Raw genomic sequence first — 226183 nt, 5'->3', positions numbered from 1 at the left:
GGTGGGGAGGTGGGAGCTGCTGTTGTTGTAGGTTTGAATCGCTTCAGAGAGGAGCATGTCGGGAAGGGAAATAGGGCGGGTTGAGGGGAGCTCGGGGGGGTTTCCACAGTGTCAGGGAAAGGAAGTGGGGGGCTGGAGAGCGAAACTGAGAGGAAAAAAGCTCAGAGGGGGAGCTGGGCGCCACGCCGAGGGGAAAAGGGGGTGCTCATGGAGGGGGAAAGGGGGTGCTCATAGAGGAGGGAGGGGGGAAAGGGGGTGCTCATGGAGGAGGGAGGGGGGCATAGTGAGGGGGAAAGGGAGTGCTCATGGAGGAGGGAGGGGGCATAGGGAGGGGGACAAGGGGGTGCTCATGGAGGGAGGGAGCGGGGCATAGTGAGGGGGAAAGGGGGTGCTCATGGAGGAGGGAGGGGGCATAGTGAGGGGGGAAAGGGGGTGCTCATGGAGGAGGGAGGGGGGCATAGTGAGGGGGGAAAGGGGTTGCTCATGGAGGAGGGAGGGGGGCATAGGGAGGGGGACAAGGGGGTGCTCATGGAGGAGGGAGGGGGGCATTGTGAGGGGGAAAGGGGGTGCTCATGGAGGAGGGAGCGGGGGGGCACACTAAAAGGAAACAAGGTGCTCAGAGGGAGGAAATGGAGGGCCGCACAAAGGGGTTGCTCTTGGAGCAGGATGTTGGGGGTAACGTTGGGAAGGGGCTGCTCAGTGAGGGAGTTGCACTGTAAGGCAGGGGCAGTAACCAGCAATTTCACTGGCCCCGCAGCCAATAATTCCTAAATTAGACACCTCCCGTGAAATACCAGTGTCATTTCCCCTGCCTATCCAGCACCTTCCTGCTCCCTGACCAAGTCCACAACTGAAGTTGGTCTGAAGATATTACTTCACTCACCTTGTCTCTCTAATATCCTGGGACCAACCTGGCTACAGTGGAAGATATTGAATGACCCCGTTTAGAATGGAAACGCAGCAGCATAAAAAAAACCAAACCTATTGCAACTTCTGCTTCCTGAGCAAATGCAAGAAATGAAAGATCATTCCCAGAGGACAGCATGTGTTACCCGCTGACCACTATAAACAACTCAATATGCTGAACAGCTCTGTAGAAAGACTTCAGAAATACTAGGGCACCATCTCCTCTACTTCACGTACTCTAAAACAGCCATCAAAAACATGTCAGAAGTTGGTCCCAATAAAAGATATTACCTCACCCCTCCCTTGTTGCTCTAGAGTCCACACCACAGATGCTGTGTCTTCCCACCCAGATAGCGTCCACATGCAGTACTGCCAACCCTTCAGATAAAAAAAATTGAGTCAGGCCACTAAAATTGCAAGGGTGGGTTTTTTTAATTTATTTTGGGTTTTGTCCTCTGGTTTCTGAGCCTTTAGGGTCCACTTAATTCCTGTTTTTAGGTTTTTCTCCAAAATGAGGAGGACTAGAAACTTTTGAAAATAAAAGATGAGATTTTCATGCAATTTCCTGATTTCAGCAGCTGGAACTTTAAAAAAAGATCTCAAATCACAAGACTCAATAAAAATCACAATAGCTAGCAACAACATACGTGTGCAGAGGCACATACACACACCCCCAACCATAAAATGCCACCCTGTAGTACATACAAATAACCCATTGTGCTTTCCCACCCTGATAGACTCCATATGTGCTTGCAGCACACGAGATATGCCTTCCCACACAATGGTTATTTTATAGAGAAATTCCACATTTTAGTAAGGACTTTTAGAGCTGATGGCTTTGGAAAAATAAATAGCAGCTTGCTGGACGTACTCAGATATGTGTAATGTTAGAAGTAGTCCCCGGGGAGATGGTTTAGTGCACAGAGGGGAAGTGCCACAGTCAAAGGTGCATGATGAGTGCAATTTGTCTCACAGAAATAACTAGATACATATGCGAGGTAAGTGGGTGGGTGTATATATGTACAGCACCTTCCATCCCAGCAAAGCCTGTTTACTGGCATATACATATGGATTCTTCCAAGCACAAAGAGTGTCTGTAAGATTATGAAAGGCTTAGGGCACACCATTTAATATACCGTTTTTAAACAAAGTTAAAATACAGCTTCCTATAAAAAACATGAAATATCCCCCATATCCATCATTACCCAAGTGCAAGATGTATTCTGAGAAAATAAAATAGTTCTACACTATTTTCTAACAATAAACATACTGTCCCTATTTTGCCAACAAGGGAAACAAATTCAAGAGGCAAAGTCCCTGCATTGAAAATACCCTTGCCAACATCCTTGATATTTATATTTGATAATTATCAGTTCAAGCAACCTAGCTGGTTTAAACTGCCTGCGTGGCACATGATACTTGGCCTCTCTGAGACACAGAGCTTATATACTGTCTTCTACCTGTTTTGAATCTCATATATAGATTCTTGTTGAGAGCTTGGCTTGCATCTGAAGTGTTAAGTGACCAAGTACCATCAAAGATGGACAGTTCTTCCTTAGAGAAGAAAGGATCCTTTGTGTGATTCATACATAGATTTCAGGATATTTTATTAAACAAGCAGGCGTACTGATAGTATATACAGCACACTAATTTGAAATAATCAGTTATATCATGTGTAATGTTGTCCTCCCAGGGGAGGAAAGGGATTTCTGACTGCATCTTTTAGAAGTATGCTTTTAGAGATTTGAATAAAATTTCCCCAAAGATGAGTTTAAATCTTTTTTTTTTAATTTCTTGTTTCTAAAGATGTAACCCAGCAGAGTTGTGCACTCAACTCTCTGTTAATCAAAGTTTTAACAGATATTTTAAATGTTTTTGTAAAAAGTGCTTATTATTGATAAAACAAAAAGTATATCAGCTGTATGAAATCAGATTTTCACATGACCAAGGCCATATATTACTACATACTAGCCAAAGAATTAACGTTTACTAGCTCACTCCCTTCTTAACATAGCTTCTGGTACCTATTTCCAAGCATTAATATCAGTGCAATATATGTCTGTACTTGCCATTTACATTCCAGAACACTTAGGAATCTTTAGTGATTTTTATTGAGATTATTTTGTACTTGTCTTCACATAGCAATGTTGAACAAAAACAGAATAATTAATAAGCAATATATTTACGAGTTTTTCTTTTAATTTTTAGGGCCCTTGAAAGGTTCCAAATTTACCACACTGGATACTGACATCTTCCATTTATCAACAAACTAAGAACAGCACAAAGAGAGCAGGCAGAAATAGCCAAGCTCCAACATGCATAATCTCTAAATTAGAGGAAGGACCAATGGTGCAAGAAAGTAGTTTAGGGATTGTCTATACTTAAAACACTGCAGAGGCAACTGCGCCATTGTAGAGCTTCAGTGAAGATACCGACGGAAGGGCTTCTGTAGTCGGCATGGGTGCAAGTGGGTGCACTGCAAGCGCTCATGGTGAGGGGACACACCATCAACAGAAAGAGGGTAGTGTGGACATGAAAAACAGCAGTAATTATTGCAGTGGCTCTAAATCAACCTAACATAGGTCAACTTAATTTGTAGTGTAGACACATGGCCTTAGCACCTTTTCCAGACCTGAAGGAGAAATCTGTATAGCTCAAAAGTTTCTCTCTCTCACCAACAGAAGTTGTTCTAATAAAAGGTATTACCTTACCCACCTTGTATCTCTAATATCCTGGGATCTACATGGCTACAACAACACTGCATACAGCTCTCATAAAGACAACTGTGTCAATTGAGGTGGAAGGCACTGGATCTCAATTCCTGTCTTCAGATAAATGATCATAAGAAACATTTGTTGGAATCTTTGGATATTAAGACTACATATTGATCACAAATGATATCTGGTGTGTCATATTAGTAGTTGGGTTAACTAGGGCCTTTAAAATTGTTTGATTCAATTCTCCCTGATTTTTTGTTAACTGTGAGATAAGAAAAGGCTTCAGTACTTCATGACCCTTGTACGTTTAGTCTGCCTGAAATATGTACTCTTTTGGGCACTTGTTTATTGTGGCAACACTTGTACAGTTTATCATGCTGAAGTATTTTGAATTAAAATGAAATATTATCAGTAGTAATGTTATCAGTAAATTGCAAATAGTTTGCACCAAGGAGCCATTTATGGGAGTATAATAACATGAGATCTCGTCTTCTCATGGTATTTCAGTTTGCATGGGAAAAAGACAAAGCCTGATTGTACATTATTGCAACTCATATATAAATCCCATAGGGATTAAACAAATCTATGAAAATCAAACAAATCGTAGAACCTTTACACACATCCTGTCGCATGCATGCATATATATAACATAAGAGTTACTAACATAGTAATTGCCATACACGATCGCACCTCAGTGATCATTCTAATTCAATATTCTGGTAGTGGTCAATACCAGCTGCTTCAGAGAAAAGTGTAAATTCCCAGTAATGGCTAATTATGGCATAACCTAATCAGAGAGTTTATTTCTAATCCTTGGTGATGTACTAAAGTATGGGGGTTCATATACCTTATAATATTTTTAATCCTAACTGATGTAACTGTGGGCTGTAAAAACAGCATTTTTTAAATAGTGTGTGAAGGACAAAGCAAAACATTTTCATGAAACTATTGGATCATCCTTTTTTAAAAAATGTTATTTAAAAATAAAATTATAAATCTTGACCTATCACATGAACTTTTGTGTGATTGAGATTTGTACTTGTATTTTTTCTACTAAATACAAACACTTATTTATCAAGAACTGAGTCCCATGATCAATTCAAACCATATAAATCACTGCCTTTGCTGCTTGCCAAACTACTGCTTTCTAACCATTTCCAGGACAACATGCATCAGGTCATGTGGGTCAAATCACCAAATGACTCCTTAACATGTGACCATCTTTAAAAATCCACTTTCTCTGAAACCCTTTTGAATGTGTTGTTTTTTCTGCAGTCATTTTCAAGCTCTTTAAATATGCTCTTTAAATTGCTAATCATGAAGCTGAGTTCAGATTCATGCTATTCATTACTAAGCATAGGAATTAATCCCAAAGCTCTTCCAATTTCCAACTGTACATTTTTTGTAGTAGTTAACACTGCATATGGAAAGACAAAAACAGCGTCCACAGCTAAAAGAATTTACTTGTTCAGCATATTTGAAACAATTTCTATGTTCAAAGTTTCCCCAGCTGGATCTCAGCTAAGTGAGTTGTTCAACCACGCTGCATGTTTTATTATCTAGATGAATCAGAATTCGTAAAGCTGTAGTCTAATAGAAAAATATGCATTACATATTAAACCTGTTCTTCACACACACACATGCACCCTCACATTGTTTACAGAGGAAGGACCTCAAAATGAATGATAGCCCAAAAGTTAAAATACGAAACTCTAAATGGTTGTGTAGTTCAGTTGATTTCAGTTCCGGTGATAAGGAATGTCCCCATTTAAGATATTTGGCAACTTAATAAAATTGTTTTACTTCTTTTATCTATTTCCGCATGCAGCTATGCCATATAGTTCTAAATGCTATTTGAAAAGAAATATATCAATTAGTTTTGACATCTCAAATTTTGATTTATTTTTAAATGCCAATATCTAATACAGCATGAATCTAAAGGTTTTCATGATTTACTTTATGAACAAATACTAGGCCTGTGCTGTGGGACTGGATTCTAAGTAATCTGAATAAATCAGAATATTCTGTGGCCTGCATTGTGCAGGAGGTCAGACTAGATGATCATAATGGTCCCTTCTGACCTTAAAGTCTGTGATTCTATGATTCTATGATCTTGGTATTTATATATATGTTTTCATGTTTTTTTCCCTTTGGTTCAAAGGACCATTTATAGTGCTGAAATAAAACAAGATTTGGTGTTCACTGTATTTCCAGCACCCAGGAACTAAAATGCTGCAAGAAAGAATCAATGAGGAGCCTTTAAAAATCATAAAATTCTAAATAAAAGGAACCTATGCACTCCCCTAAAAAGAACTAGACTAGAAACAAAAAGGAAAGTGACCAGTCCAGTTTCATTTAACAAGAAGAATAAAATGTGAAAAGTAGAAATCAAGGCTGGTCTTGTGATTAAGTCACTGCTCTGGAATTCAGTATTATGTTTCACTGTGTACAAACAGAGAAACTGAATACCAAACATAAAGCACTCTTGATGGAATGGTGAAACATAATGCTACTTTTTCCTTAGAATTCAGAACGATAACACACAAGAACACAAAACAGAGAGAGGCAAAACAGGCTGCTCCCTAAAACAGAAAGGCTCCGCTCACCCTACCTTCCTCTACAGAGGCTAGCTAAAAACAGACTCTGCTAGGCCCAGATTGAAAGCTTCCCTACAGAGCCCCCTAGCCTACAGGCAGGACAAGGAAAAAAACATGAGGATTTAAAGCGATAGCTTACAATTTTATTACAGTTTTTAGGAGTTTTGGGTTCAGTTCCTAGTTCTGCCACAGATTCCCTGTGTGATCTTGGACAAATCACCTAATCTATCTGTGCCTGAGTTCCCCATCTGTAAAATGAGGATAGTAATACTTCCCTTCTCCTAGCCTTTGTTTGTTTAGCCTGGAAGCTCTTTGGGATAGAGACTGTGTCTTAGGCCTGGTCAACACCACAAAGTTTTACCAATAAACTAGCCTTATCTTGGCCCATGTTTGGGAACATCAACAAGAGTAAAACTCTGAATTTCTGTCTATCAAGTTAAACCATATCCCCGAATTACATAAATCCTCTACTGGCATTGTTCCTCCACTACCATGTCTATATGGATGGCGCATGTACCTGTATGTATACATACAGCACCTGGGGCTCTCAGGTCTCAGTTGGAGTCTTTAAGCATCGTTGGAATGGAGACAATAACTATCAGACAGTAGAGTAATTGGATCTTTAAAAATATTTTGTTTTAATAATCTAAGGTGTTATGAGTAACAGAGATAAGAAATGATGTTTTAATACAGGGGTTCTCAAACTGGGGGTCAGGACCCCTCAGGGGGTCATGAAGTTATTATATGGGGGGTCACAAGCTGTCAGCCTCCACCCTAAACCCCGCTTTGCCTCCAGCATTTATAATGGTGTTAAATATATAAAAAAGTGTTTTTAATTTATAAAGGGGGGTCGCACTCATAGGCTTGCTGTGTGAAAGGGGTCACCAGTACAAAGGTTTGAGAATCACTGTTTTAAAATATAAATTTGTAGTGACATAGTCTCTAAAACAGATTGGTTCAGGCTTTTTTCATGCTTCCATTTGCATGACCACAGTTTTCTATGAAGAATTACAATGTATGTGTGTGTTTTTTCTCCCATTTGCATTAGGGCATCTTGCTTCCTTTCGTGTCTGAGATTCTTCTAGTTTCTTACATTGAAACATCAGGCTGTAGAAACAGGACTCGCTGTATTGTATACAACTATTTGGGCCTTGAAACTGCAGTAGTTATCTCAAATAAATAACTGTTCTCCCGTGCATATCAGCTCATTACTCAAGGTGTTAAAATCCTTATTTTGTTTGTACTGGCTGAAATGTCACTTCATCCTGTGATTTATAGATGTTTTTCAGTCTGAATTGTGTGGAGAACAGGTTCCTGATAACATTTTGAGTTTAGAAATAACATGTTACATGCTACAAACGTGCCCTCTGAGCTATGGTACAGAGTTACAGTGTATTTTTAACTCAAACCAAGGATGACACAAGGACTAGTTGTTTTTTCCTTGCTATCTCTTTCTAGATATTTAAAAAGACATCTTGTCTCTTTCTGTATCAATTTGGGGTCAGGCTGACATCCATTCAGCTGGACGCACATGGGAATGGGAAAAGACAGTGGTAAACAAGCCACATATCTGCACAGAAACTCTTTAGCTACAACATTCCAGGAAAATGTGTGCACACTCAGAAAAAGATTGTGCACACAAAGAAGAGTTCAGTATTTATTTCAAAGTAAAAGACAGAGTTTATCCAGTCTAGAGCTTCCAAACAACACAGCGCTCAATATAAAATCGAAAAAAGCGCCAGCATTTCACACAGTATAGTAATAGCTCTGAAACCATAGTCAGGATACTGCCTTCCAGTGGTACTCTGGGACCAGGAGAGAACTCTCACAGCATAGTCACTTGTTTTCAGCTGCTGTAGGCAGCCCTATTCAGGTTCTTCCTCATCCCTAGATCTCAGTGCAGAGGATGTATTGGGGATGCGAGTGGAGTGCCTCATGCCACTCTGGCCATTCTGACTTGCACCACGTGCCACAGGATGCCCTGGGGAGACTGCCTACGTTGTGCCATGAGCCAGAGCAACCAGTGCATATTAGGTGGCTTAAAACCCCAGTCACCTTCCAGACTGCACTTCCTGAAGGCATAGCACAGAATGTCTGACTCAGTCTTTATTCTGGGTCTTCCCCGGAGATCTCCCCCATCACTAACATCTGGACTATTTGATCTTGGGGAAACACCATTCTGGGGAGACAGTTCAAACACAACTCTGATGCTACCATGAGTCTTCTCTCTTCCTTTCCAATGGCTCTGCTGCTAAGGGATTCTATTGCAATGTGCATCCCACTGGTTCCTCTTTTACTGACTCATTGTGACTATTACAGAAGGTCAAACTGAACATGGTTTTTTAGGTTAATTATTTCCCTTCAGTTATGTCCCATTTCAGTAGCTCCACTACCAGGAACAACTAAGCAAGGCTTCTGTGGTCGCTATAATTTTTCATATTGTGTCATCTAATCCTCCTGAAAGCATGTCCAAATGACACAATATTAAGAACATCCAGGACCAGCCTTAGACCAAATGGTGCTCCAGGCGAGGAGTGTCTTCAGCACCCCCTCATCCCATTTGTTAAACTTTTGAATACCTTGGTTTTTTATTGCATTTGTAGTCCATTTTATGACTTTGATCCACAATTTGGAAACACGATTTTTCCCTGTCATATAAGAAAATAAATTTCCACACTAGGGTCTGTAAATCTGTATTTATTCACGCCATATATAAGCAAATGAATTGATTTCCTATAAGCTTATAGAAGCTTTTTAATTTTAGAATAACTGACATGTACTAACCTCAAGAAATTGAACTGGGCCCCAACATTGGGCAGACCAGTATTAAATAGTGTTACAGTAGGTGACAGCCTTAGAATGTAAACCCTAGTCCTTTCACTCAAAGGATCGCTATTCTCGACTTTGCCCTCATGAACTGAAGCACAGCGTCTGAGAGATTCAAAGAATGGCCAACAGCATTTTCAAGCGATAAAATAACAAGCAATTCTAGGAGGTTAATGAAAAAAATAATCCATGTACAGGATACCTGAAACATTTTACTTCAAACATTCTATTTTCTCTTTTGTCACTAACGACAGAAACAGCACCCCGAGCCTGGCACCCCCTCAACTCCGGCACCCCAGGTTGCCTGCCCCGAAATCAGGCCCTGAGAACATCAACAGCTATGAGAAGCTCATCTACATCAATGTTGCTACCAAAAGTGGAGTTGCACCAGTGCTAGCCATTGTATGTAGCTTTTGCACAAAAATTCCAGTGTAGACAAAGCCTTGGAATCCAGGCCTCCATGATCCCAAATCCAAGTGTATCACCTCAAACTGAGATCTTGTCCAATCTTATAAACTAAGCATGTTTGTGCCAGGTCAGTGGCTGGGTGGGAGACTTCATCCTCCTATCAGTGGTGCTGCAGGAACTGGTGTTGGTGATTCATTTGGTGAGTCAGTATTGAGCCAGTGCCTTAGTATTGTTTGATGGATGATTTGCTGCCAGAGGCACCCAGTTTTGTGTGAATCATACACTATAGGTACTTAATCACTCATGGTTTTTATGGGAGTCAGATGTTAGTGTTGGTTTCCCAGCCAAACATAAACTTAGATAAATATAATCAACCTACCTAAACTCTAATGTGTCAATTTCCGCTTACATTTAAAAATTTCTGCATGAAAGTAGGTTATTGAAATGGAGTCCATCCTTTACTCAGAATTTTGCCAATAGCCAGATGGCAGCATTTCTTGAGGACCTCGGGTTTTCAACAGTCATCATAAAATACTCTTAAGTTCAGAAAATCCATGGAAAAAAGTGATGCATGCTACCTACCTATTGTTCTGTCATGGGTCATTTATCCAGAATCCATGAAGTCATTGTGGTTCATGTGTCCACAGGTCACTAAGTCTGCTAATATCTCAATGGCTTCAAACAAAGATAGAATGTCGTCCCTCTTCCCACTTGATTCCTGTGTTCTCCGGTTAAAGCTGAAAGCTCATTCCCTTCTTTGAAATGTATCACTCTTGTATGTAGAGCAATTAGCAAAGGGGCTTGATGTGAATTTGCTATAATTAAATGCTTGACACTCTCCTCTCTGCAGCTTCTAGAAGACACAACATTTCCTGGGGATTATCTTGGTTGCCCATATGATTTGACCCATAAAAAAGTCAATTGAATGGCTACTGAAAGTGCAAGGAGAGAGGATACATTATTCTGCTTTATGTTTTAATTCTGAGTTATTCTGACTCTCCACTGGGAATTTGAAAAGTGCTGAAAGGGTCTCGCTTCTTTTGATTTGTCACAGCATTTGGGTTTTTCCTTTACTTTTTACGAATAACCTTGAGAAATTTAGGTAACGTTATCGGTGTATTGGTTAAACAAATCCAGCACTAATTTGCCCTCTATAAACCAGTCCACATGAATGCTTATATTTTCCATGTTGTAGGCAGCCTGTATTCCCATGTTGTCTTTTTGTTGGTATCCTATCAAGTCTACTTTGTCCTTTCTACATGAGAGAAAGCAAAAATTATTATTGGCATTGGGCTGTATCAGGAAATTCCCAAACACTTTAATATTCTTCTCATCAGATTGTTGATTATAATCCAGTCGCTTTGGTCCTTCTAATGTTAATACATCCACACATCTGTTTCATAAAGATGCCTCTGTAACTAATTTCTGGCACAGTGTTCCAAACATTACTTCTGATAGAGAATCATATGCATATGTTGTGCCTGATACAGCTGCTCTTGAATATTCTCAGTGCAAACATTCCAAAAAGATGAGACATAAACAGGTATGTTCCAAGAACTTGAAGCTGTTTATTGAAGCATTTTTTTTTCCAAATAACTAATATGAGCCTGGCAGGGTTTCTATACTCCCTACATAAGTGATCTGAATTAATTCAATAAGCACTGGTACTTCAGGAGCATTATCTGTACAGTTAGATTCCTCCCTGACACTACTCAAAGCATCGTTATATGCTCAGAAGTAACACTAAAAATGGCTTGCAGGTTCATTGTGTCTCACTGTACAAGAGACGATAAAGTTTTTTCTACATGCCCACTCTGTGAACTCAGTGGTTTGAGAATTGGCCTGTTAAACCTAAGGTTGTAAATTCAATCCTGGGGGGGAGGGGCATTTAGGGGTCTGGAGCAAAAATCTGTGAATTTAGCCTGAAATTACACTAGCTTCTTCCTGAGTCTTGTAATATTGCCAGTAACAATATTTCTGCCCTCAGCTATACCTGTGCAGCTCCTAAATCTTCACATTCATTCCTCAGACACATTTGTGCAACCTTATTGTCTGTCTAGTAATAATACAAATCAAAGGAAGAGAAATATTATATTTAAAGTATATGCAGAATTATTTCTGTTTTTTCCCAAAGTTTTCCAAGAGGCACTAGTCGCTCTTTAGCTCATCATACACAGAATATGCATTTATGGAGGTTATATTTCTGGCTCCCAGGCCCTCTGTATTGGTAGTGAAGGAATTTGTATCCTTTTGTTCTATTAATGTATGACTCAAAGGGAAGATAGAAATCCATCAGTTTAAAGGGACAGAGTCAGCTTCAAATTTTTAGTTAAAAATAACTTAACAAGACCTAATATTTATAAAATACTCTTATTTCTGCTGAAATATATTTTTGTTTGGTAGGATGTAAGCATTCACTTGCCCTGTTTGCAACCCAAACATTAAAACTAGAAACCTTTTGCTAGAAAGGGGAACGGAGCAAAAACAAAAATGAAACTGACTTATCTATTTCCATTTGAAATGTAAAAAAGGAAAACCAAGAGCATAAATGGTGAAAAAAGCACTGTTTTGCAATGTATTTAACTTTTAATGACCTACAGTGTTATTAGTAACAAATCTTATGTAATAACTAAAAACATGACTGACTTGACAGTGACCCTTTAAGATGTTTTTTGTTTAAACCCAGTAATACCTTTGATATGAAAAGGAAATGTGGTGTACAGCCAGAACAAAATTTAGGGAAAGAGCTAGGGATTTGTTCCTGAAAACTTTTGACAACAGTCAGGATAAGATACTTAACTCTGAAAAGGGACTGTTGTACATGTTCAGCATATATATTTTCTATATAACCTGGCACAAGATGCCATTGTTGTGAGTTTCAGGGTAAAGAATGGATTTTCAAAAGTTGTTTCGTACAGAAGATGCACACTAGAGTAAGCAGGCTGTGTGGTTGGTGAAAGGGAACTGGCCCTGAGTGCTATTCCTGGCTTTCCTGCAGTGTGGCCTTGGTGTCTCTCTTCATCTTTCTGTCCTTGTTTCTGGTTCCACCCTTTGCTTGGCTTGTCTATTCAATTTTAAACTCTTTGCTTCTTAATATGTATTTGTACCTGGCCTAGCACAATGCGGCCCTGCTCTTGACTGGGGCCGCCAGGTTCTACTATAATACAAACAAATAATAATAGACTATCATTGGCCATTGAAAGCTTTTCATATCCATCATGTTAATTCCTCATATACTTCCCGTGAAAACAAATATAGTTTGAAAAAAAGCTTGTCCCAGCAGGGTTTAAGGATTAAAGGTTTTTATTTCATATCCTTTTCTAACATGAGAAAGAAAGAGGAAACAGATCAAAGAGGAGACACTATATTCGCACATTTGCTATCTTCTCCTCAATCTCTGTTTTTTCTTACCCTGGTTTAAAGCTTGCCTGTTCTGTGCTCCTTCTTTTACAGTATTGCTGAATGGAATCCAAAATAGAGGCTGAAGTATTTATAGAATAAGCCCTTCACATGGAAGCAGAGCAGAGCTAGAGGTCCTATAGACACAGCTCTGGCATATTTACTTTACATCAGCGTCTACTTCAGGAGGAGAGATAGCAACTGGGGCAAAGGTCCAGGGTGTTTGTACAGAGCTGGTTCGCTTTATTTACACCCTTTGTTTTGTTTTAATTTTTCACTTGTATTTGTACGGAGTAATCATGTTTTATAATAGAACTGCAAAATATTGTGCATTGCATCACAAAATGTGGACTAGAAAATAATAAATTAAATCTTGCACTTTTGGTTAAACTGCACCGGGTGGGAGTATTTGATGAAGAAAAAAAGCCAAAGGTTGCTTTTACATTATGGATTTTAACTCCATGATTCTTTCAGAATGATGTCTATATGGCTTCACAAATTACTTCCTACAATGGTGTATGGAAGCCTGAATTAGTACTCGTATTTGGGACTGTTGCTAGAGTTAAGAACTGTTCAACATAAGAGTGGTAAAATCGGGTCCTTAGCAATTTAAACATTTAGTTTTTGGTAATAAAAATGGTTGTATGGATGATGTGTTTATATTATCTTACTTCTACACATACCTTTCATCCCAGAGCGCTAAGGAATCATTGTATCCACCAATGCAGCCATCTCTGGGGTGGGACTTAGCAGTTGTTTAGCCTCATACAGCAATTATTATATCATTTTATTTATGTTACAATAGAGGCCAAATTGTGTATGTCTCCGCAATACATAATCTCCATCAAGTGTGCCTTCATGCCATGCTGGGGCATTGGGGTCAGTGCTTACTCAGCAGGAATAGTGCCATCTCCTGAATTCCACGCTACTCCCTGCAATACAGTTTCCTCTAGCAACACTCTGGGGCCCGTAGGTTAGTGAGTTCTAATTTGGAGGGTGGAATGCCCCCTACTGGATCACCCACACTTCAGCTTACATCACAAAAGTGTTCACTGGAAGTCCTTAATTCAATCACTGAGACAGCTCAGTTGCTGTTCATTTGAGGCGGTCTGATATGATCACAGAGCAAGAGGTTTGCACTTTTTGCCAAGAGTCTATTATAAACATCAGAGGTTCATGCCTTGCTCACATTTTTTTTTTTACAAGCTTGGACGAGTTGCCTAATTTAAACTCCTCTAGTCTGGTGCAGTATATTCAGATCTTCTTTCAGTGCCATGGTTGCCCTTATGTATAGCACTATTTTGTTCATTTCACTTCCGCTGGGCTACAAGTGGACAGAAAAAGCAGAACCTGCTCTCTGTGAGAATGTCAACATTAATAATTAATTTTAACTTTTTGGCTTGGGGATGAGGATTTTCCAACACAAGGCTGTTGACAGATATGGTGGCTGCTGCTGATGCCAAGGGGAAGTTCATACAGCCTCAGGTTTTAAATCCAGAACAGAAGGGAGTAAAAAGAAAAAGATGATACAATCAATTTATAAGCACTTGCTTCCACTCTGGCAAGACAATTTTACTTTATACCAGATGCCAGAAAGCCTTATTAAAAGGCATAGTGTTGTCTCAGTTATATTCCTGATATAATAGTGTTTTTCTCTAATAACATTCATTCTTTTGTCAGAAACTATGATTCTTTTTGCAAATACAGGAAACTTTGTTTTATGGTTCAAAGAATCATGCTGGAAATAAAGACGCAATCTAGCAGGGATTGATTTGGGTTCAGATGCTGGCTTTCAAACTGAGGACCAGCTGCATTACTCTGGAGTCAGTCTATTCTCTCCTTGCTGTGTGTAGCTCCCTTTAATAATTATTGTTTATGTTACAGTACTGCCCCAGATGTGCTAAGTGTCTTCCAAACAGATAGGAAGAGACAGCTAAGGTTGTTACCAACTCACATTGCCAGGGGATAATTTGTAGCTCTTAAAGTTAAGATGTTTCCTAGTGATCAAGAGGGCTATTATTACCGTTCTGAAGCAGAGGTTTAGAGTAGTTCTAGCAGATGTAGGAAGTATAAGAATATACCAGGAAATACTTTACATCAGAGGGAGACAACCTGCGGCCTGTGGGCCACATGCGGCCCATCAGGGTAATCTGATTGTGGGTCATATGATATTTTGCTGATGTCGATGGTCCGCAGGCATGGCCCCTGCAGCTCCCAATGGCCTTGGTTCACCATTCCCAGCCAATGGGAGCTGTGGCAAGCGGCAGCCAGCACATCCCTGTGGCTTGCTGCTTCCTGCATCTCCCATTGGCCAGGAATGGTGAACCATGGCCACTGGGAGCTGTTGGGAGGAGTGTCTGCGGACGATCAAAGTCAGCAAAATGTCTTGTGGCCCGCAATCAGATTACTCTGATGGGCCGCAGGTTGCCCACCACTGCTTTACATTATTATAATATATTTGTCCTGGATGATCCCTTTTGATAAACTATGGATCTAATCCTGATCCTCTTACTCATGTGAGGTTACTCACATGAGTAGTCCCATTGAAGGCATTGACACTACACAGGGCAGGATCAGGCCCTGTGGGCCATAGCACACCATTGATTTTCAGCATAATTCCCCACTGAAATCAGTGGCATGTGCTCCTTAAAAATCAAGGACACTGAATATCCCAGTACGCAGTACACACTGGAATCACTCTACCACTGAAATGCTCCCACCTCTGGAGTGCAAGGAGGCCAAAAATTAGCACCCTGCACATAATGAGACGTGAAGCTAAAGTCCTGAAAATTGGAGATCCTTAAAGATCCTATGACATGTTTCTCAAGAACTGGGGTAGGTTCCCTAGTCCCTTGGCCATACTCCAATTTAGAACATTATACTGACTACCTACATTCCCAGCCCAGTTTCAAATGGATGCAATATTCTTCACTTCCTGCCTTAAAATGCTGTTTAGCATTGTATGCTGTTAAACACCTACAGGCGTTCCACTCCAGAGGTGACCTCATGTCAGTGGGTGAAGATATGACTGTGTTTATAAGCCCAATCCTACAGGCTGATCTGCATAGGCAGCAGACCCGTACACCCACCTGGTCAGCTGAGGACAGCTCAAAGAGAGACAGGAAGCCTGAAGAGTGGGGAGGGTTACAGAAGTCTAGGAGTTCTATGAAGTGAGATCTCTTACCCTGTACCTGGGGAAAAGGTAAAAGCCTTACGTTGTGGGACACAAGCACACATCCAGCATGGTGTTGAGCTTGCCGAGGATTGTGTGAGGACTGTTTACAGCAAGGTGTGCAGGTGGAGGGAACCCCATGCTGTTACACTCCTACTGAATTCATGTTTATTGGAAGAGTATGACAGGAGCATTTATTTATACCCACTACTTAGGTGTCAGGCAATAAGCCCCATGATTACATGGCTACCAAGCTATTAGCTGATTTATTGGTGGGCATGCAGTGGAGGGCTTCCGAGAACTTGGCCAGAGTGAGAGGCAGCCCTAGCCAGTCTCAGTCACCTGTGCTGACCGTCGGGAGTCTGTCCCAGAGCACTCTGCAAGTGTCAGGATCGGTCAGATCCAGGGAGAAAAGGCCTGCTGAACAGGGCAGGTGGAATGTTGAAGCATCCCTAGAGGCAAAGGTAATTCTGTGGGACCAGTCCTGCAAAACCTTGCTCATGCAGTTATCCCTTACTTCTGCAAGTAATCCATTTGTAAAACCAAGCCCTTATTTTTAATCTGATCTGCTGATTTTTCAAATTTACAATAACTTTCTTCATCAGGTTAATGTTTTTACCTCAATACAAGCAAAAGTTTGCCAAAAAATTATTTACAATGAGAAAATCAAATCATGTTTCTTTTGCAGGAGGGCAGGGGGATTACATATTTGGAGTTTGGGAAAGGGTTTATTTTGAAGCCGCTCATATGGTTTTAGAAATTCATGTAATAGTGTGTGTGTGTGTGTGTGTGTGTGTGTGTGTGTGTGTGTGTGTGTGTGTGTGTGTGTGTGTGTGTGTGTGTGTGTGTGTGTGTGTGTGTGTGTACGCATCCGTAAAAGCTGAGTCCATCTAAAATAGGAAATATTGAATTCCACCTTCATCTGTTTCATAATGTAGTTTAATTTCTCTGCACAGATTACAGATAAATTGTTTCACAAAACCACATCACAGGAACTTTCATTTGGGGAGGGGGCTGGTTATATTTTTACTGCAGTTTTAAAAAATAATTTCCTGGCAATTTGATAATAAGCAAAACCCAGAAATGTTTGCCTCAGCTATCCCGACACATCAAATAAAATCCTTACTCAGGTAAAAAGCAGACAAGAGGTTCAGGATTTTGGCCACGTAATATATGGGTAAGAGCCCAGTGTTCCTTGATAATGCGTTGAGGAGAAGTTAACTATTCCGAATGCTCAGGACTATCAGGCCCAGATCCACAAAAGTATTTAGATGCCTAACTCCCCCTGAAATCAAGGCAGGCCTAAGTGCCTGATCCTAACCTGCTGAAGTCTATGGGAATCTTTCCTCTGACTTCAACAGGCTTGGATTCAGGTCCTAAATCTTGTTCTCTTTGGCCGTTCACATAATTTTCCTTTTTCATGGCTATCACTTAATTGAGAAGCTTGAGCCTCTTAAGTTTGCTACATCCCTGGGGACCTTGTCTGCATATCCCACTTGTCATTGTTGATTCAGGAGGCCATGTATCTCTCTGCTTCATTAGCCCTGCAGGAGCTCAGCCCTGCTCTTATGGAGGTCAAAGGATTTATTTTATTTTTTGCCTGTCCTGGGAGCTGAATTTAAGGTGAAAACCTTTGCTCATGGGTTGCTTCTTACTTAACAGTAGGTTTCATTCCAGAGAGTCACTAAGGAGCGGCCAATCATGTGCCAGGTTTTTAAAAATGTTCAGCACCCAGCAGCTACCACTGAGAATGGGGGAGAATCAGCTCCACATGCTCCACAGCTGAGAACAATGGGAGGTGCTCCTGTATTTGTTATTGCTTCTCAGGCTGCTCTCTTTCAGTATCCAGACACTGTCACTCAAATAAATTTGTTAGTCTCTAAGGTGCCACAAGTACTCACTCCTGTTCTTTTTGTGGATAGATTAACACAACTGCTACTCTGAAACTCCCCAGTAGGTGGCAGCAGAGTACAGATAATGCAGATAGATCCGTGGCCTGGATATTTTTGATAGAGGAAGATGAACTTGATAGTAAAGGATCTCAGACAATCAATAGAAAAAGGGGGGCCAAGCCTTATGACAGAGAAGGAAGGATGCAAAGGAAAATGAGCAGCAAACAGGGATGTCAAGAATCCCATTTTTCCCAATAATGATCCATCGGTCAATGAATAGTGATGATTAGAATCCAAAAGCTGCTGAATCAAGATGCTGGTAGTCATTGTGGGCAGCAGAAGTTGGAAGGGAATGGACTCTTGCTCTCTGGCAGCAGAGAACAAGGCAGTAACAGGGAAGTCAGGAGGGCATGTCTGGAGCCAGGTTTATGGCAGCAAGGAGTTATGCCAGTGGATGGGAGCTGCAGAAAGGTCCATAGTGCATCCAAAGTGGTTTCTGTCCCATGGCAGAGGCCATTTTAGCGACTTGGGGGAGAGGGTTAGAATCCATCTACAGTAGAACCCTAGAGTAACAAACACCTTGGGAATGGAGGTTCTTTGTAACTCTGAACAAAACATTATGGTTGTTCTTCCAAAAGTTTACAAGTGAACATTGGCTTAATACGCTTTGAAACTTTACTATGCAGAAGAAAAATGCTGCTTTTAACCATCTTAATTTAAATGAAACAAGCACAAAACCAGTTTCTTTACCTTGTCAAATCTTTTTTTAAACTTTCCGTTAATTTTTTTTAGTACTTTACATTTAATAGATTACTGTACTGGTTTTTTTGTTGTTGTTTGGGTTGGGTTTTTTTATTTTATTTTTTTGGTTTCTGCTGCTGCCTGATTGTGTGCATCTGGTTCCAAATGAGGTATGTGGTTGACTGGTCAGTTTGTAATTCTGGTGTTCATAACTCTGAGGTTCTACTCTATATACAAAATATTGGTAACAGTAACAAGTAACAGATCAAGATCTTCCCAAGCGTTACATGTAGCACTTACGAGATTTCTGCTTCAGAGCTGCACGTGAATTGCCCACAAGAAGAGGGGCATACATAACCTCCAGGACTAGACAGTGTCTGGAGGAAAGCCTAGTTGTGAAACTGGATGCTCTAACAGACAAAGCACAGAATTGGTAATCAGGAAATGTAGGTTTGATTCCCCTTGCAGCATGACCTTTGGTAAATCACTTTCCCTCTCTTTGCTTCAGTTTTGCCATCTGTAAAATGAGGCTCACATATAGTGTTTGTTCAGAGACTAGTTGTTTGTACAATTTGTAGGTATAGAAGGATATATGTTGCTATTGGGACAAATAAATAGATCAGCAGCAGTTGTCTGACCTTGCCATCTGCCTACACATAAATATATATACAGATGCATCAATATTTTACATGCTGGTCATGTCCTCTCCCCGACCCTAAAAATCAGGCAAATGAAGCCTGAATGTTTCTTTCCTACAAGAAAAGAAATGAAGCCTGAATGTTTCTTTACGCTTGGAGAAGACTGAGAAGAAAACTCTCGCCAAGCAAATTGACTCCCTGCATCTGAGACAGGTTTTAAACATCTGTCACTACAGTTCTTCTAATGACCAGAAAGGCAGAGCACAAAACCCAGAGAGGAAGTGGGGTGGGAAGGAAAAACTTATTACATATTTTCTACCAAGAGAACATGAAGAAGAGTGAGAGACTGGGGAAAGGACTAACACAAACTTCTACCCAGGGGAATAATAAGCAGAGCCAGTGCAGGAGTCAGAATAGGGGAGAACGCAGCAGTCACCAGTGCACAGCTGTACAAGAAACACTGACAGTTGGAAAGCTGCGAAGTCCCTAAGGCACCTTCCGCCTTGACACCCAAGCAAAAACAGGTGAGTAGATTTCATTCACTAACGCGAAGGTATATCTTTCATGCAAGGTTCTTTTTTTCCCCCCTCCTTCCCACAATAAAGTATGCCACGTCTTAAAGCAGTGGTTCTCAAACTTTTGTCCTGGTGACCCCTTTCACATAGCAAGCCCCTGACTGCAACCCCCTTAATAAATTAAAAACACTTTAAAATATACTTAACACCATTATAAATGCTGGAGGCAAAGCGGGATTTGGGGGTGGAGGCTGGCAGCTCGCGACTCCCCATGTAATAACCTCATGACCCCCTGAGGGGTCCCAACCTCCAGTTTGAGAACCCCTGTCTTCAAGTTCAGCGGTGTTGATACACACACAAGCTCTGGCAGAATTTTGCTGAGGGTTCGAAGAGGTGCATTATCATTTGGGGAGAGGGCAGAATTCACCTTAGATTGTTTGATGGGCTCCTTTTCCTGTGTTGTTTCAGACACACTGCAATGGAAAGTAACGCTTGGGGTGGGAGAACTGATGTTTATGTGGAATGCTTTCTTAATGAGAGCATTAAGGTAGCTCTTCAAACTGCAGAGTTTACACTGGCTTGTTTTCCTCTTGTCTTATGAAGAATTACTTTAGAAACCTCAGAGTTGTTGCCAGATGTCACCCTATCCAGTTAGAAGCACCAAGTATGGTGTATGTTTGAATAGCTCTCGGAAGTTAAAAAGTATCCCACAAAGGCTAAGGCTTATTATACTTCAGTATGTGTAGATTGTTGTGTAATAACAGAAGTGTTACTTTGCAACGCTTTATCGCTGTATTTCCATTTGCAATGCTGTTCTTATACCTACATGGGACCTGAGCTTTTCTGTAAATCTGGCACTCCAGGGTCTGAAGTCAACTGGAAAACTCCAAATGACTTCAGCAGAGAAGAAGGGTGACTTTCGGCAGCTTGTCCCACAAGCTTCAAGGAGGTAGCCAGCTAGGTAATTCAACACCCTGCTGTATGCTGCCTCCATCAGTTCCTCTTCCGTATATCAACTACCTCCTTCCCACCACCCATAGCACAGAGATCATATCTCAGCAATACTGATGGGAAGATCAGCGTGTGCTGGACAACATTAGACAGATTTTTTTCCCCCACTAAAAACATGCTGCAGTTTGGCACTTTACCAAATGAAACATTTTATAATAGCACTTCGCCCTTCTAGTGCTGTAACACTGAATATCTCATGTTAGCCTCACTGCCTCTCTGTGATTTCCGTGATGATATCTCCATTCTACCAAAAAGGTAAATGAGCCACAGGCAAGAGTACAGCAAATGACTTGCCCAAACTCATACAGCAAGTAATATAACCCATTCCTTTTGACTCATCATACCGTTTCGTCAGCTGCAAGCCCCGTGCCCCATCACCCCGCCGCAGGGTGGAAGCCTCGAGCTCCCCCCTGCTCCCAGTCCGGTAAGCAGAGAATGGAGGGGAAGTGGTGGTCTCTGTGAGCTGCACTTTAACTATAAAATAGCTGCATGATGTGGCTCACGAGCCGCAGTTTGGCAACCCCTGGCCTATTCCCTATTCTCCTTCTTCCCACAGTGTCCCTGTGCCTTTACATGCACCGTTGAACACTTGCTGTGTCTGTGCACCTTCCACGAGACCTGCCCACGGCCTGTGGCAGTGTTTCAGCAGTGACTGTGCTCACAGAAACCTGGGATGCAATGAAGAACGCTCAGCGATTATCTAGTTGTTTTTGAAAGGGTCTCAGTCCAGCTTTTTCAACTGGCAAAGTCTGATTTCCTTCAAAACCACCTGTCCCTGAAGTTGCCTTTTGCAGCCAATAAGAGGGGACACATTCGTCTTGTGGAACGAACGATATGTACCCCGTTCTGGTGATTGTGCAAAATGTCCCGCACAGGCTGATTTGTGATAAGGGTTGACTTCTGTATTCAGAACGTTTGAAGATAACACTCCGGCCCCTGTTCCTTCAGAGACTTACCCACTTATTTAACTTGATGCATGGGAACATTCCTGTTGACGTGCTTAAACGTGCATAGTGCATAAGACTTTGTGGGGTCAGGCCCTTCCCTTTCACCTGCATCAGTCTATCTCTCGGCACAGCGCTCAGCGGCACTGATGCTTTCCCCAGAATTTTACTGGGCCCATGTGATATAGCTATTTCCTTTACCCGTTTTTCAGGAATAGGTTCCTTTCTAGTTCTGCGTGGGAGCTGCTGGGGAAACCTAATGCAGCTCAAAGCTCCAAGGGTGATAGGTTAAGGCTAACTTGGCACCCAAGCCTGCCGCCTTGGACCTCATTGGAAGTTTTGCCATTGATCTCAATGAGGAATCAAGCATCAAGCCCCAGTGTTTGTAGGGTAAATATCTCTGGACATGGGCTGAGGCAGGGAAGTAATGGCCCCCAGCTGTAGGAACCTCTGCTAGGGAGGATCAGCACTTATCTGTTTTACATCAGGCCTTTATTAAAGCTACGGTTCTCCTGTAGCTCCAGCTCGCCGCCTCGATTTGTTACTAAATTCTTGGGGTTATTTTATAGCAGGGATAGTCCTGAAACACGGAGTTCAGATCTGGACCCAACTTCCTCAGACTATGGAGGGTGTTCGGATCTGAGGACTTCGTTCTAGGTCCATCTCTGTGTTGTAACTTTAGCTAATCCCAAAATGTCACAGGCTTTATTCTTCCTGTTCTGCTTCTGTGAACATTTGGAGCCAAATCCTGAGTCCCTGACTCAGGTTCCATGCAGGATGAAATCCACCTCCCTGTAGAGATGTCCATTATAAGCCCTCCTGGACTGTTGTATAGGTCTTGTGCTGGGCCTCTGCTCAGAGTGAATTTCACCCTTAGTCTTTTCTCAGGCAAAACTCCCATTGTTCTCCCAGAATGGCAAGGACCCTCCAACCATGCCTGGACCCCACATGGCTTGACCGTCCCTCCACCATGCAGGGATGTGCAAGGAGGTCCCACAAAGCTGGGCTCTGTCCAGAGTGGCATAAGCTCTCCACAGCCTGCTGCCTGGGATGGTTCTGCTGTGTCAGGAGCCCTCTGTTGGCCCCATGGTATTTACGGGCTTCAGATACTCACTGAACAAATCTCTGTCTACTGTATTATCTTCTTGTGTGTCTGACCATCCAGTTGTCCCTCCTTCCACGCTCTTCATTTAGCCAACATATTCTTATTTGGCTGTTTGACTCTTTCTTTATACTTTGGTCTATCTGGCCCCCTAATCACCCGGGTTACTCTCCTTAGCCACATCCCTTCTACACCTCTGCACTTGACAGCTGTATGCTGTGGGCCTTGTTCAATATCCCTTGAAGTCAACAGATTGTTCTTTTAATAGACATTGAATCAGGCCCAATATAAGACTGAGTTGGATGGACGGCACCTAATAGCATGGTGTGTCCTGCAACCAAAGCAATTGCAGCGTTTGGTGTGACAGGGGAGGCAGGGGTGAAAGATACATCTGGGGATGGAAACTGCAAATCACCTGTCAGTGCTGAAGTCTTTGTGTGGAAAGGTCTTCGAGACCTTTTCCATTGTTTTCCATCCTCCCCCTGTTTGCTGCCTATGGCTGCTGTAGTCGTCTAACCGAAAACGTCATTGAGGGAGATTGCATGGTCGTCAGGCACAAATACCTGAGACCTCCAGCAGTTAATGAATCCACAGCAAACGCTGCTGAGGTCCTCTCACTCTGTGCAGCATTTCCCCACCCCCTCACTTTCCCCCACCATCAGCCTTGTTTGTATCTGTAGTATTTTGCTAGGTGTTGCAATGGCTCTTGTCTCTCCTGTGGCTTAAACTCTTTGGACATTTCCTCTTTTCAAAGAATATTGAGGGTGTTTAGGGCCTGGGGATTTTTAGCCCCGCGTGAGAAAGATGCAGCTGGTGCTTTCAACTTGAAAACATTTTCCGCTAACAGCTGAAACTCCAGTGTTCAGGGCTGGGATTCAGGGCTGCAACCATCGATGGAGTGCTATAATGACGGTGATTATTGCCATCTGAAGGCCTGTCCACAAGGATCTGGAGTGAAACCCACCAACTCGCTGTACTTAGACTGACAGACACACACATCTGATGGTCTATGCCTGTGCACAATAGATAACAGCTTTTGGTCACTACCAACATGTATTGGATGTGGTAACCTTGAAGCGAAAGGCTCCATCTCCCTTTAACAAACCTCAGAACCACCCCTCTCCTAAACCCCTTTCAGCTACTGTTGGATAATCCCTCAAGCAAGCTGGAGAATGCTCTTTCCATGGGCAGTTAACAGTTTTTCTTCCTCTCAGAGGATTTGGTCACAGCCAGCCAGGACAGTGGCTTTGTAGACTAGATGATCACAGTGGTCCATGCTGACCTTAAAGTCTATAGTATTTCTCTTGGTTGTCTTCCTGGAGATGTGATCGCTGAGTGGAGATGGAGATAACAGATCACCTAGTGACAGAAGTGGCTGTTTGAAAGTGTGAAGACATTTTACTCTCTCTCTTCCTCTCACTCAGAAACAAGCCACCAGAGAGAAGAAAGGGAAGTCCCTAAGGCCTAGAGTCTTAAATGAAGAAGTGGATTTGCTCACGTTTCCTGTTTTTGAGAGCATGCATCTTGTGCTAGAAACATTAGCCACCTTTTGGGCTGGTTAATAAAGTCCAGCCATGGTCCAGCATTTTGGTGTGACCCATTATGAAGAATCATAGAAGTGCAGCACTGGAAAACATCTAATTTCAATCTCCCCCAAAGTTCAAGGCTGCCCAGATTTAGGTTTTGGGGGCCAGATCCTGTAAGTGGGCATCATCCCATTAATCTCAGTGGAGCTACTCTGATTAACCACAGCTGGAGATCAGGCCCATAGTTCCTGTGTCCCTTTGCAACAGGAGATATGAGAGGCCTCCTGTGGATTTGGTGCTTTGCTCCTCCTCTGTAGCCTCTTTGTCCCTAGTAGAGGCATGCACAGCAGATTTACCTGTCTATAACATTCATCCAGAGACTTTTTCAAATGGTCCTGTCTCTAGGACGGCCCTTTAAAATGCCCCCTGCAGCTCCAGGCAGAAATTTAAAATTCTCTTTCAGCTGCTCACAGCCAGCTCCAGGGGTTCTGAGGTCTCCCCAGAAAATAGATTTTACAGCCCATTCGATATTGACATCAAACTGCTTTCTGCCCACAGGTTCCTAATGTGTCAGCTACATCGTGAATAAGCGGCTCTCTGTGAGGGTGGTGACAGCTGAACTGGCTTCCTGTCTCTTACCACATTAAATCCATGCATTACCATTGACCTATATTGCCGTTGTCCCCATTGCATCTCGGCTCTCCTTTCCCCCTTCTCCCCGGGGAGCTGCCCTGTAATCGTTTGATCCCGGATGTTGGCCTGGTTATTGGGATGTTTTCTGTAGGATTGTCGTGGTTTAACTGGCTAGATGTGTCTGTAAAGACAGGTGGCCTCGCAACAAACACTTAGCAGCTGTTAAGGGGCAATGCCTGAACGATTCACTTTGATTCTGCCTTTGTCTCCAGTCAACCTCTTGGAAAAGGCCCAGGAATGCAGGAGAACAAAGAACCATAGAGAGGGTTGTGGCGGGGTGAACAGAGGGTTGGGGCTGGGCAAGGGAGTAAAACCCCGGCTGATTGGGGGAAGTGGCTGCAGCTGAGGCCACAACCCAAACTAAGCCACTGGGCCTTATAAGAAGGCCAGGGAAGCCAGAGGGAAGGAGTCTCTCTCTGACTTGAGAGGTAGACAGCCTGGCTGCTGGGGAACTCACCTGGGGACCTAGAGGGGGGAAGGGCTAGGGAAAGGCCTTAGGAGCTGGGAAGCCCTAGGCCAGCAGCTCCCCAGGCTGCAGGGCCTAGTTCTACACCTCCTAGGTATTGGGCCTGCAGACGGGCAGCCGGAGGGTGGGTAAAGGCAGCCAGTCCAAACCCCTTGTTGCCTGTGATGATCGGCTGATATGCTGCAGTCTGCTCTAGGGGCCGGGGGCAGGGGCTAAAGGGAGACCAACAGTAGCCACGACTGAGGTGACGTGTTTGGGGGGTTCCCCTGGGGTGGGGTACTGCAGGAGGCAGAACCCTGAGATAAGGGCACCAGGGTCCTGGGAGAGACACAGGAACCAACGGCAAGCGGATCACTGGCCTGCAGAGGGCGCTCCTGGGTCAAAGAGCTAATTCCTGAGGATGACCAGCAGAAAGCTGTGTGGTCCCTGTACACCACGGGTCACAGGCTCCTGAAGGGGAGAACTGCAGGGGTCTGTACTCAGATCTGCAGCATAAGAACAGTTGATCCACAGGGTGCTGTGTCCCAGGGCTGGGTTTAAGAATGAGAGAATCATGGAGTTCCACCCCAAGCAGTAGTGGCATTAAGCACCTGCAGACAATAGCACTTCCCAAGACAGCAAGAACTCAGCTGCTTGTCCCTAGAAATAGATAGATTGAGAGAAAGCCAAAATGACATGCACACCCTGCCCAGTGCGATTGCGTGGCTATGCATACCTGCCTGCCTGGCGTGATGGTGTGACAGCACTGGTAGGGGCACAGGAATTGAGCTTGGTGGACAAACACCACCCCTGGCCCTGAGATAGGTACAGGCACCAGGTTGAATACCTCAAGAGATGCACTCAGAGAGACCAAAGGGGGAAAGAGGTGCAATGAGTCCTGTGACTGTGACACCCCCTAGCTCCCTGCCTTCCTCCCAACCCTCTTCCCTTCCTTGTCCACCCTCAGCTTCCCACCTTCATTCATGCTGCCCTGAGAACTGGAACCATCTCTCTCGCCCTGTCTGTCAAGCATCCTCAGCTGCTTCCTTCAAATCTCTGCATAAACCCCTTTTCACACCTCCTCCTCACGTTGGAGGAAACAGGACAGTTAACCCCTAATCATGGGGAGCTGGTGAGAAATCCAGCTGTTTGCTTCATAAGAGGGAAAGAACTCCTCAAAGGCTCTCCATGGGTTCTGGGAGTGGAAGGGACCGGAGAACTGTAGGCTCCAGATATGACTGAACTCACATGCTTTGTTTCTAGGAAATACTTCCATCCACCAAAGGAGGAGCATTGGCAGTTTCTTGTAACTTTGTCTGCCATACACAAGAGACTTTCATCCTTGGAGTGCTGTCTGTCTCTCCACTCACACACGTGTGCGCACACTCGGCGAACTCCCTTCCCCACACTATTGTAGTGGTTTTCAAAGAGTACATTCAGTGCTAGTGTAAAAAACTGGATTAACAACCCTGCAGGCCGAAGTCCTGGATTTCCAAAGCAAGGTCCAGCATGGGCTGTGGCATAGTGAGCTTCCCCCCATACCTGTAAGATCAGGGACAGAATCAAAATATCTGCTGCTAATCATCATGAGGGCATTCCAGCCCCTTGGCTTCCTGCAGGTGTTTGCTGATCTCAGACACACCTGCTCTGGAACCGGAAGGCTCAGTGCATCAGTATACTGCAACTGTGATACTGTTGCAAAAAAAGCAAACGTGATTCTGGGATGCATTAACAGGTGTGTTATAAACAAGACACGAGAAGTCATTCTTCCGCTTTACTCTGCGCTGGTTAGGCCTCAGCTGGAGTATTGTGTCCAGTTCTGGGCACCGCATTTCAAGAAAGATGTGGAGAAATTGGAGAGGGTCCAGAGAAGAGCAACAAGAATGATTAAAGGTCTTGAGAACATGACCTATGAAGGAAGGCTGAAACAATTGGGTTTGTTTAGTTTGGAAAAGAGAAGACTGAGAGGGGACATGATAGCAGTTTTCAGGTATCTAAAAGGGTGTCATCAGGAGGAGGGAGAAAACTTGTTCACCTTAGCCTCCAATGATAGAACAAGAAGCAACGGGCTTAAACTGCAGCAAGGGAGATTTAGGTTGGACATTAGGAAAAAGTTCCTAACTGTCAGGGTAGTTAAACACTGGAATAGATTGCCTAGGGAAGTTGTGGAATCTCCATCTCTGGAGATATTTAAGAGTAGGTTAGATAAATGTCTATTAGGGATGGTCTAGACAGTATTTGGTCCTGCCATGAGGGCAGGGGACTGGACTCGATGACCTTTCGAGGTCCCTTCCAGTCCTAGAGTCTATGAGTCTATGAGTATTCCATTAAATCTCTCAATAACACTGTCCTAAACCCTATCCTACTCAGAAGTGGTGCTGTTGAGACTCATTGGACCCCGATCCTGTGCTGTAGCCGATCCCCAGAGGTTCAGGAATCACTAGAGATTCACCATCTGCCTGTGCTGATCACATTTTGGGATTGGAGCCATTTTGTGGTACTGCATCCAGCTGTGGAAAGTTACGGTTCTTTCTCTGTTTTGTGACCAATATACTTGCCTAAGTTAGATATTAAAATGTGTTTAAGGGCTTTGATTTGTGTGGCATTCTGATGGCCAAGGATGAAATCAACTGAACAGAAAATCTGAAGTGTCTATAATTCATCTTCAGCACGAGGGATTGAAGAAATGTAAATCCCGGGTCCTAATCACTTGCTGTTATTAAAGATCTCAGAGAACTTGCGAAAAGTTGCTGTGTGCTCTTGGGATGTAACCACATTCCAATGTAGGTCGTTGTTCATAGATTCCGAGGCCAGAAGGGACCACTGTGATCATCTAGTCTGATCTCCTGGATAACCCAGGCCAGAAAATGTCCCCAAAATGATTACTAGAGCACCTCTTCTAAAAGAAAATCCAATCTTAATTTAAAAACGGACAGTGATGGAGAATCCACCACATCCATTGCTAAATAGTTCCAATGGTTATTTACTCTGACTGTAAGAAATGTACTCCTTATTTCCACTCTGAATGCGTCTAGCTTTGACTTCCAGCCATTGGATCGTGTTAGACCTTTCTCTGCTAGATTGAAAAGACCGTTATTAAATATTTGTTCCCTGTGTAAGTACTTATAGACTATGATCAACTCACCCCTTATTCTTTTTGTTAAACTAAGTAGATTGAGCTCCTTGAGTCTATTACTGTAAAGCAGGTTTTTCTACTCCTTTAATCATTCTCGTGGCTCTTCTCTGAACCCTCTCCAATTCATCAACAGCCTTCTTGAACTGAGGGCACCAGATCTGGACACAGTATTCCAGCAGCAGTTGCACCAGTACCAAATACAGAAGTTAAATATCTCTCCATTCCTACTTGAGATTCTCCTGTTTATGCATCCAAAGATCGCATTTGCTCTTTTGGCCGCAGCATCACACTGGGGGCTCATATTCAGTGGATTATCCATCATGACCCCCACATCTTTTCAGAGTCACTGCTTCTCAAAATAGAGTCCCATTGTATAAGTAAGGCTTGCATTCTTTGTTCCTAGACACATACATTTACATTTAACTGTATTAAACCATACACTGCTTGCTTGCACCCAGTGTACCAAGTGATCCAGTCTGCTCTAATTCAGTAACCTGTCCCCTTCATTTATTTACCATTTCCCCCATGTTTTGTGTTATCTGCAAACTTGATCAGTGATGAGTTTATGTTTTCTTCCAGGTTGCTGATAAAAATGAATAGCGTAGAGCCAAGAACAGATCCCAGTGGGACTCCACTGGAAACACACCCAGTTGATGATTCCCCATTTACAATAACATTTTGAGACCAATACGTTAGCTGTTTTCTAATCCATGTGATGTGTGCCATGTTAATTTTATGACAGGTTTCAGAGGGGTAGCCGTGTTAGTCTGTATCAGTAAAAACAATGAGGAATCCTTGTGGTATTGCATGTGCTGAATATTTATACCTGCCTACTGTATTTTCCACTCCATGCATCTGATGAAGTGGGTTCTAGCCCACTAAAGCTTATGCTCAAATACATTTGTTAGTCTCTAAGGTGCCACAAGGACTCTTCATTGTTTTTGTTAATTTTATAGCACTCTAGTTTTTAATCAAAGTGTCACATGGTACCATGTCAAATGCCTTACAAAAATCTAAGTACATTACATCAATGCTATTACTTTTATCAACCAAACTTGCAATTTCATCCAAAAATATCAGGTTAAATTTTACTGGATCTATTTTTCCATATTGATCTGCATTAATTAAATTACCTTCCTTTAATTCTTTATTAATCAAGCCCTATATCAGTGTACAATCTACTCCCCCTAAATTCCTCTTGCAGTTTCACTTAGGGCTTGTCTACACTGGCACTTTACAGCGCTGCAACTTTCTCTCTCAGGGGTGTGAAAAAACACCCTACCGAGCAGTGCAAGTTTCAGCGCTGTAAAGTGTTAGTGTGAACAATGCACCAGCACTAGTAGCTACTCCCCTCGTGGAGGTGGTGTTTTTAGAGCACTGGGAGAGCTCTCTCCCAGCGCTATGCCACGACTACACAAGCCACATTAAAGCGCTTTAATGGTGCCAGTGGAGACATGCCCTTAGATAAGTTATTCTTCCCTACCTGTCCTAAAGTGTGTAGTGCTGCTAAATAGCTGCAACATGCCACCCCTGCAGTGTCTGCATTCCAGTGGCAGAAGAAGTGAATCTTGTGAGCACGTGAGACAGAACTTCCACAGGATCTGTATCTAGACTGTGGAACTCACTGCCACAAGAGAGAAGAATGACCACAGATCTAACCACTTTCAGAACCAAGGGACCTGATCCAAAACCCACTGAAGTCAATAGAAAGTAATTACTTCAGTGGCTTTGGATCAGGCCCTAAATGAAAACTCATGGCTTTGACTTACCTGTCCCTCCATAAATTCTTCACTCACAGTCACTTGCACTACACAACTAACACACAAAATAACCCATTCACCAACTCTGCTATTTTTCCTACAACCTGGGAAGTAAGAAAAAGCAATGATTTCTAGTTTTAGATACTTGGGAAGTACTCAGATATTAGGGCGATGAAGCAATATAAGTCTTACAATAGTTGATGTTTTTTATAAAGCCCAGCTCCTTGAGTCATGCTATTACATGACAATACCGGCTGTTGTATTTTTTTTGTAAGGAATTGTTCAGCCTTCATGATCGTACAGAAAAGCTTCAAAATGTGACCTGTGTGCAACCCTAAAGGCTCAAAACCCAGAAGGCAAATCAAAAGAACTGCAAACTTATTTTTACAAATCTCATGATTATTTGTAGTCCTGACTCATGAGTTTTGAATGCTCGGAATTGGCAATACTCTGTATTTCACACCACATAGCCTTCAGCAGTGGTTCTTAACCAGGGCTACGTGTACCCCTGGGGGTACCCGGAGGTCTTCCAGGGGGTATGTCAACTCATCTAGATCAGAGTGTCTCAACCTGGGAGTTGCGATCTCAGGGGGGTTGCAGGATGGTTTGGGGGGTGAGAGTTGCAAGTGCAGTGCTGACATTAGGAGGTGGCAAGCAGGGAAACTGCCTGGGGCCCCATGCCACAGGGGATCCCACAAAGCTAAGTTACATGCTTCAGCCCTGGGCAGCAGGGCTCAGGCTTCCGGGGTACAGCAGTCTGGAAAGGTTGAGAACCACTGGCCCACAGTATAATACGTATAGTGACCTGTCAAAGAGGAAGCTTTGTAATTACTGACCCCTTGTGGTGACTACAATGGAATCCAGGGCATTTCTGCTGAGACTAACAGCAAAGAGCTGACAAATCACCTACTCTTTTCACACAGAGACCATCAGGGGGTAATAGCTCTGGATCTCTAGCGACTTGGGACCAAGTCTGGCTCATCGTAATTTCATGGGTCATCCCAATAAAGTCAGTGGAACTACTCACCTTAGAGCAGCAGGATTTGAATTGACAGCTTAGATATGCCATCCCCTATGTCTGTCCCACTGCCACTACCCTCGGCCATCCAGTTCCACCCAGAGTTACAGAACTCTTTGGACAGAGAACCTAGAAATATTTCTCGCTGGTCTCTTTTCTCCTTTGTATGGTTTCAAATCCTTTGCAAAGAGGGTTCAGGGGGGCGGGGGGGATAGTCTGACTGTTTCATGTCCCTTTAGCTGTGTGTGTTGGGTTTTGTGCTGGGTACAAATGTAACTTTTCCCCCTCTACATCTTTTTTTCAGAGCAGCATCTGAAGCTCACCAAGGGGACCCCTGCTCTTTGGAAAGTTTTTTGGTCCTGGATAATCACGATGGAGAAATGTCAGATATCCAACTGCAGCATAAATACCATGAACCTGACGTGTTACATGGTCCTCAGCAGCCCCACTCAGAAAACAGGCATAACTGTGCTGTGCTCCATTGTTGGGATTCTGTGTGTTTTGGAAAACTCTTTGGTGTTGTTTCTGATATTTGCTTCCCCTAAGATCAGGAAAAAGCCTTCCTACCTCTTGATCAGCAGCCTCGCTCTAGCAGATGTCCTGGCCAGCATTGTATTTGTCTGCAGCTTTCTTGATTTCCATGTCCTCAACAGAACTGATTCCTCTAAAGAGATCTTCTTGCTGAAGCTTGGAGGGGTCAACACGTCCTTCACCGCGTCCTTGGGCAGCTTGCTGCTGATGGCATTTGACCGTTATGTCTGTATTCATCGGCCATCGGAATACAAGGTCATCGTGACGAGGAAAAGGGCTGTGGTGGCTATGGCTGTGGTGTGGATAGCTACCATGTTCACTGCCTTCCTGCCTCTAATGGGGTGGAACTGCTGCAAGGTAAACTCAACCTGCTCTGAGCTGTTTCCCTTTATTGATAGCAAGTATCTGTCAAGCTGGATCTGCCTGGTAATGATTCTGCTGCTGTGTATAGTGTACGCCTATGTCCGGGTGCTGTGGAAGGCTCATAAGCACACAGTGTACATGGAGAAACACCAAACCCAGGCTAGGCAGCGGAATGCAAAGATGAGGATGGACATCATGCTCGCCAAAACATTAGTGATGGTCCTGGCCATTGTCGTGACATGCTGGTCCCCAGTGCTGGCTCTCATGACGTACAGCCTCTTCGTCAGCCTGAATGATCAGATCAGAAAGGGATTTGCCTTCTGCAGCACCCTCTGCCTGGTGAACTCCATGGTGAATCCCATTGTCTATGCCCTACGAAGCAGGGAGCTGCACTCCTCTTTGAGGAACACTAGCTTGCGGTTCAGGAAGAAGGTGAGCATCTCAGAGATCACCCCGGAAGCAGACAGCATTCAGAAATCCTCACAGATAGAAACCATCTGTGACGACACTGTGTGCAACACAAACATGAATCTGCTGAAAGCCTGAGCTTTGACGGGGGAAACATATGACAGATTTTGGATTGTTTCTTTGAAAAGGAAGAAAATCTAAAGCTGCTTTTCTTTGTAGCTCCTGGGAGGATTCGTGACTGAATGCCTTGCCTGGGAAATGAAACCATTTGTCTTTAATGGTGTTGTGAAACATTTGCAGATCACACCCTCCCTGTGCCTGGGACTTTACTTAGTGAGTAAAAGACATGAGCCCTGATTTGTAATGGTATTTAGGCACCTAACTCCCATTGATTTCCAAGGGAATTAGCTGTCTAAGTACCTTGAAAAATCTGGGCTGCTGGTCCCTCCCCTCTAAAGAGCAGATACACCCAACCAAAGGAAGACTGGACCAACTCTACCATACGAATACTACAGTGATAGCATAGCAGGCTTTCAGAGATATTACAGTGATGGGTGCTCTACAAACATCATGGATGGACGGATAAACAGAAGCAGTCCCCACTATTTTAGGGCAGCCCTCCCGGTTTACCAGACTAAGTCCACAACTGTGTCAACTAGTGATCTCCTTGACCCACTCATCTTGCAATCAATTACCTCTTTCCTCCCTACTCTAAAATGAAGTTCTGGTCCAAGTAAAATGTGCTTTGATCCACGTGGCTGTAGCACAAGGCTGGTCTATGACCACTCTGCTGCTGGGACTGCAACATTTTATATGCAATTGTGGTTAAATACACTAAGGCATCGAGCACACCGCGGTGGTGGGGAGAGCCCCGCTCTCCCATTAAACTCAGTGGAAGTTGAGCACCTTGCAGGATGGAGCCCACAGTGGGTCTTATGCCCAGATACTCAAAGGTATTTAGGCTCCTGACTTCCACTGAAATCAATTGGTGCCTAAATAGCTTTGAGGAACTGGGCAGTCTGAGAGCCTCAGTGTTTAGGAGTTTGATTGTTTTTCCAGGAACATTTACAGCCAAGTATGGCTCCAAAGGAAGTGTATGAATGTGGTTTACTTTTCATCCAACTAAGGAGGCACATTTATCCCTAATGTAATTTCAATGATGGCGGGGAGTAGGGGGGAAGCTGGTACAAATTACCAGGGCCCAGCAGTCCGGAAGGGGGCCCAGCTTCCCTGGCTTCGTCAGCCCTGTTTAGCCGGTCCGCCCTTGCTGGGGGGCCCGAAAAACATTTTTCACCGGGGCCCGAACCCACTCTCGGCGGCCCTGGCAGTGTGCGAAGCCCCCAGCTGCCCCTATATGTAGGAGCCGGAGAAGGGGACATGCCACTGCTTCTGGGACCCACATGGCGTGGGGCAAATCCCCCATCTCGCTCCCTGGCTGGAGTGCTGGAGTGGGGCAAGCCCTGGATCCTGCTGCCTGGTGGGAGCTAGAGGGCTGGATTAAAACATCTGGAAGGCTGGATGCAGCCCCCGGGCCGTAGTTTGCCCGCTCCTGCCCTAGAGTAACTATGCAGTTATATGCAGTGTTGTCGTAGGTCTATGCTATTTGCCGCCAGTGGCTGCTATGATAGAAATCAGGATGCCTTTGCAAAATTATGTTGTGACATTGCACTCTATAGGATTTTATGAAAGTATGCTGATGAGTGCGAATGTAATGTAATTAAAATATACTTCATGGAAAAGGTCTCTTGTAAGGTATCATTACAAAGTTTATAATCTACTGAGTGTAGTCATCCTATTTGTACAAATGTATCACTCTTGTATCTGAAACTAGAAATATGAAATATAACTCTGAGGGCCTATTGTAATTATGCAAAGCGTGGGCTATTAATGGTGGTTTGGAATTTTGATGGCTCCCATCAACCAGGAAAATTGACTGCAGATGGCTCTGGTTTACTTGCAAGTCTTCCTGTATACGCGTGTGCTGGCAAGTGGGTAATAACGTCATACAGTGACATGTGATCATGTCACCTGAACTGGAATCCATCTTTAACCTGGTGCTTTTCCATTGAGAAGGAGTAGGTGGGAACCCAGAGAGGGACAAAGAATTCCCCCTTTATGTAAAAGATATCTAAGTGGGTGGAACAGAACAAAAGTGGCAGCCATCGTGAGACATCCCCTAGCTACCACCTGTGCTGGAACAAGGGCTGTACCAGGGGAAAGGATTGTGCCCAGACTAGGAAGGCTTCCAGTCTGTGAAAGAAACTTATTGAAACATCTCTGGGGGTGAGATTTTTATTTGTATTCAGTTTTATTGCTGTATTAGACTCAGATTTGCGTGTTTTATTTTATTTTACTTGGTAATTCACTTTGTTCTGTCTGTTACTACTTGGAGCCACTTAAATCCTACTTTCTGTATTTAATAAAATCACTTTTTCCTTATTAATTAATCCAGAGTATGTATTAATACTTGTGGGGGGGGGAAGCAGCTGTGCCTATCTCTCTATTAGTGTTATAGAGGGCGGACAGTTTATTTGTTTACCCTGTATAAGCTTTATACAGGCTAAAATGGATTTATGTGGGGTTTGGACCCCATTGGGAGTTGGACATCTGAGTATAAAAGACAGGAACACTTCTCAAGTCGCTTTCAGCTTAGTCTGCATCTTTGAGGCATGTGGTTCAGACCCTGGGTCTGTGCTGGAGCAGACGGGCGTGTTTGGCTCAACAGGACAGGGTGCTAGAGTCCCAAGCTGGCAGGGAAAGCAGGGGCAGAAGTAGTCTTGGCACATCAGTTGGCAGTTTCCAAGGGGGGTTTCTGTGATCCAACCTGTCACATATGTAATTGCCCTACATGTGTTATATACTGAGTTTTAGCTGTGTTGGTCTCAGGATACTAGTGCGACAAGGTGGGTAAGGTAACATCTTCCATTGGACCAACGTGCTGCTGTGGGCGAAAGAGCCAAGCTTTAGAGCTACACCTAGGGCCGGCCTGTGTCAGACTCAGCCGGCAGGGTGCCAGTGGGTCACCCCTCAGGGTGGTGCTCTCTATGGGGCATGAGCTCCTCCCAGCCTTGGACATGGGCCCCCAGCTCCTGGGACCTGCTCTCTCCCTCAGTGCCTGAGCTGTGACAATCCCAGGGGCAGCACGTGCCCCCTGCATGCCGCAGGAACCACGTGGCCATTGCCTCGCTGGCGATGGCTTTCCTCCTCAACATCAGGCGGTCGGTGCCTCTCTAGCAATGGCGTCGCCCTTGCACGTCACGTGGTCAGTGCCTCTCTAGCAATGGCGCCGGCCCTGCTCATCACGTGGACGGTGCCCATCACGTGGTCAGCTCCTAGTTCCCTGTGTTCACCTTTTTGGCCCGTCTCGGCTCCCGTCCCGTGGGTGGAGGAAGATGGTGGCGCGTTGGTTGCTGCTGCTGGGGGCGCTGGTAGCCGCGGCGGTCTGCGGGCCCCGCTACAGCCCGGACTGGCCCAGCCTGGACGCGCGGCCGCTGCCGGCGTGGTTCGACCAGGCCAAGGTGGGGGTGTTCGTGCACTGGGGGGTGTTCTCGGTGCCGGCCTACGGCTCCGAGTGGTTCTGGTGGCACTGGCAGGGCGAGCGCCGCGCCGACTACGAGCGCTTCGTGCGGGAGCATTTCCCGCCCAACACCACCTACGCCGACTTCGCCGCGCGCTTCACCGCCCGCGACTTCCGGCCGCGCTTCTGGGCCTGGCTCTTCGAGCAGGCCGGCGCCAGGTCAGTCCCGGCGGGAGCCCTGGGGCGGGGGGAGTGCGGGGCCCCTTCGTAGAGTAGCCTGGGGGATGGGCCGAGACCTGAGAGTGCGAACCAGGGCAAGGGGGCACCCTGAGGGGCGGAGCAGGGAGTAGCCCGGTGGCGAGGGGAAGGGATGCGTGAGGGCAGGGTGGCCCTGGGCTCTGCTGGGGGAGAAAGCTCTAGGAGAGTCCCTTGGGGCACGGGTGCAATGAGTGCAGTCACTGGTGACCTTTGTGCCCATAAAGCAGCTGTAGAGGTCGTTGGCCTGCTCCATTCTGGGATGCAGAGCCACTGCGTAGGCCAGAACGCTGGTTCCTGTAGTGTGTTTCCCTGCTGGGGCTGACTCCTGGATCGTAGCACCCTGAGGATGCATCATTCCCAGGGAAAGGAACACATTTGTGGATTTTAAATCTTGCATTAATCGAAACTAGATGCTAGAGGGAACCAGTTTCTGCTGCCTTCCATCAGAGCAGATGTCAGGTGATTTACTTGAGTAGCTGCTTCCTCTTTTAGCCAATGGGCAGTCTCTTTCTAAGGACTTAGTGAGATATGGTTTCTACAAACTTACACAAAGGAAGAATGATTTGGTTTTGCAAAATGAGTCTGAAAACTATTAAGTTCACTGGAACCATGGAAGCACTTGGAAGTGGTGGTTTATCACTCAGTCAGTGGCTTTAAAGTGTTTAACTTTGAACATGGATTTAGTGTTGTTGAAAGATGCCACTCTGACAGCACTAATGTTTTTTATTCTTAGGTTTACTCTTTTGCCCTTAAAAGTTCTCCCTCCACGTTGAGGGTAAGGCATTTGTTTCACTACTTGTGTTCTGTCTGCATGGGGTATCAATCTGTCACTTTTTATCAGCAATAAAATTCATTTAAAACTCGTAAAGTCTTAGGAGAGAATTTGCAAACAGGTACATTTAGAAAAGGAATCTGAGACAGCTCTTGACACCATCATTACCATGTCCTTTGCTTTGCAAGTACCAGTCTTATTCAGAAGATTTGGAGTATCTTAGATAGGTTCTATTTCCTTCTGAACAAGAGGCTTTGATTTCCACAGGTATGTGGTGCTGACTACAAAGCATCATGAGGGCTTCACAAACTGGGGGTCTCCTGTGTCTTGGAACTGGAATTCTGTGGATACAGGGCCCCATCGAGACCTAGTGGGTGAACTGGGACAAGCTCTCAGAGAAAGGTATGTCACTGCTCTTGTATGTACTGTCAAAACTGTTACCTAAGAACCGTTTCCATTTCTTGAATTAGATGCCCATTAGCGTCTCCTAGTTGTTTTTGATAAATTATGTCACTAAGCACATGCCTTTCAACAAAACTGTTCTGCCTCAGGGTAAGAGAACTCATGTACCTAAATCTCCTGTTGGTTTTCTACATGATGGCAGTAAGGTCCAGTGAATAGAGCATGGAAATCAGAGTTTGACAACCTGAGCTATATTCCTGATATTACCACTAACTCAATGTGTGACTTTAGGCAAGTTACTCAATCTCTGTCTCATATGTCAGGAAAGGAGGGTGATATTTACCCACTTCTAGGAAGTATTTTGAAACCTATGAATAGATAGAGCATTCTCTAATGCAGACTCAGCACTGATTACTACAATAGTAGGTTCTTGTCTTCTTTTTTTTTTTTTTTTTTTTTTCCTAATATTGTAAGTGTCACAAGTGCAGTGAATATGCAGTGAGATCTTTTTTCAAACTGGTACTTTTTTGTTAACCCAACTTTCATCTCTTTCCTTTCTTTGTTTAATATTTAAGGAACATACGCTATGGACTGTACCATTCTCTCTTAGAGTGGTTTAATCCTCTATATTTAGATGACAAAAAAAATGGCTTCAAGACACAGAATTTTGTCATTTCAAAAACTATGCCAGAGCTTTATGATCTTGTTTTAAGGTAAGAGCTGCAGCCTTTTAGCACCCTGAATATTACTGTATTTCTTTATTTGGTAGGGGAATAAGGATGTGGGGCAGAGGAAGGGAGACACTTTAATATTTGCTGTTCCAATCACAAGGCAGATCTCACCTTCCTACAGTAGCATTTGGGATTTGAGGTGGTCTAAGAAGGGGATCACGTTATTTATCTGTGCTTGGGAACACTTTTTCCTCAGTATTATTTACTGGCCATTATGCCAGCACAGAGACAACTTGCACTTACCCTCTTTTGTTAGTGCTACACCCCAACTTTGGGAATGAATGATACTCCCATCCTTTGCTGCTGCAAGGATCTCGCTCGTGGTGTGTGTTTTATTTTTCCCCCCACCAAGCACATTTCCTGGTTACGTCATACAATAGGAGAAGCGTGTGAAAGCAAAGATAATTGAACTTCATAAGCAAGAATTAAAAACATTGCCTTGGGACAGTCTTCTCTTAGGACTGGACCAGAAGTGGGAATGTTAAATTTTCTAGTAATATTTGTTTGTCTCCTAGGTATAAACCAGATCTAGTTTGGTCAGATGGTGACTGGGAGGGTCCGGAAACATACTGGAACTCTACATCTTTCCTTGCCTGGCTTTATAATGATAGTCCTGTCAAGGTACTGCTGTCAGCATTTCCTTCATGTCTTCTGGCCATTACATAAATATGGAAAATCAGGCAGCTTCTAATACTGGCAGAATTTAAGTCAAAACCTCAGGATCAGTCGAAGCATGTAAATTATTAAGGGCATCTAAAGTATTTATGGAGATATACTTATCTCATAGAACTGGAAGGGACCCTGAAAGGTCATCAAGTCCAGCGCCCTGCCTTCACTAGCAGGACCAAGTACTGATTTTGCCTCAGATCCCTAAGTGACCCCCCTCAGAGACTGAACTCACAACCCTGGGTTTATCAGGCCAATGCTCAAACCACTGAGCTATCCAGGAGACTAGCAACCAAAGATCCCAGAACAAAACCCACAAACTTGTTCCTTTGAACCACTGCAGCAGAAGGATTGAGTGTCTAAGTCAAAATAGTTTCTACTCTGAACTGTCTCACCATTCTAGGATACTGTTGTGGTTAATGACCGTTGGTGCAATAACTGCTCCTGCCATCATGGAGGATACTATAATTGTGCCGATAAATACAAGCCGGGCACCCTGCCACAGCACAAGTGGGAGATGTGCACATCTATTGACAGAAGATCTTGGGGCTATCGAAGCAACATGCAACTCAATGAACTCATGGATGAATCAAGTATTATCTCAGTAAGAACATTTTAATATACATAGGGGGATTGCTGGGGATTAGAGGTTGTCTACTTATCTGGCAAAACAGTAGGACAGGATGATGGCTAAAGTAGCTGGGACAATGAGAATAAAGCTTTATGCAAGTGTCTGTCTTTCATAGTCAAGAAGGAAAGTAACATGAATCCACTTTACTTTCCTGTCTGTCACAGGAACTAGTGCAGACTGTGAGTTTTGGAGGCAACTATCTTCTCAATGTGGGCCCTACAAAAGAAGGGGTGATTGTTCCAATCTTTCAAGAAAGGCTTCTGTCCCTTGGAAAATGGCTGCGTGTTAATGGGGAGGCAATTTATGCTTCTAAGCCCTGGAGGGTGCAGATGGAGAACACCACAACTGCTGCATGGTAAGGATTACTTTACACAAGACCACTCTGAAAGAGCCACTCATCTCAGGCTGTGATCTCATGAGCAAAGAAGGGTTGAGCTTGCTACTCTGAGAGCACCAAAGAAAAATAAACACTAGAAAGACCTTGTCACAAGTGGCCCTCTACTCTCTGAGTATTGGACTGTTGCCCCCTGCTTAAAAAAAAAAAAAAAATCAAAAGTAAAACACTAAAGATTCAATTTGCTTCTCCTGAGTAGGAGTGTTTAACCCCATGGTTTTGGCTAAAATTCTTAGTTGCATAACTGCATTTTGTCTCCCTAAACTCCTGTGGTTGGCTTGGTGTGGTGGTGTTTACTTCCCAGATTCTTGTGTAATGGATCTGTGCACTGTTATCCAGCAACTGCATTTCCTCAGAGGAAGGAATGTATAGTAAGTGTGCAAGGAGACCAGAACACTACAAACCTAACCTGTTTTTAAAGAGAATAATGAAATGACCTACATGAAGCTTCACAAGAGCCTAATCTACCCTGTTGACCACAGCAGCCTAAAGCAAGGCCATGTCTCAAGGTGGCCTTTGTTTTCAGGGAGCGTATGTGGACTTTGTTTAGCTTTCCTCGGTCCCTGCTAACTGGATAAACATTGGTTCCAAAGTATTGAGGTATGCAAGGAAAGCAGGTGACCCCTATGTGGCTGGCTTTCCCAATAAGACTAGACTGATTGATGGGAGGAGGCATGTATTTTTTGCTTTACTTCTGACAAAGCCAGATGCTTGTCTGCCTCTCTATTTTGTGGTGATCTACACACCTCTGTACACCATCTTTATATTCCCTCAGGTACACTTCTAAAGGATTAACTGTCTATGCCATCTTTCTGACCTGGCCAGAGGGTGGTGTGTTGAAGCTGTCTTCACCTATTCCATCTCCAAGCACACAAGTAAGGAATCTGAAGAGTAGATAATGAATCTCACAAGTCCATCTTTGGTACATAAAGGCTGAGATGGCCCAACCTGGATTACATTAAATATCTGGTGAAAGTACCATATATTTAAAGTTATTTTCCCTTACTTCTAATCTTGAGTCTTCTCTGTCAGGGAGAGGTCATGAAGGAATTGTGATCCCTCTTTCTGTGTGTTCACCTTGCTTTAAACCACCATTATTCTCTAAGAAACGCTGGATAGGGCTTGTTAACCGCCATAGTACCGCCAGGCGCATTTCTTCCACAGAGTTCCTAGCCTCTCTTGACTTAATTTGCTGTGAAATTAGCTGAGGCGCCCAAATAGCAGTAGGACCACTCTGACAAGGCAACACAAACTTAAAAAAAAAATCTATTAAACTACTCACTGCAGATATCACAGGGAGCGGCTGTGTCATTTCCAAACCACCATTAAAAAGAATCTCCCCAGTGAAGAACCATGGGCAGATGCTGAGCCAAAAATGTGCCTTGTTACAGTACTCTGCAGCTCAGTAAACTCTGGCTGGATGGAAAGTAGTTGGGGCTGTCTCTACCCTTTGAGTGCCTGGAAGTGCATTGAACTTGCTGCCTGTGATGTATTTAAACAGGAAGTATGTGCGTGAAGCAATAGATGACTGTACTGTTCTTTCCCTCTTTCTTCAGGTGACTATGCTGGGGTTCTCGGAGACGCTGAAATGGGAGAAGGCCGTAGATAAAGGGTTGCTGATCACTTTGCCCTATGTACCGCCATCTGTTCTCCCAGTGCCGTGTTGCTGGACTCTCAAGCTAGAAGGTGTGGCGTGATAGTGACTTTGAAGAAAAGCAAGGAACTAGATCTTTTGATTTGATTTGTTTTGAAGGTGAAGGAATCTTAATAAATTGTTTTTCTTGCTCATCTAAGAGAATACCTTTCTAAGCCGCTCTGGCCAAGAAAACAGCTAGGTCAGTTCATCTTGGGTGGGAATGAAGGCCTGGCCTATACACAACCTTTCATCTGTCCGAGAGACGTGGCCTGCAATAGTAATGTTCTGTTGCTGGATTTTGACCACTGAGTGTGGTCTGACTACTGTGATGAGAGATCCTTAGCTGGGCTTCTTGGCAGATGTTATCACTTTGCCACTTTTAACCATGGCACTGCAGCCTAATAGGTATGACTGTCACATAAGGTGTGTGGGAGTGTGAACAAATTTAGTGTGGGACAGTTACAAAGTTGGTTGAATTAGGATCTGCAGTCAGCAAACACAGACTGTGAATAAATGGCACTTGGTTGCTACAGCGATGGGTCCATTAGAAATGCTTAAGATTGACAAAATGAGTGATGGTCACGCTGCCAAGAGGGTGCTTACCTGCTAAAGGAGAGATCTCTCATTTTTAATTTTCAAAATATAGCTGTTAACCAAACTATGGAGGGATGAAACTATTTGTTTACTTATGATCAAGGAACTTGCCTTGGATTGGTGTATAAGTCTACACCATAGAACTAGGCAAAATAAAGCAGGAAAAAACATCCACTGCTTCCGGACAGGAGCAGGTCTCCACTGAAGTTGTCCGCTGCACCTGTGTTTTAACAACTATCAGCTCTGGAGCGCTGAATCTTCTACTGACTGATCTGAATATTTGTCACTTAAATAGCGTAATCTTCTTGAAACTAGTCTTTAATCAAAATGTAATAGCCTAACTATTTTCTGGTGTATGAAATTATTAAACATCCTGTTTTGGGTGAGTCCATTCTGCCATTTAAAGTCTAATTGGAATTAAGCACTTTCAGATTCTTATGTGCAATGTATTTTTACATGTGTAAATTCAAAAAATAAAATTCTATTAAAACACTGCTGCCTTCATTTCATCTGAATTAAAGCTGAATTAAGTGTGATTACAAATATTTATAATGTAAAATAAGTGGATTTATATTAATGTTTGAAGATTAGATGTAATAAATTTAAAGAATGCATCTGATCTCTCTCTCTCTAATATTTATATAAATTCAACAGATTTTAAATTCTTGTCCTTAAGATGTGGGTGTAGTTACATTTGTGGAAAGAGCTGTAGGCAGAAGGTAATCTGTTCTTATAAGTCTCTGCAGAGGTACTATTGATTTGACTTAAAATCAGTATAACTCTTCAGTTTTGTTAAACAAAAAAGCCCCTCTCAGAAGGATTTCATAGAAAATGCAGGTTAAAATTATGAAACTCTGTTCTCTGAGTCTGCATTGTAAGTAGAGCAGGGGGCGGGTGTAAAGTGTTAGACAAGTGGTGTATAGCAACCCAACACCAATGTGCTGCAAAGCAGAAGGTACCAGGCCCGCTGTAAATGGGGCTTAGAGCAGTGGCTCTCAAGCTTTCCAGACACCTGGACCCCTCTCAGGAGTCTGACTTGGCCAGGTCCCTTTCCCTACCAGTCTGTGATTCTATAACCATGTGCTTCAGCTACAAGCCTTGGGGCTTAAGTCCCCGCCTCGCCTGTGTGCAGGGGCCGCAGGGCGCTCCAGAGCATGGGATGCTGGATCAGAACAGGGCCGCAGGGGAGCGCTGAGCCCGGGACGAACTCTGCCAAGGCCGCGCCCCACTAGCGCGGAGCTGACGGTCGCTAACGAGGCAGAGGCGCCCGCAACTGGCAGCTGCGAGACTTGCGTCACGTGTTCAGCAGCTGGGGGGAGGTCACATGACAAGGGGGCGTCTGTCACGTGAGCGTCCCAAGATGGTGGCGGCCAAGCGGGCGCTTCCGTGGTTGGCGGCTTCGCTCCGCCCGGTGAGTGACTCCCCGCCCCCGCGCCTTGAGGCGGCCCGGGCTGCCTGCGGTCCTCGGCCTGACTTGGCCCTGCCCCCGGCTGCGGGCTGCCCCAGGGCCTAGTTGGGCCCCAGCCCTGCACTGGGGGCCCCGGGCTGCCGCCCCTTCTATCTACTAAGCTAATGGCAGCGCCGCGGCCTAGCTCCTGTGCCGCCTTCTGTGGAGAGCTCGGGGCCTGTCTGCACTATGGAGGTCGCGGGGCCACGACCAGGCTGTAGTCCAGGGGCTGGCAACCTTTCAGAAGTGCTGTGCCCAGGCTTCACTGATTCGCTCTGATTTCAGGTTTCGCGCCCAGTCGTACATTTGAATGTTTTTAGAAGGTCTCTTTCTATAAGTCTGTCATATGTAACTAAACTATTGTTGTATGTAAAGTAAATCAGGTTTTTTTAAATGTTTAAGAAGCTTCATTTAAAATGAAGTTAAAGTGCAGAGCCCCCCTGGACCGGTGGCCAGGACCCGGGCAGTGTGAGTGCTGCTGAAAATCAGCTCGCGTGCTGCCTTCTGCACATATTCCATAGGTTGCCTACCCCTGCTGTAGTCCTACAGTGGCGGACAGGGGTAGTTAATCACCTCTCTGAGAGGCAGTGGGCAGAAGAATCCCTCCCTTGACCTAGCTGCCTCTACGCCGGCCGTTAGCCTAACTAGAACACTCAGGGCACTCACTTTTTCATAGCCCTGAGCAAAGTAGCTAGGTTGACCTAAGTTTAAGGTGTGGACCTGGCCTAACTCTGAAACAGTTCCAAATGTACACAGTGGTGCTGCTCACTGCCTGGTCAGTGGGGTCAGGGAGCAGGTATTTAGTTATGGGCTTATTGCGCTGGTCCTTTGAGCTCTTCTGGTCCCCTTTAAGGAGAGACTGCTGTATAAAGAGTAGGTCTACAAAGGGCCATGCTGGCTGATTAAAGTGTTGCCAGCTCTTTTGATTTCATCACGAGAGTCATGATATTTGGTGGTAAGCTCTGGTTACTGGATTCATATGTGAGTGTCTCAGCTATTCTTTAAAACAAAACAAAAAAAGTTTTTAGGTCTTGTGGTTGCAGAGAAAAGCCTGAATATGTGACCCAGATTCTCCTGAAAGGCTCAGAAGGCAAAAACAAAGAACACCCACATTTATTATTTTTATTAAAAACTCATGCTTTTGGAAATTGATTCATGATTTTTGAATGCGTGGGAACAACAGTATTCTGATACCTTTTCTATGTTTCCTAGTATGTGAAACAATCATTGACATAGTTAACGTTATGAAAAACATGAAAAATTGTTCACCTATGTCTTTTGTAAAGGGTCTTTTTTTCCTTTTCTCTCTATCTTCCGTGTAGATCAGCTCTGCGGCAGCTGGCTCCCTTCCCAAACAAGTGAAAATAGTTGAAGTTGGCCCCAGAGATGGACTGCAAAATGAAAAAGTAAGAGACTTTGCTCTCTGTGCCCAGCTTATGACAAAGAGGGTGTTGTAATAACTTGTTGATTTAAGGTTTCAGCATTGTGAGTCTGCTGTTTCAACACTTCCCTGCAATGCTTGATTCTCCCAGTCAGAATATTTTGGTGGCGCACAATCTCCTCCTCCCCAAAATCCTCTTACATTTTTCTTCAACTTCCAATACATTTATTGCCATATAAATTGCCAAATGTGTTTTGTTAATGAGTCCATTTGCCTTTGTTTCTTGAGTCATTCTCTTGAGGCATTTAGCCTAATCCAATTTCTGTTATATCCCCTATGTGTATATTGAGAGGATGATATAATTAACTCACGGGTGAGCTTGTCTTGTATTTGTATTACAAATTATGTTGAACTAGAATTCCCTCTTGTATTCAAAACGGATTTTAGTGTCTGCTGCAGGAGGGTAGTTTGCTACTGTGTTGGTCCTGCAAAGAGTTAAGCACATGCATGACTTCATGCACCTGAGTAACAGCATTGAACTCAGTGGGTCTGCCCACATATGTAAACTTAAGCTTTGCTTACAACTCTGCAGTATTGGGGCCTAATATCTAGTGCAATCAAATTCCTGAGAGAGAACAGAAATAAAACTACTGAGGACATATGCAAGGCTGCTAAGCCAAGGGGCGTTACATTCTGTCTTCAGTCAGTTGCTTTGTTTACCTGTTAAAAAAAATCTATCAGTGCTGAATAGTATGTGAGGCGTAAAGTCTGTACAAGCTAGGCCGCAGGAGTGAGAGGTATGGTATAGCAAAAACTCCATTGTTAGCTTGTTGGGAAAGAGCCACGTTTTGTGGCTGTGATGACATAACTGTCATATATCTCCTATTAAGGGGGAAGTGAGACTTTTTTTCAGCAGCTCAACCAGAATCGATTGTAGTGCACAAAATGAAGGGAGGCCCTGCATGCACCACAACCACACTTAATAATGGCTGTTAAATCAATTGTAGCTGAACTCATTACAGCCCGGCTAGGCAAGGGCTAAAGCTCGGCCCTGTTAATTTGCTTATCTTGTGGTTTAGGCCCTGTCCTCACAGGCCAGACCAAATTTATCATAGCCCCTTTCAGCCACCGCTGTTAACAGCCATAGTTAAATTCAGTTGCTTTGACTATGCAGACAGTGCCTTTGCTTCAGGGGGAATTAAGAGCAGTCTGCAGGATTGGCCCGTTAATTATCTGTGTGATTGGCTTCTACGTCTGAGTTTGTTCCATACAACCATGGCACAAGTGTTCTGCTTTGGATGGGCTAGCAGCAGAGTGAAACTGATGGGGATTGTTGAAAGATCTTCTCCAAATTCTGAATAGTACTGTGCTTAGAAACTCCTAGAATAAAGCATCACATTTTACTTAAAGATCTTTGATAAAGTAGATCTGTGTTTATCACTTTTATTTTCTTCTGGGAAAGAGGTTTTTCAACCGATGTATAATCTTTTGTAGTACAGTATTAAGAAGATTTGTTGTAAAGTAACTTTAATCTAGGGTTGTTTCTCTTTCCTCCCTGTAGAATATTGTCCCTACACAGGTAAAAATCCGCTTAATTAATATGCTGTCCGAAACAGGACTCCCGGTCATAGAGGCTACCAGCTTTGTTTCTCCCAAATGGGTTCCTCAGGTCAGTAGCTGGGATTATGTGGGGATTTTGTGTGATCAGAAAGTGGATTTCAATATGGTTGCAGAAAATTAGCTATTAGTCTGTTAATGTTATCTTTTACACTGTTAGATCTGGTCTTAAACTTTCCTGAGTCTGGAATAACCTAGCATTGCTTCACTGGCCTGTTCTCTCTTATAGTTAGATCACTTTTAGCATTTATTATTATTTTTATTATGGTAGGCCGAATAATATGTGTATTATTATTTGTATAAGGGATTATGGTCTTATGCAGAACACTGTGTTCACACCTAACAAAGAGTCCTTGTCCCAAAGAGTTTGCAATCAAATATAAGACAAGAAATGACAGGTAGGGTCAGGGAGCATAGGGTGGTAATAAGGCAGTTATGACTGATGTAATATTAATAGGACAGACTGGAGCTTCTCTCTGAACCCCAGTGAAGAATAAATGCAGACTCAAATGGAAACACAAGAAAAAGAGCACAAGAGAGCCCCTCCTTGAGAGGACGACTCTTAAGTGATCACTTTAAAATATCCCCAACGTTTCCAGTACAATTTTGTTTGGCTTTTAAAGAGCCATCTCTTTAAGTCTTGATTTTTTTGCTAATCCTTCGGATTCTCATTTGAGACACGGTTTTAAGAAGCTTTTTTAACTCACTGGATAAATAACCTCTTTGTATATTCTAAAGTTTTTCTCCATTTGCTGGTTAGATGGCTGACCACACAGAAGTCTTGCAGGGAATTCAGAAATTTCCTGGTGTCAGCTACCCAGTACTGACCCCTAATCTTAAAGGATTTCAAGCAGCGGTAAGAGAAATGTATCGTGTTTAGGATCTGAGTTCTCTAGTGTGCATTATGCATGTCATTATCTGGGTGGGAGCACTTCAAACAAGAGGGAGAGATGTAGAAATTTTACATTATAACATTTCCTCTGTTCTTTTTATATCAATGTGCAGCAGGCAGCTCTTGTAGTTTATCTAAAGAGGGTCTTTCCTAGTGGGGAACTTGAAACAGGCCACTTATAATGCAAAAATGTGTGTTCTTGATTCCTGCTCCACCCCCACTTCTGGTGATCAGTAGTGGTAGTTCTGTCTAAACAAACCCTTCTGTCCCACAACCGAACTTCTGCAGGATATAGCGGAAACAGAAGTAGCTTTAGTGCTGCATTTATGGCTTTGCAGTCATTTCCATGACACTCTTAGATGTCGCAGACCAAGGCTTATGTTTTTGCTGTGGGGTGAATTGAGATGAGAATCTGGTTTGTAAGGGAGAAAGCTGGTGGATTAAAAACAGACAGCTTTAGAAATTGCAAAGGGTCTACAGAGCATGGCTGACCAAGAAAATTAGGGGGGGTTTCAACATACTCTGTATAAAATGTCTTTGTGAAAAATTCTCCTGAGGGAAAAATACATTTTGAAAATTGCAAATCCTATAAAACCAATAACCTCAGTGGAATAAGGTTTTGTTCCAGTAATGATCTGTAACTTCACCCCTGGAGTAAATAGCTTTATTCCTTCAGCGTGTATCTGTCACTGGTTCAGGCTGCTACAGCCGCACAAATTCTCATTCCATTGAGGTTATTGCTGATACATACTTGTTTGGCAAAATGTGAAGTGGCAGTATTATTACATGGCTCTACCAGCGATGTGCAAGAATCCAACTCCACAATAAATCATGCAAGTATAACAAGAATATTGACCTGTCCAAGGCAGCCAGTGATAACCCTGAGCTTAACTGCTTGGTGCTGAGTTTGTGGGAGCTGGGGCCTGTTAGTTGGATTTGACATCAATGGGAGTGGAAGATGCTCAGCACCTTGCAGGATCAGACCTTTCACAAGTGCTTTATTAGCAGCAGCAATGAGTCCTTCTGTTCTTTCTCATCTCCCTGTTGGAAGGTGGCAGCAGGGGCCAAAGAGGTGTCTATCTTTGGAGCAGCCTCTGAACTCTTCACTAAGAAGAACATTAACTGCTCCATAGAGGAGAGTTTGCAGAGGTTCAGTGAAGTGATGCATGCAGCAGGAGAGGCCAGTATTCCAGTCAGAGGGTAAGAGAGCCCAGTGCTATATAAAACCAGTTTGTTAACCTGTGCTAATGATGTCAAACCATATAGGAAAAGTAAGATGAGTGGGGCGTGGGCAGGCTAGAAGTACCCAAGGCTAATATGATTGGGGAGGTGATGACCACTTGACTGTACTGGTTTCAAGCCATTCCTGTAGCAGCAGAAACAGTGAAGATTGGGACCTCTTGCCCGTCCCATTTGCTGCTTATGACCCACCTTAAATTCCCAGGAGCAGAGGAGGGGGATTACTCCAATTTCTTTTTTTATGCTGAGTTTATTTACTTTGCTTCCTGTTGTCAGAGTAAGCCAGGAAATTGCATTGGTGCTGCCTGCATGACTTTGGAAACAAAAGAACCCTAATCCTCTTTCATTGACCAGATACCATTGAGTAATCTTCCTCTCTTCTACAATGGTCAAACCCTGCCGAGGTCACTTTTAAGAGTAACCTGTCCTGAACTGAGCTCCTTGCCCAATGGAAAGCAGATTTCATCGCTGTTAAGCTTCAGTTTTCTTAATGTTTTAATTAAATCTTGGGATCTATCAGAACAGTGGTTCTCAACCAGGGGTACACAGAGGTCTTCCGGGGGTACATCAACTCGTCTAAAGATTTGCCTAGTTTTACAACAGGCTACATAAAAAGCACTGCCAAAGTCAGTACAAACTAAAATTTCATACAGTGACTTGTTTATACTGCTCTATATACTATACGCAGAAGTGTGAGGCCTATATTTATATTCCAATTGATTTATTTTATAATTATATGGTAAAAATGAGAGAGTCAGTAATTTTTCAGTGTCCTGTGACACTTCTGTATTTTTATGTCTGGTTTTGTAAGAAAGTCGGTTTTAAGTGAGGTGAAATATGGGGGTACACAAGACAAATCAGACTCCTGAGAGGGGTACAGTCGTCTGAAAAGGTTGAGAGCCACTGTACCAAAGGATCCAGAATTACATTAATTAGTTTTCGCGCACACACTCCCTGCAATGTGGTGTGAAGTATTCAATGGTTAGCAGAGTGCCTGACCCCAGTAATGGCTGCCTGTTTCTTTGTGCAGAGGGAATTATTACGGAGACCATAAGCCCTTGTCCACGGAATTCCACCCTTTGGCTTTTGGAAAACTAGTAGAAATTTCCCATTATTTAGAACGCTGCATGTACTGTGACTGACTTAGCCTCTATTTTATTCCCCCACCACCTCCAAATTCTCCCTGCTAATCTCAGGCTTTCACTGCAGGTATGTCTCTTGTGTTCTTGGTTGTCCCTATGAAGGAAAGATTGCCCCAGCTAAGGTTGCAGAGGTGAGTACAGCATAAATGTAGCCAGAGGCTATCTGCTCCTCTGTATGCTTGGGACAAGAATCAGGTGCCCTGAGCTGCTTGGAGGTTTGCTTTTTGCACGAGATAGAATAGCCTGCTGTTTGCTTGTGGAGATGTACCTGGAAATTTAATGACCACATCTCCCACCGAGAATTAGGGGTGTTCTTGCCAATTGCCAACTCAGTGAGGAAGTGAATGCTGAGACAGATTTAATTGGAAGTGGTATTCATCACTTCTTGTCCTCAACTGTGCATATCTAGTGTTCCTGGGTGCAGTCTAATGATTGTTCTGTTCCACCCCAGAGGTGGCTGCATTTTCAGGGCAAGTGAAACGATCCCTCTCTGTAGCTTGTGTCTCAATTTGTGAAGTGCTTTGGGGTCCTAATAGCGACTCTGTTTTCTCAGTAAACGTGTCATTTTGGGGGTAGGTATCCAAGAAGATGTACTCCATGGGGTGCTACGAGATTTCCCTGGGTGACACCATCGGTGTTGGGACCCCTGGGAGCATGAAGGAAATGCTCTCTGCCGTCATGAAAGAGGTACCTGTTAGGGCCCTTGCTGTTCACTGCCATGATACCTATGGGCAGGCTCTCGCCAACACCTTAGTAGCACTTCAGGTAAGCGTTCCTTTACTTCAGTGAACAATATCTGTGGGTTTTGTCTCCCCTCATGTGCTGAGGGTCTCTCACCCTCCCCTTTCCCGTGTGTGCGTGTGTAGGTATATATGCAAACCAAGAAAATCATGGTGGGTGTGAGTGAAAACTGTCCCAAGTCCCGTAGTTGTGCCTTGGTTTGGGTCAGGTACATCAGCACTTGGGGTTCTTCACCCAGTGGGATCCGAGTAATGGATTATGCTGGGTTCCCTATGGGCTGCAGTAACTAGACTCAATGGTCTGTGCAGTGAGCAGTATCTGAAACAAGCGCTTTGGTACGTTTGCTGCAGCCAGTGCTTTGCTCCCAAATTACGACAGTCTGTCAAACTGCTGTGGCGAGGGAGGTGTTACTAGCACTTCACGGCCCTGAGAATGAGTTAATAGACAATCAGGCGTATGCACAAACTAGTACAGGATGTTTCTATCGGAACATCGTTGATACGGGCTGGTCTTGTATCTTGTGACATGTGAGAGTAAAACAAGCGCATGCTGGGTGCTTCACCTATCTGGGCTGCATTAGAGACCAGGCTAGCGATTCTCAGGACTGTCAGTTGCCTGGATTTGGCTGCATTTGCAGCACAGCTCACCTCTGCCCAGCCAGGAGCGAGGGACTAACCGGGGCACTGTCCAGAATGCCTGTTCAGTTCTGTATTAAAACTCTTCCCCGGGCCAGAGGAAGCTTGTACCTGTGGCCCATACGTGGGCAGTGTTGTTGCTCTGATTTACAGTACAATGGGGCCAGAGCTGCAGACTGTTTTACAGCTGCCTGTTTTGTATTCAGATGGGTGTGAGTGTGGTCGATTCCTCAGTTGCTGGTCTCGGAGGCTGCCCGTACGCACGAGGAGCATCAGGAAATGTAGCTACAGAAGACTTGGTGTACATGCTCCATGGCCTGGGGATTCATACCGTAAGTACAGCGGGCTCACAGCTGTCGTGGCACTGTGCGCTCATGCTACTCTCTCTAATGGGGCTTCCATCAGGGCTCGATACGTGGCTTTGAAACTTAACCTATAGACACCCTGACTGGCAGACGTAGCTTCCCCGTACTCGTGTGGCTGCCACACAAATACAGCGAGGGTCTGTCTGGCTGAAAGGGCCCTTGTCTGTCACAGCAAGGATAAGGGAGTGAGTTGGAAGCAGGGAGCCTGGACTTGGAGGCGTTAAAGCAAACAGCCAGAAAACCCAGCCCACGCTGAGCGGTAATAGGGAACGAACTTCCTACATGCCACCTTTCTACGAGTGCACAGGGGAGAGAATATGGGCACGTCTGATCCTTGTTCCAACTTCAAAGATCATTGTGTCCCTTCCCCTGCCCCACTTCCTCTGGATTTAGCCTCGCTCCTTTATGGTGCCTTTGATCTTGAGCTTCTCCCTCCCCCCTTTTCCCTGAGTGCACACTAAGGAATGCAGGACTTTAAATGCCGCTGTCAGAGTTGCACTAGTGAGCAGTTGCCAAGAGTCTTACCAAAACAGCAGACCATTTTCCGAAAGTGCCCACCAGTCTGGAACATGGTGGCGTAGTTGTGCAGCCCACCCAGCAGGCGCATGTACAAACTCTTGTATTTCTCTCTCGTAAAGGGAGTGGATCCACAGAAGCTGATGGAGGCAGGTGTGTTTATCTGCAAAGCACTGAACAGAAGAACCAGTTCAAAAGTGGTTCAGGCTTCCAGCAGACTGTGACACGGATCAGTTTCTCCTCCGACAAGTCAGTGAAGAAAGCCGCAGCGAGGATCTGGAGTCTTGCCAAGTTTACATTTGCTGTCTGGGTTGTTCTTAAATATTCCCTTTTGGGCTTTGGACTTGGTGCACGGGAGACTATATATAGTAGAATCTGCAAAGAAATGAAATAAACAAGAATGCTATAGCAGACCTCGATGAACATGTTACACATCTTTAAAGAAAGGGGAGCTGGCCTCTGACAGCACTGTCATGAAATGGACAAACCTGTATCTGAGGGAAGAGTAAGAGGGACACCGTTGCTTCTATGCAGAGAACAGAATGCGGTAGGCACCTTGGAAATTTCTTTGAGCTTTCTTGATGAGGGTAATTTTTTTTTGGTCTGAGGTTAACCTGGAGCTCAGAAGAGCATCCACTGAGGTTAATTACCACCTCCAGGGGATTGTCATCATAGGAGTAACACTACAGTGCACCCAGTTAGAGCACTTTCCTTGGGTCAGACATGTGCTAGCTTCTCCGAACACATGGAGCAATCCTCTCCTCGCATCACAAGCAAAAGTTACGATTGAAAACGCAAGGAAGCACCTTTATTCTGTAAATCAGAGTGAATATCAAGGGTGCAGATCTAGCTTTGGATCTTAGCTCTTAGTATTTAGTAGTGGAGGATGGTATGGGTCGTAAGATGCTTTTCAGTTAATTGTCAGTTGTGTTAGGGAAAGATGCAGATTTTATCATCTGAAATATTAGAGTAGCAGAAATCCGGTGTAATTAAACCGAGGGGGAGAACAACTTAGTACTAAATGTGTGGCAGGAAATCATATCAAGATAACTACTGAGTGAGCAGCCTGCTAACGGGAGAGTGTGGATGAAGTGCCTTATGGTTACTGCACTGCAGAGAGAATCTGGACCGGGGTTCTCAAACTTCATTGCACCGTGACACCCTTCTGTCAACAAAAATTACTACATGACCCCAGAATGGGGGACCGAAGCCTGAGCCTGCCTGAGCCCCACTGCCTCAGATGGCTGAGCCCCACCACCCTAGGTTGGGGGGCCAAAGCCTAAAGGCTTCAGCCCCAGGCAGGGAGCCTATAACCTGAACCCCACCGCACAGGGCTTCAGCTTTGGACCCGGATGGTGGGGTTTGGCTTTGACCCCGAGCCCCTGCAAGTCTTAGCCAGCCCCGGCAACCTCAGTTTGAGAACTGCTGATCTAGACCAACAGGGCAAGAAGAAATTAAACAGAACTAATGTAATTTCTGTACTTCACTTGAATTTCTCGTGTCAGCTGGAATTGTCAGCCATTCAGTTTCTACAGAACTCTTATCACTGAACAAATTATTATTTTTTTCATAAAAATATGGATTATTAAAAATAGCCTGAGCCAATTACTAATACACGAAGCTTGTATTGATGGCAGGTGGGCGTCTGTTTCATGGCTAACCTCTGCTCACTATTACGTACTTTCCACTGGGATGATCTTTACAGCACCTTTTTGCAAAACACGGGAATCATAAATATGTTTATGTAACATCAATAAATTTATATTTAAAAATGACCATGTTCAGTGCCTGTTAGTGTCCAGCTGATGTGCCAATAACACCAGGTAAGTTTAAAAAATGCATTAAACTGTTACAGCATTGATAATAGTGACATTGGTGCTCCTGTCCTGTAGTGGGGTTCTGTTTTAACAGCTTTCTGTATCTGTCCATGAGACACAGGAATGGAGCATTTTTGGGTTGCCACTTGGCTTTAACTCCTAGGGATGGGACTGTTTTCATAACAGTGCTGTTTGGCAGTCACTGTAGTTCAGCATCAACCCCTTGGCAGTGAATGCCGCTAGATGGCAGCAGCTGGCAGTCACAGCAGTAGTTACTCTTGCTCTAGCAATAGAGTTAATGTTGGAATTCAGCAAACTCCAAGGCTGGAGTGTGGGAATAAAATCCCTCTTTTAAACCTCTCAGCAGCTCTGTGGAAATACAAAATCTCTTGTGAACCAGCTGAGGGATTAGACACAAAACTAGCTGGGGCTCTTTGCCAGGCTGATTTGTGGTTTAGAGATGGGGTGGGGCACACTGGAGTGGGTGAGGTTGCTCTTTGACTTGCTCTCCTGTGACTAGTGCCTTAGATTTTGAGCTGCCAGCCCTCCAGGATTGTCCTGGAGTCTCCAGGAATTAAATGATCTTTAATTACAGATAGTCATGGGATGAAATCCCCAGGAACACTCCAACCAGAACTGGCAACCCTACTTAGCATGCAGGGCCCAGCTCCCCAGGCTGCAATACTGCACATGGCCCTGCCTGCTTGTGCTGCAGCCTGGGGCTACAAAGGATGCAGCTGCCACCCCATTGCAAAGGGGAGGCTGCAGAAATCCTAAGGCCAAGTCCTGGGGGCAGTTCTGAGTGCAGTACTGCAGGCTTCCACCCCCTTCGGAGAAAGGAATGGTTTCATCCAATGTCCCCCCCCCTCTCCCATAACCAGGGTGGGTTAGTCTAAATCCTTTCTCGCCCTCCACAGGCACCGATGGTTTGAGCCAATCTAGCTGCCTTCCCCGCCCCGAGCTAAGTGGTTTGATCCAGAGTTCCGCGTTTGGCTCGTTTTGGGCATGTCGCGATGCCGTACAGTGGGGGCGGGAGTGACACGTTCCCATGGGGAAGCGGCTGCGTGTCCGTGAGGCGCGGGGTGTGGCTTCGTCTCTTAAAGGGGCCGCGTCACGGGCGGGAGCCGGGAAGAGCCCAGACCGCCGAGGTGAGTGACCCTGCCGGGGACGTGGTGGCGGGACGGGAGGGGCGAGGGCACAGCCCGGGGCCCCGCCAAATGGGGGGGTCGGGGGGGCGGGGATCCTGGCTAGTGCGGGGGTCGGTGGGATGGGGGTGCTGGCTAGTGGGTAGGGGGGCGGGGATCCTGGCTAGTGCGGGGGTGCTGGCTAGTGATGGGGGGGCGGGGATCCTGGCTAGTCGGCGTAGGGGGGTCGGTTAGGGCAGGGGTCGGTGGGGTGGGGGTGCTGGCTAGTGGGTAGGGGGGCGGGGATCCTGGCTAGTCGGCGTGGGAGGGTCGGTTAGTGCAGGGGCTGGTGGGGGGAGGCGGCCCCAGTAGGGTCTGGCCCCTCCCGGAGCACCGGCACCCGTGGTGAGAGAAGTGGGATCCTGGGGCGAATCCGAACCCTGCCCCTCCGCATCCACCGCTGGCACCGGGGTATGGGGGCCATGCGGCCATGTGAGGAAGGGATCCGGTGCTGCCCACGCCGCCTCCCAAGCCACAGAGAGAGGGGCTGAGCCCTGGCAACACAGGCTGCAGCCGGCCCCTTTCCAGGGAGGCTTCTGCTCAGGGAACCCCTCCCGAAAGGCAGACCCATTGCAAAGGCCATTAGTGCCTCACACCCGCCTAGGTTGCAGGCCAGCAAGGGGCTCAGGACAGCAGGGTGTGGCTGTCACTGACCTTCCCGTATCGCCTCCGGGAAGGCAGACCGGCTCCTGTCCCTCTAATCAGCCAGCACAGTCCTACTGCCTGACCACGTGGCCCCATTCACACACCCACTGGACAGGGAGCCTGTTGGTCTTGCCAGGCAAATTAGTTTAGTTCTGTCCCGAAACAGGGATTCAGGCAGCGGCAGCAGTGGGATGCGCAGAGGGAACAGACTGGAAACCTGCTTTGGACTCTGGGATTTTAAGGGTGGTTGAGGTGACAGTGTGGGCCTGCAAGGGAGCCGAAGGGCCTGGCTGGGTGAGAAATGCAGCCAAATAGTAATGGGGTTGTTCTAACCCCCAGGCAGGTCTGGGGCCTCTAATGAAGTTAGATCCAAGAGTAAACAGGACCAGCTGGCACTGCATATACCCATGAGGGAGCAAAGCGCCCTGTTGTGGCTTTATTGAGAGAGGTTTTATTGGACTGTGTGGGAACTTGGGCAGTCTGGAAACTGACTTGCCGGTAGCCCGGTATAAATGAGAGCTCTTCGTACGGCAAGAAGATAATTGAATTGTGTGGCAGGGAGAGGAGGGTTCTGTACAGGCAGATGGGAGAGAAAAACAGAACAGGAGCACCCTGAAATAATCCTTTGCGCTGTACTAAGATCAGAGTTCTTTACAAATGTACCCTTATCCCATTTTACACATGGCGAAACAGAAGAACAGAGAAGTTAGGTCACCAGTCTAACTCCCACAGTGGCAGGGCTGGGAATCCCTACTCCCAGGCCCCTGGGCCCCATATTCAGATTAGGTTATGTAATCTGAGGATTTGGTTTACACTTTTGGGTTTTTTTTCCCTTCCCCTTAATTTATTATATAGCAACATAAGCAAAAGACTGGCCTCTCCATGCAGCTGCCTGCAGGCAGTTCAGGTTTCTCTGTTACTCTTTTATCCATTTCCTCTTCCCTGGAGAAGTTTGCTGAAGGTGGAGAAAGTACACCTGGCAGGTGGAGATTTGCAGACGTCATGTGCTGTGTGCTGCACCCCCTTCCTCCCAGCAGCCGCACCCATTGAAAGCGGATGCCGAGCTCACATTTCAGACCTTTCCTGTAAAATAACGTAGAAAAAGAAATCAAATCAGTGAACTGCGTGAAGTGTCAGCCCAAAGGTTTCAGTTCTTATTTTGAACCAGTCCAGCGTGCGGATGGTGATGCCTTATACACCAGCAGCTAGCTCAGGATTTCAATAGCTGCTTGGTTCCAGCTCATAGGCTGGTGCCTGGATTTACATTAGGGGTATTTAAACACTCAGATGCATGGAGCAAGGGGGATGGCTTTGGAGGCCAGCCGTCCCTCTCACTGGATACCGTATGAGCCTCCCACCAAGGGACTGTACAACCTAATAAAGCAAGTGACGCTAGTAACCCCGGAATTGGTGCAAAATCCATGCCGGTGGTGGTGGTATGTGTGCTTAGGTGTGTGAGGAGCTTTAATCTGGATAGTTAAATGCTGTCTGAAAAGGAGGGAGAATGGGAACTGCCTGGGGAGGGAGAGCAGATAGCAGGGACTTAACCTGTGTTGCAAAGCCAGAAGTGCCAGGTGCCAGTGAGTGCTTCACACACACCTGAGTCAGGGGCAGGTCCTGCAGCTACATACCTCCACTGGGGCCTCAGGCGATAGCTGATTGGACTGTGCTCTTAGGCAGGTTGGGACGGGGAGCCAGGCCAGACCTTGCTGTATTTCCTGGCTTTAGCCCACCCAGCCTCCTCCTACTCTCATAGTCTGTATGTGGGGCCTTACGCTGTCCAGCCCAGAAGAAAGTGGGTCTGTTAGCTAACAGAGTCCATTGAAGAAGGAGCCCCTTGCATCACTTCCTGCTCAGGCCTTTCCCGCTCTCTTGAGAGCAGCAGGACAGAAGCCTCCTTGAGCAGGAGGAATGAATCAGGTAGGCTGTGCCAGGTTGGCATCAGGGCATTTAGAACTGAACTGTTGGCACTTCCGAGCGGCCTGTGTGTGAGGCAAGGCTGGATTGCATTTCCTGCTGGCTGGCTGTACTAGACAGCACAGACAAGCAGCTAGTGTTTATTCCTGGGCAAAGGAGGGTGGATCTCCCCATAGACTTAGTCATTCCTGCCAGGTCAGAGACCGTCCCAGCTCCGGCTCTCTGGAGCCTCTTTCCCTGCAGGGACCTAGCAGAGGGCATATGAAGGACTAGGAAATGTGGACGGTAACCTCTGACTCCTAAGTGAGACCGCTTAAATAAGCTACACCCTGAAGAGGGAGAGAATGGCTTCGCTGGGCGTCCCTGCTGCAGAACCTACTCTCCCCACTACAGAGAGAAGAAGTGATTTGACTCTGCTGCCTCCTTCCTCGAGCTCCCCAGCTGGCCACTCAAGGAAAGAGCCTCTTCACTCAGCTGGGTCCCTGCTTCTCCTGTAAGGCAGGGCTCTCCACCTTGCTGGGAAATGAGACTGGGCTTGTTTCTTCGTTTGGCTAGATATGGAGCAGGTGGTTCGCTGTCATTCCGTAGTCCCGACCTTTTCTGTTTTGGGATGGGGTTAACCTGGGTGTAGATTTATGCTGCTTTTCTCCCTCACCTGGGGCTGGAGTCTGTTGGGGCCAATCCTGCATTTGCGGCAGGGTAGGGTCGTCTTGATGGCTACCCGTGCTTTGCTGGCTGGCTCGCTTGCATGACAGAGAGAGCTTTATTTTTCAGAGCTCATCTGGTCTGGCTCAAGCTCTAATCCTCCCTTGGTGACGCCCTTGTTGGCTACTGGTTGTGATGTCAAGCAGGTGACTAACCTCAGAATGAGCTCATGTTCGTGCTAGGCAGCATGGGCTAGTGGTCTGAGCACAGGATGGGGGAGCTAGGAGCTCCTGAACTCTGATCTCAGACAGATACTGACACATCGTGTGATCTTGGGGAAGTTGCTTCCTCTGTGTGCCTCAGTTTCCCCGTATGCAAAATGGAAATAATCCCTTCTTCTCATGGGTAACTAGTGAGTGTTTGCTAAGTGCTTTGGAGGCATTGATGTCTCATAAACCCTCTCCCTCAGGAAAACTCCACGCAGGTGGAAATACTCCCAGGCAGGATGTTTTTCAGTTTTCCATGTGCTTAGTAAATATCTATCTAATTGGTCCTGAATTTTCTGTTCAGTTCTGGTGATTCCGCCCACCCCCTCCTTTCTCACAGAGGCCACAACAGAAATCAGAGGGGCCCAGAGGTGGGTGATGAGAATGATCAGGTCCTGGAAAGAGAGACTAAAGATTCGGAGTGATTAGTTTTGAGAGAGGGGGGCAAACTAGAGGGAAAACTATAAAAGAATATAAATCAAAGAATGGGCAAAAGAAAGTAGATCAGGCTCTGCGATTTACCCTTCCTCATAGTATGAGAACAAGAGGACCATCAGTTAAAATGTGAGGCAACACAATTAAACCTGAATTCATTTGTACATGATGTGAAATTAGCCTGTGGGACTCATTGCCACTAGGTATCAGTGAGGCCAAGATCTTAGTAGGGCTCAAAAAAGAATGAGCAGTTCCTTGGATGACCATTCCAGGGGATTGGAGATAAACACTCATGATTTAGGGGATAAGACAAGCACAAAGGGCCAGATTTTTAGAGCTATTAAGGTGTCTAACTGCCTAGATTAGTGAGTTACCCTCTGGACAGGTTGCTCTCTTCAGTGATCTGGGATTGGTCATTGTCAGAGGTGGGATCCTGGCTAGATGATCCAACCTATGGGTCCTACTAAAGCAATTCCTATGCTCCATCTGTCTAATCATTTCTAAGGTTTCTGTCACTGCAGTGTCCGGCCCCCAAGATTGCCCCTTTCACTCCATTCTTTCCATTTGTCATCTCACTCAATGAGTTTTCCCATTCCATCTTAGGTGAGGATGGCAGAGAAGATCCTTGTGACAGGTGGAGCTGGGTACATCGGCAGCCACTGCGTGCTGGAGCTGGTGGAAGCTGGCTATATCCCTGTAGTGATCGATAACTTCCACAATGCCATCCGAGGTAAGGAGAGTCACTGCCACTCTGGGCTCTGTCCTGTCATCCTGTGGCCCCTGGTGACCCTCAGTCCCACTTGAGTGCCCATGGTCAAGGCCTGATCTCTCCTGGCGTTACAGAATAACCTGTCTCCCCAGGGGGAGATGCTCTTCCCGAAAGCCTGCAGCGCGTGCAGGAGATTGTGGGCAAGAAGATTCTTTTCCAGGAGCTGGATATCCTTGATGAGGCAGCTCTGCGGGAGCTCTTTCAGAAGGTGAGCACGTGAGCTAGCAGCAATCCTGCTGGGGAAGGGGAGAAAATGCATTTCCTGCTGCGCAAGGTGCTGTGCTGACAGGGGGAAGCTGTTTGGAACATGTGCTGAGGGGGCTGCAAGACACACGTATCCGCAGGACACAGGGAGGCTTTAGAGCTGGTCAGAAAATTGTCTTTTTATTTTTCCCCTCATGGAAAATTTCAGCATTTCTGGCAAGAAATCAGAAACTTGAAAAATTCCTGCCAGAAGCAGGATGCAGACCAAAAATGTGGCCTTGGAACTGTTACAGCAGGGCCTCCTGGGAGTTTGGATGCCTCATGTCCCTGTTCTCTATGGGCTGGGTGCATACACCTCCCCTGACTCACAACAGTCTCCCTTCTTGCTGGCTTCCCACAATGCACCATGGGAGATGCAGTCTGGCTGGGGAACATGACCCATAGAGAAGAATGGGAGCGTGAGGCACCTGAACTACAACTCCCAGGAGCCACTATGGTGGCATTTCCAAATCAAAATTTGGAAGTTTCGGGTGATGAGGTTCTTTTGACCGAAAGTCAAATATTTCTGTGGCAAGCAGACACCTTTTGGAAGAGACATTTTGTTTAGTCGAAAACCCAATTTTCTGTCGAAAAACAGTTTTGACAGAAAATTTCCAACCAGTCCTAGGGGCTTTTCGCAGGTGTCATTAACCCAAGTTCGTTCCCAGCTGGCACTGACCCTTGGCCTCTTTGTTTCCTTGCAGCACCATTTTTCAGCTGTGATGCACTTTGCGGGGCTGAAGGCCGTTGGGGAGTCCGTTCAGAAACCCCTGGAGTATTACAAGGTGAACCTCACGGGGACCATTCGACTGCTGGAGGTAAGCATAGCCCTTGAGGCAGGGCACTGGAGTACCCAGAACGTCCCCAGTGCAAAGGACTCAAAGGCACACAAAGCTGGGGATGCAGACAGATCCCAGGAGATCCCAGGGAGCTGTGTGCACATCCTGCTTAGTGATCATGGAGAGTGAAGATCAGGGAGTAAGCCCAGCAGTGGGGGTGACCATGTGCCGTCCATCACTCCAAGTTCCAGTCCAGTAGGGGCTCATGCAGGCTGACACCTCCCCCCATGCAGAATTACAACAAGGGGGTATCAGGTGCATACAGGAGAGCAGAGGAGAAAGCCTGGAAGATAATTAACGTGAGAGAATGGGAGGGATGGAAAAGCCCCTCTGGCTGCCTGGGAAGAAACCTCAGGATCTCTTTCCCCCTGTTCATGGTTGAATGAATATGCTTCTCTAGACTGTGGCCTTGGCCTGCTATGGTCAGCGGTGCTGAGAAGGAGGTTTCTCAGGAAAGCTTAAGCACCAGTGAGGTGCAGTGAGTCAGTAAATAGCTCTTCTGAGTCAGAACTGACCCCAGCACAGCACTAGGGGGCGCTGTGCCTTGGCTGTGGTGCAAAACCAAAGGTCTGGTTGAGTGTGATTATTAATGGTCCCCAGCACATTTGGTAACAGTTGGGTTGTTAGCCTCATGTACATTTTGAAGTTCTGTTCTGCCTCCCTAAAGTCTCCCAGTTGGCAGCAGCATTCCTCAAAGAGCTGCTGAGTTTCACCCCGGAGGTGGCTACATTTCAGTGGTAATATTAGGAGATAGGTCTGTCTCATAGAGCTGGAAGGGACCCTGAAAGGTCAAGTCCAGCCCCCTGCCTTCACTAGCAGGACCAAGTACTGATCTTGCTCCAGATTCCCTAAGTGGCTCCCTCAAGGACTGAACTCACAACCCTGGGTTTAGCGAGCCAGTGCTCAAATCACTGAGCTATCCCTGGTGGTCCGGTCCTCAGATAGGTTGGCTGTACATCAGTTTGTTTCATTCCCTGTATCGAGGGCTCTTTGCACATGTGCGCTGTTGTTAGTGGGCAGTTCAGTACTCGCTAGCATGTACGTAGAGCTTCCCACTGCCAAGCACACGGGAGAGGCTCTCCCTGTGGCTTGACACTGGACGGGTCCCTGCTTTCCTCTCTCAGACAATGAAAGCACACGGGGTGAGGGACATTGTGTTCAGCAGCTCAGCCACGGTGTACGGAGACCCTGCCTACCTCCCGCTGGACGAGAACCACCCGGTTGGGGGCTGCACCAACCCCTACGGCAAATCCAAGTACTTCATTGAGGAGATGATACGAGACCTGTGCAAGGCCGAAAAGGTAAGAAGCACCCACTCAGCCCTGTGCACACCCTTGAACCAGGGGGACTAGGAACCCAGTAGGTTGGGCTTCCCCTCAGCTGGGTCCTAAGTCCGAGTATCTCCCCAGCATTCACGGCCCCACTCCATATACACAGATCTCCACTAGCCTGTGAGGAATGGGATCAGCCATTCCTGCAGCACTGCTGAAAGCCCCCCGAAGAGGAGTTAGGGGAGATCGAGGAGACACACATACTGGCCCCCTAATGTGGAACCCACAAGGATGGGGATCTGTGGAGACTAGAGGCCAAGGCCCTTGCTTCTTCTGTGGGGAGCAAACTGCACGAGGGATGAATTTTCTGTCGAGTGACCCATTCCCACCTACAGGTTTCCCCGGGGACTAGGAAATCTGGGCTTTCTGTTTCCCAGCAGAACTTTCTCAAGGCTTGGGAGATGGGTAGATGAACCAGGCAATGTTCAGACATCTGTGTTCATATTCCAGGAGTCCTTTGAACAGCATGGCAGGGGAGGGAGGGAAAGGAGTGCTTCCTGGGGCCCTGTTTGCGCTTCCCAGGCAGAGTGTGTGACTGGCGCTGTCTCTCCCAGGACTGGAATGCCATTCTCCTCCGGTATTTCAATCCCATCGGAGCCCATGAGTCAGGAAGAATCGGAGAAGATCCCCAGGGAATCCCCAACAATCTGATGCCCTACGTTGCTCAAGTATGAACTCCCCTTGCAGACTGTCTTTAACTAGTGCTCTGTGTAAGAGCCCCTGTACGTGTTCCCTTTTTGTGTCACACGAGCAGACTGAACTCACGAGCCCGTTCCCTTGTGTAGGTGGCAGTGGGGCGCCGGGAATACCTGAGCGTGTTTGGGGATGATTACAAGACAGCTGACGGAACAGGTGCGCTGCCCAGTGTTTCTGGCTTATCTTAAACCCTGTTACGTTAGATGGTGCCTGTTAAATCCTGCTCCCTGTGGCCCAGGATGACTGAGCTGCCTGGTGCATTCACTGACCTGGTTTGCATTATTCTCCTGTTTCTTGGCAGGTGTCAGGGATTATATTCATGTCGTGGATCTAGCCAAAGGCCACATCGCTGCTCTGAAGAAACTGAAAGAAAACTGTGGCTGCAAGGTAGGAAATGGCTCTAGTCTGGGTGTTGGGGATTAGCAGAGCCATGATTCACCAACATTAATGTGGGCTCAGCTGAACCAGCTCCTTCGGCCTGAGCCCCCATTCCAAAGTAGGGGCTGTCGCTCAGGGGGAATTATATACACCCCTAGCGCTGTGTGATTATAAAGGCCTTATCTGTCCGTTAAAAGAGCCTATAGTCAGGGTGAATCTGGTGTTAGTGCCAGGGGTGGGGTTGGACAGGGCCCAGCTTTCACATGTGGCTCCTGATTTTGGGAGCCCACCTTGGGCTAGCTGGACCCCAGCTTTCAGACGTGCAAGTGCCCGCAGCCCGTTAGCTGCAGCTGCTCATCAATCAGGCCCCATTGTCTCTAGCTGAGCACCCAGAAGTCAAGGACAGTTTGAGGGTGGGGCCCGGTGCTTCAGTGAAACTGAAGGCTGGGCTGGGTGGTGCCCAGGCCCTCAGCACAGCAAGAGCCAGCAAGTTTCTTGTCCTACTTGCAGATCTACAACCTGGGCACAGGCTGCGGTTACTCCGTCCTGCAGATGATCAAAGCCATGAAGAAAGCATCAGGAAGAGAGGTACGGTGCTCACCCATGGCCTTACCAAGCCTCCTGGCCCTGCATGAGCGACGCTTTCAAGGCTGTTCTCGAACTCTTTCCAAGGCATCTTTCTGCCCCTTGTGCTGGTAAAGCAGCAGTCAGGGTAGCTGTCCCTGCTTCCAGCCTGGGGGAGCTGCTGCCTTGAGGTCTGTGGGGCCAGGTTGTTAGCTACATGGGACTGAGCCTTGTGCTGCCATCGGGACCCCCTGCCCAGCCCCTGGGGCCTGTGTGGTGAAGTTCCAAGACTGTCGCCCCCCTGACGCGGTGCTTTCCTTTCAGATAAAGTACAAGATCACGGCACGGCGGGAGGGGGACATCGCTGCCTGCTACGCTGACCCCGCCCTGGCCGAGCAGGAGCTGGGCTGGAAAGCTGCCTTCGGGCTGGACAAGATGTGTAAGTGCAACCCCTCCAGGCATGCTCTGACCTACCCTCACCCCTCACTCTACCTGGGCCTCCTCTGGGCCCTCCCATGACTCCTGGGGGGAGGGGGACCACGAGGGCATCATTCAGTCTTATGCCCATTTATCCCCATCCCCCTTTAGGTCTCACCAGAGCCTCTTCCTTGGCCCAGTCACTTAGCTTCTGCTTTGGGGGCAGAGGCTGGATGAGAAGCACCAGGGATTGGTGCAAAGAGTCAGACACACCTGAAAGAACTAGAGGGTTTGGTTCAAGACTCTTGCATTGGCCCTGGAGGTACAGCCAGCAACCCTCCCCCCAGCAGGCTTAGGCCAGCCTCCGTGGCTGCCACAGCCTCAGTTTCTCTCTGTGTCTTGCAGGTGAAGATTTGTGGCGGTGGCAGGTGCAGAATCCCACAGGCTTCAGCAACAACTAGAGCGTCGGCCCTGGGGAGCAGCCAGGATGCTGCCGGCTCGCCAGTCTGTCCTCAGAGAGCTGCAGTTGCTTTGTCTGTGGGGGTGGGCCGGCCTGAGTCATACTGGGCCAGTGACATTTTCCCCTTTTAACCAGGAGCTGACTTTACTCATGGAACAGGGCAGTCAAGAAACAGTCTAAGGCCTGGCCTCAGGGGGAAGGAAGCCCCTGGCTCTGCAGCAGCAGAGGGCTGAGCAGAGCCCAGCCACACCTAGCAGAACTTGCACAGCTTAAAACATCACAGCACGACTCAGTGGGGTCCCCCAGAGCAGGAACAGACACCTCCCCCACTTAAGCCATGCTGGGCTCTGGCACGGAGGGGGTTGCTCCTTCAGCTGCTGCTTCCCTCACTGCAGAGATGGTCACTGAGCACAGGCCTTTCCCTCTAACCTACCTCACAAGGACAGGACCCCCCCACCCACTGCAGCTTCCTATGGGCCAGGCCATCTCTTCAGCATTTTCATATACACAAGCCCCTCCTGCCCCTGGGGTCCTAGTTCCCTGTGCGTGGGAACATCTTCCCCGCTCCCGGGGGGGTTCTATCTTCCACCTTTTGGGGCTTGGGCACTGCCATTTCCCTTCCCCCTGGAGCAGTTTGCTCCCTGCCTCAGTTCCCTCACCCTTGTCTGTAAGGGACCAAATGAGATTTTTGTTGTCTGGCGGACACAGGAGCCAGGGCCTGGTGCTTATGAGTCTCTTGTGTCACATTGCGCTAAGCTAGCTCTGTGGTGTTCAATGGCCAGGCACAGGGGTGGGTTGGTCACTAACTCTCGTGGGACAGTGTGTAAAATCACCATCCCTTAGCCTAGCCCTCTGTGGCAGGCAGCGTTTACAAGCTCACTCCACAAGTGGCTGTGGCAGCTACTTACTTACAGGCAGACTCACTGAAGCCTGCCTGGGGCAACAGGTTGTTTTCCTAGCCCCTGGAGCTTTTATTTATTACAGAGAAGCTGTGAGCAGTCAGGGGACACAGTGGCCAGGCTGTTCCGTGCTCATTTCCTACAGCTCATAACTGCTGCTACTGAATGATGCATCGAGGTTTTGACTTGCCTCAGGGGCCAGTGTGAGTCAAACTGTTCCTGCCTTCGAGATGAGGTGGCACAGAGCTGCTGTGCCCCAGTATCTCAGTGCATTAAAGAGACCGGCTCAACGGCATGGGAGAAGTTCCTGTTTTCTTTAATCTCATATCCAAGGGTGTGGAACACAAACCCTCCCCAAGGAAGACCGAGAACTAAAAGCCATTTTCAGGAATGAACAGAAGCTTCTTTCTCTCTCCCTGCAGCCTCAGCAGCCCCCGGCCCAGAGGAAGTTGCTGCTTACGCAGGGAGAGAGCAGCTCCGGGGAATGCTCTGAGAACAGGCCAGTGCTTTCATACATAGAATGAACAGGAGGCCAGGCCCCCAGCCAGCCAGGATGCAGAATGTTCCAGTTCAGTCACATAGCTCAGGTAGAGCTGCCAGCTTTAAACTCCTGCGAGCTGCATTTCCCTCAGCCCAGGGAGGGGGCAGCTTTAAACAGACCCGAGGAGGAGAAACAGAAGGGCTGTGTCCAAAAGGAGATGAGCTAGTCCCGCCTCTCCCCTCCCCTCAGCTCCCCCATGCAAGCAGCGACATAAATAAATCCTTTAAAAAATGGGTCCAACCTGATTGTGAGGCTCTCAAGAGGGTTATTGCTTTGTGCAGCGCTGGGCAAGCCTAGGACACAGCTGCATCCATGGACCATGGTCGAGCCCCCTTTCCTCCTGCCTCTGGGAAGCTGCACCCCAGCCACTGCCACCATCCCTCACCTGCTCTTTCCCCCTGGGGGTGGGGGGTCCCATTTAGGCTGGGCCTGAGTTAGTTGCTGCCTTCCCTGCTCTTGCTGGGGCTGCAGGGAGAGCCCGGCTCCAGCTGGGAACAGCCAGCCCTGCCCCCACCTGCAGTTCTAGCCCTGACAGATGCTGGTTAAGTCTATGCTGTGGGGGTGGGAGGGCCTGGCTCAGCTGATGGAGACAGCGACTGCAGGAGGAATGAGGAATTCAGCCCTTCGCCTAAAGGGTTCCTTTAAAAGACATTTACAGCTTGATTTCCAGGCCCCACTTATGCTCCAGCCCAGACGGGGCTCATAATGCAGCAGGCTGAGTTCATGGGGGGAGCAGGCCTGTGCTGCTCAACAGCAACCCCCCCTGGGCCTGTTCAGGGAGAGGCCGTCCCTCAGCTGCAAGGGGGTGCAGGAGAGAAGTGGATGGATCCTCTGAGGGAGAGAGAGAGAGAACAGGTCCTCTAGGCTGCGGGGTGCTGCTCTGCCTGCCAAGATACATCAGCCAGCACCGGATGCACATCCCCCTATCCCTGTGCCAGCACTAGGGGCTCAGCTGAACAGGGCAGGAAGGACCCAGCCTTCCATGGAGAGGGGCAAGGCCCCTGTGTGAAAGGCAGGCTCAGGTGACTTCATGAAAGCGATTCTGCCCCCAGCTCTTAGGGGTGCTCTCGCCTTCCCTGCTGGGACAATCCCTACCTGCAGCCAGCAGGCTGGTGCCTATGGGCAAGCGTGCAGAGCCCTCAGGGCTATGTGGGCATAGCAGCAACTGGCCCCAAGGGGGGCTCTGGGACTGGCAGCGCCCTGGGCAGTGGGAAAAGGCTCTCCAACATTTGCCGATGAGACAGCTGAGCTGACATGGGCAATGGTGGATGCTGGTGAGGACGACGAGGCTGGGAACAAGTCTGCCTGAATCTATCCCAGCCCAGGACAAGAGCATCAGCTGGAGCTTTTCCTTCTGTCCTTCCACTTGACCTGACCTGACCCTGCTGTAGCAGCAAGAGACACTCCTGACTGGGCCGGCACCCAGGCCAGAGCTCAGGGGAAATACACTAGGAAGCTGGCTGTAAACTGCAGTGATTTGTCTTTGCCTCCTTGCCTAGCTTCTAACAGTGCAGCAATGAGAGGTGAGACAGGCGGGGATGCCCCAGCACACAGAACGGAGAAGATTGTAAAAAGCAACAGGAAGAGAAGGAAATCCCTCGATTATCTCTAGAACAGCTGAGCCGCTGCGCCCTGGCAGCAGAGACACAATCAGACGCAGTGTGGAGCCCGTGGGCATGGCTGCCTTCCTGTTGGGGGTGCGTGTAACAGAGTGCATGGCAGGAGGGGGGGTGGGCATGGAGAACGTAGGTAGCTACCTTCCAACCCACGTGTGCTGCCAGCTCCCTCAGCTGTGCTGCTGGGAGAGGGAGCAGAGTTTAAGGTACAGTCCCAGTGTAGCGCTCTCTGGCCCAACAGCCCCTGAGCTGGGCCCCCCCGGGAGGCTCAGGTTCCAGAGGCTGATTTGTTTTAAAAACCTCTGAATCATCCCGCCATGGAGACCAAAGGACCGTGCAGCTGCCGAGAGGCCATGACCCCACTGGGCCACACAGCAGGGTCATCAGGCCTTTCTAGGTAGCTTTGCAAAGCTCTCGAGCTCAAGACCAGGGGAGCATGGGCCAGCAGCCCTCCCCAGACCCCAGACCTCTCCTGCTTTCCAGGGGAGGGACTCCCTGCTAATACTGCAACAGGAGAGACAAGACCATGGAAATCAGCCTGAGTTAGTGCTGAGCTCACCTCCACAGCCAGGTCGGATACAGGAAAATCAAGGGGATCGAAATCCTCAAGAGAAAAACAAGAGATAAGGCCACACTGGACTTGGGACAGTCTCTACCTTAAATAGCTCCACTCTCAACTCAGGGAGCACCGGGGAGCAACACCCCACACACCTGAGGGACCGTGGTGCAGAAGAGACAGGAGAGGGAAAGACTGAAGGGAGGGAAAACAACTGGAGTTGAGGTTGGTTGCCATGGCGTCCATTTGCAGCAGACAGGATCAGTGGGAAAGATCAGCAGTGGTGATCTTGCGTCCTTTCCCTGTGACAGTCTCGAGTGGCTCCGCTTAGATCCGGGGCAGCAGCTTCTCAATGAATTCCTTCACCGCCATCATCTCCTGGACACAGACCACGAGAGCCGGTCACACACAGGGGCTGCCCCGGTGCCCGCAGAGGAGCGTCCCTCAGGGGCAGGGCCTAGAGCTGGGAGGACACTGCAGGGGGTGCCTTGGGTCCAGCTTTTCAACAGCCCGAGGGCAGACGCTGCCATTGCAGACAGTCCCCTGAGCTGCGTGCTCCTTGGGCAGTGGGCAGCGCAAGACCCCAACCTAAATGAGGGAACAACCCCCAAGCTAGAAGTAGAGGCTGGTGCTCCCCAGGTTCATTCAAATCTAGGCTTCTACACCCTTAGCTGGGACCATCTCCCCACTCCTGAGGCCAGGGAAGTTCGGGGCCCATAGCCACCCTCCCCCACGCCAGGCCTCATTGCAAAGGCCATTGCGCTCACCCCATACTTGTGATCCAGAGCCATGGCAGCGAAACTGCAGCCCCAGCCACCCTCTCCTTCAAGAGGAAGATTCAACCTTCACATGGTACAGATCCCAGCCAGCAGTGCACCACCATGAGCCAAGCAGCCCGCTGATTGGATCCCACCAGGGCACTGCATGCTGGGATCTGTAGTCCACGCAGTCCACATCTACAGGAAACGTGAGGATGGGCACAACCTGCTCCATGTTATGAGACTCCAGTGGGGCCGCAGGCTGAGGCACAATACCCAGATGCCCCTGACCCCAGCCGTCTGTGCCTGCAGCTGACTGACCTGAGGGCAGGAGCTGTGCATCATTCCAGGGTAGGTTTTGAATTGAACCTTCGTGGGGGTGACGACAGATTTCAGCTTCTCGGCGGTGAGGGCTCCGAAGCGGACAGGGATCATGGGGTCCATCTCCCCGTGACACTGCAGGATGGCGATATCCTTGTTCACGCCGTTGCTCGCTGCCTGCAGCACAAAGAAGAAGGCTTAGTGGTACCAGGGCATGGCGGGATGCCTGGCTGGGGAGCAGATGAGCGATCGATGCAGTGTCCTGCCTACAGCCGACCTGTGCCATCACCCCCAGTGCCACCGACTCCACCGGGGTGCTTGCTGTCCGCAGTCCCAGGTGGGGTTTGCTGAGTAAGAAGGTTCTGTGATGGGCAGCAGCAAAGCCCCCTCCCTCCCCATCCGCCCCCCATCTACTTCCATCCCACATGGTGCCTTAGCAAATAACAGCCCCGAGGTAGACAGACAGACAGACAGATCGCTGGTACCTGAGGGAAGGCCTTGTGTAGCGGGAGCCAGCAGCTGAGAGCCACGATACCAGCCAGTTGGTATTGGGAGGTGAGCGCCGTGTAGAGCGATAAGGCACCGCCCTGGAACATACCAAGCACAGGACCATGCAGTAGAGCTGCAAGCCCGGCGGAGTCCAACCCCAAGAGGGGAGCGACCTCTTCCCAGTGCAAGTGACACCACCTCCTCCCAGCCAGGGGCAGTGCCCCCCGGTGTATAACCACATGCACAAACTGCCCCAGGAGGACAAGGTCCCCCTGCTTGGGAATGAAGCTGAGAAAGCCACGGAGTCTAACCCAGCCATCCCCCTGCACCAACACGGCCAGGGAGCTGGAGCCAGGCAATGCTGCTGTTCCTGTTGGACAGCAGGCTGGACGCAAGACCCCGGCCCCAGCCTGTACCGTCAGTGCTTACCTGGGAGAAGCCCCCGAGGATGATGCGGTTGGGTGGGATGCCATTCTTGATCTCATGCTCAATAACTGCTTTAACTGGAAGAAGCCAGAGAGAGGTGGGTTAGCTCAGGATGGCCAGGTGGTCCTACAGTGTCACGCAGGGCAGAATCAGGGCAAGGCCCCAGGTGTGTTCTCCACAGGGCACAGGAAGTCTGAGATGAGGGACAAGGGAAAGGACAGGAGGAGCAGAGGCAAAGGCAGAAGCGAGGACAGATCCTGCTCCCCTCCAGGAGAACAAGCGGCCGTGGTGAGTCGGGTGGAAGGGATGAAGACAGGGCTAGACAGAGGCTGGGGAAAGGCTCTCAGCCCAAGTGGCTGCACCCTCACTCCTCTTACGGTTTTCAGCTGCTTTCTTGATTCCAGCTTCATCCTCAGGCGCGTCCGGACTCAGCCCCATCAAATCGAACCTGGGAGGGAACGCAAGTGAGATCAGCCCCCTCCTCACTCTCCCAGTGTCCATGGCACAGGAAAGTCTCAGGACCAGATACACCCACCTCCTCTCCCTTGGGGGAATTCCAGCTATCTCCCTACCTACCTTTCCCTCTCCTCCACAGGTGGCTGGAGAAAGACCCTTGATTCCACCTGCCACTACTTCAGGCTCCCTCTGTAACACAAGCCATTCACATACCCCCCCAAACCCCACCCGCAGCCCCATGAACTGACCAGGAGGGCATCACCATCTTCATGTTGAGGGTTACAGGAATCCTGGGCCTGCAGAGAAAGAGAGATTAAGGCAAGTGAAACAGCCCAGGTGGGAGCCTGTCCCAGTGCAGGGGACCTGCAGCAGGAAAGGTGATCCTGGACCTACCGCCCAAGGGATCCCGCCTAGAAAGGCTGCCCAGCTAGCCCCAGAGGGGGCACTTTGGCCAACAAGCTTCCAGCCCTGCACCAAAGAGACTAATCTGTAACAGGTTTCAGAGTAGCAGCCGTGTTGGTCTATCCGCAAAAAGAACAGGAGTACCTGTGGCACCTTAGAGACTGAGGGCTGGTCTACAGTCCGGGGGAAAAATCGATCTTAGGGCTGGTCCACACTACGAGGAGGAAATCGATCTTAGATATGCAACTTCAGCTACGTGAATAACGTAGCTGAAGTCGAATATCTAAGATCGGATTACTCACCCGTCCACACCGTGCAGGATCGATGTTCACGGCTCTCACAGTCGATTCCGGAACTCCGTTGGGGTTGGTGGAGTTCCGGAATCGATATAAGCGTGCTCGGGGATCGATATATCGCATCTAGATTAGACGCGATATATCGATCCCCGAGCAATCGATTTTAACCCACCCATACGGCGGGTAGTCTGGACGTGGCCTCAGATACGCAACTTCAGCTATGTGAATAACGTAGCTGAAGTCGAAGAATCTAAGATCAAATTACTCACCGTCCTCACAGCGCGGGATCGATGTCCACGGCTCCCCCTGTCGATTCCGCAACTCCGTTCGGGTTGGAGGAGTTCCGGAATCGATATAAGCGCGTTCGGGGATCGATATATCGCATCTAGATGAGACGCAATCTATCGATCCCCGAGCAATCGATTGCTACCCGCCGATATGGCGGGTACTGAAGACGTACCCTAACAAATTGGCAGCAGCAAGTGAATGAAGCAGCATGACGCACCCCCTAGTGGTACATCCTGCCACCAGCTGGAGGCTCACTTGGGCAGAACAAGATTTAGCTAGAGTCCCTTAGAGTATCGCTGGCTCAGACAAACACTGGCTGCCTATGGCGAGGTGTGACTGGGCCTCGCTCACCTCCACCAGGGACCAGAGAACCCAGGGAACCGGAGCAGAATTTGCATGGATCCCTCCCGCCCCATCCAGGTTGGCCTGGGGAACCACCCTGCTGGGGCTGAGCAGCAAACTCTTTCCCTCCCCGCCCTCCACATGCAGCACCCCCATGTCTGGCTGGGATCCTCCCCTTTATAACATATGTCCAATCCTCACTGCCTACCCCTTCCCCAGCTGCTAACTCCCTGTGTGCCCTCAGGCTCTCGGCCCAGCTAACACTGGCCCGGTTACACATGCAGAGGTCCCGCACATCCAGCTTCCCTCCTGGAGCAGGCAGTGTTGTGTGCTGTTGCCTAGCAGCCCATCCAAGGACCCGACATTTGGGGACTGGCTCTACTCTTGCCTTTGTTTTTCTGCTGCTGAGTTGGGGAGATGCTGACAGGACAGCAACTGCTCGCTCCTGTCCCGTTAGGATGGGACACCCAGGAACAGAGGGTCTCTGCTCACTAGGACACAGCTGCGGTGCTTCCCCGGGATAGGTGAGTGCACATTTGTGCTGCTAACAAAACAGAAGCTGCTGAGGCATCAGTGCTAGGGCCTCGCAGGGTACATCAGGCACTACTGCTTTATACTGACCTGGCCTGCTCAGAGAAGGGACCTGAGCCCGATGCTCCCTGTGCTTCTGGCTGCTCAGTGCAGTCACAGGGAACAGCTAAGCAAAACAGGGAGGAAATCAGACCCTGGGTAGCAGCATCTCACTCATTACACAGCTGCGCCTGGAAGCCAACTATCTGCTCTCAAACAGAGACGGGGGCCATTCCTGGACTCTGGAGGGGAAGGCAGTCAGCTGCCTGCAGAGCCACGGAGACTTCTTCCTTGGCTGTTTTAGAATCCCTTGTTCCTCCTTCCCAAGTGCCCAGCTGAGGAGAGGCGCGCCTTGCGCTCTAGTGGGACGTGGCCAGCCATGAGACACAGGCCTTTCCAGAGTGATGCTGACTTGTCATATCACAGGCACTGGCTAGCGTGTGCATACTTCACCCTCTGCCGGATTCACTGTCGGGCTTACTCCAGGGACAGAGATCGTGTTGCCCTCAAGTGGCTGCAGCCTACAGAGGATATGAGCCCTAATCCCAGCACAGCTGACACCAATTCTCCTTTAGTTCTGTATGCATGAGGCTTAACCGGTGACCACTGCCTGTGGCCATGGATCCATCACACAAGGTTTGAGTGCCATGTGTCCAACTCAGCCGCCCATCCTGCAGTCAGCGCCCCCTGAAAGCTTCACCGTCACTGATCTACTGGGGGAAAGACAAGTTCTCTCTGCTGGAACTCTAGGGGAAAAGTCCACAGCAAGGAGGGGAAGTGGGAAGAGATGATGGGGCAAAGGAAAGGAACAACACTACAGCCAACCAGCTCTGCACCCCGACCAGAACAGGAGCTGGCAGGAGCACATCCTGTGAGAGCACCACCTGTCCCAGCCAGCTCAGAGTGGGAGGGGCGAGCCCTGCCTGGGAGCAGCAGAGCGAGACAGGCTCCAATGCTAATTTCCATTCAGGACAGTGACTACCTGATGACATATTCTCCTCCCACTAACTAGCAGACTGTTTCAGAATTCTCCCCGATAGGGGCAGAGGTGATACTCACGCATGAGGACAGATATATTTCACATATGGGAGCCGGATGGAAGATAATGCCTCAGCCCAGCTGTGCCTAACAGGAGAAAAGAGACAGTTCAAGCCTTGCATGCTACAAACTGTGAGGCAAGGTACCGCCCTGCATACTGGCACCCCCACTCCATCACCGCCATGTCATCCCTACAGAGCCAGGCTGGGTACCCTCCTGTCCACCTCAGGAGGGGCAGATGCTCTGGAGCAGGGATCCCAATCCATTCTGCTCAGTGCACTGGCAGTAGTCCATAAAGAGCCTGGCCACACCATCAATCTCCTTGCCTAAGCGCCATGATGTATCAACCCCGGCACACAAAGCCGCCCATCTCTTGTACAGCTAGGCAGAGAGACCCAGAGCAAACAGTCACACAAAGCTTAACAGCTAGTAATGGAGGCGTTGTTATCAGAGAGGAAGGCGTTCTGCAGAGACAGGGGCTCTGTGTATGCAGCAGCCTTCAGTTACCTTAAATCAGCCTCACACAATGAATGATAAAGCAGCTACCTAGGCATAGAATTTACTCCCGCCTCCCACCCAGGGTAATGGAAAAACAAATTATACTTTACTAGCCTTCAAAAAAATCCTCCCGCCAGGAGAGCAGAATGTTGTGAGGCGGCTGGAAATCACAAATTTTAAAGCTGAAATCCAGACAGCTGTTGGCCAGAGATGCCCACACTAGGGTCATGGGATCATAACTTGCTGCACTCACTAGGCTATTACCATCCCTTCTCCATCTGGGGAGGAGCAATATCATGCCCCTGCCAGACAGGCATGGAAATTGCTTCACTGCATTTAAATAACACAGATCCAACAGGCTTATCTGCCTGATATCTGCTCTGTGCGGCTACCAAACAATGCACTTTTCAAATCCTAGTGGCAGCAGGCAGCATGGATTCTCGGAGTACCACTTTACAGTCAGACAACAAGGGCCAGTGCTCCAGAAATACTCACCCTGTGTCTCCAAGCCCATGTAAAAAAATGACCTGTTAAATTAAGGAGAAAACAAAGGTATTAGCCAGCATAACAGCTGGTGAACTTGTGGTGAGGCAGGTCTGGGATTTAAAAAGCAGCTATGTGGGGCATTGTGCAGGGCCATTCAGTCACAAACAAAAGCAGATGCAACACTCTGAGCAGAAATTACCCAAGCTAATGACATGTCCCTGTGCCCTAGAGAATCATAGGACTGGAAGAGAGCTCGAGAGGTCATCTAATCCGGTCCCCTGCACTCATGGCAGGACTAAGTATTATCTAAACCCTCTGAGAATAATGCACTGAGTTGGGACAGACACATAGATTTAGTGTTATAGGATCTATTTATCACCACCTTACGCGTGGGCACTGGCTATCTTGAGCTGTCTTCGTGGTTAAACAGCGTAGACCAGGGCTGTTGAACCTGTCACTAATGTGCCTACCCGATCATTCTGGACAGCGCAGGTTTGAGGACTGGGCTGGTGCTCCCCAGCGATTTACATTCTCCCTAAGGAAGGGGCAGAAATCTCATCACTTGCGATTTTTAAAACTAGACTAGACAGCCCTCTAGTAACGTGTGCTCTCAGGAGGCAATCCTGCCTGGGCCCCCGGAGATTCCAGCTACTTCTGATTCTGCAGCAGGACCGAATCTAAACAGCCAGCTTTGGGGAAACAAAAGGGTTCTCTTTAAAGGCGCCCATGAAGGATTTGCCTTTGGAACTTTGCAGGGAAGATTCTGAAAGCACAAATGGGAGTTAAGCGCCCAACTTCCATTGACCTTCCAGGAGTTGGGCACTTAACTGCACTCTGTGCCTCTGAAAACCTCCCCGACCCCACTGTTTATTCACCCTTAGCTTTTAGCCTTAGCGGTGGGCATTTATAAATATCAGTAATCACTACTCCACTCTTAGAGGCTTGCAGAGAGCTCCTCCTCCTCCAGTTTTATCCTTTTCCACTGAGGAAACATGGATCCAACCCCTCACCCCAGTTCCTAGTGACACCTGAAATTGGCAAGGTTTTCTCGCTGAGGACTGGGTGGCTCATAAAGGATTTCAGCTCCAGGGCTGTCAAACTGGCAGCTTCCACTTCCAAGAAGGGAAATAAGGCTGTTTCGTTTACTTCCTTGCTAGTGCTGCAGCAACACCAATACGGCCAGCACAACTCAGCGAAGCAGGGCTAGCTCCTTGTTCCCAGCAGGTACAAGAGAATACACGGGTTTTGTGCAGCTCCTACACAAACAGCAGTGTGAGTTTTTAATTTCAAGAGATAAAGACACTTTGAATCCAAGGGAGGCTGCCCCTCTGAGCGCATCAGTATCTCAAGATGGGCCTGAGCTACAGGACAGCGTCCCCTTTGCATTTAATAGTGACAGTGGGAAAGAAAAAGGCCAGTTAATCCCCTAATCAGCAGATGGACAGAGCAGAGACCAGCCTTACCGCTGCAGTCTCCCGTTCTGCCCCTGAAACAGTCACCGCATCAGCAAGGAGGGGGACAGACATGTTGTTACCACACATACACTGAAAGGAACTCCAACAGCGGGCACCTGGAGGGAAGAGACACAAAATCAAGTTGCAAATCCCAGCTCCAGTCTGAGGGGCTGGCGGTCAGATGGGGCTGGTACCGACAGATTAACACCAGCTCAAAGCCAGCTCAGCACGGTGGGGCCTGGAAGCTGCAGCCATCTGATAGCTGTCCACTGAGGCCTGCATGGAACAGGAGTTGAAGGGCTCAGTTCAGTTTGTAATGGGCCATGGAACCAACATTCTTCTCCTCCTCTAAGGCTACTCCCTTCAGGATGGGGGTGAGACACATTAGGGGACACTGGAGAAGCTTGTACCTGCCTGGACTAACAGTGATCTCGTCTCCGGGGCTCTCAACTGGGCAGCTTTCACAAGAAATAAACATGCACAAAAAAGGAAGTGAACTTTGCAATCGCCATCCTAATGAACCCTGCACATACGTGCCGCCCAAGACATGAACGTCACGCATGCCGGTCATATATTGACTAACACACTGCAGTGTCAGCAGTCAGGAGATCGCTTACAGGTCCTCAAACTAAACCAACCCAGGGTTTAGATTGACCTGAGTGGACAGCCCAAAATGCATCGCCCCAGTGATGCTCACAGAGGGTGACGTGGAGCAGAACTCCAGGCTTAGCTCAGGAAAGGCGAGAGACCTCATATTGAACTAGTTTCAAAGCTCCTGCCTCTTCATACAGAGAAGAACGTGCACGTGATGAACTGCAAAGCCAGGATGCAGCAAACAGCACTTCTGAATTAAGCTTTTGCGGGGGGCGGGGGAGTGTTGGAAGTGAGGATAGGAAGCAGGTCCTGGGCTTCGTCATCTCTATTCTCCCTTGAGGACATCTCACCTATAGCTGCAACCTTAATAATCCCCAAACTCTGTATCTGCCGATCACTGCCTGTCAGCTCATGGCAAGGGTTTGTGTCTCCCTTCCTGCCCAGACCAGGGCTCTGCGCAGCACCTTCCAAAGGGCCTTGGGAGGCTCTGCAGGGAGGACATCTCTGGGAGCATCAGCCAATTATATTTCGTTGCAACAGAACAGATTCAGCTCAAGCCTGGCTGCTTGGGAGTCAGAAATCAGTGAATGTTCCCACTTATGGGCGGCTGATTGGATGGTGAAACTTGACTCTTGCTTCTGTTCATTGCACCTTAAGGTCAAGGTTATTGATCTCACTGGTAACAATGCAGGGACTGGAGGAGTCAAGGGCCAGTTCTGGCTCAGCATACCTCCCTGGCTGTCATGGGAGCCATCCTGAGGAGGTCTCAAAGGCAAGCTCTGCCTGCAGCCCTCAGCTTTTCAAACAGATCAGTGACACACATTTTACAATGCTAATAAACCAGACAGCCCTTTGTTACCAGCTACGCCCACAGACCCAGCTGGATAGAAAACAAGCAACATTCATCTGCTGGTATTACAGCTACATCACCTGCAAAATCTTCTTTGCATCTATTAATACAGCCACCATCACGCCCATCTCAAAGAGCAGGCAAACACTGCCGGCACATTTAACCTCACCAAGCAAGTTTACAGCTCGTGGACGGTGCCAGCTATTGCCAATCCTGGACAATGATATTGTATCCAGCCACAGAACGGGTGCAGCGTGGGCACAGGCCACTTCCCTGCACTGTCCCGCCAGCGTCTCTTAGCTATAGCCTGGAGGGAGCTCCATCTCCATGGCCCAGTAAAGTCCTTGCCCTCTCTGCTGAAACTGCCCAGATGGGTGCCAGTCACCGCCAACCGTGCCAGTGATTTTGATGATGTGGAAACCTGCCCAACAAATACTAAACCCAGATCCACCAAACTCGTTTCACGGACCAACGAACAGTCATGTTTTCAGACTCTAATCAAATATTAGAAGGAAGGAGCTCATCAGATCTGGCACCCAAATGTCACATGAGCAGCCACAGAGACTGAACCCACATATTACTGCATTTCCCATGTTCAGAGAAACCAGCGGGGAGAAACAGCACTTGCCAGAAAAGTAGAAGACAACAGCCCCAAAGAGCCGAGTCTCACTGTCCAGTATAGCCTATCCTGTCCTGAGAATAGCCACTAGTTGAGTACATTCAAGAATGTGAGGCACTCAGATGCTATGAAAATGGGGGCCCTACAAGAACCTAAGATAGATGCATAGATTAGTTAAAATGTGCTCCCTATATTGGATAGGGATTGATTCCCCAATCCCCCGCCACTCTGCTCACACAGGCTGTGAGGGGCTAACAGATGGTATGGCAGTTCAGAGAAGCCCCCAGGATATTTAACCCTCTCTGAGCTGGGAACCTCCAGGGAGCATTCTCCTAAGCGCTCCAATGCTCTATGGTTTTGGTGGGGTCAGAAATGCCATAAAAATAGCCCACTGCTCCAACGTTTGAGCATTTATGCCTCACAGTTAGTGCAGAAGCAGCCACAAAAACAAGACGTTAAGGGACACTCTGTCAGGCCCCAAAACGTGTTTTATGCAAAACAATCAAAAGTAAATTTAAAAAAAACAAATGTTAAAAGAAACCTTTGCAAGATTTGGGAAATTTCAATTAATGCGGCTTTTTGCTTAAATTTAAGCAGCCCCTTGGAGTAGCCATTCAGTCATTAGCATATTATGCTCCTATATGAGACCTGAGAGAAAAACGGATTAGAAATAAAAGAAGAAACTGACCCGTCTATTTTCAAAGTCCAACTTTGGGATAAGTAGCTGGGGGCGAGGGGGATAAATAGCATAAATGTTGAAAAGTAAACGAAATTTTGAATAGTTTTTCCTTTCTAAAAGTCTCATGTTTTATCAGTAACAAAGATAAGAAATGCATTCATTATTATTATTAATTAGAGAGCTGCGCGTTTCATTGCTCAAGTAGGCCAAGCTCTCTCTGTCAGCCAACTTAAGTGTAAGTGAAGGCTGGCAAGCAGGGTGGGGGACGTGGGTTACCAGAATTGGAGGATGAGGGGCCCAGCTCGGGGAGGGAGGGAAGGAAACTGGCTAGAGTTGGGGGTGAGGTGCCTGAGGCGGGGGAACTGGACAGAGCTGAGGGGTGAGGGGCCAGGCTCAGGAGGACTGAATGAGAGCACAGCTCAGCTTACACTGTCAATGAAATGCAAGCAGCTGCCTGTGATGTGTGTGGGTAGCAGCAGAAGACACCAGAGAGTTTGCCCTGCCTACAGCACCAAATGGGCAGTCTGTAGGCTGGACTTTGGTGGAAATCAGGCTTTTCTGGCTTTCTGATCCTCACCAAAATTTGCGGGGTTCGGCCCATTGATACCTAAAACATTCCCTGAACGTTTGGAATTGATCAGATATGGTTTTAAGAAGTTATCATGTCAGATGCAGTCAGAGAAATGCCATCAAGTTGAGCATAAGCCCTGGATTCACTCAACTACAGAGGTCTCATTGTCACAAAAGACAAAAATATAAGGTAGTCAGAGCCTGCAGTTTTAAAACCTACTGAGCCAAACTCATCCTTCACGTGACTCCATCAAAGTCAACAGAATTACACCAAGGGAGAATTTGGCCCCATGACTTTTATCCTTACTTTCTCCTTAATAGAATTTGGCCAGGAGACGGTCACTCTGAGCTTGTGGCAACAACCTGCATCAGTTCTTATTTTATCCAAAGCAATTCAATTTCCCTAATTAATCCACTCCTTTCTACTATACAATAAAAATAATCCTATCCCCTAGCTAAAACCCAGAGAAGTGCTTCACACATGGATAATCTATAACACAGCCCGCACTCAATGGATCCCCAACACCTTCCTAAAGGCTCCTAGTGTGTTTCTCTCTCATCCCTTTTTCTGGTCTCTTACCCAATCAATACCAGAGTCCTTTTTGCCTTTCCCCAGACAGAGCACTCCACGTAGGAGAGGGTCTTCTCCTCTGCCACTCCTACGCTCTGGAACAACTGTGTATCTGCTCTCAAATGTCATCCAGACACACTTCTCTCTCCTGCCTTGCCTCCTCACTGGTTACTGGGTTATGCCCAACACTCTTGTTTGACTGTCATTTATGGTGCTTGCTACCTTGTGCTGTGTTTTGAGTGCATACAGTTGGCGGAATAATACATTCTACACCAACTTCTCTGAGTTGTCTCCTGCAATATCCTTGCACTGACCCAGCTCCCAGATTCCCTACATTATTCCAAGTACTACATCACGGGTAGCCAACCTGTGGCGCCAGAGCCGCATGCAGCTCTTCAGAGGTTAGTAAGCGGCTCCTTGCACAGACACCGACTACGGGGCTGGGGCTACAGGTGGCAACTTCCCAGTGCTCACTGTTCAACCCCTGCCTCTGCCACAGGCCCTGGCCCCAGTTCACCCCTTCCCCCAAGGCCCTGTCCCTTCCCACCCCCTTCCCCAAGCCTAGGGTGACCAGATGTCCTGATTTTGGGGGCTTTTTCTTATATAGGTGTCTATTACCCCCCACCCCAGTCCCAAAATTTTACACTTGCTGTCTGGTCACCCTACCCAAGCCCGCCGTGCCCTCGCTCCCCAGAGCCTCCTGCATACTGCGTGAGGCACAGGGAGGGAAGGGAGGCACTGATGGGTGGGCGGCTGGCAGGCAGGGTGGGGCTGCTGATGTATTACTGTGGCGCTTTGGCAATGTATACTGGCAAATTCTGACTCCTTCTCAGTCTCAGGTTGGCCACCCCTGTGCTTACCATGTCTTCTCTCCCTGGATATGATCCCCATGTCATATCCCTACACTTCCCCTACCCTGAGCCACCAAGTGCTTCGTTAGCCTGCAGGCAAACACAACATCTTTCCCTATATCATCATATACAGTCAATTGCAACATCTCTCTACCGATTTCCAACAGCACAACACCCTCATACCCCACACAGATTGCACAGCTCATTCACAGAGCAGCTCTAGTAGCTTCAATAGCACATCCCACCACATGCGGCTCATGAAATTCTTGGGGCCATTTCCACCTGACCCCTTGGTCCAAAACTCCCCTGGCCTCCTCCCCACTCCCATTACCATCTCCTGAGACGTGTCTCAGCCCCAGCCATCACCCTCTCATCTCAGTGTGTCTCCGAACTAGATCAAGGTCCTATCTCTGCCTCCCTTCCTCCTATAGCCCATTCTCCCTCCACAAATACTTTGGCCATTAACCCCCACCACACTGACCCTTCCCCCATATCTCCCCCCCCTGCTTCCCACAATAGCTCATTTCCCCCAACCCCTCCCTCATGTCTCTCCCTCCCCACAATAGCTCGGTTCCCCTCCCCCCCCCCCACTGACCCCTCGCCACAATAGCTCGGTTCCCCTCCCCCCCCCCACTGACCCCTCGCCACAATAGCTCGGTTCCCCTCCCCCCCACTGACCCCTCCCCACCATAGCTCGGTTCCCCTCCCCCCCCACTGACCCCTCCCCACCATAGCTCGGTTCCCCTCCCCCCCCCACTGACCCCTCGCCACAATAGCTCGGTTCCCCTCCCCCCCCACTGACCCCTCGCCACAATAGCTCGGTTCCCCTCCCCCCCCCACTGACCCCTCCCCACCATAGCTCGGTTCCCCTCCCCCCCCACTGACCCCTCCCCACAATAGCTCGGTTCCCCTCCCCCCTCCACTGACCCCTCCCCACCATAGCTCGGTTCCCCTCCCCCCCCCACTGACCCCTCCCCACCATAGCTCGGTTCCCCTCCCCCCCCCACTGACCCCTCCCCACCATAGCTCGGGACCCCTCCCCCCCACTGACCCCTCCCCACCATAGCTCGGTTCCCCTCCCCCCCCACTGACCCCTCCCCACCATAGCTCGGTTCCCCTCCCCCCCCACTGACCCCTCCCCACCACAGCTCGGTTCCCCTCCCCCGGACCCGCCCCGCTCCGCACCTCTCTCGCTCTCTCCCCGGCTCCCAGACACACTCTCCTGCCTCTCCGACCGGAACTTCCGCCAGCCGACCGGTCGGGGCGCCCGGGGTCAGCCCACCGGAAGTGACGACGGACATGGCACGAAAACCGGAAGGGGCGTCATCTTGGTCCTTCAGGGGGCTGGGGGGGAGCCCCCCCGCCCCGGGGGCCAGAGGACCCCACCCAGCACCCTCCGCCCCGCGGGGAGCCCCGCCCCTCGCTGGACGGGACCGGCCCGCGGAGGCTGAGCATCAGGGGAGCGGGATCAGGGCCCCGAGCCCGCCCTGGGGTTCACTCCACTGCCAGCTGCGATCGGCCTGGGAGGGGGCAGTGTCCTCCCCCCCCCCGCAGGCAGTGACCCGCAGCCACACATGGGGGTGGGGCAGCCCAGAGCCCAACCCCCGGGGGAACCAATGAGAGCCGGGGACAGACACGTGAGGAGGAAAGTGGGTCAGCAGAGCCCAGCCTGTGCCTGCTGGTTCCAGCCCACAGCCTCTCAGCTCCCCGTGCACTAGGCACCATGCCAGGAGGTAGGGAGCAGCTTTCCCAGCAGAAAGGCAGCGTCGGTGCCTGAGTCAAAGAGTCCTTTTCCCATTCAGGACTTTGGGAGATAATCCCTGTTCTTGTCAAGCAGGTTCTCCTAGCCCACACGCTGATATCTGGGCAAAGGCCCAATGTGATTTATCCAGAGTAGGCCCTACTAAGCCTCAGGGACTGAACTATCTCTCCCATTATCAGCACAGTTACAGTTCGTGGGAAACCCTTTTCTATTACATTCTCGATGTGTTTTAGGTAATGGTGCTGAAAGTGCCAGCAGTATTTTGGGGGTGGGGGATAGCAGCTATTTCCTAATATAAGTGTCCGAGTGGTAAGAAGATATTAGGGCAGCAATTTGAGAGCATATGGGGGAAGATAAATAAGGAGCAGCACTGCTTGAGCAAGCTGGCAGAGCTATTTCTTTGCTTTAGAGAAGATACTGCTCTGTCACACCCTCCCCCTTGGTTGTCAGCATTTTTAATTCTTAAGTAATGCAGTGACAGTCATCAGCACAGCTGTAATTTTTTTGATTGAAACCCAACTACCTCCCTCAAAAGGACAAAGTTAATATTACAGTGAAATTTCATCCTGCAATTTCTGCCTTCTGATTATAAAGTGAAATTGCTGCCTCTGAGAAACAGTTCTCTTCATCTAGAGCAGTGTTTCCCAAACAGGGGTTTTATGAACCCCTGGGGGTTCACAAAATGTTACAGGGGGTTCTCAGTGAAAAATTCCCTAATGGCAGACAGAGCTGGCCCTAGGGACCCCAAGAAGGACAGGACTCCTTATAAGAAATGGAAAGGGAAGTGGATATTTTTTTGCTGTTTTTTAGATTAAATAGGCAGCTAGTATTGTTTTTAAAATTATTATGAAGAACAAGTTTAAGCTTTGTTGTAACGTGCATTGTTTGCCTGGAGCGCTCAAGACCTGAATGCTTGCGTAGGAGGAACTCTGAGTTGGCTTCTTAAATACCTTCATGCTGTTCCACATCTGATACTCCTGGATGAAATATAGGAGCCTTGTCTTATAACAGGCTTATTCAAAGTGATACAAGATACAAAAGTGAGATCTTTGAAGAGTGTTGCCATTTTCATAATGCAATAAAAATACTGTAATGTTAAATACATAGTGTGTTATAAACATGTCACAAAAACAACTTCTATATTTCCAAGATCACTGCTTTTATAATTTATACTCAGGTAAAAGAGAAAATCCCTGGAAACATTCATTTTTAAGAGGGGGTTCATGAGACTTGACATTTTAGTGAAAGGGTTTCACTGGTTGTTAAAGTTTGGGAACTACTGATCTAGACTAATGGGTAGGATTAAATTTGCCAAAGGTATTTTAAATCCCTTCTTGAAGCAGAGTTAATGCCATACAACTGCAGTTTAAGGCAATTTTGAACTTAGATTCCAGCCACAAAAGGTTAGTTGTAAGTCACCTCGGCACACTGTTATAGTTACAGCCTGCTCTTAGTGGGAGTTTGTGCAAAGGTATGAAAAGAAGCTTGGATATATATAACTGCAGACAAGTTCAACTGGATGTGTCACATAAAGCAATTGAGAGGAAGATCTAATGTTTTCCCCATTCCTTGAGCACCACAGGAAACAAACACAGAATGCAGCCTGCCACTTCAATCACTACCAGATGTCAAAATCAATGAGGATACAAGACTACACAAGTCATATACTTTGATTACCCCAGCTGCCAGCCTCATACATATGCCATGAATGGGATGTACAGCTAGATTATCATCACAGTTCTTATTTCTGCAAACACTGAAATAAACCTGAGGCTGTTGCTCCAGTGGTAGCTAATTACTACCACTGCTCTGGACCTATAAGCCTGCACACTCTCTCTCTCACACCATTTTTCATAGTTGGCTGCAGAAACTTTTTATTAGGGCTTAGCTATAGCCATTAATGGTGAATAAAGAGGTTTGGGGCTGGTAGATTCATAGCTCTTTTGACTGTTACAGCATGGTTACAATGGTGTATTTAAAGATAGGATTGCCCACATCTGAGAGGTACACTCAATTGCATTAAACCCTTTCTGCAACTAGACAGGTACACTGCTACACATAAGTCAAGATGGACACAAGAAATGAAACAAGTTACATCTGCCATAGATTTATTAGGAAAGATTAGTTACATTCCTTATAAAGTTGTGCCTAAAGGAACTCCTAGGTCTCCAGGTTTGGCTTTTAACATGGAGTAGAGGCTCTATATCTTCAGCAAAAAGCCACAACTTTAAATGTGCAAACAGTGCTTTGAATGCTTTCTGCAAAGCCCCCTCAACCATACAACCCTGTATTTTCACTTTTATGTATGTTAAGGATCCAGCATCTCTCCCAGTTTTAGATTTCCCTCAGAATTTACATTTCAGGGGAACAGAATATCTAGATGCAAGTTTCAGTTTACAATTCCTTTCTCCTCACTACAGCAATAACCCTATATCAAGTCACTGTTAGGCTCAAGCTTCACACACCAGCACCAATTGTTCAACACCCAGGGACAGAGTAGCAATCAGAGGATGTTTCCCTGCGTTGTTTGCCTCGAATAACCAGCATTTCAGACACAAACCAATCTTGAAGCTTGGGGCATACAGAGTGAGAGGATATGCTTTTATTTTCAATTGGCAACATAAACAATTAGGCCACTAGGTTGCCACTGTGAAGGAGACACACTCCACTATGTCAAGGCCTGATTCTTCAGAGTGCTGAAGCACCCAACCGATGATTGCCATTAACAATCAATCAACTTTATAAAGAGATTTCATGCATTGGCACTCTTCTTTCCAGGGCAAAGACAAAAAGATATAAAAGCTATTTCACCACTCTCTCCAGTGCCCCAAGAATCTGTTCTCTTCAAAGTCAGTCCATTAACTCAGTGTATTGATAATGAAGCCTTTGGAAGCATCCTGGTGTTACTGTTAGGAAATGAAGTGGGTTTCCGGCATGATCTGATCAATTTTGTGGTCAGCTGGGTTTGCTGATGCTTCATAGTTGCAGATGGTCACTTCATGTCGATAAGCCTGAATCAAGGCAAACATATTTGGTCCCATTAAAGCTCAGTTTACTCCACCAAAAAAAAAAAAAAAATCTGACCACTTCTTCCCATTTCACTTCTGTCCAAAGTAGTCTCTCCCACCCTTCCCAAGATCTGCCTAAACTGAATTTGGTGCCAGCCATTGAGGCCCAGGCACCTGTTCCCAGCTCAAGGAATGCTTTACATTACAAATCATGCCTTGATTGATGCCGAACCTATGCTATGTCTATGTTTTAAATCTGTAGTTGCAAGACTGCAGCTTCTTCTGCATGTACCTAGTTCTTAACAGAATCATGCCTGTGACAAAAATATATGCTTTAAATAAATCCAACAGCAATGCCAGCACCTCCCAGTTCTTAACAGGTAGCTTCCCAGAATCACAGCAGTTCATGTTGGATACAGGGAAGGAAACTAACCAAGCATTATTTGGGTTCTGATTCAGTTCAGCAAATTAACTCAGTTACTGATCAGTAAAAAAAGCTCTCCATAGCTCTTTCCAAGTTTCTTATAAATAACCACACCCAGACAGACCCAACTGTACAAGCTGCAATTCAAGACGACTTCTGCATTTGTGATGCGTTTTGCTCATTTTGTCCCCGCTCTCACTCACCTCTGTCCACTCTCCCCTCAGGCCTATATAAAAGATCTTTGTTGTCTCAGCTCCAAAATTCTTGGAAATGTGGATGGAAAGATGGTAAACGTTTGAGAAACGAGCAATTCTGGAAGAAAAAAACAAAAAACAGACTGAGTTCGGAGTTCAGCACGTAACCAGTCACCCAGGAAATAAATCCTAATTTCTGGAGCAGTTTCTGCACTGAAGAGGATGAAGATGTTATTTGAAAAGGAAAACCTATTGAGGTGTGGAGACTAAGCACTGCCATGTAGGAGACCTGGTGTCTTAGCCATTCACTCCTTGGATCAACAAGAACTGGGAGGGAGGGTGAAGGAAGCACCTGGTGTGTCTGACATGCAACTCCTCTGGTACATTGGAGAACAGTAAAAGGTGCCTTCTTCAGCCCTCCTTGGTGTAAGAGGTGGAGGAGACAAGGCATTGAGAATTCAGTCTGGGGAGCCTCCAGGATGCAAGACCCAAGATCTTCCCTCCCCAGGGAAAAGGTCTTCAACACCATTTAGGGACAGGTAGAGTTCTCACTCCAACACAAGTGTTGGGAAGAGCCAGAAAAGGCATTTCTAACCATTGAATAGCATATGAGTAGACTCTGATAAAAGGAACACAAACTCATTGGCTCCAGGAGGAATGAACTCCAGTGCATCCCTAACAGATGCACCACAGAGAAGGGAAGAGCCTGTCTCATACTTTGTGGGATACTCCAGTTCTCCTGTTAGATCTCGATTCAGACTGAACATCTGATCTGGTTCTCTGGCTGTGTCATCAAATGACATGTGAGGAATGTTCTTGAACCTGGGAGTGGAGAAAAACAACAGTGGTTAAAATGCATCTTAGCTAATTGATTTATCTCCCTTCTCCTCCCACCACTGGGTTATTAAACTGACTGTGTCCTGTGGACTACACACACACACACCTGGATCAGCCAAGTAAACAGCACTTGCATCATACCAGGAATTGTTTACTACTTGTAGTGTGTTGACAAGAGCAAGGAACAGAGCTGTAGATATAAGACATGTTCCACCCACAGCACTTCCAGTACATGTCCTGCTCTACTCAGCACTGATGAGGCCTCAGCTGGAACACTGTGTGCAATTTTGGGTGCCACACTTTAGAAAAGATGTGGACAATTTGAGAGAATCTAGAGCAGCACAACAAAAATGATAAAAGGTTTAGAAAACCTGATCTATGAGGAAAGGTTAAAAAAACTGGACATGTTTAGTCTTGAGAAAAGAAGACTGACGGCAGAACCTGATAACATATTTGTAGACTGTTAAGGGCTGCTATAAAGAAGACAATTGTTCTCTATGTCCACTGAGGGCAGGACAAGAAGAAATGAGTTTAATCTGCAACCAGGGAGATTTAGGTTAGATATTAGGAAAAACTTCCTAACTATAGGGGTAGTCAAGTTCTGGAACAGGTTTCCGAAGGAGGCTGTGGAATCCCCATCACTGGAGATTTTTAAGAACATGTTGGATAAACATCTGTCAGGGTTGGTCTAGGTCTATTTGGTCCTGCCCCAGCACAGATGGCTGGGCTTGATGACTTCCCAGTCCCTTCCAGCCCTTCGTTGCTATAAATTCTATAGAGAGAGGGGTTAGATTCCAGTGCATTAGAGATAGAGCAAAGATGAGGGGGAAAAGCTCCCTTAGTGGAAAGCCAAGTGATGATTAGGGCCCTGAATAAGTCACAATTTCACAGAAATTGTAAAATTAGCCCAATACCATAATTTTTCTAACAACATTCCTGCTTTTGCCTCTGAGCTTTTAGAAAAACCACCATATCAGGCTGCTCCTGAGGCAGTAGGCTGGCAACAATTGCCTGGCCCAGGGCAGGCCCCAGCTCATCCTGAGCTCAGCTCCAGTCCAGACCACTGCTGCTGCTTCCAGTCCTGCCAGCCAGTTGGGAGGTGGTGTGGCACTGACAACCTGCGGCAATTAGAAGCCCTGGCCTGCCTCATGGTGGTCCACTGCAGGCCTTCAGGGGACACCGCAGCACCAGTTGGCAAACAGCTGAGACTAGGATATTCTGTTTGGAGCACAAACAGGTCTGCCCCAGCAGGGGGATAAGCTAGACACCCCGCTACACACACACACACTCTCTCTCGCTCTCTCTCCCCCCGCCCCAAGTGGTGGATCCTGGTCTCAACTCCTTGCCAGCTAGCACTGCAGTATCTCCCCCGGGGTCTACCAGAGCCCCTAATCCCAGCGTCCTGTCAGTGCCACACCACTTCCCCAGCCAGGGCAGGAAGCAGCAGCAGTGGCCCAGGTCTCAGCGGAGCACAGTGTGATGTACAGAGCCCTGCAAATCTGCAGATATCTGCTTTATATCCACAGACCATGTTTGTGGGTTGGATGCGGATACAAATTTTGTATCCATGCAGGGCTCTAGCGATCTAGGCCCCAATCCCGGACCCAGACCAGGCTAGAACAGAGGGATGGTGCCTAGTGATGAGACATCCCCTTCCCCCATGTCCCACACTCCTACCTCCTGAAATAGGACCAGCATGCCATTGGAAAAATGGCAATAGTTTGTGGAGGAACTCAGCAGCCATGCACATCCCGTGAAATTCAAACCCCTGCCTGAGATGCTGCCACAAATTAACCCCCCCACCACCACCACAATTTTCACAGGGCCTTAATCATGCTTATCACCAGATAATTACATTAATATTAATTTAGTATAGGAGCTTCTACTCAGCAATATGAAAGGGCAGCCTAGCCTGAAGCAGATATTCCTGGTTTCTGCTTTGGACTGACACCAATGCCTGCTCTGGCTTTAGTGTCCTTTTCACCTGTAAAATGGGGATAGGAATACTGAGGTCACTGGGCAACGAGAACTTTGCAGTGGGAAAGGAAAAGCTGAAGTATTTAATTTTTTTTAAAAAGCAGCGAGGTGAAAAAATACAATCCCTTAGTATGAGTCACTCTAGGGTTCAGTCTCAGACTATCTTTGACGAGATGGTAAAAACACTGCTTAGGGATTTCAAAACCCTGCTCTAAAACAGCTGTGCAAAGAGATACTCTATACAATATCTGCCCAACATGAGCTTTCCTGGTGGCCAGGCCCAGTTCCACTTACAGTCTCATCTCTGACGGGTGTGTATCATCATCCTCTCCCATCACAATTATCCCTTTTAGCTTCACGTTGCCTGTAAACCTGCCATGAAACACAGAATCAGTGACTTCACCTCCACTATCTTCCAGTTAGTCTTGATTATGCATCACAAATTCAGTAAGTCTCAGCCAAGAAGAGCTGCCATCACCCAAACTTGTTTTCTAGTTTATTTCCCGAGAGCATACAAGGAAGACTATTGTGAGCAAAGAACCCAGCCACAAATAAAACTAAGTGCATCAGGTGCTAACAGTGCATGAAGTGGTGCCAAGCAGGTACTTACGGGATATTAAACAGAAGTTCTACTTCATCATCATCACTTTCGACAAACTAAAAGATACAAAACTGGATTAAAAATAATCCTTTAGAAGCAGATAATGAAGATATTCTGTAATGCCATATATTACGCTTCCCATGCACTTCCTTCTGCATCAGTTCATATCTGCATTCCACTGGAAGCTTTGTGCTAACACATTTACTGTAGAACCATGTTAATATGCACTACTTGATTTTGGGAACTATGAATGAACAATACAGACAATGCATTATCCAATGAACTTTGTTTACACTGAAAATTATAGTTCAGTTGTATTTTATACAGATACTCTGCCTACTAGTAAGTGTTTAATGTATTCAGTAGGAAGAGATTTAATTCAATAACCCACTGAAGCATCCACTAGAAAGTCTCTGTTGAGGCGAGAGACACAAAGCCTTTTTTTGTTATGGCTAATGTCATGCTACGCTAGGAGCACTCTGTTGGCATAGGGATGCCAGTATGCCATACCAGCAAGTGCTCCTAGTGTGAATTCAGCTGTACCAGTAAAGCTGCACTTTGTACCAGTACAATAAAACCACCTCTACAAGCAAAACAAGCTATACCAGTATAACTGTCTATTCGTACTAAGGGCTTCTGCCAGCACAGCTATATTGGTCAGAGATCACACTCCTGTCTGACAAGCCTGTGCCAGCAGAAGTCTATAGCACAGATATGACCTTAGGCCATGTCTACACTAGGCACACATGGACAGTATTGCTGTACCTCTATAGCCAAGTGCTCTTGGTGTGGATGCAGCTTATAAAGGCAGAACTGCCCTTTTACTGGTATACATTATTCCGGCCTTTCCAAGTGCAATACACTATACCAGTAAAAAAAGAAAAAGAAAAATCACCACCACCACACTTTCATATCCACAGTGGGGCTGTGCTAGTATAATTATTTTGGTAAAGTCACCCCCCGCCCCACAAATACAATTATGCTGGTATATAAATAGAATGAATGACATCTAGTCAAACAGATCTCCACACCAAACTACAGGTCAAATTATACCATGCGACTGTACTGAACATGGGGCTCTACAGAGCAGAGACAGGCCATTGGCTGTGGCTAACAAAGACAGATTGGAGGCTGCCCACCACAGATGGTGGAGGAAGCCATTACACATGTCACAGAGTGTCAAAATCACAAATGCGAAAGGAAGGGAGCTGACAGAGCAGGGCATGTTAGAAATCACCAGCAAAGAAACAAGGCTCAGGGGGTTGGGACTGGAACATTCAATGCCAAACAAGCATTGAATCAGGTACCTGAGGGAGGAAAGAAAAAGCAAAGAAAACCAAGGAAGAACTGGTATGGTGAATGTGCTGGCACCATCTGGGAAGCAGCAACCAGAATCAATAGAGGAACTGAACTCCTGAAGAGTCAGTGTCCCAGGTGGAACTAAGCTCTTGGGGAGGTCCACAAGCACGGAGCGTGGCCCTTCATTGCTGGTGCTTCAGGGCCAGGACATTGGAGACAGCCTGGAATTTCTCAGCCCACCCTGCCCACTTTCCCCCATGGTGTAACCCACACTGCCGGCTGAGCCCTAGGTGCCCAGACCCCCACCAGAGAGAGCACCAGGAGCAGCCGCAGAGCTCAGCCCGCACAGGGGCTGGAGGCAGGCAGGGATTGGACGGAGGGTGGCAGCGACAAGGGTGGGGTGGGGGAGGTGATCGCTAAACTCCCCCACATCCCCAAGGGATTCTCTCTCAGCCCTGTGTTCTTAAGACTGGGTGGCAGGGGCCCAGAGCTGGGCTCCCCCGCAAGCAGTCACACCCGTTGCTATCCAGGACATGGGAGACCTTAGGGACTCTCTAAACTAGAGGGACACCCAGCTTCACTGGTACTGCTGGTACCTATCGTCCCCCCCACTGCCTATACCTGGAGCCACAGTCCCCCACCCCTTCCTAGGGGACCCAGGTTTCTGTTTTTTGACTGGAACGCCTGATCAAAAAGGGATCCTGGTGGCTCTGGTCAGCAACGCTAGCCAGGCCATTAAAAGTCCAGACAGCGGCACTGCAGGGCAGACAGGCTCCCAGAAGCAGCTGGTATGTCCCTGCAGCCCCTAGATGTGCAGGGGTGGCCACAGGGGCTCCACATGCTGCCCCCGCCCTGAGTGCCGGCTCCGCAGCTTCCATTGGCTGGAAACCACAGCTAATAGGAGCTGCGCGGGCAGCACACTAGGAGCCAGAGGACCATGTCGGCAGCTTCCCAGGAGCCACCTGAGGTAAGCGCCGCCTGGAGCCTGCACCCCTCACCCCAATCCCCTACCTCAGTCCTGAGCCCCTTCCTGCACCCAAACTCCCACGCCCTCACCCCAACCCCAGTCCTGAGCCCTTTCCCGCACCCAAACTTCCTTCCAAAGCCCACACCCCTCAGCCCAGAGCCCCCCCTACACCCCAACTCCTACCTCAGTCCTGAGCCCCCTGCCACACCCAAACTTCCTTCCAAAGCCCACACCCCTCAGCCCAGAGCCCCAACCCCAGTCCTGAGCCCCCTCCCACATCCAAACTTCCTTCCAAAGCCCACACCCCTCAGCCCAGAGCCCCCCCTACACCCCAACTCCCTATCTCAGTCCTGAGCCCCCTCCCACATCCAAACTTCCTTCCAGAGCCCACATCCCTCAGCCCAGAGCCCCCCCTACACCCCAACTCCCTATCTCAGTCCTGAGCCCCCTCCCACATCCAAACTTCCTTCCAGAGCCCACATCCCTCAGCCCAGAGCCCCCCCACACCCCAACTCCCTATCTCAGTCCTGAGCCCCCTCCCACACCCAAACTCCCTCCCAGAGCCCGCACCCCTCAGCCCAGAGCCCCTACCTCAGTCCTGAGCCCCCTCTCACACCCAAACTCCCTCCCAGAGCCCACCCCCTCACCCCTGGCCCCACCACAGCCCGAGCCCCGACACCCACCCGCGCCTTGTGCACACGAGCTAGGGAGCGAGGGGGGAGCGCGCGGGGCCTGAAGGGGCGGGGCCGGGGTGTCCGGGCCCCGCTCGCACACAAGTCGGGACCCCCCGGCCGGTACCTGGCTGCGGTCCCCCCGCTCCTCCCAGGCGCGGAAGACGCGCGCCCCGCTGCCCTCCCGCCGCTCGTTGAGGCACTGGAGCCGCTCGCGGTCGATGCGCAGGTAGAGGCCCCAGGCCAGGCCGCGGCGCTCGGGGGGCTCCTCGCGCTCGGCCCCGCAGCAGCCGCCCCCGCCGTGCCCGTGTCCGTGCGCCATGGCCCAGCCGCTGGCGCGCGGGAGGAGGAGGAAACCCGCGCGGGGACGCGTGCGACGTCAGAGCGCCCCCGCCTCCTCACGTGACGGGGAGGGAGGCTCGGCCGCGGCTGCTCCTCCGTCACGTGATGCGCCGTGCCCCCCTCCACCCGCCGCCGTTGGTCCAGCCGTGTCACGTGGTATTGGGACGGGCTACTGCCGGGGGGGGGAGGGGCGCCGCGCAGGTGACCAGATGTCCCGGTTTTGGGGCTTTTTCCTATGTAGGCTCCTGTCCCCCCCCCCGTCCCGATTTCTCACACTTGCCGTCCCCCTAGGGGCAGCAGGGGTCAGGGGTCAGCGGAGCTGGGTGGGGGCAGCAGGGGCTATGGGGTCAGTGGGGGGGGGAGCTGAGGGGGGCAGCAGGGGCTATGGGGTCAGTGGGGGGGGGAGCTGAGGGGGGCAGCAGGTGCTATGGGGTCAGGGGGCGGGGGGGAGCTGAGGGGGACAGCAGGGGCTATGGGGTCAGTGGGGAGGGAAGCGGGGGGGAGCTGGGGGGGGGGCAGCAGGGGCTATGGGGTCAGTGGGGAGGGAAGCGGGGGGACAGCTTGGGGGGACAGCAGAGGCTATGGGGTCAGTGGGGAGGGAAGCGGGGGGGAAGCTGGGGGGGGCAGCAGGGGCTATGGGGTCAGTGGGGAGGGAAGCAGGGGGGAGCTTGGGGGGACAGCAGGGGCTATGGGGTCAGTGGGGGGGAGCTGGGGGGGCAGCAGGGGCTATGGGGTCAGTGGGGAGGGAAGCGGGTGGGAAGCTGGGTGGGGGGTAGCAGGTGCTATGGGGTCAGTGGGGAGGGAAGCGGGGGGGAGCTGGGTGGGGGGCAGCAGGGGCTATGGGGTCAGTGGGGAGGGAAGCGGGGGGGGAGCTGGGTGGGGGGCAGCAGGGGCTATGGGGTCAGAGGGGAGGGAAGCGGGGGGGAGCTGGGGGGGCAGCAGGTGCTATGGGGTCAGTGGGGAGGGAAACTGGGGGGGCAGCAGGTGCTATGGAGTCAGCGGGGGGGAGCTGAGTGGGGGGAAGCGGGTAGTGGGGGAGGTAGCAGGTGCTATGGGGTCAGTGGGGAGGGAAACGGGGGGGAAGCTGGGGGGGAGGTAGCAGGTGCTATGGGGTCAGTGGGGGGGGAGCTGGGTGGGGGAGGAGGTAGCAGGTGCTCAGGGGTTGGACTCAGCAGACAGGAGAGCAATAGCTGCCCATAAGTCGGGGGGGTGGGGGTGGGGGAGGGAACAGCAAATGCGCAGGGGTCAGCAGGAAGGGGGTGGGGCAGGGGCAGGCAGGTACTAAAAGTTCAGCAAAGGGGCAAGGGCAAGAAGCTGGCTTTCTGCAGTGGGGTGGGAGGGACAGGCGAGCGCCAGGTACTCTCAGCGTTTAAACCCTGATACAGGTGTATCCCATGCACTGTTACTGCAGCTATTCGTGTTGTCATGGGGCCTGCACTTTACTACTCCTACTAAGCTCTTTCTGTCCCTGCTAGAAGGTGGCAGTGAGTTCTTCAGCATGTGGGGAAGGAACTGAATTGGTGACAGGAACTAGAGTGGCCTTCTTCCTATTTTCTACTGGCTCAGATTCCGTGGCTGTAAACGGAGGCTAACACCATTTCTGTCAGGCTAGATCAGTTACGGGACTAATAATCATCCCCACTGGTACAAGCTTCCTCGCTGAGAAGCTTAATTCAGTAGTTAGTAGAGGCTGGCCTGGGAGATGCTGTACAGAGTGGTGCTCTGGTCCCTTTAGCTCTGAATAGCAAAACACCTGTAGGTTAAGGACAGACAGATTAGTTGTGTAACCTGTAACATTTACAGTTACACTTGCTAGGGGAAAAGGAAAAGGGTTACTGCTCCAGCTACTACAGCTGATACCCTGCTCAAGGGCTAAGGGCAGAACACAGTTTTCTGTACAATTTTGCAACTACACTAATGGATCGGATTCTGCACCCAAGTAATATGTTAGCAACTCCACAGGGTTAGAAATAACCAGGGGCAGAATCCAACTCACTGTGGAGGTTCACATGTTCTGTAGTTACCAACCTAGGCAGGAGTCCAGATGGGATAACGGATGAGCCTGTTGTTAGTCTGTTGTGTGGCAGTTTCTCACATTGCCAACTTAGCAAACCAATTTCTAACGTTGTAAACCTAACTCCATAGGTTTTAAATGGCAGAGTGAAACACTAGCTGGAACTGTTGTTCGGTAGGACAGCAGTGCTGCTTCTTGCCAGTTGATTCCTAGTCACCATTGACAGGGACAGCTTTTTAATCAATTTTTTATTTTGTTCGATTGACTTCAGAACCTTTTTGTGCTGCTCGGAGAGCATGCTACATCTGGGAGAACAGTGCTTGCGTCACACCTTTGTTCCCAGCTCTGTCTGCACATTAAGCATCCCTGATACTGACAGGAATATGCAGAGCTCTGGAAATGGTGTTTTTGTCCACTGGTTGCTGCAAAGCAAGAAGAGGAATCGCATGCAGGGGACTAAATTGGTCCCTGGTGGAAATACGTACTTCAGTAGCGTTATATTAAAGAGGGATTTGGCCCAAGTTATCCAGACCAGAGCTGTAAACTGTTGGATTTTTAAAGGGACACACTTGCGACCACCCCAACTCAAACTAACTTCTTTCTCAAGTGGAAAATATTGGGTGAGCCTGGAATGTGATTTGAGAGGGGAATGAGAACAGAGACCAGTTCCTGCTGACAGTTACACCTGTGTAGCCTTACTGACTTCAGGGAGAACAGATCTTTGCACAAGAATAGATTTTGGTCCCTTCTGCTTTTTCACATCTGGTATAAGCAGAATCTCATTCACTTTCCTCCTCTAAACTCTGAGCACTTTAAGGACAAAAATAAGCAAGGTCTGCTTGATTTACACATGCAGGAAGCCCTCCTTTCATTCCACATCAGCCTTAAACAAACACTAGGCCTGCTGTAACAAGGGTGTCACTACAGCAGCCTTGGTTGGACTGTTCTTTTGAAAGATCCTTAATGGTCCTTTTAAGCTGCTGATTTTCAGTGAAGTCTTTTTGTTCAGGGAGGCAGAGAACACACAACAGGGAATAGCTCTGTTTTGTCACCTCTTAGTCATTCAAAAGCTGAAAGGCTTTAGCTTAAGTTTGTTTAATGTTTGTACAGTGATTTTTGAAGAGCTAACATAGCACAGAAGTGCTAAATATTATGACTGGGCAACCATCTAAAGATCTGTCACTTCTGGCTGTGACCTTTTTCTTACAGAAAGCATAAAACAAACAAATGCAAACTGTAGGGGGCTGGTGCACACAGAATTCATGCTTAAAAAAAAAGCTCATGTCAGAGCTGCTGATCACATGTTCTAGAATAGATAATACTTAGTCCTGCCATAAGTGCAGGGGACCGGACTAGATGACCTCTCAAGGTCCCTTCCAGTCCTGTGATTCTATTTCATGATTCTAATTGTGGAAGAGCTTGGTGACAGAATGGCCTGATGTGGTGAATCATGGGAGATTAACTACACAAACTGGGTATCAGCCCACAAATAATGTTTGGGTTCAATGTGAAAACAGGAATACATTCTCCTCAGCCAGTGCAACGCGGGGAGGCAGCTTTCAGGGCAAGACAGCCTCAAATACAATGCCACCCAATGTAATTTCCCCACTCCTACTTCCTCTACTTCAATGGATTTTTACACCTGAGTGGTTTTCTTTTACATAATAAAAGCTGGCTGCCTCCCAGACTGCAGTCAGAGTGAGATGCGATGTGTGGTGTAGAGGCCATCGCTTGGGGAAAACACCGGCAGGGCTTGGCTTTGCACTGTGCCAGGGGAGAGCTGAGGATAGAAGCACAAGGTGGAAAGAGGTGAGCAGGATGGGGAATGCTGCAGTGTTCATCCTCATACAGACGGGCACTCCACTACCTCGGAGGCCTAAGAGAAGGGCAGCGTAGCATCCCTCATGCTATTCAGAAGTATCTGAAGAATTGAGTGATGTGAGAGTAGAATAAACTTGTTAATTTTACATAAATATGTATGTAGCTAAATATGTAATTCATACTTAGGCCCCTCATAACCTTAATCTGACCCTGTGCATACCCCTAGGAGTCCGTGCACCCCTGGTTGAGACCCACTGAACTAGATATCAGCCACTTTCAGCTATAAAGACATTCAGCTGCTTCATATGTTCAGTGCCCTCCACCCCTGGTTTAAAGCGAAACTGCAGTACTTTGGTATATTAGGTTGTTCAATCTGTAACAGCCCTACAGAATGGTTACTGTGAACTGCAGTGTAAAGGCCTGTGACAGATATAACAATATCCTGGATAAATCTTATTGAATCAACTTTAATATATTTTAGGTCCATTGCATGAAAAATGCATTTGTTTGTGTGATTGTCATTGTACCTAACTTCTTCAGGAGAAAGAGGAATATGAATGTAAGTCCTCTGGTTATCAGAGGTTTGAAGCTTTGCCCCAGGGAGGGAATCTATTGTCTGGCTGATTACCCACCCCAGTCTCTTCAAAGGTTCACACTGGGTTCTCTGAGACCAGCAGACAAAGGATTTTGGGATAAATAACCTGAGTTTAAAGCCAGATCTAGACTAAAAAGCTAGGTTGACCCAACTACACTGCTCAGGGGTATGAAAAATCCACACCCCTGATCACTGTTTAGACAACACAACGTCCCGTGGAAGACTTAATCCATCTCTCCAAGAGGTGCAGCTGCCACCTCTTGGGAAGATGGATTAATTACAGTGACAGGAGACTCCCTCCCATCACTGTAGTGGCTATGCTGAGGCACTACAGTGGTTTGTGTTGCTTTAGCTTGAAGTGTAGACAAGCCCTAATACTCAGGGCCTTCTTTCCAATCCAGCAAAGGGACAGCCTCTCTAGTCTCTGGAAGGCCCATAGTCTGATGAAAGGATTTTTGCCTACTGAAGCCCCATAAAATTGGGTTCCCCTTCTGAACAATGCATGCAGTTAGCTTAAAATTGCAGGAAATCCCACTTAGGGGTTTGGAGGAATGCTCCAGCCAGAGCCCCTGTTGGAATTGGACGGGGGGGGGGGGGGCGCGAATCTCTTGTACACTAATTAGCATGTGTGTAGGTTCTTTTATTGGTTTTAATGTTTTCTCTGTAGTGCTTTTACCTTAATAAAACAGGCTTGCTTAGCAAGAGCTGGGTGGTAACATAACCAGGGCAATTACCCTGTCTACTGGTCTCTGAGGAGAGGAATGAAGCAGGCTGCTTTAGGCAGACTATTTTTTGCTGGGCATAACACTAAAGGCAAGGAACTGTTCAGCCTGGACATACCCCGATCAGAAAGGAGAGACAGACAGATCCCCATCCAAGAGAGGCAATGGCTAGGGAGCCTGCAGTGGGTGCCCCTTGCTGGACCACTGAAGGGAAATAGATGCTGTTGTCCTGAACGGTGACCATGCCCAGCCCTGCAAACCCTACTCAGATGCTCACTCCCTCAGAAATAGTCACGTAAGTAATAGATTGCAGGAGCAGGCCCTCCCAAGGGGAAGTCCGTTTCTTTTCTTAGCAGCCCCAGGCAGACTCATGGTTCTGTCCCTTCCTCTCTTACCAGCTATTTCCACATTACACCTGGACAGGCCATTTTCTTATATTGCTTTAAAAGATGCTTGTTAATATCAATTTATGATCCTTGGTTCAGGCTGTGGCAGATAAAGAGGAAAGGATCTGAAAACGTGACAACCACTTAGATTATGTTGCAAGCCCAGGATTTCACACTTCTTTGCCAAAGCTTTTCAGTTTCCATCCATGTATCTATAGCCTCTAGAGAAGGGACATTTGAGAATGAAAAGTAAACAGGAAATAGGGCTGTCAGATTAAAAAGCAAACTTCAGCTCATCAGCAATACCAAACAATCATACTTTCTAATTTGTTATTTCATTATGTTCAGTTATCACCCAGAGCCAGAAAGGAATAGACAGACACTGTCCAGTGTTTTGGCTTTTATTGAGACATGATTTTCTTCTTTTCATATAACTTATCTAATTAAAATATTAATCTCCATAGTTACCACAAAAAAGTAACATAGAAAATTGTATATACACAGTTGGGGATCAAAGTACAAATGCAAATCAGCATAACTCTCCCTCCTGCCCACGTCACTCATCCCACCCAGCCAAAGCACTCAAGGGAGGTGTGGGGGAGGTGGAGAAAGGAGGTGTCGGGTCCTGGATGGTTTCTTTGCACACAGTATAGCACAGAAAATTGTACAAGTTTAACATGTTGAATGCTGGAAGAGATTGGAAACTGAGCAAGCAATTTTACTCTACAGTTGGCTTAGTTCGTGTCTTACTAAAATAATTCCTCCCCCTCAGCAAAAAGAATTCCAGTTCTTTCAGCCTGAGAGATTTAGTGTCTGACTGAAAAAAAGAAAGAGCACCTTACAGGGGCGAGATGAGTGTTGGTCTCATGTGAAGAAGGATCTGTTCCTCATTGAGAAAGTGGATTGAAATATGGGATTAGAGGCAACAATATTTGTATTGTTTCTTTCCCCACAAATCCAGCAAACTAGGCTAAAATACTGACAGGTGGCAGGGTCTGCAAAGAGAGAACTAGTTTTAATGGGACGATATACCCACTGCACAGCTAAAAGTAGTACCCACAGTCCAGACATGGATATCTAACTGTAATAATGCTAGGTAGCAATTTAATGGTGCCCGAGAGAATTCTCAGATTTACCCAAGGTTCTTTAAACGTGGCTCCATCGTGGCCCAGACACAGACGAGTCTTCCCTTTTCCCCACACCCCAAGTAAAAAATAGAAATAAATGGTAGCACAACAGTTGGCAGAAGATTATATATTGTTACCTAATTAAAAATACAGCAAATTAAATACAGCAAAATGCAAGAGGAAAAAGGCATTATTTTACAGCACAATACACACTGAAATGCTGCACAGTAACAAGATTAAAGCGTCTGGGACTTTAACAAATTTACGGCACACGAGATTCTGAGAAAACTCTTCCAAGATCTTCCAACTTAAAAACTGGGGCTTCCATGATGTTCAAATGCCTAAATAGACAGAACCCAAAGCATAAAGGGTTCCCTTCCCCGCCCCCAAGTCCTCTGTGGTATACACTTCACAGCAAAGTTCCCTCAGGCCAGCATACACAGCTAAGTCCACTTGTTCAGGGTTTTCCAGTCAAGAAAAGATGATCATGCTGTTGAGCAGCTACCACCAAGAGCAGCAACCAGCCCTGCCTCCTTTCCTACAAGGAGAGCAGAATATCCTCCAGAGTCAGAGACAGCAGTTGCATTTACGAGCACTTCAAATGGGTCTTAGACCTGGACAGTTTCCATTTCCAGATCCAGTTACAGAGCCCATCAGATAGGCTTGATCCATCAACAGCAAGACAGGTTCCCTCAGAGCACTACCAGCTCTAACCCAGTCCAACCTCTGCCAGCAGTGCTCCAGGTAAACTTGCTTTCACATCTGTTGAGAGAGATTCGGTGCTTGTGCTGAACTGGCAGCCATAAGAAGGATTTTATAACCTACAGTGACTTCCTAGTAGTGTCACTCACTTGAAACTGTGCCAGAAACAGCTGCAGCCACAGTGAAATTCTGCTCATTTAACTGAAATCACAGTCCCACCATCCTTATCCATGACCACCTTCACGATGGAGTTTTGCTCCAAAGTCCCCTAGTTACTTTTCAACCAATCTCAACAGAGGCTGCTCACTCAAAAGTTAAAGTCTCACCCCTCCCTTCCACAGCTGGGATTTTTCCCTCAGACATTAGGTGCAATCACCATGGGTTTTGAATTTGTATTGTAGAATTTGCACCAACATAAGACATGATTCACTTTCCCCAGGAAGTGGTTTTATTTAAAAAAAAAATAAAAATAAAACACACTAAAGCTTTTGCTTTTTCCAGCAGTAATTTACAGGGGAAAAGGCAGGATTTAAGTGCCAGCTTTTAGACTCAGAAAATCCTTTCCAGTGCTGTGTGATGCTTGGGAAACTAGATAAAGCTGCTTCCTTCTGCTAAAAGAAATAAAACAAAGTCCTTAATTGTTTTCGTTAAAATTGTTTTGGCTTCCAGAGTCCGAGACAGATCTAAAACCCAAAAGAGCGATTAAAATTTCAATTTCGGCACAGTGATATTTCTCCCAAAGAATTCTTGTGTCTTTCCAATAAGCTGAAGAAGAAGAGAACAACAGCGGGAGAAGGGACCTCAGCAGTTCTCAGAATTCCCACACAACAGTTTTAAGCATCTGTACAAGGAGATCAGAGAGGTTGAGAGCGGAGATTCATGAACGTACACAACTGGAGAGTGATGCCTCAGACCTGACCCAGCCTGTTGAAGGACTGATGAGCAGATTGGCCTCCAGCATTACCTGTCCCAGATAGGAGCTGACATGTAGTGGGCATGAAATCAAGGAAGAGGCTCCTATTGTAACGGCGTCCACATGGAGGGAAGGGGCTCCAACTCAAGTAATCGGGAAAGAGGCAGGGTCCTTCTACCAGGAGTGGGATGGGGGTGGGCAGGTGACAAATAATATCTGGGGGAACTATTAAATTAAAAACATTTTGTAAATTTATTAAGAGGTTAAATAGCAACATCAGTCTCTGGACCTTCCCTTCTCAGCAGATACCAAGACTTCACATTTTCTGAAGCTTTTATAATTCTGAACATGGTGTTTTTGATAGAAATTGGAGGCAAGGCAGGGGAGGTAGAGAAAGGGACTGGAGGGCTGGCTTGAAAAATACTGTGCTGTCATCCATGTACAGGTTTTTTTAAGCCTCTCACAGCTGCTGCAGCCTCCGTGGAGCATGTTGAGGAAAGGACTCAGAGCTCCTTGGGTGCCTTCCTTCCCCTCCACCTTCAATGCCGCTCCCCCACAAGAGAGGAATTCCCATCTCTCTCCTGGGCAGCTTATCTTCGAGAGAACCTGTTTTTGAATGCTTTGATAGTCTTTGCCATCATGGGTGCAATTTCTGAAACAAAGGGAAAAAACCAAACTAAGAGTAGTGGTACAAAGAATCAGAAGAACCCAGAACCGGCTACCTAGTTGCATCTCTCATGATCCCACTGGAATCCAAGTACACCTCTACCCTGATATAACGTTGACCCAATATAACACAAATTCGGATATAACGTGGTAAAGCAGCGCTCTGGGAGGTGGGGCTGCGCACTCCAGCAGATCAAAGCAAGTTCAATATAACGCGGTTTCACCTATAACGCGGTAATATTTTTTGGCTCCCGAGGACAATGTTATATCGAGGTAGAGGTGTAGCATAACCCAACATTGTCTCAGCCAATAGAACTGGAAGCTACATGGAGAAGATCTATTGGGATCTTCTGTTTCAGTCCCAGGCCAGTAAAGAATTGTTCCCTACAATACATTCTCCAGTGCTTTATCCAGTCTAGCTTTACATGATTCAAGTTAGAGTCCTGCAAATCTGTGGATATCTGCATTATATCCACAGACTGTGTTTGCAGATCAGATGCGGATACAAATTTTGTATCTGTGCAGGGCTCTAATTCAAGCAGTGGGGTTTTCACTACCTCCTGGGAGGCTATGCCACAATCTGAGCATCCCTGGGAAAAGCAAGGCCTCACTGCTGGAAAAGGGATTGAACTAACTAGGAGCCATACAGTCCAAGGTTCCCCCATCCGCCCCGTACTAACTGCACAATATCAGAATCTTTTAGTGCTGCCTTTAAAAGAAAGGCTGGCCAGCATGCCAGAGGAGTTTGAAGAAGAGCTTTACATTTTTGGAAGCATTCAAATCATGTGCCACCCTCAGAATTTTCCAAAGAGCAGCAGACTTGTTAGCTCTGACTGACCAAGAACCTCAGCTGGTCAACTAGGTCTTTCCACTGGTAACACTGCAAACCTCTGAAAGGCATTTACCCCCCTCGTTTGTCAGCCATAAATCGAAGGTGCCTATCATTGTGGTATCTAAGCAGCAAATGTACAGCAATGCTAGAAGAGGCCTTGGGGCTCTCAGCTCGCTCTCCAACAGGCATCTTCCTTCTGCCAGTTCTTTTCTCTTCCCCTCCTCCTCCTCTCCATGGTCAGCTACCCAGGAGACTGATGCAGTTATCAAGGGAAGATTATTAAATTGGTGGGATTTGCATTTTAAGCTGAACACACTCAGGGCTGGGCTCAGTCTGTGACCACAATCCAACAGACCTCACTTAAATCTGGGACTAAATTCCAGCCTATTTTTGTTAGCAGGTTTAGTGACGGCACCTGCCACAGCTGAATGTTTCAGACACCCAAGATGTAGTAATTTCTCCTTGCAAGACCCCTGAGACAGCTTGGTATTGTCAGTTTTACAGTCCGGGAAACTGAGGGAGGGAAATTGACTTCCCCCAAGGTTGCCCAGCAAATATATGGCAGAGGTGGGTAATGAACCCAAGTCTCTATTCCCAATCCAATGCATCCACCACAAGACCATTTCTCTCCCTTTGCAGCAATTTGACACATTTTTGCCACCCTTCCCTTTAACAGGAGGGTTGGAAAAGGAACACCCCTCTCGAGTCAGCCTCCTGCTAACTCTATATCAATCTCTTCCATGCATGATCAGTCAGTGGTTAAAGCTCATAGTAACGACAGCTAGAAATAACTAGCACAGACACTGATGCCTGCATCACTCACTCTTCACTGGTGGTTTCCTGGGGTCGTAGCCAGAGGTGGTGCTGCCTGGAGATGGACCAGAATGGGCACTGCTGGTGCTGGGCCCATCATAGGACTGCTCCTCCTCAGACTGGGCATAACTTCTACCGGGTGTGAACAGGACTGGTTTTATCCTGCAATTCAGAGAAATATGGAGGAGATACAAACAGCTTCAATGACGGAACTAATTCATTTCCATGCTGCGCGCGGGTAGGTGCTGAGTGGATACTCTCTTCTCTCTGTCCCAACCGCACAATTTACTGCGCATCTGAGGTGGAACTGCACAGCAACATGAGTGAATTGCACTTATTACGTTGCAAACAATTCATCTTCAGTGTCCAAGGAACTGGGGATCATTTAGCCTCATTTCACAGATTAGGAAACAGGGACAGAGATTACGTGACTTGACCAAAGCTACAGAGTCAGTCAGTAGAAAAGCCAAGATTAAAACTGACTCCTAGTCCAGTGCTCGAACATTAGACCAGGCCACTCTCAGCATTGGTATAGCATTCCTACACGTTCAATGGCTGCCAAGTAACATTCCACAGATAGAGGGGACCTGAAAAGTTCTTTCCCAGCCCAGGCCTGTGTTGCAGGTTTCCAGTTTCTCCTGCCAGAACTGATGGCCTAAATTACTCCTGAAGCAAACCAGGGAACTGGGAGAGCTTGAACTCAAGAGCTTGGCAAGTGAGATAGATGCTTGTCTATTGTTTAGATTTATACACATGCCATCGATTGCTACTGACTGACAAACCTCTCCCTCCCCTTTAGTGACAGAGAGAAGGATCTGAAGGGAGGGGGAAAAGCTCCTTTCTCCTGTTCCCTTCCCTCCAGCCTCCATAAGACAGGAGGGATTATTTGTGCTCAGGTGACAACCTGCTGGATTTCTCCCACTGCCCAGCCCCCTAAGGAAAGGTCCTGACCAGACAGGTGGGGGATGTTTAAGACTCACTTGATCTTCTCTGGTACAGCAGCTCCTCCAGTTCCAAATTTCTCTTGTCTCCTCCGCACATCCCGAGGGGGCTTTGCTGCTGAATTGACAAATGCCATCTTGGCCACTCTGCCTGCGGAGGGAGAGAACACGCACCCTTTAGGATCCAGCCACAAGTGGGTCCTCTGAACTCACTGTCACAAAGCAGCGAGCCCACCTTCATGCTCTCTGGCGGAAGAACCAGCCACCACATCCTTGCCCTTTCATTCCATTACATGGGGCAGAGTTCCCTCCCTGACCCTGTACCCCTCGAACTTCATGCTTGAGAGAGGCCACACTGATAGACCTGTGGACAGAGAATTTCAGAACAGCCCTGGAGTGCCCTATCAACATACTTTGATCCCAACCTGGGAGAATGACCCTAAGAACGAAATGAGATTTCAGTCTCTGTGACCTCTAATGTCCTCCCAGGGAGGGACAGTAGGCTGTTTTGCTATGGAACAAATCTCCTAGGAACTGAACTGAGGCCCACAAAGTCAATTAAGTGGGCCCGTCACTCAGACAAAAGTGATTTGGGACAACTTCTAACCTGGGCCAGATTAACCAGTCACCTAGACAGACATCTCTTTCTTTTCACTCCAGCACGAAGAATCACAACCCACCCCATTCCATCGCCCCCACATCCCTGCTTTACCTTTGGGTTTGTTGGCATGAGCTGAGCGGATGTTCTGTGTTAACATGAGCAGCCGCTGTTCTCGGGCATCGTGGAGCCGAAGGTACATCTCCCTCCAGGACTCAAACTCTTCTGGCTTCTCCTTCTTGAAGTCCCGGATGCAGTGATTGTGCCACAGCTGATCCGTGTCCTCAATTAAAACCTGGAGATAGACCCGTGAGTTACCTCAGAGACAGTTTTCTGGGATCTCTCTGGAGAGCACAAGTTCAGACCGTTAACCCATGTGCCAGCTAGTGGCCCTCCTCCTTTCACATACCATTACCCCTAGTGCTATTAAGTAGTTCACAAGTCTAGCATGTCCCATCTACATGAATCAAGCAGTGAGGGAATGACTCTTCTCAAGAGGTTCAGCTAGGTTCTCTATCACACTCAGCTCATCCAAATTTACAAGGCTGTGTTACGCTGCCCTCCTGCCACTCTCATCCAATATAAGACTGCAGGGACCTTAGGCAAAGGGCACAATTTCACTGTAGCCTCAGTATCTAAGCTTATTCTCTCCCTATGGGGCAGTAACCTATTTCACATGACAAGTTCTGCACAGCAAAGGGCCAGAGCATTAGCCCAAAGGTGCAGTGTCAAAACCCCCTGTTCCCTTCCAAAAAGTAGAGCTGGAAACTTGGCCACAGCAAAGCAGGAGCTTATGCGACTGGCTAGATTTTCCACAGAGAATCCACTGCAGAAGACCTGGGACCCAACCAGTCGCATTTAGTTCAAAACCAGAACATTTCCAGCCTCACAAGGCACTTTCCCTATCAGATAGGCCAGCAAGACTCTCCCGCTGGCATTCTGGTCCTCTTGCTGTTAGTACTACTGAACACTGTCGTATTCACATGCAGCTCTGAGAAGCCAGCCACATGCTCCTAGCACAGTGAGAGTAAGCACCATGCTGGGAGATCCTAACAGGTGGCCTGGCAAACCACTGCCACTGAAGGATAACTGATTTCAGGGCCAAATTCCAGAGAGCTGGAAGCTGAGAGATCATGAAGGAGATACAGATTTCAAGACAGATAGGAGATGGCTGATTGGGTCCCAGCAGCCTGGGACCCAAATAAGGCTAATTTTAACAGTAACCCCTGCCAGAAGCACCTCATCTGTGGTGTGGGATATCCTCATGTGAACATGAGCTAGAAAGAGTTAAGCAACCAGCAGGCTAACATGACCCAGATCAACCTTTAAGAGCATATTAGAGAAGAATTGAAATGGTAAACAGGGCCATTTCTTGTAGATGGTTATCAAAGCCATGTTAGATAGATCAGAGTGTTTAAAACTTTGTATTGTCAAAGAATTAGAAGTAAATATTAATTGTATTTGTCTGTGTTTACCTATATCTGTTAGAAACTTCACAGTGTGATCTCATTAATTGGTAGACGATAAACTTCTCTTCGCATCTGTTACTATGTTCCATTAATTTAGAGATCAAGGGGGAATATTAATATTTAGATTAAACTTGGGTCTAATAATATGAAGTCTATATATATTTCTCTGAGGTTTGTTGCAAACTATCTATGAACTGCTTGAATGGATAATTACCTTATGCTGATGAATGCAACTAATTACTTGTTTATACATAGGAAATAGGTTTTGATTCAAAGCCACAATGTATAGTACCTATTCTTCAGCCAAGGAATATCGGCTGTGCTATCTGATGTCAAGAGGCTAGCACAGCCTGCCAGAGATCTATAAAAGAACTCTGGGGCCTGATCTTGTCATCTCAAGCCCGCCTGAATCTTATCAGGGCGGGGGGGAGTGTGGGGCGGGCTGAAGTTGCCAGACTGGGAAGCTGAAGCCCTATCTGGATTACCCTGCTATTTCTTAGGGAGAATGTATACAGCCTCTGCATATGGACTGCCTGTTGTTTTATAACCAATGGAATTGATTCTGAAAGAACATTTTGCAACTCAGCAGCTCACCATCTCTACTATGAAACTGACCTAAAAACGTTATCATTATACATACAGATATGAATCTTTTAACCATGATCATCCTTTCTTTTTAATAAATCTTAGTCTAGTTAGTAAGTGGCTGTAAGCGTGTATTTGGGTAAAGTATGAAACATTTCATTGACTTGGTGGGCAATATGTCTGATCCCTTGGGATTGGTAGAATTTTAAATACGGTGAACCAGATTTTAAGTAATCCTCATATTTGACTTGACTGTCTGGGTGGAAGCCCAGGGCTGGACTGCTTTAAGGGAGCTGTATTTTTGACTTCTGGGTAACCAGTAAGGTATTGCAGAAACTGTTTTGGTGAATATAATTATTAGAATAATCCACCAGTTTTGGGAATTGTCTGCCCCATTCTTTGCAGTTTGCCCTGACTGAGCAATCGCAGGTGGGCCTTCCAGGCACCATGGTCGCACCTGGAATACCAGCTGCTAATAGGGAAGCAAGGCTCGGTGACAGGAGATAAATCGTGGCCAGAATGAAGAGTTGGGGGACCTCTCCCAAAGCCTTTCAGCCATGGTCCATGCCTTTTCATGAACGTTTTCCTCCTCCCAGTGAGGACAGAATGTTACCCATCCATGGAAGTATCAGCATTCCCCTCCTGCCCAGCTCCCGCCTCTGAGTTGGAGACACCTACGTGATTACATTCCTCAATGCGATACAGTTGATCAGGGGTGCATCTCTCCAATACTGGCTCCAACACTGAAAAAGGAACTCCACCGACTTCATAGATTGCTACAGGAGAGCGAGAGAGAGACACCGGCAATGTTTATCTGACTCCTTTGAGCCTGAGGGAAAGTGTTTAACAGAGCTTACCAATAAAACACATGGGGCATTGCAGCCACCACAGAAATGCAAACGGTCATGGCGGCTGTTGAATAGCTCACAGGAATAGTACACAGCAGTTTAAAACAGGAAGGGAAGGAAAGGGGACTATATTGCATCCACCTGCTGCAGAGACAATTTACAGGCAGCAGAATTTGAGCAAGTCATTGGGCCCAACAGCTCTATTCCTGCAAGGGTGCTGTGGGCAATCTTAACCATATGTGGTCACTTGTCACACCCCTAGTCAAAACCCCAATTCTACGCCTTATTTCTAAGAGTGCAGTGCTCCCCAGAAGTAAGAGCACCCTCTATTAATTCCTGCAGCACGCATGTTCCTTTGCGGTCTTCCCATCCTAGTATTAGCCTATCCCATTCCTGCTTAGCTTGCTAAGTGATATGGCTGTAAAGCGTACAAAGCCAGGTGCTCCCTGGAGATATAAAAGCAAAGTTAACAACTCACTGCACTGCATGACACCTATGAGTAGCATTCCACCGGTATTCAGAACTAAGCCAGCAGAAATACAGAACTCTCCTCACACTGACCGTGGATAATTACACCTTTAAAGCAAAGCGGGAGTGATACTCACAGTCAATATTGTTGTTGAGGACTCTGATGCACTGCTCATATAGAGACATCATCTTGGGGAGGTAGGCAGATTTAGAGCCCGAATACACTTGCATCTTGGAATTCAGCCTGCGTCCTGTAAAGCCAGCCTCACCCTCCTCAATGGGCGAGGACACTGCTGTGATCAGATGACAGATGGGAAAGAAAAGAAGTAAGACCAGCATCATGGTTTCACCTGAGCGCTAAGAGCATCTTGAACTGCAGAGCAAGTCCTGAGCAATTATTGAGACAGATCAAGGTTAATACACCAGGCACAGAGGCACATTAGTAGCCTGGTCAACCAACCACTAATGTGACCGCAACCCCTTTACTTGTGCCTGAATTGAGTCATGCCCCAAAGGACAGATAATCAAAGCTTGTGCTTCAGAATAAGCCAACTGCTTCAGGGTCAGGAAGGACTCTCCCCTGTCCCTCCCAAAATGGACAAAGTGGGGAGCAGGGGAGTCATCTGCTGCTGAAAGATCAGATATTGGCCCCTGCCAGAAGCAGAACAGTGGCCCCTGAGTATATAAGGCCTTTAGTCCCCTGAACGTTGCACTGGTAGTGAGGCTGGATAGGGAGACGTCACACTAAGTTAATCACAAGGAGCTTTATTTCAAATGACATACTGAATTCTGCAGATGGGGATTAATCGCAGCAATATCTCCCTCCTCCCCTACCCCCATAAAAGCAGCCAAGGACTCTTCCAGTCCCAAAGATTCTGCCCCATCCCCTGACCAGCACATACTTTTTCTCTTTGTCTGGGAGAAGGTAATCAAGTCGAGAGAGGGAAGTGGGCGATAATTGGCCTGAATTGCAGGCAAAGGGATATCTGGTAACGTTGGCATCACGTCAATGGGGATCTGGAGGGAGAGAAAGCACAAAACTGAACAGAGATAAAAGAGGGAGATAACACGAGCAGAAGCTGGTAGATGTATTCATTTAAAACATTTTAATAATTCACATGACGATGATCAGCCTGCACCAGGGCATAGCCTCAGACTGAGATTTCAATCCTGTCCATGTTATCGGTGGACGAGCCCAAGGCAATTTCAGCACAGAACACAAGCATGAGCCTCCTAGCATCCCCGCGCTCACTAACATGACAGTCACTCATACCTGTATATGCTACATAGTATTGTGCTCAATGACACTAGTAAGAAGCTAAATGTGAGATGGATAATCTCGCCCAACAGCAGAAATGTCACTCAGAAGGAGGCATTACAGAATGTGGTCCCATGGAGTACCTGATGGGACATCCCTATATATCAGGTTTCACAGCTCCACAGAACACCAGCCTGATGCTAAATTCAGTATCTGAGATGGCAAAGAGGACATGAATTAATCCTAAACACCTGCCAAGTAGGGCAGAGAATGCCTGGTATGGAAGGTGACACTTACCAATGCCACAGTTTGTTCATATTCAGACTCTCTGAGATCTTACCTTTTTTGGTTTGGATGTCCCAGATTGCTTCTTCTCTGCCCTTTTCTCGCCTGTCTGCTTGTGACTTATATTCTTTCGGCTCGAGTCGGAGCTCTTGGTGCTGGCTTTAGACCCATTTTGCTTGCCATGCCCTCTGTTTCTCTCAGGGGCTGGAGGAGCAGGGGATTTAACTACTTTTTTCTTCTTTTTCTGGGGCTGGTCATAGCTGAGGTATGACTCAAAAGACATTTTAGGCTGCTCATATTCATCCTCCACTTCCACTTCCCCAAAACCCGGTGAGAAACCCACAGATTTTTTGTCTGAGTCAGAGGCTTTGGATTTGCCCTCAGTAGTCTTTAAGCTGCTAGAAAGTCCTTTCTCTTTGCTCCTGTTTGAGGAGTTACCCTCTAACTTCCGTTTCTCCCGATCCACGTTGGATATCTCCAGGCTTAGCCTGGACTTTTCCAGTTTGGCTTTCTCAGAGTCCCGGTGTTTTTGCTTCTTATGGTTGTCAACAGCCTCCTCCAAGTGAGGTTGTGACTTTTCTTTCCTGGAGCCCCCACTTTCTCTGTTCTTCTCTCTCTTGGTGCCGTCTAAAGTCCTGAGCTTCTCCTTGCTGCCACCTGGAGCCTCTCGGACCTGCTCCTTGAAAGAGGACTTGTGCAGTCTTTCTGGGCTAAAGGCAGAGGTCCTCACCTCCCCCTTGGTGTCCAGTCGCTGCTTCTCCTTGTGAGAGGACTTGTGCTCTTTGCTCCGAGTCAGGTTTCCTTTGTCTTGGGATTCGCTGGGATTCCTTTCATGGCTTCCCACCAGCTTGTCCTGAAAGCTGTGGCCTTTAGTAGCTTTCCGATGAAACACTGTCTGCTCCACCTCTTGTTCCTCAGAGGCAGAGTGATCCATGTACAGTTCCTGAGGGCTCTCCCTCAGCTCAGGTGACAAAGCGTGCCCATAGTCCGAGTATTCCTGATCTGAGGAGTGCAATGGGGAAGCTCTGCCCCAGCCCTTGTCCTCCTGGCTGCCATAGTCGATGGCCTCGTGGGCTCTGTCAGGCTCCGAATACCTTTTGGCCTTCTTCTCTCTGTAGTTTGGCTCACATGATTGGCTGCAGGAAGGCTGGAATGCTTCCGAATAGTCCTGCTCAGCTTCCTCGTCCTCTTTTGGGGAAGGCTCTCGCTGCCGTTTCCTAGAACTGCTTCTCTCATAGTCACGTTCTTCTGAATCAATGTTATTTCTAAGAGACAAAGACGCCCAAAAGTTAGACAAATACTCATCAACAAGAATAAAAAGGAGCAACTTCCTGAGGACAGTATGGATGGGAACCAGGTACACAGAGGAATAAGAGCATCTGGAGGTTGAACACAGTAAAAACATTGATGATTCTTTCCTGTACAATGTTCAGGGTTTAGTGGTAGCGTCTCCAGTACAGAAATCTCCCAGACTTAACTTACCGGGACTGAAGATTTCCCAGCAATCTGAGGGAGAGCAAAGCAGCTGCCTCAAGACAGAGGAAGAATGCATGGGGCCATAATGAGCTACATTTTCCTAATTACACACACCAACATGCAGGGCTACAGCAGCCATTACAATCCAATCTCTAGTACCACAGAGTCATGAATTAAACCACAGAAGAGGTCAAGTCAATCAGCCAATCCTTCTCCCAGGAGCCACAGCACTGTTCCCACAACACACTTGCTAATATTAACCAAAGGGCTGAGTTTTCATAACAGCTGTTTTTACTGGCTCTCAGAAAGAGGATTTCCACTCTGCTTTGTGCCTATAAAAGCAGCAAAAAGAGTCCTGTGGCACCTTATAGACTAACAGACGTATTGGAACATGAGCTTTCATGGGTGAATACCCACTTCATCGGACGAAGGTGCCACAGGACTCTCTGCTGCTTTTACAGATCCAGACTAACACAGCTACCCCTCTGATACTTTGTGCCTATAGCTTCCTCTCTAGTTTTCCAACATTAGGGAAGTGAGATGTAGGGTTTGTCTCCTGCTTTCGTGAAGACATTTTCTAGGTGTCTAGTGTCACTCTCTCCATCACACTACCGTTTTCTGAAAGAAAAACTTTACTCCAACCTGAAACTGCAGTAGTCAGCAATTCTGTGGTCACCGTAGGCAGGAAACTTACCCCACAATGAGGTAAGCACCTCATGCAGAGTTATCACTCTGATGTTATTACTATTTTGAAGCCTAGCCTTATTTCCAGGGCCACAGAAATCTAGCACCACCTCCACTAGGAGATTTAATGCAACCTATACAGCGAGACAAATGGACAAGCTAGCTTACCGCTCTACTTCTTGAGGGACTGGCACCAGCTTCTTCCATCTGGCTACTAAGTTCTTGGCAAAGTCTCCCACCAGCTCATGTTTCCGTAAACCATTCACAGTCTTCCCAACACCAGTCTCCTGCAAGAAAGATGCAAGACATCAGCTGATCTCTGCAAACCAGTCAACATTCTCAGCATTGATCATCTAAAAACAGGTTTGTCAAAGTCAAACTCCCAGATCCACTTGGTTACCTAGAACCCTCTTCAAGTTAACAGCCCCAAGAAAGCTAGACTAAATTTAACCATTTCAGTGCTACCTAACCTACCAGATACACAGGCAAAGTGTCCTTCTATTGCATCATCAGCTTCCAATTTGGCAACAGAAAGTGAGCAGCCATGGCAACAGTTCCCCCCCCGGCCATGTTAGAGTTGCTATGAAACTTTTTAACTAAAAGGGTTTAAATAAAAAGATCTGGAATTCCACCAAGGTCCAATGATAGCTTCAGGAGGGGAACAGCAACAAACAAATGCAAACTCAAATAGACTGTTTTCAAGCAAACACTCTTAAAAATATACGATAAGCAGAATGGTTTTGCTCAAATTTCTTCCAAGAGGCGTCAGTGTTTAAGAACACAGAATGCAACTCTCACCAACCATTCCAAGAATGCTGATGAGCTCACCATGGTGCAACAGAGAGCTGCCCAAACCAACTGATTGTTTAGGTAGGAGTTGTACCAGACTTGTGCTCAATATTTTAGTAAGGAGAAAGAAATTCACATTCAGTTGATGGTGATGAGTCAGGAATGTTCCATCACGGTGCTAGGAGGTCACCTGTCTGATAAGCCACAGGAAAAAGGGTCATGACCACTTTCAGATATTTATTGATTTTAAGTAGGGCTTTCAAGTGATTAAAAAAAAAAAGCTACAAGTACTGTAAGGCAACCTCTTTATCGTGAAAGTTGAACTTACAAAAAAAAAAAAAAAAAACTACGTTCAGAAATCAAACAAACAATGTAAAACTTTAGAGCCTACAAGTCCGTTCAGTCCTACTTTTGTTCAGCCAATTGCTCAGACAAACAAGTTTGTTTTCATTTGCAGGAGATAGCTGCCCTCTTCTTATTTTCAATGTCACCTGAAAGTGAGAGCAAGCATTTGCATGGTGCTGTTGTAGCCAGCGTCATTAGATATTTACATGCCAGATGCGCTAAAGATTCTTATGTCCCCTCATGTTTCAACCACCTTTATAGAGGACACATGCTGATGACGGGTTCTGCTTGATAATAATCCAAAGCAGTGCAGACTGATACATGTTCATTTTCATCATCCGAGTCAGATGTCACCAGCAGAAGGTTGATTTTCTTTTTTGGTGGTTCGGGTTCTGTAGTTTCCATATCAGAATGTTGCTCTTTTAAGACTTCTGAAAGCATGCTCCGCAGTTCGCCCCTCTCAGACTTTGGAAAGGCCTTCAGATTCTTAAATCTTGGGTCAAATGCTGTAGCTATCTTTAGAAATCTCACATTGATATCTTCTTTGCATTTCGTCAAATCTGCAGCGAAAGCGTTCTTAAAGTGAAGAACATGTACTGAGCTATCATCTGAGACTGCTATAACAACATGAAATATATGGGAGAATGTGGGAAAAACAGAGCAGGAGACATACTATTCTCCCCCAAGGAGTTCAGTGAAAAACATAATTAATGCATTTTTTTTTTTTAAATGAGCATCTTCAGCATGAAAGCATGTCCTATGGCCGAACCATGAAGGGGCATACGAATGTTTACCATATTTGGCACGTAAATACCTTGCAATGCCGGCTACAAAAGTGCCATGCGAATGCCTGTTCTCACTTTCAGGTGACATTGTGAATAAGAAGCAGGAAGAAGCATCTCCTATAAATGTAAACCAACTTGTTTGTCTGAGTGATTGGCTGAACAAGAAGCAGGACTGAGTGGACTTATAGGTTGTAAAGTTTTACACTGTTTTGGTTTTGAGTGTAGTTACATCACCAAATAAAATAAATAAATAAATAAAAATCTACATTTGTAAGTTGCTCTTTCACAATAAAGAGATTGCACTACAGTACTTGTATGAGGTGAATTGAAGCATACTATTTCTTTTATCATTTTTACAGTGCAAATATTTGTAATAGAAATAATATAAAGTGAACACTGTACACTTTATATTCTGCATTGTTATTGAAATCAATATATTTGAAAACGTAGAAAAACATCCACAAATATGTAATAAATTTCAATTGGTATTCTATTGTTTAACAGTGCAATTAAAACTGCCATTAATCGTGAATAATTTTTTTAATTGTGATTAACTTTTTTAAGTTAGTCGCATGAGTTAACTGCTATTAATCAACAGCCCTAATTTTAAGGTCTTGAGGCCATTATGATAATCTAGTCTGAACCTCCTGTACAACAGGCCAATAGAAATCGCCCAGGGATTCCAGCATCAAGCCCAATAACTTGTGGTTGAACTAGATCATCTGTTTTAGAAAGCGATCCAATCTTGATTTAGTGACTCCAGGTGATGGAGTATTCATCACATCTCTTGGTAATCCACTGCAACAGTTGATCACTTTCAATTTACACCTTGTTTCCAATTTGATGCTGATTTCAGCTTTATTTGGCTAGTCTAAACTGGCAATGCTAGAGTGCTGCCACAGCAGTGCTTTAACGTGGCTTGTGTGGTTGCGCTAAAAACCCCCACCTCCACGAGGGGCATAACTGTCAGCGCTGGTGCACTGTCTACACTGGCACTTTACAGCACTGAAACTTGCTGCACTCAGCGAGGTGTTTTTTCACACGCTCGAGCGAGAAAGTTGCAGTGCTATAAATTGCCAGTGTAGACAAGCCATACATGACATTTTCCACAAGAACTGAGTGTTAGCCCCAATATCCTGATCACATTTCAATTTCAGGAGACATTTGGTTATTCTGTTCCATGAAGGGTACCATAAAAATATAAGACTGTTATAGTTCTTACCACAAGGATGTCAACCGTGATAGGCAACTCAGAAAGTCTCTTCAGGCTCTTCAGCAGCTGCAGAGACAACAAGAAAAGTGTTTAGATTTATCATACTAATCACATACTGAGATTAGAAAGGAAGAAAATTCGGCACTGTATGGGAGCTTGTTCGAGATGTCTGAGCAGCAAACGTCTCTTAACTCATATCCACAAACAGCTGTTATCTGACTTCAGATCAAGCTACTAAGGTGGTGAACATGTAGAGGACTGATTCAAAAATGTACCGTTTTGTTGCAGAAAGAGAGGGGAAGTCTGCAAGGCAGCAGCACTATGGATGCATCAAAGCACTGCTGTCATTTGAGACTCTCAATGTGCATTTTAAGCATTAAGCCTCAACACTTCTGTGAAGTCTTCTCTCCATTTTACACCGATTATGTTATCTAGAGTTACACAGCAAGTTTGTAAAAGGGCTTGATACAAAACCCAGGGCCCGCATGTTCAGAAGTGTCTAGTGATTTTTGATGCCCACCTGGGGATCTCTTAAAGGGCATGTTAAAAACGTGCCTGAGCACCCCGCCCTCCAAGAATCAGGCCCCTTTCAAAAGTCTCAGTGTCCAGCATCTAAAATTGAGGCACTATCATAGCACCTATACACTCCCATCATAACTCAGTTGTGTTGTGTGCCATTCAATCACAAAAGATGACATCCATGACCCAGAAGCACTTACCTTTAAAATTAACATTTATCTTGGGGTGTAATTAGACATTCTACTAACCTCAGCCATTAGAAGTATCTTTCCAGTGCCAGATTATAAATTATACATTGATCATTGAACAAAATGTGTTTTGACATATATTTGAAAGAGGCTTTGACTTTACAAAACTTAACATAAGGAAGGCAGGAGTTCATCTAGCTAAAGAACTAATGGGATGGCCTCTGCTCACTGCAGAGGGCTGATCACCACTTCTCCATGATTCATTTAAGGTTTAGTTACCATGGCTGAAGGTTAGTTTTTCCTGTTGGTCTCAAAGTATTTAAACCAATCATGGCTTTTTAGCACTGTTGTTCTGAAATACTGAAGGGGACACTGAATTATCCCACATGTGCTCCAACAATAATTAACTGATTCTTAAATTCATCCTACCTGCAATGCCACCCAATGTATACATGCAGGTGAAGGAATCCCATCGGATCATAAGGTCTGGAGCCTGGATATCAAGCATTGGGATGGAAGCTATACCTCCAGTTTTGACTGATAAGAAGATTTACATTAAGGAGACCAGTCATCTGCTCTCCCAAGAAATGGACAAGAAAGGTGACCTGAACTCCTTTCAGATCCTTTAGGTTGCTGCTAATTAAGTAGCAGGTGCTACTGTTGAGTAACAATGTTCCTTCTTCCTTCATCCCAGCTCTATTACCATGACACTCCTCAACAGATAGTTTGGGGAAACAAGGGCCTACTGAGCCCTTGACTGTTGCTGCTCCACACAAGGATCTCTGACAAAACTGGGCACCAACACGGCAGGTCAAGTTTGCATCTCACATTTGATGGCCTAGAACAGAGGTCGGCAACCTTTCAGAAGTGCTGGGCCGAGTCTTCATTTATTCTCTCTAATTTAAGGTTTCGCGTGCCGCTAATACATTTTAATGTTTTTAAGTCTCTTTCTGTGTCTATAATATATAACTAAACAATTGTTGTCCGTAAAGTAAATAAGATTTTTAAAATGTTTAAGAAGCTTCATTTAAAATTAAATTAAAATGTAGAGTCCCCCGGACCAGTGGCCAGGACCTGGGCAGTGCGAGTGCCACTGAAAATGAGCTTGCGTGCTGCCTTCGGCACCCGTGCCATAGGTTGCCTACCCCTGGCCTAGAAATAAGTGCTACCTAAGTGCAACCATGAACAGTAACCAGCCCTCTTGTAGATCACGGCAATGTAACGAGATACTCTAATCACTCCATCTAGTTACAGAGAAGACAATATTTTTAAAAGGGTCCCAAATAAATCAGATAGGAAGCTGCCATCTTGACAGTTTGAGTACGACATGGGGAATGCATCTCCCACTGGAGTGAGCTCTGCATTATTTAAGGCAGTGGACAACCTGCAGGAAGAAGCAGCAGCCAGCACGCCCCTACGGCCCACGCCACTTCCCTCAGCTCCCATTGGCCGGGAATGGTGAACCACGGCCACTGGGAGCTGCGGGCAGCCGTGCAAATGTAAACAAACTGTCCGGCGGCTCACCAGCAGATTACCCTGACGGGCTGCGTGTGGCTCATGGGCCGTAGGTTGCCCACCACTGCCTTAAGGTCTACATCAGAGGGCTCCTGCCGAGAAGGACCTGTTCAATTGCAGTGTCAGCTAAGAATATGTCTAGACTGGAAACTTCAAAGCGCTGTGGCGGAAACACTCAGACTTGCTGTGCTCAGGTGGGTGATTTTTCACACCCCTGAGCCAGCAAGTTAGAGCGCTATAAAATGTAAGTGTAGACAAGCCCTAAGACACCAATCTCAGTTAAGGAATCATAGCAAATTATAGCTGGAGAGATAATGGAACCATTCAGACAATTGCTTGGGCATTTAGGATTATTCCCCATTGTACATATCCTAGGGGTTTGGCCTATCTAATTTCAAACCTCTCAGGCAATGGAACATCCACCACTTTCATGGGGAGACTATTCAGAGACCTAAAAGATCCCACAATTAGGAAGTTTTCCCTTTATATTTACTCCAAGTTTTTCAATAATTCTTTCTTGCAGCATCCTAAGCAATTCCTCTCACTCCTTGGTTATTTGTAGCTTTTAGGGCCCTGTCTTGATGAGCAAGAAGGGTGCATTTTTCAATCAGATTAGGGCTGGTCTACACTACAGGGGAAAATCGATCTCAGATATGCAACTTCAGCTACGTGAATAACGTAGCTGAAGTCCAAGTATCTAAGATCGAATTACTCACCGTCCTCACGGCGCGGGATCGATGTCCACGGCTCCCCATGTCAACTCCGCAACTCCATTCGGGTTGGAGGAGTTCCAGAATCGATATAAGCGCGTTCGGGGATCGATATATCGCGTCTAGATGAGATGCGATATATCGATCCCCAAGCAATCGATTGCTACCCGTGAAGACATAGCCTTAGTTTAACATGCTTGGAAAAACTCCTCTGTTAAGATTTGAGGGCTTTTCAATCACGGTAAGCTAACACAAATCAATATAACAATTGAATCACATCCCTCTTTGCCCATCAAGGCAGTTTTCATTTCACTAAGCTTTCAATATGTACATATATAAATATACGTTACATGCTGTTTTCATAATCTGTAATTCAGCAGGACGAGTTGCAAACTTTTATATGAACACTGTCAGACACAAGACTTTCTTTTGGTTACTTCTGTTGCCAACAGCACCTTAGGGTACGTCCACACTACGAAGACTATGCTGACGTAGTGCAGACGAAGCCTACGCCAACAGAACAGGTTCATCTGTTAGTATAGGAACACCACTTCCTTGAAGTTAGCTCTGTCAACGGAAACCCTCTTTCATGACACAGCAGCATCTATCATGGGGGTGATATCAGCATAGCTATGACTGTCAGGGTGTGTTTTTCCCCTGACAGCCGTGATCGATGTAGCTATGCCAACATAACTTTTCAGTGTAGGCCAAGCCTTAGACTATTACAGACAACCATTTTAGCAACCTAACTCACTTATCACTATATACATATTATTTGCGTATTTACCACTGTCCAAGGAGAATGAATCACAAAACAGTTTCAGTCTTGTGCCTAGACTGTAAGATCTCTGGCACAGGGACACCATATTCAGGTGTGTTTTTACAGCACAATTGTGGCCTTTAGGTACCACAAAACAAATCAAAATGAGTTTCACTTCCCAAGTCTCACTCCCTACCACAACACTGCTGTTGAAAACATGTGTGGAGAATATTTAAACAAAGCTTTTGGATTTTTTGCTTAATAAATTTGAGCCTAATCTAGCACGTACCCACCTCCGTAGTAGTACTGTGAAGCACCATATTGTTTATTTTAATTGAACCGCTCATTTTCCTTTTTAAAATGTCTTTTAAATAACTAGACCATTGCAATGCTAACAAGGCAAGTATATTTCAGATTATTGCAGCATAGCCTCATCCCATTCTCTTCAACAACATTTTATGTTGCTTGTGTGTTCCCCTCTCTCCTTTCAGCAGAAAACAAGCAGCTTTGAAGTGACACAAAATACACAATACAGCCCCAGTGTAACTATTTTAGAGTTTTTACCCCTTCCACTGGAAAATATGATTGCTTCCAACCCATGACAACAGCATCCAAAGTCTCCCACAGAGCGCTCTGTGCCAGCACTCTGAGGTTGTCCCAAAAAATAATATTAATATTTAGCACTTTTCAGGAGTAGAACTCAGAGCACTTTACAAAAGTGGATAAACATTATTATTCCCATATTATAGATAAGCTGGGCCACCAGCCAGTAACCAGATGTTTCAGAGAATGGTCCAAGAAACTCTGAGCTGGACAACGATGTCTCAGTTTCTCTATTTGTAAAACAGGGATAAAACTCTCAGAAAGGTGTTGTTAGGATTAATGTTACTAACACCCTGAAACTATGAATACTATGAAAAGTGTATCACATGTTAACTCTAGACAGAAACAACAAGAAAATAAACCCCAGAAAAATGCATTTTCTCACTGATGCATGTGCACAAAAAGATCTATCCCAAAAAGCCCATGAGTAATATCCTGCAATGCCAAAATGAGTTGTCACACACAGTACATTGCGTAGATCTTCATAGTATAAACTTACCTCTCCTTTCTGACATGATTTGATGAGCAGTGAAATAGTTAAACCTTCAAGTCTCAATATCAGCTATCCTTGAGCATCTGAGTTAGCACTCTGAGATGAGTAGGACAGTTCATTTCTCTCAGAGTTAAGGTTGTTTTACTCAGTTTCTTGAGCAATTAAACTAATTAGTTTAAAAGGAGATTTAATTCTACCCGTGCAAAATTTTTGTGTAGACCAGCACTTACTGTTTTAGGTTTTGCAGATGCAGAAAACATAAAAACATGAACCAAGTGCATGCATTTCCACAATAACAGATAGAGACTTTCCCCATCCCGATCCTGCCCCCCAACGAAAACTTGTGTTCCAGAGAACAAGGTAAGAGCATAAGTGAGGTGCCAGTACACGGGGTCAGTCTGAGTTCTGCATTTACAGGTGGAGAAGAGGCACAGAAGCCTTGTCTATAGCAGGAATTATCAACTGTTGACAATAGGAGCCAGCAGTGGGTACAGCTGAATTGGTGTTAAGCACAGTTTAACTGCAAGGACAGATGAGAGTGAACCGAGTTCCCCAACTGTTGCTGACAATGGATATCTGCAACATAAATTTTCCTAGTGGAGACAAAGCTACACAGGCTAAACAACTTGCCAGAGATCACAGAGGGAGTCTCCAAGTCAGAGCCAGAATTAGAACCCAGGAGCTCTAGGCTTCCAGGTCAGGCCACGACTCTCTAGAAAGCAGAGCCCACCATGGCTTAAACGAAATTGCTTTAAATTCACCTGAGCAGCATCAACCGAACAGCCAAAGCTTTGGTTTACCATTGCCTTTCACTGTGATCACTCCCAGAATATTACATTAGGAATGATGGGTTTCCACCATAACTCTCAGCATCACTGGGAAGGACCAGCTGTACCTTCCTGAAGCAAGTTCCCTCACCAGATCTATGTTATTTGTTTCACTAACTACAGTCCATATCTGACATAAAAAACAGCCACACACACAGAATAACCCATCCCAGAGGGGCAGGTATTCCTCTTGGAGTCCATTCTGAAATCCTATTGAATGTATCACTTGTTTAAAAGTCTTTTCGTAGGATGCAAGTTAGGAGCCCAGGTGTCTCCAGAGCCTATTTATCTGGTTAGGTCCTGGATATGGACCCCTTAAAAATATTGCAAGCACACTCAGAAGCGCTGCTACAACTTCCCCACTGCTTGACACATACTGAACCACTTGTGCATTCAAACACATGTAGCCCATCGAAGGGTCATCCCCAGCGGGACCACCCCCACTGCCATACCTCTCAGATCCAACTCCTCTCAGCCAGATCCTCTTCCAGAGCCCCCTCTGCTAGAGCCTCTCCTGGCCCCTGCCCCATATATTCCCTATAGCTCCCCCAGAAGTCTTCTCAGGAGCTGAGCCAGCCCCCTTCTCTAGATCCCTTCTCCCCACATCCCCAGCCTGGGACCCAGGAAGGTGGACCTCCATTGATTCCCTGGGGCCCTGGAATGGGACCCCAGCCCGCCTTTTACATTCACAGCAGCCCTTAGAGGAGAGCTCAGGAACTGTCCCTCCCCTGGATCCCTGCCCCCAGTGACCCTTGGAATGCCCCACCAACCCTCCCTCCTATGGATCCCTGAGCCTCCCTTTGCCCTGTGGCCCTTGAAAGGGCCCCCCAACCCTGGATCCCTGAGCCCCCTTCGCCCCGTGGCCCTTGGACGGGCCCCCCAACCCTCCCTCCTATGGATCCCTGAGCCTCCCTTTGCCCTGTGGCCCTTGGACGGGCCCCCCAACCCTCCCGACCCTGGATCCCTGAGCCCCCTTCGCCCCGTGGCCCTTGGACGGGCCCCCCAACCCTCCCGACCCTGGATCCCTGAGCCCCCTTCGCCCCGTGGCCCTTGGACGGGCCCCCCAACCCTCCCTCCTATGGATCCCTGAGCCCCCCTTTGCTCCGTGGCCCTTGAAAGGGCCCCTCAACCCCCCCTCCTATGGATCCCTGAGCCCCCCTTTGCCCTGTGGCCCTTGGACGGGCCCCCCAACCCTCCCTCTTCTGGATCCCTGAGCCCCCTTCGCCCCGTGGCCCTTGAAAGGGCCCCCCAACCCCCTCTCCTATGGATCCCTGAGCCCCCTTCGCCCCGTGGCCCTTGGAAGGGCCTCCCAACCCTCCCGCCCCTGGATCCCTGAGCCCCCTTTGCCCCGTGGCCTTTGGAAGGGCCCTCCCGCCCCTGGATCCTCAGCCTGGCAGTGGCCCTCGGACGGCCCCTCACTCCCCTGCGTTCGCCTCAGTTCGGGGTGTTCGCGGGGAGGCCCGTGCCCTCCCGCCCCGACACCCGCCGGAGTGGTCCCTGGCACTCGCTGCCCCCCAGCCCGCCTCCCGCTCACACTGCCCCCTCCCGTCGGCGCCGTTACCTTCTTGGGTTCCGAACTGCCCGAGAGTCGCGACTGCAGCTTCCCCACAACTTCCAGCACCGATTCCGCCATTTTTACTGCTGGCGAGGCCTCCGTGGCGGAAACGGCTTCACCGCCCTCCGACAACACTGAGCTTCCCCGGCCCCCGCCGCCATCTTCGCTCCTGGCAGGAAACGGAAACTAGACGTCTGGTCAACAGCCAGTCGCCATCCTGGGTGCTGGCAAGGAAGCTGCTGCGCCGAGCGGGGTCAGCCACCATTTTGGATACTGGCAATAAGCTTCTGTGTTGAAAGGAACCGCTGCCATCTTGGATAGTGGCAAGAAACTTCTGTGTTTAGGGGCAGCCGCCATCTTGGTTGCTGGCAAGAGGCTTGTCTACCACCATGGGCTACTGAGTGGCCAGCTATCCCCTTTCTATTGTTTTTTAAGTGGCTCCCTCTCAAACCCAACTGAGTTCACTGGGGACTATAAAGACACGTGCCATCTCTCATATCTGTATCGACTGGGGCACCAGGAGGCCCATATCTGCACTGCTGCCCCTGTGCCATGTTGGACTGAGTTGCCATGGCACCGCTACAGGGTGGCACCCCAGGGACCCCCTGCGAGTTATTCCTGATAATGTGGTTCCCCCCCCCAACACACACAGTCTGGGGAGAGGTGGAGATGGGTGTGTGTGTGTGTGTGTGTGTGTGTAACATCTCATAATGACCTCATGGTTTGGCAGGCACAGGGATCACTACACACAGGCTTGGCAGACTTCAATTGTTTTCATCATTTTGACCGCCAATATTCATTTTAATTAGATTTTAATCTATTTAAATTTTCACATATGTAGGAAATTTGGTGTGCATGTGGGGGAGGAATATCAGATAGTAATTATTTCCTGACAGTCGGTGCTGAGATTCAACAAGTTGAAACTTTATAACTGTTAAAACACAAGGTGTTACCATCATGTGTCAAAATACACAAAGTAAAGATCCTGAACTCAAACTCTATAAGCTCTCAAACAGCATTTTTTCTTACTTTGCCTACCTCTACACTGGTATTATTATCAATAGAAACAGCTTTTCATCGATGTATGTGTGTATGGTGAAATTGACATTCACTAATATTTACTGACAAATATCTAGTCCCTCTAAGCCTAATTACATAGATAAATCAATAGCATTGGGTGCCAGTTGCAGGGAACAATCACAGAATTAGAACTATTCAGCCCAATCCTGTCATTTTATGTATCGATGCTCAGACCCAGAATCACACATATAGGGCAGCAGGTTGTTCTATGGTTACAGGTATTACTGCTCTGGTCCAGCAATGATATTCCCAGACAAAAATCTATGCTAAGATGGAGTCAGGGTTAAGAATATGTATCAATAGCTAAAGGGTAAAAATAGGTTGTAATTATCTCAAAATCAAAATTTAAAAACCCATGAAATTCAGAGTTAAGGTTACACTTAAAAAAAACTCTAAACATGTTAAGGTCAGAAATACACAGTTATGGCATAATACACAGTTAACAAATTTAACTCAGCCTAATAATGACCCCATGAACAGTACAATTTACAATTAAGGGATTTTAAAAGCAAATTCGTTTTTTTCATATTTCCCTCATGGTGTTAATAATCATTAATAAAGTATCTTAATTACACACTTAATTTCTTCAAGTACAGCCTGTGCACAAGATTTCAGATAATCTTAACTATATGACAAGTTTGAAGAGTCTGTCTTATTCCCTTGTTAAGATCATTCAGGACAAAGAAACATGTGACACAGATGTAACATTTCTTAACAAAACATATTTTAATTAACGTTAACTCAAACAAATACATTACTGACTTGTACATTCTCACAGAAATAATTCGGCACTCATAAAGTACATACTATAAGACTGGGGAGAATACATTGTGGTTTTTATACAAAACAAGTTGATCCCTGCTTTAAGTACAAAATGGAACTCAATCTTAACAATTGAGTTGCAACCACTGAGACCCAGATCCTCAATGGGAGTTAGTAGGGTTGCCATCCCTTCAGGATTGTCCTGGAACCTCCAGGAATTAAAAGGTTAATCTTTAATTAAAGCTTATGTCATGTGATGAAACCTCCAGGAATACGTCCAACCAAAATAGGCAACTCTAGGAGCCAGGCACACCCGACTCCATAATGTATAGGTATTTATTTGCTAGCATTGTACATATCAATGTTCATTACACATATTGAAAGAGAAGACCCTATTCTACAATGTCTCAAGTTACTTATGGCACTGCATGTGCGCTGTACACGGCACTCAATTTTCAGTTAACAATGTAGATTTTCTTAATGCTTTTAACAGCATCCACCCATGCTGTATTCAAGATTTCTTAGAGTTCTCAAGCTCATAATGATGCTAAGGTCATTTCCAAGAGAATTCCAGGCCCCTTTGCCACTGTTTAGACTTTGCAGAAGAGTGTAAATTCTTTGCTGAGCTCTGCACTGGCCTATGCAGCATTTTCAGGTATCTTATTAAAAGGCAGATCCCACCAGTCTTGAAATTATTCTAACTGCCCAAGAAAGCCATCACAATTCTAAACGTTATCCTTTTTATTTAATTCAAGCGTCTACAAAGTAGATAAAAAAGCTACTGTTCCTATGGGACTTTTACTCTTTCTCTATTAGCTACTGCACAGCAATTTAACACATACTAGTACCTGAGCTGCGTAGGGCTGGGATGAGTACAAAGAAATTGTTAAAACAGCCATGTTACTTTTAGCTCCACTAAAACACAGGGAAGAAAGTAGTTGGAAAAATGGAAAATAGAAAAAAAAGGACACAATCTGTGAAAAACTGTGTTTTCAAGCTTCCTTTATATTGCAAACAATAACATTAAATTAGATGGTTATAAATGACCTCACACTGGATATAACAACCAAGTGACAGTCCAAGTTACACAAAGTATGATCAAAAAGAAATGCATTCAGAAAAGGAAGGCTAATACTTTCTGCCTTTCAACCATCCTGGTCTTTCACCTCAAAAGTCACTGCTGGCCTAGCATTGTCATGCCACTGTCGTAGCACCTATCACTGCTGCTTTGCTCTGGTTCATATACATGACCACAACTAAATCCACCACTACATTGTCTTAGATTGTCACCAGATTTAGAATGTCATATAAGAAACAGAGTCATAATCCAATGAGAGGAATATATTGAGGTAAATCTTTGCTCAGAAGTCGAAACACTGGGCAATGTAACATACCAATAGGTAAATACAGTTCCCGCTGCTGTAGCTGGGAGTTATGGTGGAATATGGTGAGAAAAATAATGACATTGGAGGAATAATATAAATACCTCTTAGTATGAATATTCTTGACAATATTTGATACCATCAAATGATTAAGAGAAGGTCTGATCATTGGAAAACGGTTATGAAGAATCCCTGGGCTCTAATTCTGTTGATCATTTATCTCATTCATTTAAGGGGGTCAGATTCACTCCTGTGCAAAGGACAATGCCCTTGCATAAATCCAACTTGAAGTCTCAAAACAGGGCTTAAGCAGGATTTTGGTGGTACATAGGCCTCATGCCTGAATCATGGGGCTGAATTTCAACCCAGAACTGCCTGGGCTTCAAACAGACATTATAAACTCTAACAGATAAAATACTCATCCCTAGAGCTAAGAAAATAGCATTAAAATGGGCTGTGAAATTTCTGTTCGAATCTGGAAACAAATTTCAGCCTCTTTTCCAATTTATTTTAAGCATCCAAGCATCCAAATGTGGCTGGTGCAAACACGTGTGAAAAGCAGATTTTTAAATAGTTGCCAAAAGCCAGTTTTAATTAGATTTGTAACTTCTCTGGCTCAGGGGCTGTCTTTTCGGTCTGTGTTTGCACTACATACCATGTCGTCCTTAGGGTGACCAGATGTCCCGATTTTATAGGAACAGTCCTGATTTTGGGGTCTTTTTCTTATATAGGCTTCTATTACCTCCCACCCCCATCTCGATTTTTCATACTTGCTGACTGGTCACCCTAGGCATCCTAGCTCATGACTGGGGCTCCTAGATACTGTTATTATCAACAATAATTAATAATAATGTTGATTGTCCAAGTCACAGTTCATGTCCATCACCCTGACACAAACTGTGATTTGTTTATTCCATTCCTGCTTGTCTGTTTAGGAGATTATTGGGCCAGATTCTCAGATGGTGCAAATCAGAGGCACACCACTTAGGAGCTGTCCTCCTCCTTCCCCTGTCCTCAAATGGCCTCTGTCCTTGATCAGTCCCTTCTGGAGTCACTGCCACTCATTTTCACTTGTGGTAGGTGGCAGATTATAGAACAATCTGAATTTTTTTGGAAGCACATCCAATTTATTTGCTCTAGATTCTGGCAGCCACTGTCGTGCTGAACTTGGCTGGAACTGAGCTCCCCCTCTTCCTGACTCTAGCCAGGTCTCTCAGGTCTGTGCTAAGGACAGATGCCCCTGCGTCACCACCAGAAGGATGCTGTAAATGCTGATGTGATAAGAACAGCCAGCTAGTCTAGCATGGTTGGGGGAGGGGTGGGTAGAATGTTTCATTTGGACAGTTTGAGGGTCTCTCAATGTCTCTTGATGTGCAGAGCACAGAGCCTCTGCCCTGGTCACAGTCCCCATTGGACTAACCCGTTTTACCACCAAGGTAAGGAGCAAAGAGAGCTTCGTCTGAATGGATCCTGAAAGCCAATATTTACCCTTTCAAGTTCAATATTTACAGAGTGATTTGCTTGTGTGGATCATTTGAAATGTTTAATTTGACTGTAGATGGCAAAGAATAGCACAGGGAATGTGTCCCTGTGGTGGTGGTGGTGGGTTTAAAAAGTGGAGCAAGACAATTTATTGGCATTTAAATTAAACCTGGAGTTTTGGCTTCCAAATAGTTTGCCAGGAAAGTATGTTTATTTTGTAAATCACATTGTTTTGTGTTATTAGACCAGGTTGAAACACAGCTGGGTGGTATTAATACTAGTTGACAGTGACATGGGCAATTTGATCAGACACGAAGGAAAATAATTCAAACAAAATACCTAAGGAGGAAGAAGAGTATATTAACCAACTACAGGTGAATCTTTGCTGTTAACCTGGTAATGCTCTCAGTACCGAGATTAAATTAGCAACATTTTGAGAGAAGGCATTACTGATTTAAAATAAAATAAAATATCCTTACTTCATTTTCTGTCTGTGCCCTTTCACGCAGGGCTGGGCAATAGAATTTGGCTTGCAGACAGCCATGGTAAGACACAGTCTTTTGGCTTCTTTAACTTTCATAACATGTGGGAATGGTTTCAAACAGCAGTGGTCATTTCCCATACCAAGCAGCCATTGGGTTGGCCACTTAAAATGGGTTGGCCATTTAAAAGGAGGGGCTGTGGTTTTCAGGTTAACGTGCAGCACAACACCCCCCCCCCCAATTCTCTGGGTTGATCGCTTCACCCCTCCCCCCACCACATGGCTAACAGCAGGGAACATTTCTGTTCAGTCACAGGCAAACAGTCCATCAGGAACGGGCACCCCTGAATGTCCCCTTAATAAAATCACCCTATTTCTACCAGGTGACCAGGAATGATATCACTCTCCTGAGGATAACACAGAAGGATAAAGAACGGATGCTGTTTGAATGCCAGCAAACACCGGGACCATACGCTGCCATGCTTCGTTACACAATGATTCCAGACTACATGCTATTGGCCTGGCGTGGTAAAGTGTCCTACCGTGGAGGGCAGAATAAGTCTGCCCTCCCCAGAAACCTTTTGCAAAGGCTTTGGGAGTACATCCAGGAGAGCTTCATGGAGATGTCCCTGGAGGATTTCTGCTCCATCCCCAGACACATTAACAGACTTTTCCAGTAGCTGTACTGGCCGCCAATGCCAGGGCAAATTAATCATTAAACATGCTTGTTTCTAAACCATGTATAATATTTACAAAGGTATACTCACTAGAGGTCCCTTCTCCGCCTGGTGGGTCCGGGAGGCAGCCTTGGCTGGGTTCGAGGGGTACCTACTCCAGGTCCAGGTTGAGAAACAGTTCCTGGCTGTCAGGGAAAATGGTTTCTCTGCTTCCTTGCTGTGAGCTATCTTCCTCTTCCCCAAAACCCGCATCCCTGTTGCGTGCTACTCCATTGACGGAGTCAAAGCACAGGGATGGGGTAGTGGTGGCTGTACCACCTAGAATGGCATGCAGCTCATCATACAAGCGGCATGTCTGGGGCTCTGACCTGGGTGCGACCGTTTGCTTCTCTGTTTTTTTTGGTAGGCTTGCCTCAGCTCCTTACGTTTCACGCGGCACTGCTGCGGGTCCCTGTTATAGCCTCTGTCTGTCATGCCCTTTGAGATTTTTTCAAATGTTTGTGCATTTCGTCTTTTGGAACAGAGTTCTGATAGCATGGATTCGTCTCCCGATGCAGCAGTCAGATTCCACACCTCCTGTTCGATCCATGCTGGAGCTCTTTTGCGATTCTGGAACTCCATCATGGTCACCTCTGCTGATGAGATCTGCACTCACCTGCAGATCAGCACGCTGGCCAAACAGGAAATGAGATTCAAAAGTTCGCGGGCATTTTCCTGTCTACCTGGCCAGTGCATCAGAGTTGAGAGCGCTGTCCAGAGCGGTCACAATGGAGCACTCTGGGATAGCTCCCCCCGGAGGCCAATACCGTCAAATTGCGACCACACTACCCCAAATTTGACCTGGCAAGGTCAATTTCAGCGCTAATCCCCTCATCGGGGGAAGAGTACAGAAATCGATTTTAACAGCCCTTTAAGTCGAAAATGACGACTTCGTTGTGTGGATGGGTGCAGGGTTCTAACGCTGCTAAATTCGACCTAAACTCGTAGTGTAGACCAGAACTAAGTAATAAACAGCCCTGTGGCATGTGTGAGACATAGACACTGCAGCTATTCCTGTCCCATAACACATCTGTAACCCAAGCATATGGGTCTCTCTCTGCTCACCGAGCAGGAGCTGGACAGAAATAGGCAGGGTACAGTAGGGTCTCTAACTGGTGTGCAAGTTAAATTTTGTTTGGGAACAATTCACAGGGTTTTGAGGTTTTTTTGTTTGTTTTGCTTTGGCCTACATTCTAAAAATTACTTTAGTCAAGGAAATGTGTGGTAACAGGTTGGTCTTATCAAAACACTCCCTGTTATAACCTAGTCCCCCAACCCCACTGTTTTTCTACTGTAGATGGCCAATTCATTACTACTAACACAGAATAAAAGTGGCTTCCAAATGTTCCTTCGGTGTCCACAGGGTGTGTTTAACGTCTATCCCAGCATTTAATTTAGAACAGGAATAAAGATCCAAATCCTCAAAGCTATTTATGTCCTAAATCCCACTGAAATCAAAGGGAGTTAGGCGTCTAAATATCTTGAAAGGCCTGGGCTATTGAGACTATGCACTTCTCTGCTGTAGCACCTTCTAGCCAAAGCATTCAGAGTGGGTTAGAGATGAGTCAACTGCACCAAGAGTGGTTCCTCTGTGACCTCACCATTGCCACCAAAACCAAGTCCTTTGATGTCCATAAGCTTGACATGGCTTCATGCAGCGAGTATTTCCACAGCCTGCTCAAGAGAGATCCCAACTTGCCACGAGTAGAACTCAACAATGTCTCCCCCCTGGGCTTGACTACCATTATCATTATACCTACACCGGTAAGCTGAATCTCTCCCTGTACACCACTGGTAGCACCATCTCAACAGTCAGCTGCCTACAAAAACGTGCTTTGCTCAACATGTGCAGTGACTTCCTCATTCAGGAGATAAATAACTGCATATATATCGCCAACATCTCGGGGGCATACAACCTCAACCAGGCCGAGGACGCCACCCAAAAGTTCATCCAGGAAAACTTCGTGGAGTTCTCTGAGACTTAGCAGTTCATGAAATTCTCCTTTGACCAGCTGAACGAGCTGCTGATTGATGATGGTCTGTAGATCTCAAATGAGGTCATTGCCTTCCAGATTGCCATGAAATGGCTCGAGTTTGACCCTAAGCGAGTCACATATGCTGCCAACCTCCTGAGCGACATTAGATTTGGCACCATATCAGCTCCTGATTTGGTCAACCATGTGCAACCAGTACCATGGATGATGCAAGATCCTGAGTGCCACAGGCTGCTGGTGGAGGCTATGAATTACCATCTGCTCCCTTACCAGCAAAATACTCTTCAGTCCAGAAGAACCAAAATCCGTGGAGGCCAAAGAGTGCTAGTCACAGTTGGTGGCTGTCCAGCTTTGACCGAGAAAGCTCTTAGCAGAGAGATCAGCTACAGGGACCCGGATGGAAACTGGAACAAGATGGCTGAGATGCCAGCGAAAAGTTTCAACCCGTGCGTCATTGTGATGGATGGGTTCCTCTATGTGGCTTGAGGGGAAGATCAAAACGATGCTAGGAACCAGGCTAAGCATGCAGTCAACAGTCTGTGCAGGTAATAAGAATTTCCTCAAGGCAAGACAGTTCCCGTGAGAGTGCATTTAAAAAAATAAGTACTCAGTTTACAAGCCTGTGGCTGCATACATATCTGCCACAATCATCAATGGGGTTTGAACCTGAGATCTCAAATGCAGGCCTCTATCACATAAGATAAAGGAGAAGTCCTTTTGCTGTGCATGAGTAGTAGGTTGTTATAATCTTTGGGCCCATCCATTAGGGACAGACAGGATTACACGAATTAAGCAACAGCATATTCTGTCATCATTTTTTCTGAGGATATTTTTCACAAGAGTAAATGAGCAGGAGGAAAATACAGGCTAAACTAATCAGAAATATCTATTATATACACACAGCTCCAAGAGCAGATAGAGGGAAATACTGCTACATTAAGGCCTATCCCATCAGAGAAGCAGTGTAAACCAGCAGAGCGGGCACTGGAGTGGGCGACAAAAAGACTTGAAATCTATCCCCAGCTCTGCCGTTGATCTGCTGTGCGACTTGGCAGAGTCACATTGCTTCTGTTTTTCCTCCCACCCTTTGTCTGTCTTACCTAGTTAGATTATTAGCTCTGTGGTGCAGGGAACGTCTCTTACTCTGTGCATGTACAGCTCCTAGAACTGGGGCCCTGATCTCAGCTGAAGCCTCCAGGCTCTACCATAATACCAATAAAGAAGAAGAAGATCCGTTATTTAGTCAGACAGTTAATGATACAGATCCAGAAAGCAAGAGCATCTTTCATGTAATTGCTGCCTTTTTGTGACCCTTCAAGGTTATCTTTTCTATTCTGGCTAGAGATCACTCAAATCTATATATAAATTGTCAGCTTCCATTCTGTAGCTGATTCCCAGTTTGGCAGCTTTTGCTTAAAAAAACCCCTAAATTCACCTTCTGCATAATTTCTATTGTTTGTTGTCTTTCTTTCTTCTTTGTTGCACAGTTTAAGTGGAGGGTTTGGGTTTTTGGAAAGTTCTTATGAAACATGTCATGGGACTGTGCGGGGATTATTATTAACAGAGGAGAAACGTAACCCTGGCAACACCAAGTGGAGAATGTTGTTGAAAAATCGAGACACAGTTGGGGTTGGGGTTGGGCTTGGGCTTGCACGCAGGATTCAGAATAAAGAACATGGATGCTATGAAGGAAAACCAGCACAGTTAATAGCATTTTGCCTCCCAGAAATCTGTGTTCAAGATGGATTTCCTGACACAAGTTTTTTGGTCTCAGTCTAATCCCTCTGAGACATTGTCCCCAGATCACAAAACCATCACAGAGTTAGGACCAGTTGCTAGCCTCTGCCAGGGAGAGAATGTGAGAAAGAACCCGCTCACGGGACAGATGTCAATCATGTCACTTCATGCACTACTAGCAGGCTTTCAAATACTGCAGGGATGAGGACAGAAGAACCCCTCTAGAACAGAATAGGTCTAAGGATGGACTTGGAAGGGCTTCTTATAGGTCAAGATACAGTGCTAGAAGCTTTTAGGGCTCAGGATTGGGAGGGCTAGCTAGCCTAGGTCAGGAACACACAGGGGATACACCACAGGTCAAGTAGCATGTTCAGAGCCTGCCTGGCCCAGGCCATTCACGACCACTGAATTCATTCAAAAGTTAATAAAAGAGGGGACGGCCCCTGCACCATGTATTTTTCCTGCAGCTGAGAAAGGCCTCAGAATTCCACCCGTCAGGTCTCCTCCTTTCTACTTCTAGCCTGTATCTTATTCAGCTTTTCTGGCATTGCCAGACTGCCCCTGGGATTGCTTTCCGGGTACAGTAACAGCAATGACATCTGCCTGTGGGGGCTCAGGTTCACATGGCAGCAGTTTGCCTTGCAGCATGTGCTCAGCTTTGCGCTGCAGGGGCACGAGGGGAAGATCAGAGATGTGATGTAGGATCTGTGGCTTGAGAAATGCACGAAGATCAGTAACTTGTCGTTGTCAAGCAGGGGTAGAAAGGAGAGATCATATGTCCCCAAGGCAGGTTCAGAGTAGCCCTCTGCAGCATGGGATCAGAGGCTAGGTGACAGCTCTTCCTTCTCTCCGCAAGTATGATGCTCACTTCAACACCTGTCTGCACCTGGCCAGCATGCTGCACAAGAGGACTCACTTCAGTCTGAGAGCCTACAATGGTCTCCTCTACGCCATCGGCGGGCGCAACGCAGAGGGGGTCTAGGCCTCCGTCGACTGCTACATCCCTTCCACCAACAGCTGGCAGAGCAAGGCCGGCATGGAGATCCCTCGCTGCTGCCACGCCAGCACGGTCATCGACGGCAAGATCCTAGTCACCGGGGGCTATGTCAACAACTGTTACTCACGCACTGTGTGCAGCTACGAGCCCAGCACAGACAGCTGGAGAGACCGGGCTGGGCTCTGCACCCCCCGGGGCTGGCACTGCGCTGCCACCTGGGCTGATCGTGCATACGTCCTAGGGGGCAGCCAGCTGGGCCCCCGAGGTGAGCGGGTGGATGTGATCCCCATGGAGTGCTACAATCCTGACACAGGCCAGTGGAGCTATGTGGCATCCATGCCTACTGGGGTCAGCACGGCCGGAGTAACGATCCTTGACGGGCACATCTGCCTAGTGGGAGGCTGGAATGAGAGTGGGAAGAAATCCCAGAAGTGTGTGCAGAGCTACAACCCAGAGCTGAACGAATGGGCAGAGGAGGAGGATCTCCCCGAGGGCACCGTGGGTGTGACCTGCTGCACCATGACCCTCGCACCAAAGCAGCAAAGGATCCAGGACTAGCTCAATGGCATCGGCAGCGGTCAGTATCTAATGGAGGAGCTGGGGGCTAGCATTTCCACCTGCAGCTGGGGACGCAGACAGAGTTCAAACCTTGCCTCAGATTGCAGGGGAGCTGAGATCAGAAAGCACCAAGAGACCTGGGAACTAAGCAATGGCTCGTTTCACAGCAGTAGGGGAGCCTGTGGAGCAGCATGATCTAGCGGTTAGGGCGGTGACTATCGATCTTTGACACACAATCTAATGGCTAGCACAGGGCCCTGGGAGCTAGAAACATCTGAATTCTTATTCCAGCTGTGAAACGAAATCCCTCTGTGGCCTTAGGCAGGTCACTAGCCCCCTACACCATGGGTAAAATGACACTGACCGCCACTGGGAGGAAGCACTTCAAAGCTAAGAAGCCCAGTGAACATGTTCAGCTTTAGCATTGTCTCTGCTCATCTCTCTGTCTGATCCCCTCCCTCCTCAAGTCAGAGGCCTCCCATCTCTTCTCCAGCCCACTTGCGCTGCAGTCAGATGGGGTATGATGTGTGGCTGGTGGGCTGGGTCCTTATCTGACCATTTCGATGGCCGAGAGCTGCGGCCAACACTGGCAAAACCACCTCAATGTCTAACCCCAGTGTTACCCAGCTAGACGTTGGCCTCCTGCGATGGACTGGTCTGTGAAGCCACTGCAGAGTTTTCTCCTGCACCACAGGGCAGGGTGGGTGGCACACGGAACATCCCAGTGTGGCCAGAAAAGCCCATATTCCTTTCAGTGACATGGGTAGGCGCCATCCTCTGTCACACACCTCCCCACTGTGGACTGCAGATCAACCCAATCACAAGCAACCCAACCACTAGCAAGACAATAGAGAGAGAACAATAGAGTCCCTATCTATGCGTACCACCAGGGTTGCCAGATTCCTTCCATTCTCGCCCTGGTTTTGTTTCCCATCTAATCAGGGAAGCCAGTGAGATCTGACAATGGGTCAGCACTGATGGTATCAGGTAATGATCAGAATATGTGACTCAACACAGGGCAGGCAAAGCCCCGCCACCCCTCACCGGCTTCAACTAAAGCTTCAGGTTCCCCAGGAACGTGGTCTGGCTCATTGTAGCTAGTCTGATGTCAGGAGAGACGTTTCCCAAATCTGGTCATTGTTTAACCAAATTTATTCCCAACATTATGGATAAGGGAAGACACCTAATTCCTTAGAAAGCGGCATTTCGGATTGACATGAGACCCCAAAACAAGGCACCTTTTAGCTGTAGGCAATGGCTTAATTCCTTCATGCTGCAGGATGTAACAAGGAGACAAGGTGGTTCCGTAGTTACAGCTGGCAATCAGGAAATGTAACTGCTGCTGGGACTATGTGACTTCAGGTCAGTTACTTCACTCTCCTCCTCCTGTTTCCCCTTCCGTAAAAGGAGGATTGTGGAAAGAAGACCCTCCCCCAGAAAGCATTTGGCGATCTTCAGCTGGAAGATGCCATAGAAATGCAAATTGCCACCCTTCTCCTCCTAGGAAGCAGCCCTGCCACTCATGTCACTCCTTAACACAGCTAAAAGGTAAATAGGGTTTCCTCCCCTTCTTTCAACCTGTCCATTTTTAAGAGAGTTTTTTTGCTTTGTTAGGATCAGAGTTAAGGTTAGAATGTCACTGGACCAACTCTGTCATTTCAGTTTGGAGTCATGCCACAGTCTCCTAAAATCTCCTTGTTCTATCAAGGCAAGTTTTGAGCTCTAGGGAAGCATTTGATGGACTGTCTGCATTTCAGGCTGCGTGTCAAGGTGCCTATGAATGCCTGCAACTTTAACTCCAAACCACAGGTGCTAAGCAGGGCATGAGGCACTGAAGCAACCAGGGAGGAAAGGGGGATTTTGATCACCAATCTGGTTGAAGTATAGACTGTATCAGAGCTGGATAAAACAAAAAAACAAACAACAAAGGAAAACATACAAATAAACTGGAGTCACTTACAGGGAGATCCTATTACAAGAATAGTAAAAATGATGAAAGTGACAGAGTCCTGTGGCACCTTATAGACTAGCAGAAGTATTCACCCACAAAAGCTTATGAGCCAATACTTCTATAAGGTGCCACAGGACTCTGTCGCTTTTTACAGATCCAGCCTAACACGGCTACCCCTCTGATACTTAAAAATGATGAGACTCATAAAAATTCCAGCAGTTACACCCTTCTACATTAACCAGAAGAAATAAGGCTAAGAAAGAACACTGTGACCCTTGACATGTACCTGTTAAATCTGAGGAAAATGTATTTATCTTCTTTAATAGTGTCAAGAGAAGTGAGTTGCTAGGGCACTAGATAATTAGAACAGATGTAAACAGACCAGTAATTACAGGGATACACAAACCCTTTCCCTCATCTAGCGGCAAGTACCTACACAAACCTTGACCAGGAAGTCCAGTCTCCCTAATATTCACACAGGGCGAGTTATAGTCACAGGCAGCACTTGAGGGTTGCTTCCCTTGACCTAACAACCTGCACTTGGCCTCAGCCATTGCTAACACAACAGCAGAGAACCTGGAATATGAAAAATTCTTAAAAATCGAAAGGAAGAAACATTTGGGTAGGACAATGGCACTGGGGGGGGGTGATGATTTAATGGACGAGAAGTTTGCATTGCTGGATGAAACGTGTTTGGGAGCGAGGGGGCAGGGCATGGTTAAAAGGGCTGTACCATGCTAACTCCCTGGTAGAGCTGTCACATTTCAGTTAAAAACACAGAATTCACCCCCTACTAGAACTGTAACAGCCCCATAGTCCATTAAGACATGCTGCCTACCAGAGAGCTGCAATGCCATTAGAAGAGCCGTAAGCTGGAGAGAGGCAACTTTCCACCCTCCTATTAAGGAGCACTTTGAGCCTCTGCCCATCGTGGGATGCAAGTGGAGCACCTGAGCAGTAATTAAAGTGTGACGTACAGCAGCACTGAGACAAGATTGATGCCTAGTTCCCGGCCCCGCTCTAGCACGTGGACCATCCTGCAGCCCTAACTACTGAATCTCAGGTAAGTGGATTACTTCCACCGACAGAGAACCTGTCCCATCGGCCTAGGTTGTGTCTACACCAAAGCGCTGCTACTGCTGCGCCACTGGAGCATTTCTACTGTAGACAAGCCCCATGTCTATACTTAAAATGCTATAGCAGAACAGCTGCAGTTCTTCAGTGTAGACACTGGCTACAGTGACAGGAGGGCTTCTCCCATCACTGTAGTTAATCCACCTCCCTGAGAGGGAGTAACTAGGTCAACAGAATTCTATCAACCTAGCGCTGTCTACAGCGAGGGTTAGGTCAGCTTCACTGTCTCTTGGGGTGTAGATTTTTCACACTCTTCAGACACACACACCCCGATATAAGTTTTCAGTGTAGACTATCCCCAAGTCTTGAGTCCTGTCTATATAACCATGCAACCCATAGGGCAGCAAACAAAACGTCTCTGCACCAGCCATTCTAAGTTTGATCTTGTTTGTTCAGGCAGGCTGAAACCATGTTTAATGAACATTACACTCCTAAACCCTAGCCAGCCCTTTAAGGGAGTGCTGCTGTATTAAGTGACACAGAGGGAAGTGTGGGTCAGGGAAGGGACAGCCAAGATAAACACACACAATAGTCAATTTAACTGCACTTGGTCATTTTTTCAACCCTAGCTGCCAGATGGCGCAGGTGCCTCTGATGGGTTTTCAGTAGAATTTACACTTCAGTTCAGAAATGCATGGATTGCCACTAAGAACTGATCATTTCAGGGAGAGTTCACTCTAACAAGCATGAAGCTATTTAAGGATAGTGGAAGCTCCAGAGCCATAACTTCAGTTGAAGAACAGCTAAACCACTCACCATACGTTTGTTTCTCTATCAACCAAACAAGCCACTCCACATTTTTCCTTTCACAATTCTGTTGCTGCCAGCACTGGTTCAGTTCACTAGCTGGAACACTGACGACAATGCTTCCCATAGTACGTAGAAAGACAATCTTCCAAAGGATTTGATGGGCGTCAAACCAATGTATTTGATAAGCACCAAGTCAATGTATTAGTTACCAGTAGTACAGAGCAAGTAGAGCCCGGGCATCCGAGTCAAGCGTTTGCCTCATTTGTGAGCTATTCACTGTTTCAGAGGCACTAGACCTGGAGAAGAATTTGTTACGGGTGCAGAGAAGCTGCAAATAGGCATCAGGGAGTGTTCGACTCTACCTGTATGAACTGCATTGTTCTGAAGAGAACGGTATCTATGAAATGGAATAAAAGATTAACACCTCAAGGAGTAACTTGTCTGGTACATGCATTACTGTACGGACAGGCTGTTCTATTCCCAGAACACTGGAGAAAAGAAAAACAAATGGCTAAAACACTCATTTGAGACACTGAGGATTCTTTCCTCCTAAATATTTGTACTACATTTTAAAGCCCATATGAGTAATCACTCTATTGTCAAGCACATAGAAAAGTTTATCTGGGGACTGTGCCAGAATACTGAAAAAACGGGGCACAATGTGAGCTAAGGTGAGGGATGCTGGATTCTCAGACCAGTTGAAATAAGCTCCAGCTATTTGTCTGGATTTTCAGCACCCTTTGGTGGTAACCAACAGCATCGGATGCCGGTTCTCCATGAGAGACCAAGCTCTTAGCCACCCCTTTTGCGGGGCTTATAAGCACTTGATAGGGGATGTACAAGCTCCTCTAATCAGAGTCCCGGTTAAGAATACATTATGGTTGTTCAGTCATCAAGCCTCAGCCACATTTAGTCCCTACCACTTGTGTTCTTGCCACTAGTCTTGGACTGAGGCAAATCCACCATGTCTCATTTGGTCTCTCCATTGTCTTTGTATTGAAATGGATGTTTTGGTCCATGAGCAGAGAAACTATTCATGGTTTCATCCAGTGGTGGAGAGTCCCAAGTGGCACTAACCTCACCATATGCTAGGAGGTCTTGGGGGATCAGATCATGTAGGTTAGATTTTATTTTCTCCCTACTCAGAGCTACAGCTCAGTCCCTAAATGCTTCACAAATCTTGCTCTAGTTCTACTTTCACACTGTCCAGTTGCCCATCCTCTGCCCATGGAACTAGGTTTTAAATTTTATCCGTAGCTTCCCCTCTTGGCCAGCACAGAAACGGAGGGGAGTTCTTTTCATTCACACTGTGGCTCTACCATCTGCTCCTTATGGACAGGAACTCCCATTCCATGAGGACAGCACCGACTGGCCATCTCTGCTGCACACTGCATCCGTACCACTGTGGGGTCTGCTCTCCTCTCCAGTTTGATCAGCTTCATGTTCCAGCAGCTTATGGTGAGGAGCCAGGCACAAAATGCACAATAGGAAGTTAAATGTTAGAAAATTTTATTAGCATTTTTGGTAACTGGAACTGCTCATTTGCCAGGAAGGATGATGCCATCGTACTGCAAGAGAGAGAAAAGGGAGTGTCAGAAATCAGGGCCAGTCAGAGCTGTGGCTGTGCCAAGGAGGAGACTGGAGTCACCATTTATTTCAGGTCACAGAGGTGACTTAGAGTAAGACTACAATCATCCATATTTACAGTCTGCAAAGTGAACAAGGAAATCGACTTTCCATCTTATTTTCTGTTTTTTTAGAGTTCCTTTAATAGTGATCTGACAGATCAGTTTGACCCAAAAGACTTAGGTTATTAAAATGAAGCTTTTTACAAAAGCTAAGTGCACAAAAATATATTCCCAGGAATGCGTTTCCAGTGAAAGGCTTTAAAAAACTGGACTGCCTAGAATTCTGACTGCAAGCCAGACTTGGCAGCAGAGCAAACCAGGAAGTAAAGCCACCTCTGAACAAGGAAAAACTAGCCTCTCGGAATGACTTTAGTGGCAGGAACGTTGTAGGAGGCTGACCTTGCAAATGCTTACTCCCACAAAATTCCTATAAATTTCAATGGAAGGAGGTTTTGCCCAAGTGAAGAGCTTGGGATCTGGTAATAAGGCGGATTCAATTTCAATTATATGAAGTGTTAATTAGGTGAGGAAGTCCCCTCTCATCACCGAGAAAATGATTTAAACTGACTGGGTTCATAACAGGTCACTGGGCTTTGGGGCACATGTGAGCATGTTACAGCTCACTGGAAGTTGTAGTAACAGGACACATCTCAGGGGAATGGGTAAGCACGTGGCCTTACAGGTAACCAGAGAAGGCCACATGACTCTTAACAGGGGCAGTAGACAGAAGATCTTCCAGGAGTCAGGGAAACTCAGGAATGGGTCTCTCCAGAGCAGCTAGAAAAGGGCTAATGGGACCTACATGATGGTGAAAGGAGGTTTGTTCTTCCCCTTCCAGCTGCAGAAAGTAGGAAAGGTCTCCATAACCAAATATATTACATTAGTGAACCTTTCTGCATCTTGTTAATAAACCTGTCATGAGAAAATGGACATGGAAGTGAATTCCAGCGTTGAGGTTTCATTTAGACAGTCCTGGCCTGTGAGTCTGCCCACAGCTTACAGGCAGTCTTTAAAGTACAACTCTGCTGAATAGCTGAACTTGCTTCTACCATAGTCTAGATGCTTCAGGTCAAAGAGACACTCCAAACGTGCCCAATAGTCTGTAAACCAGATCTTGTTTGCCCACAGCTCAGAGAGAATCAATCTATTAGAGGACAGCATGTTGTAGGGCAGCGGTTCTCAAACTGTGGGTCGTGACCCCATTTTAATGGGGTCCCCAGGGCTGGCTTAGACTTGCTGGGGCCAAAGCCCGAGGGCTTCAGTTTTGGTCCTCTCGCATAGGGCAGTGGGGCTTGGGCTTTGCCTGCTCAGCCTCTGGTCCCCGCTCCTGGGATTGTGTAGTCCTTTTGGTTGTCAGAATGAGGTCACAGTGCAGTGAAGTTTGAGAATCACTGTTGTAGGGTAAGTTAAAGGTGACCTGCACAATGACAGAACTGGATCTGGAAGCCTGACTGCCTCTTTAGGGTGGATAAAGACAGCACAAGAGGTTTCTCTGAGAGGCCTTCATGCTGCTTTACAAGCATCATGTCTAGACTCCCTGGATTTGCTAGAACAGCAGTGGGAGTTCCCACCTCAATGGAATGTTGAAACTCACATGAAGCTTTGCTCACAAAACCCACAATATTTAGATAGTGACTAGAAATCCTGCCTGCTCAATTGGAGACATCAAGCATAATAGTTCTACTCCCTCAGCAAGGACAGGGAAGACCCAACACTGCTCACATAAAAAGGCAGCACACTTCTCAAGTGGAAAAAAAAAAAAAAAGCAGTTTTCCCCTTTGCAGGACACATCTATTAAATGAATCCTTGGGCCTAGTCCCTGGAACTAGAAAGGTTAGATAACTTTGGCCCAGTCCACCCATATGTGGAACAGAGTCTACATGCCATGGGGCCTATCCTAACCACAGAAATGTAAGCGAGAAATTGAACTTCAACCCTCATTTTGTAGGATTGTTTTAAACAATTAAAAAAGAAGCGAACGGTATTACTCGACTATATACAGACCAGCTAGCAGGACAGATCCTATTCACCGCACAACACACCTCTTCACCAGCGTTGTATCCGTATTTCTTTCGCAGCAGCAGTCACAGAAGTTGCTACTCTGATACTGTAAGAGCCTGGGAAATGGGACCAGCAGTCCACGGGAATCAGGATATTGGGACTGACCCAACTGTAGCCCATCTAATTTGCTGTTTCCTTTGAGTGTGTCTACTGCCGCAGATTTTCAATCCCCAGGGTCAGATTTGTAGTTGCCTACCTGGGGATCTAGGTACTACGCTGCTCCCGCACACCACACACACAGATCGTGGATAGAGAAACCATCTTAGAGAACAGGGACTAGAAGAACAGTATTCTACTTCTGGAATTCACCAGACTGCTGTGAAACCTGCGCCAAGGACTATCCTTCAACAATCTCCTGTTTAAATACTTTATAAGCAGATTTGTTTAAGAGGGGCCTTCTTGCAGTCCAGGCGCAGTTCTATATGCTTCAGGTTTCCACCACAAAAGGAGGAAAGCTAAGGAGTGAAAGCCCTTCACTTCAGAGATGCTTCTGCTCTCTTCAAAATCCTATGCTAATGAGATGCTCACATCACAGCTCAGTGAGTGCATCAGCACTTCTCACTAAAAGATCACAGACCGGATCAGCAAGAGTGATCAGGCTGTATTTGAGGTCTCTCACTAGGCCGCTGAATAGTCCGATGGACATGAAAATGGGGCTGCAGCTTACCTTCTGCTGGAACCAACGCATGGCCTCCTCCTTCCCAATTCTGTGCTTGGCACCAATGGAGCCAGTTTTGCGTTTCTTGTCAGCAATGCTGAAGCCCGGCCTGCCCAGAACCTGGAGTAGACAGACAGCACTTTTTATTATCTGAAGATAAAATTCAAGAATCTTTTTCAAGCCTCATCATACGGAGAGAAAAGATTCTCCAGCGGAGTGACATTTGTTTTGTTGTCTGCACTAAAAAGCATGCAAGACCCTCTAATAGCAACTGTACCTGTAGGCCACTGGTCCCAAAGGAGATCAAATGTTAACACTGTGATGCTATTCGGTAACCTCTGTGAAGTGACTTGATGAGATCAGTTCCTAGTGGACAGCAAGCCTCATAGGCCATTATGCTGGCACAGTCTCAGCAGAGGAACCAAAGAATTAGCCCTGGAGACTTAGTTACCTTCTCACTCTAAGGACTCATCTTAACTAGGAAAAATGGTGTTTTTAAATATGCCAATATGCTTTAGTTCACCTCCCCCGCCATCCCCGCCCAGTAAACACATGGCTAAAGTGGTGCTCCCTCTAGGTCACTGCTGAAACATATATGGAGAGTGATGCAAAAGGAATGTGCTGGCACTGCTGCCGCCCTTGTGGTGCCTGCTCTGTAGAAAAGGGGAACATCACATTTAAGGTGGTGAAGTTTGTGATGGCCTTGTTCTCTGCACTGTGCATCAGTCACGGAGGGACCAGAGCGACTTCCTACTCAGGGAAGAACTGGTCTTTATATATTAGCACATAGGCAATACAATGAGGCCAAGAGGTGAACTCAAGTTTTAGAATACAAAATATAAAGCCTAGCAGATACGTGAAGCCAGCCTGCCTAGACTCTCACGGATCCTCAGGCCTGGAGAGCTGCACCTTCAGATCTGTCAGACACTCTTTATTACATTGTTTGAAGAGCAAAGCTACCATGAAGATCAAGCAAAATTCAGCTCAGCTATTCCTCTCCAACGTCCCCATCTCTAGCACACCAGCAACTTTGTGAGTTTTACTCATCTTCGAACAGGATTAGGCAAACATGTTTCATGTTAAATGCCAGTGGATCTTCCTACTCTATACCCTCCTAAGCAGAGCACCTAGCCTCAATGAAACCTAGAGTAAAACATTCTCTCCTACTGGCTACTAAGTTATGTCCTGGCTGATTTGGCTGAGCCTAAGGAGTTTAGTGTCCTTTTTGTAAGCAGAGAGCTGGATCTAGTTAAAAACCTCATTTATCCACCCCAGCATACAGACATTTAAGACAGTTCTTACTCTCCCAGTGGCCCACACCTTTCTGCTATTTTGAGGTACCCAGAGGTGACTTCTCTAGCATTGGGACAAAGCTGGCGGAGACAAGGAAGTAGAGAATACATACCACATAGAAGTCCAGGCCATAGATGCCAATGCTGGGATCGTATTTAATTCCCAGATCAATGTGCTCCTGGATTCCAAAGCCAAAGTTCCCAGTGTCTGAAAAGTTGTTTTTCCTCAACTCATATTCTCGCACCTGAAACCCATTTAGAGCCAGTTACATTCTATGTCTTTCCAGAGTCCTGCTTTTTCCACTGAGCTGCAACAAGATCCACTTGGGAACCAAACAGCTCCTGGCAAGAGCTGATGGGTTCTTATACAGAAGATTTGGGCATCTTGACTTATCTGGCAGTTACAGCAACAAAGGTGGCGCCACAGAGGGCTGCCCAGATTGCACGCACAGAGCTAAGACTCTTAGCTGCCAGTAAGTGCCTGACGAAGCCTAGAGTCCTAATAAGCACCCTGATCACTTTTAAAGTCAGGAAGAGATTGTTAGTGCAGGACACTTCATGCAAACTGTAATGATTAATTACAAAAGGTTACAGAAAACAGCAGAAATCCTACATCATAAGAAACTTCACTAAATGTCTACATCTGTATTGTTACTCTGTATATGCCCAGTTTAGATCTTTTAACATCTAATACTGCAGATGAATGGACAGACACGAACGACATTGTCTACAAAGACTTCACGAACCCATCTGAAACTTTGCACCTTGAGCACAGTCTGAGCTCTCCAAGGATGAAGAGGTACCTGTACCAACTCTGTCCTAACAAATTCAGGATATGTCTACACTGCAATCAGAGATGTGACTGCAGCACTTTAGACATACCCAAGCTAGCTCTGAGTTAGCTTGAATAACAATAGTAGTCCAGGTGACAAGCCCACCTGGAACCCCGAGCACCAGTAGGTACTCCAGCACGCGTGTTTGTACAATGCTAGCTCCGGTATGTCTATAGATACTTCAGTCACACCTCTGACTGCAATGCAGGCATACCCTTAGAGGAACACACAACTAAATTATTCTTTTAAGGCTAGTTTTTCAATTCCAGTTTGATGCAGCATCACTGAAACAGTAAGTCCTGAAGTTAAAAAAAAATGATTCTGCAATTCGATAAGCAACTTTCTGCTCCCATGTGCGTTTAGGGGTTTTTTGACAAGGGAGAATCTAATGACCACACATGGGAACAGTGTAAATCATCAACTTTAAAGTGTTGTTAAATGCAGATTATTTTGTTTACACTAACTTCAAGTTCATGCAAGCTTTTAACAAGCCACATGAACAGCTAGAGCAGTCAAGATTCTCACCTTCAAACCTTTCTCCAGAATCTCCTCTGCTTTGGCCCCACGAACCGTGCAGTGAACAGCAATCTTTTCATTTCTCCTGATTCCAAAGGATCTGACAGTGTATCGAGCTGCGGGAGACAAACCCACATGATCAGTTGCTCTCACAGGGCTATTCCAAGGGCTTTCAGTCAGACTGGAACACGTTTCTTGCTTTAGTAGGACTGAAGCAAAAAAAGCTCCAACACTGTTTCTGACATTATATTTAGGGGGAGGAAAGGGCAATATTAAAAGTTACAATTTAACAGAGAATTTTATGCAGTGGTAGAAGGGGGAAGATTGTCAGTATTGGAGTTTTAAGGCCTTTATTCACATAACAGGCACTGATAACGCAGGCTTCTCTATCCCAACCTCCTCACAGACCTCTCCCCTGACCTGGAGGGATAAACCCTAGGGATGGCACACTTCAGCCAGTGCTACTACTCAAGCTTTAAGAAGGGGAAGCAGCAATTATGTCTGAAGGCATTGCTTTCGGAAGCCAGAAGACGAAACTGTTTTTTTCCATTCGGTGGCACCAAAAATGGTTTCCCCAACTTCTAATAAAGTATCACTAACTGTTACAAGATGGGATCTCACTTGCTGCACTTCGCACTGAATGATTCCGTTGCCCCCACTGAAGCAATGACTTACCCTTTGAGAAGACAGGGGTCTGGCCTGTGAGCTGCTCCAGCACTTTGGCTGCCCGGGTGAGTCTGTCACCACTTTCCCCAACACAAATATTGAGACAGAGTTTGCGGATGCGAAGCTCACGCATGGGGTTCTCCTTCTCACCCTGATCTTGCTGTAGAGAGAAAATACATACAGCTGATAGAGACACGCCTCCCCCAACCCACCACACACAAGGTGCCAGTCAGTGGGCATTGCTATAGCATCCTGAGAGGGAGATAGGACTAGTAATTTTTAATAAAGCGGTACAGGCATTTAGAGGGACAACATACCACACAGCACAGCTGCAAGTCCTATGCAAGGGGAGCTGTCACTTTCCTGACACCCTTCCACCCTGTATGTGCTCCCCACACTCTCCGATCCAGGGGGCGAGGAAAGCGTACCCAGTATTCTGTACCAGGCACTGCCCATTACTTCATATTCATTTGTGCATATGCAACCACCCCCCAGAGCCTGGTGCTGGCCTTGGAACTGCAGGGTCAGTGTTCAAAGCAGGGCAAGAAGGGGGGTATGGGGCAGCCCTGAGCCCCCCAGCAAGGCTGCAAAGGGGAGGGCAGGGATTCAGATGGGCAGCAGATCACAGCCCGTGGGAAGGCTGGGTGAGGGTTTAACCCTAGGGATGGCCTGAGCAAGGAAGGGCACCAATCCCAGCAAAGAGGGAAGATGGGGGACAGAGGGGGTTCAGGCCCAAGCTCTGAGGCAGGGCGCCCTACCTTTGAGGTACCCACTGTATGGCAGGGGGCTGTCAGTCCCGGGCTCCATAGCAATCAGGGTCCGGGACGCAGAAGGAGGGGGCGGGTTTCAGGGCACCTGGCCCTGCAGAAGAGGCTTTACCCCGACGGGGCGAGGCACCGGGGAAGAGACCCCCGGGAAAGGGGCCCGCGCAGCTCCATGAGCCTCCTGCCTGCCAGGGGACCAGATCCAACCAGGGAACCCGGCCCCTGGAGCGGCCTCCCAAGCGGGGGGGACTCCGGAACCTCCCCACGCCGGCCCCTCGGGAACCCACAGACCTTCTCCCACCCGCCTGGGTAGGCGCCCGGCCCGGCCAGCCCCGGCCGGGGGAGGATGGCGGCGGATTGACAAGCCTCCCCCGGCACGTTCCTGCGCACCGCCGTTACTCACCGCCATGATGGAGGCGTGGAAGAGATCGCGAGAGCTCCGGAACGGGATCTTATTCGGCAGCCCAGGCAGGCTGCTCCATAGAGGCGGCGGGCGGGAGAGACGCCCAGGCTGAGGGGCCGCTGCTGCCCCCTGCGGCCGGAGGGCGGCCCTGCACCTGGCTCTGAGCAGCTCCCCTCTCCGCCCCTAAGCTTATCAGGAGCCTCTCTACCCAGGGCTGGTTGGGAGTGGGGCGTAGTAAGCGTCTATATAAGACAAAGCCCTGAATATCGGGACTGTCTCTATAAAACTGGGACATCTGGCACTCTAGCTGCACCTGGCACAGCTGGGAGCCATAAGCTGGAGTTGCCCAGTGCTACAGAACAGTGGCCACCACCCACTGTGGTGCTCCGCAGTGCGACACCCCCACCTGCGCTGCTGCCGGGCTTGTGATTTCTGACTGCTGAGTTTAGACAAATCGTGGATCATTTTTAGGTATAGAAAACAGGATCTCGCTGGGGATGGGAGGCTCAGACAGCTCTCCAGTGGCTCTGCTTCTGCCTTCTAAGGAGCCCAGATACCACCACGATGGGCACTAACTTAAACACAACACACTCTCCAAACTCATAGGCCGTTCCCCCCTACAGTCTGGGCAGGAAGAGAGAGAATATTGTTGTTACTTTTAAATCCTTGACAGGTACTGAGTGGCAATCGGCGTGATACAAGCACAGGTAGATTACTGGAGAGAAGAGAATCATTGTTGTCTTGGCATCATCCAGGCAACTCAGGGTGGAACATCTCAAACCTTTGTTTCCATTTTTACTTTTCATTTTCAGGAAATTACAAGGAAAACCTTCAGGACAGATCAAGAGAAGTGACACAGGCGCCAGGCTGGGAGCATAACAGCACAGCCCCGCCAGAAAAGGTCAGAGGCCAAACATCAGCCTGACAAACAACCCTTTACATTACATCACACACCAGTTCTGGATCCATTTGCAATATTTTTGTTACTGAAGTGGAAAAACTAGGGTGGCTAAAATACTTTTCAGCTTTTGTGATTAGTAACTAAAGAGAGTGTCGGCCAGTGCATAAAATGCCAGATTCGTGTTTCAAATCCTGTTGAGGCTGGGTTCTGAGATTTGGTGATTCCACAGTACCAGCAGCCGGACAGGGAGTGGCAGAGACTTGGAGAAATGCTATTAATGAATTTTGGGTGTAGTAAATCCTGGTCTGCACTACAAAGCCACACCCCTGAGCAACGCAGTTATTCCAACTGAAATCCAGATTTGGACAGTGCTACGGGAGGGCTTCTCCCATGGATATAGCTACCGTCTCTTGGGGAGGAGGAGTACCTACGCTGATGGGAGAAGCTTTCCCGTTGGCGTAGGTAGTGTCTTCACTAAGTGTAGACAAGACCTACCTCCAGGAGGACAGAACACACAAAGCAACATCTGCTTATTGTGTTTTAAAATAATATACTGTATTGGATTCATCGGCAAGCAGATTTATTTGGAGCGTAGCTAAGCTTTCCAAAGTGCCCACATTGCAGGACTGCGTTAGACCACAGTTAAAATATGGTTTGGTCTTGTAGCATAGACAGGATGGAATTGTGTTATTATTACCATACTCCTAAACCCGGCTAGATCCCTGCAAAGGTGCCTGATTCAGGCGCACACTTTAAACATGTTAAAGGGTGTGTTTTTATCATGTCTGAGGAACAGCGGTGTCATAACTGGGTCCTGCAATGTGGTAGATTGTACAGCTCCAAGCACCACCACCCTGCCACCCTCACTAACAATTAACATCCTAGCAGGCCCCTTCAGACTTTACAACTGGAAAGGTAGACGCTCAGAATCCTTATGACCCGAAGTGGGAAAGTCCAATCGACACCAGAACCATCAGACCCACAGTGATCATTAGGGGCCAGCTCATATCAGCATCCAGCAGTGGCAGGGCTCCGACCTTCTTCTTTCGAGACACAGTGGTTGACTGCTTCTTTTTTTGCCTCTCTCTTAAGCGCGCCAGTAGAAACTTCAAGTTATTGGGCGGAAAGAATTTCGGGCCAAACAGGTTGCATTTGGGAATGAAAAAATGAGGCAGATGAGCGGTTGCCACCTGCTGAATGAAATTGACCCGGACCCTTTCAAAACAGTGAGCAACACTGGAGGGGTTCCCATCCTGGTCCTGCTTCCATTCCAGCAGCGTGTGAAAGAAAGAAGTCTCAGCATGGTAGGAACTCAAAGTAGCCAGTTCCAAGGGGTGCTCTGTCTTCAGGGCTCCCAAAAGACTTTCCAACATCTGCAAACATTCTAGCCTAGAGAGGGGACAGCCACATTCTTGGCATTAGAAATTTCTGTTCCTATTGGGTCAAATCCCAAGCTCCTTACTCTGTTTTGATTCAGGCTGTGACCTCAGTGGGAATTTTGCCCAACTAAGGGCCACAGTGTGGTAGGCATTTGACCTACAGGAATATAAAAAAGGGGACAAATGCTGCTCCCACAGAGGAAGTCAATGAAGTTAAATATAGCAACATTGGATTTATGCAGGGGTAACTGAGAGCAGAATCTAGCCCAAAGTCCCTGCCCTAGAGACCTGACAATCAATGGGCCCAATCTTGCAAATGCTTCTGCCAAGCATACCACGAGCAGTCTCCTTGACAGGTGGGATTCCTCAGAAAAGTAAGCATTATGCTCAGTAATAGTGTTTGGAGGATTGGGCTCTAATTAACGAGGTCTGCATGGAGAAGAGGGGAGGTAATGCAGCTGAAGCAAGTGACAGAGTATTGATTTCAGTGTCGACCTTTTTAGCGCCGTAGTTGTTGGTGGTTGTTATTCAGTACGCTATTAAAGTCTCAGGTATTTTACTTTCGACAGAAGTTGAGCATGGATCATGCCTGGCTAGCTCTAAAGGGAAATGAATATACTCAAATGCATCATCAAGTTAATTAATAATACTTGATACTTCGTTTGCACCTTCTGGCTGAGGATCCCAAAGCACTTCACACAAATCAGGATCATTGCCCCAATTTTATGGAGACAAGGGAGAAACTGAGGCACAGACTGGTGCTGTGACTTGCCCAAGGCCCCACAGTGAGCCAGTGGCAGAGTGAGGAATAGAATCCAGGAGTCCAGATTCCCAGCCCAGTGTTCTAGACACTCAGACTCCCAGCTGATAGCAATCAATGCTTTACATTTCCATAGCACTTTCTATGCAAGGATCTCAAAGTGCTTAACAAAAGAGGGTCCAGGTTCAAGTCAGAGTTTCCAGGGCAAAGAAATTAAACCATTTCCAACAAAACATGAAGTTACAGCGCTGATGCTAGTCTGGCCTGTCTCGACCCGGACCGGGGGATATAAAGACCTCTGGTTGAGCCCTGGCTCTCCAGCCTTGCAGACATATTTGGTGTGGCAGTGGTTTGCCACATGCACGTACCTGCAGCACGTGGTCATCTGACACATCTGGGTGCTGGTGTGGCTTTTCAAAATCTCCTTTTCCACATGAGAGAGAGAAATTTTCCAGGTCTCTGAAATAACAGCAACCCTGGTGTCAGCCTATGCCCCCCTTAGCTGGGCGCAGAAGCCAGGGCAGCAGAGGACACTGTGCAGGTGATGTGGAAGTAGGATCATTTGTAATGTATTTTTGGTTCCAGTGTTGCCTGAGAAGTCACCCCTAACTGTGAAGCTCAAAAAACAGCTCCAGGCCACTGGCTCACCCCCATCCCTATCTGGTTCCCAGGGCTTCTTCACTCTTCCTCCTGCTCCCTTGTGGGGTGGCTCTAGGTTGAGGACTTGAACTGAAGGGAAAAGGGGGAAGACATCATTCCCCTCAGTACATGTTATGTATTGGCTCCACCAAGGTCTCCAGAACACACAAGCCCTGTCTCAGCACTGCATACCCCACCAGAGGCTAGAGATACTATCTGCTTACTCTCTGCAGCTTTTCTTCTGGGAGACTAGCTTAAGGCCAGTGCATTTACCATAGTGGGATAGAGAACATAGGGGCGGCTTTGGCAGTGCTATGAAAAGAGAGGAGGGGGCATTGGCCCTGTGGGCTGTGTGGGTTCCTTCTCCTGAAGGGGTGTTCATTGTCCCAGCTCTGCCCACTACCTCACCCTTCCCCAGGCCTCAGCCCAACAACTCAATCCCTAAGCACTTTCCCAGGAGAACATGCTGTGGTGAGGAAGTTACCTTTGTTATCTTGACCAGGGGCCTGTTTAGCAATGAAATAGAGGGTCTTCCTCAGATATGGCTCCTTCTCCCCCAACAACTGCTTGATGTCCATCCCTTTGTCGTCTGAACTGGGCCATTGGCCAGAGATCTCCAGAGCAAGGACAAGGTCAATAGACATGAACGTGTCACCTCGGTTGTCCACCATCACCAGGGGCACCACTGGGCTGTTCTGCTTTTTCCTCTCCAGCCTCATCTGCCATCCAGGAAAAGGCACTGAGACACCAGACAGACAGTGGACAGACAAATGAGAGAGCTTAGAAAGAGGCATTAATTCATCAAGGGGCTTGTTTGTGTTTAGATCAATATCGGCCAAAGAAACCAAACCCACCAGAAACTTAACTAAATCCCTTAGGGAAGGACTCCTAGTGGGGAACCCACAGCTTTCCCCAGGAGATGGAGTCCAGCTCACTTGGCTCTGTGCAGTGTGAAGGATCCGCAAGGGCCTAATACTTCAGCCTTTCACCTCTGGTGACCTGGGTTCAAATCCTACTTGAGATCACATGTGAAAATGAGCTTGCGGGTCTCAGCCTAGCCCCCATCTGAGCTACGCTGCAGCTGCTGCTATTTTAAGAATGACTCAGGCCTGGAAGAGCGGGAGATGTCACAGGTCAGGATGGAAGGGGGGATCCAGGTAGCCCCAGCACAGGGACACTCACCTGAGTAGAATACTTTGATGAACTGATCCAAGTGCTGCCGGAACTCAGCCATGATGTTCCCTGGGGACACAGTCTGCCCGTCCTCCAGCAAGAAGGCAGCTGGAAAGCTGCGGGACTTTCTCAGCAGAGTCAGGGTGTAGAAGAGCCCATCGTACCCCTCCACCTCAGTGTACTGAATATAATCTGGAATCTGCAGGCTCAGCAGCACATCAAACTCATTCGGGTGCAAGAGCTGTAGAAAGTCTCCTACTGGAGATGCTGCTGAATTCTTTTCAGGCTAATCCCCCCTTCTTTCCTCCACTCCCTCCCTTGATCCCATCCCTTCTCACTTCTCATCCCTCCTTCTTGCTTTCATTCCCTCCCTGATCCAAACTCTCTAACGACCTCCTACCTCCCCTTTTCCCTGCTGCTGTCACCCTAGAAGGCTCTGACTGCCCCCACCGCCTACCCTCCCTCCCCTTGTTACCTTGTAGCTGCTCCCCGACGTCAGTTCTCTCACGTCCCTGAAGTAGGGTCTCTCGGGACATTCATTCAGGTAGCTAAAGAACTGGCGGAAGAAGGCATGGAGAAGATCGACTGCTTTGGCCACATCCAGCTGTTTCAGGCGGAGGGACTTTGCCCTGCCTTTAATCTGGCTGAGGTTGTCTTTCTTCCAGTCTTGAAAGGTTCGCATTGCAGCTGAGGTCCCTGGTTTCTCACTCAGATCAGCAGAGGCATCTTGGGAATAGACCTGCCCCAGGTCTCCTAAAGGGAAACATTGGAGATGAGAGATCCCTGGCAGTTCAGCCATCTTCCTCCATATCAAACCATGCTGCTAGGGCTTCTCCAAAGCAAGTTTAGTCCCAATCCTTCTCCCCTTGGTAAACTCCAATAGGGGAAGGAGCTGGGCCTCGTTTTGTGCAGCATCAATCTTACAAACTGTCAGAAAAGATTTTGGAAGAAAGAGAAATTAAGGAGTGAAAGAGAAAGGAGACTTGAAATGTGATGGTGGAGTTGGAAATGTGGGGAAGCAGTTCTGGACAGCGGGTAAGGCTGAGGAGAAGGCTCTTGTGTGGTCAGTGGGAAGATTGCGAAAAGGAACAGCGGGAGTTGGCTGAGCAGAGGGAGCGGGAAAGAGGAGTAAAACGAGATCAGATCTGTGAGGTCAGCTGGAGTAAACGGGGTCAGGGATGCCTTTATCTCAGTCTAAGGGAAGGCTGATGTGTGTGTTTCGTACTGTGAGATGCTGCACCTCTGTTAATTCAGACCAGTCAGAAGAGAAGCCATGCTGGCATGGCTGATCTCCACCTTCATTGCGGCTGCAGTGCCTAGCGCACTTACAGGACACTGCTAACGACAAGGAGAAGGTCCATGGCTTTGCGGAAATAGGACACTCTCCTCCCATAGTGCTGGATTCATCAGGAATGTAGGAATTACCATATTGTGGGGGTGGGGGACATCTAACCCAGTACCCTGTCTCTGGCAGTAGATACTTCCAAAAAAGCATCACTCCATTCCCACCTACCGTAGACTCAGCTATTGTACAGTATTTTACCACAGAAGTTACTTTCCTCCTGACCTCAGCTGGTGAGCAGTTTATACCCTGAAACCTGAGGATCATTGGCCTGGAAAACTTTAAGCTGATTTAGTTTAAGTGCAGGTGCTATTCTTAGTCAGCCAAATGCTTGCACTTTTAAAAGTCCAATATGGGAAAGGTGTGGGAGCCCCTAAGTTGGGATCCCAGAGGTGACTCACCCACCCAACTGCCTCAAATCCTAAAGAGTGGGGAAGAACAGTAACCCATATCATCTAGCTACCCCATCACATGCTGTGAGATCATCAAACTGAAAAACAGTGAAGCCTGGAACGTTTCTGAATGGCCATTTACAAACAGTGCAGGTCCAATGGAAATTCCCTGACCTGCAGCTTCCCTGTGGAGCTTGTCCAACTCCACCTTCCACCTGCTCTGGGTGCTAAGGCTCCGGAGCCGCTGGGAGGGCTCTGGAGGATGGGAGCCTAAAGTGTCTAGGTTCCACTGCTTCCTCGCTCTGAGGTTTGAAGATTCTGCTGCTTCTAATGGGGACAGAGCTCGCTGGCTGGCTGCAAAAACTGGGTTTGTGGTTTCTAGATCTAGTACTGCTGGCTAAAATGGTGCCATAGCACCCTCTAAGCCACATTTTAAGGTTCTTCATATAACATGGAGGAGAGGCCTCCCCCAAACTAATGCCAAAGCAGATCTTGATTTAAAAGTGGTCAGCGATGGATAAATCCACCATGACCCTGGTTAAGTTGCTCCAATGGAGAGCTGCCCTTACTGTTGGAGATGTACGCCTTCCAGGCTGAATTTGTTTTGATTCAGCTTCCAGCCCTTGGCTGGTGTTCTCTCTGCTAGATTGAAGAACTCATGACAAAAAAAAATAAATAAAAGGAGCGGGGGGGCAAAGAGAATGGCTATGTAGTAGATACATAGACTGATCATGTTGCCTCTTCTGTTAAGGTGAATAGATAGAGCCTCCTTCTGTCAGAAGAGAGTGACCCCTACATAGAAGGTAACTCAGCTCTCATAGGATCAAATGGCCACTCTTTGGCCATCTTCAGCTAACCCCTCCCTGTTGGAAAATCCCCACTGAGAAGGAACTGATGCTGGAGTGTGGGCTTTTTGGCACTGACTTGTCATTGAGTGCCGTGACCAACACCAGCCAAGGTACTGTTTCAACAGCCTCTTTTGTGACCCTTCCCCTCCCATCACAAGCACTAGCTAGGGGTGCCTGGTTAAGCATCCAGCTTGGAGTGGGTAGTGACTGGCACTGAAGCTGCCTCACTAACTTGCACCCCCCAGTTTTCCACCCCACATGTCCTCACAGGCAAGTGGTCACCTCTGAAGGGTTTTCTCCATCAAGGCCTCCAAGCAATTCAAACCCACAATACCAGGAGATGCTCAGGAGCTCTTGATGGGGTTTCTCCAGCTTTGGGCTTTCCCTCCCCTCCTGCTTTACCTCTCATCAGTCCTGCTTGTGAGCGTCTGATGCTATGTCCCTCCACTGGAGCCCTGTTACTGCTTGCTCCAGCACCCACCAACTGCCCCCTTCAAACTGCCACTCAGAACCACGCAGTCCAGGTATTCCTGGGCGAGAAGGCTGAAGCCAAGACATTCTACCTGCTGCTGAATGGTGGTGCGGGGACAGAAAAAAAATGCTATTCCATGGGACAGCTGATAGATCTATTGCTCCCCAGCACTGGTTGTAGTTATAGGGCCTCTCTACCCAATGCTAGCTGCTGACATGCCTTCTTGGCAAACAGATCACCCCAGAACACCCTCCAGAGGAAGCATTACAGACAGACAAAGCCATGGTCATTTTTTAAATGGGCAGTTTATTCAGTGAGGACAGTTAGAAAAGTTAAAGTGCAAGGGGTCAGGCAGACCCATCCCACCCATGGCTCTGCTAGTGCCTTTTGCTGAGGCTCAGTGATCTGTGCTGTACAAGTCCAGATGGTGATTTTTGCTGCTGCCCAGTCTTCATTTCTTACTGGCCTTCACAGCTGATTTGGTGACTTTGGCAGCTGCACTGGCTTTCTTCTCTACCCCCTTGATCACACCCACAGCCACCGTCTGTCTCATGTCACGAACAGCAAAGCGACCTGCAAGAGGAGAGGAGCATTAAGTGGTTGTTTTCCTTTGTCTGTTCAGCCCATGAGGTGCTCTCTTTTGGAGACAGCTTACCAACAATTCTTTACTGTAGCTCAGTGGCACTCAGCTCTGGGACAGGAATAGGAGTTCTCAGCTACAGCAGGGCCTAGTCTAGCCTCTGATGATTTAAGCCTAGGTTGGAGGGCATGTGCTAAGAACAGCCATACTGGGTCAGACCAAAGGTCCATCTAGCTCAGTATCCTGTCTTCCAACAGCAGCCAGTCCCAGGTGGACCAGAGGGAATGAACACAACAGGGAATCAAATGATCCCTTTCCAGCTTCTGGCAATCAGGCTGGAGCCACCATCCCTGCCCATCTGGCTAATAGCCATTGATGGACCTATCCTCTAGGATATTATCTAGGTTTTGTTTTAAAACTCTGTTCTAGTCTTGGCCTTCACAACATCCTCTGGCAAGGAGTTCCACAGGTTGACTGTGCATTGTGTGAAGAGGGTAGAGAGGAGAATGAAATCCCCTACAAACAAAAGACTTTGTTTTAAACCTGCTGCCTATTAATTTCATTTGGTGACCCCTATTCTTGTGTTATGCTGGTTTCCCAACAGATTCCCATGAAGTCAGAGGGCAGCACTTTTACTGGCTACTATTGTTCCCTGCAGAGCCAGGACCCAGGTCAGCTCGAGTCAATAGGGAACTTACTTTTGCTAGTGTCTAGTGATCTACATTGATCACAGTGAGTTAGTTAGTTACCTGGTTAAGGCAGATGTACCAGTGCTAGAGGGCAGTACCGACTTTACCCCGTCCATTAGAGTCTTACCAAGAGGCGGGTACTCTGAGAAGGTCTCCACACACATGGGTTTGCCAGGAATCATCTGCACAATGGCAGCATCCCCAGACTTCAGTGCCTTGGGATTGTCCTCCAGCTTCTTGCCAGACCTGCGATCGATCTTCTCCTTCAGCTCCGCAAACTTGCAAGAGATGTGAGCAGTGTGGCAATCCAGCACTGGGGAGTAGCCAGCGGCGATCTTGCCTGGGTGGTTCAGGATGATGACCTGCATGGGAGGAGACGGTTAGGAAGCCTAACTGAGAAGCAGAAGGTTCTCCTGCTCATTTGTTCTTGGGGGAAGTCCTTATGCAAGGACCTAAGGATTAAGCTTTTCAGAAGCCATCTTAGAATCTGGTGTAGTTAAGGTGAATTGGTTCTGTCACTTATTTTTACAGGCTAGTTCTGTCGTCACAGGCACCATCTAGCTTCGCAGAGATGAGACTGAAAGCAAGAATAAATATCCATGTTGCCTAGTGGTAGCAAATTTCAACTGTGAACCTTGGCCCTGTCCTGAAGAGGTTACAATCCACCCAGTAGAATTGGAGAGGAATAGACAAAAGCTAAGGTGGTCTTGGGATGCATTAGGCAAGGTATTTCCAGTAGAGATAAGGAGGTGTTAGTACCATTATACAAGGCACTGGTGAGACTTCATCTGGAATACAGTGCGCAGTTCTGGTCTCCCATGTTTGAGAAGCATGAATTCAAACTGGAACAGGTAAAGAAAAGGGCTACTAGGATGATCTGAGGAATGGAAAAACCTGTCTTATGAAAGGAGACTCAGAGCTCAGCTTATTTAACCTAAGCTAAAGAAAGCTGGGGGAATATTTGTACAGCAATCATATCAGAGGGATAAATTCCAGGGAGGGAGGGGAATTATTTAAGCTAAGTACCAATGTGGACATAAGAACAAGTGGATATAAACTGGCCATCAGGAAGTTTAGACTTGAAATTAGATGAAGGTTTCTAACCATCAGAGGAGTGAAGTTCTGGAACAGCCTTCCAAGGGGAGCAGTGGGGGAAAAAAGACATCTCTGGCTTCAAGACTAAGCTTGATAAGTTTAGAGGGATGGTATGATGGGATAGCCTAATTTTGGCAGTTAAATTGATCTTTGGGCATATTTACTGCTAATAGTCAATGGGCTGTAATGGATGTTTGATTCCCCCCCTCCCGAGTTTCTTTCCTGGGTGTCTGGCTGGCAAGTCTTACCCATATGCTCAGGGTTTAGCTGATCATCATATTTGTGTCAGGAAGGAATTTTCATCCAGGGCAGATTGGCAGAGGCCCTGAGTTTTATTCCTCCTTCTCTGCAATGTGGGGCATGGGGGTGGGGAGGGGGTCACTTGCTGGAGGATTTGCTGCTCCTTGAAGTGTTTAAACCATGATTTGAGGACTCCAGTAGCTCAGACATAGGTCAAGGGGTTGTTACAGGAGTGGGTGGGTGAGACTCTGCAGCCTGTGTTGCGCAGGAGGTCAGATTAGACAATCATATTGGTCTCTTCTGACCTTAGGGCTATGAAGGATACAGTAACTGTTCTTAACATGACTAGCTGTCACAGCAGGCCTTCTCCAGGTGTCTCTCCCAAAGCAGTCTGTTAGGGGTGGCCACCATGCAGAGAACAGCGTTAGAGGAGAGCTGTGGTCAGTAGTAGCTCTAACTAACTTCAGGTGGTTCTTGGACTATTTTAGCAGCTACAGGGGGAAAGCTGCTGTTCAGGAGCCTCTTGCCATGAAGATGTGCCGGCACAAGACTAATGGCACCAATGATATAGTGGCAAGATGGATATGGGGTGGGAAGGAGGGGAGCTAGGGGTTGTGGTTACTGGTGCAGGGCAGGGCGGAAGAGAAACTTAAGGGCAAGAGATACATACCACACACAACCCCTCCTTCCCCCTCCACACACACCCCCCACCCACACCCCCCTTCTCTTTTCAGTTCACAGGAAAAGGCGGAAGGCATTAGCCCCAGACTTGCTAATTTGACCTAAGGGCATGGCACCAATTACTCTTGTGCAGGCTGGGAGAGCTGTTTGTCTCCTCTTCCACTCAGCTGCCATGGCAGACACCTCCATGCGAATAGAGTGGTGGAAGCAATTGTACAGGCATATGGTAGCCTTGGAAACAGCAGTGCTTATTTGCAGACTGGACTAGCATGAGATACAGCCTCCTACAGCCTTCCACCCAGGACTGACTCCTAATCACTCAAGTCCTGTTGTTTTTGCATCCCTGACCTGAGAGGTGAAGCTACCAGCCTCCATGGGAGGGTCGTTCTTGCTGTCTCCAGCCACGTTTCCACGCCGGATGTCTTTCACAGATACGTTCTTCACATTGAACCCAATGTTGTCACCTGGCAGGGCCTCTGCCAGAGCTTCGTGGTGCATTTCCACTGACTTCACCTCTGTGGTGATGTTGGTGGGGGCAAAGGTCACAACCATGCCGGCCTTCATGAAGCCAGTCTCCACACGGCCCACTGGGACTGTTCCGATACCTGGTGAATAGAGACAGTGGCATCAGTTGGGTGGCCCAGATAAGGAGCTACCATGCCCAGTCAGCTCCTCCCTTCCACACTCACCGCCAATCTTGTAGACATCCTGCAGGGGCAGACGGAGTGGCTTGTTAATTGGGCGGGAAGGAGGGATAATGGAATCCAGAGCTTCCATGAGAGTGGTGCCCGCAGCATTCCCATCCTTCCGGGTAATCTTCCAGCCTTTGAACCAAGGCATCTACAACAAACAGACAGGAGGTAAGACTCAAGCTAGGCAGGACCTGAGAGTGCCAGGTGTCTTAGGAGGTACCTGTGCCCACCCTGCTCTGAACTGCCTCTCCCAGTAAGGGGGGAGAAGAGGAATAGAGTCTGGAAGTTAATATTGAATGTACTCTGAAGAAATAAAGCTATGTGAGCCCCCAGATCCTAACTTAGATCCCTGGCTGAAAGTGGGGTTCCCCCATCCAGTTTCCCCATGCCCATGGGTTCTGTGCAGCTTTCCCAGCCCATCACTCCATCCTGGCACTCAGTTCTGGCCTCCGTGAGCCATGCAGAAACAAGGATGCTACTTACTTTGGCGCTGGCCTCCAGCATGTTGTCCCCATGCCAGCCAGAGATGGGCACGAATGCCACAGAGGCTGTATTGTAGCCGATTTTCTTAATGTAGGCACCCACTTCCTTGGTGATCTCCTGGTAGCGCTTGCCACTGTAAGGGGGCTCCGTGGAGTCCATCTTGTTCACCCCAACGATGAGCTGCTTCACCCCCAGCGTGTAGGCCAGCAGGGCGTGCTCCCGGGTCTGCCCGTTCTTAGAGATGCCAGCTTCAAACTCTCCCATGCCAGCCGCCACAATCAGCACTGCACAGTCAGCCTGGGGTACGGAAGGGACACAGTATAAGAGCATGCCATAGATCTAGCTGCTTCAGTACCTCTCACCTTCAGCCAGAGCAGGGCCAGTCTGTACCTGAGAAGTGCCGGTGATCATGTTCTTGATGAAGTCTCTGTGCCCAGGAGCATCGATGATGGTGATGTAGTACTTGGTGGTCTCGAACTTCCACAGGGAGATGTCGATGGTGATCCCACGCTCCCGCTCGGCCTTCAGCTTATCCAGCACCCAGGCGTATTTGAAGGAGCCCTTGCCCATCTGCATAGGAGGAGGCACCAGTTACACTAGGTATTTAGGGGTAGGCACAAGTAGTCACTAGGGAACAGCTCCCATCTCCCCCTGAACACAAGATTGCTTTAACTGAGGTGCTGTTTGCAAGTGGGATTCCAGTGGGTTTTTTAGAACTGCCATTAACAATTGGGGTCAGATCCCTCCCCAGTCTACAGCCAATGATTCCATTGATAGCTGTACAATTTGGTGCGGGGGGGGGGGGTGACTTGCAGAAGGGAATGTTAGAGACAGTTACCCTAAGTGTGTCTCTATCAGTATAGAGACACTGATGCAAGCTTCCTTAGTGTAGACAGGGCCTTGGAGCAGCAAATGTGCCCCAAACACATGGCACCTTCTTCTCCCCCACCCACAGAGGTTTAGATTTCATGGCTTTAAAAGTCACAACTTATGCAGTGACCAAGCCACACATCTGGCAGCAACACCACACAACCCTATAGAGTGCATTAAAGGCACTCCTGAGCCAGCCTGCTTGGCATCATTGTCCCAACCTCAGCTGCCTCCTTCTCAAACTTCTCAATGGTTCTCTTGTCGATGCCCCCACACTTGTAGATGAGGTGCCCAGTGGTGGTCGATTTCCCAGAGTCCACATGGCCGATCACCACGATGTTGATATGGATTTTCTCTTTCCCCATGGTGCTGGTTTCTATGACAGAGAGGGCTTTAGACAGGCTCCCTGGCCCCCACACAACCCCTCTCCCCCCAGGACCATGCTCAGCTCTGTTCCACCCAGAACCACCTCAAGATAGCAAGGATGTATGCTTATTGCCAAGTACAGGTTTAATTGGGACCAGGTTTCTAAGTGAATGGAGAAGGTAGAGAGTGACAGAGTTGCTTGGAGAGCACTGGTCCCACATAAATAGGCACCAGAAGCAACTAGGCTAGGGGAGTTTGTGGTCACTGACCAGGCTGCCTGAGCATTCGCCATGTTAGCCACAAGACACAGCTCCTGGAGGAAGTTCTATCACCACCCCTCTTCCCCCCACAGCAATAGGGTGACCAGACAGCAAATGTGAGAACTCAGGACAGTGTGTGTGTGGGGAGGGTGGTGGGTGTTAATAGAAGTCTATACAAGACAGACCCAAAAATCAGGACTGTCCCTATAAAAGTCAGAACATCAGGTCACCCTACCCAGCAGCAACCAGGCCCTCTGAACTGCTGCCAAGTAGCCAGCACTGAGTGCCTTCTAGCAAGTGAACCTGCAAGAACAGTAGCCTCCTGTGACTGCCCTTCAGCCTAATCCACAGCACCTGCATCCTTGTGGGAGGGCTCTGGGCTGTGCCAGTACAGTAGAACAAATAGAGGGGAGGGGTGAAGGGAACAGCTGTAGTCCCTCACTCAGGAAGTCAATGAGCAGGTGTGTCAGGCCAGTTATCCTATTCCTAGCCCAGACTGACTACTGGGAAGGAAGCACCCCCTGCCAGAGGCATCGTGGCAGGTACTTCCCCTTCCCCACTCATGGGAGGGTGGAAATCTCCCCTCTCTAGCCCACGGAGTAGGGAAAAGACCAGGATCCCAGGGACGCTCACAACCGGGCACGGAGAAGCCCAGCTATGAACCCCCAGCCCAAGCACAGCAGCGACCCCAACCCCTACCCGGCTGGTGCTTACCTGGTTCGCAGCCCAGGGAGGACAGCAGCTACGCTACTCAGGCGGCCCCTCCCAGCCCCTTTAAACCTAGCCCGGGAGCGGGTACCAATCTAACCACGCCCCTTCCGAATGCCCAGCACCAATCATTGACTCCGAGCTGGTTAGCTACGCCCCCTTGGAACCACATGGAGAGAAACACGTGGAAGGGATAAACAAGGCAGATTAAGTCCCTCCCTTCCCCTACTGTCAGTGTGCTGGGGAGCCAGCAGGGGGCCCTGGGTCTGGGGAGGGGCTGAGAGGCCTCACTTCAGCCCCACATCAGCAGAGGGATGAATACTAATTAACAGAGATAAAGGCTAATGGGAGCAGAGTCAGGGCTGAAATCAACAGAGCCTGACTCATCTGTAAAGCCAGAGAAAGATGCATAATGAGGTCTCATCAATAATAAAGAGCGAGGATGAGAAAATGAGGAAGAATAGTAAATAGCTATGGCTATAAATTATAATAATAAAGTATATTACAGAATAATAACAGGCCATTAAGGACTCAGATAGGTGAAGAAATCAAAAGAGATGAATCAATAGAGAAAGAAGGAGAAATAATGGGGTGTAATAAATAGCTTCAGACCCTGATCCTGCAAACTCATCCATGCATCCCAGAGGGCTCCATTGACTTTACTGGGTCTTCACAGGGGCCTGCCTATGCAGAGGGCCCCCTATTTCAGTTCTTACTTATTTGAGAAGCCCCGTGAACCTGATTCTGAAAGCTGTTCCCCAGGGGTGCTGGAGTGTCTGCTTGCATGGAGCATCTTGCAGGGTCAAGGCCAGTGGGCTGCAGGCCTGGGCCCTTTGACTTCAGGCCAGGGATTCTTTTAAGCGGCTTGGCATGTCTTTCCCATTCTACATATGCAAAGATATATAAGTAGTTAGCTATGATCATAAATAAACTCAAACTAATAAAGGCTATAGAATAACAATAAACACATACACATCTTGGTTCAGATTCACAAAGGTATTTAGGTGCCTCACTCCTAACAGCCATGAGCCATCTAAATACCTTTGAGGATCTGGGCCCTAACTTGCTGAGGTTTGTACTGTTCCTCCAAGCATGAGATCACTGCTAACACAGCCAGCTGCTGTTCTATGGAACCTTGGCAGGAAGTATGAAGGCCTCTGCTTCATGTAGGACCTAGTGTGATCTGAGCATAGCTGTGAAAGAGACAGAGAAAGGGAAATTAAATTTAGTCCCTTAGCACTAATTGTGTTAGGCAGACACTTTTTCATAGTCGTTGGCAGACACATAACACTGAAAGCAGTTGCCAGGCAGTGTTAGGAAACATACCAGAGTGTCACTCCAGAGAACAGGCTTGCTTTATTACTGACCACTTATAACTGCCCCCAGAGGTGCTATTAGCTTGCAGCTATTTCCCCTTTGGCTAGACTGGTCACAGATTTTATATCAGCTCAGCAGAGAAGTGTGTGCTCTGTATATGGATAGGAAAACTTCTATGAACACAAAGGTGCCAGTGTTCCAGTAGGGGGTGCTCTTCCCTTTAAGAAAGTACTAAAACAATTGCTCAATTGCCATTGTTTGAATGAGACGTGAAACAAGTGGGGGCAAATGCTAGATATATTGCCACTTACAGTGCCTCATTTTGGACTGGGAGGTTGTGAATTTTGGAGCAGTGATCCCATATGGAAAGAAAGAGAATGAGGGGCCTGGCTGGGCAAGTCACTGCGTCTCTGTGCCTCAGTTTCCCCGCACATAACACTGGAATAAAGATACTGACCTCCTTTTTAAAGTGCTTTGAGATCTATGGATGAAAAATTTCCCCCCTTTTTAACCCTGGTGTCCTGGCCAACTTCCAGTGTGGGTAAATGTACTCTCAACTCTCCTGCCAGTTTCAGATAGAAACTTACTTTCCTAGCACATGGCACTTTCTGTAGACTATACAACAGCAATTAGCCAATACATGGAGAAATACCAATATCCTATTAGAAGATTGCTGGGAATGGGTGACAGGGGGATAGATCACTTGACGATTACTTGTTCTGTTCATTCCCTCTGGCGCACCTGGCACTGGCCAATGTCAGAAGACAGGACACTGGGCTAGATGGACCTTTGGTCTGACCCAGTCTGGCCTTTATGTTCTTATGATTTTGCTAAGATGCTTGACATAAAAATGCCTTTGCCCACCCCTGTCCTGGCCTCACTGACATCAGCTTGGCCATCCACAGGTCAAAACTGGAGCCACTGTGAGCAATACCAGGGGATTGATTGTGGCACAGGGCTCGTTCCCTGTAGGTTGATGGTGTGAATCCAGCATTTCAGTAGTTCCTGAATTTTGTTACCATGGCCATTCAGTGGCTCATGTCAGACACGTGGCTAGCTCCAGCCCCAGTGGTCCAGTGCTGTTCAAGATGGGACCAAATCCCAACGTTTTATCTCTACGATGGGCAGAAACAGTGCTCTGGATCCAAATGCTCATAAATCTGGGCCTGTAGCCAGGTGCCACGAGGTTCAGATTTGGCTCATTATACAGAGATATTCTAGCAGCAATCTGAGCCTAGATCCAAGTCGGTACCGGGAGGCTGCTCCCAGGCCTAACTCAACAAACAGAGTGATCCCCAAATGTGGAGAAGGCACTGTCCTCTTTAGCAGCGCTGCAGGGGGTATCCCAAAGCCTGGAGTTGCTGGCGGAAGATTAATCTCTTCCCTATGTCTCACACACACACACACTTGCTCTGGCAATTGCTATACATTACAGAGAGACATTGCAGGGAGACTCCAGTGGTCTGCTTGAGAGAGACAGGGGAGAGTGGTTGCTAGTGGCAGAGGGGAAGCAAGAGAAGGGCTGATAAACTCTCTAATCGCATCAGAGGGGGAGATCAGCTTCAAACAGAGCCTGTTCCTTGCTCGGGTGTGTTAAATGGGGCCTTTTCACAGCCCTGCACCCCGCCCCACCACTCATGAACAAAGCCTTGTTAAAATGAACCAGCCCCTGCCCGCAGTCGCTTTGCAGGCACTCACTGGCCAAGGAAGAGCTGTGGCTTTTAACCCCTTGGGCCAGAGATCTCCAAGCGTCACTGAGCAACATCCATGTGACATGAATTCACTCCAACATCTATCCCAGTGCCATCAACCACAGTGCACAGCCCCCCTGCCATTCTCCTCTCGGAGGCATCATCTCTGCAGATCACCCAACCCCACTCTTTGATTTGAAAGTGAAGGCAGAGCTGGGGCCAGACGTGCAGCCCTCTGGAACCAGTGGCAAGACAGCTTAACTGCACCCAAGGAGACACACGGCCACCCCACATTGCCACTGACAGTGGGGGAAGTGAGGGGCCTGGTCAGAGATGGGGAGGAGACGGACTAGGGCCCTGCATGTATCCTTTACCATATTCCCCTGTAAAAATTAGGAGCAGAGATTGAAGTCCTCTGTTTATCTCCAGCACAGGCAGAGCAATGGCCAGGCAAGCTCCCCCACACTTCAGGCTTGGCCTCTAGCCACCTATATTAGGCACTTGTATGGCTCCCATTTCTGTAGTATCTGAGAACTGCTGTTACGCCATTGCACAGGCAGGGAACTGAGGCAGCGAGAAACGACATGACTTGCCCAAGGTCACACAAGAGTTCTGTGGCAGAGCAGGATCTGCCGAATCCCAGGCACCCGACCATCTTTTCCTCTCCATGGCCCATTCAGTCGTTGGCCACTCTGAAGAGGGAGGAGGCAAACTGTGATACAGGTCCCTGTCTGCTGAGAAATGTACAGAGACCCCCGGATGGCACATTTCACAGAACCCATTCTACAGTCACTGGACAGCCACAAAGCTTATGGCTGTCATTGCCCTGAGCCAGACTCAAACCATTGACCCAAAGGTTAGGTCCCACCCAGCAAAAAGAGGGTGTGTGTGCGGGGGCGGGACTCGGAGCAGGGGGATGATGGGGCGAGTGGGGGAGACTGGCTAGGTGCCTGTTAATAGTGTAAACAACAGGGCAACAGTGTTTTAATATTGGCTGGGGAACCTCCCCTGCAGAAAGCTGGGGCATTGCTGTCCCCTGGGGAGAGGCAAGGGGCAGTGCCATGCTGAGATCCCCAAAATCAAATCGCTCATCCAACAGCCAGGCACTTACAGCTTTGCACCTTGCAGCCTTTCCGTATAAAAATGCATTAGGCAGGAATGTACTCACCCTGGAGCTGCACATTAGCTAGGTGACCAGCAGGGAAGGAGTTAACTCTGCTGTCACTTCTGGATGATGCTATTTAGGTGAGAAAGTGCATATCCAGTTGAGGTGAATGGGGCATTTCACACTTCTCTGAGTGTCTTCCAAGGCCTCTGGCTCAATCACAGGCTGAAGGGACCTTTGTTTAAATTGAAACTTGGATTCTCCAGAAAACATGGGGGGGGGGGAGAGGGGGGCGGAGAGAAGACCCCAAAACTCCACATGGAGATCCTGAAGCCTCAGGTTGTGGGGCATATTCCAGCATCTGCTCATTTCCAGGCCCTGAGCCAGGCTTTTCTCTCACTCCCCACTGTAGCTCTGGGAATAAAAACAATCTAAAAAAGAAACTAGGCTGAAGAAATGAAATAAAATACCTCTTTCTTGCCTCTAATTCTTCCAGAGGCACAATGTGCTGGGTAGGAGGGGAAAGGAATCTCTTCGGTGTTCTGAGATTTTACTCTTGGTTTAGTCCAGGGGCTGGCAACCTTTCAGAAGTGCTGGGCCGAGTCTTCATTTATTCACTCTGATTTAAGGTTTTGCGTGCCAGTAATACATTTTAATGTTTTTAGAAGGTCTCTTTCTATAAGTCTATAATATATAACTAAACTATTGTTGTAGGTAAAGTAAATAAGGTTTTTAAAATGTTTAAGAGGCTTAATGTAAAATTAAATTAAAATGCAGAGCCCCGCGGACCGATGGCCAGGACCAGGCAGTATGAGTGCCACTGAAAATCAGCTTGAGTGCCGCCTTAAGCACCCGCGCCATAGGTTGCCCACCCCTGGTTTAGTCTGATTTTTTGACACCGTCGCCCAGTGTTCTGGGCTCATTTGCATTTAGGGCAATATGTTTAAGCCTGAATTCCTCAAGGTCAGAGTCCCTGTACCAACAGCCTCCCCCCCCCACCGCAGTACACAGTGGCGACAGGGCTGCCTAGTGGATACTGTTACACTAGCCTGTTGGGTGACCTTAGACAAGTCATTACCTTGCGTTGTGCCTCAGTTTCCCCATCTGTAATGGGAGCGGGGGGTAATGGTACTGGGGGTCATCACTGGGGGGGCATTGGCAGAGCTGTGACTGGGTGGGGAGGGTGTATGTTCCCAGGAGCTGGACTAGCCAGAGATGGGGTGGGGCAGCAGAGGAAGAGCAGGGCAGGGCTGGAGGGACATTGCCAGGGCCAGGTGGATGGGGATGGGGGGCGGGTTATACACCTGCCAAACCCTCCCCGTGTGCAGCTCCCAGAGCCCGACTCCCCCAGAGCCTGGGGAAGGGGGGTGCTGGGAGGGGCCCAGTTATGTGCGTGCGGAGGGCAGGGGGGAAGTGCCCCCCGCCGCAGGGGCCGGCCAGGGACCGGGGTCTAATTGAATCAGTCCCTCTCAATGGGTGGGGCGAGGCCGCTTTGTGCAGCCCCGGGCCGGCCGCTCGGCTCCTCCCCCGCGGGCTCTTTAAAAGCCCCGGGCGGCCGGACTGGGGGCTGCTGTTTGGAGACGGATCAGAGCAACGTGACTGGAGGTAAGCGGGGTTTTGGGGGGGCCCTCAGGGCTGGGGAGGGGGCGCCCAGTCCGCACTGCTCTAAGGCCGCTCGCGAAAGGGTGGGCTGGCAGCGATCGCTCGATCCGAATTGGCTGGTGTGAATGAAGCGGGAGGGCTGGGCTCCGGTTCTAGCCCGGGGGATCGGAGCCCCTACCAATGTGTCTGGCTGCAGGGTGTGCTCTGCTGTGTCCCCCCGGTGTGACGCTGGCTTGTTACTCCGGAGTCACACCGGAGTGGCTCCGCGCGAATTGCTCTGCGGTAACTCGGTCTGCCCTGCAGGTCCCGCTCGCGCTCCGTCCGGCACCATGGGCAAGGAGAAAACCCACATCAACATCGTGGTGATCGGCCACGTGGACTCGGGGAAATCCACTACCACCGGGCACCTCATCTACAAGTGTGGGGGCATCGACAAGCGAACCATCGAGAAGTTCGAGAAGGAGGCGGCTGAGGTGGGGGCATTTCTGACTCTCCTGCACCCCCCAATCGCCCCAGCGGCCTCCCTCTTGCTCCCTGACCTCCCAAAAGATGTTCGGCCCTGTGGGGGTTGGGGAATCTGGCCCTTTTCTAGGCTGCAGTGTAACCAGCTTATGATGGGGTGGGGGGTGAACACTGCCCCATGCCTGCCCCCACCTGCCCTAGAGCAGGGACCATGCGCCTACCTCTGGGTTCCCTGTACTTGCACCTAGTATATTGCTCTGCGGTGAACAGACTCTGCTGGGGCAGGCATCCCCATCCAGGCAGGGGGAATCTGCTTCAAATATTTACACCCCCCTCCTGCATTTCACACCCCTCGCTGGGAGGGATTGTCCCTGGCTTGTGCCTGTTTCTCCAGTAGCAGTTTCCAACAGCAGCAGGCCTGCCCTGCTGTAACCAGTGTCTGTCTCCTCCCACGCAGATGGGCAAGGGCTCCTTCAAATACGCCTGGGTGCTGGATAAGCTGAAGGCCGAGCGGGAGCGTGGGATCACCATCGACATCTCCCTGTGGAAGTTCGAGACCACCAAGTACTACATCACCATCATCGATGCCCCTGGGCACAGAGACTTCATCAAGAACATGATCACTGGTACCTCTCAGGTATGGACGGGGCAGTCAAACCCCTGTGAAGAGTCTGATTATACTGGGTTTGCGGCTAGGCCTTGCGGCATCCCAATAAAGCCCTAATTTAATGGCAAACGAGTCTTGTGACCTTAGCATTGCAAAGAATAACATTGCCACTCAATGCATTGGGCTCTAGGTGTGGGGTGGTGCTGCAGCTCTTAGGTCTATACAGGGAAGGGCTGCCAGTCCCTCCTGAGGGAGACTGTTTTTTTGTGGGGGGTGGAGAGGCTCTCCTTTATCTGTAGGGTACCTGTCACATCCCTACCGGTCCCCTCGTTCCCAGTATGAACTTGTTCTCATGGCCCATTTCCCTCCCCAGGCTGACTGTGCGGTGCTGATTGTGGCGGCTGGCGTGGGAGAGTTTGAAGCTGGCATCTCTAAGAACGGGCAGACCCGGGAGCACGCCCTGCTGGCCTACACGCTGGGGGTGAAGCAGCTCATCGTTGGGGTGAACAAGATGGACTCCACGGAGCCCCCTTACAGTGGCAAGCGCTACCAGGAGATCACCAAGGAAGTGAGCGCCTACATCAAGAAGATCGGCTACAACCCAGCCTCTGTGGCATTCGTGCCCATCTCTGGCTGGCATGGGGACAACATGCTGGAGGCCAGCGCCAATGTGAGTAGCCTACCTGTTTCTACATGGCCCCTCTAGCAGAGAGGTGGGTAGACTTCTGGGGTGATGGGATGGGGACTGGCTTACCGCTGGAGAGAATGGATGTTTGTAAACTGAAATGAGTTCAGCTTAAAGTTACTGCTGCTGGGCTCTGTGTTGCAATAAGACACTGGCCCTCTGAGATTCTCTAAATTGGACTGTTATCTCACTGCCTTGAGTTAGAATTTCATGGCTTGATGGAGGCTAAGCAGAGGTGAAAGTAAGCTGGTCCCTTCCAACCCTGATATTCTATTCTAAGGCATTTAAATTCCTAGACTGCACTGGCTTCCGCAGCGGGGATTTAAAGGGCCCGGTGCTTTGGCTGCTGCAGGGAGCCCCGGGCCCTCTAAATTCCCCTCCCAGCTCTGGCAGCCGGGCTGGGGCCTAACTCCACCTCTGCAGCTGGGAGCCCAGGGGTGATTTAAAGGCCCTGGGACTCCCAGCCACAGCCTGTGCCCCAGGGCCTTTAAATCTTGAGAGGCCATGCCTCTTCTGGGTGAGACCACCCCCTAGGACTCTAGCTGTACTAGTAAGTTCTGTAAGTTTCACCCCTGAGGCTAAGCCTATATCTGTTTCTTGTTCATTTCCACAAATCACAAGGGATGCACCTCTGCTTAGTTGAAACTTTTTTGGGGGTAGGAAAGAGAATCTGTCGGAACTGGAGTGCTTGGGACATGCTGTCAAGTTCACCCAAGCTCTGCAGGTGACTTGTGAGCTGTCAATTACAATCATCTCCTCTCCCCTCATACATACCTTGCAGATGCCTTGGTTCAAAGGCTGGAGCATTACGAGGAAGGAAGGCAACGTTTCTGGTACAACACTGCTGGAAGCCCTGGATTCCATTATCCCTCCTTCCCGCCCCATCAACAAACCCCTCCGCCTGCCCCTGCAGGATGTCTACAAGATCGGCGGTGAGTAGGGGCGAGCGTTTCCCAGCAGGGCTGGGACAATAGAACTCTCCCCATAAAGGAAAATGTAAAATGGTGGCTGCCATTTTAAGTGATGTAATTCCACCTAAACTGCGGCTCACATGGACCGGGAACACCTTCCTACTGAATGTCTGGGATAGAGACTCAGTCACACCCTCTCTTGGCCATGCTGTATTTCCCCTTAATGGCCAAAAGGCTGAATGAGGCCTCTGGACAGAGGACGCTGAAGCAACAAGCAGAGATCATCCACTCTTTGCATCTCCAATTCTTTCCTCTCCCCATGTAACCTTGTTTTAGCTCATTAACACCAAACTGACCAGTACGTGTCTCCCCAGGTATCGGAACAGTCCCAGTGGGCCGCGTGGAGACTGGCTTCATGAAGGCTGGCATGGTTGTGACTTTTGCCCCTGCCAATGTCACCACGGAGGTGAAGTCGGTGGAAATGCACCACGAGGCTCTGGCAGAGGCCCTGCCAGGTGACAACGTTGGGTTCAACGTGAAGAACGTGTCTGTGAAAGACATCCGGCGTGGGAACGTGGCTGGAGACAGCAAGAACGACCCTCCCATGGAGGCTGGTAGCTTCACCTCTCAGGTCAGTGATTCGGGATCTGTAAAGTCCCTATTGCTGCCCACCAGTCTCCTTGAAATGTGACCAGTCGCTTGATTTTTGAATTCCACCCCCTCCCCTTCTTTCTCTGCAGGTCATCATCCTGAACCACCCTGGCCAGATCGCCGCTGGCTACTCCCCAGTGCTGGATTGCCACACTGCTCACATCGCCTGCAAGTTTGCGGAGCTGAAGGAGAAGATCGACCGCAGGTCTGGCAAGAAGCTGGAGGACAATCCCAAGGCACTGAAGTCTGGGGATGCTGCCATTGTGCAGATGATTCCTGGCAAACCCATGTGTGTGGAGAGCTTCTCTGAGTACCCGCCTCTTGGTAAGATTTCATAATCCTTGTATTGGTTCAGTCTGGCTCTTGATGAGTGTCTGTCTGAACATGTCCTAACACCACAACTCTGTTCTAAGACAACTAATGCTAGGATTCAGCTCTTAGATAGCTGCTCTCCATAGCAACGGGAGGTAAACGTGTACCTACCCCTTCACTGGCTTGAGTAATAAAATGCTTCTGCAAGGCATTAGTCCACAAACCAAACTCCAGTTATTAGCATGGAAACTCCTCCCAATATCCAGGAAGTCTCCTACTCTGTCCTTGTCTTCGTCTAATTGGTGTTCCTTCTCCGGCAGGTCGCTTTGCTGTTCGTGACATGAGGCAGACAGTGGCTGTGGGGGTGATCAAGGCTGTTGAGAAGAAAGCTGGTGGAACTGCCAAGGTCACCAAGTCAGCAGTGAAGGCCAGTAAGAAGTGAATTCTCCTCCAAGGTCACTATGTGCCAGCGTGCTCAGAGGCACCAACAGTGGGTTCCCAGCCCCCCACAATCGCAGATCAATGTCTGGACTCACTTATCCAGGACTGGCTCCTGAGCAGTAAGACACACTGGAAGAGCTTCCGAAGGAAAGGAAGATGAGCGGAGTCTTTCTCATTTATTGGGCTGCACATGTGGGTTTTATTTTTCCCTTGACTTGCTCACTGGTGGTGTGAATAAATGATGATTTCTGCTTCAGTGGTTTGGTCTAATTCAGCTGGGAGTCACTCTCTGCATGTAAAAGCAGCAAAGAATCCTGTGGCACCTTATAGACTAACAGACGTTTTATGCATTATACTCTCTGCATGTAGAGTATAATGTAGGGAGTAAGCACTATACTTGTCTTCAAAGCATCTGGTTCTTGTATCAACCAGATGGTGGACAACCAACTGCCAGGACTGCTTTGTAGTCTAATCTGTTCTAGTCCATTTTAAAGATGCAACACAATTCACAACCTCTTAAGCAGGGAGCCTGGAACTTGGCCTGTCAACATCCTGGGACAGGGGCTGTCTACTATGTTTGATCACTAACTGGCCCAGGAGGGCCCCATTCTTGATTAGCCCTTAGCCACTCTAATAAACGTTAAAGATGTAAGGCTAAACTGACAGAGGGTGGGTGGCAGATGTCAAAACTCTTCAGTGAGATGTTAAGTGTGCCTGTTAGCTCTCTGAGAACAAAGCTGTTTCTCTAACTCGTATCTATTCCATAGCCTCTCAAGCATTATAAAAGCGCCTCTAACTTCCCCCGAGAAATGAATCACAGGTAAGGTGTGGCAGTCAGGCTACAGCAGTGACCAAGATGGAGCCTCTCTGAAAAGAGGGAGGCAGAGTTTACATGGTGACAACCTCAAAGGAAAGAGGTTAGTCTATTATGAAGGAAAGAGTTAAGTTTTAGTGACTTACTCTGGAAACCTAAGCTGCCACACTCTCTGTCAGTGAGCTATACTAATGGGTATAGTTAAATAGCTGTATAAAAAAATACTCAAGCTTCAACTATGATTCCTAATGGGGTCAGGCCTAACACCGTGAGTGGCGAATACAGTGCTGTTACCTAAAGTTTCTAGGCCTTCTGTTCCAGGAAGGGAGTTGGTAGAGGGCTGGGATACAGACGCTCTTAGCTTCCTCCTAGGAATGCCAGTCAGTCTGTTGGCGTGGCAAGGCATTGGCAGTTCCTCCAATGCTGCAGGTCAGTGGCCTGTGCTCTTTGAACATAAACTTTTGGGCTAAGATCATTCAAAGTGACTGTGGGGGCCTCTGTTTTCTGAGTGCTGAAGTTGGCTCAAGTCAAAGGGGACGGACTTTCAGAAAGTGCTGAAAATCTGGCTCCTTTCCTGTGTCTCCAGTAGGACACACAGCCTCTGGAGTCACTTGAAAATCTTGGCCCTTGGCTTGACTCTGTTCCTAGCTAAAAGTCCACATGTACTAGGACACCACTGAGAGAGGCTATTCCTCACTGGAGGGCAAACTGGCCAGCTGACCATTTCTGTGGCAGCAGAGGGGTTAGACAAGCAGGGGGGCTCAAGGGACAGTTAATTTTAAGCACTGGGCTTCAAATAGTGCAGCGCTGCAGGTATATATGATTTTCACCCCATTAAGCTGTACAGGGCCCTCTCAGAGTCGAGTGCCTGGCTAACTGCCATCCCTCCTCTTTCTAAAACTAATTTCTCACAGCAGGGGAGGAGCAATTGGGGTAAGAATCCCCCCTGCCCCCACCCAGATGCCATTTGCCTTCTTCCAGCACCCATGACTCTGGCAGGACTGTTACTAGCCTTGCAGGGGTTACAGGGTATAATCGTCACCCTTTTCGTTTAGGGGCCTGAGTTCTCAACTGGGAGGTGACGAGCAGCTTTCAGGGGGTCACAACCACCACCCTCTCTAGTGAGATGGGAGGGGATAATCCTGCAGCTTTTCTCAATTGGAGCATAGCATCAGGGTGTAGAAAAGATCTGCTCCTGATGGCTCTGCATGGTCTCCAGCCCAGGGGTAAGTCTCTGAAGTGCTGAGGCACAAGGCAGTGTCACTCAGGCTGGTATTTAATTCTCTGCCTCTTTAAAATGTGAAAGGTATTTTGAAGCAATCCCTTCATGCAGCAGCATGGTTTGGGGGGTATATTGTCCCTCTACACTGCCTGATCTAGGGATTGTAGATACCTAGACTGCCAGGCCAGAAGGGACAATTGCGATCATCTAGTTTGACCTCCTGTGTACACAGGCCAGAGAATTCCACCTAATAATATTTTGCCTCAAGACCATCATTTCTGTACAGGATTAGTGGGGACTGTCTCACACCACAATCTAACACCCACAGTTGTCTCCTGTGTCTCCCATACCAACTGGACCTCCACTGGCTTTTACAAATGCCTCCTGAAAACACAGGTGTTGCACAAAGCACAAGGGGGTTGGTCCCAGTGGCCCTGGCTCCAGCTGCTCCTAGAGGTCTGACTTGCTGGCTCTCCTGTCAAAGCCATGTACACAGAACAAGGATTGAGACAGCAGTAGGTGTTAGAGGGTGGGATTGGTGGTGCAGTAGCAGAAGATGGGAGGGGTCAGACTGCAGAAGCGGTACAGATCAGGATGGGGGGTATTGGAAGAGCTGGGTGCTGAAGGCCAGAAATGAGTTGCATAGCTGGACGTGGGGCAGGAGTCTTTACATCAGGAATGGAGGGGCATTGGCAGAACCAAGTGAAAGAGGGGTTGGGGGGAAATTTGCATACCTACTATTTTCCATTGTGTTGTATAGAGATGGGCCAAGCCCTGGAGTTCAGAGACAGTTCTGATCTCCTGCAGGGGGTGGAACTGGGGCCAAGGGGGGTGGAAATTGGCCAGTATTTGTACACTGGCTGGCAATCAGGACATTTATTCTATCAGGGATGGTTTAGTTCCCTGTGACAGCCAGTCACCCTGGAGAGAGAGAGTGAGTGTGAGTGTGTGGGTGGTGCTGGTGGGGGCGACAGACAGACACACACACACTTCTGTACTGTTGTCTCCCAAAATCACACATCTCACACCAGCCAAGGATTTATACATTTACCCCTTGCAGCCCTGCACATGGAGCAAGCCCCTGCCCTGGAGAAACACATTAGCTGGCTGCTCCAGCAAGGCCAAGGTGATCAGCAGCGTGAAAGGGTTAACTGTTGAAATGGGGCTCTTTGCAGTCATGCCCCATTGAGGTGAGTGGGGCTGTTCACGTCAATGGGGCGTGAACTCAAATCTCAACAGCATCATTTAAAAGGTGCAATTGTTTCCTTCTCTGCTGCCAGCAAACTCAGCTATAGTTACAGGCTGAGGGGACCTTCGCAGCCCCAAGGGGAAGAAATCCTTCTTTCCTGAATTAAACTTCAATTCTGCAAGCACCAAGGGGACCCAGAGCCCCACAGGGAAACCCCGAATCCTTAGACATTTCTATGCAGAATGTCAATCTCCATTCCCAATCGCCCAGGCAGTTATTTGTCCCATGATCCTAGATCTGTTGTTGGTTTTATGGTGGCAGCTAGAGGCCCTATCCAAGATCAGGGGAAAGGGATTTAAAACAAACAAGATGATCCTGATTTTTACTACTTGTTTACTTTATTTAAACATAAATGTGGTCCTCCCACACTGTGGGCTCATGTACCCAATACATCCTACAACAACAACAACAACTAGATCCAGTGTCCAAGCACTATCCCGATCCCAGGAAGCCAACGGACTATTTGCACGAATAAAGATCTGGAGAAGGCTCAGGTCCTCTCAGTGCAGAAGAGCAGGGAGGGCTGGATGCAGCCACATCCCCATTTGGAGGATGGCACTGAAATATGAATTTAACCACAACTCACTCGTCATGTGACTATAACTCCAAGTCTGGAGATGCTGCCTTCATTCCGATGACCCCTGGCAAACCCACGTGTGTAGAGAGTTTCTCAGAGTACCCACCTCTTGGTAAAAATCTCTTGATTATTTTCTCTTTTTAAAGACTTTAATACTAGTATTTAGCTGTAGGAATGCAAAGATTTCCTGTTTCTAGTGCAGGGGGAAGGTAACTAGTCAGGCAGTGTTTCCTAGACTAGGGACACTGCTTGTGTAGGGAAAGCCCCTGGCGGGCCGGCCCGGTTTGTTTACTTGCTGTGTCCACAGGTTTCGCTGCTCCAGGCCAATGGGAGCTGCTGGAAGCGACGGCCAGTACGTCCCTCGGCCCGCATTGCTTCCAGCAGCTCCCACTGGCCTGGAGCAGCAAATCGCGGCCAGTGGGAGCCGCGATCGGCCAGACCTGCCAGGGGCTTTCCCTACACAAGCGATGTCCCAAGTTTGGGAAACACTGCACTAAGGGATCATTTCTCCATCTACTTCTGCAAATAACTTTTCAGATGGCCCCCTCAAACCTCAAAGTTTCCATAGCATGGGTAGCAAAACACTTACTTCGAGCTGTTATTCCAAACCCTGCTGTGCATGACATAGAACGCCCGTCCAGTCTAACGGCGTTCCTCTTCTGGCAGGTCGCTTTGCTGTTCAGGACATGAGGCAGACAAGGCTGTCAAGAAGGTTGGTGATCCTGCCAAGGTCACAAAGTCGGCAGTGAAGGCTACTAAGAAGTGAATTCTCCTGCTACTTCTCCACTTGCCAGCTTGCTCAGAGGTACCAACAACAGCGAGTGCCCAAAGCTCTCTGATCACAGCTCAGTGTCTGGACTTGCTTATCCAGGACTGGCTCGTGAGTAGTAAAAAACCAACACAGTGGAAGAGCATCCAGGGGGAATGGGACTTTCACGCTGGGGTTTGGGCTGGACGTGTGGGGTTTCCTGACCTTTTTGATGTGAATAAAACATTTCCATGACAATCTGTCTAACCATTTCTTGTGTAAATAAAATCTGAACTTTATTTCCAGGGCTCACATCCGAACTACAGAAACTAGAAGTCAGAATTCCAAGCCAGAGGGCTAAACCTACATTTGGCTGGAACTCCAGCAAAGGGATTGTAAAACTAGAAAAAACCTCCAAGCTCACTCATGCCCTGAGCAGCCTAGACACCTACTCAAATGCCTCTATGTAGGGGAACAAGTGAAGCCTTTGCATTCTCTTCTGGTTTTTATTTTTTTTAAATTGACATTCCCTACTTGGTTTCAAAAACCAAAACCAGCTCGTTTGAAAAGGGAAATTCGGTCGTTTACCCCAGCGCCAATCTAATTATAACTTCCCGATGAATCTTAAACTGCAGCTTTTGCTACAAGCCATCACTCAACTGCGCTGGGCTAAGCAAGCCTAGAAAAAGCAGAGATAAAGCTTCAAACCAGGTCTAAAGGCAGTGTATGAAGCAGTGTTCTCAGAGTAAGGCACGGGTAAACGAGATACTCGTTTTCTGCAGCGATCAGCTAAATGAGCTAGGCCTGACCTCGACACACTGTCATGTATTCTCCCTTCTAGGGGCAGGGTTATCAACATTTCCACCTCCCTCCTTCCCCCCGCCTTATCCACTGCAAAATGCAGGCAGCTAATCCAGGAGTGCTTCATTTAGCAGAAGACAGGCTCCTACTATAAACACATAAGAGTCCCCTGGACAAGACTCACCATTGCAGAGCACTCCTCCTGAGGTAGTGGGGCATGACTTTGCCTTGATTTCCCCACAAGGTCTTTGGCCTTCTCCTGCTGTAGATGTGACCCAGCCTTCCTACCAAGCCCCTTTGGCTTCATCCAAAAACAACAGCAAAAGAATATTTGGCTTTTTATAGGTGGGGTCCCAGCAGGAACAGCCAGTCTAGCCCCAGTTCCTGGTCTACCTTCCAGCTAAGGACCTCTGGCAGGCCCCAGTCAGTCCCAGAGATCAGCTGCTAGGCTTTCCTCCTTTTAAGTCCCTCCCACACCTAGAACTGAAGAGGGCTGACTTGCCCCCCATCCCCGAACCCTTAAAGGGGCATTCCCCCTGCTACAACCACTTGTAGCTGTTACAGATTGGCTGGACAAGCCCAGCTGGTATAATCACTGAACAAGGATTATAGCAGCTGTTATTCCAGTACTGCATAATGTCCTTAGCCAGGGCCTGCTAGATTGCAGAGGACCATCTAATTTGTGGTCAAATACATGAATGCTCCTTGACTCCACCTCTTCCACTGGATGGCCCATTATGACTAGTCACACTCTAAAATACTTCATTTCTGTACATTCCCTATTAACCTGGCCAGAGCCTGAAGCCAAAGCCTTCACCCTCCCCTAGACTGGAACTCAGGCACCCATATATACCAATTACAGTGAGTATAATCATCGTGCCTAATGATACCCAGCACTTTTCGTCAACTGATCTCAAAGCACTCTACAAAGGAGGGTAGTGTCATTAGCCCCATTTTACAGATGGGGGAAACTGAGGCACAGAGAGGGACAGTAACTTCCCCAAGATCACTCAGCAGGCCAGAGGCAGAGCTGAGAACAGAACCTAGGTCTGAGCTGCAAGCCACTGATTTATCCACTAGGACATACTACCTCCCAAATCTATTGTGCAGACATATGCATTTCAATGGTGCTTTGGGTCAAGAGAAGGCTGAGGAAGGACGTGAGAAAAGGGCCCAGAATTCAAGCGTTGGGTAGGCAGGTTGGGAAAACAAATTGCTCCTGTTATTTGGGTGTCCAGTGCTGGAATGAGAAGTGGGATTACTTGACTAATCTATGTTCACTAGGCTGTTTTCCACCTCCTGCCTTGGTTACATATTCTTCTCCTGGCAGCGTGCCTTGGCATTTCATTGGAGAGCAGTGTCCTCTCTAGCCCAGGCCTGGATAGTTCCACTGCCAAAGGTTACATAGAATAGCAGGCCAAAGAGATTGAGGGCCCTGACACGAAGAAGACATTCCTCCAGCCAGTCAGGAGGTCCTGGGGAGGTACCAAACAAGGGGTAATTAGTATCTCTGTTCCCTCTCACTGCCACAAGAGAACACTTGATGCTTTCATTCAGCTAAAGACTTGCTGTACCAGTTCTCTGTCTAGCTGTAGATGTAACTCCTCAGATTCTGCTTGGGAATTCCTTGCTTGCTACGCTGAATTCAAGCAGCTCTGTCATCACTGGTATCAAGCTGTCCCTATTGTTCCATTCTCCAGCAGTGTCCCGCCCCCCCGCCATCTGTAAGTAGATCCACGTTGGAAGCCCATGTTGGGAGGAGTCCCTACTTCTTGGATCATAAGAGCTTCTTCTCCACGACTTAGATACTTCTTGGACACATTTGGCAATGTGGATGCTGCCTAACACACGTGAGTTGTTAGTCCCCACCTGAAGCCAGTCTCCTGGGGTTTCAAGAGCTTAGCCAGGGCTATGTTTTGATTCAGTGCACAGAAACCATTCTTGGGCCAATCTACTCTATTCAACTCCACTTTCTTTTCTGAATATTTTTGTGGTAGGAGAAAGAGCCTCCAATACAGCCATCCAGAGAAGCCCTGAATTACCTGGCTGGTGAGGAATCCAACTACAGTGGGAGCAATTATTCCTAAGACTGTTCCAAAGATGTTTGTGACTCCCAGCAGAAACCCAGCGTATCTGGGGAGAAGGGAAGAGAAAATCTCCTGAGCAAGGCAAAGAGGGACTTGCAAGAAGAAAGAAAATTAAGTTTCAATTCCCTCTCCCCCAACCTCCTGGAGAGCTTCAAAGAGAGCAGGTGCCACTGGAATAAACTTGTTACACATGTAACGGAGTCCACCAGCTAGCAGTGGCTTCTCAGCTTGGTCACTGCCTGCCCTCTTGACAGACAGTAAGAGCCTTTACCCACTGCTGTAATTGGCTCTGAGCCTGCTCTTCTGTGCCTTGGTTTTGCCTGTCTGGCTTCAGATGCCACCAGCTGCAGAAGATCCAGGAGAGAAGAAGCAAAAGGCAGCTGAAGTAGCTGAGGGCTGGGGTGATGGACATGATATGGCCCTACATGTTGGGTCCTGGAGCCAATCGGAGCAGGAGATAGAAGAAAGGTCTGGTGGTCTCACCTGGGAGCACTGTCGATCTGGTTAATGTAGAAGCCGGCCCCGCACATGCTGATTACAGTCATGGACAACGTCAGAAAGACCACGGCTGCTGTGTAATCGCAGCCGACGTAGGACACAGCCACCAGGGAGACGGCTGGGAGCATCATCCCTAGGGAGAGAAGGGGACGTGGGTTATGTGGCTGACCGGGCGAAGGTTTGTTGAAAGAACCTAGAGGCAGGAGGCATCTGTCCTTACCGAGCACCGAGAAGAGCTTCTGAACCGTTGCTGTGCTGAACATGTGCTTGGACAGGAGGAAGTCTGCCAGCAGCCCCGACACGATGGTACCCAGCCAGTTCCCTACATAAGGAAGTGCAGAGAGAAGCCCATTCTGTACAGTGAAGGGTGAGACTCGCCATTCTGCACAGAGCAGCTAGAGGGACCCCACCAACATCAGATCTGGCTGGATGTGCTCAGGGGGGCTGGAAATGTCAGGATCGTAGGGACTGCCAGACTGGATTGGACCTGAGGTTCATCTAGCCCCGTATCCTGTCTCTGACAGCGGCTAGCACCAACCAGCTGCTTTGGAGGAACGTGAAAGGAACCTCCCCACCCCTAGTAGTCGGAAACTGGCCTAAGTCCTGAAGCCTGAGGTTTAAGAGGCCTTCTGGAATTGGTTAGCATTAACCTTTACCCCTGTGGATGTCCCCATTCGGGAGACAGACCGGCCCGGCGGTGAGCGATGGGGCACCACGGCAGAGCTCACCTCTCTGATGTCAAAGTGGAGCACGTCGTTCATGTACGTTGGCATTGACATCAGCAGCATGTAGAACAGCCAGTCAGTGCAGAAATAGGCGACTGCGATGGCCCAAAGAGGCAGTGATTTCATCACGGCCAGGAGTGGAAAGGAGCGTCCATGAGAGCTGCCCTTGAATAACCGCACCAGTTAGTGCCTCTTTTGCGGGCTCCTTTTCCTCCTGGCTCTGTCAATGTCCCATAGGCAGGTGGTCTATTCTCTCCCTGGCCTCGCCACCTCCTCCCAGAGTTTTAGCTCCCTGCTCTGTGTTGACTCCTGGATCCCCCTGTAACCCCTCAACTCTCCCAGTTGTGCAGTCTCATATCTGACATTTCTCAGACCTGCCACAGACACCTCAAGTCCAACAGGCCGAGCACCACGCTCACGTAAGAACGCTGGGCTCCAGGTGCAGTCGGTAGAGTTGTACAGGCTAATGTCAGGGCTGAATTTTGCTCAATATATTAAAACTTCTTGTCCTTCCTCTGAGACCCATTCCCCTCCTGTGACAGTCTGTGATCCAGCTCATCCTGCGGCTCCCTTGACCCTCTCTGTCCTCTTCTCCCCTCACATCCAGCTCCCTGACAAATCCTTGTGCCTTTTCCTCAAGGATGCAACCTTCCCTTTTCATTCCGGCAGCTGACACTCTAGCCATGCCTTGGGCATCTCTCAGCTCACCTGTGCAGCCTCCCCTTCCAGGGCGCACTCTGGCACTCAGTCCAAAACACCACGGCTTAGGGAACTTTCCTCCTATAGTTCTTACCATCACCCTCCTCCTCAGACCCCTCTGCCTCAAATTCAAGCTCTTTGCCCTTACCTCAGACTTCCTGCACAATCCAGCCCCGGCCTACATCTCCTATTGCCTCTGACTCCTCCCACTGCTCCTTCTGTTTCTCCCAAGCTCCATCTCCTCCCACATGGCTTCCAGTCTCCCATCACATGGAGCTGCCTCCCCCAGTTCATATGCCAAGAGACTTCCTTTGGCTTTGAAAAATTCCTCCTTAAAATACACGTTTCATGAACCACAGGCAGGCCAATCTCCTCCCTGGCCCTGACTTTGGCCCATTCCCATTGATCTCTTCTCTGATGTATCCTTTATACCTGTGTCTGAACTAATCTGTAAGCTCCGTGGCGTAGGGCCCTCTTCTGTCACAGACATTTGCACTGCTCTGTAAATAATACACCCAGCGGAACCCTGAAGACGGGCTCACTTGGAGACGGTCCCATTGTCCCAAGCTCTGTTCAAAGGTGGGAATACAGGGAAAACTAGGTCAGAGTTAAAAGGCTTTCAAAGAACCTGGCTGGCCAGTGATGACACAATGTACTCCTTCTCGCCAGCACTAATACGAGGGTGATGTGCAGGATCTTCATAGACGAGAAGGAACCAGAACACACACCAAACGCAGCCAATGCCACCTATGGAGAAGGGGAACAGTTCAATAGCTCCTGTCTCGGATCTTATGGCAGCACAGGCAGGTAGATACCAACAGAGATGGGCAGGCAAGACACTGCAGCTCTGTGACAGACTTAGGTGTGAAGGTCTTGAAGGGAGGGGCAGGTTTGTTGTGCTGACTCATGCTGGCAGACAGACCAGGTGGGGCCCTTTAGTGCCAATCCACGGTATAAAAGGGTTTGTTCTCCACCTCTTGGGGGAAGGAGGAATTAGACAGTTGAGGCAGGAGTTTTTGCCTTAACACCAAACAGCTCAGGCTGTGGTTCATGGCTGGCTTTCCTTAGTGTGAAAATGAAGGAAGTACTGGACAGGGTGTGAATTTGGGGCACTGCCCCTCTATATGTATGTGCTGTGTTGAGGGGGGAGTGGGAAATCTGCCCAGCCACAGACCCCTCAATATGACAGTGATGGTGCATTGCAAACACCGTAGACAGAGAGCAGAGACCACTGAGGTGGTGGAACACTCCTTCCTGTTCAAGGCAGCTTGAGGGGCTCTGCCGACTAACATTTTTGTACCTTATTGATGCCTCTACTCTTATTGTTTAAAATGAAAGATGCCAGCCCGACAGCCCTGAGAGCTCTCATCCACAGAGTAGACACAACTCGGGCAGCAGCAACACGAGCCTTCTCCACACCGCCCAGCCAACAGACCTCCGTCATGAGCTGAAGGACAAAGAGAGAAGTCCAGCCCTTCTGGCTGGAGATGCTGATCGCGATGGTGGTCTCTCTGAAGGGGGATATTTCTATATTAGGAACTGGACTGAGAGCCCCGACTCCTCGCATCGAGAAAACCTTCATATGCTTCGCTCTTGTGTGGCTTAACTTGCCAATGAATCTGCTACAATGGAAACCACAGCTACTCACTGAAGATGAAGAAGATATAAGGCCACCCCAGGTACTGGCAGATGATCCCAGCCGCAGGGAAGGTGATGAAGGTCCCAAAAGTGCATCCTTAGGAGCAGATGAAGAGGAGTTCAGAGCGAGGGGGTGATACAGTGGTGGCCACAGAAGATGACCTGGGCTTCCCAGTGTTCACCCCACACTATCCTATAGTAACTCTTCCTGCCCTATCAAGCCAGAACTGAGAAGACAGGGTGGAGGAGAAGGTAGAGAGGATAAAGGAAGAGGAGATAAAGGAGGAGGAGAGTGGAATACTGTGTAGGAAAGGGAGAAATAGCAGTAGAGAGGGATGTGCAGCCAACGTTTCTTCACGAAGGACCTTTGGTCTAGAACTTCAAAGTTTCTCCAGCTCGTAAGTGGAGCCGCTTGTCTGGAGTGTGGCAGAAGAAAAGCCGGCATCAGGAGAGCTCTCCTTTACACAGGAGGGTGGGGGGCTGGGACTACAGGGAAAATTGGTTTGGCAGCGAAGAGCGTCACTATCCCTTACCAGCTCCAGCGAGGTTCATGAGCCTGCTGCGTTCCAAGGGGGGAGCCCATTTTGCCCAAAGCGTGTATTGGGCTGGAAATATTACCCCCTGCCAAGGAAAACACAGGAGTGCGTGAGCACAGAGGGGGGTGGGAGCTCTGAGAGCGATACCTGGGGAAAGCATTAGCAGACCTCATGATCTTTCACTGCTATGACCCTTGCTCCACCATTTCCCCCTACTTTGGTTTGTCATCATCCCTTGCTTGTAAGCTCTTTGGGGCGGAGTCCTGACTTGTTAACTTCTTCTGCAATGCCATGCACCCAGAGGGTGCGGCACACATAAACCCACAAGCCGCTGAGAGTCACAAGCTTGAAAGGGAAGGCCCTACCTCTGCCATGCCCAGCACTGCCTGCAGCCCAATGAGGTACATTGCTCCCAGGCTAGCTGCCAGCGGCGCGAGAAGGGTGAGTGCCGAGGTCGAGAGCAGCCTGCAGCCCAACACTAGCTTCCCTCCAAACATTCCCGACCAGTATCCGCCCCTGAGGAGCTGGGTGAAGAGGTAGCCATAGAAGAAGGCACTGAGGATGACGCCCTGGGTCTTAGTGCTCCAGTTGTACACAGGGGCCAGGAGGAGACAGAACGTGCTTGCATCAAAAAGGGGAGACAAAACCGAGGCATGTCCCTTGAGGGGGACACTGCAGCAGCTTTAAAACCCAGCCCAAGGGAGAACTATTCTCATAGGCCTGGACTCCTCCAGAAAGGGGTAAGTGGCTTGTATGCACACACCTGTCACCAGTCAGGTGACCAGCGCTCTCCTAATTACACTGACGCCTTCATTTAAGCACGTGTGCAATGGATACAGCCCCAAAGCTCCTCTCTAAACAGTGCCTCATTGCTGCCGAGTTGGTCCATAGCGCAAAGCCAAGGGGTAGAGCCAAGTTGCTGGTGAAAGGATCTGGCCCTGCCTTTACACTTACTTCTTGGGCGAATTCTCGGTGGGAGCCGTTGGGCTGAGCATGGGAGCGATTGGGACACATGTCTGTGGAGATATTAGGCAGGCTGCCCAGGCTGGTGCAGTTCGTCATGGCTACGATGGCGATATTGAGATTGACCCGGAGCGAATACATCATGAAGAGAGAGAAGTGCAGGATGAGAGCCAGGCTGTAGCGAGCTGAACAGAGGCCTGGGATGGAGAACAATCACAACAAGCCACAGACGGTCAGGTGGGCTGCAGACTAACCCTAGAGGTGTCCCCTCACCCCTGGCTGTGAGGGATCTCCAGGCAGTGGCGTTGGAACAGTTTTTGGAGTGGGGGTGCTGAGCCGCACCCCTCTTACGCCTATCCACGCCCTCACTGCCTCCTACAGCTGGGGCCGGGAGCAGGGCTGTGGTTCTGGGAGGCGGGGACATGGACAGGGTAAGAATGTGAAGGCTGGAGCCACAGCTAAGGGTGGGTGCGGAGCCCCGGGTGTGGGGCCAGTAGCCGGGACCCTGGGGCTGGTGGCCAAGCGGGACCCCGGGCCAGCAGAAGAGCAAAACCTGACCACCCCTACTTCCCGCGCCTATGTCTCCAGGTAGCACCAACAGTCTTATTTCAACCACAAACCATCCTCCTCAGAGTCTTACACCTTGGACAGGACCGTCCAGACCCCACTGCCCAACACAGCTTTACCCCAGGGCATCTCTGTCCAGACCAAACCTCCTGAAAGCTCGCTCTGCAGTCACCCAGCATCATTACACACATATCCCCCACCCAGGGAGGTGGGAGAGAATTTCCCCTTTGCTGTCTCCAGAGCAGGCCGGCCAGGTCAGGGCCAGGACTCTTGTTGAAGTAGAGAATTACTTCAGGGTCCAAGTCCCAGCCATCCTCTTTTCCGTTGCACTGATCTGGCATCCCTACTTTATCTACTCAGCTCCTGAAGAAACCCAAGAGCAGCTCAGGAGGGAGCACACACATTCCTGACCACAGAGGGGACCGTGCCCTTTCAGAAGAGGGTCCCTCCCACACTATAATCCACTTTACCAGCACTAATTAATCCTCACAAGCCCCTTGGGAGGGTGCTGAGCTTTATCATCCCCATTATACGGGGGGAAACTGAGGCATAGAGAGGGGAAGTGACTTGCCCAAGAGTCAGAGCCAGAATTAGAACTTGGAAGTTCCTGGGTCCCAGTCTCATGTTCAGAGCACTATATCACACCTCTCGTTACCCTCGAGTAGATTTACCTTTCCCAAGTGACAACTGCTGGTTGAGCAGAAGGGCAGCATCTTCCTGATCTGACTCTGGGCAGTCCTCTGCCTTGGCGTTCTCAGCGCTTTGCTGCATTCTCTCCTGTAAGCAAAGCTGACACCTAGTCCTTCTCCCGGGAGCGTCTCCACAACTTCTGGAACATGAAGAGTTTTAGACATTAGTGAACCAAAAGCACGGGGACCATCTCCTCTCTACAAACCTCCTGTAGTTCTTCCTACAATGCAATCAGCCCCATCGTGGGACTGCTGCAGGATTGTGCAATATGAATATTACCCATCTAGTGCAAATGGGACACATTTTAAGAACAATGTGATTTACAATGATATAAAAGCTTCCAGGCCCAGTCTTGTGTGGTCCTTCCTATTTTTGCCTTTGATCATCACAGCCTCCCAGTGGGATGGAGAGCCCTATTTTCAGCATGGCTGGATGCTATTCCTTACTGCAGATATTCCTCACTGTTCAGAGAATAGCCTCCCCCTGCACCCACAATCTGCCCTCACTCTGTATACTGTAAACTAATGCTTGTTCCAGAGGGCAGCTGCCAAGCCAAAACATTCTTTGACACATAGAGATAGAATATCAGGGCTGGAAGGGATCTCAGGAGGTCATCTAGTCCAACCCACTGCTCAAAGCAGGACAAATCCCCAGATTTTTACCCCAATTCCCCAAACGGCCCCCTCAAGGATTGAACTCACAACCCTGGGTTTAGCAGACCAATGCTCAAACCACTGAGCTACCCCCCCCATGATACACAAGAAGCTCCCTCTTGCAGATGACTGGCTGATAGCGTGTTTCTAATGGGTTTGCAGGGCACCGGCAGCCAGGGAGAGGCATTTTTAATAAACGTGTCTAAATCAATAGGGGATTCAGACTCTTACAGAAGGGGAGATAGCATTGGGGTTGGACAGGGACATGCAATGGGACGAGGGGCCTGGTCTGCATTAGGGCTGGAATCCCAGCAATCTCTCAACTTTTTTTTTACTCATCTGTATGTGCCCTCCCTTGGGCAGGGGCTGAACAGTCTCGGGGGTGTGGGTATGTGTCTATTCACCGTGGTACTGGCCTGCCCCTCTTCTCCTGGTGATACATCACTCTGAAATCCAAAGGCACTTTCCCTTATCTTGCTGTCAAATCACACTGAGGTCAGCCCCTGCCCCCATGGTTACCGCAGCCCCCTCTCCCCATGGCTCTATCATGCCCCATCTCCCCATATCATCCCCGGTGATTTCTGCAGCCCCCCCTTCCCCTATGTCTCTATCACCTCACTGGCTCTCACTACCCCTGTAGCCCCCCCATGGCTCTATTACCCTCTCACCCCCATTGCCCCTCCATCTCTGCAGACCCTCCCCCATGGCCCCATCATCTCCCCTTTCCCCTCATGATCCCGTGACCTCTGCTCCCTCCATGGCTCTATTACCCCACTGGCCCCCTCATGGCTCTATCACCCTCTGACCCCCATTGCCCCTGCAGCCCCTCCCCCATGGCTCCATCATCTCCCCTTTCCCCCCATGATCCCGTGACCTCTGCACCCCCCTCGGATCTATCACCCCACTGCTCCTGCAGCCCCCTTCGCCTATGGCTCTATCACCCTCTGACTCATCCCTATTGCCCCTGCAGCCCCTCCCCCATGGCTCCATCATCTCCCCTTTCCCCCCACGATCCCCTGTGATCTCTGCACTCCCCTCCCCCTATGGCTCTATTACCCCACTGCCCCTGCAGCCCCTCCCCCATGGCTCCATCATCTCCCCTTTCCCCCCACGATCCCCTGTGATCTCTGCACCCCCCTCCCCCTATGGCTCTATTACCCCACTGGCCCCCATTGCCCCTGCAGCCCCCTCCCCTCATGGCTCTATCACCCTCTGACCCCCATTGCCCCTGCAGCCCCTCCCCCATGGCTCCATCATCTCCCCTTTCCTCCCATGATCCCCTGTGACATCTGCAGCCCCCGCCTCCCCCACGGCTCTATCATCTCCCCCTCCCCCCTCAGTCCAGGGCGCCCCTCCACAACCCGCCTCCTCCCAGCTGCCCCGCCCACCTGCTGCCGGGTCATGTGACAATCCAAGATGGCGACGCTCAGGCTGGTGCCGGTGGCGCTGCTCACCTGCCTGCTGGCCGGCGGGCGCTGCTCGGGCCCGGTGCCCCTGGTCATGTGGCACGGGATGGGTGAGCGCTGGGGCCGCCGCGAGGCCGGTGCTACCCCCCCCGGCGCAGGGGGGGCGCTGCAGGGCTGAGGGCGGGTTGTAGGTCTGTTGCTGCCCCGCCAAGGGCTGCAGGGGTGGGGGGTCAGGCTGGGGCTCAGCCCCAGGACTGCAAAGGGAGGGCCTGGGGGCCCTTGTCTGACCAGCCTCCCCGCCCCCCGAGAGGAAGTTGGGGGCGGAAGCGGTGTTTCCGTGCACTGCGAGCCTCCTGTGCAGGGCAGCCTATGTAATTCTCCGCGGTGCTTTTTACTGCTTCCCTGCTGCATCTCTCGCTTCCCTAATCCCAGCTGCTGGTTTAGAGACGGTGCCTGTGTGCAGAGCAGGGGTCGGCAGCCTTTCGGAAGTGCTGTGCACAGTCTTCATTGATTCACTCTGATTTAAGGTTTCGTGTGCCAGTAATAATTGTAAGAAGGTCTCTTTCTATAAGTCTAAAATATATACCTAAACTATTGTTGTAAATAAGGTTTTTTAAATGTTTAAGAAGCTTCATTTAAAATAAAATTAAAATGCAGAGCCCCCGGACCAGTGGCCAGGACCTGGGCAGTGTGAGTGCTGCTGAAAATCAGCTCGTGTACTGCCTTCGGCACCCGTGCCATAGGTTGCCTACCCCTGGTGCAGAGCATGCTTCCCTTGAGAGATCATGGGATCTCCGCTCTTACATGGGGAGGGTGGAAAGCAGGTTATTAGCCAGTGTGCGCACAGGTTCAAACAAGCAGCTGTGCACTCTGCCCTAGTGACTTCACTTTTGGCCACATTTCAGATTGTCTGGAATAGAAAAAACACCCCCACATTCATCATGGGACTCTCATTTAACTGCCAGGAGGGTGATACCACAGTGCAGGCAACACCCTTTGCTTGTGAAATGGGGGATGGAAGAAAGCAAAGTAGTGAGAGATGTGTGGGAAGTTGGACTGTGAATGAAGGATCAAGGTGGCCTCTAAAGAGTTGAACTACTCTGATGCCAAGCACCCTTTGGGAGAGTTCCCTACTCAGTTAGCTTCTATTTTAGGCCCTGTCTACATTACGAATAACATTTAAACATGGTTGTGATCCAGTAACATTGTCATGTGCTTTCCTTTTGCCTGCAGTTTCACAAACCAGTTTTAACGTGGTTATGTTTTGTAGCATGGGCAGGAATTCAAATAAACACTTTGATAGCTCATTTACAAATAGAATTATCCCCACTTTTCAGACGGCAGAACTGAGGCAGGTCTCCGGTAGAGCTGGGGAAGCCAGATTCCCAGTCCAATACCCTCTCCATTTGATCATGTTGCCTGCATTTTTTTTTATTACTGGAGATAAGCATTGTAAAGGATCGTTCAGCCTAATAATAGTAATAATGCTTATTGCTTTTACAAACAGTAAGTATTCCTCATAACATCCTTGTCTAGATATTAGCCCTGTTTACAGGGAGACTTGGGCACAGAGAGCCTTGCTCAAGGCCTTAAAGAAAGGCCCTGTAAAAGCCTGGACAGAAATTAGGTTTGGAAGGATTAGATTTGTATTGATAAGTGTTGGTAGACACCTATTTCACTGTATGCATGAAAACTGACGAAAAAATATTTCCATAAATGAGAACTAAAATTTACAGATAAAGTAAGAAAAATGCTGCTTTGGAACTTGTTAGAGATTTACGGGTATTTACCTGGTATATTTTGACATGTTGACAACTTGGTTTTAATGGTAATAAAGCTTTAACTTTACAATCTCAATGTCTGTCATTAACTGATTGACCTGCTCCAGTTGTCTATACCCCACCCCCCCATAATTTTGCACAATTGTGAACATTTAAATGGCTAAAAAGCTTAAATGGCTAAAAAGCTTAATAATAAACAATGACATTGGTCAAAATTATATATATAAAAACTGAATTCTGCCACACTCAATTTATATGTAGGAGTTCCTAGCTCCCAGGCCTAAGCGTGGACCACTAGACTATGCCTCTGGAAGTGTCTGGGCCAAAGATACCACAAATAAGATATTCCTGTGGGAGCAGGGTCCTGAACCTCTGTAGGATCGTGTATAGACTGTTGTTCAGTCAAAATGGAAAGCATTGCAGCAAAGAATTTCCATAAGGATGGGCATAAGGGAAACACCTCGAAGGCTGGGTAAGAATTCAGCGTCCGTGCTGGCTTTAATATTTGGATAGTCTAAATCAATATCGTGAACTTATTAGCAAGAAAGTGAAAGGAGGCCACCGTGGGCTGGAACCAGGAAGTGCATTCAAATGGTTCATTTACAGAGGAGGCTTTGTTTAATAAGCGTGAAACTTAGCTGCTTTGACACTTGAAAAAATGCATGCTGCTTTCCCTGGTGAGGTTGGAAGTTTGGTATTCAGCACCTCAGCTATCCAGTGTGTGATAGTTTTATGATATTTGATGAAAATTTCCTTTGTTCTTTTTGCAGGTGACAGCTGCTGTAACCCTGGAAGCTTAGGATACATTAAAAAAATGGTGGAAAACAAGATACCAGGAATTTACGTTCTGTCGCTACAGATTGGAAACAATGTGGTAGAGGTAAAGTCACAGTTATCTTATGTAAAGCTTCTGCTTTCATTGAGTATTACTGGTTAGTGATCACTGTGGACCCTTAAAGGTGCTGTAAATAATTTAGTCTCTGCTTTTGACAAAGATCCATAAAGATCCATAAAGACACAGGCAGAGCTTTCACTATTACCTTTTTACTATATCAAACGTCTTTGTCTTGGAGAAACTGATTGAGTCTAGTTAATCACATGTTGAAGAAAACTAGGGATGTGACAAATCCCTGATTCAAATTGGATTCATATCCAAATCCACTGATTAGTGTTTTGAAATCTCTACAGTAGGGGTGGGCAAACTATGGCCTGCAGCTGCATCCAACCTGCCAGACGTTTTAATCCGGCCCTTGAGTTCCTGCTGGGGAATGGGGTCTGGGGCTTGCCCTGCTCCAGCTGGGGAGCAGGGTTGGGGCCACTCTGCGCCGCTCCCAGAAGCAATGGCATGTGCTCCCTCCAACTCCTATGTATAGGGACAGCCAGGGGACTCCGCTCCACATGCTGCCCTCGCCCCAACTGCTGCCCCTGCAGCTCCCATTGGCCGGGAACCGTGGCCAATGGGAGCTGCAGAGGCAGCTCCTGCAGCTAGGGCAATGCGCAGCAGAGCCGCCTGGCCATGCCTCTGTGTAAGAGCTGGAGAGGGGACATACTGTTGCTTCTGGGAGCAGCCTGTACCCGAGCCACCCCTCCACGCCCCAACCCTGATCCCCCTCCTGCCTTCCAAACCCCTCGGTCCCAGCCTGGAGCACTCTCCTGCATCCCAAACTCCGCATCCCCAGCCTTACCCCAGAACCTGCACACCCAACCAGAGCCCTCACCCCCTACACCCTCTGCCCCAGCCTAGAGCTTCCTCCCACACCTTGAACTCCTCATTTCTGGCCCCACCCCAGCCCCAATTTCGTGAGCATTCATGACCTGCCATACAATTTCTATACCCAGATGTGGCCCTCGGGCCAAAAAGTTTGCCCACCCCTGCTCTACAGCTATTAGCTATGTGATGAGGTCCCATGCTTTTTAAGGGAGATATTCATCTCTTCCTGTGTGTTAAGCTAAGCGCATGTTTTTATTTAAATTCATTTTTATATTGTATTTTACTAGTGTTACAAAGATATAGCCTGGCTTCTGCACACCTGTATTGTTGACTGTGCTATGTATGGCCAAGAGGCTTACATTACTAGCTAGTGTAGTTCTAGTAATAGCTATCACAATAATGGGTGACATGTCTTGTTACCTGGATTCATAAAGGGTGCAGGTAAGCCTTGGCTTTGTGGAAGTCCAGGGAGGATCCAAACTTTAGAACAGGCAGGGGAAATATGACAACTTATGGTTGGGCTGGGAGTTCACAAAGGGAGTCTCATAAAATTGGGGCCTACCTAGAACTCATGGAATTTAAGGAGAAATCTTAGTCCCTATGAAGAACAAGAAGATTAAAATTAATGTATTAGCCCATTGCAAAGATAATTTGCCCATCTGTTCCTCTGGCTTATTCCCCAGGATATGGAGAACAGCTACTTCATGAATGTGAACAAACAAGTGATGCTGGTTTGTGACAAACTCGCTAAGGACCCTCACTTGCAAGGAGGATACAATTCTATGGGATTCTCCCAGGGAGGCCAGTTCCTGTAAGTTTTCAGTTGGATTTAGTTTAATTTATTTATTTTTGGGCAAATGTTTTAGGTTACAAAAGTTCAGGTGGGAATCTCCCTTTCCCCCCAACACCTTCCCATAGGGTTCAAAATAAAATGTAAATAAGTATTCTCTGGGCATGAAGATTACATTTATTTTAAAATACTTTATTTTTATGAGTCTAAGAACTGTACAATTATAAACTAACCTTCATAACACCTTTGTAACACAGATAAGATTTCTTCAGATGGGGAAACCGAGGCACAGAGCCATTAAGGGTAATATTTTCAAAAGCATGTAAGTCCCATTGATGGGACTTTGGATAACATTTCAAAAGTCCCTAAGTAAGTAATTTAAAGCTGGTCGCAGGCAGAGCTTGAATACGGTTATTTAAAGTGCTATATACAAGCAGCCTAGCATCTGTATAGGAGGGGGAAGCTAAACCCTTTCTCTTTTCCCCAGGAGGGCGGTGGCACAGAGATGTCCTTCTCCTCCAATGTTCAATTTGATTTCCATTGGGGGGCAGCACCAAGGTAACTCCCTCTTTGGTTTTTAGAGTCCTCTGTGTCATCCCTGCTTCCTAAACCTACATATAGCAAATGGAGAGGAAGCGGCTGGTGGGATAAAACAACCCCTCTTCTCCTGCCCCCAAAAGCCCCCTACAGAGCCTCTTTTTGACCTACTTTCATTTGAAATAAAATAACTGGATACTTTTGCCTGTCTTCTGATTGGATCTGATCACTAGGCAAGTGCTTGTTGTGTTCTGGGCTGATCTTGAGTCAGAATTAATGTCTATCCACGAACCAATTAAAGTAGTTCTAAGCTAAAATAGGGACAGACAAATGTCATTCTTCAGGATGCAAACTGGCCACTTCAGGGGTCAAGAAAGAATCTTCCTAATGTATGTGACTATCCAATTAGCCAGGTAGCTCCCTTCTACCTAAGTCAGAAGCATCATCGATTGGCTATTGTTGGAGCAGATACTGGACTGCAGAGAACAATAGCCTGAGCTGGTGTAAGAGCTGCCACAAAACTAAACTTATTTAGATTGGCCAAATTGTGACTGGGTGACAGGGACCTGAAGCTATCAGCTTTTGAAGTATTAAGCTCCACGGAGGGAGAATTATTATTCAGGGTGGCTCGAGGTCAAATGAGTGATAAAGGGATGAAATTCAAGACAGGAAAATGGCTAAATACCAAGGAAAACTCCTGCCAGTGAGAGCTCCAAGGCAGGAGTAATCATAGAATCTCAGGGTTGGAAGGGACCTCAGGAGGTCATCTAGTCCAACCCCCAGACCCCTAAATGGCCCCCTCAAGGATTGAACTTACAACCCTGGGTTTAGCAGGCCAATGCTCAAACCACTGAGCTATCTGGGAACTGCTGGAAGCCCCATGGTATGAGTCTCTGTTTAGTGCACTATGCACAATTGTAGAGACTATGCTGCCAGGAACAATAGTGCGGCTTCAGATCACTAAAGAGCTAGGAGGCCTCTCCATTTATCTCTATGACCATCTTCTCCATAATGATGCCCTCTGCTGGTCAGCTAAGGAATATTCTCAGTTCTCTCCATGTAATAGTGCCTTGCGGGCAGGCTGTCTGTAATGGGATTAGAGACAGCTGGATTCCTTGGAGAAATTCCAGTTGCTGTGTCAGAAGGAGGTGGTTCTTCATTTGTGGTTGCAATTCAGTGGCTTTCAGTACTGACCACTGAATAGAGTTGCACATCTTGCTGCCCCAGGTGTGTTTGGCTTTCCACGCTGTCCCGGGGAGAAGTCCCGCATCTGTGACTGGCTCCGAAAGATGCTGGACCTTGGCGTGTACACGAAGGTGGTTCAGGAGCGGTGAGTATGTTCGGCGGGGGACTACGCAGACTGCAAAGGCTGAGGTGAGATGCTCCTTTGGCCTGTGTGTTTCCAGTGTGAGCTTTATTCTCTCTCTCATCCAGCCTAGTGCAGGCAGAATACTGGCATGACCCTGTGAAGGAGGAGGAGTACCAGAAAAACAGCATCTTCCTGGCTGACATCAATCAGGAGAAGGTACGGGCAGATGCCATGCTCACAGCTCTGAGCCTGGCTTGTGATTTGGGATGGCTTCCCTTCATTGTTTTCATGGCTGGGGTCTTTCAGGTTTAACTCTTTGGTGGTTCTTTCCCTTGTGGTGTAGGGATGGCCAAAAGGTAGCACCCTTTGTCCCGGTGTGCCTGGTACAGTTCCCAGCGCTCTTGCAGATATTTTTACTTGTGGCGCTCTGCACAATAGCTGCTCCACAGCATGGCAGCAGAGTGGTGACCGCTGCCTTCTGTGTAATAAGAATCGAGATTTGTATAACTTCATTTTCAAAGCAGATTGAAGTAAACAATTAATCCCCACAAACTCCCTGTGAGGCGGGGGTGGGAGGGTTCCCCATCTGTGAAATTGTATAAGTGACATCATCATAGGAAGTTGGTGTCAGTGCTCGGATTAGAATGTGGGGGTTCCTGATTCCCAGTCACGCATTTCTAGTCATGCATTTCTAGCATTGTCTTGTGCATCTGTCCTGATTAGCCCTAGACCAAGCTGAGATCATGGGCTGCCCTTTCCCTGACGGAGAGGGAGGCAGGCACTGCGGTGGCTGGGTCAGGAGCCTGGCATGCTGAGAGCAACAACCCAGCTTCAATGTGTGACAAGCATGTCATGTGTTTGACAAAGTTGTGGCTGCCTTCATCTAAGTGAGACTCCAGACTGCCTTATTTCTGACAAGATTCCATTGTTTTTGTTCTGACATCTTTCCCAGGGCATCAACGAGACCTACAAGAAAAACTTGATGGCTTTGAAAAAGTTTGTGATGGTGAAATTTCTCAATGACTCGATGGTAGACCCTCCAGCCTCAGAGGTGAGCAACTCCTCCAGGTGCTTGGGATAAGGCAGTGAGGCGGGAGCTTTCACTTGCTAATGTCTTTGTCTAGTTTTCTGAATGGTGCCCAACTTTGAATACAAATCCAGGATGCAGTAACCAAAACTGGGTCCACTAATGTAGGTCCAGCCAGTTTCACAAATAAATTGGGCAAAAGAAAATCAGAAAAGGGAAGGGAAAATGGTCTTAGTGCGGTCATGATGCTCCAAACTTGTAGGTCTCTGGCAGACATCCTCAGGGAGAGAAATTCTTCAGACAGGATCCTTGCACCAAAAAGTCCCTGTGATGATCCAGATCTGTTAGAACCACTGTGTAGAGATCAGACAACTTGACTAGCAATAACAGCCTTGGATAGCTATGGTGGGAGGGTAGTTGCTCAAATACATCATGGTCTAGATTCAGACTTCCTTGTATCAGATTAAGCACAGATGAACCTTGTTATAGCACCTTTAACTTCACCCTACCATGGCTCTGAAAGAATAGTGTTTGTTTAGGGGTCAGACACAAGGTGGTGGTTGGAATGGACAGTACCTGATTTATGTTGGCAGTGTAAGCCTAAGGATGAGCATTTCATGCTCTGAAGAGTTGCCGTTATCTATGAGATGCTAGGTAAGGACAGTATTGGCACTCAAACTTTTTAACTGGTTTTGTAAATCAAGGGTTCTTCAGACGTTAAAGTTTCTGTCCTGCCCTTTGATAGCAGGGCTCTCTGGGGTTTATTCAGTCTGAAGAAGTCATGGGTGGATTCAAGTGGAGGCAAGGAGCTCCATCTCTTCCTCAGTCAGAGGAACAGTCTGCCAAGGAACAGGCCTCAGTGGTGAGATGCAGAATAAGCTTGTTTCTACAACAGCTCTGTTGTCTCCTTGTTTTTCTTCTATAGTGGTTTGGATATTATAGAAGTGGGCAAGCCAAGGAAACCATCCCCCTGCAGGAGACCTCGCTGTACACAAAGGTAAAGAGCTGGATCTTCTATGGAAGAACCTGCCGTCTCCATATGATTGCCAATTTTGGTTGGACATATTCCCGATGCTTTCATCACATGACATCTCATCTTTAATTAAAAATTAATCTTTAATTCCTGGAGACTCCAGGACAATCATGGAGGGCTGGCAACCCTATGTCTCCACTGTAAGTAGCTTAAGCTCTACCCAGGAATCTTGGCAGGGTTCCACCATCTAGCTTCTCTCTCTCTCATAAAAGAGATTGTATTTTGTATCTGAACTTAGTTCCCATGAAAGGAAAAAGTTGGATCTCCTGATTAACCACAAGATACACACTTTTTTCCCCATTGAACAGATAAGGGAACTGAGGAGCCTCAGTACCTCAGGGTCCCACAGAAATCTGTGTCAGAGCAGGGAATTGAACTCCAGCCTTCTGAATTATAGGCCAGCACGCTGACCTAGCCTTTCTCCTCCAGTCTCTGCTGGAGAGAACTTAGCTGAAAAGTACTTCTCCAGAGCAAAGTTAAGCCTTTGGAACAAGCTAGGTTGCACCAGATAAGGGTTTATTTATTTATTTTTTTAAGAGAGTCCCTGGTATTCATATTTCACTTTGTATGGCTTGCACAATTTCTTCAGCCTACATACACCATCTTAAAACTGCTAGGCTACCAATATGAGCAATGTGCTTAATGCTGATCTTGTTTACACTGCTCTAAATCAGGAGTAACTTCAGTGAAGTTAAAAACCTATCTAAAAGTGGAACACACACTACCAGCTGATCACAGCCTCATGCACACATTGGCCAGCTAGGTTGCCTCTCCCTTTGGGTGCGAGATCCCTTTTAAGTGAGGGAAAGGAATGAATGCTTCACTGCAGCAACCCATGAACCTGGCCCATGGCCTTCACAGCAGGATGCAGGGAATGTTGTGAGTGCCCTTGATAAAACACAGCACTGCATCCTCAGCCTAGCAGGTAGTTTTGAGGTGGGGAAGACCTGTTTCCTGGGGCCTGTCCTAGTCCAGCTTTCATTGCACTTATGCAGTTCCCTCCTTTTTAAATAAGCTGTTGAAAGCTCATGCTTCTCACAGCAGCACATGCACCATTGCATATGCCATGTAATTCCCCCACGCAAAGAAAAGGGCTATTTCCATATAGCCTGAACTCCAAGGGCTGTTGTAACTGACCCACACCTATTCTCAACAAAACATTGGTCTCTTCTATTGCAGACTATAGTAAAGGGCTCCCCTGCTTGGTAACGATGGGGGAGGGGCAGGGACAGCACTTGAATTCCAGAAAGAGAGAAGGGGAACTCTTGTAAATAATCAACGTCTGGAAGTGAGAAAATAGTAAAGAATAGATCCTAATGCAAGATACGGTGGGATCCACACTGTAGACAATGACTAACATGGCTACAACACTGCAAACCACCACCTAAGTCTCCATGCTTAAAGTTATTTAAGCATCTTTGGTAGCCTACTTTCATGCTGGTCGTCTTCTCTTGTAGGATCTGCTGGGGCTGCAGCAGATGGACAAGGCAGGAAAGCTGGTATTCCTGTCTGTGGCAGGAGATCACCTTCACTTTTCTGAAGAGTGGTTTTATACAAACATCATCCCCTTGCTACACTGAAGTCAATGTGTGTCAGCAGCCTGACAAGAGACGGCAACTTCCTTCAGACCAAGCTCCTGATACAAGGCTGAGGAAGTCACCCTGTCAAGTTCTAACTTGGATCCAATTGCTGTAGCTAACTAAGCTGCCACTTACTGCATAACAGCACGTCCCCCATGCTGCAGCATGGTATGAGGGCTAACCAGGTATTTAAGGGCATACTAGTCTGCTGGCTGTTGTCAGAGTCCATTAGAAATGGCACGGATTAAATTTTAGTAGGTTTAAATTTAATATGCTATTATGGTGCAGCATATGGTCTCAACCCAGACTAGGTATCTGTGTTAGTAAGTTTTGTATGGTTTTCAGAGAAGCTAATGTAAGTGCACCAATCACTTGCTGGAGCATAGTTCAGTGGTTTTCAAACTTCTTTTCTGGTGACGTAGTTGAAGAAAATTGTCTGTGCCTGTGACCCAACAGAGCTGGGGATGAGGGGCTCGGGATGCAGGAAGGGGCTCAAGGCTGGGGAAGAGGTTTGGCCTGTGGGTTGGGGATGGGAATGAGGGGTTCAGGGTATGGGAGGGGGCTTCGCTGGGGCAGGGAGTTGAGAGTGCAGGAGTGGGTTAGGGCTCCGGGTACAGTCTCTGGGGTGGGGATATGGGTTTTGGGGGGGGCTCAGGGCTGGGGCAGGAGATAGAGGTGTGGGTTTACCTCTGGCAGCTCCTGGTCAGTGGCACAGTTAGGGTGCAGAGGCAGGCTTCCTGTCTGTCCTGGCACCATGGACCGTGTTGTGCCCTGAAAGCAGCCAGCAGCAGGTCTGGCTCCTAGGTGAAGGCATGCAAGCAGCTCCACAGAGCTCTTGCCTGCAGCCCCAGCTCCCATTGGCCGGTTCCCGGCCATTGGGAGTTCAGAGCTGGTGCTCAGGGTGAGGGCAGCCCACAGAGCCCTGTGGCCCCCCCGCTTAAGAGCTGACCTGCTTCTGGCTGCTTCCAGGGTGCAGCATGGTGTCAGACTCAGAACAAGTAGGGAATGCTAATTTTTACTGGCTGGCTGCCAGGGTCCCTGGGTGCTGAGCAAGGCACCTCAGTACTGGGTCATGACCCAAAGTTTGAAAACCACTGGTATAGTTTAACAGCTGAGCCATTTGAGACTGGGTAGTATCAGTTCTAACCATATTCCTGTCCTTCTGTCAGGATACTTAGGTTAATACTAACAAGCATAACTAGTTTAAGTAAGGCCCATAGAATGAGGACCACTACTTAGATTTAAGGACACGTTTGTAGAAATAGGGGGAAAGATAGCATTACAGCTGGGGGAAGGGGTGCTGGCTCATGGGAGAGAGTGGGTTCTCATGGGATTAAGTTTTCAATGATTATTAAAAGCTTTTTGATAGTTGTCAGCTGACTAGCTACTGTTGTGCACTGGTTCAATGTTGATTCTCTTTAATAAAGAATGTTTTACAGCTACCTAATGAACTAATAACCTCTCTTACTGCCCTGCCAGTGACAGATTCCCTTCCTCAGCTAGGAAGCTAGCAGCATGAATTTGAAAAAAGGAAAGTAGTACTAGGAGTGTTAGTGCTTTCCACTTAGTGTCTGGTCCTGCAATAAGCTTTGCACCCACACACAATTCTGATCTATCCACTAATATAGAGCCCATTGAGCAGCAGGGGGTGGCAGTGGGGGCGTCAATCCGCATTCTCAGCAACCTGAGGGATGTTTTTAACAAGAAGTTTCCTAGCTGCACTCCAGTATATCCCTTCTGAACAGCAAACAAGGGCTAGTGTAATGAGCAGGTTGGCATGAACTTTATTCTATCTTCCATATAATTTTAAGTACATAAGAAAAGTTTTTTCCACAAGCCTCAGGAGAAGATGAGTACAAGTTACTGGACAGTCTCAAAATAAAAAAAAAATTTGCATATTTTGTGAGTTTCATCTTAGAGAAAAAAACATTGACAACGTACAGAGGAAATGTAGTCAGATATGCAGATGTCACCAGAGACAGGGAAACATGAAGGTCAAGCATGTGCAGCTCCCTTTAGGGTCAATGCAGACCCTGGAAAAGAGGCTGCAAGCCTCCAGCAGAGTAAAGAGCCAAGCAGCAGGGGAAAGGCTGAGAACAGTTTCACATTCTATAGTAACTAAGCATGAGTGAGGATGAACAGTGAGACTGACTTAGTCGAACTCTTGTTTACAAAACAAATACTGGATTTGGAATGAAGAAGCATCCCTCGCGAGGAAGGAGAGACAGGTTCAGAACTGTCCTGGAAGACTGAACTTGAGTTCAGCTGCTTAGGAGGAACCCCTTGGGAAGTGGACACTTCAGCTTCTAACCCTGGACAGACAGCAGAGTAGATCATTTACTCCAATGCAGTCTTCCGTGGCACCTGTTTACTGCAAAGCTCCCCATCATGGCACAAAGAGAATTACACAGCAAATAGGAGCATTGAAAGGGAAACTCAAGGTGGAATGCTACACGCCCAGTCCTCAGCCTTTGGTCCAGCAAAGCCATTCCCCACATCTTGTAATGCCACTGACTGATTAGTACACGTAGCTGAGTTAGTAGCAGCTCCCAGTACCTTCCTGAAACACACCTGCCAGCTCAACTTACCAAGCTGGGAACTATGGACCCTGATAAGGACACCATTATGTCAATTCAAAGAGGGACAACATTCCTTTCTCACATGAATAATTTGTCTGAAGATAACACAATACCAAACCCATGGAACAATCTGAAAGCCAACCACCCATCCTGGCTCTGAAGTTTGCCAGAAGTCAGACGTGATTGATTGGTGAGGTTAGATCTGACAAAAGGGGGATGATGCACCTTCCTGTTGATAGATGCAGAAGATCAATTGACCCGCCACCCTACACCAAATCCCAGCCCGAGGTATTTCAGTGAAGGCAGGTAGCTGTGTCTCTCAGGTAGAAGACAGAGAAGTAGTTTGAGAGCAGAAAGGTACAGGAAATCTAAGAGAATCATCTGAAAGCAGATTTGTCCCACAGCCAGGGCAAGGGGAGGCACAAGTCCCAATGCCATTCTGCTTAGCCAGCAATTTCCGTCACGCTGGTAACCAGCTTCTGCCCATTCCACAGGGACTTGAACTGTTCAGGGACAGGGAACTCGTTCTGGAGGGTGAAAGAAATCTGTAGTGAAAAGTCTGGTTTATATGAAAGACTAGAGACTACTCCTGTCCCGCCTAGCCTGACAAACCTAGCGGCAGACAAAGAATCATTTGTACTGCGCTAGGAAGCTACTACCCCCCGTTTCCGTATTGCTCTGTAGTGTTTTGAGCACTGCAGACATGTCATTTGGGACACGGGCAGAAAGGACGGACAAAATTTGATTTGAAATCCAAATAAAGACCAAGAACTGGTTTGGCGAGTAGATCTGCTATATTTAGCAAGTCACAGCTTTTTCTAGAAGATTAAACTGAAGAAGTCTAAAGTTAGTATCACACTTTGTTACCATAGCCACATTTCATTCCTCATTGGACCTAGGAGGATCAAGGGTTACTTCCAACAACAGTGTTTTCATAGCGAGCGCCATCTGGGTAGGAGCTAGTGAATTTGGCTTCAGAGAAGACAGATCAAGGGAAGACACCTACATCTTAAGTTTGATGGGTTTCAAGAATCCATTGTGTAAAGGGTGGAATCTGGGGCAGTATCTAGCTACCAGAGAAGGGCTCTATTGGCAGGTCCTTCAATGAACATCCTTCCCTGGGAAGGGTTAGTTTTTGTCTCAGTAAGACAATGGAACAAAATGTGAACTGAAGCGATGCCGTGCTTCTTAATCGCTCTGATTCCTGCCATTGAACAAGCCCTGCCCCTCTGTTCACTCCGCCCCTTACAGCTCTCCACTCATTTCGGGAAGAGGAAACACTTACGAAGTCACCACTCTCTGTGGGGATGAGGACATTCATCTCTGAAGACTTGGCACTGACAATCTCACAGTCTAGGGAGCTCTTGCTCAGATAAATGTGGCATCCATCTGTCTTGTTGATGGAAATTGTTGGCACTTTACCCATTACCTAGTGAGGAAAACACAGCGGGAGGTGGTTACAGTAGCATCCACTTATCCCAGGGAACCACTATAGTTCATTGCTTTATATTATCCTCCAGGGATTAAGTCTTCTACACTGAACTCTACCATATCTCTGGAGGGAAGCAAGTATTAACTTTGTTCCACGGAAGGTCAGACAAAAGACTAATGGAGGTTGAGCAATTTGCCCATCACCACAAATCAAATGTTGGGATAGAAATTAGAACAGACCCCTACCCTCAGCCCCTTGCTTTAGCTACTGGATTACACTGCCTTCCTTAGGGTGGATAATCCATCCAAAATCTATGCTCAGTATGAGGAGTTTGCTTTCCATTCTTCAACCCTGTTTAGACAACTTGATCCAGTGCTCTTTGAAAACCCCTGCATGGAAGGAGTTTGATGCGTTTTCTAGAGATTGGTTCGTTGGATTGTGTCCTGCAAAGTGAACCTGTAAAGGCACCATTGCATAACGCAGGGCAGAGTTCTATACAGTCAGAGTCACAAGGAGGGTTGTGGGTAGTTACCTGAACTTTAATGTCCCTGCAGTTTATGATCTCCACGATGCCCACCACATCATCAAACACCAGACCTAGCTTCTTACAGTTATCTGCAGGGGAGAAAGAAAAGAACTCATAGTGCTACAACCCCACTCCAGATCCAGCCCTTTGAGGTGCCTGCATACAGAAGGCCAGCCCACGTGGACCACAGCACTTACCCACTGTGATGGAATTGATTTTGCCCTTGATTTGAAGTGTACTGTCCGTGCAATTGTAAATATATGCTACCTGCTTCAGCTCTGTGTCACTGATCACCAGGTTGGAGGCCTTCTCCTGGTTTTCCTGAAAAGGGGTGACAAATACCAGTTACTCTCGTTTCCCTAAAGAGCTACAGAGTGAAGTGTGGAGGTGTCATGTCACCTTCTCTCCTCTGAAGAGTTCACAAGGCTGCAGAGAGGGCTTGTTCCTTCAAGCTGACACCTTCTAGTTATTTCAGAGGAAAGATGTTTGTGGGCCATCTTCTGCTATTGAATTTCCATCACTTTAGCAGCCAGTCTGGGCTGTCACATGGACACTCACCACTCTCCACTTCTTGCCCTCCAGCTCTAGCATTGCCGGTTCCTTCTTTGGGGATGATTTTTTGGGTGGGTTAGCTGCACAGCTGGGTTTGGGAGCGGTGAATGGTTTGGGTCCTGTTCGGATAGGGCCACCTTGATTCTTCAGCCCTGGGTTCTTGTGAGTCTTCATATCATCTGAAACATGTTTCAGGGCTACAAGAGAAACCATTGTTACTCCAGACATCGTTTGGTTGGATAATGCTAAGTTACTAGGTGTGCAAGATCCAAGTTTAACAAGTACCAGAAGTCAGCAGCTATTACAGTAGCAGTCTGCTGAACTCTTTGAGGATCCATAAAACAAGTTCTCTGCTTCAAGACTTTATAATCTGCATTGAACTGGGCAACATGAAAGATTGCTATGAAGAAAGGGACCTGGAGGAAAGGTAAGTGCTTTTAGCATTTAATGATACGAGATTGAGAGCTAGATTTGAAGTGTTATGTTTAGAACTAGAGCCAGAATTCCACAGCTGTTCCACTCTCTGTAGGGAAGATGTAAATCTAGTACCAAGTTTTCATGAGCTTTGGTTCACCCACATTTCACTGGGTTACTGAACATGCAAATGGTAATTTGTGTGCAGGTTTGCACATGCAAAAGTCTCCTCTTCCCCCCCCCTGCCCCCGAGCTAGTTTTTAAAACCACAATATCCTAACCACGCTCTTTTGTATATCTGATGGTCTGAGCAGTCCAAGCCCATTCATCCTGGGAATGCTATTAAGTAAGAGAACTCTTCCTGGATCCTAGAGGTAGTTTTTTAGGGTTTGCAGATAAGTGACCCAGAACCCCATGCAGACTTTAGCTAGAATGTTTTCTTTCGTTGACCTACTAGCCAAATGGCTGCCCACCACCAGCCTTCAGTTGCCCAGTTTGCTTACCAGAGGTAATGCCTTCTCCCTGATTGATCTGGGCAAACAGCGCTGAGCGGGAAACAGAGTCATCTGAACTGGAGTTTGTGGGGCCTGGAGCAGGAGGAGGGGGAGGACCCGGTGGTGGAGGAGCAGCACCAGTTGGGGGTGCTGCAGGTACATTGCCCACCTCTTTTGCTATAGGACCCTGTAAGAGATGCCCGAGAGGGAGTTAAACTTGTGCGATTGCTACTTGCTGCAACAGTCCCTGGTAACATTAGAGTCCCTAGGTTATGAAGTATTGATTGCCAACATACAGTCAGCACTCACCGTTTTGCTCCAGGTCAGCCCAGTGGTGTGATACTCTTTGATGTATGTCTGCAGCTCTGCCCAGATACTCAGATAAGCTTTCACCCAGTCCACATGTTTCTTATCTCTAAGGGGACAAAGATCAAGACAAGCTAATTAGTGCAAGTGATTATCTAGGAAAGATCTGAAGCCATGTGGCTGTAACTGCATCCTTACATTTCCGTCCCCTAGCTTGCAAATATTATCTGGAGCTGAGTAGCAGCACCAATGCAAGGAGGAAGCAAACGGCTACAACCCCCAGCCCTGTAGGCTACTGCGCGCAATTAGACCATGGGGCGTTCGGGTCAGTAAGCCAGTTACTGTTGAATGCTAGCCCTCCGCACCTAGTCAGAGGTCCACAGACTGCAGAACCAAACACTTGCAACAAACTAAACCCTACTGGGTGATGCTCAATTGGCATAACATATTGGAAAGATGTCTTACTGCCAGAGGTGTAGCGAGCACCCTCCGTACCCTCCGAGCGGAGGGGGCCCCGCAAGGAAGGGGGCCCCTAAAAGTGGCAAAAAAAAATGTAAGGTATAACTAGGTAAGTGACATTTATTGACGCTATTGCACAATCCATGTCGGTTTTACTGACAAAACCGTGAAGTCATTATGATCCATCATAATGCTATTGGCTATATCAGTTGTCTGTCGGTCAGTTTCGAATTTTAGTTGGACCCATTCAAAGAATGTGTATTTGCGTTCATAATGGCGGTCGGCAGATAAATGTTATTAATTTAGTTGTTTAGTTTTTTATCGTTTCTGCATTGTAAGGGGCCCCGGACATATGTTCAGAGGGGGCCACGTTCTTTGTTGCTACGGCCCTGCTTACTGCGTAGGGGGAAAAAAGCCAAGAGGGTTACTGGATGGAGTGGATACACAAGGGATGCCAATGCCCTTGCTCCCATTGATTTGCCCAATATCATAAATCTAAGAAAACCTGTCAAAGTCAATATATTTATGGGAATGTAGCTGTTTCTGATGCTGAGGTGTATTAAACACACCCTGCCACTGCTAAAGGAAAGGAGTGGTATTAAGTTTACTAGGCAAAGCTTCAGAGATGTCTTGGAGGGGTCATCTTTCTTGATGGTTCAGCCTGCATTAGGGCTTTGTTCACAGCTGTCTGATTTCCACATTCTGGAGACCAATGAAGGGGGGCTAGGGCACTAGCTAGGACTTGGGGGAGACAGCTTCAATTCACTGCTCTGCTACAGACAGCATGTGTGACCTCTGGCAAGTCACTTAGTCTCTGCCTCAGTTCCCCCATCTGTACAGTAGGGATAATAGCACGGCCGCACAGGGGCGTTGGGAGGATAACTACGTTCAAGACTGTGAAACACTTTGTGGTCTACTAATGAAACGCTCGTACATAAGAACTAGGTATTGTTTAACTTGAAGTGACTTGGCTGAAGCAGGCAGGGTTCTCTCAGCTGAAACGGTGCACTAGTAAGGTGCAATACCAGAGCAGCACAGCAGATGCTGATCTCTGGAACCAAGGTATTTCATTATCTTAATCCTTCAGGACTGTGCGCTAGGGGGGCCACATGCCTCTCCACAGTTCGATCAAGAAACTGAAATTTCAGTATTCAGCTGCCTGCATCCCTCCCGCTTTGCAGGGCGAAGCTGAACCTACACTTCCTTGTATTCCTTGAGGACCCGGTTGGTGTAAAACATGGCCGCATCCGTCATTTCCTTCACGTAGGGGCCAGGCTTTGGGGCCTAGAGAAGACACAACATATTAGAACCAGGGCCTGTTGCAACAGCAATCCCAGCCTCTCCCACCCCAAGGACCCACTGTAGTCCTTACCATAGCCACCCAGCCCAGTGCTGGGATGCTCTCACTGACAGCCGATAGGTGATTGAACAGTTTGCTGCCACGATTTTTCTCCCGGAAGTTCTGCACCACCTGGATTCGCTCTGAAATGGGTTTCAGTAGCGTTGAGAAGTTATTCTGCAACACAGAAGGGGACGGGTGGCAAACGGAGACAGCCATTCTTAGATGGAATCCAGTTAGCACAAGCCTAAGCTACAGCTCTTGTACAAGCTTTGTATTGCCAGTGCTCCAGTCACAGCCCCCTCCACGCTCCTCCTGTAGTGAAGTCAGAGTTTTGCGTTGGACTAGTGCTATGGAAGCATGCCAGAAATTGTGACTAATGCAGAAGCCAAGAGGCACTTTGAGACAAGTCTCATCAATAATGAAGACGGGACTAGCCTTTTAGAGGTTCTGTAGTATTCAGATGCTTTTCTGTCTTGGTTTTTGGGCACACGTTACAGGTTCATTACAAACCAAGTTGCTCCAGTATCTAAACTTGACAGGGTGAGTTAAAGAGAAAAAGAGCTGGACTTCTGTGAATTCAATTCAATTTTTTTTTTACGCTGTGACAAAGTTCCTCCTCTACCTTGGTGGGGCCTGCGCTTATTGGCAGATTTGCTCACCTCAGTGATCTTTCCCACAGTCTGGATCAACTTCTCCTGTGTCTGATCAGGAGTTGGGAGGTTTGGGGGGAACCCGGGCCCGCCCTCTACTCCGGGTTCCAGCCCAGGGCCCTGTGGATTGCAGCTGTCTATAGTGCCTCCTGTAACAGCTGCATGACAGCTACAACTCCCTGGGCTACTTCCCCAAGGCCGCCTCCAAACACCTTCTTTATCCTCACCACAGAACCTTCCTCCTGGTGTCTGATAACGCTTGTACTCCTCAATCCTACAGCAGCACACCCTCTTACTCTCAGCTCCTTGGGCCTCTTGCTCCCAGCTCCTCACACACACTTCCTCTCCTCTGGCTCCTCCTCGGCTGACTGGAATGAGCTCCTTTTTAAACCCAGGTGCCTTGATTGGCTGCAGGTGATCTAATCAGCCTGTCTGCCTTAATTGGTTCTAGCAGGTTCCTGATTACTCTAGTGCAGCCCCTGGTCTAGTCACTCAGGGAACAGAAAAGTACTCATCCAGTAACCAGTATATTTGCCCTCTACCAGACTCCTGTATCCCATTGGTCTGGGTCTGTCACAACGCTTAAATATTCACAAAGTGTCTTGCTCTGCGATGTCTATTCAGAGATTTGGACATAGGAGATCAGTTGCTCAGAAGCAGCTTTCCCAGGTCATTTGGTTGGTCCGCTCTACTACAGGACAAGCTTTAAGAGCATGAACCATATCAGAGATGGTCTCATGGACAACCTCCTTTCCATTAGTGATCATACCTCTCACTGGGTCAGCAGCGATATATACGGAGTAGAATATAGGCAGATTTTTTTTAAGCTCTTTAAGTGCAAAGAGTGTTGTGTCTTTAAGAAGAGTCTGTTTGCACTCTTCATTTGGTTGTTCTTTCCCATCTGCTCAGTTGCAGATGGAAAGGAGAAAAGCTAGCTCTCTCGGCCCACCAGCAAGTACTCCTCACTACGGTTTGGGAAGCTCTGATCGAGAGCCATGATCGGGTAAGGGTATGCTTGAGTAAACAAGCTTTAGAGAATTCAAGAATTTGGGATCTGAAACAAGGGCGTGCCTGCTCCAGAATTGACTAGACGTCCTTTACAGAAAGCTGAAGGCCTTCTAGGCAGACTTCTGTGTCCTAGGCAGTCTGGTTTAAGAGGGAAGTAGAACCCTGAAGCTGAACTGCGATACTCTACTTTGCAATGATAGGGGAAGCAGCACAGAAATCCTGACATCCTGAAGTAGCATGAGCAGAGGTGGTAGTTCTCCCACTGGAACATTGCAAGGACAGGCAAAGGCGCATAACATATCACTAGAGAAGTCGAAGTATAAGTAGAAGAAAACCAATGCATGCAGGATCAGACTCCCCTCCCAGGCAGAGAAGCTGCAGCATGGGGGGGAATTGTTGATCTGCTTACTAAGGAAAACTGACCTTAAGACTCTAGCCATTATTCGGGTATCACAGCATCGGGCCAGACATCTATGCTACCCAGGTAAGAATCCTCGTGTAGTGCTTTGAGGACTTACAAACACTGTATTATGCTAAGTATTGTCTGCTCCGATTCCCAGGGCTGCTACCATCTCACAGGTTCTGTTCTGTAATTCGTGGCTTAACTGCATCTAGTACTGATGCCAGGTGAAACACGAGCCAAGTACCAGCTGGCAGGTATGAGAAGGAGCCACCTGTGCATTGTACGAGCTTAGGTATTTACGGCAAATCCATAAAACACTCAGCATTTTCTATTAGTTTCAGTGAGTCTTGAATCAGTTTCTGGAACTAGACTCTGCATACGCTATTCTGATTAGAAGAGTGCGAACTCATGGACGAAGGAGTCACCTCTACTCCAGATAGGTTTCTTGAGGAGCAATTTTAAGGGCCCACATTCCTCAGCTTTTGCTGTTTTCCTTCCAATTAGCCAAGACCTGTGCAGCTCTAAGTGACCTGTGTTAGGATTCTCTAGACTTACCCCTGATGGCTGCTGACATTGTGATGCTGTCACCAGGAGAACCCTCTCAGTCATCAGGCCTGAATGGACCATTTCAGCCTTATAAGGAAGGGGGGAAAAACAGTTACATATTGTTTACACAGACAAAAAGGAAGCTCCAGTGGTCAGTGTACTAGCCTGGGATTCAGGAGATGTGAGTTCAATTCCCTGCTCCATCACAGATGTCCTGAGTGACCCTGGGCAAGTCACTTGGCCTCTCATGGTTTTAGTTTCCCATTTGTAACATGCGGATAATAGTGCTTCCCTACCTAATGGGGCATTGAAAAGATAAATATATACTAGATTGCGAGGTGGTCAAATACTACAGTAGTGGGGCCACAGAACATAGCTAGACAGAACAATGTAACCACATGTAGATATCAGGAGTATTTACAGGGACCAGTTCATCTTTTTGGCCTCCCTTGCATGGTTTGGTTGTGAAGACTGCTGATTCTGGGCCATCTGGTCTGGTTTTAATCTCTCTCTCTTCTTGGAGGGACGTTCAATAGAAATTGATGAGTCAGGATAGACAAGAATTTACCAGCACTGAAACTGGGCAGTTCTGTTCCTCTCTATTGTGTATCCCTCTAAGTGGGTAGATGGAGATCTCCCGTGGGTAATCCAGGGATCTCCATCTGTGTTGAAGCCTCTAAGATCAGTGTTTTGCTCTAGGGAGTGGGGAACAACTTCTCTTACTCAGCCCTTAAAAGTCTAGAGTAGTGGTCTACCATATATTTACAACATGGGAAAAGGAAGCTAAATCCTTACATGTTTCTGAACGTCACCACCAATATCTTTGCTGATCTTCATATATTCTGCTACTGGACCAGCCAGGAGAGTGTCGAAAGCTTGCACATACTCAGCTATTCCTGCAGAAACAGAACAGAGCACAGCGTTAAGGGGTAGCAGATGGACTCAGACTAGAAGTATTCGGGAGTATTTTCAGCAAATGCTGCCACCCTCCTTACACTGAAGTTTTGCAGAGCACTTTGTGAGTAGGATTGTGCAAGTCAGAGCGTATATATGGCGGCGGCGGCTGCTGCTGATCCTCAAGCATGCAGATGGATGTTGGTATAAATGTACTTTTGTGTAAGAAAGTAGTAGCTTGGCTGTAAGGAGACAAGGGAAGTACTGCACCCGCAGGAAGCTCTGGTTTTAACAGTACAGTAACCACAGGCACCTCCTGCATTTGTGTGTAGGTCAGCATGTTATCTGCGTGAAACTCACTTCCCCTCCTGGTACAGCTATTCAGGCTTACACAACACCAGCTTGCTCTGCAGAGCATCTGCCTTCCAGAATTGGTACTTTCAGTGTCCAGTACAATCAACATCAACCATACAAATGTGTTCCGTATCGATACAGGGGATTTGCAGCAGAGGGTCCCTACCTTTGGAAGGGCCATCTCCATACATGCCAGGGCTTTGGGACACAGCTTCCAAGCGACCCACAGCCTTCTCCAACCGCTCAACCAGGCTTTGCATATCTGTCATTGCTCACCACCTGCAGAGACAGACTACTCAAAATTAGCTCCTCGCACACATCATCAACGGAATGCTCAATAGTCTGATGGGCTTACTTAGCATTCTGAAAGTTAGTCATTCCCCAATCAGACGGGGAATCTTATTCTAGCCTCACATCATACAGTTTAGGCATTTTAGACTCCGTAACACGCTTACCCATTGTTCAGATAACTCTTCTGATAGCTCAGCTGCCAGAATCCATCAGAGGGCTCCATTGGCCAATCCATAATGACCAAATAGTGTCCACTGCATAGTAATTCATAGCACATCCATGCTAGACTGACAAGGAGAACTTCTAGATATTTTGTTGTAAGTGCTCAGATACCATGGCGGTAGGTGAGGTGCAAGACCCTGCAGAGAATTTTATAGACTATAGAAAAAGTGATCACAGCTCTGATTATGACCATGACTGACTTCTTGTATGATTGCTATCAAAGGGTTGGTTCTTTTTCTACATGTATAATGGCTTCGCTAGAAAGAGTTAATTGCAGATAAGATTTGGTGGTTTTGATTCTGCAAATATATTTGAGGTGGCCACACCCACCCCTGAATTCCAAGACTCCAGCAATGTGTCAACCCACGGAATTAGCATGCTAAACCAAGACATGCTCTGGCACATGCCAAGACAAGCAGCTGCACAAGAGAAGAATGTGAAGCTGCTTCGAAAACAATGTGTCCCCTGTTAATACTTTCTATCTATACTGAGGGAACTAGTCTCCCAGCGATGGGGCGACCAGGGCGATTTAGGCACATAAGTCATTTAAGCTTCTCATTTGGAGAAGTATAATAAAACTTTCCTGCCCTGCTCAGCACCAGAGCGCTTCAGAATTCACCCTCTGAACACTAACGCAAAGAGACTGCAGGGAGGGGTCAGCAACCAGCCAGCCACATGCTTCCATCTTATCACCATACATTAAGACATTTTGAAGCATGAATCACGATTGCAGCCTGAACACACAACTTCCTTTTATTGCAGACGGCCTCCAGAGTTCAGAACTTTAACAAGAAGAATTTCACCTTCAGTCCCTGACGCCAACATACTCAAAAGGGAAACTAGACTTGTTCGGCTATATTTAAAAAGCTGAGAATAGATCTGCCTCGTACATCAGACCTGGATTTTAACCAATTTTGCTTTTTGTTTGCAAGCCTCCCAAGCTGTGCTATAAAATGTTTATTTTCCCCTGTCCCATGGATGATGCAGGCCAGATCCAGCATTAGTCACAAGGAACAGTGATGTCACTAGGAAAAAAAAGGTCACTTTCATCCCTCCGTTCGTATGAAGAATCAGCAAAAGAACCACTGAAACACGGGAGAAAGGAGGATGGGATGGGGGTGGAGTGCAGGGGAGAGTCTGATGCAATGTTCCACCCCAGCATGTTTACTCAACTTCAGAAAGGAAGAGAGCAATTTCCTCCTTGGAACAACATCTCCTCTAGTTCACTATAGAAAGATGATCAGCAGCTATTAGGGAAGTTACAGCAAGAAAGAGTTTAGAGAAGTTTGAGGCACATGTGTGATGTTTGATCATGCCGCCTACATTAGTGATTAACTCTCTTCTATTTCCTAGGATGCAGGATACCAAGCACAGGATCTCAGTGCTCCACCTCAGCAGGAGACCCCAGGTACACATGAATCCCACTCTATACAAAGAAGATGCAGCTCTTGACCCCACCCCTCCCCTCCCACCCTGTATTCTAGAAGGAACAAAAATAACCCCCCCAAACCTGCCATCAGTTGTGGATGCTGCACTCCAGAAACTCAGGGAAGCGAGTTCCACACGTTTTAATGAAGCATGTTTCCAAATGAATCTCAGGTTTACAGAACAGCAAGCAGACAAAGCTGCCATTCTGCACCACTGATCCCCACTCCAGTCCATATGGGGCTCTAATCTGATCAGACCCGTTACCGTGAGTCTCCAGCTGCATTTCAGATAGGGATTATGGATAACATGAACGAGCCCAGTTGGAGGGCTGTTTCCAGCCCTGAGGAATTCAACATGTTGCAGGCCTGTACACAGCAGAATGCACAACACCCCTCCCAGGTGAGCTCCTGAAACCAGAGCGATGTTACTAAAGTTCCCCCAGAACTTCAGATGGACTCCCTCATTCCCATTACTGAGCTGTCAGAATCTTCTCGGGCAGCTTGTAGCCTGTGTCAGGAAAACCCTACAGGCATGGCATTTGAGGTCACTTCTGTGAACCAAGCATCATATAACAGATGGTGAATTAATTTCATCTTCTAGTTGCCATAGACATGGGTACTCTCCGCATTAGGACACAGCTTATAAAGTAATCATTTTGATTCTGCTGCCACTACACCAAGTGATAATTGCTGGCCATGTGAACTCCAGAAGGAGCCTGCTACACTTCTGCCAGCCTTCACCAGAACTACCTAGCATAGCTCACTCTCCTCACCGCGCACACTCTTCTACTCTCCAGATGTAAACAGCATCAAGGGTGCTATTTAAATGAAGACACATCTCATTATACAGACAAGAATCATACTGATGTTGGTAAGAATAGAATCTGCAAACCAGACACTAGAAGTCTGTGAGGGAAAAAAGACCGTACTATTGCACTGGTTGGGCAGTCATCTAATATAACATGAACTGCTGAAACAAACTGCAATGATAGAATCCACGATTTATAGATTAACTTGGTTTGCTAAAGTTCTTTAATGCAACGAGATACAAACAAATAACTGAGATTCCACTATCTATAACAGGGACTGGTAAATTGAGACGTTAGAGATCATTTTTGTCCACTGCAACCTGTGTGTCCTGGATAACTTCAAAGTCTTTCTGAACTGAAATCTTAAGTCAAACATCAAGGCTAGCCCTTTGGATAACCAAGAGTTTGAAGTTCAGAGAAGACTCCAAGATTGGAGCAATATTCCAGAATTTAGGTTTACGTCTTGTTTACATGGAAAGTTTTTCAGATGTTGTTTTTCTGTTAATAGTTACAAGTTAAGTCTTCAAGAACCAACTATAACTAGTTTCAGCTCTATAAGCAGGCCAGTTAAGAACTCATGTTGAACCTCCATGCATTTTACTCCAGCTGAGAGATCAATCTACCTCCAGAGTATCTGAAAATATTTTTGGTTTTAAGCTACTCGCCAACATTAATTAAGATAATTTTCTTAGGGCCTGAAGGTAAACACACCCTGGCACAGACATAGGCCTTCCAGCTATACCTAGCAATCTGCCTTGTACAGGACTCAAAACAATAAGAGGTGTAACTGCTAATTAATCCAAGGAAAACAATACTGAGCTGGAGGGAGTTTTCTATTTTCGGACACGTCAGTCAGGAATTGAAAGTCTCTCTGATAACCAGACCAAGACCAGTGCTTAGTAAAGTTAACAGGTCCGGATATAATCTGTATTGGTTTGGGGAAGTACTTCTAGCTTGACAGGTCAAGATATGAGACTTTAATTTTGTTGTCATCCAGTTTAAATCATTCTTCAGTATAACTGAATGTTAGTTTTATAACCTCTCACTAGTCCTCCCACAGCTTAGAGTTAGATGTGCACCTCTGTTCAGATTCACTTTTTGTAAAGTATGAGAAGTTGTGAGCCTCATGTTGCCAACAGCATTATGAGTACTTCCTGTTTCCACAGTCCCTAGGAGCTAAAATGGGACAATTAAGTTGAGAAAATACAAGACTTTAAGTTGACACTCTCAGTGGACCTGCTCAGAGATTTCGTACTACTTCTGAGATTTGTATCTTAAAAAAAAAAAAGCTTAAGAATCTGTTTCTATCTAGCTGTTCAGTACACCATTTGAGTCAGGCTTTACTTGAAGGAGAGCAAAACTGTAATTAGAGTGACTGATTTAGGGTCTGACACATCTTGGGAGTTGCCAGGGCTAGCAGTGAATACACTGCTACTGCTAGTCCCTGATGGCTGCCAAGACACAAGGTTCTCTAGTCTAAATACTTTTTGACATTGGTCCTGAAATGAAGATATTTAGGGCCAATATCTCAGAACGTCAACTTTTTATTTCTGATTTAGAAAGCTATCCCGTGATATTCTGTTAGATACAAGAGATAAAGTCAACCGCTGATTCAGCACTCCCGGGTAACAACATTCACTGAAGTCACTAGAAGTTTTACCTGGATAAAAAGCTCCAAATAAACTGAGTGGGAGGGAGGCATAGCTCAGTGGTTTGAGCATTGGCCTGATAAAACCAGAGTTGTGAGTTCAATCCTTGAGGGGGCCACTTAGGGATCGGGGCAAAATCAGTACTTGGTCCTGCTAGTGAAAGCCAGGGGCTGGACTCAATGACCTTTCAGGGTCCCTTCCAGTTCTGTGAGGTAGGTATATCTCCATATATATATTTTAAAGTTGTGTTAATAGAGTGAAGGGACCCTGTTCATTAGAATTACCTGGCATACAAGATTTGCACTTGTCAAGTACCTTGCTACATTTCCTGTCAGGGTGAATAGTCTAGCACAGATTCCCTCTTTTTAAAATCAAAGTATGTAACCTACACCTAATCCTACAAATAATTTGGAACCTCAACATTTAAGCTAGTTTGAGACTGTACTAAGTTATGTGTCATGGATCCAGGACTGAAGGAGTTCCAAATACGATTCATTGGGTAGAGATTGCTTTGTCTAAAGCTGATAAACCATGGACACGAAGGGCTCCTTAGAAGCTGAGAAGTATTCTAGAGACCTCAAGATCACACAAAGATCCATTTTAACTTTCCTCCCATTTGATTTTTCCAGAGAAGAATGTTAACATTTGTTACAACAGGAAAGAGTGCTTTTCCAAGGTTAATTTGGAATCCTACAATCCAATCCTTCACTCTCATGTGTCTCTAATCCAGAGGTTGGCAACTTCTAGCATGGTACCAGAAGCTGGCATGACAAATCCTGTGTTTTAGCACAGAAGAGACACTGCTCCAATTTTATGTGACAGTGCAGCAGCATAGTGAAGACATGATGCTCTGTTGCATTTTGATCAGGAAAGTTAAAACTAAGATTATATCAGTTTCACTGTGAAATGGAAGGGTGAGAGGAGAAGACAGCAGTACAGAGAACAAGAAGAAAGGGAACATCAGAGTGATGTAGAGAGGTACCAGTGGTTTGGATGTAGCTAGCCTGTCCTTGTTAAAGGAAAAATCTTTCGGCACTGCATTACTAAAAGACATATGCAGTACTGTAGTTGGAAATTGGACCCAGTGCTTAAAGTTCACCTCTGGTGTCTGAATAAGTCATTCAGGAGATGCCAATCTCTTTAGTCTACACCTCTGGTTTGCCTTCTAATAAGTCAATCTATCACATTACACATCCGCAGAAAGAAGAATAGCCATGTGAAATGCCCAGCTTTTAGTTTAATGACTATAGGTCAACAGTGAAGAACTGGCACTCAGAAGAAATCAAGCTTAGGAGGGCAGGGCGGGATCACCACTTTATAGATTTTGAGCCAGATTTCACACAAGATTTTCACCATTATTTACATGTATTCCTACTTCAATTCATAGAACAGTGCTAAAAGGCAAAAATCAGACCTATGCTGTTAGAGCTGTACAGCACTTTACACTGGTATCGTAAGCCTTCCATCTGAGGACTGAAAAATGCTTTATGAATACACATGAGTTTAGCAACTCCCCTGTGAAGTATTTGGACTGTTATTTCAGTAACAGTCAAAAGGATGCACTCTTCCTGTTAAGCTCAGTTTATTTTATTGACAACAGAAGTGTTGCTTACTGCCAACCGTTAGGGCAGAAAGTTGTCTGAGAAGCTCAAACCTTTTTTCCCAACTTAATGGATGACATCTGTAAGTAAGAGTCTTTATTAAACTGACCATAGCAAGAGAAGCACATTTATGAATATTTATTGCTTATTGAATAGTTAAGTGACCCTGTTTAACTTTGGTTTGTTTCTAGAGTAGCAGATTTCACATACACAATTGCTCTCCCACTTCCATGCAAACCCCTTTATTCTGAGAATGCAGCTCATGCGATGACTAAACAGAAGTATTTCCCCTTAGATGATATTCCCAATGAAACTTCATCAATTCTTAACGTGAGGCTAGAAGAATCTGCTCAGAGAAGCACCTCAGAGACAGTAAGTCCTGATTTCCTTGTCTCCCCTCCTCACATGGAGCTGGGGGGGGGGGCGCTCCCACACCCCTCAGACACCTTCCCCCTGCCATGGACCTGGGCGCAGCCCTGTTCCCACTCCCCCAGAGGCCTGAGGGACAGCCCCACTCCCACACCCAGGCACCCTCCCCCATCCACCCTCAGGCATCTCCCCCTCCCCGGCATGGACCGGGGGGGAGGGGCTGCTCCCACACCCACTCTCAGGCACGCCCCATGGAGCCCCCCCGGGCAAGGCTGCCCCAGCCGCAGGGCAGGACAGCGGGGTGCCCGAGGCCGGCCCCTGCCTGAGCCAGGGCAGCCGAGTGCCCCAGGCTGGGGGGCTTTGACCCCCGCGAGGCGAGGCCGGGCCGGGCATCGGGGGCTCCCGGCTGCCCCTTGCTTCCAGCGGCCGCTGCCGGGCGGGTCCCCCCAGCCCAGCCCAGCCCCGTCGCTCCCTCACTCACCTCAGCTCCGCTCGCGGCTCCCTCCGCTTCCGCCTGGAGACACCGCCCAGCAGCCCCCGCGCCGCGCCGCGCCGCCCCCACTTCCGGCCTCCGGCCTCCGCCCTCACCGGAACTACGCACGGGGGCGGGCCGGAGGAGTGCCACGCCCCTCTCTGGGAAGGCGGCTCGGGATTGGCCAATGAGACGGGGCGTGGTCGGTGGGGTTACCGCGCCCATTCAAGGAGGAGGGGGTGGGGTTTATAGGCTAAGCCCCATGGGGTGGGCTCTGAGCTGGGGGTGGGGTTATAGTGTGGGACCCCTAGCGGGTGGTTTCTGACCTAGGGGAGCTGCAGGCTGGGGCCCCCCAGGGGGTGGGGTCTGAGCTGGGGGGGCTACAGGTTGGGGCCCCCAAGGGGTGGGGTCTGAGCTGGGGGGGCTACAGCATGGGACCCCCAGAGGGTGGGGTATGAGCTGGAGGGGCTATAGCATGGGACCCCCAGAGGGTGGGGTATGAGCTGGGGGGGGCTACAGGTTGGGGCCCCCAGGGGGTGGGGTATGAGCTGGGGGGGGCTATAGCGTAGGACCCCCCAGAGGGTGGGGTCTGAGCTGGGGGGGCTATAGCATAGGACCCCCAGAGGGTGGGGTCTGAGCTGGGGGGGCTATAGCATAGGACCCCCAGAGGGTGAGGTTTGAGCTGGGGGGGGCTATAGCATAGGACCCCCAGAGGGTGGGGTCTGAGCTGGGGGGGGGCTATAGCATAGGACCCCCAGAGGGTGAGGTTTGAGCTGGGGGGGCTATAGCATAGGACCCCCAGAGGGCGGGGTCTGAGCTGGGGGGCTATAGCATGGGACCTTCCAGGGGATGGGGTCTGAGTTGCAAATTGGCCCAGCTGCCTGCAGCCATGGAGTCTAAGCAGGGAGACTGGGTCTTAGGCTGGGGACCTTCAGGCAGTGATGTTTGGAACTGGGGGAGGGGATGCCCCTGCCTGGGGAGGCTCCTAGGGAAAACTGCTAGTTTAGAGTCAGGGGGAAAAACTGAAGGATGGCCCCTGGAAGGCTGTGGAAGGAACAGCATAGGTCCCCCCTCCCCATCATACTTATGGTAGTGTCTAGGTGCAAACTGAGATTGGGGCTGTATTGTGCTGTATGCTGTACAAACATAGTATAAGAGATGGTTGCTGAAGAGTTTGCTGTCCAATTAGCTGCACCCTTGCTTGGGGCATTTCTTCAGGGTGCAGGACAGGCCCAGCTGTGCTAGGAAATGCCTAGAAAGACACTTGATGATCATGACAAAAGATGTCTCTCAACCACCTGTGCCTGGGGAGAGATGTCATTTCCTAACCTATCTCAGGCCAAAAGCAGCAAGTCATATTACAGGTGGAACTCAGGGATCTAGGCAAGTGAAAGTCAGCCAGTGAGCTGAGCTTAGTCTGAAGCAAATTCAGGGACAGTGGTAGGAAACCCAGAGAAGCTCTTTATTATTACCATATGTGTTACCTTAATGAGCCTCTGCTCCCCCACATTGATGGTGGGGGGAGAGCATGGGGGGTTGCTTGTCCCTGGAGTTCATTCCCCTTCTCTGGGTGTAACTTAAGTCTTCCCTGCCAGAGATGCCTTTTACTGTTGCTCATAATTATAGTTCTGATGAGCAAATACTTTTGGCCTTTGATAATTGTGAAATAATTTCCAGAAGGAGGCAGCCCCTGTACTCCCTCCAACTCTCCTTTATTCTTGTAGCTGTAAAGGGCTATGCATGCTAGTGGCACTGTTGTAATTAATCACACATGGAACTTCTAGAACACTTTTCAGCTGAGGATATCCAAGGGAGGATAAATAGTTATCCCTGCTTTAGAGATGGGGAAACTGAGTCAGAGAGGTCAAGTGAAATCACATAATGAATCAGGAATAGAACAGGGGAGTTTACCCTACTCATCCCCTGCAAACTGTGCTGTCTGAGCATTGCCCTTCTGCTATACATTCCCAGCTGCTTCTTCAAGTCAAGGCTTTAGAGGAGGAGATGGAACTGTTTTTTAAGCCTCATTCTTGTGCATGAGGGGGAAAATATCCAGTGTCTACACCACCACTGGGACACATTGATGGGAGGGGAAGGAGGAGAAAACCCAGTGAGATCTGCTGACTTTACCACTGCTTCCTGTCCTCTGCTCTTTGTTACCATAGATGGTAACGTCTGGTGCAGTAGCCTCCCAGCAGAGTGGAAACTGAACAGGAGCAGCCGTAATGCTCGCTCGTAGCTCCTAAATTGGACTGGACATCGGTGCTCGGCCTCCAGAACGCTTGAGTGGGGGTGGGGGAAGCAAGGGTGTTAGATTTGTTTTATTCCTAGGAATTAAGGGATTGACAGTATGTGTGTCCTGTCAATGTGATTATACCGACACCTAGTGATGTATTTCAGACCTGACTTCCTGAACTGACAACCCTGGGGAGTGATAATGAGGATCAGAGCCTTTCTCTAGGTTATCCGTTTAAATCTAGCCCAGCTCAGTAGAGACCAAAACCTGTTTCTGTTTGGCAGCAACGTGAAATGAGTTGGGGCAGGGACTCAGTCCTGATTCTAGTGGGACAGCGGTTCATATTCCACACAGCCCCATCACATCTGGCACTAGGGTGATCAGATGTCCCGATTTTATAGGGACAGTCCTGATTTTTGGGGCTTTTTCTTATATAGGATCCTATTACCCCCCACCCCTGTCCTGATTTTTCACACTTGCTGTCTGGTCACCCTATCTGGCATGTCTGGGGTCCCTTGTTGGCAGAAAGTTTGAAGCCTGATCGGGACATGGAATTTGAACTCCCCTCTCATCCCTAGAGGTCTTCCTTTGCAGTCAGAGTTGAGGTCCATGGGGGTGAGTGGGTAAGTTTTCACTGCAGCTGCCCACACTGTACCTGTCTGATGAATAAAGAGGTGTTCATTCTCCAGGGCTGTCGTGCGAGCCACCTTGCACAGCTCACTTCACATACTTTTTTTTTTTTTTAAAAGCCTTCTACACGGGGATGACCCTGCTGCTGTCTGATGCATTTTCTCTACTTCTCGTTCCCCACCTTTAACGACTGAAGATGTTTGCACTAAAACCTTCTCTTTGTTTATCTGCTCCTTGCTGCTTATCCCTCCTCTGTTTGCAGAGTAGTAAGGCATTTCCATAGGGGACCAATTAGCCTGACACAAATAGGAATTGGAAGATTAGAGCCTCCAATAATAATAATTAATAACTTACATTTCCATAGGGGTTCTCTTTTCAAAGCATTTTACGAATTATAGAACTAGGAATTCTTCCCTCCTAGCACTGAAGTGCTGCCACTTCTAGAGTTGAGCAGGGTGGTTTGTCAGAGCAGCAAAGGACAGAAGAAAATTTTAGCTAAGGGGCAGCCATGCTTCTGATGTGAAGACCGAGGAGATTGCCCTGACAGCACAGATCCCCTACCACCCAGTAAGCAGCTCCTGTAGAAGAAGCACCAGGGATGGGAAAGAAAGAAACTGGAAAAGAGGAGCCAGGTAAGGCACGTAGCGCAAGGAGAGAGAGTATGGGAAGCTGGCTTTCAGGTACTTTGGAGTGAGTGGACACTGGATGATTACTGCAGATTGGTGTTAATGGCTTGCAGTAACTTTTGCTTATGACTGGTGGGTCCACTGACTCCGGTTCACTCTGTGCAGCCACCCAAGAATTGCTACTACCAATGAATAATAAGGGTGGAACAAAGGCTAGTTTCTACGTGGTAAATCTTAGCCTTTTAATAGCTCCCTGGCTGTTCCCTAAAAACAGGAATTGCCACCTATTCACCACCCATATTTGTCTGTCTGTCTAACTGGTCTGATCTAAACCAATTTATCCCTCATCAGAGTATCTCAGTGCCAACAGACCAGACCAATAGCCCATGTAGTGCAATATCCTATCTCCTGCATTAGCTAATGCCCAAAGTTTTGGAGACAGTGAATCCCCTTCCCTGTATTGCAGCTGGCTAGCTGTTGCATTATCCCTGTTCTATCCCATTTTGGGGAGGGGGAGATTTCTTCCTGACCGTAGCTGGTTATCATCACATGTTCTGAAGCATCAGGATAGATGATAATTTCTATCCTAGCCATCATGCTTGTGGATACAGCTCTTATCCATACCCTTTTACAGTCCTGCTAAAGTCAATAATATCCTGCAGCAGCAAGGTTGACCCACAGATTAATCTGAGATTGTATTTTAAAAATGAGTTTCCTTTTATTCCCTTTAAATTGCTTGCATTTTAATGTCACTGAGCGTCCCTCTTTTACTGCTACAATAGGGCAGGAGGAGTAGGAGCACTTGTCACCATTCTCTATTGTGTGCATCTTTCTTACATTTCCACTTGCTTGTCTCTGCTCTGAACCAAAGCCTCCTTGCGGTTAGTTAGTTATCCTCATCTGGCAGCCCCTCCCCCATGCCTCTAATCATTGTAATTGCTCTTCTCCGCACCTCTCCTATTTCTGCTATATCCTTTCTGCCTTGACTAGTATCTTGGCTAACTATCAGTTGCTCCTTTGTCTTGGAAAAACCTAGTTGTTAGGTAATGTCACGTTAAAAGCTCTGCTCATACTGGGAGCAGAACTGGGCCTGACAGATCATTTTCCAATATAATTGTAACTAGCTTGAGTTTATTGTGGATAGGGCCTTGCTAAAGCAATAGCCCTTATCACACCTTCAAAGCACTTTATTGGCTTGTAGTAAGTGCAGTATTCCATTACATCTTCACCCCAGAGCACTTCACAAACAGTAGCTAATCCTCTCAACAGGCACTGAAGTAGGCGCCACATTTGCAGATAGGGAAAATGACCCAGGGTGATTGACTTACCCAGAATACCCCACAGGGTAAGAGTTGGACCTAGAACTGGGGAATGTATTACTCCAAGTCACGTGTGGAGGTCATTTGACCATGGTTTGGTCATACAAGTCTCCCAGCCCAGGTAGAGAGAAGTGATAGCTCTGTTCCACCTAACGCACTAAAAATAGCAGCGTGGATGCCGGCTGGGAGGCATGCTCCCAGCTGCAATTTAGATCTGCTCTAAGAAACCTTTTCAAACATATGTATGACCAAATCATGGTCAAATGGCCCAAGCACCTGTCTGTCTACCCAGGTCCCACGCTGGGAGGTGCACTCCCAGCTGCAGTGTAGCCAGACCCTTATTGACATGGTCTGACGTGCTAACAGGCCTGACTCTCACTCCAACCAGCCAAAGGTTAACAAGGATTTTATTCTGAGCTGCATCCAGAACAGACTGTCTTCTACCTCCAGTCACCACCCCAGACTATCATCTCAGAGCAGGGATGGGCAAACTATGGCCCTTCAGATGGTTTTATCCGGTCCTTGAGCTCCCACCGGTGAGCAGGGTTGGTGGGGCTTGCCTCGTTCCACCCTCCTGGCACTCCCCAGCCCCCGACTCACAATTCCCTTGATAAGCACCATCTTCTGGCACGCAGAGCCACGCTGTGCAGGTGCGACTTCACTGCGCTGTTTGCAGGATTGGAAAGCCGCACCTCTGTGGCAGTCCCCCCACATGCGGCAGTCTGCCCAATTCCCTCCCGATCTCCTATGGCCCCACCCTTGAGAGCCTCGAAACCACCCAGGGGCCGCACCTGTCCGAACTAGGGTGCCTCTGCCTGAGACAGTGCCTGGTTTGACAGCCTTCATGTCACTGCTGGCAGGGCCCCTAGGAGTCCCCGGTACCACCCTGTAGACCCCCCTCCCCCCACCTTGGTAACATCCCTTATAGAGCCCCTCCCAGGCTACATCTCATAGAATCCCCCTCCCCCATTGGACATTCATGGCCCACCGTACAATTTTCATACCCAGATGCGTCACTCAGGCAGAAAATTTGCCCACCCCTGTCTAAGAAGCACCTCTATTTACATTCCAGTGCTTCTTTTTCATTAGCAATGACTGGAAACTGCCAAGCCGTGGCATGTGGCTACATCTAACATCATGACCACTCTTGATTTCAGTATCATTTGAGATATCAGGGGATGTAAACCTTCCCCAGATGGATTTTTGCTCTTGAGATTTTTAACTCACTTTAATGGTTCCAGATGGACAGCCCTGGAGCCCACACTAAACCTACGGGGCGTACGGCACATGGGCAGTGCTGGTGCAGGTTTCCTCGCCTTGCCAATGTGCCTCAACCATCAGAGACCGGCTCCTGGAGGTGAAGGAAGAGCGCAGCCCCTACTGACACTGCCAGCGAGAGTGCGAATTAGTGCCAGTTGGGATGGGACTGTTTGTGACATCGGCCCTGGACTTCTAACTGGACCAAGCCCTTGTCATTGACTCCTGTCACTACGGCCACTGACCACCCAGTAAGCAGTAACTTCTCTTCTGTCCCGGTCCTTATACCACCCTCATCACTAGTATCTGAGGCTCACATCATCTGACTCCCGTTGATGGGCATTAGGCACCTAAATACCATTGAGAATCTGGGCCTAAGCCTACTAGTGTATTAAGCAACATGGCTGACGTGTTACATGGAGACTGGTTCTCTCTTATCCTCTCCCCAGGGTCACCACTGAGCTAGACTAGAATCAACCACCCGGCAACCTAGAAGTGAATGGCTTGTGCCCCTCTCCTAGGCCTCCTAAGCTACTCTCCTCCCCAGTCCATTGGCGTTCCAGGGGGGCATTGTTGGGTTTCACTGCAGATCGCCCAAGGAGGCCTTCCTACATCACTATCAATAAGGCAAGAAAAGCAGCACAAGCAGGAAGTGTTTCTGAAATGTCCTTGTCAGGCTGGCAAAGTGGGGGAGGTAATAGCTGTCACTGGCCCGCCTTCTGTTGGTGAACGGGACAGGCTTTCGTGCTACATGGAGGCCCAAAGAAGAGCTCGAAAGCTTGTTTCTCCCCAAAAGAAGTTGATCCAGTAAAAGCTACTACCTCCCCCACCTTGCCTCTCTAATATCCTGGGACCAGTGTGGCTGCAACACCACTGCAAACCGCTCAGACCGTGACATTCCACTGGGCAGCTTGGACAGAGAGTCCTGGTCAGTACACAGCTCAGTCCCGACCCACGTTGTAGTTAACTTTACATGAAGCTTTGCAACACACATACACCCAGATGCCATTTCCCATTGCTCCAGCAGGTGGTACAATTCTTCAATAGTTCAACTGGTCATTTTTTAACTGAGTAAGAGGCTTTCGCTCTCTGGGGTTTGTTTTGGTTTTTTTAAACTCACTGTTCATTTAATTGCTTCTCCACCTGCGAGATGCTGTTGGAAGTTTTGGTATCTGTTTAGACTCATCCAAAACCAGGCCAGCCCTGGCAACCGGGAGATCATTGCGAGCGTGGCTGAGACGGACAATAGCGCAGAACAGTCAAAAAAGCATCAAGCATTTTAATTTTCGGTAGCCTTCCCTGTGGTCAGCCTTGCTTGAAGACAGACGAATCGGTGCCCAACCCTGCCGCAATTTGTTGCTGAACATACTGCACCTTGTGACCATGTTAATAGGCCATTTTTATTATTCGGTGCTAAATAGCATCAGCACATCTCTCGCTTTAAAGGAGATTGTGCAGTGAAAAGCCCTGTAGACAAGTACAGTAAAGGCAGCAGAAGGCCAGGCTTCCACACAGCACCTTGTCAATGAGTCTTGATGCTGATCTAAGGTGTGGGGAGGTTAGTTCAGTCTCCAAGGTCTGTAGTTCTGGGCTGCTGCTGAGCCGACAAATGAGCTAGGTAGGTGCTGATAATGGTGATGGGTTGTGCATTGTGGGCTCCTCTCACCTGGTTTGAGTCATCTAGCTTCTAACCAGCCCTTGTAGGTGCTTGGCTACTAATTTCTTAAGGCACCAGCTCTGGCTGTGAATCTTAGGGATACCCTGGCACTTTCATCTTCTGTCTCCTCTTTCTGTGGCTTTCCCTACACTAGCAGACTCTGCGGCTGCCGGTCATTGCAGTAGGGTTAGACAACAGAGTGGTTAAACACTAACGGCCTGGCTACACTACAATTCCTCCCCCCTCCCTTGGCAACCGATGATGGCGTGACACTAGCGATGAGCTACAGCAATGGAATAAGCTAACTGACGCAGTCTGAGATCTGCCTGTCACCTCCTCCAGATTGCTGTCAGAACTCACCCTTCTGCTGAGAAAAACCACCCATTATGATCAGTCAGAAAAAGGCATGCATATTCCAGAACAAGTGTCCACAGGGGGAGCTACTCTGGTTAGTTTCCCCAAGTCGGTAGGCCTTCGTTTAAGCTTCAACTTCTTGTCTCAGTCCCCTCTTTTGGGATGAGTCATTCCCCTTTGTAGTTTCAACAAGATAGAGCAGTTTTCACCTCCAATCTTAAAGTCTTACATTGATATTTGGTGCTTTTCTTAAAGCCCCAGCTCCTGGAGGCATGCAATTGTGAGAATCTCAGCTTTTGTTTAAAAAAAGATTTCTATCCCTCATGGTTGCAGGTAACAGCTTGAAAACATGGCCTGAGTATGGCCCTAAAGGCTAAGAAACCCAAAAGCAAAAAAAATTTATTAAAAAACCCCTTATGATTTTTAAGCCAATTTTGTGATTTTTGAATGCTTGGGGGTTGGCAATGCTGTTAAAGTGTTCCACCCCAGATATGGTTGCACTTTGGTGCTGGGTGAAGTAATCTCTAATTAACCTAGCACGAAGGGATGCTTGATGATTGTTTGAAAAGTTTTTGAGCTGCAACTGACCTTCTGCTGAGAGATAACATATCAAGCCTATCAGTGTTGCTTTGGATTTCCTCATTAGCACGTTGCATATTACTATAGATAACGAGCATCATGCCAGGCTTCAGCCTCAAGACAAAGAAAGGGGCTGCATAGGGCCAGTCTGAAACTGCCACTATACTTGTTTCTCTCTCCAAACACCCTGTGCTCCTTCTCTGCCCTCCCCATCCTTTCTAGGGTGTGTGTGTGGGAGCCATATGAGCTTGGGCAGGGAACGGCCTGTTACTATGATCCCCTTCAGACTTTCGCTTTTAAGGAGGGAGAATTTCATATTAACTCCTTTACTGCCCCATGAGTGTTTGAGGCATGACTGGTGTTACAGGCCACGTGGGGCCCCAGATGTGGCCACGCTAAACTTTTGCAACAGAAAACTTTGTGTAAACTCAGGCATCGTTAAATGCTTGTTCTTTTTCCCTGGGAGCCATTGGCAACCAGCAGCCCATGGCCTGGCTGGCAGGTGGTGAGAGACCTGTAAGGAAACTAGGGTGGGGTGGATGGTTGCTAAGGAGGAAAGAGGGGAAGAAATCCAGCTTCTATTTGACATCTTAGTGCAACAAATAACTCCCTGGCCCAGGAGAAGCATCGGAACCACCGAGCAGGGGGTGTGAATGAATTTGTGCTTTACCCTGCGTTCAAAGCAGGGCACAAGAGTGGCCAGTCATTAAAGAGACAGACTAAGTGAATCCTACCTCAGCCAAGCTGGGCCGGGGGTGGGGAGATGAAATCAGGGGGTCCCTGCCATTGTGAAGACAGGCTTCCAGGGGAGCAGGATGGTAGCTCCCCCAGCTCCTCTAGGCCCCAAAGCCCTTTCTAAGGCTGCCTTTGATAGCTGTTGCTCCTGGGCATTCGTCTGGGCCTAAAGTCATTTCTCCAGAGTCCCCCATGGCCCAGCCCTTTCTGAGCCCATTCCCTATCCCCCTGCTCTCAGAGCAGACATCCTCCACCCCCACCCCGTCTCCAGCTCTGCTTGTCTCCTGCAAGCAGCTCTCTTCTAATGAATGGTTAAGCCCCATTTTGCTTAGTAGCCCAGAGGTTTTTATCAGCCTCTGGCTGCAAAACAAGGCAGCATTCCCCAGCGCTGCCACCCAGCCTCAGTTGCCGCCTATGTCTGGACTTGCACACACAGCACCTCCTCAACTGTCATCTGATCAGCCCCCAATTCTCAATAGATGTCATCTGAGCAGCCCCTGTGTCCTGGTCTGCAGCCTGGGCACTGCTGCTTGACTGACAAAAGCCTCTGCGCCGGCTGCTCTCTTCTGCTAGATGTTCCCTTTGTACTCACCCGCATTCTTAGCCTAAGCGGGGGCCTGTTGAGCATTCCCATTGAAGACATAATCCCCTTTTCTATTTATAAACCCAATCCTCATTACAGCACTTCACTTTGTTCTGTATTTTAGGGCAGGAGTCATTCACCCCTTCCTACCACGCCAATCCCTCTGGATTCAGTCTCTGCCCCTTCCCGCATTTCTTGCCATCTGTACACTATTCACATGGTGCCTGAAATGTGCACAGTCCTTACTGAAAAGAGAAGACAGCCCCTGCCCTAAGAAGCTCTTGCACCATGCCCTGGAATAGCAAAAGTTCAGCCTCTTGGGTCCCTTCCTTCCCACTTGCTTTGCAGGTATTAGCCCAGGCTGAATTCTGTCTCCTGCACCCACTGTACCAGCTGTCCTCTCTTCTCCTCCGAGGAGCTGAATCACATTCCTTTGCCTTGACTGCATTTCACCTGGCTTGTCCCTCATTAAGAGCCTGCATCTTTATCAGGCCCGAGGCTTCCAGCTTTATTGCTGTTCATTCAGATCCTACCCTCGGCCTTGGGTGAGGCACGGACCCCTCCCTGGGTCTCACGCCCCTGCCCCAAACCAAGGGTGTAGAAACCTCACCTGCCTGGTGGAGGTTCTAGCAAGGCCTGGCCCACCTACCTGTTAAGTGTCACGGAAAAGTGGTGGTGGCTTTTTGTTGGTCCCCAGCCACCTCTCCCCTTTTCAGTCTGGGCTTGAGAATCTCAGAATCTCAGCAACTAGTTTCTTTATTTCATCTCCCACCCGCCCAATTGATTTTTAGAGGAAAAGAACCGGAGTTTTGTTGGGTTCTTCCAGTGTGGGTGCTGAGCAGAGAGGAGGGAAAGGGTTAAGTGTATGTACAGCTCATTGA

The 226183-nt window shown here is 47.8% G+C and overlaps 14 protein-coding genes and 1 pseudogene across 18 annotated transcripts; 7 read left to right on the top strand and 8 right to left on the bottom strand.

Moving 5' to 3' along the window:
• Window positions 1–19632: 19632 nt before the first annotated feature.
• Window positions 19633–35191, top strand: CNR2 (cannabinoid receptor 2). 2 transcript variants are annotated; one of them, XM_050931982.1, is made up of 2 exons: window positions 19633–19820; window positions 31751–35191. In XM_050931982.1, exon 2 carries the CDS (start codon window positions 31819–31821, stop codon window positions 32884–32886), a length of 1068 nt encoding a protein of 355 aa, XP_050787939.1. In that variant the 5' UTR covers window positions 19633–19820; window positions 31751–31818; the 3' UTR covers window positions 32887–35191. The 2 variants fall into 2 exon arrangements, with proteins under 2 accessions (XP_050787939.1, XP_050787940.1); XM_050931983.1 differs by lacking the exon at window positions 19633–19820 and adding an exon at window positions 30314–30378.
• Window positions 35192–36140: 949 nt separating this feature from the next.
• Window positions 36141–42841, top strand: FUCA1 (alpha-L-fucosidase 1). The gene is made up of 8 exons (XM_050932693.1): window positions 36141–36484; window positions 37563–37697; window positions 38273–38410; window positions 38944–39049; window positions 39498–39698; window positions 39890–40080; window positions 40895–40994; window positions 41676–42841. Exons 1-8 carry the CDS (start codon window positions 36141–36143, stop codon window positions 41814–41816), a joined length of 1356 nt encoding a protein of 451 aa, XP_050788650.1. The 3' UTR covers window positions 41817–42841.
• Window positions 42842–43673: 832 nt separating this feature from the next.
• HMGCL (3-hydroxy-3-methylglutaryl-CoA lyase) lies at window positions 43674–54099 on the top strand. Its single transcript, XM_050932706.1, has 9 exons — window positions 43674–43760; window positions 45119–45202; window positions 46739–46846; window positions 47555–47650; window positions 48738–48886; window positions 50135–50198; window positions 50644–50832; window positions 51650–51775; window positions 52447–54099. Exons 1-9 carry the CDS (start codon window positions 43674–43676, stop codon window positions 52546–52548), a joined length of 1005 nt encoding a protein of 334 aa, XP_050788663.1. The 3' UTR covers window positions 52549–54099.
• Window positions 54100–55122: 1023 nt separating this feature from the next.
• GALE (UDP-galactose-4-epimerase) lies at window positions 55123–65723 on the top strand. Of its 2 annotated transcripts, none has more exons than XM_050931972.1 (11): window positions 55123–55289; window positions 59837–59963; window positions 60095–60210; window positions 60950–61063; window positions 62209–62385; window positions 62970–63083; window positions 63201–63267; window positions 63413–63498; window positions 64000–64077; window positions 64378–64492; window positions 64876–65723. In XM_050931972.1, the coding sequence occupies exons 1-11, from the start codon at window positions 55155–55157 to the stop codon at window positions 64929–64931; spliced, it is 1185 nt and encodes a 394-aa protein (XP_050787929.1). In that variant the 5' UTR covers window positions 55123–55154; the 3' UTR covers window positions 64932–65723. The 2 variants fall into 2 exon arrangements, with proteins under 2 accessions (XP_050787929.1, XP_050787930.1); XM_050931973.1 differs by lacking the exon at window positions 55123–55289 and adding an exon at window positions 56940–57890.
• A 401-nt stretch (window positions 65724–66124) lies between these two features.
• LYPLA2 (lysophospholipase 2) lies at window positions 66125–82435 on the bottom strand. Its single transcript, XM_050932208.1, has 10 exons — window positions 82286–82435; window positions 76376–76482; window positions 74922–74953; window positions 73950–74015; window positions 71241–71288; window positions 70914–70984; window positions 70540–70613; window positions 70107–70208; window positions 69622–69798; window positions 66125–68920 (listed from the first exon to the last, which is right to left on the bottom strand). The coding sequence occupies exons 2-10, from the start codon at window positions 76451–76453 to the stop codon at window positions 68870–68872; spliced, it is 699 nt and encodes a 232-aa protein (XP_050788165.1). The 5' UTR covers window positions 76454–76482; window positions 82286–82435; the 3' UTR covers window positions 66125–68869.
• Window positions 82436–84953: 2518 nt separating this feature from the next.
• Window positions 84954–93181, bottom strand: PITHD1 (PITH domain containing 1). The gene is made up of 6 exons (XM_050932209.1): window positions 92968–93181; window positions 89913–89959; window positions 89597–89674; window positions 87206–87310; window positions 86498–86606; window positions 84954–85873 (listed from the first exon to the last, which is right to left on the bottom strand). Exons 1-6 carry the CDS (start codon window positions 93160–93162, stop codon window positions 85772–85774), a joined length of 636 nt encoding a protein of 211 aa, XP_050788166.1. The 5' UTR covers window positions 93163–93181; the 3' UTR covers window positions 84954–85771.
• A 5924-nt stretch (window positions 93182–99105) lies between these two features.
• Window positions 99106–122862, bottom strand: ELOA (elongin A). Of its 2 annotated transcripts, none has more exons than XM_050932182.1 (11): window positions 122694–122862; window positions 115527–115583; window positions 112554–112672; window positions 110281–111490; window positions 109585–109699; window positions 108820–108975; window positions 108045–108142; window positions 105427–105607; window positions 104754–104865; window positions 103784–103935; window positions 99106–102114 (listed from the first exon to the last, which is right to left on the bottom strand). In XM_050932182.1, the coding sequence occupies exons 1-11, from the start codon at window positions 122763–122765 to the stop codon at window positions 102053–102055; spliced, it is 2334 nt and encodes a 777-aa protein (XP_050788139.1). In that variant the 5' UTR covers window positions 122766–122862; the 3' UTR covers window positions 99106–102052. The 2 variants fall into 2 exon arrangements, with proteins under 2 accessions (XP_050788139.1, XP_050788140.1); XM_050932183.1 differs by having other exon boundaries at window positions 108820–108972.
• Window positions 122863–128152: 5290 nt separating this feature from the next.
• Window positions 128153–136219, top strand: LOC127039070 (kelch-like protein 31; annotated as a pseudogene).
• Window positions 136220–139203: 2984 nt separating this feature from the next.
• RPL11 (ribosomal protein L11) lies at window positions 139204–146633 on the bottom strand. The gene is made up of 6 exons (XM_050932211.1): window positions 146533–146633; window positions 145375–145525; window positions 144709–144815; window positions 143464–143595; window positions 142068–142178; window positions 139204–139279 (listed from the first exon to the last, which is right to left on the bottom strand). Exons 1-6 carry the CDS (start codon window positions 146536–146538, stop codon window positions 139250–139252), a joined length of 537 nt encoding a protein of 178 aa, XP_050788168.1. The 5' UTR covers window positions 146539–146633; the 3' UTR covers window positions 139204–139249.
• A 1732-nt stretch (window positions 146634–148365) lies between these two features.
• Window positions 148366–154375, bottom strand: LOC127039286 (cyclic GMP-AMP synthase-like). Its single transcript, XM_050932692.1, has 7 exons — window positions 154369–154375; window positions 153293–153472; window positions 151860–152137; window positions 151394–151625; window positions 150696–150950; window positions 149941–150031; window positions 148366–148822 (listed from the first exon to the last, which is right to left on the bottom strand). Exons 1-7 carry the CDS (start codon window positions 154373–154375, stop codon window positions 148366–148368), a joined length of 1500 nt encoding a protein of 499 aa, XP_050788649.1.
• A 349-nt stretch (window positions 154376–154724) lies between these two features.
• On the bottom strand, window positions 154725–161179 carry LOC127039055 (elongation factor 1-alpha, oocyte form-like). Its single transcript, XM_050932193.1, has 8 exons — window positions 161109–161179; window positions 159990–160144; window positions 159289–159468; window positions 158899–159195; window positions 158413–158563; window positions 158072–158328; window positions 155835–156069; window positions 154725–155011 (listed from the first exon to the last, which is right to left on the bottom strand). Exons 2-8 carry the CDS (start codon window positions 160131–160133, stop codon window positions 154890–154892), a joined length of 1386 nt encoding a protein of 461 aa, XP_050788150.1. The 5' UTR covers window positions 160134–160144; window positions 161109–161179; the 3' UTR covers window positions 154725–154889.
• A 5811-nt stretch (window positions 161180–166990) lies between these two features.
• Window positions 166991–171088, top strand: LOC127039063 (elongation factor 1-alpha, somatic form-like). Its single transcript, XM_050932205.1, has 7 exons — window positions 166991–167290; window positions 167737–167916; window positions 168260–168556; window positions 169353–169503; window positions 169857–170113; window positions 170223–170457; window positions 170766–171088. Exons 1-7 carry the CDS (start codon window positions 167147–167149, stop codon window positions 170885–170887), a joined length of 1386 nt encoding a protein of 461 aa, XP_050788162.1. The 5' UTR covers window positions 166991–167146; the 3' UTR covers window positions 170888–171088.
• Window positions 171089–174544: 3456 nt separating this feature from the next.
• LOC127039071 (sodium-dependent phosphate transport protein 3-like) lies at window positions 174545–185805 on the bottom strand. Its single transcript, XM_050932212.1, is given in 13 exon segments — window positions 174545–177733; window positions 177736–177772; window positions 178340–178430; window positions 178868–179015; window positions 179103–179235; window positions 179611–179772; window positions 180935–181053; window positions 181955–182041; window positions 182478–182565; window positions 182846–183083; window positions 183436–183640; window positions 184682–184839; window positions 185758–185805. Coding segments are annotated over 13 exon segments (1596 nt in total). The 5' UTR covers window positions 185796–185805; the 3' UTR covers window positions 174545–177641.
• A 954-nt stretch (window positions 185806–186759) lies between these two features.
• On the top strand, window positions 186760–197969 carry PPT1 (palmitoyl-protein thioesterase 1). Its single transcript, XM_050932207.1, has 9 exons — window positions 186760–186869; window positions 189311–189420; window positions 190935–191062; window positions 191529–191599; window positions 192806–192908; window positions 193013–193103; window positions 193840–193938; window positions 194840–194911; window positions 196405–197969. The coding sequence occupies exons 1-9, from the start codon at window positions 186770–186772 to the stop codon at window positions 196525–196527; spliced, it is 897 nt and encodes a 298-aa protein (XP_050788164.1). The 5' UTR covers window positions 186760–186769; the 3' UTR covers window positions 196528–197969.
• A 322-nt stretch (window positions 197970–198291) lies between these two features.
• On the bottom strand, window positions 198292–215405 carry CAP1 (cyclase associated actin cytoskeleton regulatory protein 1). Of its 2 annotated transcripts, none has more exons than XM_050932188.1 (13): window positions 215336–215405; window positions 208653–208765; window positions 208034–208134; window positions 207248–207325; window positions 204662–204805; window positions 204488–204573; window positions 202834–202939; window positions 202534–202711; window positions 201623–201813; window positions 201262–201385; window positions 201071–201153; window positions 200392–200535; window positions 198292–199633 (listed from the first exon to the last, which is right to left on the bottom strand). In XM_050932188.1, the coding sequence occupies exons 2-13, from the start codon at window positions 208753–208755 to the stop codon at window positions 199550–199552; spliced, it is 1422 nt and encodes a 473-aa protein (XP_050788145.1). In that variant the 5' UTR covers window positions 208756–208765; window positions 215336–215405; the 3' UTR covers window positions 198292–199549. The 2 variants fall into 2 exon arrangements, with proteins under 2 accessions (XP_050788145.1, XP_050788144.1); XM_050932187.1 differs by having other exon boundaries at window positions 208653–208778; window positions 215336–215394.
• Between the last annotated feature and the right edge of the window lie 10778 nt (window positions 215406–226183).

This window comes from Gopherus flavomarginatus, chromosome 22 (genome assembly GCF_025201925.1).
Source record: "Gopherus flavomarginatus isolate rGopFla2 chromosome 22, rGopFla2.mat.asm, whole genome shotgun sequence".
Classification (NCBI taxonomy): domain Eukaryota; kingdom Metazoa; phylum Chordata; order Testudines; family Testudinidae; genus Gopherus; species Gopherus flavomarginatus.
Note: the sequence above shows the minus strand (reverse complement) of the source record. Positions and strands in the feature narration are given on the sequence as shown.

Excerpts from the sequence above, each read along its gene's own strand:
- CNR2 (XM_050931982.1), top strand. The coding sequence starts at position 31,819 with ATGGAGAAATGTCAGATATCCAACTGCAGCATAAATACCATGAACCTG.
- FUCA1 (XM_050932693.1), top strand. The coding sequence starts at position 36,141 with ATGGTGGCGCGTTGGTTGCTGCTGCTGGGGGCGCTGGTAGCCGCGGCG. Across the intron at positions 39,050-39,497 it reads ATAATGATAGTCCTGTCAAG|GATACTGTTGTGGTTAATGA; the intron begins GTACTGCTGTCA and ends TCACCATTCTAG. Across the intron at positions 40,995-41,675 it reads TTCCATCTCCAAGCACACAA|GTGACTATGCTGGGGTTCTC; the intron begins GTAAGGAATCTG and ends CTCTTTCTTCAG.
- HMGCL (XM_050932706.1), top strand. The coding sequence starts at position 43,674 with ATGACAAGGGGGCGTCTGTCACGTGAGCGTCCCAAGATGGTGGCGGCC. Across the intron at positions 45,203-46,738 it reads ATGGACTGCAAAATGAAAAA|AATATTGTCCCTACACAGGT; the intron begins GTAAGAGACTTT and ends TCCTCCCTGTAG. Across the intron at positions 50,199-50,643 it reads CCCCAGCTAAGGTTGCAGAG|GTATCCAAGAAGATGTACTC; the intron begins GTGAGTACAGCA and ends TTTTGGGGGTAG.
- GALE (XM_050931972.1), top strand. The coding sequence starts at position 55,155 with ATGCCGTACAGTGGGGGCGGGAGTGACACGTTCCCATGGGGAAGCGGC. Across the intron at positions 55,290-59,836 it reads GAAGAGCCCAGACCGCCGAG|GTGAGGATGGCAGAGAAGAT; the intron begins GTGAGTGACCCT and ends ATTCCATCTTAG. Across the intron at positions 63,084-63,200 it reads TGATGCCCTACGTTGCTCAA|GTGGCAGTGGGGCGCCGGGA; the intron begins GTATGAACTCCC and ends TCCCTTGTGTAG.
- LYPLA2 (XM_050932208.1), bottom strand. The coding sequence starts at position 76,453 with ATGTGTGGTAACAACATGTCTGTCCCCCTCCTTGCTGATGCGGTGACT. Across the intron at positions 70,209-70,539 it reads TCCTCGGGGGCTTCTCCCAG|GGCGGTGCCTTATCGCTCTA; the intron begins GTAAGCACTGAC and ends GGTATGTTCCAG. Across the intron at positions 68,921-69,621 it reads TGCACAGCTCCTGCCCTCAG|GAGATGATGGCGGTGAAGGA; the intron begins GTCAGTCAGCTG and ends GTCTGTGTCCAG.
- PITHD1 (XM_050932209.1), bottom strand. The coding sequence starts at position 93,162 with ATGGCGCACGGACACGGGCACGGCGGGGGCGGCTGCTGCGGGGCCGAG. Across the intron at positions 87,311-89,596 it reads CACCCGTCAGAGATGAGACT|GTTCAAGAACATTCCTCACA; the intron begins GTAAGTGGAACT and ends CTCCACTCCCAG. Across the intron at positions 86,607-87,205 it reads GAACTGGAGTATCCCACAAA|AATTGCTCGTTTCTCAAACG; the intron begins GTATGAGACAGG and ends TTTTTCTTCCAG.
- ELOA (XM_050932182.1), bottom strand. The coding sequence starts at position 122,765 with ATGGCGGAATCGGTGCTGGAAGTTGTGGGGAAGCTGCAGTCGCGACTC. Across the intron at positions 109,700-110,280 it reads GGACATCCAAACCAAAAAAG|ATCCCCATTGACGTGATGCC; the intron begins GTAAGATCTCAG and ends CTCTCCCTCCAG. Across the intron at positions 104,866-105,426 it reads TCATGCCAACAAACCCAAAG|GCAGAGTGGCCAAGATGGCA; the intron begins GTAAAGCAGGGA and ends CTCCCTCCGCAG.
- RPL11 (XM_050932211.1), bottom strand. Across the intron at positions 144,816-145,374 it reads GACCCCTGTCTTCTCAAAGG|CTCGATACACTGTCAGATCC; the intron begins GTAAGTCATTGC and ends TGTCTCCCGCAG. Across the intron at positions 142,179-143,463 it reads ATGGCCTGGACTTCTATGTG|GTTCTGGGCAGGCCGGGCTT; the intron begins GTATGTATTCTC and ends TGTCTACTCCAG.
- LOC127039286 (XM_050932692.1), bottom strand. Across the intron at positions 151,626-151,859 it reads CGTCGGGGAGCAGCTACAAG|CTCTTGCACCCGAATGAGTT; the intron begins GTAACAAGGGGA and ends GACTTTCTACAG. Across the intron at positions 148,823-149,940 it reads CAGATGACCACGTGCTGCAG|GCTAGAATGTTTGCAGATGT; the intron begins GTACGTGCATGT and ends TCCCCTCTCTAG.
- LOC127039055 (XM_050932193.1), bottom strand. The coding sequence starts at position 160,133 with ATGGGGAAAGAGAAAATCCATATCAACATCGTGGTGATCGGCCATGTG. Across the intron at positions 158,564-158,898 it reads TGCTGGAGGCCAGCGCCAAA|ATGCCTTGGTTCAAAGGCTG; the intron begins GTAAGTAGCATC and ends TGTTTGTTGTAG. Across the intron at positions 155,012-155,834 it reads CTCAGAGTACCCGCCTCTTG|GTCGCTTTGCTGTTCGTGAC; the intron begins GTAAGACTCTAA and ends CTCCTCTTGCAG.
- LOC127039063 (XM_050932205.1), top strand. The coding sequence starts at position 167,147 with ATGGGCAAGGAGAAAACCCACATCAACATCGTGGTGATCGGCCACGTG. Across the intron at positions 167,291-167,736 it reads TCGAGAAGGAGGCGGCTGAG|ATGGGCAAGGGCTCCTTCAA; the intron begins GTGGGGGCATTT and ends CCTCCCACGCAG. Across the intron at positions 170,114-170,222 it reads CTGGTAGCTTCACCTCTCAG|GTCATCATCCTGAACCACCC; the intron begins GTCAGTGATTCG and ends CTTTCTCTGCAG.
- PPT1 (XM_050932207.1), top strand. The coding sequence starts at position 186,770 with ATGGCGACGCTCAGGCTGGTGCCGGTGGCGCTGCTCACCTGCCTGCTG. Across the intron at positions 191,063-191,528 it reads TCCCAGGGAGGCCAGTTCCT|GAGGGCGGTGGCACAGAGAT; the intron begins GTAAGTTTTCAG and ends TCTTTTCCCCAG. Across the intron at positions 191,600-192,805 it reads CATTGGGGGGCAGCACCAAG|GTGTGTTTGGCTTTCCACGC; the intron begins GTAACTCCCTCT and ends TTGCTGCCCCAG.
- CAP1 (XM_050932188.1), bottom strand. The coding sequence starts at position 208,755 with ATGACAGATATGCAAAGCCTGGTTGAGCGGTTGGAGAAGGCTGTGGGT. Across the intron at positions 208,135-208,652 it reads TGGAGATGGCCCTTCCAAAG|GAATAGCTGAGTATGTGCAA; the intron begins GTAGGGACCCTC and ends CTGTTTCTGCAG. Across the intron at positions 200,536-201,070 it reads GCAGGGACATTAAAGTTCAG|GTAATGGGTAAAGTGCCAAC; the intron begins GTAACTACCCAC and ends TTTCCTCACTAG.